The 277,601-nt window shown below is 42.6% G+C and overlaps 9 protein-coding genes and 2 long non-coding RNA genes across 26 annotated transcripts; 6 read left to right on the top strand and 5 right to left on the bottom strand.

Moving 5' to 3' along the window:
- Window positions 1-40,383: 40,383 nt before the first annotated feature.
- Window positions 40,384-63,752, top strand: ttc23 (tetratricopeptide repeat domain 23). Of its 2 annotated transcripts, none has more exons than XM_024379445.2 (11): window positions 40,384-40,734; window positions 40,929-41,055; window positions 41,331-41,454; window positions 41,584-41,740; window positions 50,089-50,214; window positions 56,307-56,478; window positions 56,794-56,899; window positions 57,310-57,437; window positions 57,885-58,034; window positions 63,012-63,094; window positions 63,298-63,752. In XM_024379445.2, exons 1-11 carry the CDS (start codon window positions 40,664-40,666, stop codon window positions 63,416-63,418), a joined length of 1,365 nt encoding a protein of 454 aa, XP_024235213.1. In that variant the 5' UTR covers window positions 40,384-40,663; the 3' UTR covers window positions 63,419-63,752. The 2 variants fall into 2 exon arrangements, with proteins under 2 accessions (XP_024235213.1, XP_024235214.1); XM_024379446.2 differs by having other exon boundaries at window positions 40,387-40,734; window positions 40,896-41,055.
- On the bottom strand, window positions 63,748-79,301 carry synm (synemin, intermediate filament protein). Its single transcript, XM_024379444.2, has 4 exons — window positions 78,394-79,301; window positions 75,258-75,382; window positions 73,341-73,396; window positions 63,748-68,890 (listed from the first exon to the last, which is right to left on the bottom strand). Exons 1-4 carry the CDS (start codon window positions 79,180-79,182, stop codon window positions 66,792-66,794), a joined length of 3,069 nt encoding a protein of 1,022 aa, XP_024235212.1. The 5' UTR covers window positions 79,183-79,301; the 3' UTR covers window positions 63,748-66,791.
- Window positions 79,302-86,024: 6,723 nt separating this feature from the next.
- igf1ra (insulin-like growth factor 1a receptor) lies at window positions 86,025-193,901 on the bottom strand. 2 transcript variants are annotated; one of them, XM_042301528.1, is made up of 21 exons: window positions 192,935-193,901; window positions 180,481-181,044; window positions 115,432-115,738; window positions 114,033-114,169; window positions 112,997-113,141; window positions 112,030-112,238; window positions 111,755-111,881; window positions 111,420-111,655; window positions 111,044-111,211; window positions 110,677-110,884; window positions 99,345-99,616; window positions 99,056-99,198; window positions 98,794-98,959; window positions 98,530-98,632; window positions 98,248-98,318; window positions 97,916-98,145; window positions 97,110-97,214; window positions 96,181-96,361; window positions 95,804-95,933; window positions 94,413-94,547; window positions 86,025-88,976 (listed from the first exon to the last, which is right to left on the bottom strand). In XM_042301528.1, the coding sequence occupies exons 1-21, from the start codon at window positions 193,026-193,028 to the stop codon at window positions 88,442-88,444; spliced, it is 4,266 nt and encodes a 1,421-aa protein (XP_042157462.1). In that variant the 5' UTR covers window positions 193,029-193,901; the 3' UTR covers window positions 86,025-88,441. The 2 variants fall into 2 exon arrangements, with proteins under 2 accessions (XP_042157462.1, XP_042157463.1); XM_042301529.1 differs by having other exon boundaries at window positions 96,181-96,340; window positions 192,935-193,900.
- On the top strand, window positions 120,129-120,970 carry LOC112218558. Its single transcript, XR_002948635.2, has 2 exons — window positions 120,129-120,297; window positions 120,688-120,970. It is a non-coding gene; the product is annotated as an uncharacterized LOC112218558 (long non-coding RNA).
- A 14,757-nt stretch (window positions 193,902-208,658) lies between the features above and the next one.
- fam169b (family with sequence similarity 169 member B) lies at window positions 208,659-212,854 on the top strand. Of its 8 annotated transcripts, none has more exons than XM_024379439.2 (9): window positions 208,659-208,903; window positions 209,184-209,290; window positions 209,498-209,666; window positions 209,769-209,854; window positions 210,195-210,369; window positions 210,776-210,958; window positions 211,705-211,880; window positions 212,096-212,161; window positions 212,475-212,854. In XM_024379439.2, the coding sequence occupies exons 1-8, from the start codon at window positions 208,867-208,869 to the stop codon at window positions 212,126-212,128; spliced, it is 966 nt and encodes a 321-aa protein (XP_024235207.1). In that variant the 5' UTR covers window positions 208,659-208,866; the 3' UTR covers window positions 212,129-212,161; window positions 212,475-212,854. The 8 variants fall into 8 exon arrangements, with proteins under 8 accessions (XP_024235207.1, XP_024235205.1, XP_024235204.1 ...); XM_024379437.2 differs by having other exon boundaries at window positions 209,148-209,290; window positions 212,525-212,854; XM_024379436.2 differs by having other exon boundaries at window positions 209,148-209,290; window positions 212,096-212,166.
- Window positions 212,855-213,793: 939 nt separating this feature from the next.
- On the top strand, window positions 213,794-216,056 carry arpin (actin related protein 2/3 complex inhibitor). The gene is made up of 6 exons (XM_024379434.2): window positions 213,794-214,153; window positions 214,417-214,492; window positions 214,708-214,840; window positions 215,070-215,276; window positions 215,396-215,559; window positions 215,749-216,056. The coding sequence occupies exons 1-6, from the start codon at window positions 214,062-214,064 to the stop codon at window positions 215,755-215,757; spliced, it is 681 nt and encodes a 226-aa protein (XP_024235202.1). The 5' UTR covers window positions 213,794-214,061; the 3' UTR covers window positions 215,758-216,056.
- A 317-nt stretch (window positions 216,057-216,373) lies between these two features.
- anpepa (alanyl (membrane) aminopeptidase a) lies at window positions 216,374-231,671 on the bottom strand. Its single transcript, XM_024379432.2, has 21 exons — window positions 230,755-231,671; window positions 230,592-230,630; window positions 229,320-229,462; window positions 228,086-228,228; window positions 227,639-227,765; window positions 227,245-227,399; window positions 226,996-227,109; window positions 226,729-226,872; window positions 226,522-226,587; window positions 226,248-226,313; window positions 225,957-226,105; window positions 225,453-225,538; window positions 220,943-221,076; window positions 220,498-220,553; window positions 218,676-218,823; window positions 218,477-218,556; window positions 218,285-218,395; window positions 217,874-218,041; window positions 217,640-217,780; window positions 217,188-217,269; window positions 216,374-216,969 (listed from the first exon to the last, which is right to left on the bottom strand). The coding sequence occupies exons 1-21, from the start codon at window positions 231,339-231,341 to the stop codon at window positions 216,808-216,810; spliced, it is 2,901 nt and encodes a 966-aa protein (XP_024235200.1). The 5' UTR covers window positions 231,342-231,671; the 3' UTR covers window positions 216,374-216,807.
- Window positions 231,672-235,481: 3,810 nt separating this feature from the next.
- si:dkey-12e7.1 (uncharacterized protein LOC557553 homolog) lies at window positions 235,482-237,061 on the bottom strand. Its single transcript, XM_042301158.1, is given in 5 exon segments — window positions 235,482-235,859; window positions 235,861-236,098; window positions 236,100-236,593; window positions 236,595-236,740; window positions 236,743-237,061. Coding segments are annotated over 5 exon segments (1,080 nt in total). The 5' UTR covers window positions 236,858-237,061; the 3' UTR covers window positions 235,482-235,772.
- Window positions 237,062-239,467: 2,406 nt separating this feature from the next.
- Window positions 239,468-241,701, bottom strand: LOC112218553. Of its 2 annotated transcripts, none has more exons than XR_002948634.2 (3): window positions 241,594-241,701; window positions 240,471-240,616; window positions 239,468-239,790 (listed from the first exon to the last, which is right to left on the bottom strand). It is a non-coding gene; the product is annotated as an uncharacterized LOC112218553 (long non-coding RNA). The 2 variants fall into 2 exon arrangements; XR_002948633.2 differs by having other exon boundaries at window positions 241,488-241,637.
- A 97-nt stretch (window positions 241,702-241,798) lies between these two features.
- Window positions 241,799-249,069, top strand: kmt5b (lysine methyltransferase 5B). 5 transcript variants are annotated; one of them, XM_024379431.2, is made up of 11 exons: window positions 241,799-241,909; window positions 242,022-242,073; window positions 243,527-243,712; window positions 243,868-244,015; window positions 244,234-244,399; window positions 244,494-244,603; window positions 244,712-244,878; window positions 244,985-245,004; window positions 245,100-245,236; window positions 245,343-245,539; window positions 246,259-249,069. In XM_024379431.2, exons 3-11 carry the CDS (start codon window positions 243,580-243,582, stop codon window positions 248,130-248,132), a joined length of 2,952 nt encoding a protein of 983 aa, XP_024235199.2. In that variant the 5' UTR covers window positions 241,799-241,909; window positions 242,022-242,073; window positions 243,527-243,579; the 3' UTR covers window positions 248,133-249,069. The 5 variants fall into 5 exon arrangements, with proteins under 5 accessions (XP_024235199.2, XP_042157458.1, XP_024235198.2 ...); XM_042301524.1 differs by lacking the exon at window positions 241,799-241,909 and adding an exon at window positions 242,782-243,005 and having other exon boundaries at window positions 241,945-242,073; window positions 243,438-243,712; window positions 246,262-249,069; XM_024379430.2 differs by lacking the exon at window positions 241,799-241,909 and adding an exon at window positions 242,782-243,005 and having other exon boundaries at window positions 241,946-242,073.
- Window positions 249,070-249,508: 439 nt separating this feature from the next.
- chka (choline kinase alpha) lies at window positions 249,509-270,154 on the top strand. Of its 2 annotated transcripts, XM_024379427.2 has the most exons (12): window positions 249,509-251,422; window positions 251,822-251,930; window positions 254,730-254,783; window positions 258,881-258,994; window positions 261,421-261,554; window positions 262,088-262,192; window positions 262,497-262,555; window positions 263,436-263,523; window positions 266,556-266,664; window positions 266,768-266,874; window positions 267,306-267,387; window positions 267,802-270,154. In XM_024379427.2, the coding sequence occupies exons 1-12, from the start codon at window positions 251,187-251,189 to the stop codon at window positions 267,859-267,861; spliced, it is 1,257 nt and encodes a 418-aa protein (XP_024235195.1). In that variant the 5' UTR covers window positions 249,509-251,186; the 3' UTR covers window positions 267,862-270,154. The 2 variants fall into 2 exon arrangements, with proteins under 2 accessions (XP_024235195.1, XP_024235196.1); XM_024379428.2 differs by lacking the exon at window positions 254,730-254,783.
- Window positions 270,155-277,601: the final 7,447 nt, after the last annotated feature.

Here is a 277,601-nt window from a genome sequence, read left to right as displayed (position 1 = left end):
ACAACAAAGTCAAGGTATTGGAGTTGCCATCACAAAGCCTTGACTTCAATCCTATAGAAAATTTGTGGGCAGAACTGAAAAAGCATGTGCGAGCAAGGAGGCCTATAAACCTGACTCAGTTACACCAGCTCTGTCAGGAGGAATGGGCCAAAATTCACCCAACATATTGTGGGAAGCTTGTGGAAGGCTCCCCAAAAACTTTTGGCCCAAGTTAAACAATTTAAAGGCAATGCTACCAAATACTAATGGAGTGTATGTGAATTTCTGACCCACTGGGAAGGAGATGAAAGAAATAAAATCTGAAATAAATCATTCTCTCTACTATTATTCTGACATTTCACACTCTTAAAATAAAGTGGTGATCCTAACTGACCTAAGACAGGGAATTTATACTCTGATTAAATGTCAGGAATTGTGAAAAACTGAGTATAAATGTATTTGGCTAAGGTATATGTAAACTTCCGACTTCAACTTTATATACTGTATATCATGCATGTTTTTTCTAGTGGAGTAACTTTGACAATATACATAGAGGTAGGTTATTGTAATTAGTACCTGCATCTGTGCTCTTCTTAGGAGTGACTGAGGTGGCATGTAAAGCACGTTGTTTTAATGAGTAGATGATCTCCCCTGGGGATTTCTAAACCCTTGGGCTTTGGTTTTCTAGCCCATACTGCTTTGTTCTTCACACTGCTCAGTGCTTCTGAACTCCGCAGGGTGGAGGAGCACAAAACAGCTTATTGTCTGTTTGTTTTGGCTAGACCCTTTCTCGGGGAGAAGTACAGAATTCCCAGCAACAATATGAGCTCCTTAATTATCTTAAATATTCAGACGAAGGCTTCATTTATAAAATGTGCCAGCCCTCGTACTGAGCTCATAAAAAATTTAACAAGGTCAGAAATGAAACTCCTCTTCCCATTTTTCATTTTGTCCTTAATTTCAAGTATCATTTCATTTATCACTTAAGATGACTACCAAATAAATCACTCTGGCATTTTGTTGTCAGGTAACATTAGCAGTATCTCTACAATAAACACAGATCAAAATTCGGAATAATGTGATGTTGTACTCTGACCAAACAAGAGGTCCTACCCATTATATGAAACAATTAGAGACATATTTTTGTGATATCTTATGTATGTGAAGTATGATTCACTAGTGAATTGTTGGCTATAATTTATGAATGACAATTGATAGAAACCATCTGTAATCGTTTGAAAAATACTTGAAATCAATCAAAATACATTGTTATGCAATGGTTTTGTGAATACTAGTCCTACCTAAAATGAAAGTGTTGGGTTTTGACTGATATTTTGAAAGCAGTGGTATTATTTGTCAGGTAAGCCAACATAGGATAAACAGTAAGCTGTATTATTGAGTGACAGTTCAGTGCTGATAGAATGGCCTTCACTTAATCATACGTTACACCTAACATTGAACTGTGTAAAAATGCCGTGAGAGTCGATATTATCTCGAAACTCACCTTTGTCTAGTTTAAAAACCCCAATGCAGATAGCCCATTTGGACAACCTAATCAATGCTGCAAAAACTGAACGTAAATAACAGATATAAAAAGCTTGTCTGGAACAAGATTCTTGTTGTCAGTTATCTATTCCCGATATGCATCTCCAGAGAAAGGGAAGATAGATGATTAAATAAAAAGTCCATTTATACTACCCGTTAACTCATTAAAGATGGCACTGAAAGAACATTCTTTTTGAGACTCATCTTGTTATTGTATACTCAATTTCACAATTATTTTAATATACAAGGAATCAGTTGCAAGTCAAATATATTGAAAGCCGAGAAGGAACAATTGCTGCATGAATTTAGTCATTCAAAGGAAGGTGCCATGACATTATTGAAAGTGAGATGCACCTCACAGTTTATATCATCCCAGACACAACCCTTTTTACTCTTGCATTGTGCCAACTGAGCCTAAAGCAGCTAAATCTTCTCCAGATGTTGGGGCCCCTAAAGCGTACTGCTGTACTAAGACTGCCACACAGACCAGGACAATGCAACTGATATGTGATACTGTATAAAATATCTGAGAAAGTATTATCAGAAAGTATGGATTTGATAAAGAGTATCAAAGCTTAATGTCTAAACTTATAATTATGCACATATGATAAAAACGTAATGAATGTTATCTAATCATGCCATGTTCATAAAAAGACTGACATTACTGTCTACCCAATCATTAGTGTTGCTTTTGTTGTGAGTCTTTTCAAACAATTAATCTGTTCCAAGCCTTTCACATCTAACATCTAAGACCAGTTTTCACTTGAATTATCTCCCACAATCTGTTCACCTGCCACTGATTGTGTGGCACCCAGAATAAACAGCCTGCTTTGTCCTACATTTTCTGGGATAGATTCATAGTAGAATAGAGCATTGTCCACAAAACAGGTGCATATGTTTTTTTAAAATGAGGGTATTGTGATGTTATTTTACAGGAAAATAGCTGTAATACCTTGCATTTGTTCAATTTGAATAATGACTAGAATATCAAGTTTACATTTCTTCACTGTCTACACTAAACGTTTGTTCCATTAACCCACTCTAACAGAAAAGGTTGCCATAAAATGTAAGGTACACAGTTTCAACTAAGCATTATGACTTCTAGCAGGCTCAGACTATCCAATTCTAATCCATGAAAGATAATTTGGTATTCATGTCTTACAAATGTGCAAAAGATCCTTAGCTAAATAACTTTGGCAAGAGCATTCGAACAAATTGCAAGCACATCCTCCACCATAAAATGCCAGTGAAATGATCCAGCAATGCCAGGCTTTGTCTCTGGAATTCTATAGAAACCCTATAATCTAAGCTTTCCTGTGTTTTTCTTCATGGATTTGGTTTTTCCCCTTATTTGACAATTTTCTCAAAGGTAAACAGGAGACAGACACAGGGGACTCGTGCAGTTTTCCTACAACAGGTAATAAACGTGCATGTCAGGCCTGAGCGTCACAAATGAAACATGCTTTGTTTAGCAATGATTTATAGCTCTGATGCCTGGGCGCACTTGGCTGTGACTAGCTGAGGGTTTGATAGTGGTGAAAGAGCAGTTGGGAGAGGTTGGAGGGGGGGGAGCCAGTGTCAGATTTGTCTTACAGGAAGACTGATCTGTACCTGCTCTGAGGATGCTCACTACAACACACAGTACTACCATTAATCACATGGAGCCTCAGAGTGCTGTGAGCGTTGTCTTCCCCTGCTTTCCTCTGTGTTGCATGATGCCAGGAGGCTGGGGAAACCAAGTCTCACCAAGCCCTTCACAGCAGCTCCAGGCCATTAACAGACTTCGACTGAGCTTCCTTAGACACAGAGACCACTGGGACATACACAGTGCATAGTACTGTACTACCCGTGTAAAAGCAGGCAGATGTAGGGAGAGTCCCTAGCTCTATTCCAGCTCTCAGGCCGTCTCTCTATAACTACAGCATGAAAATCAGCCAATATTTGTCAAGCTCTTGGATACCTGGAAAAAGTATAATTAAGCAATAAGGCCCGATGAGGTGTGGTAAATGGCCAATATACCATGGCATAGGGCTGTTCTTATGCACAACACAACGCGGAGTGCCTGGATACAGCCCTTAGTCATGGTATATTGGTCATATATCACAACCCCCTTATTGCTATTATAAACTGTTTACCAACGTAATTATAACAGTACAAATACATGTTTTGTCATACCCGTGGTACACCACGGCTTTCAGCCAATCAGCATTCAGGGCTCGAAGCAAACAGTTTATAAGAATAAATCATCTGTGATTCAATCCAATCAAAACTGGGCCTTATAACCATGTTTCATTTTGCTGTCTGGTACAGAGGGGCTTCCTCACTGTATTGTTGTGACAAAGCACTGAGTCTCTCTGTCTCATATCCATCCTACATCAGAAAAGGTTTCCTGGATACACAAGATTTAGATCGTTCACTAGCATTGCAAAGGAAGAGCTAAGTCTACAGGCGCCTCAAATTACAAACCAAATACGATTGGCTGCCGATACTCTACTTTTATCAGTTCGCAAGTCCCGGAATCCAGAACTGAATTTACAGTGCAGTATCCTGGCAGAACTCAGCGGGTTAAACTGCTCCCAGATTTATTCCGTTGTATCTGCTGTTGCAAGGGTGTCCTTGAAGCTGACATTGTACATAAAGGAGGCAGCCAGTGTTTGACTTTGTTTAGGGATACTTCAGGATTTGGGCAATGAAGCCTTCTACTTCCTCATGAATCAGATGAACTCGTGGATACCATTTGTATGCCTCTGTGTGCTGTTTGAAGAAAGGTACTAACTAGCGTTAGTGTAATTGTTAACTAACATTAACTCAATGACTGAAGGTCTATGGTAACAGCTAGCATGCTAGTAGATACCATAGACCTCCAGTAATTGCGTTAACGCTAGTTAGCATTGGTTAGCGAAACTACCTCTAACTCCCTTCATAATGGAAGTAGATAAAAGCCTTGATTGCCAAAACCCCTAAATATCCCTTTCATTCCCTTTCCAGCCAAGTTCAGGGGACCATTGTAATCTGGATAAGCCTACCTTCAGTATTGATAGGCATGTACTGTATTTGAACAATCAGGTGACCAAACAATCAAGTAGTGGCACTCAAGAGTGTTGGTTTAAAAGAAAGTTGATATGTATATCAGATAAAAATGGTCTGGGATTGTTACAGCGTCCTCCCTTATATAATCTGAGATCTCTATGTAGTGATGCCACTTATAGTTATATGTAACAATGTCATTGTATAGTCTTAAAAAGAAAGAATGGTTGCAATACTGACAAAAATAGGCTCTGAGATTGCGATGGTTACCCAAGGCCTAGATCTATTGTATCCAGCAGCCTTCGTTCATCACAACCCGATGGTCCAGTCAGGACATTGGGAGACGGCGATTGTTCCTGTTCCCAGCTCCAGAACAGTGATGGCAGACATAGACGTGAGGCAGCATGGAAAGGTTTTAAAAAGGGAAGAGGACTGTGGAAAGCAAGACCAATGAAAGGGAATAAACTAATGTGTGTGCAGGAAGGAAGGCTAAGACAATGACAGGAAGCTCATAGAGCTAGCAGGTAACAGCTAGCCCAGACTGTAATAGCATTAGCCTAAAATCCAATATCAAACAGAGCCAGTCTTTTACTGTGTATTCAGAATGCAGCCATCAAGTCTAAACACTACTTGATCAGTCGCCATAGAATTCTTTGATATCTTCAACATTTGAATATCAAAATATGTTTTCCTGGCGAAGATTTAGATTTCAATTGATCATGCACCATGAGTGTTTAATCACAGCTAATAAACAGTTAATCTTTGGATGTAATAGTAGTAGCTCAGGAAGAGGAATAACGATCTGTCAGAATAGAACGTGAGCATACAAAGGCATTCTTTCAGTGTGGAGGGCCAGATATGTGAAGTCTACAATTCCATACACTGTTTAACATTTATTTCATTCAGTACACCATCGTGGTTTGTTTATCTAAACATCCAGAGCAAACCGTTTTAATGTGTGCCTAAGCAAATATTTGCAGCACTATATCAAATTCCCCCCACAAAATTACGGATATCTGGGAGGCCAAATGTTAGAGCCGTGTACTGCTCCACACAGAGATGGACCTATCGCAGGAGCAGCTAAAGTGTTTGCCCACTGAGAGCTGTGCCATCTCCAGGCTAATAGATCACACTGTGCCTTCCTTATTAAGAGCTTTTAAAAATCTGGCTTTCACTAACACCCATCCCCCCCTTTATTCACAGGCAGGTAGACAGGAAGTACATTTTTACACTACTCTGCCTTAATTCCCACTAGTATCCCCAAATAGATTGGAAGAGTACATTTTCTGCGATAGATAAAAAGACAAATATTTGAGGGGAAGAATGGAGAAGTCATGGTTCAGCTCAATGAGCTCAGGACAGAAGTGGTCCAAACTGATAACCCTCTCTCTCTGTATGCGTCTTTGGCCCTGTGCTTTCCATCCCCTCTCCCTGAGTATCTGTAATAAGAAGAGAGGGATCAGACACGTACTGTAGAGAAGAAACACGATTGGTGCAGACTGCTTGGAGAGAGACAGGGCTGAGGTCTCCGCATCCACAAACACAATAACCCCTCATCTTTAGGGAATGTCATGCTTTTACGTGATTAAATTTTACATCATAAAAGCATTTATATTGAGCCGAATATATTCGTATTTACTACAAATGCTACTTAGAATTCAGAGAGCGCAAACCAACGGACAATCATTTTTTCTCCCTGAAACCTCAAATTTTCCTTAATGCAGTAGCCATGCAATCAATGACAAGCTCTATTTTGACCGCCATGGAGGGAATATAGAGGATATTTCATTCATTCTGCTCACACGACAGTGACTTATTTTACTCAGTGGCATAGCACAGTTTCACAGTCTGAGCAAGGCCCCCCATAATATTGCCATGGGGTATAGAGAAAATGTTGCAGTTTTACAGCTCATTTTCTGTAATTCTAACTATTTTGTCATGGCTTATGACATGTTCATATGCTATCTGGGGAGGAGGGCGACCTCTAGGGGTTGGGGGCCCCCACACTCCATGCCCCCCCTTCCCTCTTTAGCAGTTAGAGATTACAGATCACCATGAAATGTTTCAGTCAATGATTAGCATTTGAACCACTATGTCACGTCCTGACCATAGAGAGCCCTTATTTTCTATGGTAGAGTAGGTCAGGGCGTGACTGGGGGTTAGTCTAGTTTATTATTTCTATGTGGGGTTCTAGTTTTGTTTTTCTATGTTGGTGATTTTGTATGATTCCCAATTAGAGGCAGCTGATAATCGTTGTCTCTAATTGGGGATCATATTTAAGTAGCATTTTTTCCACCTGTGTTTTATGGGATATTGTTTTGAGTTAGTGCACATAGCACCTCAGTAGTCATGATTCATTGTTAGTTTATTGTTTATTTGTTTTTGTCTTTGCTAAGTTTCACTTTATCATTAAATTATGTGGAACTCAACATCCGCTGCGCCTTGGTCCGATATTTATTCAAGCGAACGTGACACACTGGCTCACAAATTAATTAATTATCAATGGCTACAGACTAACCCATAGAAAATGGTTGCATTTTGCACATTTCCTGCAGTGATGTATATATTGGGTGTAGCCCAATGACATTACTTCAATCACTAAAATAGAAGTCCCAGTTTTATGACAGTCTGCTGGGAATTCCCCACCATTTCCCATGCTCTTGACCTCCCACCTCCCATTGTATGAACGAATAAGGGGTTTGAGGCCAGAGGAGCCAGAGGAGCCAGGAGCCAGCCCAATGCCCCAGCCAGGCTGACAGATTGTCCTTCCATGGCCTCTGCTTCTCCTCCTGCACTGCGGACCCATTGTTCTGCCCGCTCAAGCCCCACCACAGGACACACCTCACCATTGTGTCTGACAGACCTGCAACCTGATACCATGGCAGCAGGCGCCTGCCTCCCTCCAGTGGACGAGTGATGCGGAGTGTGTGTGCGTGTGTGCGTGTGTGTGTGTGTGTGTGTGTGGTGATGTGCATGCGCTGTAGAGCTGAGGAGCTGGGTGATTGAATAAGGATATATGAGTTTATGCATCGGTTGGGGGTAGAGCTCACTATCAACAATACTAATGTGGAAAGAGATGACGAGGGGGGTGTTAAATAAGGTGCATGGAGACATTGGTATCATCTGAGGGATGTTAATTTATTGTGTGATTGGATCCTCGCTAGATTCGGATAGGGGAGATATACTGGGGTTTACATTAACTCCCTACGAGCACACTTTGGGGGATGGATCTGTAGACAAACCATTATTACCAGTGGACCAGATCAGGGGCATCAGGGACCAGCCCTACAGTACACTGTGAGAAGGTGCAAGCCTACACAAGCCCACATCTGGGAACACTGACACTGCTCTCTCTGTTGCAACAGCACCAGGACTGCAGTTCTCTCACACTGCCACTGAGATCAACCCAAGAGGAGTAATAGTAAAGACACAACCCAAAAGCCTGTGTACAGTAAGTACATCAAAGCAAAGCCCTAACTGTGGGTGGCTCCATGTGCGTTTCACAGAGGAATAGTCCTCTTTTTATATAACACACACAGATGATTAAAGAGTTCAACACTGCTGGGGGACTAATGACTCCACTGGGTTGGAAGGGAGCTTAAGAGAGAGGAGTCTAGGAGAATAGATGGTTCCCTGGAGAGTAGTCACAGAAATGGGGGTACACTTTAAAATATACGAATGTATTCATCAACAAGCAGCATTCCTGGTTGTGTCTGCAGGTGGCAGAGAAAGAGGAGAGCGATGGGAGGCCTGATGGGAGGAAAACAGGGCATCAGAGGGCAACAACACACCGAACAATCAAGAGACACAGAGAACAAGCACCATGGAAATACTGCACTGTTTGACCTTACGTTGCCCATGACCTTACGTTGCCCATGACCTTACGTTGCCCATGACCTTACGTTGCCCATGACCTTACGTTGCCCATGACCTTACGTTGCCCATGACCTTACGTTGCCCATGACCTTACGTTGCCCATGACCTTACGTTGCCCATGACCTTACGTTGCCCATGACCTTACGTTGCCCATGACCTTACGTTTGCCCATGACCTTACGTTGCCCTTGACGTTGCCCATGACCTTACGTTGCCCATGATCTTACGTTGCCCATGACCTTACGTTGCCCTTGACCTTACGTTGCCCATGACCTTACGTTGCCCATGACCTTACGTTGCCCATGACCTTACGTTGCCCATGACCTTACGTTGCCCATGACCTTACGTTGCCCATGACCCCATGACCTTACGTTGCCCATGACCCGTTGCCCATGACGTTGCCCATGACCTTACGTTGCCCATGACCATGACCTTACGTTGCCCATGACCTTACGTTGCCCATGATCTTACGTTGCCCATGACCTTACGTTGCCCATGACCTTACGTTGCCCATGACCTTACGTTGCCCATGACCTTACGTTGCCCACATGTTTTACTCCACTCTATTATTATGATTCATTGTCAGCTTTCTAAATATAACAACTTGTGAACGTGATTTATACACTGTTGAATTTTTGCAGTGAAACATATCCCGATTCCCTCCTCACATAGATAAATGGACAGTGCACTGTCCCATGTGAGAGCTAGTAGATGACAGAATGACAAATGGCTATGTTGTCCCCCGCACAGTGCAGGGATTATTGTCAGTCACTGTAGGGGATGGGATTAATGACCACAACCCAGTGGCAAAGGGTAATCACAGTAGATTAAGAAGAAGAAATCCCCCAGACTCGGAAGACAGTAACGGTGCCTCTATTGCAAGGTCCGTAAGGACTAAATATTACCCATGAGAGGGGAGGACTGAAGCTTCTAGGTAATATAACCCCAGTGATACACTGAGATGGTGGTTTGAACGGCAAATTGTACTAGTACAGATAATCTTTTTTCAAATAGTTGAATAGATCTTTAGAACTCCGCTGTCCCCTTTTCTATTAAGATGATAGTCAAATGCGTTCCAAATCCTCTTAAGCTGTAGGCTACACCGTGGGCTACACAATGAACCTTGTTTCAAAGGGATGTTTTCATTCCTGGTTATACCATTTACATGGTATTGTACGTACAAATCCACTAAAATGATTTCCCCTGTGAGGCAGACCCAGAAGGGATGACAATGTAAACAATGGTGCCGATTCTTGTTCAAACCAGCGGCACGAATGTTCACAGGTTGGGATTTGGATGAGGAGCTCAGCACAAGGTAACACTGAAAGTAATCATCATAAAGACACATGATTAGTCTAGGTGGATAAGTCATTGTTCCACTAACTCCGTGGCTGTTGCAGTCAGCAAAAACCTGAGCCGCATATTTCTACCAACTGAGACATTGATCCAAATGTCATGAGTGTGCCCTCACACCAGGTAGCTGGGCTGCTGTGTGGTGCAACCAAAGATGTTGTTCACAGCACACATTTAACCGGACCAAACACAAAACACACAGCACTACAGGGATGACTGGTAGATGGTGAGACTATGCAGAAGCACTGAAGAATATCAGTGATAATGGGGTCAAAGGAAAACAAGTCATGGAGAAGGAAAGGAAAGAGAGGAGAGGGGAAGAAAGAGGAGAGAGTGAAAGCCCCTCTGACTGGAGGGGCAGAAGGCATGCAGCGCTTGGCAGGAGTTCTGCTCCCAACAGCAGCTGTGGCCCCAGCTTATATCTTAAGGTGGTGCCTATTCCACCCGACACCCTATCTCCTGCGCTCTCATGTTTTAATTCGGGGGGGACCATCAATTATTGTCAGCAGTAATCACAGCTGTCCACTGGGGCACCGCTGAGGGGTCCCAGCTTGTCTGGGTGCATCCATTCACACTTTCCTGACACCACTGACACGGGCATCGAGCCGGGCCTGGGCCTGCATGTGGGCCAAGCAAACAGCACCCAGCTCCAAAGAGAGGCTGCACCCGTCCGGGACTAAGAGCTCATGATACTGATTAACCTACTGTATATGCTTAGGGCCTATTACATCAGCAGTGGTAACTTGTCAGGATGGGAAATATTTGGGACTGATGGAGATCCCTGTGATTAAAGCTCCTCGCACCTTGAAGGGAATATGCTGTTTTGTTGAACTATAACCTTTAATGGAATGGGTACGTACATGGGCCTCTTTGACTGCCACGTAACACTGATACAGTTCTCCTTCCCAGAGTAATAAGACAGACAGAAGGGGTTTTCTCCCTCCCTCCCTTTTCCCTCCCCCTCCCTCCCTCCCTCCCTCCCTCCCCCTCCCTCTCCAAAACTCATCTGGCTTCTTTGGCTGACTGCCTGTGTTTTTTGTTATTTCACTGTGAAAACTCCCAGCATGGGGTGGCACACCCACCTCTGGCAAGACACTGCTGTCAGAGCAGATCATCGGAGAGCAGCCTTCCCCTTCAATTAGCCCTCATCTGTCTGAGAGGAGGGCCAGGAGCACCGGAGCACAGGCAGGCACCCAGCCCAGCCAAGGAACAGAACAGCAATGAGAGCAGGTGGGAGGAGAGATGAGGAGAGATAGAGAAATAAGCTCCAAAACTCCAGACGGGGACTGAAATACCCTCCACTGCTGCACACTAAGACCCTCCATACCAAAGAGACCCCGCCATAGCACGTCACAGTAAACACAGCCCAGCACTATGGAAACGCAGCCGTTTGGCACTAAAACATGTGATGAGAAACGGCAGCAATGAGCCATTTAATTCCCTGAATATCTGGAACTGCTCATGCACTCCCTGTGACTGAGAGGGAGGAAAGACCGAGACCATGAAGCAGGGCTGCAGCACTGTGAGGCGTTCCAGTGAAAACACCCATCTCACATGTTACCAATGGAGTGAGACCAGAAACCACAACATATATGGCATTAATCCTCAATGGACAAATCAGGGGGCTGTTCAGTGAGCTTGTAAAGAGACTTATGTGGGGAAGGGGCTTCAGGGGGAACACAGAGAGTGAGATGGTGGAGGATGGCAGCCATACAGCAACGCCCGTAGGTTGTTTGTTACAAATGCCACATCCAGGTGGGATTACCACTGCTGCACCCCAGCCAGCCAGCCAGCCAGCTCTCTCTCTCTCTCCCTCTCTCCCTCCCTCCCTCTCCCTCTCTCCCTCCCTCTCCCTCTCTCCCTCCCTCTCCCTCTTCCCCTACCTTTCTCCCTCTCCCACTTCCCCTACCTTTTCCTCCTCTCCCTCTCCCACTTCCCCTACCTTTCTCCTCTCCCTCTCCCTCTCCCTCTCCCTCTCCCTCTCCCTCTCCCTCTCCCTCTCCCTCTCCCTCTCCCTCTCCCTCTCTCTCTCAGTGGAAAGAGCCTGAGGTGGATGGTGGTAAACATGGCAGCTGCAACAGTGGCAAAACTGTCCCACCAGGCACTGCTGGGGGCCTTGAGCAGGGACATGGACAGGGGGACGTTCAGCAACGATTCCCCCCCGTATGTTTACATTAACATTCAATCAGAGTACACGAAGGAGAAGAAAGACATGTATTGCAGAATGAAAGACATCTTCCGCCCACATAGTAATCGTCTTATCTCCTTGGAAATCATTTTCACAATATGCAAAGCCTCTAAACTCAAGGCATGTCTAATTCAAACAACTTCATGGTTACCAGCAGATAGTTTGAGGTGAATGTCTGGCTGTGCCTCCACAAGATTGTCAGGAGAACTTGGGGCTTACTTGGAAGCTCAGCATAATTCAATGCAGAACACTTGTCTCAGTCTCAACACCTACAGTTAATTCGTCCTGCCCCATTCCAGACTGTGTTTGGCTCGCTGTGGCCAAATGGGTCGAACTAAACCAGAATATATATTTTTTTAAATCACAGGGATGCTTAGGTATGCTGCTCCAATGACTTTTCCAAGCATGTTTGTTTTTCTCCAGCAGAAAGCAAAAGCAGAAATGTTCCAGTGTAATGAGTCCTGTGTGCTTGGAGCCTCCACAGAGGACCATTGTACCAGATTTCAAATCAACAGGCTAAACACTACTTGTATGGGGCTGTATTCAGTCCAGAACTCAGAGTTGGACTGAGGTTCCAGACTTTTGATAAATTCTTCTGTTGATGTTAAAGTATTCTCTGAAGCTTTTGTATTTAAAAGTAATATTCTGTACGGATATGTGGGCCACAGGCAAAGTGAGATAACTTGACCATATTTGGGGACAGGAATACTAAAAGGACAAAGAGCACAGAACAACACAGAGTCCCCCGTTATTACAGGTCTGCCCTCCAGTGGCACAACTCCTTCGTCCATTGCATCACTCCATTGTTGTTGTGGATCATAGACATAGATTCCAAGCATGCCAGACTTGGCCAAAATCCAACTCCATCTAGTCTCAGTGGGTCCATGTGCTTCCTGTTGAATCCATATGTCACAGAGGACATCTCTCTTTATATTTCTCTATTTGTTCCTCTGCCATTCACAAAACAACCATATATGATTCAAGTTCAATTGACAAAACACGATAATGATCGTACGTATCTAAGTATTGGACACTATCTGAACAAAACTCATCACAGACGCAACCATTTTGTTACACACACAACTCACATATTTCCATGTCTGTACGTACCTTACATCCCTCAGAGTTGGACTGATTGCTTTGCCATTTTTGAGAGGGGGAAGAAAAGAGCAGAGGAAAGGAAAGAAGAAACCGAGAGAGCAGGAGAATAGGACAGGACAGGACAGGACAGGAGTGCACATCCTCTTTCCCCACTAGAGCTGCTGTGTTGGATGGGATGCAGGGCCCTTTGGTGGGTGCTAGCTGTTGTCAGCGGAGACAAACTGCAGCTCCTGGGAGTGCCCCAGATCTGACAACACTCTCCCCCTCCATCAGTCACGTCATCTGGCTCAGTGAAGGAGTCTGTGCCCTGCTGGAGGTCACCCTAACCAGGAGACACACAAGCTGTTCTCTCTCCTCCAGGTGTTCATTAATGCAATTGTCCTTGATGCCTCCCTCCATGGTACACAACACAAAGACACAAAAACAATACCTCCCATCCTGCACTGCTCTAATTAAACAGAGGAGCATATGCATCATGCAAAACACTAAAATACTTAAATGTCAAACACAGCATATCCATAACACAGGCAGTAGTTTGTTGTTGTTGTGTTTGTTTGGGTGTCCCGTCCCACTCAGGCACCGACATGGCTGTGTATAGCCTGGAGTGTAAATCCCATGCAGATGTAAGGATGGAGGAGCCCTTTGAAGATGAGGACATTGGGGACAGCTGATGGGAATGCGAGCCCATCACTGGGAGAATGGAGATCTGGGAGAATTCAGCAAAACTCCTCCACTATCAGCATATGGGGCTCATTATCATACGGAACCAATCCCCCATAAAAGCTCTCTCTCTGCTTGCCATTCTACTCCCTATCATTGTATCACTCTCCCCACTCAGTCAGGCCAGAGCAGAGAGTGGGACGACCCCAGTCCAGCTCCCAGCACCACTCTAAAGAGTCCTGCCTGAGTAACTATACCGCACCTCACCAATTTCTGTTTCCATTAAGCTGTTAAGCTACACAGTTAATTATCCAGGACCATGGAGGCAGGGGCTCTGTGCAGGCTGTGATGACGATATGCTTTGCTGGGCAGGGAATGGAGAGGGCCAGCCGGGGGAGCCGTGTTCAAGCCAGGCAATCTTTCAAAATAAAGGGGCAGGCAATTAGATGCAGCGGTGCAACCAGAGATGACTAGTGTTATTGAAGATACTGGGTCGCTGCTCTAATGGGGGTATTTAGGGCTATTATGATAAAGATGTCAGGCCGACCTCCCTGCTGCTGCTGCTGCTCTTACATGTGTTACCTCCGTGCAGGGTCAGAGAGTACAAATACTGTAAGTGTGATGCTTTCAAGCGACCCATGGCCACCCACATACGGAGCTTTGATGGGTCTGTAATCAAAATGTCTTGTTCAACGTATTTGTTCAAATAACCTTTTCATACACGAACAAGGAGGAGGATTAGTCAATGTGTTTTTCTTTCAAAGGAAAAAGCACAGTCACATAACAATAGCAAGGCAGTACTATTTATTCTTTACTTAAATGCTTGGAAAGTGTTTAATTTTGGTTGCGGTGAGTATGGGTATGATGGCTCATGAATGGCTGACTTCGATTATAGGCTCTTTAAACAAGTGACAGGCCATTGCAGGATGGCAGACTGGAGAGGATTGGGGTTAGTAAAGTCCACTCAATGGAGGAAAATAAACCTAGTTGTGATCAGCCAGAGAGTGACCATGATTCACCACATCTCGTCTGGAGGAGGATTTACTGTTATTCTTTAATGGCTGAGGGTAGGTGTCCATCTACAAAGCCTCTTTTCATGTGGTTACTGTCAACAACACTGCTTGCCTCTGAAATGTTTCCATTCTCCCCTTTGCCTCAGACTGTACCCCCACCACCACCACCCCTCAGATCAAAGCCTTAGTGTGGGGAAATGACCAGGAGCTACTGGTCCCCTTGTGGAAACGTCCACTCAGCTTCTTTACGTCATAATGTTAGCATATGCCTGGGATGGGCACAGTTGGTAGTTAACAGAGCTTTTTTGAAGGTCCTCGGATGAATGGACATATAGTAATAATAATTATGTTTTTCTTACTCAGTCGGGGTCTCAAGCTATTGGTGCGAGTTAGAATAGTAGAATACACATGGTGGAATTTCAAATGTTGTCTATCAGCAGTTGTACGCAGACCCACGCTGAACTGCAGCCCCTCATGATGAGTTCAGATTTTTGACCATCCCTGGCATATGCCATCCACATGGCTGGCATGGATCAAAGCTCACACTGTAGTCGGCAGTCCGCACTGGCTATTGTTTGAAGCAGGTTCAAAGGAACACAGTGAGAGACAGAGTGCAATGTGGAAGCAACTCATGAATAGGTCTCCTCCTTTAAAAAAGCCCTGCTATCTGCCAACTGTCCAGCCAACAACCACGTCCCCTGAAAAAAAAGATTGAAATAAATACATTAGTATGAGGAAATGTTATATTTTCCTCAGTGCATTTATGTGATTAATCTGCAATGTAAAAGAGGGTCACCTGCTTTGTTTTCAATCTATCAATAACCCACCTGATGGATGTAGGACAATCGTTTTGGAAACAGCAAATCCCACTTAACTAAATGAAGAAAAGCCATGGTGTTTCCAACAGTGAAGCAATGTTTCCGTGGCCAGCTGAGGCAGAACTGGCACGCTGCAGCCCACTCTAAAAGAACTGCCATACACTAATCAGGAGAGATTTGGGACATCAGATCAGATTTGAACTACTCTAACATACCCAAACCACTACGACTTTCAGATTTCTTTCATGTCACCACTATTCCAGGGTAAATACTTTTCTAGGACCTTTATGAATAATTATTCTACAGGAATAAAAGGTGGGGGAGAAATGTCAGCAAGGAAAAACCATTTGATGTCAATGTATGGGGTCCTGGAATACATTTTAATACACTTTGTAATGCTACACCTCCATAAATCAGATAGAAAGCATTCCCAGGAGAGCATACAGAGGAGCGACATGGGGTCAATAAATACAAAGTAAAGACTCACTTTTTTTTAAATTTATTTTTCTTCCCACTGGGCACACACTGGTTGAATCAACATTGTTTCCATGTCCGTTTAATGAAATGACGTTAAAACAATGTGGAATAGATGTTGCATTGTAGTCTATTCCCAGTGGGGAGAGCTATTTCAGAGCTCTAAGTCATGGACAGTCAGTAGTCTGTAAATTGTACGAAATCGTATTCTCAACATGACCTGCAAGTGCATATGAGTGGGTTAGTGTGTACCTATTAATGTGTATTGGTCACATGCTGAAATATCAGGTGGTGTTTTTTAAAACTTTATAATGCAGAGCATATTGTATGATAGGATCATTTTAGGTCAGAGCCCTTTGGTGTGATATTGCATGTGACTCCCTGCATCGTATTAACTAAGGGGCCGCTATGGAGTAGGAGAGTGTTAAAATGGAAGCATTCAGATTATACACATTTTGTCTGATCTAAATCATATAAATACCAACATTAGGGGATTATGCTGATCTCTTCCTCTTAGTCTGAATCTTCCTCTTTTGGGAGGGGGTGTTTGTTCTCTCACTAGCGGACTCATCAACTTCAGCACTCTGTCATTATCTTTCTGTCACTTTGGAAAAGTCTCTCACTCCAGAAAAGAAGCATAGGCAAATGGGCCGGGGGCCCCTGTGAAACACTAGCCAATCAATCAGCTTGGTTTGCCCTTCTGGAGCAACAAGCTCACATCACATCCAGTCATCAGTCATGTCCTATCTCTGGTTGTCCTCTCTCCTGTTTTCACACCATTTCTCTCATTCCACACAGCTAACATGATGAGTTATTATGTTTTCCACCAACTTGATTCCCCACATTGTTTGCACTCACACTCCCTTCTCACTTCTCTGCCTGTGAGTTACGATCCCCTTCCCCAATTTTCCATCTCAATAGGTGGAGAATTAGCTCCAAATGTCTGGCAGGGTGTCAGTCAGCAAGCTGGGAAAACCTCAGGGAAAGATTACTAGCTTTGAGGGGTAATTCTCCTTCAGTAGAACTCTGGGAATAATATTCATCTTACCAAAAAAAAACACATCTTTCCCCTTAAAACACATGAGAAGGGAGAGGAGTGAGCTACATGCAAAGAGCCTATTCTGATTTTAACAGGGCCAGGGGAGCGTAAAATCTTTGCACCTTCTCTACAGAAAGACACATTACATTCATTCATTTTCCCACTGTGAATCTCTGACAGCTGGTCAGTATGTGAGACTGGCCAGTGGCCACTACTCAAGCTTCTCATCCCTGTTTGTGTTCCCAGATAATCCCTGTCTGTTCCTTCAATCATATCATATGCAACACATCATGAGACAACACATCATTCAACAGTCAGCTACGGAATATTCCATTACAGGTGTAGGATCGTAATTTTATCACTCTTTAGTTGATGAGAATTTTCCAGAACCTCAGGAAATGCAAATGAACCTCATGATTTACATAAATTCACTGAAAACCCACACTAACACACGGTCATATGAACTATTTTGCACTTTTCAAGTAGCCTGCTAATAGCCTTACAATGATCAAGCAAAATGATGGACTAAATGTTGAAATCCTGTTGCTGCAGGATGATTTTGCTGTGGGTCAAATTAAGATCTGAAACCTGTATGTCCCTAATGCCATTAGTAATAATGCACCAGGTCCAATCCCTCAGCCAGTCAGTGTTGACTTTTTATCACCTCATACATCAGCAAAACACAGGTGCTTACTGGAGAATAGTCCCCCACTCTGATCCACAGCCCACCTATGATTGGGATGACCGGCGTACAGTAAAGGCTGCACAGACAGTTAGGCAGAAAACTCAACAGAATTCAGCCAGCAACCTGGGGAGAAAATAGATGTCAAATCCCTTCGTGCTCCAGCTTCCTATTGATATATGGATCAAAAACAGCAGCAAGGTAAAGGAGATACCCCTGACCTCACAAACAAACAAGCCCTGTGTCAACTGAGCCTGAATAATCTTCACAATATTTACGTAAATGTATCACCATTCTCAATGGAATATGAAGATGAATACCAGTATAAATGTCAAAACTAGAAAAAGAAAACCTTTGAGTCAGGTCAATTGGGAGGTAAAAAGATTCCATACTACCTACAAGGACAGCAGCACAAGGACACCACTGCATGAAAGACAAATAACCACTTGCATGAATCAAATTTATGATGGTGGTATTGGAGGGAAGACATTGCCTTCCTAAATGTAATGCCTCATCCTGTTGTAACATAAATAAGACAAGTTACAGCTTTTCCCAAAAGTGTGATACATATGCCTGTGAAAAGCTCATTGTTCACCCTGCTGAGTCTCAAAAGGTCACTTTTAAGGTTGCTGTGCTCCAGCCTCTGCCAAAACATACAGACTAAGTTGTGTATTCAACAATTCTGAGTTGACTACTCTAAAACCTCAGGATGATACAACTGTCTGTCATTGTGGCAATCAGCCTCTGTGTTAGCTTCCATACAAATCAACACCTACATCGTTGTTAGCACTCTAACATTTATAGATTGTTGAGGAATATTGAAAAACAAGATGTTTCTACGTGTTTCTAGAATTGTTGTGTGGGCTTTTATTACAGGACATGTCTTGAATATCACTGAACAACGCATTGTTTATTATACTGTATATATACACAACACAATACCGAGACAAGACGAATGGCTGCCCCCATCAGTGGGTGCTCTGGTCAGTGGGTGCGCTCGCCCACACCTGCCCAGAGACCTCGGCAGGGTGTTGCCCCCTCCCCCAGCCCAAAGGGATTTTCCAAGGGAGGGAAGGACCAAGCCCCGCCCGACGCCCGGGAGGGCATGGAAGCGAGCACACTCACCGCTCACAGCATGAAACCAAAACAGAAAACATAAATAACTCATCACAAAACATACAGTAATCATTTCCCAACCCCTGATTGGAGGGCCTCAAACCTTTATACTGTGCATTTGTGTGCATGTGCATGTATTTAACCCAAAACTCATTAATTCCACCTTCAGACAGCCACAGATCCACCCATCTTTCCCAGTAAATCATCATTCTACTATTTCCTCTTGCAATACATCCCTCCATTCTTCCTTGGTGTCTCAATAGGGACTTGAACCTCCCCATCTGCAACATTTCTGCTGAAATTGACCCCAAAATAAACATTTTACCCAAGAGCACATTGGTATTTTCTATTCAAAGATTGTGGTCCTTCAAATCCCCCAACAATACCGTTTGCAGGTCCAACAGCGCCCTGATACTATGACATAATAACCATTCCTGGACCTGACTCCAAAACCCAGCCACTGATAGACAGAGATGCTATATTGATTCTGTTTCTATGTGGCAAAGCCTGCACAGGGCTAACTGTTCAATGCCACATAGTGAGCATTCTTTTTGAAGCGAGAATTTTACATCATAGCTTAAATTGAAAAGAACGGATTGATGAGTTTTGTGTATCAGTTCATAAACCCGATGCTGTGGTAACTTAAAAATCTGTTCCCAGCAATCTTGAATTTTGTGCAGCATAGTTGTCAACCCTCTTGACCGTAAGTAAAACTGATATATTTTACGATTTACATTGGTCATTTTAAGCCATTTATCATTTTTAATTGGCGGCAGACAAACTAATTCATTCCTTTCTCTTTTAAGCAATTGCCTCTTCCATTTTTGTGGCAGTGCAGTGATGAGTTGGATATAATTTTATATTGAGCATACATCTCCATACACATTGATGAATTACTTGAGTGACATAATTTTACAATGTCATTCATGAACATAATACTTACCTTCCTTATACATTCTCTTCAAGAAAATTGGTTTATCCTCTATCAGTACATTGGAGTATAGCCACATTATTTGCCGTAATACATGTTCTGCCTCTTCTGGAGGATAAAATTAGAATTGAAACCAATTCTGTATGGCTTTGTTTAAAAAGGAGGATATTTTACACGGGATTCCGTTGTCAATCCACCGGAAACTGGTTGTTTAATCTGTTAAAACAGCAAAGAGACACCTTTAAAACATCAGATGTGCCTCTCTTAGTAGACTACTGGAAAAACTGGATTTAGATACAGTTTCGGTATAATAGAGGCTTTAAGAGAGAGGTTTAATGTCTTTATATTTAATAGTTTTAGCCCTCCAAACTCATATGCTTTATATAAATACACCTGTTTAATTATTCTGGTTTGCCATTCCAAATAAAATGAATGACTTGAAAACAGATTATCCTGGAGTCAGTAGAGCCATGAATAGATATGTAAACTGCGATATCACTAGAGAATTAATCAGGGTAATTTTATCATAGATGGACAGGTGTCTCCCTTTCCATGCTTTCAAGATCCTATCTATTTTGCTAAGTTTTCTATCAAAATTGATTGCTGCAAGATCATTAAACATTTCCGGGATACCAAGCACATCAATCTGCCAATTAATCGGGAGATCAAATAGCAATTTAAAGTTTGTGTCTTTTAGAAACCCAATCTGTAATATAGGACAATTTTCATAGTTGGGTTTTAATCCAGATAAACTGGATAAATTATCCAGGTCCTCAATGAGACCCTTCAGGATTAAAGATTGTGGACTCAAGAGAAAACTTGAATCATCAACATACATTGATACCTTTGTTTCTAACCCATTATTTTCTATCCCTTTAATTGTATTATTGGATCTGATTTTGATAGATAATCATTCAATGTTCATAACAAACAAGTATGGTGATAGAGGGAAACCTTGTTTTACACCTCTAGACAATTCAGAATTCTCAGAGAAATAACCATTATTTATTATTTTACATAAGTTATACATGACGTTATACATTATTTTTATCCATTTTATGAGAGATTCTCCAAAATTGAAATAATCCAGGCACTTATAAATAAATTCTAGCTGTACTTTATTGAAGGCTTCAAAAAAATCTGCTATAAAGATTATTCCTGGTTTCCCTGAATTCTCACAGTTTTCAACTATTTCAAAGAAATTGTCTAATTCTATCTCCAATACATCTTCCTTTTAAAAATCCTGTCTGATCAGGGAAGAATAACATCATGTAAGACATTTTTAATTCTATGAGCTATACATTTTGCCAATATTTTTTAAATTCCAACATTGAAGTGTGAGGGGCCTCCAATTTTGGGGAGATTGGGTCTGTCCCTAGGCTCCTACTTCAGTAAGAGATAAATCAGTGCCTCTTTTTGTGTGTCAGACAGTTTACCATATGATAAAGTATATGAATATTTAAAACATCTTTCAGTAATTCATAAAATATTTGATACACACTATACAGTATGTACACAAAAGTATGATGACACTCCTTCAAATGAGTGGATTTGGCTTTTCAGCCAAACCCGTTGCTGACAGGTGTATAAAATCGAGCACACCTCCATGCAATCTCCATAGACAAACATTGGAACTAGAATTGCCTTACTGAAGAGTTCAGTGACTTTCAATTGTGGCACTGTTATAGGATGCCTTTCCAACAAGTAAGTTCGTCAAATTTCTGCCCTGCTAGAACTGCCCCGTGAACTGTAAGTGCTAATATTGTGAAGGGAAAACATCTAGGAGCAACAATGACTCAGCCGCGAAGTGGTAGGCCACAAGCTCATAGAACGGTAGCGCCAAGTGCTGACATGCGTAGCCCGTAAAAATAGTTTGTCCTCGTTTGCAACACTCACTACCGACTTCCAAACTGCCTCTGGAAACAACGTCAGCACAATAACTGTTTGTCGGGAGCTTAAATGAAAGGGGTTTCCATGGCTTAGCAGCAACACACAAGCCTAAGATCAACAATGTGCAATGCCAAGCGTCAGCTAGAGTGGGGTAAAGCAAGCTGCTACTGGACTCTGCGGGAGTGGAAATGCCTTCTCTGGAGTGATGAATCATGCTTCACCATCTGGTAGTCCAACAGAGGAATCTGGGTTTGGCAGATGTGAGGAGAACGCTACCTGCCCCAATGCATAGTGCCAACTGTAAAGTTTGGTGGAGGAGGAATAATGGTGTGTGGCTGTTTTTCACGGTTCAGGCTAGGCCCCTTAGTTCCACTAAAGGGAAATGTTAACTCTACAGCATACAATACATTGTGTGCTTCCAACTTTGTGGCAACAGTTTGGAGAAGTCCCTTTCCTGTTTCAGCATGACAAAGCCCCCGTGAACAAAGTGAGGTTCATACAGAAATGGTTTGTCAAGATTGGTGTGGAATAATTTGAATGGCCTGCACAGAGCCCTGACCTCAACCCCATTGAACACCTTTGGGATGAATTAGAACGCCGACTGTGGGCCAGGCCTAATTGCCCAACATCAGTGCCCAACCTCACTAATGCTTGTGGTTGAATGGAAACAAGTCCCTGCAGCAATGTTCCAACATCTAGTGGAAAGCCTTCCCAGAAGAGTGGAGGCTGTTATAGCAGCAAAACGGGGACCAAGTCCATACTAATGCCCATGATTTGGAATGAGATGTTCGATGAGAAGGTGCCCACATACTTTTGGTCATGTAGTGTATGTCTATTGGAATGCCACCAAGGCCAGGAGTTTTCCCAGTCTGAAAGGAATGAATTGCCAACCGTAGTTCGTTCTCTGTAATTTGTCCTTTACAACAACAAAAAATGGTGTCGCAGATACAGGCCCGGCTCCAGGATGACATGCCTGAGATATCACGTTTCAGGTAAGACCCAGATGCAGACAGTGTCGAAGTAACAAAAGTGTATTACTAGTACAGGGGCAGGAAAAACAACAGGTCAAAGGCAGACAGAGGTCAGTAATCCAGATAAGATACAAAAGGTCCAGAACGGCAGGCAGTCTCAGGGTCAGGGTCAGGGCAGGCAGAATGGTCAAAACCGGGAAAAACTAGAAAACAAGAACTAGGACAGACGGAGCAAGGGGAAAACCGCTGGTAGGTTTCACAAAATAAAATGAACTGGCAACAGACACAGAGAATACAGGTATAAATGCACTGGGGATAATGGGGAAGATGGGCAACACCTGGAGGGGTGGGGGGATAAGCACAAAGACAGGTGAAACAGATTAGGGTGTGACATGAGGGAGAATTTTAAACCCATCGGGGGACAACTAGTATTGCTTTAGATCCCTAATAAAACAGGGTAGATTGGTCGCACTACTGTTCAAATATACAAAAATGTATCTGAAATGCAGCCATTCATGTCAACAACCGCTGTTTTGTAGAATAACGCAAGAAAGATATGCGTCCCACTACGACATACAAGTGTATCTAACACAAGAAAAATATACAGCCATAGCAGTCATAGCTGCCGTACGCCTACACACAATTAGTGCCTACCAACATGCACAGATCAGCTCGACAGAATGAGCACCCCTATCAAAGATTCTTACAGGTTTCATAGCTTAAACTTCTATAATTACAATTATAAGCTACATTGCTCTCGAATTTGTGACACTTTGCAATGAGCATAACCAAGTCGCCACTTCTCCAGGTGCGCAATATTTTCTGTGTGGGAGAGTTTCACACAAACACACATGCTATAGCAAGAGATTAGGGACGTGGCAAAAAAAGTAGGCTATGAGTCGTTTTCATAGTATTGACATTCGTTTTACAGTAGCTTATCACACAAAGACTGTGTAATGCAAATAGATGATAACAGAATGAACTTCTTTAAGTAGGCTACACACGATATTTGTCCTACTACTGTGACATACAAAATGTACAAAAATGTAGGCCTATCTGAAAGGCAGCCATATGCACAACTGCATACAACTGAAAGCATGTGATGTTGAAGAGAAGGCCCATGAAGACTGGTAGCCCATGATGCGCTCATTAAAACAACACACACCGTAACCATCGATTCAGGACCATGGACAGAAGGCTACCGCCAGTCAGCTTGATGAAAGGATAACTTTAGATGCTCTGCGGATTTCAGCACCAACAATGTGGACCGCCAGGACAAGGCTCACCTCAGAGCACAACCAACTAGGCTACATTGGGCTTTGTCCCTATACCCATCAAATAACACCAAGCTGTATATATATCAATTAGACCGGCAAAAGCAAGTAATGACATCACAGATAAATCTAAAAGATGCATTGCAGTAAAACGCAAAGGCCTAAACTATACATTACATCCAAAAATGAGCCAAACAACCAGTAGGTTTACCGACACATGAGGAATTCTGGCACGGCGGCCAGGGCCATAAAGGTTGTAGCTTACCATTTAGAAGAGTTGCAGCCTCATTCATGTTGTGTTGAACCTGGTGAAAAGTTTCTGATTCCATTATCCTTCCTGGAAAAACGTACTTGTCAGGTCCCTCTCAAATGTCAGCAGAACAAGTTGGGTTTTTCACTGATGTAACATGCTCTGTGTTCAGAGTCTCTGTTCACTGAATACGTTCTTCAGTGTGGAGAACACATTTTCTCACATTGTTGTATATGCCCCAAAATCTTTTCTTGTGTTTCAGTGCCAACAGTTGGCATTGATGATAAAGACCCAAAGTATCTTTGAAGACCGCTGAGTGTAGTCCATTTGTTGTTGCTGGCTGTGGTTGCGATTTCACTTTGCAAAAATGTGTGAGCCACAATAAACTATACTTCAGTTTTCATTAGATTGAACAGGTCCTCAGATGCTAGTGGCTGGGGTAACGGAAGTGCAGGTGCTTGTTGTGATGTTAACCTCGTGCTGTTGGTGCTAGGCTGTGGCTCTTCTCGATCTTGTTGGTCAGCAGGCGGCGTGGAGGATGGGCGGGTATTACATTTACTGCTAGGCTCCTAAACCTCGGTGGTTGGGCCTGCAGGCTGGTGGGTGAGCTTGACTTCGCCCTCGACATGGTGGTTTTTGCCCAGCCAGCCATTTTCGGATATCCTTGCTGATCAAAGCTTAGTCACCTTGTTATAATTATTCAGCACGCTGCTACCAAAACTTAACGAACCTAGTAGCTACTGCAAAAGTGAACAACTTTTTCCCCTCTCAATTGGATCCCAACCACCTGGGATCCAATGAGCTTCCTAAAAAAGGTAATGAAGGTCATACCTTATGACAATGCATGGCTAAGTGACCAATCGGAATGCATTTTGGGATTTGAACTACTAAATATTACATTATTACATAAAACAAAAATATAAAAGCAGCGTTCAACAATTTCAAAGATTTTACTGAGTTACAGTTCATATAAGGAAATCAGTCAATTTAAATACATTCATTAATCTATAGATTTCATGACTATGAATACAGATATGCATCTGTTGGTCACAGGGGCGTGAATCAGAAAACCAATCAGTATCTGGTGCCCCCATGCAGCACGACATCTCTTCGCATAGAGTTGATCAGGCTGTTGATTGAGGCCGGTGGAATGTTGTCCCACTCCTCTTCAATGGCTGTGCGAAGTTGCTGGATATTGGCGGGAACTGGAACACGCTGTCTTACACATTGATCCAGAGAATCCCAAACATGTGACAAGTCTGGTGAGTATGCAGGCCATGGAAGAACATTTTCAGTTTCCAGGAATTGTGTGCAGATCCTTGTGACATGGGGCTGTGCATTATCACGCTGAAACATGAGTTGATGGCGGCATATGAATGCATAACAATGGGCCTCAGGAGCATGTCACAGTATCTCTGTGCATTCTAATTGCCATTGATAAAATGCAATTGTATTCGTTGTCCGTAGGTTATGACTGCCCATACCATAATTCCACCATCACCATGGGGCACTCTGTTCACAATATTGACATCAGCAAACAGCTTGCCCACATGACAAACAGCTTGTCCACATGACGTTCATCCGTGAAAAGCACACCTTTCCAGTGTGCCAGTGGCCTTCGAAGGTGAGCATTTGCCCACTGAAGTTGCAGTCAAGTCAACTGCAGTCAGGTCAAGACCTTAGTGAGGATGACGAGCAAGCAGATGAGCTTCCCTGAGATGGTTTCTGACAGTTTACGCAGAAATTCTTTGGTTGTGCAAACCCACAGTTTCATCAGCTGTCTGACAATCCTGCAGGTGAAGAAGCCTGATGTGGAGGTCCTGGGCTGGAGTGGTTACACGTGGTCTGTGGTTGTGAGGCCAGTTGGGCATACTGCCAAATTCTCTAAAACGACATTGGAGGTGGCTTATGGTAGAGAAATGAACATTCAATTATCTAGCAACTGCTCTGGTGAACATTCCTGCAGTCAGCATGCCAATTGCACGCTCCCTCAAAACATCTGTGGCATTGTGTTGTGTGACGAAACTGCACATTTTAGATTGGCTTTTTATTGTCCCCCAGCACAAGGTGAACCTGTGGGTGGATTATCTTGGCAAAGAAGAAATGCTCACTAATGGGGATCTAAACAAATGTTTGTCCAAAATTTGAGAGAAATAGGCTTTTAGTGCATATGGAAAATGTCTGGGATCTTTTATTTCAGCTCATGGAACATGGGACCAACACTTTATATGTTGCGTTCTTATTTTTGTTCAGTGTACATTCCCCCTCCCACATCCCTCTTCAGATTATGTGCATACCCAGCATATCACCTCTGTCCCGGTCTGCACAACTGGCAGGCCCAACCTGGTCTCATAGCATTTCTTATTATTCTGTTTGTAAATCCATGACACTGCATTTAGTATTGGTATGTTTTATATTCCGTATGGTATCTATTCATTTGTGTGTCCATCACCAATTTCGTATGATATGTTACAAATTACAATTCGTATTATATGTTATGAATTTGCAAAATGTAGACTATGTTACAAATGTCCAAAATTTACTTTTTGTTCAGAATTTGCACAATGTATGATATGTTATGAATTCTAGCTAGGTTGCTAAGGTTAGCTAGCTAGCTAGCATTTGCTAGGTTAGAGGTTAGGGGTTAGGGTTAAGGTTAGGGTTACGTTTATGAGTTAGGTTAAAGGGTTAAGTTTAGGGGAAGGGTTAGCTAAAAGGGTTAAGGTTAAGGTTACGCCCATCTATCCACCCAGGCCAACCAACCTAATTTAGTTTTTTGCCTTAAGTAACGATCTGTCTTATGTAACGATACCAAACCTAACATATCATACTAATTTGAGTGTTCCAGATTTAGTCTATGAGACCTGGCTGGCAGCCCGTCAGCGCTACATTGGTTAAAACTGGGCAGTGTAACTCATATACCATCGGTTATGTTTATGTGGAAACAAAACTGGGAGTTTCAAGTTCCTTGGTGTCCACATCACCAATAAACTATCATGGTCCAAACACACCAAGACAGTCGTGAACAGGGCACTACGACACCTTTTCCCCTCAGGAGACTTACAAGATTCGGCATGGGTCCCCAGATCCTCAAAAGGTTCTTCAGCTGCACCATCGAGAGCATCCTGACCGCTTGCATCACCGCCTGACATGGCAACTGCTCGGCATCCGACCGTAAGGCGCTACAGAGGGTAGTGCGTATGGCCCAGTACATCACTGGGGCCAAGCTTCCTGCCATCCAGGACCTATAAACTTGGCGGTGTCAGAGGAAGGCCCAAAAAGGCCCCGCCCCCCTTGATTTTACACTGCTGCTACTCACTGTTTATTATCTACTTTACCCCTACCTACATCCAATCAAATCAAATTTATTGGTCACATACACATGGTTAGCAGATGTTATTGCGAGTGTAGCAAAATGCTTGTGCTTCTAGTTCCGACAATGCAGCAGTATCTAACATGTAATTTAACAATTCCACGACAACTACCTATTACACACAAATCTAAGTAAAGGAATGGAATAAGGATAGATATATATATATATATATATAAATATAGGGATGAGCAATGACAGAGCGGCATAGGCAAGATGCAATATATGTAATAAAATACAGTATATACATATGAGATGAGTAATGCTAGATATGTAAACATTATTAAAGTGGCATTATTAAAGTGACTAGAGATCCATTTATTAAAGACGCCAATGATTTCAAGTCTGTATGTAGGCAGCAGCCTCTCTGTGTTAGTGATGGTCTAAACAGTGAACAGTCTGATGGCCTGTTTTTTAGTCTCTTTTTAGTCCCAGCTTTGATGCACCTGTACTAACCTCTCCTTCTTGATGGTATCTGGGTGAACAGGCAATGGCTCGGGTGGTTATTGTCCTTGATTATCTTTTTTGCCTTCCTGTGACATCGGCTGCTGTAGGTGTCCTGGAGGTCAGGTAGTTTGCCCCTGGTGATGCGTTGTGCAGACCGCACCACCCTCTGGAGAGCCTTGTGATTGTGGGCGGTGCAGTTGCAGGCTGTGATACAGTCTGTAAAATAATCTGTAAAAGTTTGTGACGGTTTTAGGTGACAAGCCAAATTTCTTCAGCCTCCTGAGGTTTAAGAGGCGCTGTTGCGCCTTCTTCACCACACTGTCTGTGTGGGTGGACCATTTCAGTTTGTCTATGATGTGTATGCCGAAGAACTTAAAACTTGCTCCTTTTTTTGGGGGTGCTCCTTCTTTTGTTTCCTGAAGTCCACGATCATCTCCTTTGTTTTGTTGACGTTGAGTGAGAGGATGTTTTGCTGCCCTCACCTCCTCCCTGTAGGCTGTCTCGTCATTGTTGATAATCAAGCCTGCTACTGTTGTGTCATCTGCAAACTTGATGATTGAGTTAGAGGCGTGCATGGCCACGTAGTCATGGGTGAACAGGGAGTACAGGAGGGGGTTGAGCACGCACCCTTGTGGGACCCCAGTGTTGAGGATCAGCAAAGTGGTGATGTTGTTTCCTACCTTCACCACCTGGAGGCGGACCGTCAGGAAGTCCAGGACCCAATTGCATAGGGCGGGGTTAGGATCCAGGGCCTCCGGCTTAACGATGAGCTTGGAGGGTACTATGGTGTTGAATGCTGAGCTGTAGACATTATTTTTGGTATTCCTCTTGTCCAGATGGGATAGGGCAGTGTGTAGTGTTAAGGCGAGTGCATTGCCTGTGGATCTATTGGAGCGGTAAGCAAATTGAAGTGGGTCTAGGGTGACAGCTAAAGTAGAGGTGATATGATCCTTGATTAGCCTCTCAAAACACTTCATGAAGACAGAAGTGAGTGCTACGGGGCGATAGTAATTCAGTTTAGTTACCTTTGCCTTCTTGGACGTGGCTAGTGATGCCATCTGCGCCGGCCGCCTTGCGAGCGCAAACATGTTTAAATGACCTCGACTAACCTGTACCCCAGCACATTGACTCGGTACCGGTACCCCCTGTATATTGCCTCGGTACTGTTATTTTATTGTGTTACTTTTATTAAATGTTTTATTTTCATTTATTTAGTCTCTACTTCTTTAACTGCATTGTTGGTTAAGGGCTTGTAAGTAAGCATTTCACGGTAAGGTCTACATCTACTGTATTTGACGCATGTGACAAATAATATTTGATTTGATGCCTGGCTTTGCCATCCCGTAGAGCCAGCCATGCACAGAGAGTTGAACCTGATTTTTAAGGAAAACAATATTACCACACTGTTCGTCAAGTGAAGTTGGAGGAACTTGAAAGTATAACTTTAAAAATATATATATTTTGCTTCTTCATTCAAAATATCCTTCGGTGAGGCAATGATTTCTATGTCATTTGTAACTATTTTCTGCAGAAGACTATTCTACAGAATGAAGCATTTCTCAATAGGGGCACATATTATTTCCAGCATGGGAGAGGTGTTCCTCTTATAAGTACTGATCAAGACTTGTAACACACATGGCTTGGACAGCAGACAAACAAGACCTGCTGTGTGAACATAAACTACTGGAGGAGTGATGGATGGTCTGTGTGTAAGACTGTTGCTGTGTGATTCAGCTTAGGAGATTTCAAATCTACCCCATCACACACTCATCTCCATGGTCAAACTCGGACACAGATGGTCAGACATATGTGTAATGGAGTCATTGTCGCACAGATATTGAGGCACAATACAATATTGACAGAACTTAGCTTCAATTCTGGTGCACTTCCGCGTGTGGTTACATGCACAGTACATTTCGTACAGTAGATGTAAATGTAAAGTCTCAAGTCTCCTCAAGTCTCTCTGGAGACTGGTCGACACTCTGCCACACAGCCCCCTACCATCCACTACACTCCAGACTCCCAATAAATGTATCCTGCATCCATGTACGATGGGGGAAACAAAAGAGAGAGTGATAAAAAGGTAACAAGCATCTTTTCAGGTAAGGCCTAATGGATTTGGAGCTCTGAAAAACAAGGCTAATTTAAAGGTTGTTTGAAGAGCGTCAGGCTGTGTTTACTCAGGAGGGGGGCTGTGAGCGAGTGCAGGGGGAGAGTCTGGGGTAGCTCGGCACTGAGGTGGCGTTTAGAATCTCTCCCCGGTGCTCTTCATCAATTTCCCCTGTCCGCCGAGAGCCTCTTCTAACCCACATGGCAGCCAATGGCAAAGGGAGTGCCTTTACTCCATTATTGATACCACTGCATCACATGACCCCCACTTTTCTCAACCAACACAGCAGAGAAGCCACAAAGGTCAGAGAACTATGGGCAGACATTTAGCCTCTCACTCACAGTCACAAAGTAGGTGACAAAACTCCCTCTGAGATCACTAGGACTGTTTATGGTTTCAATACACAGCAGGCCATATAAGGATCTGACGGAAACTTCATGGCATGAATTTTACTTCAAAAAATGTTTTACATAACTAATTATGGCTGACAAAAGTAGTGTAATTAGTTAATTCAAGCTCAAAATAACAGGAACTGTAAAAAGTACAGTTGCTTTTTGTGTCCAGCAACTTCATCAAAGTGCACTGACTGTTTATTGATGTACAAGAACATTTGTGAGTTTTCTCAAAAGAGCCTCTATCTAAGCACAGGGGAACGTCTTCTTTTCTTGGCAACAGTGCCTGTAGCCATGCAGCTTGTGAGACATCGGAGATCTAACATCTCAGATGCTGTTAAATAAACTGAGTAAGGACAAAAACCCTATAAGCTGCAAAAAGCTGGAGGCAAAGATTGTTAGTTTTCACCTGGATATCCATTTGCACAACTCTGGCTAAACAAATAGGTGAAATGAGGTCGCCTCATGGTGTGTTGACGCTGGACCTCTCAATGGCATTAGCACAATAAACCATGAATTTCTGCTCCCTGAGTGAGCGAAATAGCATTTCTCACATTTTCCATTGGTTAACACCAGGATGACAGAGGGCGGTGGTTTTAGCATGAGCAGGAGGGTGTTCCAGGGACACAGGGCTACTAGACCCCCTCTTTACCTGGAGCACTGCCCTCTGCTACACAGTCCAGGGGAAGCCTCACCAAGCAGACAAACACCTGAGCACACTCCTGGAGCAGCCTGCTGTATGTTTACAAAACAGACTGTGTCTGAGCAAAGCTAAGCCTGGATACTCTACATAGCCATCGCTCGCTGACAAAACCCTCCAACACATGTATCTCCCTGTCACAATGCTGCTAAAACTGCAATTACAAAGGAATTTACACACTGTCAGCAAACAAAACATGGTTATTGGTTTACTGTGCCATTGTCTAAAACAAAAGGCAGACAATATCACCTCCAAAGCTTTCCAGAATCATAGATTTTGACACCAAAAAGGAGTGTGAGTGGAGGCTTTAGCTCTGAAACAATGGGATATTTGTTCTCGGCATACGCCTACATTTAGGCCAAGGTTTGAGAGGATAAAACAGCAGTCTAAGCCATTCTAAGACTTTCCATAGTATAGAACAATTCAAATGTGAATGTGAAGCTATTTTAAAACCCAAATGCAGGCATGGAATAAACTTCTGTTGGGTGGAAACACAGCTTATCTTATCATAACTGTATCATGCTACTGCCATGGACAGTCTCGCTCTGATTCAAAGCTAGGGGCGCCTGGCTTAAGTGTTTGGCTTTGTTTCTTCTTCTTAACTGCTGCATTACTTGCACAAACGATTTGATTAAAGTACTGGGACACATTACTCACTCTGCGTGTGAAAAGCGGTCTTTATCTGAAGTGCAGCAGCTGTGAAGCTATTAGCATATGTGCTGTGAGTCAGAATAAGACACCTTTGTTGAAGTGTTAAACCACTTATGCAATTTTACAGCCAAGAATGTGCTCCAGCTTTTTCCCAAAATTTGGTTTCAGTTCATTATAAATAATCATAAGATGGAGATAAATTCGGAGAAAGTTGGAAATCTTTCCTCCTCTCTGGCAGACAGCATTGTGTTGTTTAACTTCGACGTTGTTTTACCACAAAGTTAGGAATAGATGTGGCTCCTCGGATGAGTTTTTACCTGGTAGTAAACTGCATTTCAAAGCCTTGGCTATCCTAGCAAAATGACGGTATAGTATCATGTAACAGTACAAACACATAGACTAAGCACTCAACACATACAACTTTAGATCATATGTTAAATGACATGTTAAACCATCGCCTTTTTTGGAAGGGTGTCTCTAATGTTTCCACGGTACTACTCCAAGTTATGTATCATATTCAAAGAGCACATTTGAAGTTTTGTGATTGGAAACACCTTAGAGAACGTGGGTTGAAACAATGCAGGGGATCAAATGGCCGAGGGATGAATGTTTTGTCGGTAAACTAAGACAGGAAGTGGGGACATCTGTATGACTGAAAGTGAGATGTTAGTTTGTGGCTCAGACAAATAACTGTGACTTCCCTAGCAAACAGGAGTATGATATCGAAAAGGATTAGACAAATTCCTGAAATATGTCAATTAGTCTGTCATGCTCCTTTCCAGTTGTTATGTTTTCACTCAATAAACATAAGACCTGTGTATAAAAGGTTATGCTTGTAGCAATTCAAAAAGAAAACATGTGCAAACTGAATGCCGTGCTGGAATCCTGAAACAATTAGAGATATCTGAGGGTAAATCAAAAACAAATTACTGTCCTTGATGAGATATAAATGGGTTCAAAGCTGTAAATGATGCATTGCAATTATATTAATTACAAAATACAACTCTTGATGGTGTGTAAATAAGTTATTTTCATCTTCAACGCAATAAAGATAATGTTATTGTGAAACCTGTCTCCGTTACGTGACTCAAATAAGGTCCTGTGGCTTGGCGGCTTGGTGTCTGTGTGGCAGAGAGCACAGTGCACCACACCAGGTGGGGGGTGGAAAGGTGGGTGCTGAGAAGCAGACAGAGCGGTTTGTCAACATGAAAACAGCTCATGATCACAAACACAGAGGCGATGCCTTGTACCTACAGTGCAGCCCAGGGGAAATCACCTGTTGTCCCTGTTCACCTCTCTATTTTTCACAGAGGTATCGCACAGGTTGGTCTATGACACTAATAATATCTTATTGAGTCACTCATTTAGCTATGTTTCCAAGAACTGAATGCTAAACTATAATCACACTGCCTAAAAATGCTACATAGTAAAATACTGTCTGTCTGTGTGCTATTGCCTCCTTTAACCACATGCTGGGGGGGGGGGTTGATTTCATTTGTAGCTGCGGGACATGCAAGTGAAGTCAACAAGGTTGACATGAGCCCCTTGAACTGTGAACAGGATGGAGAGATTGTCATGACAATGTCTAAAGGTGAGGATGCAATTACGAGCAGAAAAACACTAGGGAGGTCGGACAACTCTTCATATAAGCCTAATTGATGAAAATATGAAAATATAAACGTTTTCAACGTTTTCAAATAATAATCAAACAGTAGCTCCCCTTTAGAATGCCCTATAATGCCCAGGAAAGATGCCGAGAAGCCGGGTGTCACAGAGAGTCCAGCATTTTCACACAAGACATTTTTACAAATATTGCCAGGAGCCCAAACTCACTGCAGAATCACTATAACAGCACTCACTGTGGAGGTTTCTTACATAAGCTACTAACAGTGGGATTTAAAGGTAAAGGGGAGAGAGTGTTTGGCTGGGGGAAGAAATTCAGAGCACACACAGATGTAGGAGAAGTCTGTGCCGTGGCTTCACTCCTCTGTCACTGGGTGCCTGCTGTGAAAACAACACCCCCCTTTTCTCCCCCTCTTGCTCCCCCTCGCTTTCTCCCCTGGACGCCAGCCTGACATACCAGACCTTGTTCGTTAGCGCATATTTTTATCCGCCGTTACTAAATTAGGAAGCCAGAGAGAGCAAACGGAGGGTGTCTGCCAAGGCAGAAGAAGAAGGGTCTGCTCAGGCCTGGGTTTGCTGAGGGCCCGTGCCAGCCCTGCCAGGTTCATTAAGAGCCACTTGGGTTTCAGAAATAGAAGCCCAACAGGGACCCGAGCCAAACAGGACCCAGGACAGCCCGGCCAAAAACTCACAGGACAAACAAACAAATAAACTGCTTTCTTATGCACTGCCAGAGTCAACCGGCAGCAGCCACCCTAAGGAGCTATTATAAGTTATCTTGGGCAGTTCTGCAAACAAGGTGAGCACTGCCGCAGGTTTAAAACTGGTGACAGCACACACACACTGCCAACCTGATATAGAATAAATTAACCTACAAACTCTCTCTAGAGACCAATTTCTTAAAGCAGCCACAGAGACATCAATTCGTGTTAGTTTAGCATGGTTTTAAGACAGATGTTTAGATGGATATTTATTTTTAAAAAGTACATAAATTCTTGTTAGTTTGGCATGGTATTAAGACAGGGATGTTTAGATTGGTATTTATAAAAGTACATTTACATCTTCTCATTTCTCATGCAGTTGGCATTATGTCTGCTCTTTAAGTGCTGATTAGGACATGGATAAAATGCCACCCTAGAGATCATAGAGTTGAAGCAGAATATCAACAGGGGGTTGGCTGACCTATCTAACCTGCAGGACATTCTCAGATGGAACTTGATACAGTTTACATTTGGGGGGCCTGTCCAGTACAGAGATTTCATGAACATCCAGGTGTATTTGTGAAATCTGTCGTCTTCTTTAGTAACCTTTAATACTATTTTTAATAACTTCTAGAAAGAAAAATTATACTTAAAGTATTGACTCAACCCCCAAGGTAAAATAAAAGTTACCATATCAGTGTCTAAAGTCAGTATATTGCCAGCAGCACAAATGTCTCCCTTCAAAATGTGTCAAAGTATCACCAACACACACCATATTCAAGAAGGCCACAGAGCGTGAAAGGGATGGATGTCTGGTACTTTACTGACATCTATTGGATCATTTAAAAACTTTACTTCTCCAGCTGTGCAATACAGTCTATGGTCCAGCAGCCCCATCATCAGGGAAAGAATAAAGCAGGAAGAGGAAGGTCAGTTGTACCACTGAATGCATTCAACTGAAATGTGTCTGCCCCATTTCACCCAACCCCTCTGAATCAGAGAGGTGCGGGTGGCTGCCATAATCAATATCCACGTCTTCGGCTCCCGGGGAAAAGTGGGTTAACTTCCTTTGCTTAGGAGCAGAACGACAGATTACTGGCCCAACGCTCTAACCACTAGATTATAGCATGCTGCGTGTATACATTATTACAGGCATGGCAATTGAGATCATGGTCACATCTGTCTTGATACAGTTTAATCAACTCCAAATAAATGCAATAAATTGAGGCTGTTGTAACAGCATGCACTAAAACACATGTTATCGGAATTCAACTTTATAGCACTTATCTGAAGTGCACTTATCAGGAGTCACTTGTATTACAGAGTTTGAAATCCCAGCTCTAGTTGTGTTAAATCCTAATTAATAGGTCTACTCAAAATACTGATATTTTGGCACTATTTTGTGTGTATTGTTATTTATTTTAATTTAAAATGTATTTATCTAGGCAAGTCAGTTAAGAACAAATTCTTATTTACAATGATGGCCTACACAGGCCAAACCCAGACGACGCTGGGCCAATTGTGTGCCGTCCTATGGGACTCCCAATCACGGCCGGTTGTGATACAGCCTGGATTATTTACTGCTAGTTAACCTAATAAAGTGAACACGTTATTTAATGCAGTCTAAGTATATTACCTTATTGACATCTTCAGCAAAAGAAGGGATTTGGCATAGCCCATTGAAAAGGGACAAATACACAGACCCAAAGAAACTAGGTAATAATGATGGATAGGGATTCCTCTAACTGGATTTCCACTTGGCTGGAGAAAGCTTTTATTAAATGTCTCCATTGGAAAATGATTACACCGTCCCATGTGGGACCGCACCAAGGTGGTCTGTATATCCTCACACTCCAGGACAGTTGACTATAAACCAATAAACCCATAAAGATCACCCATATTAGAAACGAATGGAGTAGTAATAGGAGCAATTTCCTCCTTCCCTAGTGCCCTTTAAAGATCCTCGCCAAAATAAAGAATTTTATGAGCTGTTGAATCAAACAATAAGAAAGCATATTATTTATTGCTGCAATTATGACAATATGCCTATTGTAAAGTCAGTTCTCAAGAAAACTAGAAATGCTACATTTTTCATAAAGGATTTAACCACAGGTGGCTGGTGCACGAGCTTTAGGAGGACAAGCTCATTGTAATGGCTGGAATGGAGTCAAACACGTTGTTTCCATGTGTTTGGAACCACTCCATTAATTCCATTCCAGCCATTACAATGAGCATTTCCTCTTATAGCTCCTCCTACCAGCCTGCTCTGGATTTAACAATAAGTAGACACATCCTATATAGCTGTATTACGCTACCTTTTGTATCATGAGGTGAGGTCCTTAGAGCTAGCACCAAAAAGCACATGTTCTTGACATTAAGGATTGGAGCATGGGAATGATGCAACAACATAGCACATCAAACAGTCATATTTGTCTTCAGCTCCAGGTACTTTGTTTTTGCATTGCCTACTTACATTAGGTGTAACTTAAGCGTTAAAAGACTGTGTGTTGCAGTAAGAGTGGTTTTGACAAACTGATGGCAATGTATTCCATTCTGGAAATTGGTTTAGGATGACTCTTAGGCTGGAACCTCCCCCTCTTGGGATCTTTGGGACTAACAAGCTCCTCTACCAAGACAAGGTGGCAACACACAGAGAATATTTATTTATTTATTTGATTTGTCATTAAATGGACTGTGCCTGCCTCAGATTGCACTGTAAATCAAAGGTGGGGTTTTATCGCTCATTGGCTAACCAGCATTCATGTCTATACTTTGGCAGATTTTTTTGGTTAACGCCATATCTTCAGAGTCCTGAGGCCTGAAACCCATACCGTTAGTCTTTCTGAAACCCAATACTTTGTGATTGTTTGTGGTATTTTGTCCCTCTTTGTCAGACAATTGGCATAGGCTACAGGCCATATTTCACATTTGGTACATGGGCCACATATCATAATCGACACAGGGACACATTTCACAATCGGCACACTGTCCACACTTAGAAGCTCCAACAAGTGGCAAAACAATAATACAAATGATTAGAAAATGCCATTTCCTTTGAATGCGTTCCTTCAGAATGTGTTTTTATATTTTAGTTTAAAATTCTGAAAGTTCTGTGGCATTTCAGTTTAGAATGTTGAAGCCTGCATCCCACCATTGACATGAATGGGGATACAATAACCTTCACAGTTTATTGCATGAATGATAGCAAAACTTTAAAAAGTACAGTACGGCACAAAAGTTTTAAGGCAGGTGTGAAAAAATGCTATAAAGTAAGAATGATTTCAAAAATAGACATGTTAATAGATTATAGTTATAAATTAACTAAATGCAAAGTGAGTGAACAGAAGAAAAATCAGATCCATATTTGGTGTGACCACCCTTTGTCTTCAAAACAGCATCAATTCTTGTAGGTACACTTGCACAAAGTCAGGGATTTTGTAGGCATATAGTCAGGTGTATGATTAAACATTATGCCAAACAGGTGCTAATGATCATCAATTCAATATCTAGGTTGTAACACAATCATTAACTGAAACAGCTGTACCTGCCCTCCAGGACGCCTACACCACCCGATGTCACAGGAAGGCCAAAAAGATAATCAAGGACAACAACCACCTGAGCCACTGCCCGTTCACCCCGCTATCATCCAGAAGGCGAGGTCAGTACAGGTGCATCAAAGCTGGGACCGAGAGACTGAAAAACAGCTTCTATCTCAAGGCCATCAGAGTGTTAAACAGCCATGGCTGCTGCCAACATACTGACTCAAATCTCTAGCCACTTTAATAATTAAAAATGGGATGTAATAAATGTATCACTAGCCAATTTATATCATGTTTACATACCCTACATTACTCATCTCATATTTATATACTGTACCCTATACCATCTACTGCATCTTGCCTATCGCTCATCCATATATTTATATGTACATAATCTTATTAATTTCTTACACTTGTGTGTATAAGGTAGTTGTTGTGAAATTGTTATATTACTTGTTAGATATTACTGCATTAGCATTTCGCTACACTCGTGTAACAAAATAGTATAGCTCCCGTCTCTCTCCTCGTCCCTATCTGGGCTCGAATCAAGGACCCTCCGGACACATCGACAACAGCCACCCTCGAAGCATCGTTACCCATCGCTCCACAAAAGCCACGGCCCTCACAGAGCAAGGGGAACAACTACTTCAAGGTCTCAAAGCGAGTGACGTATCCGATTGAAACGCCGTTAGCGCACATCCTGCTAACTAGCTAGCCATTTCACATCGGTTACACTCGCATTAACATCTGCTAACCATGTGTGTGGGACAAATAAAATTAGATTTGATTTAGGAGTGGGAACAGTAAGTGTTTATTGTCATTCAACTGAGAGACGACTAGCAAAGATTTGTATAACTAGACCAAGATAGCCCACAGCCAGTCGTTTCGAATGGGAACAAATGAGTCATAGTGGGCAGAACAAGCAAGGAGGGGGCAGAGCCAAGCACGAGCTAGTGAGATCCTATTAGCCCGTTCTAGCAAATGTCTGCATATTTCCTTTGGGGAACGCCTACTTTGAAGTGCGCGTGTGCAAAAGCTCAATCCCCTTTGCACTCCTAAACAACTTTGGCAAAGGTTCAAGTTGACGCAACGTAATCCACTCTGTTCATAACATATTCTAGTTTTGGGAACAGAAAACTATATTGAGATCAAATGCTTCATCGATGAGAAAATGTGCAGAATATCGTCCAAAATCAATCTCTTTCAATTTCTCCCACTGGGCTACCACTTTTTGGTAGTGAGTGGAAACGCCAAGCGGATGTTTCACATTTATACATCCGGTGAAATATATGTATCATTGTTCTATCTGTGCGACTAGTTTACATGCACATTTTTCTATTTGATAAATACTGCATCAAACATCTGAGCTAGATGTAAAATTGCACTACTCGGCAAAAACGTCAACATTGATTTATTTTAGATGAATTCTGACTATTTTGAGGAAGTGTTTCTGGCCATGTTGTTGCTAAGGTGTCTTAAAACGGGAAAACAACAATAATTATTGCTTATTTCATCTCATTTTTCAAGCGAAGGTCTTTGGTGTGTTTAAGAGTCCAGGCGGTCCCTTCGCCTAGCTGAGTTATGCTAGGAGCAAACCGAATCTATTTTTATTTTATTTATTTATTTCACCTTTATTTAACCATGCAGGCTAGTTGAGAACAAGTTCTCATTTGCAACTGCGACCTGGCCAAGATAAAGCGTAGCAATTCGACACATACAACAACAGAGTTACATATGGAATAAACAAAACATACAGTCAATAATACAGCAGAACAAAATAAAACAAAAAGTCTATATACAGTGAGTGCAAATGAGGTAAGTTAAGGAAATAAATAGGCCATGGTGGCAAAGTAATTACAATATAGCAATTAAACACTGGAATGGTAGATCGGCAGAAGATGAATGTGCAGGTAGAGATACTGGGGTGCAAAGGAGCAAAATACATAAATAAATACCAGTATGGGGATGAGGTAGGTAGATGGTATGTCGGGACAGAATGTTGTGTCTAGATGGAGTAAAGCTCTATACAGTTATCACGTCGGGGACAACAGTTGTTGACAACCATAGCGTTTTAGCTTTATTATTATATGTATTTGTATTTATTTAACTAGGCAAGTCAGTGAAGAACAAATTCTTATTTACAATGACGGCCTACCTCGGCAAAACCCTCCCCTAACCCGGACGACGCTGGGTCAATTGTGCGCCGCGCTATGGGACTCCCGATCGGTTGTGATTACAGTCGGGGATCGTATCAGGGTCTGTAGTGACTCCTTTAGCACCGAGTTTCAGTGCCTTAGACCGCTGCGTCACTCGAAAGCCCCAGTCCCGACAAACCATCACTATCACCACCGGTAACAAAATACACAAAATAAGGGTAGGCCAATCATTTAGTAAAAATTCTGCAATAGCCTAAAAAGCTAGCGTAAAATAATTAACACGGCATGTTCCCCATCATTTATTTTCAGCTACATCCTGCCACTTTATCAGCTGTTGTCAGACACACCCGGGTCTGAGAAGCAGGCCTTATTTCACATATTCATATTTTTATTAATTCGAGCTAAAAAAAAACAAAGCCTGATTTAACATAAAATAATTTGTCTGCACAAATATTTGCACAAATATTTGCACATGCATAAAGTTGGTCTGGTGCTGTAGAACATTGTCGGTCACGTGACATTTTATCAGGAAGTTACATTTAGCGCGTTTTGATTTTTAAGTTTTATATTAGTGGATGCTTGCTTTTATGAACACCCCGAGCGAACTGTTTGTGGTTATATGATGAATACAACCAACAAAATAAAAATAAAATGTCGCGCATTGATTTATGATGAACCTTTGCTGATTATGACGCATACTGCCGTATCCACGACAACGGATGTAAAAAAGAAACAAACATGGCATAAAATTATTGTGCAAAAGGTTTATTTATTTTTTTAATCTAAAAATGAATTATAATTATCCAATGACAAACACACGCTCCAAACCAGGACTTGGATTAGTTAACGGTGGAGAATCGTAAGTTATACATTGTGCTTGTGCATGCATGCATTGCTGTAAAACTGATGTTGGAAGAAAAAAAATCCTTTCGAAGAGATCAATTCTGCGCATTCGAGTCAATGTGGATTGTGCATGTCTATTATTAGAAAAATGCTGCTGATGATGATTGTGTTACCCAGGTAGATCATTTGAAAGCACCTTTATCCTCATAGTGATAAAGGACTGGCAAGTGTCTCTCAGAGAGGAATGGATGACACGGGAGAGTCGATGATGATGACTCCTGAGGAAAAACTTACCCAGTATGATAGCAGGGCCCAAGCCTTTGCAGACACTCAACAGGTAGACCTATAGAGGTTTTAAGTTGCTTTCCATTATGACACCTGCATGCAATGGGGTGAGGTGGAAAGTACTATAACCAGAGGTACCTGCAAAGTTTGTGAAGGTTGTCTTAACCTTCTGTAGATGTCATAGTCACCCTGTCATGTTCAGAAATGGTATCATTCTCTTATCAAAGGTATAATGCATGTACAGTACCACTCAGCATAAAGGCTTTTTTCAATACAGCATCATGTTGGTCATGTATGTCAACAATAATGAAATGTTTGTCCGGACAGTTTGATGCTTGTATCCAGGACCTTGTCCGCTGTGTGGCTCTTACAAGACTGGTATATGGAGATGGGCAATTGAAACTAGCCCAAGCCCATGTCAGACTGGCTAAAGCATACCTACAGTTTAAAGGTGAATTATGTTGTGATTAGCCTTTACAATGAGGTACCATTTATAAAGAGTTTATAACGGTTAAAATTGTATATATTTATACCTTACCAAATCTTGGAATTACCTATGTGTTGTCCCTGATTCCCACAGGCTGGGCAGTGCAGGCCCAGGAGCACTCAGCCAGAGCCAGTGACCTGCTCCCCTTCTGCACCCCCAACTCCACCAGCCGGGAGGACAGGGTCCACATTCTCACCTGTCTCCTCAATATATACCTAACACAGGGAGGCGCCACTCTGCTGCTGGCAAAATATCCTTTACCCACATTGTTTCTGTGATAAATTACATTTCATCGTGAATACAACAAGTGTAGACTTTACCATTAAATGACTACTTACGAGCCCATTCTCAACAATGCAGAGTTAAAAAGTATGAAAAATATTTTGCTAAATAATAAAGGAAATAGTAACACAATAAAACACAATAAAATAACAATAACGAGGGTATATGTCACGCCCTGGTCAAAGTATTTTGTGTTTATCTTTATGTATTTGGTCAGGCCAGGGTGTGGCATGGGGTTTTTGTAATTGTGGTGTGTTTGTCTTGGGGTTTTGGTGGTGGTATTGGGATTGTAGCTTAGTGGGTTGTCTAGCAAGGTCTATGGCTGTCTGGAGTGGTTCTCAATCAGAGGCAGGTGCTTATCGTTGTCTCTGATTGGGAACCATATTTAGCAGCCATATTCTTTGAGTTTGTCGTGGGTGATTGTCCTTAGTGTCTTACTTGTACTCTCTGTTAGTTTGCACTAGATAGGCTGTTTTCGGTTTTCATTACGTTTATTGTTTTGTAGTGTTTAGTGTTTAGTCGTGTTTACGTTTTGTTTAATAAATATGGATCGCAATCGACACGCTGCAGTTTGGTCCGACTCTCCTTCATCACCACTAGAAAACCGTTACAGAATCACCCACCACCAACGGACCAAGCAGCGTGTTAACAGGCAGGAACCACAGGAGAGGCAACAGAGGCAGCAGCAGCAGGAGCAGCAGCAGCTGCAGTGGGAGAGGCTGCACCACCTGGAGAAATGGACATGGGAGGAAGAACTGGACGGTAAAGGACCCTGGGCTCAGCCTGGAGAATATCGCCGCCCCAAGGAAGAACTGGAGGCGGCGAAAGCTGAGAGGCGCAGATATGAGGAGGCAGCACGGCGTAGCGGATGGAAGCCTGAGAATCAGCCCCAAAATTTCTTGGGGGCTCAGGGAGAGTGTGGCAGAGTCAGGAGTCAGACCTGAGCCAACTCTCCCTGTTTATCGTGAGGAGCCAAGGAGGAGACCAGAACCAGAGACTGTGAAGGAGTTAATGGGGAAATTGGAGGAGAGAGAAATGAGGGAGTTGCTGTGTTGGTGCTTTTTGCATGGAATTCGCCCGACGGAACGTGTTGGGGATTTGATGGCACCTGGGTTAGCGCTCCATACTCGTCCTGAGGTGCGTGTTAGTCGGCTGGTGAAGTTGGTGCCAGCCTCACGCACCAGGCCTCCTGTGCACATCCCTAGCCTTGCACATCCTGTGCCAACACTGCTCTCAAGATCTCCAGTACGCCTTCACGGTCTAGCCCATCCTGTGCCACCTCCACACTCCAGTCCTCCGGTAGCAGCTCCCCGCTCCAGGCTTCCTGTGCGTGTCCTCGATCCAGTACCACCAGTTCCAGCACCATGCACCAGGCCTTCAGTGTGCCTCGCCTGTTCAGCGCAGCCAGCGCTTTTCTCCTCTCCTGCGCTGCTGGAGTCTCCCGCCTGTTTAGCGCAGCCAGAGCCTTCCTCCTCTACAGCGCTGCCGGAGCCTCCCGCCTGTTTAGCGCAGCCAGAGCCTTTCTCCTCTCCTACGCTGCCGGAGTCTCCCGCCTGTTCAGCGCAGCCAGAGCTGCCAGCCTGCATGGAGCAGCCAGAGCTGTCAGTCCGCATAGAGCAGCCAGAGCTGTCAGTCTGCATGGAGCAGCCAGAGCTGTCAGTCTGCATGGAGCAGCCAGAGCTGTCAGTCTGCATGGAGCAGCCAGAGCTGTCAGTCTGCATGGAGCAGCCAGAGCTGTCAGTCTGCATGGAGCAGCCAGAGCTGTCAGTCTGCATGGAGCAGCCAGAGATGCCAGTCTGCATGGAGCAGCCAGAGCTGCCAGTCTGCATGGAGCAGCCAGAGCTGCCAGTCTGCATGGAGCAGCCAGAGCTGCCAGTCTGCATGGAGCAGCCAGAGATGCCAGTTTGCATGGAGCAGCCAGAGCTGCCAGTCTGCATAGAGCAGCCAGAGCTGCCAGTCTGCATGGAGGTGCCAGTCTGCATAGAGCAGCCAGAGCTGCCAGTCTGCATGGAGCAGCCAGAGCTGCCAGTCTGCATGAAGCAGCCAGTCTACATGGAGCAGCCAGAGCTGCCAGTCTGCATGAAGCAGCCAGAGCTGTCAGTCTGCATGGAACAGTCAGAGCTGCCAGTCTGCATGAAGCAGTCAGTCTACATGGAGCAGCCAGAGCTGTCAGTCCGCATGGAGCAGCCAGAGCTGTCAGTCTACATGAAGCAGCCCGAGCTGCCAGTCTGCATGAAGCAGCCAGTCTACATGGAGCAGCCAGAGATGTCAGTCTGCATGAAGCAGCCAGAGCTGTCAGTCTGCATAGAGCAGCCAGTCTGCATGGAGCAGCCAGTCTGCATGGAGCTGCCAGTCTGCATGGAGCTGCCAGTCTGCATGGAGCTGCCAGTCTGCAAGGAGCTGTCAGTCTGCACGGAGCTGTCAGTCTGCACGGAGCTGTCAGTCTGTAAGGAGCTGCCAGTCTGCAAGGAGCTGCCAGTCAGCACGGAGCCGCCAGATCTGCCAGTCAGCCAGACTCTTCCAGATCTGCCAGTCAACCAGACTCTTCCAGATCTGCCAGTCAACCAGACTCTTCCAGATCTGCCAGTCAACCAGACTCTTCCAGATCTGCCAGTCAACCAGACTCTTCCAGATCTGCCAGTCAACCAGACTCTTCCAGATCTGCCAGTCAACCAGACTCTTCCAGATCTGCCAGTCGACCAGACTCTTCCAGATCTGCCAGTCAACCAGACTCTTCCAGATCTGCCAGTCAACCAGACTCTTCCAGATCTGCCAGTCAGCCAGGATCTGCCAGTCAGCCAGGATCTGCCAGTCAGCCAGGATCTGCTGAAACCACCAGCCAGCCAGGAGCTGGTAGATCTATCTACCTGCCTGAGCTTCCTCTCACTCCTGAGCTTCCTCTCACTCCTGAGCTTCCTCTCACTCCTGAGCTTCCTCTCACTCCTGAGCTTCCTCTCACTCCTGAGCTTCCTCTCACTCCTGAGCTTCCTCTCACTCCTGAGCTTCCTCTCACTCCTGAGCTTTCTCTCACTCCCGAGCTTCCCCTCAGTCCCGAGCTGCCTCGGTCCCGAGCTGTCCTTCAGTCCCGATCTGCTCCTCAGTCCAGTGGGGTTCTGGGTGGGGACTACTAGGCCATGGTCGGCGGCGAGGGTGGACTATCCAGGGACGAAGGGAGAGGGGACTAAGACATTAAAGGAGTGGGGTCCACGTCCCGCGCCGGAGCCGCCACCATGGACAGACGCCCACCCGGACCCTCCCTATTGTTTTGAGGTGCGTTCGGGAGTCCGCACCTTAGGGGGGTTCTGTCACGCCCTGGTCAAAGTATTTTGTGTTTATCTTTATGTATTTGGTCAGGCCAGGGTGTGGCATGGGGTTTTTGTAATTGTGGTGTGTTTGTCTTGGGGTTTTGGTGGTGGTATTGGGATTGTAGCTTAGTGGGTTGTCTAGCAAGGTCTATGGCTGTCTGGAGTGGTTCTCAATCAGAGGCAGGTGCTTATCGTTGTCTCTGATTGGGAACCATATTTAGGCAGCCATATTCTTTGAGTTTGTCGTGGGTGATTGTCCTTAGTGTCTTACTTGTACTCTCTGTTAGTTTGCACTAGATAGGCTGTTTTCGGTTTTCATTACGTTTATTGTTTTGTAGTGTTTAGTGTTTAGTCGTGTTTACGTTTTGTTTAATAAATATGGATCGCAATCGACACGCTGCAGTTTGGTCCGACTCTCCTTCATCACCACTAGAAAACCGTTACAGTATATACAAGGAGTACCGGTACCTAATCAATGTGCAGGGGTACGGGATTGAGGTAATACAGTATGTACAGTTGAAGTCGGAAGTATACATACAGTTAGGTTGGAGCCATTAAAACTCGTTTTTCAACCACTCCAGAAATGTCTTGTTAACAAACAATAGTTTTGGCAAGTCAGTTAGGACATTACTTTGTGCATGACACAAGTAATTTTTCCAACAATTGTTTACAGACAGATTATTTCACTTATAATTCACTTTATCACAATTCCAGTACGTCAGAAGTTTACATACACTAAATTGACTGTGCCTCTAAACAGCTTGGAAATTTCCATAAAATGATGTCATGACTTTAGACTTCTGACATCTTTGAGTCAATTGGAGGTGTACCTGTGGATGTATTTCAAGGCCTACCTTCAAACTCAGTGCCTCTTTGCTTGACATCATGGGAAAATCAAAAGAAATCAGCCAAGACCTCAGAAAATAAATTGTAGGCCTCCACATATCTGGTTCATCCTTGGGAGCAATTTCCAAAGGCCTGAAGGTACCACGTTCATCTGTACAAACAATAGAACGCAAGTATGAACACCATGGGACCACGCAGCCATCATACCGCTCAGGAAGGAGACACGTTCTGTCTCCTAGAGATGAATGTACTTTGGTGCGAAAAGTGCAAATCAGTCCCAGAACAACAGCAAAGGACCTTGTTAAGATGCTGGAGGAAACAGGTACAGAAGTATCTATATCCACAGTGAAACGAGTCCTATATCGACAACCTGAAAGGCCGCTAAGCAAGGAAGATGCCTCTGCTCCAAAACCACCATAAAAAAGCCAGACTACGGTTTGCAACTGCACATGGGGACAAAGATTATACTTTTTGGAGAAATGTCCTCTGGTCTGATCAAAACAGTTCTATTTTTGTTTGCCATAATGATCATCGTTATGTTTGGAAGAAAAAGGGGGAGGCTTGCAAGCCGAAGAACACCATCCCAACCGTAAAGCACGGGGGTGTCAGCATCATGTTGTGGGGGTGCTTTGCTACAGGAGGGACTGGTGCACTTCACAAAATATATGGCATCATGATGCAGGACAATTATGTGGATATATTGAAGCAACATCTCAAGACATCAGTCAGGAAGTTAAAGCTTGTTTGCAAATGGGTCTTCCAAATGGACAATCACCCCAAGCATACTTCCAAAGTTGTGGCATCAAAGTCAAGGTATTGGAGGGGCCATCACAAACGCCTGACCTCAATCCTATAGAAAATTTGTGCGCAGAACTGAAAAAGCGTGTGCGAGCAAGGAGGACTACAAACCTGACTCAGTTACACCAGCTCTGTCAGGAGGAATGGGCCAAAATTCACCCAACTTATTGTGGGAAGCTTGTGGAAGGCTACCCAAAACGTTTGACCCAAGTTAAACAATTTAAAGGCAATGCTACCAAATACTAATTGAGTGTATGGTATGTAAACTTCTGACCCACTGGGAATGTGATGAAAGAAATAAAAGCTGAAATTAATGATTCTCTGTGCTATTATTCTGACATTTCACGTTCTTAAAATAAAGTGGTGATCCTAACTGACCTAAGACAGGGAATTCTACTAGGATTAAATGTCAGGAATTGTGTAACTGAGTTTAAATGGTTTTGGCTAAGGTGTATGTAAACTTCCGACTTCAACTGTACATGTGGGTGAGGGTAAAAGTGACTAGGCAATCAGGATATATAATAAACAAAGTAGCAGCAGCGTGTGTGTGTGTTTTGTGTATGAGTGTCGGTGTAGTGAGTGTGTGGGTAGAGCCAGTGCAAGAGAGTCAGTGCAGAAAAATTAAGATACAATAAAGGGGGTCAATGTAAATTGTCCGGGTAGACATTTGATTAATTGTTCAGCTATCTTATGGCTTGGGGGTAGAAGCTGTTCAGAAGCCTTTTGGTCCCAGACTTGGCACACTGGTACTGCTTGCCGTGCGTTACCAGAGAGAGCAGCCCATGACTTGGGTGGCTGGAGTCTTTGACAATTTTTAGGACCCTCCAATGACACTGCCTGGTCCTGGATGGTAGTGAGTTCAGCCCCAGTGATGTACTGGGCCATACGCACTACCCTCTGTTGCGTCTTGTGGTTGGATGCCGAGCAGTTGCCCTACCAAGCTGTAATGCGGTCAGTCAAGATGTTCTCAATGGTGCAGCTGTAGAACCTTTTGAACATCTGCCAAATCTTTTCAGCCTACTCAGGGGGAAGAGGTGTTGTCGTGCCCTCTTCACGACTGTGTCGGTGTGTTTGGACCATGATAGGTCTTTAGTGATGTGGACACCAAAGAATTTGAAGCTCTCGACCCGCTCCACTACAGCCCTGTCGATGTGAATGGGGGCTTGTTTGGCCCTCCATTTCCAGTAGTCCATGATAAGCTCATTTGTCTTGCCCACGTTGAGGAAGAGGTTGTTGTCCTGGCACCACACTGCCAGGTCTCTGACCTCCTCCCTGTAGGCTGTCTCATCGTTGTCGGTGTTCAACTACTGTTGTGTTGTCAGCAAACTTAATGTTGGTGTTGTAGTCGTGCGCTGCCACGTAGTTGTGGTTGGACAGGGGAGGACTGAGGGGCCCCCGTGTTGAGGGTGAGCGTGGCAGATGTGTTGCTACCTACCCTCACCACCTGGAGGTGGCCCGTCTGGAAGTCCAGGATCCAGTTGCAGAGGGAGGTGTTCAGTCCCAGGGTCCTTAGCTTAGTAATGAACTTGGAGGGCACTATGGTGTTGAATGCTGAGCTGTAGTCAATGACCAGCATTCTCACTTAGTTGTTCCTTTTGTCCAGGTGGGAAAGGGCAGTGGTGGCGTGCGATAGAGATGGCGTCATCTGTGGATCTGTTGGGGCGGTATGCGAATTGAAGTGGGTCCAGAGTATCTGTGATGATGGTGTTGATGTGAGCCATAACCATTCTTTCAAAGCATTTCATGGCTACAGATGTGAGTGCTATGGGGCGGTAGTCATTCTTGGGTGCAGGGTTTGGTGGTGTGGATGAAACATGTACAGTTGTGGCCAAAAGTTTTGAGAATGACACAAATATTAATTTCCACAAAGTTTGCTGCTTCAGTGTCTTTAGATGTTTTTGTCAGATGTTACTATGGAATACTGAAGTATAATTACAAGCATTTCATAAGTGTCAAAGGCTTTTATTGACAATTACATGAAGTTGATGCGAAGAGTCAATATTGGCATTGTTGACCCTTCTTTTTTAAGACCTCTGCAATCCACCCTGGCATGCTGTCAATTAACTTCTGGGCCACATTCTGACTGATGGCAGCCCATTCTTGCATAATCAATGCTTGGAGTTTGTCAGAATTTGTGGGTTTTTGTTTGTCCACCCGCCTCTTGAGGATGGACCACAAATTCTCAATGGGATTAAGGTCTGGGGATTTTTCTGGCCATGGGCCCAAAACATAAATGTTTTGTTCCCCGAGCCACTTAGTTATCACTTTTGCCTTATGGCAAGGTGCTCCATCATGCTGGAAAAGGCATTGTTCGTCACCAAACTGTTCCTGGATGGTTGGGAGAAGTTGCTCTCGGAGGATGTGTTGGTACCATTTTTATTCATGGCTGTGTTCTTAGGCAAAATTGTGAGTAAACCCACTCCCTTGGCTGAGAAGCAACCCCACACATGAATGGTCTCAGAATGCTTTACTGTTGGCATGACACAGGACTGATGGTAGAGCTCACCTTGTCTTCTCTGAACAAGTTTTTTTTCCGGATGCCCCAAACAATCGGAAAGGGGATTCATCAGAGAAAATGACTTTTCCCCAGTCCTCAGCAGTCCAATCCCTGTACCTTTTGCAGAATATCAGCCTGTCCCTGATGTTTTTCCTGGAGAGAAGGTGCTTCTTTGCTTCTCTTTTTGACACCAGGCCATCCTCCAAAAGTCTTCGCCTCACTGTGCGTGCAGATGCACTCACACCTGCCTGCTGCCATTCATGAGCAAGCTCTGTACTGGTGGCGCCCCGATCCCACAGCTGAATCAACTTTAGGAGACGGTCCTGGCGCTTGCTGGACTTTCTTGGGCGCCCTGAAGCCTTCTTCACAACAATTGAACCGCTCCCCTCTCTCTCTTCAGTTCATTTGCATGGCAAAGAGGGACATTGCAATTAATTGCAATTCATCTGATCACTCTTCATAACATTCTGGAGTATATGCAAATTGCCATCATACAAACTGAGGCAGCAGACTTTGTGAAAATTTATATTTGTGTCATTCTCAAAACTTTTGGCCACAACTGTAGGTATTACAGACTAGGTCAGGAAAGGTACATTTTTTTATTAAAGACACATGCCAGCTGGTCAGTTCATGCTCTGAGCACGCATCCTGGTAATCTGTCTGGATAAAGCTCTGGCTCAAGGAAATAGGCCTGAGCATTAGGAGAATCATTAGGAGAATGATTAGATATTTGTAATGGAAGCCCCAAAAACATTAGGAGAATGATTGTCTAAATGTGAATTCAAACAATTGCATGGTTAAATGTCCACGGGTAAATTAATGTAGTACTGCTTTAATATTGATTACGCAATACTCTTTAACCATCCCAACTCTCGAGGAAGCAGAGTATAATCATCGAAAAGCAGAGAAGATTGTGGTCGAACTTCATCAGCTAGGAGGCATGAGCAAGGAGGAGAAAATGGAGACTGAGTTTGAGATATCCACGTCTCTGTCCAGGTATTATAGAGAGAACTAAACTGATCTGCAGAAATATTTTGCGTCAAATCACTTTCAAAAGAAACTTATTTGGAGAATTGTGTCTATCTGACCAATGTGGCCTTTACTACAATGTCCGCTGTGACAGCAGAGAGCACTTTGATATTCACTGGATTCCTCTTTAGGTATCATACGCTATGCTACTCTATTTATTTCCACAGACTCCTCCTTCAGTATCATATTCAGGTTGAAGTCTGAATACCTTCGCACTTCTCCAACAAAAACAAGTTAATGTTCATGTGAAGTGTCATTGTAGATTCAGATAAGACTGTTGTATCAAATACACCTATATGTTCAGATGTCAACATACAGCCTGTTAACTTGAAGGCACAATAACAGCCTGTTATTAATACTGTTTATCTGAGTATATCCACTGAGAAAGACATTAGGTTTTGGCCACAAGATGGAGACAATGTCTAACATGTCCACTGAGCAAATCCATCTATTGAGATACATTTTAATGGTTCATTTCACTCAAACAATGTGGTCTTTTCTGCTCTAGTTTAGACTAGTAGTGACATGGAAAGTCTCTGAATTATCTTAACCTGGTCCTCACAGTAGAAGTACCTAAAGTACCCTCAAAGTTGTTGTTTTTCCCATGTAAACATCAAGCTGTTCTCCCAGGCTTGTTGTCAAGCCCATGGGGTGTGAGCATGCGCAGCTGCAGACCAGTGACTGTGACTGGGGTTATTGCACTTCCCACTTGTTCAGTGTCTGCTGGACCAGTGGAGCAGAGGAGGATAACACATCCCCAGCGCTGCATTCATATTTCATGATTGCCTTCACTGCTCTGCCTGTAATAGCTAATTATTGTGTACTGAGGAGGCTTTTTGCACTAAACGGCATTGATCATTTTGTTTAGTTGTAGGGTAACACTGTTTTTGCTAAAGTATATTGATGCCTTCCCACCCTTCCACACTTAAGTTGTATTAACTTCACTATTATGGATTTGTCAAAACATAATTTGAGTAATTCATGAATACACAATATTTGCTGTACAAGTCGATATTGATTACAAGACATGGCTGAGGCAAATGTGGTACCAATATACCCAGATACTCAGTGTGGAATATTAGTAGCATTAGAGTTGTTTCAACTTGAAGGGAGCTGAGGTAAAAAAGTATTTGGGAGTGAGGTCATCCTTTTAAGTTTTTATGACTGACTGTTTGTTTACGCAATTTGTGAAATTGGAAAAATGTGCGGACGCTCGCTGGTGTGTAAGCTTGCTAAAGCTCTTTTGTTGGAGGATGACTGAACTTGGCTGGCTTCTGTAAGCACCCTAGTCAACAGGACTGTAATGTTGTGACCAGTGTGAATGTCCCCACAAAAGCCTGGAACAATAAAACAAGCTTTCACACAGTTTCAGGTCTAGTTGGAGATTTTCCATTTAACTCATTGTAGAGGTACAGTATATGCAAGGTGCCAGTGTAATGAGCACAATATGAAATACTGATCACAGTATTATAGTTTACTTTGCCACCTGTACTAAGTTATTGTTAAAAGGTTTTGAAAACAATTCTAATAAATGCAACAGTTGGACAATGAATGAAGATACTCATATAAATTAACATAAAGGGGTGGAACAGGGCTGCAACCACCAAAGACCTGCTCTGTCTACCCTCCCTGCTCTGTCTACCCTACCTGCTCTGTCTACCCTACCTGCTCTGTCTACCCTCCCTGCTCTGTCTACCCTCCCTGCTCTGTCTACCCTACCTGCTCTGTCTACCTGCTCTGTCTACCCTACCTGCTCTGTCTACCCTACCTGCTCTGTCTACCCTCCCTGCTCTGTCTACCCCTCCCTGCTCTGTCTACCCTACCTGCTCTGTCTACCCTACCTGCTCTGTCTACCCTCCCTGCTCTGTCTACCCTCCCTCTACCCTACCTGCTCTGTCTACCCTACCTGCTCTGTCTACCCTCCCTGCTCTGTCTACCCTCCCTGCTCTGTCTACCCTACCTGCTCTGTCTCTGCTCTGTCTATCCTACCTGCTCTGTCTACCCTACCTGCATTCTCCTTGCATTCTCCTGCGCTGTCTAGACTGCCTCATTATTTACTGTTGTTGTCACGCTCTCTTGCAAAATTCAACAAGTGTGTTAATAGCAGGATACCTTCAGATTACAAATCAACACGTTTGGCTCTAGATTACACCTATCTACACATACTTTACATTGTTTACGAGATCAGACATCATATCACTTTAATCAGTGTTCATTTTCAAAAGTTGCTTTCGTATCAGCACATCTCATTTGATTTAAATTATAACTTTTTTAAATTCCACAAATTAACAACCATCAAGTGTCGACAGGGTGTGTTAAATCCCTGATGAAGCTAGCGTTCTAATAGATTCAATGGTTAGAAAGGGTGTGTTAAATCCCTGACGAAACTAGCTTTCTAATAGATTCAATGGTTAGAAAGGGTGTGTTAAATCCCTGACGAAACTAGCGTTCTAATAGATTCAATGGTTAGACAGGGTGTGTTAAATCCCTGACGAAACTAGCGTTCTAATAGATTCAATGGTTAGACGGGGTGTGTTAAATCCCTGATGAAACTAGCATTCTAATAGATTCAATGGTAAAACAGGGTGTGTTAAATCCCTGATGAAACTAGCGTTCTAATAGATTCAATGGTAAAACAGGGTGTGTTAAATCCCTGATGAAACTAGCGTTCTAATAGATTCAATGGTAAAACAGGGTGTGTTAAATCCCTGATGAAACTAGCATTCTAATAGATTCAATGGTTAGAAAGGGTGTGTTAAATCCCTGACGAAGCTAGCGTTCTAATAGATTCAATGGTAAAACAGGGTGTGTTAAATCCCTGATGAAGCTAGCGTTCTAATAGATTCAACAGTACGACAAGGTGTGTTAAATCCCTGATGAAGCTAGCGTTCTAATAGATTCAACAGTACGACAAGGTGTGTTAAATCCCTGATGAAGCTAGCGTTCTAATAGATTCAACAGTACGACAAGGTGTGTTAAATCCCTGATGAAGCTAGCGTTCTAATAGATTCAACAGTACGACAAGGTGTGTTAAATCCCTGATGAAGCTAGCGTTCTAATAGATTCAACAGTACGACAAGGTGTGTTAAATCCCTGATGAAGCTAGCGTTCTAATAGATTCAACAGAACGACAAGGTGTGTTAAATCCCTGATGAAGCTAGCGTTCTAATAGATTCAACAGTACGACAAGGTGTGTTAAATGAAGCCCTAATGATGAAGGTGTGTTAAATCCCTGATGAAGTTCTAATAGATTCAACAGTACGACAAGGTGTGTTAAATCCCTGATGAAGCTAGCGTTCTAATAGATTCAACAGTACGACAAGGTGTGTTAAATCCCTGATGAAGCTAGCGTTCTAATAGATTCAACAGTACGACAAGGTGTGTTAAATCCCTGATGAAGCTAGCCTTCTAATAGATTCAACAGTACGACAAGGTGTGTTAAATCCCTGATGAAGCTAGCGTTCTAATAGATTCAACAGTACGACAAGGTGTGTTAAATCCCTGATGAAGCTAGCCTTCTAATAGATTCAACAGTACGACAAGGTGTGTTAAATCCCTGATGAAGCTAGCGTTCTAATAGATTCAATGGTAAAACAATGTACTTTATTCCATTGAGCTCATTTCAGCCATTACCAGGGTGTGTTTGACAGGTCATTACGAACATTTCCTTGGTCGTAACGTTAATGGAGAAAACGTCTGGCACAAGTAGGAGTATGAAAGAGTCGCAGGAGTAAAATGAAAGCAATCAATCCAGCGATATTTAAGTGCCAAGTAGATTTTACATAGATGGTTGAAAAGACAAGTCCTGGGCTTTGCATGTGAGTTGCTGTTGACATTAGAGGTTCTCAGTTGAGCAGGCTGTTATGGCTCTCATCCCCCACTGACTTGCATTCCTATGGCTACATGTCATATTCTGGTCTCAAATCTAGGTGTTGTCACAGTGGATTTACTTGATGCTGCCTGAGGCACAGGAAAGGAAATGATAATGAAGGATTGTGTTTTGTTCCAACAGGGCACCCACAGCCCAACAAAACAACACAGTTTAACATTCATTTTGCTGTATATTTCCACCTCCAATAGTTCCTTTCCTGGCTTTGTGAACACTGTATAATTTTCCTTGTATAAGGAGCAAACCTTCGAGGGCCCCTACGTGCGTCAGTATTGGTCTGGTAAGCATTACTAAACAGAGGGCCGTGTGGGCTGCTTGGCAGTTCATGTGAAAATCACTAATTACATTATTGCTCTGCTCTGTGGACATTGAATTAGATGTCAGCTGCAGATGACATACTGCCTCCTGTGCCAGGAACAGGAAGCTTGGGAGGGTGGCATCAGCTGGTGAATGAGGGGATGCAGTGGCATTGTCCACAGGTCTGTCTGTGGATAAGAAGGCAGTACGCTGGCCTGGGTAATGGGCACACAGAGTTTCTGCTATAATGCAGCCAGCCATCCCAGCTGCCCTAAAAGGCTGTGCTGTTCTCTGGAATTTCTGATGCCTGAGGGGGGAAGCCGTCCCATTCCCATGCAGGCCAGCTCCCATCAAGGCTTGCTTTGATAATCAGGGATTGATGGGAAATCTCAGAGATATTAATTTAGTGCTACCCTCCACAACCAAAATTTCACTGCACTAACTATACACACTGATGTTTTGATTTTTAGTCATTTATACTATACTATTATTTATGGGGTAAATAATAGAAAATGACTGTCAGCAAAAAATCACCTGCTTTACCGTTACTGTCCATGTAGAGGGATTCATTAATGATGGGGTGTTTTCCTGCTGCAGTAGTAGTCCTGTACTGTGGTATTGATGCAAACAGTATTCCCTCTGAGGAAGGCCACCTACGAACAGCAGAGCTGAATTGAATTTAGACTCCATTAGTGTCTGAATCAAATAAAAGTTTATTTGTCACGTGCGCCGACATGCTTACTTACAGGGCCTAACCAACTGTGCAATTCTTAAGTAGAAAATAGGTATTAGGTATTAGAATCCTGTGGGGTGTTGAGGCTATTAGCAAGCTAGATGGATTGATGTCTGACTAGTGTCCTTGCTGAGGATGATGCAAGTCTCTGCTGTGCTGCAGCCTCCTGCTAGCATCCCATCACCCACCCCCCTATGTGGTGACTGAGGGTGTTAGACCACAGACTGAAGGCCTATTGTACAGAGATCCAGAGCTGGTGTTGTCCTCGGAGTGGCACATTATTAACTGCCTACGTGCTGCCTCATATCAACAGCAAATATACATGTTTTTACAACAGTGTCTTACAACAGGGGTGATTTGACCAGTTTTGCAGTTTTTGTTTTCGTCTTCCTTTTGTTTTCGACATCCTGGTGTGGAGGATCTCCACCGTGTTGTGACTACCAGGACAAACCTAATTTAGACATCCTGGTGTGGAGGATCTCCACCGTGTTGTGACTACCAGGACAAACCTAATTTAGACATCCTGGTGTGGAGGATCTCCACTGTGTTGTGACTACCAGGACAAACCTAATTTAGACATCCTGGTGTGGAGGATCTCCACTGTGTTGTGACTACCAGGACAAACCTAATTTAGACATCCTGGTGTGGAGGATTTCCACTGTGTTGTGACTACCAGGACAAACCTAATTTAGACATCCTGGTGTGGAGCTCTTGTGTGGTTGCTCAGCGAGGTGCTGGACTTGTTAGGCAGTGTCAGTAAGTCTTTATTTATAATGTGGCTCTGAGAGCAACACACTCCTCAGTCTTCCCAGAGGAGAGACCATTAGAGACCATCTGAAAGGACACAGCCAGAGACGGAGTAAACAGTTCTTTGTGTAGGAATCTCCTATTATAGTCTGCACTCACTGCACCTGACATCAGAGGCAGCAATCCGCTAGACCCAGCCAGGCCTAGTTCGACGTTCCTCCTCAGGCCCCACTCTTGGCACAGTTCTGACTAACACTCTGGGCCAAGATTTCAACACTGCAACATGCCTACAGAAAGAGCCCGACCACTAATGCTTTTCTTTACTCTCCCTCCCTCCCTCTTTCTCTCATTCTCTTTCTCTCTCTCTCTCTGCCCTATCCATCTCTCCTGCAGGGTGTACCAGCGGCAAGGCAGGTCAGAGGAGGCCCTGGGTCAGTGTGAGAGTAGTTTGCAGCTGCTGGAGGGCTGGGAAAGGCCAGGTCAGGCCTGCTCCGTCTATAAGGACATGGCTGCCATCGAACAGGCCCAGGGCCGCCTCGACAGAGCTTTAGAGCACCTCTCTAAGGTAAGGGACATATGAGACCTGAATACAGGCACAAAACAGCAACACATAACAGTGAAGGTAATACAACTTAAGTGTGGAAGGGTGGGAAGGCATCAATATACTTTAGCAAAAACAGTGTTACTATATTAACATTACACACGACTATATGAATGACTTAACATTACACACATACTGACTATATTACTCAGACTATATGACTATCTTAAGATGAGCTGAGGGCTGTTAGAATGCCTCTGAGACCTGTTGTTTGGTAATGTTCTCCTCAGTCCTTAGTGTGATATGTGATCTGTCATATTTCGTTTGGGTTTCTGCTAGGCTCATGCCATAGCTCTGAGTCAGAGCCCTGGGGGTCTGGATGGGGCTCACATCGCTCACAGCCTGGCCTTGGCCTACTCTACTGTAGCAGAGCCCCACCACAATGGTGAGTCTATTCATACAACACAGGACTGCTGCAGTGCACTATGGGGGAACTCTGCTATATAGGGGGTTGTTGTTGGGAACATGAATCATTTTCTGCCTGTCTTATGTCAAGCTCTTTGAGTTCATAAATTTGAAGGCAGACTGATTATAGTTTTGCAGAAATAGCATGTTGTTTGAGTTCACCCCCATATCAATGTTCACCCCCATCTGACCTGTATGTATGGAACTTCACGGTATAGTTACATTAAATGAACAACAATATATGAGCAACCACTACCAGGAATGATGAGCTGTGGAGGAATGGACAAACTACGTAAAAAGCAATGCAGGCAGCACCAATAAGCAAACAAATAACATACTGTAATATGTTGAAGATCATAAGTGATTACGTGATCTTCCATCTGCGACTAGACTCAGCAGCACACTACTATGAGGAGAGTCTGAGTACATACAGGAGCTCCCTAGGCCCACAGGCTACTGTTACTCTCTACCTTCAGGATGACTACTGTCGCTTCCTCCTCCTCACTGGGCAGCAAGAGGTCAGTCCTGCATACACACACATACTCACACACACTCCAATAGACCACTAACACCAGTGGTCTAATCACACTAATAGCATGCCTTCCAGGTGTTTACAGCATCACAGACATCTCTGTTCTGTCGCTCTGAGAGGTTTGACATTCTCAAGAGGACTTCCCTCTCTCACATGGCATTGTGGGAATCCACCTTGCAGTCAGTCATGTCATGTTTACAGGGATAGTTTAATCTGCTACTAAGGATCAGGCTAGCTGAGGGTAACAGAGGGTGACAGGTGTTTTTGAGACAGGAGAGTCTGTGAAATGAATAGCCACCATAGTGAGCTTCAATTGCCTGAAGCTCCGTAAGACTGGCCATACGGAATCAGTGGAGGGGAAGACACAAATAAAATGCACTAAGCAGTCACTAAGTAGTCATTAACCAATGTTGTTGTGTATGTACTATGTCAGAGGTGTGTAGAGATCCAGAGGGAGTCCCTGGCCTTGAAGAGAGAGACGTTTGGTGACCTGAGTCCTGAGGTGGCTGACACTCTGCAGCTGATTGGAGGGGTGCAGATGACCCAGGGCCAGGTGAAGCATGCCCATAGGACCATGAGCAAGGTAAACACTGGCATTATACCCACCATTCCCTTTTGTTGCCCAACACTGATTTTAAAGACTCAATGCAGTCAAAAACGTGATTTCCCTGTGTTTTGTATATTTTTCCACATCATGAGGTTGGAATAATACTGTGACATTTTGAAAATTATGAATATGCTTTTTTAGTGTAAGAGTTTGAAATTTCTGCCTGTTTTGGTGGGGTGGAGTTTTGGCCTGCCTGGTGACATCACCTGGTTGTAAATTAGTTAATAGACCAATAGGAAAGAGAGTTCCAAACCTCTGCCAATAACAGCTAGTTTTCAGTTTTTCCCTCCCCACTCAGACCCCACCCAGACAGTCCAAGCAAAATTCTTGCTTGAGAAATTGCTCTTTGTTAAGAAGCTTCTTTTTGACCATTTTTATTGAAAACAATAGTAAGGTACTTAATTGTTAAACAGAAATGATTTGATATTGAGATAAAAACGTCTGCATTGAACATTTTAAGGCAGCTGGGATCACTGGGCAATATTATGTTAAATCCAGTCGAATTATATGGCAAAATGTAGATTTCCACCCTGAGTAGACATACTCAAATGTAATTATTTTTCATGAATTGGCCATAAACAATAGCTAGTAATGCTGCAGGTAGCCTGGCGGTTAGGAGAGCTGGGCCAGTAACCGAAAGGTTGCTGGATCGAATCCCCGAACTGGCTAGGTAAAAATCTGTCGTTCTGCCCCTGACCATGGCAGTTAGCCCACTGTTCCCCGGGAGCCGACGACGTGAATGTCAATTAAGGCAGCCTCCCTCTCTGATTCAGAGAGGTTGGGTTAAATGCAGAAGAAACATTTCAGTTGAAAGCATTCAGATGTACAACTGACCTTTCCTTTCTAGAAAGATCGGAAATCCCATTTCTGGAGAAAAACTCATTGTTATGCATTGCTGAGTTGTACTCCCATTTTGAGGACACAATCTCAAGTACATAGTACACTATATATATATACTTTTTTTCCCCTTCCTATTATACAAGTGGGGCAATAGGGTTGAAATGTCAGATATGATTTCTAAATAAAGTAACAATAAAATTAGAAACAACTTACTCTAAGATTTCACCTTATAACTGTAAAATAAATATGATCATGTTTAGTGACAGTACAAATATGGCACCATTTCATATAACTGACAACAGAGCATTTTCTGCCAAGCCTCCTCTGAGCGATGAAGAAACACCATTCTAATTGCTGCAGACTCGTTACACCTTTAGCTTCGTACAAAGTGATTTCGTGTGACCAAGAGAAAGTGGTTGTGTTTCAATTCTATGAAATCATTTAATATTTTTTCCTGTTGAGATCTCTAAATCCGACTGAGAATATCACATCGAGATGAAACTACAACTGTTGGATTTGCTAGACTGTCCCCTTTATTATGCCGTCTCCCGGGCTGGGCTCCATCACTCAGACGGAGAGCAAATCAATTATTTGTCTGGATTAGCCAGAAAATGGCACTCCCTATGCAAATGTGGGGTGTGAAACCTAACACTTCATGGCAGCTCCACAGACAGACTGGTAGTGGAGAGCAGGCAGATGATGCTTTCTGGCACTATAAGGCACTGGACCCTACGACATTCACAGGGAGCTTTGTATAACAAAATGTCAGTTGGAACCATTCCAGAACCGCTCAAAGTCCTCCATATAGGGGACTTAACATCTATTAGAAAAAGCACAGTTATATTTCATTACCATGTCTTCCCTACTACTGCTCAGTTTGATAAAACATGGCTTAATGACTGAAGGTAACTGCCAAAATAAAGGAAACACCAACATAAAGTGTCTTAATAAGACATTGGGTCACTACGAGCCAGAACAGCTTCAATGCGCCTTGTCATAGATTCTACAAGTGTCTGGAACTCTATTGGAGGGATGCGACCCCATTCTTCAACAAGAAAATCTATAATTTGGTGTTTTGTTGATGGGGATGAAAAACACTGTCTCAGGCGCCGTTCCAGAATCTCCCTTAAGTATTCAGTTGGGTTGAGATCTAGTGACTGAGATGGCCATGGTATATGGTTCACATCGTTTTCATGTTCATCAAACCATTCAGTGACCACTGGTGCCCTGTGAATGGGGGCATTGCCATCCTATATGGGCATAGCCATGGTAGACAAAATAATGGGCAACTGGGCCTGCCCAGCATTTTTATACATGATCCTAAGCATGATCGGATGTGAATTGCTCAGGAACCACATCTGTGTGGAAGCGCCTGCTTTCAAAATACTTTGTATCCCTCATTTACTCTAGTGTTTCCTTTATTTTGGCAGTTACCTGTATATTTTAAGCGTAGGGAAATATGAGTATGCTGTGTTTACGTGGAGTTACTGCTCTCTCTCTCACCCACATACAGTCAGGTACAGAGTATCGCCCTTTCTTATTGCCAAGCTATTTGAGAGGGCTCTGCTAAAGTCCAGTAGTCACAGGGCAACAGCTCCCTCATATATATATATATATATATATATATATATATATATATATATATATATATATATATATATATATACACATACACACACACACACACACACACACACACACACACACACACACACACACACACACACACACACACACACACACACACACACACACACACACACACACACACACACACACACACAGAGAGAGAGAGTCCCTGTCATTGTGAGAGCAGCTATTTCTGCCATGGTCTCTCAGGCTCAGTGCCTTGAGAATAACATGCTAATCTAGGCTCTGTGCAGTGTGCTCAGCCAGCCACTCTCTGTTGTAAAAGTCACACAGAATTAAATTGTGCTGCTTTCTCTTTTTGAACACAGCCAGATAGGTCTGGGGAGTGTGGACGGAAAGGGGAACTCCGCTCACCACTGTCAAATTAAAGGGGCCACTGACCCCAATTAGACTGTCAGGCCATTACGTCCTTCTAAATCTAAAATTCCTGAATCTGTCCCTGTATACGGATGGAATATGAGACTTATATGATGACTATCACTCAGAAAACAGGTAACAAAAAGTTGCCTTACAAGTTCCTTGTCAACACCACAGCAAACCACCCTGCATACCCACTGCTGGCTTGCTTCTGAAGCTAAGCAGGTTTGGTCCTGATCAGTTCCTGGATGGGAGACCAGATGCTGCTGGAAGTGGTGTTGGAGGGCCAGTAGGAGGCACTCTTTCCTCTGGTCTAAAAAAATATCCCAATGGCCCAGGGCAGTGATTGGGGACACTGCCCTGTGTAGGGTGCCATCTTTTGGATGGGATGTTATACGGGGGTCCTGACTCTCTGAGGTCATTAAAGATCCCATGGCACTTATTGTAAGAGTAGGGGTGTTAACCCCGGTGTCCTGGCTAAAGTCCCAATCTGGCCCTCAAACCATCACGGTCACCTAATAATCCCCAGTTTCTAATTGGCTCATTCATCCCCCCTGTAACTATTCCCCAGGTCGTTGCTGCAAATGAGAACGTGTTCTCAGTCAACTTACCTGGTAAAATAACAGATAAATAATTATTTATTTTTTAAACTGTGTTTGTGCCAATTATGTTTGATTTATAAAAGACACAGTTAATGCTTATAGCAAATACCTGTCATCAATAGCTATATACTAAGTATGACACACATATACATTGACACACTTTCTCCGTCCTTGCCTTCTGAGCTCGTTCTCTCCATCCCCAGAAACACACTAAAATAGTCCAGTTCAGGGAGATTTCAGAGTACTAGTAATAACAAGCCTGTAAGTTAAGGAGCCTTGTTGCTATGTTGCTTTGTTATTGTATCTAAGTGCAAAGTGGGTCCAAGTATCCCAGAGTGAATCAGAGCTCCCACACTCTGCTTCTTATCCGGACGGGATGGGTAACCTTTCTGAAGTACCCCTGACAGATAACGTGCAGTGTTATCATGTTCTTTCCCCCGTTATCATGACAACCGCTGCTCTCTGGAGCCATGATGTTAGATTTAGAAATCTGGACAGAATCCAAGAGGATATCTCAAAGGAAAAAATACATGAAACATGACAGTGAGAGAGTTGCACTTATCCTAATCTTTTTCCTCTTTGGGGACTATAAAGGAATCCTGACTCTGACATGACACTCAGAGTCTATGAAAGGGGAAAACAATGGCTCACACAAACATTTGTAGTTTTTCTCCATCTTCCTGTTGCAATAGAAGTCCTTCCATTGCATAGTGCAGCAGGGAGAACTGACGAAAACATCCAGGGCCAGATGGCTATCTGCCAGAGTTTCCCCGAGCCCTTTCCTCTGCCGCTTCCATCGCCAGGCAGGAAACATTGAGCACTCACTTTCCTTGGTTCCACAAAGTTCTGTTGACATCCTGTGATTTATGTTGATTGTGGAAATGTTTGATCATCTTTCTCATTGTTGTTATCAAACACACGTGTGTGTGATAACAACATTACTGTTTTCTATGGTTACAGTGCATTCAGCAAGTCTGCTCTGACATAGATAAACAAAGTGGTCATTCCCCACTCATTTCCATTTTGATTAAAGAAAGTCATTCTTGATCATCACTGCTACTTGAGTTTACCTTATAAACCTATTAAAACAGATCAGATGCCAGGTTTGTTATTGTTTGGTCCTAGAAATACCCTGGGATGTGCTGGTCAGTGTCTACTCCCCGGGGTGAGTCAGATAGACTGGTGTTATCTGAACCCTGGTTACTAGAGGGGTTATTTCTGGATGGGAAGTGCTCTCTACAGAATTGGACAGGAAGTGTTTTGATACCCCTCAGCTGTCTAAGTGTAGCTCTACCTTTTCATATTGTTTGTAGACAAAAACAATCCATCAGCCTCCCTACTCTTTGTCATACGTTCACACAAAAGCGCTGTAGTCACTAAGTGCTTTGAATTTGAATGAACTTTAACCTCAGATTTTGTGCTAAATAATTCAGAAGTATGTCATATCTTTTCCTATTTAAAATCATATCTTACCCCACAGTGAACCTTGTTGTTTCTGTTTCAGTGTCTGGACATTCAGAGTATCCTGTATGGCCCTCAGCATAAGAAGACAAGAGCCACGCAGAAGACAGTGGACATGCTGGCCCAGTAAGTCTGCAACCTCAGGAATGACCATCGATACCAACACATTATACATCCAATACATTTATCAATAGGAACATTGTTGTGAGAGAAAGTAAAATAGTGACTTTAATGTGTTGGCAAAATGATAAAGGGCATTCCCTACACTGTCTGCCCTGTTAAATATATTAAACCCACATTGTCATTTACAGTAGTGTATGTTTTTCCAGGGCGCCCGAGGTTGCTGGGAGACAGAGGAGGGAGGGTAGCCTGAAAACAAGGCCTCCTTTCTGTGCAGTCCTACCTTCTCATAGCAAGGCAGGAGGAAACGCCAACATGTCGGACTCCTAACATGCCATCAGAGCTGAGCTGGATGAATGAGCCTTGGCCCTCTAAGAAAATAAATCCTCTCTCTTTGTCGCAAGGAGAAATTCTATGAATTGGAAATGAACCAAGAAGACCCCTGGCAATTCTTTCTGTTTTCATTGTGCATTCTCTGAGAAATTAGTGTCAGGCTGTTGGCAGGACTACGCAGACAGAACTCCTCAGAATGAAGGGAAGGTTCTACAGGAGAAGAGCTGCAGCGGAGGACTCTGTCCCTTCCCTGTCTCTCTGTGTATACAACGAAGATGTTCAATGTTATGTTTATGTTGTATTAATAAAGACTCAAACTCAGGAAACACACTCAAGTAGTAATTTAATTGTTTTTGCAATATGAAGAGGTGTCCAAACAATGGTTGAAAACTCATTCTCACTAAATTCACCCATCTTTAGTAAAAGAAGAATAAAGTAGGCTAATGCATGAAGCACTTACTTTCAATATGCGAATAACACCAATGAATCATGAGGGTAGCACATCCCCTTTTTAAACATTCAAAAATGAGGCATGAAATGCTCTTTTGCACTGCAATGTGTACTGCACCATTTTTGTGTTTAAACATGGCACATTGGGTAGTTTGGAGATTTAATTTCACCTACAATGTTGCGTATCAAAAAAGACTGCCTTTTTGATAATGTTCTTAAAACACAAAATGAACCTACAGTATGTAAGTGTTTTGGCCAAACGGGGTGTTTTATAAAAGTCTTTCACGCTATATTCACACACTAAAGAGATGCTTAAGGACTTGTACTGTGAAAGGCAAAACCTTTTTTCTAATGTATCTGGGCACTTAAGTACAACAACAAACCATTGTTTATAGCTAACATCTTTCAACTCTAAAGTGCTCTACTTTAGGTCATTTGCATTCAGCTTTGTCACAAAACAATTTGTAAAGCAATTATATTGTATTTCCACACTCTTTATGCTCTGTTATAACAAGACCGTGCCAAGTAAGCATAATGTGAAAGATCTGTGTTCGGTGTTTCTGCACTGTTGCAGAGAAGAACTCTAAAGCAGCTTATTGAGGAAGAAGACCGGGGTTGTGGGGTGAAGTCATATTGGAGGTGCTTTAGTTTTTCCACACGCACGCAGACACACACCACACACACACAGGCAGTGCTACTAAGCTGGTGCGCTGGTCCTAAAATAGCCACGGTGGTACACACACTAACTCACCTCTGAGCCAAGGTGAATCCTGACACTGGTCACCAACACAACATGGCTCATGCCGAGGCAATTCATATGTACTGTGGTTTACTGAAATTAGATATCCAGGTGTCATCTCAGACACTAACCATCTGCTTACCTCCTCATTCTCTCTAGCTCTCTGTGTCTCCTCATTCCTCAAGTTCTTTCCACCTAGTTTAAAGCCTCTGTCTGTCTTGCTACCACTGCCTCTACAAGCAGAGAAAAACACCTCTCTTTGGAATTCAAGATGGCCGGATTACTTCTCGCCGATCTAAAGCCATTTACAGATTAAAAGATCATGGTGAGGGAACCGGAAGGATAAACTATAAAATTATTTTGAGGGACAATTATTTTAAACGCATTAGTAATGTCAAACATGCAAAGTGGTGATCAGAATCACTCGATAACACCCCATTTGATTTGACAAATTGCAGTTAAAAAAAAAATGTCTGTATTTCCAATTCAAATTATTCATAGAGGGTAGATTTCATTTGACAAGACATGATACACTTACTTTTATGCCCTATCATAAACACATTCCAATATATCCATCATAAGCACTGTATTGGATGATTCCACATATTAACCACAGGAAGTCCCTCAGCAACAAACCACTAGCTTTAAATGTGGTTCCAAATAACATGGCGTTACAGGAAACAATATGTATACGTTTTTTCTTCCAGCTACATACATGTTGAACCTGTTTTAAGACTGCAATCTTAACCATAACAATGAAGGATATACATGTATATTAGCATCATTCCATATTTGGTTAAAGTATCTCAGGCAAAAAGGAAGAGAGACCTAAGCAGTGTAGTACAAGTTAGTACACAAATATATACACTCCCTACATATTTATTTGAATGGTGAAGCTACTTTTTTTTTTTTGGCTCTAAACATCAGCATTTTGGATTTGAGATCAAATGTTTTATATGAGGCGACAGTAAAGAATGTCACGTTTTATTTGTGGGTATTTTCATACATATTTGTTTTACCATTTAGAATTGAATGCACTTTATGTATCTAGTCCCCCCCATTTGAAGTTGTGATAAGTATTTGGAAAATGTAATTAATAGTGTATTAAATTCAGGCAAGTTTAGTATTTGGTCCCATCAAGCTTGTGACTACAAATTTGTTTAATGCATTTTGAAGTTTGTTTTGGTCGTATTTTGGATTATGTTGTGCCTAATTGTAATTATTGGTACATAATGTATTGAGTCATTTTGAGACACTTTTACGGTAAAAAATAATATAATGTTTCTGAACACCTCTACATTCATTTGGATGCTACCATGATTATGGATAATCATGAATGCATCTTCAATAATGATGAGTGAGAAAGTTAGAGGCATAAACATCGTTCATGATTATCCAACATCCTGGTAGCATCCACATTCATGTAGAAGTGTTCAGAAACATATTGTATTCTTATTTACAATAAAAGTGACAAAACATTATTTACCATCAATTTCTATTGGGCACAACATATAATCCGAAAAACAAACTGTAAATGCATCAAATAAGTTTGTAGAGTCACAAGCTTGATGTAGTCATTGCATGCTAGGAAAATGGGACCAAATACTAAACATTTGACTTAATTTAATACACTATAAGTGCATTTGTCCAATTACTTATTACACCTTCAAATGGGGGGACTAGATAAATGAAGTGCATTCATTTATAAATGGTAAAACAGATATGTCAAATAAAATGTTATTCGTCACATGCGCCGAATACAACAGGTGTAGACCTTGCAGTGAAATGCTTACTTACAATGTATGAAAATACCCTCAATTAACGGTGATATTCTGTACTGTCGCCTCATATAAAACATTTGATCTCAAATCCAAAATGCTGGAGTATAGAGCCACATTCATGTTTTAGCTTCACTGCATAAATAAATAAAGGAGTGTATCTAGCAGGAAATGAATATAACATATTCTCAAAGGGAAGCAGAGAGCAGTGTGAAAATGGGTAACCAATGCTATTTCACTTTTTGATATACAGGCAGTGGCTATAATTTGTATTCTTACCATGATTGTAGGCATCGCAATTTATGAATCGCAACTAATGACGTCACATCACTGTTCGTTGCAACTGATTGACTGGTGTGTGGCTTAATATGGGGAGTAATGTAATAAAATGATCTAATTTTAATCAGATCTCATCTTCATTAGATTCAACATAGACTGTGGCAACTCTTTTCTCATGAGTGACCTTCAGTGGGGGATCCTGTCCTTGGCCGTTATTCACATCCATCTGGAAGGAAAAGGACTTCTCTGATGGCCCCAGCTTGATGTGCTTCTCAGTGACTTCAGTCGTGGATTCTCCTCCCTGTCCCTCACTGCTAGTCACCCAGCCCATCTCATTTGTGACCAAGGTGAATCCTCCCTCTGCTCCAAGGCCGGAGTTGGAGGAGCGTAGAGCCGCCATGATCTGCTCCTCAGATACATCATCCCCCTGCTCCTCCAGCAGCCCAGAGTCCTCCAGGGTTGTTGAGCTCTTGAGCTCTGCCACGATAGTCGTGGTTCCGTTATCGGAGGACTGGTGTACTTTCTTGATGTCCACAGATATGTTCTGAGGAATATCACCTCTTGTGAAGAGCGCCAACTCTTCTTTCAGGCTCCCTGACACTGTTCCTTGGAGCTGCTCTAGGGCTCCCCTCAGCTGCTCTTTGGGGTCCAGAGTTTCCTCTCTCAGGTATCCAAGCATCGACTCCTGTACTGTGGGGGAGACATGGATGGTCTCCTCTTCAATAATGCACTCAGGGAAACTCTCTCGGGCCAAGGAGTGGTCACCCTTTATGTACAGGCTGTCTGATGCAGGTCTGCAACTATCGCTTTCCTCAACAAACATTCTGTTCCTTGAGAGTCCCCCATCCTGGTAGTACCTTTCATCTGAAAGGTCGTCCACCACTCCGTAATGTCCATATGATGCAATACCACCACCCTCCTCAGGCTCTGACAGATTGGCATCAGGTGTAGAGACAAAATACTCTTGAGACTCTTGGTCGTGGCTGTAGTATGGAGATTCACTATCTCTGGAGTCTTCCTGGACCTTCACAGATCCACCATTCCTGCCATAGTTTTCATCTGTCATGGAGGTTTTCATTACTTCATCAACACTCTCATGGTATTTGGTGCCGTGGGGGTCATTCTCTAATTCTTCAATCTGGAAGAACATTGAAGAGGGCTCGGAGAACTTGGGTGTGGACTTCTCCTCAAACTCGTACTCCTCGTCACTGTAACCCTCCACTGGTTCCTCAATGATCTCCACATTGACAGACTTGTTTTCCATGTCCTCTCCTCCATGCAGCCCAAGGCTGAGCAGGTTCTGAATCATGTTTCCTGTTTCACTGCCCTTGATATCCTCCAGTGACACGTGTTTCACTCCCTTGCTGAGCAGTTGTTCCAGTGCAGAGTCCTCTGACATATCCAGCTCCTCCTGGACCTTGGACTCCAGGATAATCTGTGTCTTTGTTGACCCGTCCTCCTGCTCCGTTTTCTCCACATGGTAAGTGATTTTGGAGTCTGGAGATGAGCTGCAGACCATTCGATCAAAACCAGCAGGTTTCATGACCTTATCAATAAGTTCTTCCATAGACACAGAGTCTAGGACCATCTCATCACTTGTTGTGGTGCCTGCAACGTTGCCGTCTTTGGCATGCATCTTGACATTCTGAAGATGAAATACATCTCCTCTCACCTCTCTTTCAACTTGCCTCTCTACTTTCTTTTTGCTGTTCTCCTCCGTGTTTCTGCTCAGACTCATCATTGGTGGTGACACTATTCTCACTGATTTGATGTCAGCAGTGGGTGAGGCAATGGGACTGGACTTGTTTGCTGTGCCTCGAGAATGGCCTAGAGAATCCTTCGCTGGGTGTTGTGACACCTCTTTGATTCTCACACTCCTCTCCTCCACAACTTTTTTCTGAGCATCTACATTCTTCTTGTCGGTACTCTGGGCCACAGGTTTAATAGTAGAGGATGAAGAGCTGGAGGATGCAGACTGGGATTTAGTGAACGAGACCATGTCCCTTCTGGCTGCAGGACTCTGATTCCTGTTGTAGCTGCTGCCTGTGACTGAGATAGGTATGACCCTGGAAGGACTGGTGCGACCATACTGAGATGGAACAGGTGATTTTCTCAAGCTTGAGGTTGGTTCCATGTATCTCACATCCAGATGCTTCCTTACATCCTGTCTGGCTGAGGTGGAAACTCTTGGTTTGTAGTGTTGTGGAGGCCTCATCTTAATATCTGAGGTAGAGAGTTAAGGACCAAATTAATACGATTATAAATCCTTTATATAAATACATTGGGAAATGGTTATCACTGCATATATATACACTGAGTATACAAAACATTAACAACACCTGCTCTTTCCATGACATATAATGAACAGGTGAATCCAGGTGAAATCTATGATCCCTTATTGATGTCACCTGTTAAATCCACTTCAATCAGTGTAGATGAATGGGAGGAGACAGTTTAAAAAATGATTTTTAAGCCTTGAAACATTTGAGACATGGATTGTGTATGTGTAACATTCAGAGAGTTTAACGGGCGAAACAAAATATTTTAGTTCCTTTTGAATGGGGTATGGTAAGAACTGCAACGCTGCTGGGTTTTTCACACTCAACAGTTTCCTGTGTGTATCGAGAATGGTCCACCACCCAAAGGACCTCCAGCCAACTTGGCACAACTGTGGGATGCATTGTAGTCAACATGGGCCAGCATCCCTGTGGAATGCTTTCGACACCTTATAGAGGTCAGCAACGGGTGTGGCTGAAATAGCCAAATCCACCAAATTGAATGGATGTCCACATACTATTGTATATATAGTATATATACAGTACCTGTCAAAAGTTTGGACACTCCTACTATTTCAAGGGTTTTCTTTATTTTTACTATTTTCTATATTGTAGAATAATAGTGAAGACATCAAAACTATGAAATAGCTCATATGGAATCATGCAGTAACCAAAAACGTGTTAAACAAATCAAAATATATTTTGTATTTGAGATTCTTCAAAGTAGCCACCCTTTGCCTTGATGACAGCTTTGTACACTCTTGGCTTTCTCTCAACCAGCTTCATGACGTAGTCACCTGGAATGCATTTCAATTAACAAGTGTGCCTTGTTAAAAGTTAATTTGTGGTATTTCTTTCCTTTTTAATGCGTTTGAGCCAATCAGTTGTGTTGTGACAAGGTAGGGTTGGTATACAGAAGACAGCCCTTCTTGGTAAACGACCAAGTCCATATTATGGAAATAACAGCTCAAATAGACAAAGAGAAATGACAGTCCATCCTTACAATAAAACATGAAGGTCAGTCAATACGGAAAATTTCTAAAACTTTGAAAGTTTCTTCAAGTGCAGTCGCAAAAACCATCAAGCGCTATGATGAAACTGGCTCACATGAGGAATGCCAAAAGAAAGGAAGACCCAGAGTCACCTCTGCTGCAGAGGATAAGTTCATTAGAGTTACCAGCCTCAGAAATTGTAGCCCAAATAAATGCTTCACAGAGTTCAAGTAACAGACACATCTCAACAGCAACTGTTCAGAGGAGACTACGTGAATCAGACCTTCATAGTCAAATTGCTGCAAAGAAACCCCTATTAAAGGACACCAATAGGAAGAAGAGACTTGGTTGGGCCAAGAAACACGAGGAATGGAAATTAGACCGGTGAAAATCTGACCTTTGGTCTGATGAGTCCAAATGTTTGATTTTTGGTTCCAACCTGTTCTTGCCATAATATGGACTTGATCGTTTACCAAATAGGGCTATCTTCTGTATACCACCCCTACCTTGTCACAACACAACTGAACACAACTGATTGGATCAAACGCATTAAGAAGGAAAGAAATACCACAAATTTACTAGGCACACTTGTTAATTGAAATGCATATCAGGTGACTACCTCATGAAGCTAGTTGAGAGAATGCCAAGAGTGTTCAAGGCATCATCAAGGCAAAGGGTGGCTACTTTGAAGAATCTAAAATCAAATATAATTTGATTTGTTTAACACTTTTTTGTTACTACATAATTTCATATGTATTATTTCATAGTTTGATATCTTCACTATTATTCTACGGGTAGTAAAAATAAAGAAAAACCCTTGAATGAGTAGGTGTGTCCAAACTTTTAACTGGTACTGTATGTGTGTGTGTCCAAACTTTTAACTGGTACTTATAGTTCACATAAAGAAATCAGTCAATTGAAATAAATAAATTAGGCCCTAATCTATGGATATCACATGACTGGACAGGGGCACAGCCATGGGTGGGCCTGGGAGGGCATAGGCCCACCCACAGGGTATTTGGAAAGTATTCAGACCCCTTGAATATTTTACGTAACAGCCTTATTCTAAAATAGATTAAATTGTTTTTTTTTCCCCCTCATCTATCTACACAAAATACCCCATAATGACAAATCAAAAACTGTTTTTTTTTTAAATTTATCACATTTATAAAAAATAACAAACTGAAATATCACATTAACATCAGTATTCAGACCCTTTACTCAGTACTTTGTTGAAGCACCTTTGGCAGTGATTACAGCCTTGAGTCTTCTTTGGTATGACGCTACAAGCTTGGCACACCTGTATTTGGGGAGATTCTCCCATTCTTCTCTGCAGATCCTCTCAAGTTGTCAGGTTGGATGGCGAGTGTAGCTATTTTGCACAGCTATTTTTAGGTCTCTCCAGGGATGTTCCATCGGGTTCAAGTCTGGGGCCTCATTTATAAAACAGACTTACGATCAATTTTGATCTTAGGTATGACTTACGCAGAAAACGATGTATAGTATAAGTAGTTATTTATAAAACCTTAATTTGACCTGGAAATTATGTTATCTCTATGCAAAGTCTAGACTTGACGTAAGTGATTTTCCTACTACTTATGTACGGCTATTATTTTTTCCCCTTGCAGTTTAAGGTCAGACCATTTCTTTTTCACATCAGCTACAGTTCTGTCTTGCTGCTCCACGTCGTTCACTGCAGCGGCGACACACTCCCAAGGTACCTGTTTGGCTTTGTTTGTCAACCCACTATTTAGTCCACCGAATAATACGTGTTGCCTGTCTTCAATCTCCTCTACCATCGCCGTGATCTCATCTTCCAAAAAGTTCGCTTTTCTCTTTTGGTCCATGGCTATTCCTGACTAAACCCTAATTTGTGCTAGCATTCTATGAGGGGAAATCGCTGATTGTAAGGCATTTTCAGGTGCTGTCAATTTTAAGTTAATTTGAGATTCATAGATCACAGTAAGTTACAAATGGGCTTCTTAGAACTTGTGTAAGCAAGGTTTTTTATGCTCAGTATCTTTTATGAATCAAACGTAAGCACACCGTCGGAAATTATCTTATGACTAAGTTCAAGTATAAATCTAAGAACATTTTTATAAATGAGGCCCCTGGACTTTGGCTGGGCCACTCAAGGACATTCAGAGACTTGTCCCAACGCCACTCCTGCTTTGTAATGGCTGTGTGCTTAGGGTCGTTGTCCTGTTGGAAGGTGAACCTTCGCCCCTGTCTGAGGTCCTGAGCACTTTGGAGCAGGATCTCTCTGTACTCCGTTCATCTTTCCCTCGATTGGAGACTAGTCTCCCAGTCCCTGCCGCTGAAAAACATCCCCGTAGCATGATGCTGCCACCACCATGCTTTACTGTAGGGATTGTGCCAGGTTTGAGGTTTCCTCCAGACATGATGCTTGGCATTCACGCCAAAAAGGTTCAGAGAAGAGAATGTTGTTTCTCATGGTCTGAGAGTCCTTTAGGTATCTTTTGGAAAACTCCAAGCGGGATGTCATGTGCTTTTTACTGAGGAGTGGCTTCCGTCTGGCCACTCTACCATAAAGGTCTGATTGGTGAAGTGCTGCAGAGAGGGTTGTCCTTCTGGAAGGTTCTCCCATTTCCACAGAGGAACTCTGGAGCTCTGTCAGAGTGACCATCAGGTTCTTGGTCACCTCCCTGACCAAGGTCCTTCTCCCCCGAGTGCTCAGTTTGGCTGAGCGGCCAAGCTCTAGGAAGAGTCTTGGTGGTTCCAAACTTCTTCCATTTAAGAATGATGGAGGCCTCTGTGTTCTTGGGGACCTTCAATGCTGCAGAAATGTTTGGGTACCCTTTCCCAGATCTGTGCTTGGACACAATCCTGTCTCTGAGCACGAAGGACAATTCCTTCAACCTGGCTTTGTTTTTGCTCGGACATGTACTGTCAACTGTGGGACCTTATATAGACAGGTGTGTGCCTTTCCAAATAATGTCCAATCAATTGAATTTACCACAGGTGGACACCAATTAAGTTGTAGAAACATGATCAATGGAAACAGGATGCACCTGAGCTCAATTTCGAGTACGAAATACTAATGTCAATTACATATGTCTGTTTTTTTTATTTTATTACATTTGCAAACCTTTCTAAAAACCTATTTTTCGCTTTGTCATTGTGGGGAAATGATGAGGAAAATGTTTTATTTAATCCATTTTAGAATAACGCTGTAACAAAACAAAATGTGGAAAAAGTCAAGGGGTCTGAATACTTTCCAAATGCACTGTATATATAGTTAGGGTAATTGAGTAAAAGAAGATATTGCTACCAATAGGATGTCACCTACTGAAACATTCGAAACATGTAAATTTACTCTCAAGTGTATAGTAACACAAATTTCCCAGCCAAAAGTGTGACTTATTTGAAAGTAATGTACAATACCTAGGACTCTTTCTCTTGACTGCAGATGTTGCTGATGCTCTCCTTCAATAAGTGCCCTATAGAAAAACAAAAACAAAAGGGCATTAAAACCAGGGATAACACATGGTAATGATATGATTGGGCTTGCATTCTTAGAGCAATATTGCTTCTTCAAAATTAAGCACTGGTTTGTTTTCATACAATTACAATCACCTCACAGGAGAATGCTGATCATCCTGCTCTGCCATCTCAAACCTCAAATGAAACACAGAGGTAAGCTACCAGACGATGAACACAAACTATGGACCTGGCCATATACAGAACAGAGCAGGTCAACAACACTTTACTACAACAGACCAAAAGACATTAACAACAAAGACACTATACCAGTAACGTTGACCAGCTCACATACCTCGGCAAAGCATTGGCTCCACAAAACAAGTTTTGGAAAACAAAATCTACCATAGGATACTTTTTTGAAGCTATAACCCCTCTGAAAGTCCATGGTGTGCCTCACAAAAGGCTAACGTAAAAATAACAGCTACAATGCACCGCTGTCTACTCTCTACTATAGATCCTAATGTGTTAACAGGCAAGTACACTAACATACATACCAGCTTTCCCACTACCTCTCCAAGGAAGACATTTCATTTCTTGCAAATATTGTAAACAAAGTGCAGATGTGTCACCCTAAGTAGGCCTACTACAAGAGAGCTCAATTCAGAGTCTCGGGAGACCAGGGAATTGTCTGTAAAAATAGCCTTGAAATAGGCCCCAGACCAGGAGAAATGGAAAGACACTCTGGAACAGACCTGAGAAGAGACCAGTGTTCGTATTACATTTCTGAAAGAACTCTGGACAATGGGTAAAAACAATATCATTAAATGTCATTGCTTTATATAAATAACCATGTGCATCGATCATAGTTATTCTGTGGGACTAAAGTAGTCTCTGTTATGATAATGTTGAAGTGTTCTTGAAGTGATCCACTGTGACCAATGGGAATTGTAGTGACATAGTCTGGCATTGTCATTACAGGGCTCAGCAGGTTGACATCTATCAAGTAATAACCCCTTTGAACACTTTTTTCTAACAAAGATATGAAAAGCATATATTTCCTGTTCACCGAAAACCAAACTATAACAAATAAGCCAAAATACCCCTGCACAATGTTTTTTTACCTTTATTTAACTAGGCAAGTCATTTAAGAACAAATTTGTATTTTCAATGACAGCCTAGGAACAGTGGGTTAACTGCCTGTTCAAGGGCAGAACAACAGATTTGTACCTTGTCAGCTCAGGGGTTTGAACTTGCAACCTTCCTGTTACTAGTCCAACGCGCTAACCACTAGGCTACCCTGCCGCCCCAATGAGGATAGGGAGTTAATATAAGTATAAGTAAAGGCTGTGTGGAGGAATGCTAAGTGCCCCTGCCAAATGGGAGGGCAGCAGAGCATTTGCTTTGCAGCTACAGTGAAGGGTGAAATCACTATAAATACATTCCAAGACCAACAACACTGCAGCATTGAAGGATCTGTGTTGGGCCTAACATGACAGAACTAGCATCAACAGGCAAAACAGTTGTATTATTATACATAAGGCTGCTTTGTAATTCCATGGTACTATTAAATTGCGATATTAAACATATTGTTTTTACACAAGCACTGTCATCTCACAGTTGATTAAAAACCACAATGTTGTATTCCTCAGAATCAGCATTTTCAGCCAGCTCCTCTGATTTCCCAAGATAGTAAAAAGGGTCTCTCCACAGGTCCTAACCCATGAGGCAGAATAAATGTCACAGTAAATATTTAACCATGCTTGGATCACATGGGAAGTAAGGCTACTATGGGTTGCATTACAGTCATTTCTACTACAAGTCTCCATAGTGGTCTCTATTGAACTCAGAAAGGCCTAACCAGAACATAAGAAGACCTACCTGTAGTAAGCCACCTCCATGCCCAGATCCATCTTGACCTGCAGGAGCTCCTGGTGGTCTCTGACCTTTTCTGCCATGGTGTTGGCCAACATTTCCCGCTCCCTCTCCAATTCATCAATAATCACCTGCAAAGAAACCATGGAACAGAATTGTGAACATGTACATTCCCTTCTATCCTGTTCTAACATACTTCTATGAGACTATTATAGGGATGGTCTACATTTATTTTGTTCATTGCAATATCAGGTACAGGGAATTAAGATAAGAGATGGTGCCCTGAGTATGAATATAAAGACATCTTTCAGGTCACAAATGACTGTCCAGGTTTGTCCCTCTACAGTACCTATATGGTCATGCATTGAACTACTTTCTGTTTCAATAGTACTTGGTTCACCATCTGACCCTCCTTGTTTATTTCTAAGTAGGTAACCGATTCAATTGTATTGAGCGTGTTAGGGTGAACTTTAGCAGTGCTGTTGTGTTGTGCACCTGTTTCAAGGCCCTTGAGACACCTTCCCTAGAGAGGGCAATAGTAATGCCGTCTTTTTGTATGCACTAACGGGGGGCTAACTTCGCCATGGCTTGTCGGCCGAAGCCTATGGGGAAATGGATGGATTTTTTGTAGTTTTTATTTGTTATAAATGCTGAAAAATAAGGTCTGTGGTAAACACAGGCTTAAGAGATCTAAAACACATGCACCGAATGTGGATCTAGCGTTTGTTCAGCGTGCTGTGTTTTAGGGACCACCCGCTGTAGACATCTGACTGACGCCATTTTTTCACACAATTCTACATGTAAAATTGGTGTGCACTCGGTTCGCAAATTAGGTTCAGGGGTGCTAAGTACTCTCGGCCAGCAAACGCTGTTGGTGTGTCTGAGCCTTATAAGTTTTGTTCTAGTAGATCATCTTCATCAGCTAATGTCACTTTTTGTGAATTTTGAAGCATTTATGTAATCACAACTAGCACATAAAGGATTCATAATTCCTAAAGGGCATGTTAACTGATGCGCGCGAGCGAGGTTTGAAAAATAAATGTACACATTCATGTTACTCAATCATTGCACCCACACTGCTCACACGTCTGTGTAGCCAGGTGCTAAAATAGAACTTGGTTCTATTTGTGATGCTTAACACGCTACAAGTCCTTCCTCTCCCATCTCCTCATTGGTTTTTAGGAGCATTTACCAATGTGGGTGATTGAAAGACGAACTGAGGTCCACACTCCAGTCCAGTTGGTGGTGGTAATGCACCTTAAAATTGGTTGCCGACCACCATATAAAGTCCAAAGAAGAAGAAGAAGCCTGAAGGAGGAGAGACTACTAGAAACTTACCCTTTTATCTGTTTATTAATTGTTGGAGTAGAGGACCTTGTGCATTTCAGGTAAAATAACAACCCAATGTTTATATTCCATTACGAATTAGCTAGCAACAGCAAGCTAACTAGCTAAATTGCCATGAATGTTGACTTTTCAACCTGTCCCAAAATTAATATAGTTGGTTTAGAGTTTGTTTCGATATTTCAACCTGCGTGTCCTGATCGCGTCTGGTGTGGGTGGACAAAATCAACATGAACGAGCGCGAGTGGTGTGGTCAGCATGTAAGCCTGTGTTAACCTCAAACCTTATTTTTGGCTTTTATCCCAAAACTCCATTCTTTTCCCATTAATTTCCCCCATAGGAATGGCTGAATGAACCAGATAAAACTAATTTCTGTTTTTTAGGACTACAAGCTGGTGAGCTCTAGTTCACTGTTACCTCTCATTTAAAGGAGAAGGAGGATGGACTGGATGAATCATGGGTGATCCCTCTAACAGATCAGACGAATTAGTCAGCTCAACAACTGTCCCTTTAAGTCTAGTCTGACACTCACTGTCCTAGAGTGAAATATGGCATCCCATTGGATGAGTGTCAGGGTCAATTTACAATTAATTTCTTGGGATTGCAACATAATTTTTAACAATTAGACATGACTTGAGAGTTTTACGACAATATCATGCATAACGTACCTTTAAATTCAATGCAGTTGACTTGCAAATGTGCATGGGAGAAAAATGATTGACCTGCTTGGTATAGCTCTATCATTAGTAGGCCACTAAGGATTAGTCTCTGCATCAGCTAATTGGTTTAAGTGGCTGATGCAATCCTTTTAGTCTGTCCTGAAACACTGCACTGGTGCAGAATGCATTTTTCTCTGTGGTTATGAATGGAGTTTTGGGCAGTCCTTTTAATGGCATGGGCTATAAATCAAAGCTCCTGAGATTATTTTCTAGATTTATTTGCTTCAAAACCAGCGACTGTGTGTTGATATCATCTATAAAAGTGTGATCCCCAGTGGATGAATGAAGGCAGTGGGTGTGAAACAACAGAATGGCACTCCTCACTTTGTTCCAAACAGGCCTGTCAGGGAACATGCACTCAATGATAGTTTATATGCAGTAGTTGTGCACATTTAGAATCACAAAGTAGTACCATGACTTGTCAAGTTGGATAGTGATACTTCTGAACCACAAGGAGGTGTGGCTCATGTATCAATTCCACAGCTCCTGCAGTAACCTTTGCCCCTCTTTTTAATTCCTGTGGGCCAATATGATTGGTGATTGAGGTGCACGAGCACCTGAGCAAGAGTGGCCCCTGCTGTTTCACTAAATTAATCAAGTATGCATATTTTTTGTAGTTTAAACATAACTTTGAAAGCATACAGCATACTGTGAACATTATCCGTGAAGACATAGCTGATCAATTAGTTCAGTCATTTTCATTTAGATTTTTTAATTTTAATTTTGACATTACCAAACACTATAATTTATATAAAGACCCATCTGTCATAATAATTATGATTAATGATATAAAATATGATAATGAGCTATATAAAAAACACATTGTGGATGTTGGGGTAGCTGCTCTTTCTCGTCAGATCGTGGGTGTGGCACCTAGAGGAGGAGGTGGTCAGCTCTCATGGAAAGGCTGGGTAATCTGTGCGCAGCACCCATCACGTTGAAGAAATACATTTTATGATCCATGAACAGATCCAAAAATAACACACATTGCATTTAAAAAAAACTTTTCTAAAAAAAACAGCATGAACGACAGAGAGAGATGTCTAAAGTAACATGGGTTGCAAACCCAATTTTCTCACCTGATACTTGGTGATGTCCCCATGGAAGTTCTCCTGCATGTCTATGAGCTGTTCCTCCAGGTGTATTTGAATCTGACCGTGCGTGTCAGCCTCTTTGCGTAATTTGTCAAACTCTGCGGCATAATGTATCTTTTCCCTTTGGAGATCATGCAGCCTCATCTGGTCGGCTTTGATCGAGTCCTCCATTTCTTCGACCTTCCTTCGATACATTTCGAAGGTGTCCATCCATCCATCGGCCAGGCTGAGGGCGTACTGTTGCATATCTTCCATCGAGACTCCCGGAGGGCCATGATACATTTTGGTAACATTAGGTCGTGAATGGACCTGGTTCTGAAGCTTGGTCATTTCTTGTCTGTGTGCATCCTCAATAAATCTGCACTCGTTCTCAAGCTGGAACAGACGTTCCTCAAGTGCACCATTAGTCTGTTGAGCTTTTTGAAGCTGCTTTTCGCAACCTTTCATCTCTCCATCAATGTCTTTGCATACCACCTGCTCCTCACCACACATAGACTGTAACATCTGAAACTCTTGCCATAACTTCTCTCGTTCCATCTCGGCTCGGGACTTCTCGAAGGATAGTTGCCCCACCGTTCTCCTCAGGTCCCGCATTTCGGCCATACATTTGTTGTCCCATTCCACCGTTTTATCTTGTCTTCTCTTGTTTATTTCAGTTATCAGGATTGCATTTTCATGCTCCAACTGCTTCGTTCTTGACAGATACTGGCCCAGTCTGTTGTTGAGCTCCTGTAATTGATGTTTTTCGGCATCGAAGCTCCTGAATTGTAACATTTTGTCATGTACAAATTGTACACCTTTGCTTCTTTATATTTCTATACAGGGAAATGTTGTACTGGTCTTATTTGCAAGTGCGTCTGTGAGCAGAGCTGTGATGCAACTATGTGATGAGGGCTTGACTTGTCAAGTGCAGAAGGTGGGCGGGGGCTTAATTATGTGTTCTAACGTCCCGTTATCCTGGCAGATGTTAGTTGGTTAGAAATCTCCTTAGCTTTCACAATGGTGGACTACAGCGCTCCCAAGTGGAGAGACATTGACAATGCAACGGGGCGCGGTTCTAACATAGATAATAGCCTATATCACGCAAATAATTGTTTTTAATTTGGCTTTCATGTTAAACTATTATTGATTAATCTCTTTATAGACATACATGTAATCCATAGGTAGAGATTCTATTTCCTGAATGTACAGAATGCTCGTGGGTAAAATGGATGGGATCAGTTGCGCAAAATGGACGAAGTCGCCTTGCTAATAACTGGTTGGTGTATTGGTTACTTTTACAAGTTTTATTTCGAAGTTATATTAGTCTATTGTATGTTTAATTGTGTAATGAAGTGCGAACAAGTTTAGGCGTCTGCTTTGTATGCTATTGTTTCGCTACTGGAACGGAGCTCTCTGGTGTTCACCTTTGGACGACAGTTTTGTTTTATTTTGATCAGGGTTGGGAGCTTTTTGGTATTATTTAGTAAGTCCTTGTTGGTAGGTAGCTCCTACACAGCACGTTAGATCTGAATTGTAAGACCCACGGTGTTAAATCGAACACTTTCTTAGAAATTATATGAGACCCACTGAAATAGCGTTAAACTAACATTTTTCAAAGTGGTGATAAAGAACACCCCCAGAGTGTTGAGTCCCCAACACAGTGTGTGTTACAAATTCCGACTTAAATTAACACTTTATTAGAGCTGATGTTGTTAGATTTTCTGTGTTAGGGAATAACATATGTAGTGTTACAGTATTGTTTTAGGGTGTAAAGCCTTATTTACATATTTGCCAGGGTGCCTTTCTAATGAACGTTAGAGCTGCCTACCTATGACTGTGTTTGTTACTGACAGACACATGAATGTTTCATGAATTCATTTTCAGTCCTCTAGCCTTCACTAAGTGACTGCTTAAGTAAATGTGTTTCAATTAAAAGTAAACCCTTTATTATCATACATTATATAAGGCATTTAATTGTGGCCAACTTTCCCCCCAACATTGTGGTCTGAAAATTCTGGCTCATGGGCCATATCAGACCCGCGAGTCACAATATGCTGGATGTGAAGTAATTTGTCATTCCTATTGGAATCCAGCCATATAGTCAACAAGTTGAACCTTTCATCACCCATAATCTGCATTCAGAATGCATCTAAACTAGAACAATCATCTCAGTCTCATCTCTGCAATAAATCCCCACTTACATATTGGATTAGTTTAGAAAAATGTAAGTTATTTCTCTTAGATCAATTAATCAATCAATGTGCATGCAGAACCATAGATATTAAAGCATACTTTTCTAAAAATCAACCTGCAACAAAGCATGCTGGGAAATATGATGAAGCCCCTCCCATATATAAATTAACTAAACATACTCAAGTGACAACAACATCAAGCAATGTTGATTCCACTGTGATTCAAATAACACTTCATTTATTCACTGCAGGTAGCTTCATTTTCTTTTTTTTTCTTTTAAATTTGACCCCTTTTTCGTGGTATCTAATTGTTTTAGTAGCTACTATCTTGTCTCATCGCTACAACTTCCGTACGGGCTCGGGAGAGACGAAGGTTGAAAGTCATGCGTCCTCCGATACACAACCCAAACAAGCCGTCCAACCCGGAAGCCAGCCGCACCAATGTGTCAGAGGAAACACCGTGCCCCTGGCAACCTTGGTTAGCGCGCACTGCGACCGGCCCGCCACAGGAGTCGCTGGTGCGCGATGAGACAAGGATTTCCCTACCGGCCAAACCCTCCCTAACCTGGACGATGCTAGGCCAATTGTGCGTCGTCCCACGGACTTCACGGTCAATGCGGCCGGTTACGACAGAGCCTGGGCGCGAACCAAGCGTCTCTGGTGGCACAGCTGGCGCAACCACTGCGCCACCCGGGAGGCTGTAGCTTCAAATTCAAGCCTATCGGTGTTAACCCCACTAGAATCAGCACTCAGAAAGAACACGCACAACACTTGTAACCTCAAAAACGAGATTTTAATACCCAAACCTGAACAGTCACATTTGTTTGGGTTGCTTCAAAGTTTGCCATACATCTTGGTATAGCCCTGGGTTCTAGGGGTATCTCTCTGGAGCAGACAGGGAAGAACAATGGCTACAGAGATGTGTGTGGCTTCTGTCCTGTCAACCATTGCTGCATTGAAGGAAGACGAGATAGACTGAACTCCATCATAGACATGAAGTCCCTCTCCAAGGATGGGTCTGGATGTCATCTACTCAGGTGTGTTAGATGATGGCCCTGTTTTTGTTACTATTCATACTGTATCAGTATATAGTTTCACGTGCTATTTTACTGCTGCTGTTTAATTTTTTGTTACTTTTATTCTTACTTAACACTTTTGTTTCTTAACTTCTTAAACAATTGTTGGTTAAGGACTTGTAAGTAAGCATTTCACTGTAAGGTCTACTACACCTGTTGTATTTGGCGTATGTGACAAATACAATTTTATTTGATTTTTGATTTGATCAACAGAAAGTCATTCTGCTAAATATACAATTATACAGTCAGGTATGTTGAGATGTGGATAATTTATAATTCATAAGTAATAAGTCATCACAACAAGTCATCTTTCTCATTCACTTTTTTATTCAAAATTTAAGAAAAAAAGAAAATACAAGAAATTCTCATAGATACACATTAAGAGAATGGCATGTCAAAAATACACCAGCTCAACTATACTCATGAAAAAAAAAAACAGGAGGCCTCAGATACAGAACTTGCAAGAAGACAGTCTAGCCAAGCTGTTTAACCTAATCTATTTGCCAATCAATGAAATGACACAGCGATTCAGATTTTGTGAAAGTAAAGAAAATAAAAAACAAGTAATATATTCTCAGTAGATCAAGGCCCATTTTGAAGTTGTCAGAATGCTAAGCAGAACAACAGTGCCTGAAAAATTATACTGATAAACCTCAAGCTCATTATTGCGATTTGATTGCACTGATGCATCTCATATAAACCTGAAGTTTACATATAAAACATTCGGAAGAAAAAACAATTACATGAATATGAATGAGAATTGAAATGCAACCTTTTCAGTCAATTTGATCTCCATTTATCTCCATGCAAACTGGCAATGCAAAAAGCAACTATTTATCTACTGTAAACAACTCTTCTTAAAACTCTAGTCATGTAATTTACTCTCTGCCATGACTACCCGTAATCTACTGGACATGCCTGTACTATTTATGTCCATGTGTTTGGTTGAGTTATGGGTATAATAGGTCTGTAACCTTCTGGTAACTAAACAACTCTGGCAGCGTTCCATAAAAACAGATATTCACTTCACAACAGGACAACCCTTTAACCCATTTTGATAACTGAAAAAAAGAAGAAAGAAATGTCACTTATCTGTATCTTTTATCATTACAGACACCAACACTTGAAACACTAAATCTAATTGTGAAACACTCCCATCCATTATACTGTACTCAACAACAGAAGCGCAAGGCTCTTGTTAAAGCTAGAATCATTAGTTACTACATACATTTTTGGACTTATGAATTATTGATATATACCCATTGATTCTTGAAGAATATAACTTTTAAATACCTCAGGTGCTTAATTCCACTGTCATACCCGATCAGAACCCCAAATATAACCTTTTTTTTTTTGCTCCAATGTTTGTAAACAACATCAATGTAAACAAACACTGTATACTGTAGCTTCAAAATATGGTTAAAATTTACATTTTGATATCATGGATGGTCAGTTCTTGCATCCATAGCTCTGTCTATATATTTGAGAGTGGTAACATTTCTCCAGGGCCATCCCTCAGCTTTTACCAAAAAAAGAGTTGGGTTGACTATTTTGTTTTTGTTTCAACTAAGGATTCTAGCATTAAAAAGGTGACCTAAATTCTTTCTTTAAAATCTGGTAGCATATATACAGTATAAAGCCATTTGTTCCTGGAAATGTGCCATTCATCCAACCAAGTCTTTTTTGCTGCACTCATTTCCCACCCAATGGATTTCTTCCTCAAAAATAATAACTTCAGAATATACTGTAGAACACTTTAGCCTTCCAGGCTATGTTGAACTGTGAACCAAAAACCTTTCTCCATCCCACGACCGAAAAAATTAAATATTGTTCCGCAACTAGTATAAACTCTAATATGCCCTCAGCTCCACTTGACTTTTGCTCGACAAAATTGGATCTTCCCCTTTCAATGACCCATAATCTATTGAAAAATACATCTAATGAGAATTTGAGGTCTGAATCCAACGCCGCCATCTCAACCACACTTCCATTGATATTGGCACAGTCTTAGAGGATTTACACCCACGGATTGAGACAGTCTTTGAAGCAGTGTTATTATCAGCAGCAGTAGAATAGAGAAAGAGGGTGCAGTCTTATGAATAATCACAATGAGGATGACGATGAAGAATATTACGATGAAGGGACAGTAGAAAAATCTGATAAATCTATTCCAAGCCAATTGGAATGGTTTCAAAAATCTTAACAGGATGCAAAAAAAAAAGATAACTGCATTATTTGAATGTGGGAGCTTTGTAGGTGTTATTTAGAAAAGTCAGTCATTAGGGGCAGGTGGATAGGATGGAGAGATTAGATGATGAAGGAGTACAGAGGAAACAACAGTGTCCTGTGACAGATGCACGAGGAGGTGGAGCAGCAGCAGATGGCTGTAGATGTTTTTTTATACAGTTAGTCTGCTTTGAGACATCCCTCCCAGGACAGAGTGTGTGGTGTCCTAACCATATGCCTTCATATAACACAATTACTCCATATTGACCTAGTATTTCTCTAATGCTGGTGATTTCTACACTCAACTGCTCCCAGCAATATAAACGACAAAGCTCTGTTTGTTGTTGTAGCACTAACTTTGAGGACTTGTGGGGCAGTTGAGTCTAGGAGTATATGACTATGTTGTCTTCACTAGGAGGGTTTCAAAGAAATAAGTGCCGTCATTTATACTTCAGGGGAAATCCATACTTTACATCACCGTACACAGGATATTATCAATTAACATTTTTACATGAAGAAACGTTTAAGCTGAAACCAGAAGCCAGTGTTGGCAAACATTCTATTGGAGTTGTTTCAATGTCAGTAGTGGTTTAGATGTCCAGAATTCAGGCTAAAGCCAAACATCCTCTGATCTACCTGGTTTCCCAATATATATTACATTGCAAAATGTCTTAAACGATCAAAGATGATAACTGCAATGTTCCCATTTTTCTTTACCCACATGTTGCTTAACTGCAATGTATTGATTTGCTTAAAATTGACCTAAATACATGATACAATAGAAAAAGAAGAAGATACCATTCAGCTTCACCCTTCTTACCAGCTGTATGATCAGAGGATTTCTAGTTGTGAAATCATTTGCAGAGGAGTGGAGATGGGATGTCTGAGGTGGCTGTGTCATGCTCTCTACCAATACATAGTGTACCTCATGTAGCCTTCGATAAATGCTTCCCATCACAATAGTAATTTAATGTTGTTCTAAGTTAAGCATTATTAGGTAACCCGGTTAGCATGTTAGTGCTCGAACCATGAGGGTGGGAATAGAGCCATTTCCTGTGCAATACAGTACATGCCAGTCAACCTCTTTTATTAAATCAAAGCCATAATATAACCTGTACCACATACATTATATTCCTCATACTTTCAGCTTAACTACAAACATACTTTGTTTTCCATTTAAAATCTTTGGACCAGCACAACATTTTAAGAGGGCACGACAACACCTTTTCCCCCTCAGGAGACTGGAAAGATTTGGCATGGGTCCCCAGATCCTCAAAAGGTACTACAGCTGCACCATCGAGAGCATCCTGACTGGTTGCATCACCGCCTGGTATGGCAACTGCTCGGCATCTGACCATAAGGCGCTACAGAGGGTAGTGCGTATGGCTCAGTACATCACCGGGGCCAAGCTTCCTGACATCCAGGACCTATATACTAGGCGGTGCCAGAGGAAGGCCCAAAAAAATTGTCAGAGACTTCAGTCACCCAAGTCAGACATGGCAAGCGGTACCAGAGCGCCAAGTCTAGGACCAAAAGGCTTCTACCCCCAAGCCATAAGACTGCTGAACAATTAATCAAATGGCCACCCAGACTATTTCCCCGTTGGTTTTTACACTGTTGCTACTCACTGTTTATTATCTATGCATAGTCACTTTACAAATGACCTCGACTAACCTGTACCCCCTCACATTGACTCGGTACCTTCTGTATATATCCTCCTTATTGTTATGTCATTTTCTTCTATTACTTTTTGATTCGATTTTTTTAAACTTTAGTTTATTTAGCAATTATTTTCTTAACTATATTTCTTGAACTGCATTGTTGGTTAAGGGCTTGTAAGTAAGCATTTTCACGGTAAGGTTGTATTCGGGACAAATAAAATTTGATTTGACATGTAGTTGATACAGAACTTTTTAAGCATGGGACCAGATATAATTAGAGCCACCCTAGCGCCATCCCATCTCCACACCGACCGGGTTTGGGTGTGGTGTGTTTTGTTAATAATGTTATAACCTTATACAGAGTAATGAGAAAAGGTGAGACGTACTTTTCTTTTCATACACACTTAAAAAGAGTGAGGTAGATATATACTTGAAGGGAAGGGGGAAAAAAAGTCCCCCAGCCATGACACCAAAGAAAGTACATATCAAAAATCCAACTTTATAATGAATGAAGGGGCATTTATACAGTGATTTAAACTGATATCACAAAAGGAAAATAAAAAAATAAATAACAATCCTACAGAGAATAACTTCAAAGCTGGAAACTTTTTCAAAAGATGAGGAGAAATCCTTCAAAAACACTTTTCATACTGACACCCCCAGTAAGACCTATTCAATTCATGACATTGAAATGTGACCACTTCCCTGGACTTTAACCCATCCTTATTTGGTGTACAGGTGCCATGTTTAAGGAGACAAACAATAGAAACTGTTTTCACTTTGATCGTAAGAGAATGAGTATGACAACACAAATGAAATGAATGATAAAGGAGAATAAGCACTAATGCTGCACTTGAAATCTAAGACACAAAAAGATAACTTTGATTATGGATGAGCATTATTTGAGAGGATGACGAGTGGTTGGGATCATTAAGGCAAACAAGACAACCCAATTAGCCCTATCAATTGAGAGGCAGGAAAATGAATGGGTTAAAACACCAGATCCAGTAGAAAAAAGAAGATCCTGTGCAACTAATCCTGACTTCAAAAGGAGGCACTGGGGGAGGCAGGTGTACTGCACATTTCAGTGTGGGGCTGGAGGGGAGGGGAGAGGGCACTATTGGACTCAACAGAGAGGTGAAACAAGCAGAGGACAGTAATGAGAATGTATGGAGAAAGCAAAACATGTACTTCGACCTGAGATTAAGTTGCACCTAGGGGGCAATAACTAGGTACTAGACAACTGGTACAAAAAGGGTGCCAAACGTACACACTCGCACACGGAGCTACGGTGTCCATTCGAACTAATAATAATAATAATAATAATAATAATAATGATAATTATATAGAAATCTACAAAAAATAATGCAAAGAAAAACATGTTCATAAAAAAATAAAAGGCATTGGACAATATGTTGTGATACAGACAACCTGTTCTGGGGTAAAGAAGAGAGAAAGGTCATTTTTTTTAAATATTTTTTTTTGCTAGAAGTATGAAGCATAAGAAATGGACTGTAGTGGAGATCATAAAATAGTCAACCTGAAGGATTTCTTTATATATATAACATCCAAAAAAGAAAAAGAAAAAAATAGCAGCTTTATTCTGTACAGACATAGAAGAGAACATCTGAACCGTATAAAAGTTATAAAAGTGACAAACCAATGATGTGTGTGTGACAATGATCCTAAGGTCTAACATACAACTGTAAGACCTTTATATAAATGTTTGAATTGTACAGAGAGACTAATGACTAGTCTAAAAAATACCTGTTGTGTACAATGCCTTTAGCAGACTTATGTATGCTCACAACATGGAGTTCTGTTAAGTCCTTTAGTTCTCCTTGTATCAGAACTGATTCAATACCTTCCACTTCAGGTTTATCTCTGTATGTGTTGTATTTTTGGCGCCAAGTCCTTTTTGTTCAATGTCTCTGTTGGTGATGTTGGTGTTTTCATCTCTCAGATGACACATACAATAAAATAGGACTCCAAATAAGGGCTCTGATGTGAACCCGAAAAACCCCAGAAAAGAAAACAGGCAAATTCCTTTTACAATTTGATTGTAATTGTGAAGTAGAAACAGAAAAAAACCCAGCAATGTGGGAGTTTTAGGATGCTTGATTGTGTTTCTCTCCATGTCCAATCAAAGAGAGAATTGAAGAGCAGGAGGGAGAAAATTGCTAAGTTTGATTTGGCAAAACATATGGCAGATTTACAATAACCCCTCCTCAATCTACCCACTCCTGAAAACATTCCCTCCTACCCCGGAATATTGACAGGAAAACCAATGAGCCTAGTCCAGAATACATCAATGTCTGAAATATGGGAGGAGAAGTATATTGATGGAAAGAAGTGTGGAAGAGGAGCTCTATCTTACTGTCAAGAGAATCATGTGTTTGTATAGAAATACACAATCAGATATATACAACCTTCTCTCTGAGATCATCAAAAAGTGCTCTTCTGTCGGATCTGCTGGCAGATATGCTTAAAATAAGTTATTGTCTCTCACCTACAATACCTGTCAGTCAGGGAATATTAATAAGTCTGTATTTTTGTCTTTCTTTAAGGATTTTTGAAAAAAAGTAACAAATACTCTACAAGAAGGAAACACCAGAGCTCCCCAGTGTTGTAGTTCTGTTTGAGCCACCATGCTCCAAATGCTTTAACAGGTTTCTGTACTGTTTCTCAGTCTCGGGATTCAATCATACATCTTGTTAATATTTCATTTTTTAAAGAAAAGACTCCTACTGCAGTAGAGTAGTATAATGTCTGTCAGTTATTCACTCATCCATCCCCCCATTAGAACTAAAGCGGAGGAGAAGTTTATGTTACCCTGTCTGAGAAGAGGAGGTGGAGAGGGGTGATCTGGCTGAGGGGAGAGGAGGGGGGCTAGGGATCAGCAGGCTGAAGACTGGGGCAGTGGCAGCGCCCGCTCGTTCTTGCGCCCCCCGTTCATGTGAGCGTAGTTCTGCGTGTCCTCAAAGTTGGGCCGTAGCACTACCACTGGCCCGTTGGCCGATACCTGTGCTGAATGCTTGTCCAAAGCCAGGCTTGGCGAGGCTGAGGCAGAGGCAGCAGGGACTGAGGTGGAGGGGGAGCCAGGTCCCATCAGGGTACTAGAAGGGCCTTGTATTGGAGATAACTGCTGGGGAGGAGGGGGCGCTGAGCCCCGTGTGGCCCCCATAGGTCCCTGGGAGGGCTGAGGGGCGGCAGTGGGGGGTCTGCTGGGTGCAGGGTCCAGTGGCACATTCTCCATGTTCTCCACCTCCATGTCCAGCTCCTCAGTGTCCGGGGGCTTGTTCTCCTTGCTGAAGAAGAAACTCATCTCACTGAATGGAGGCTCCAGCTCCTCCTTGAGGCTGTTGATGATCTCCAGGAAGGAGGGACGCATCTTGGGGTTGTACTGCCAGCACATCCGCATCAGTTCAAACCTAAGGACAACACACAGACAATCTCAATTATACATATATCATTACATCTTCTCACCAGAAGATGGCAGAGTACACCAATATTATAGAGCCCATGAAAATGTTTCTGATGTTTCTGAACCAAAGAACTTCCAGAACTTTCTATACAAACAACCACTGCAAACTATACATAGTATCTCAGTTTGAATGTACCATCATAATATACTGTAGAATGTGTCACAACTACACTATATGTCCAAAAGTATGTGGACACCTGCATCCCAAAGGTGTTTGATGGAGTTGAGGTCAAGGCTCTCTGTGCATGACAGTCAAGTTCTTCCACACCGATCTCAACAAACCATGTCTGTATGGATCTCGCTTTGTGCATGGGGGCATTGTCATGCTGGAATAAGAAAGGGACTTCCCCAAACCGTGACCACACAGTTGGAAGCACAAAATTGTCTAGAATGTCATTGTATGCTGTAGCGTTAAGATTTCCCTTCACTGGAACTAAGGGGCCTAGCCCAAACCATGAAAAACAGCCACACACCATTATTCCTCTTCCACCAAACCTTACTGTTGGCACTATGCATTCGGGCAGGTAACATTCTCCTGGTGTAACAGTATAACTTTAGACCGTCCCCTCGCCCATACCCGGGCACGAACCAGGGACCCTCTGCACGCATCAACAACAGTCACCCACGAAGCATCGTTACCCATCGCTCCACAAAAGCCACGGCCCTTTCAGAGCAAGGGGAACCACTACTTCAAGGTCTCAGAGCAAGTGACGTCACCGATTGAAATGCTATTTAGCGCGCACCACCGCTAACTAGCTAGCTATTTCACATCCGTTACACTGGCATCCGCCAAACAAAGACTGTCCGTCGGACTGACAGATTGTGAAGAGTAATTCATCACTGCAGAGAAGGCATTTCCACTGCTTCAGAGACCAATGGCGGCAAACTTTACACCACTCCAGCAGACGCTTGGCATTGCGAATTATGATCTTAGGCTTGTGTGCGGCTGCTCGGCATGGTACCCCATTTCATGAAGCTCCCGACAAACAGTTATTGTGCTTCCAGCGGCAGTTTGGAACTTGGTAGTGAGTGTTGCAACTGAGGACATATGATTTTTACGCTATATGTGCTTCAGGACTCGACGGTACCGTTCTTTGAGCTTGTTGCCTACCACTTCACAGCTGAGCCGTTGTTGCTCCTAGATGCTTCCACTTCACAATAACAGCACTTACAGTTGACCGGGGCAGCTCTAGCAGGGCAGAAATTTGATGAACTGACTTGTTGGAAAGGTGGCATCCTATGACGGTGCCACGATGAAAGTCACTGAGCTCTTCAGTAAGGCCATTCTACTGTCAATGTTTGTCGATGGAGATTGCACGGCTGTGTACTCGATTTTATACACCTGTCAGCAATGGGTGTGACTGAAATAGCCGAATCCACTAATTTGAAGGCATGTCCACATACTTTTGTATATATAGTGTAGACAGTAAATCATAAATGAACATACTGTGAAAGGCCAGCGAAAGAACACAGAAAACGTCAAAACAACATAATAAAAGGAGAATCATTACAGTTGGGTGCGGTGCTCCCCCACACACCACATCTTAAATTATACACAAACAAGCTAAGAATACCTTCTAAAGCCTCAGAATACCTTCATAAACACCTCAGTCATCTCCCTCTATCTCCCAGCAGCCACCTCTCTCTGTCTGATCTCACAACAGCCTGTACAGCTGGGTATTCTAGCCTCTCTGCACCAAAGCATTCTGGGTAGTTAAGCAGACACTTAACTTCAAACTATGTTTTAACCAGCCATGGGTTGTTTTTCACCCTCTCAGTTAGTCTTTTAAAGTTGTCTTTCAGATGGCTAAACTAAACCCCGACTCCAAGACCTCCCATGAAAATGTCTGTAATGCTTGGAGCTGAGCCCACGCTCCAGAGTAACCTGTCTGCTTGGCGTTGGCCTGCTGCAAATTCTTCCTGAGCCATCTGTCGCTGTGTGTAACACTCGTTGATGTGAATACGCTGCAGTATATCCTCTCTGCTTGTCAGCACTCAGCTCCTCATCACACACAAACACATTCCAGGACCTTTTAGCAGATTTCACTCACATCATGGTATGTAAACGTTGCATTGTTCACAACATTATAAATAACCAAACCAAAGCTGGCCAGAGTAGAGCTAGAGAGAGCAACCAATGCTATGCCAGACCATTAACGTAAACAGGAATCTTCAGCTGTAGACCATTAACATGTTCCCCAATATCACCACTCAGAAAACCATATCTTTTCATGCAGCTCCCTAACATTGGATCAAATGTGTAGTCATCCTTTACCATAGAACAATAGTTCAGATATATCAAAAATGTCTATCTAGTATAAATATTTCATTTGTCACTCATGCCCATAATTCAGCTTTGAGGGAAAGTAGCCCTTTGAAAATCAGAATTTCCTAACTAATTAAGGATATGATACACGTGGTAAAACCTTTCAAATATGACTCATCCCTTTCTCTATTATGTTCTCCTTGTCTTCTCTGTCATTGATGTTGCCAATCATTTTTATGATTACTTTATTGGCAAAGTGTCAAATTTAAGCAGGAAATGCCAACAACGAAAAGTGAGCCATCATATTCATGCATTACAAAAAAAACATAATTATAGAATAGCATTGCAAATTAGAATTTTGTAAAGTTAGTCTGGGTGAGGTGGAACAATTATTGTTATCGATCAATGATGACAAACCTCCTGGAAGCGACAATTTAGATGGAAAGCTACTGAGGATGGTAGCTGACTCTATAGCCACTCCTATCTGTCATATCTTTAATCTGAGCCTAGAGGAAAGTCTTTGTCCTCAGGCCTGGAGGGAAGCCAAAATAATTCCGCTACCCAATAGTGGTAAAGAGGCCTTCACTGGTTCTAACAGCAGACCTATAAGCTTGCTGCCAGCTCTTAGCAAACTGTTGGATTAATGTATTTGACCAAATTCAATGCTTTTCTCTGTAAACAAATTAACAACAGACTTTCAGCATGCTTATAGAGAAGGGCACTCAACATGTGCTGCACGAACACAAATGACTGATTTAGTTGAAATGAATTGATAAGAAGAAGATTGTGGGAGCTGTACTGTTAGATTTCAGTGCAGCCTTTGATATTATTGACCATAACCTGTTGTTGAAAAAACGTATGAGGTGTGGCTTTTCAACCTCTGCCATATCATGGATTCAGAGCTAACTATCAAATATAACTCAAAGGGTGTTCTTTAATGGAAGCTTCTCTAATGTCAAACATGTAAAGTGTGATGTACCGCTGGGCAGCTCTCTAGGCCCTCTACTCTTTCCTATTTTTACCAATGACCTGCCACTGGCATGATTTCAACTATATACGCATCAGCAACCACAGCTAATGAAGTCACTGAAACACTCAAAGAGGGTTTTGGAATAGGTGGCCAGTAATAAACTTGTCCTGAACATCTCTAAAACTAAGAGCATTGTATTTGGTACAAATCATTCCCTAAGTTCTAGACCTCAGCTGAATCTGCTAATGAATGCTGTGGCTGTTGAACAAGTTGAGGAGACTAAATTACTTGGCGTTAACTTGCATTGTAAACTGTCATGGTCAAAACATATAGATTCATTGGTGGTAAAGATGGGGAGAGGTCTGTCCGTAATAAAGAGATGCTCTACTTTTTTTACACCACACTCCAAAAAGCAAGTCCTGCAGGCTCTAGTTTTGTCTTATCTTGATTATTGTCCATTCATTTGGTTGAGTGCTGCAAGGAAAGACCTATTTAAGCTGCACCTGGCCCAGAACAGAGCAGTACGTCTTGCTCTTCATTGTAATCAGAGGGCTGATATAAATACTATGCATGCCAGTCTCTCTTGGTAAAGAGTTGAGGATAGACTGACTGCATCACTTCTTTTTAAAAGAAACAAGACTGACTGCTTCACTTCTTTTTATAGGAAACAATGTGTTGAAACTCCCCGATTGTTTGCATGGTCAACTTACACACAGCTCTGACACACACACACACTTACCCCACCAGACATGCCACCAGGGGTCTTTTCACAGTCCCCAAATCCAGAACAAATTCATGAAAGTGTACACTATTATATATAGAGCCATTACTGCATGGAACTATCTAATGGAAGTGAACAGCAAACCTGGTTTAAAAAAACAGATAAAGCAACACCTCACGGCACAACGCCTCTCCCCTATTTGACCTAGATAGTTTGTGTGTGTGTATTGATATGTAGGTTACGCGTGCCTTTTCTATTTTATTAACAAAAAACATGTATTAATGTGGTTCTGTCCTTGAGCTGTTGTCTATTAATGTTCTGTATTATGTCATGTTTCATGTTTCATGTGGACCCCAGGAAGAGTAGCTGCTGCTTTTTCAACAGCTAATGGGGATCCTAATAAAATACCAAATACCCCTCTCTCCCCAGACTCTGATTACAGCAGTGTTCACCTCTGCAACCCTACTGGCTCTAGAGGCCTCTATAATGTAACTCTTCACTAACTCACTACAGTGGAAGTGACCAGCAGCTTTTCCCATATAAACCATCCCCCTAACCCTCACCCTCCCGCCCCTGCGTAACACAACCCACAAGCTCCTGCAATCAGGACACCACTGTGAGGCTGCCATAGAAACCTGAGGTTTGTGTCTGCCTAACACTTGCCCCTCTCTCACCCCTCTCTGTAAGGTGAGGTCAGCCATGGAGAGTGGAGGAAAAAAAGGGAATGCCTTCACATTGAGATCAGAGGCAGAGGAGAAATGCATATACGCAGAAGAGCCACCTGACAGCTAAGGAGGCTGTTCTCTCCCACTTTCCAGACAGACATTTCTTAATGAGCCTAGAAATTCAGGCTCTGTCTGTATGTCTCTCTCGCTCTCTCTATTACAGGATAGGGCTGATGAGCAGACACTGATCTGTTGCCTCGTACCCTCACTAATGGGGAATGAGGGAAATATTTCACACACAGGCCGTGGCATCCCTTCTATGGGCCTCGGCTTACTGCTGAGGCGGGAGCTCCTGTCCCGCCAGCTGAGCATGGGGGCCATGATGTCACTGAGCTTAATTTAAACCGTGACGTAAATGTCACCAGTCAGGCCTTCGCTTAGCTCCCCCCTGGCATACAGATCTCATGATATAGTATGCACATTTGGCCCCTCAACTCTAAATAGAAGCAGCAGAGGCAATATTCGCAAGATGGCGCTGTAAATCTTTAGATTTAGCTAGGAAACAATACCAGACAGTGAGCTGGTACTAAAGGACAATAATATCTGAAAATGCACCTAAAGAATAAGCATACCAGTGGAACAGGAAGTAGGAAAAACATAGCATCTTGAAGGAGTGGCTAATAGTGTCATTGAGAAATGATCCTACCCCTGACCCAGCCCAAGAGCGAGATTGACATTGAGAGAAAGAGAATGGGACTCACAGCATGTCAGGGCAGTTGTCAGGCTTGTCCAGGAGTCCTCCCTCCATGACGAAACGCAGCACCTGCTCGTTGGACATGCCCTGGTACGGCTGCTCAGACAAGGTGGCAATCTCCCATAACACCACCCCAAACGACCTGCAGGGGACAACCGAGAGGATACAGGCCTATTAGACAACACATTAGCTGCTGCATAACTGTGGTAGAACCATGCAGGGTAATACAAGCTAAAACATCCATACACAGGGCCCAGCAGGGCATGTAACTAGTCTCTGGAAGCTCTTTACAATGATGGCGCTGCATAGTACAAGGTTGAGTAAGAATGATCCCTCACAGTATAAAGCAGATGGTTCAAAGAACAGAAGAAAAGTTTATTCATAAATTCATGTTCCATATATTAATCAAAAAAGTACATAGACTGCATTATGTCTGTCATATGTAAATGTTTGTGTCATCTTGCCTTATCCATGTGTTGTTCATTAATAACATGAGACGGTATACTACCCAGAGACCACTAAGGAACTGCAACAGAAAACCAAAACCTAAGCTTGACACAAGAAAACAAAGAGTGCATCGTTGCCAATTATTATTTGTTAGCTCTCCAAGGCCACTGGCTAGGGATCTAAGACGGCTCTCAACACTCTTTAAAAAAGCCTATTACAACACTGACTTGTATCTAATTGGCTGAAACAGGAGAGTGTTGAAAGACAAAACCACATTAAGAGACTTTTTTAGATAAAGACACCTACTGGTAAATCTCATAAGAGCCCAGAATGGGTTCCCACAATGCTCCTTTTCATCTGCCTGACTTCAAAGAGGAAGATAGGGAGTGGGATGTGGAGGTGGGTTTCTGTTGGCACTCTAACCCATAATTTGAAAACATCTGGAGGAGTTTAAGTGTGCTTGTAGGGACAGACCCGTGGGACACTTTCGATTGAGAAACAAAAACTAAGGAGCTAGTAAACAGCTATATTTCTCTAATGCAGCCCATTCCAGAGAGAGAACTGGGCGGAGCCTTGATCTGCTGTTCTAAACTCACTCCATGGTCCTGAGAGCACAAAGGTACATGACTAAACAAGAACTATTTTTCACTGCCAAGACTTACTGTATCTACTAACTATAATGGCATCCAGATAACCTCCGATCTTCCTTCCCACTGGGCACACCCAATGTTGTTTCCACGTCGTTTCAATGGAATTACGTTGAACCAACACAGAATAGACTGTTCCCAGTGGGTTAGGACATGGGCTGTGTGTGTGTGAAGTGATCTGCCGTTTTTTCCCAAGCTAGGGCATGCAATGTTCTAGAACACATACAGAGTACACTTGTTGTTCTGCGCAGGCCTGCTAACTCTGCGTGTGTATGAGTCAGGGAGGACAGCGGGGAGCTCGTACCAGACATCAGAATTTGTGGTGAACACGCCATCTTTCAGCGACTCTGGAGACATCCAGCGGACCGGCAGAAGGCCTTTTCCTCCTTTCCGATAGTAATCCGTCTCGTAGATGTCTCGCGTCATGCCAAAGTCTGAGAAGAAGAGGAGAAGAGAGGTTTAAATGGCCACTAAATATCCCACTAATGTGAGAAGAGGAGGCACATGAGGCCTTATCCATCACCTCACCTCTCCTTCTCCTGTCCATTTAGATTTACGAGCTATTCCTCCCACTCAAGCACTCAGTGATCTCAAAATACTTACTTTGGAGTACAGCAGAGGGAGTTGAGCGTTAAACTTACAGCGGGGATTATGAGTACTACTGTATTTTGAGGCACTCACCTCCGATCTTGACGGTGAAGTCCTCCGCCACCATGCAGTTCCTGGCAGCCAGGTCTCTGTGGACAAACTTGTTGGCGTTGAGGTATGCCATGCCGTCCGCAATCTCTCCTGCCATCTGGATCATCTTCTTCAGCGGGGGCAGAACCTGGCTGGACGTGTTCTGTGGCAGAGAGGCAGAGACCTGAGCACAAGCAGGCCATTCAGTCTCTCCCTCCAACCTCCCTCTCCCTGTCTGCAGCACTGAACCATGGCCTGGCCTGGAGTCCAGGGCACACCACACAATGGGAGAGACCAACTGAAAGAGGTGTGGATATATCTCCCCCTCCATGTCTTTCGTGTGTGTGTGTGTGTGTTTAACTATTTTTGTGGGGACCAGTAGTCCCCACAATGATAGTAAACAAACACAAATTTGACCAACAGGGGACATTTTGTTAGTCCCCACAAGGTCAAATGGTATTTCTAGGGGGTTTAGGGTTAAGGTTAGAGTTAGAATTACATTAAGGGTTAGGGTTAGAAGTGAGGGTTAGTTTTAGGGTCAGAATTATGAGCTAGAGTTAGGAGCGAGGGTTAAAGTTAGGTTTTTGTGTTAAGGTTAGGGTTAAGGTTAGGGTTAGGGTAAGAGTACAGGTTAGGGTTGGGGTTAGGGAAAATAAGATTTTGAATGGAACTGAATTGTGTGTCCCCACAAGGTTAGGTATACAAGACTGTGTGTGTGTGTGCGTGTGTCATATAAATGCACTGACACAATGGCCTGATATTTGTTGTTTACATTTTTACACAACCGTATGTTTTAAATAGAATGTAGTATGATTAGTATACACAGTATGCAGTTTCTGCAAGTAGTAGGCAAGACAGATTCAGGACAAGGCCATAGACTTGAGTTCTGTGAGAGACTATGTGAGAAAGAGCAGAAGGGGTAATGTACGTACCTCTTTCCGGAGTGATCGCAGGTGGCTCTTCAGGTCTCCACGGGTCATCAGCTCCATTATCACCAAGGTGGGCTGGCCCTGAGAGACCACGCCCAGCAGACGCACCTACACCAATTAGAACACAGAACAGATATAGCATCAGAGAAATGAGTACAAACAATTCTCATTGATGTAGTATTTCTTATGAAACTTTTGGGCAATAAACATTATCTCTGTGCTATTATTGGGCAAGAAACATTATTTCTAAGTGTTATTAATCGAACTGACTGAAGTGATGTGGAATGTTCTGGCTTTTGAAACTACTCTGGCTCCTCTTAACTAAAGCTACTGAGGAGCTTTGAAGAAAGCAAGAAAAAAAATCTCCTCTTTGCCTCTAAATTATTCAAATTGAGCTTAATAATTAAATGTTTGACTTTTAAACATCCAGACATGCTAAAAGATTGTAACATAGTCTTTCCAAGGGGGAAATCCTTAACACTTCCGTTTAGCTGAATTAATGAGGATTTGGCTGTGATAGAGCTTAACGGTCTCAGGTCACACAGTTATAGCTGGCCTCAGGTTATACTGGAATTATACTGCATCTCCTTGGGTAGTGAACCCTGGATTTGACCTCTGACCTCAACAGTCAGCTAGGTGTCTCTGACCCTATGCATCAGGAGGGGTGACTTACAACTCCCAAGCTGATGGATCTCTTTCCTTTGTTTCTAACTTTTAACCTTTGAAATTGAGGCAATACCTTATAATTTAAAAGCAAATGTTTCTGAGCCAATATCCCTGATGTTAACTGGTGTTTTGGACTCTCTCACCACGTGGTGACAGTTGAACTCCTTCATGACAGAGGCCTCATTGAGGAACTCGATCCTCTCCCTCATGCTGGCTGACTCGTTGACTGTCTTGATGGCCACGCGGGTCTCAGGCTCGTCCTTAACCACGCCCTTAGCCAGGCCCTCATACACCATGCCGAAGGAACCCTGGCCCAACTCCTTGTGCATGGTGATTTTCTCCCTGGCCACCTCCCACTCATCTGGAACATACACTGAACACAGGAGGAGAGGACAGTCAGAGACAGCCATCATCTAAGGAGACATTGACAAAATCTCATCATTAAAATGACAGTAGGTCTTCAGAGGATTCTTACTCTCGGCAGCACTGAAGTACTCAGGGTTGACAGAAGCATAGAGGACACCATTCCCCAGCCTGTCACTGTTCCTGTGGATACAAACACATCTGTGTGAGCCATGGGAGGCAGATTTGGCAACAGATAAATGGGATTGTTCATTCAGCAGAAAAGCCTACGATCTTATGAACTGACTATGGCAGGAACATGATCACAATAGCACTATTATATCATTAAATGGATTAAGATTGCATTAGTCAAATGTTTTGTTATTTGTTCTAGTGATCATTCAGCTTCTCTTACCTCTTTTTGTTGATAAAGAAGAGTACAGTGATGAGGCTGGCGATGAGAATTATCACGATGATGGGGATGATGATGACCAGATAGAATGCGTTGTCATAGTCCCCTGCAACCAGATGAAAACAGAACAACTATTCAAATCTGACCAGTGAGAAAAGGAAGATGAAATAATTGAAACATTGAAATAATTTCTGGGCATGAAAACAATCTATACAAAAAGTCCTTTGAAGAGTGTAATTTATGTGGAAATGCATGTGTTCTCCATACGTTTGGGTGGGGGCACGTAGAAGGACACTGGCTCAGTCCAGGACCCATTTCCTGCCAGGGAGGTGGCACGCACGCGGGCAGAGTAGTTCCCATAGCCCAGGTTGGTCAGACGAGTTCCTTTGTGAACACGGTAGTGCTGGCGTGACACACACTCGTGTTTCTCAGGCTGGGAGAATAGACACACACAGACAGTGTCAACCTGAGGGTTGAGGCCCTGCAGAGCTCCCATAGGCCTCAGGAGTACTGGTCCATGCAGACTCACCTCGGTGCCCTGGCGGAACTTGATCTCATACATCAGGATGAGGCCATTGGGGTTGACAGGCTCTGGCCACCTCAGCAGCACCGACCCCTCCACCTTCTCATCCCTCTCCTGGATCACGCTGCCTGGCATGTCATCTGCTTTGTCTGATGGACAGAGACACACTGGATATCAGATGGCTTCCTACTCATTAGCCATGTCCAAAAAGGCATAGTGAGTCTAGAACGATAATCTATACAGATGGCTGCTGTTGTTGAAGCCTTTTTCTAGCGACTGTGTGTGACTGCCTCACCTGCAGGTTTGGTCCTGGAGAAGACGAAGGCTCCAGCGCTGCAGCGACGGACCTCCTGGTTACAGGCGTGGATGTCGATGCGGTACACAGTGAAGGGCTGCAGGTTGGGGATCTCGATAAACTCTGTCTTGCTCCGGTCCTCCATGAAGGGGAACTCCCTCTCAGGGGGCTCTCCTTCTGTCCTATTACCCTCCAGGCCTGTGGTGTTGCCACCCCGTGCCAGGGTGCTGTTAGCGACACCAAATAGATCCCTACGTCGCCGGTCTGGGGGTCTGAGGGACAAAGGGGGTCCAAAAAAATGTGAGAGAGACCCATTGACTGACTGCAGCACAAAAGGCACAAACGTGGCAAAGAAAGACAAAGGATAAAAGACAGAGGTTGAGGAGGAGGAGGAGAGCAGATGTGTGGGCTTTCAGCTTCTCTGGAAGGGAGTAGAGGCGAAGTTAAAGAGGAGAAAGGGGAATACGAAGTCAGCCAACCATACAGTAATATACTCTGGAACATCGGTTACAGACAGCACACTAGGGCTGGGAATTGCCAGGGACCGCACGATATGATATTATCACGATACTTAGGTACCGATGTGATTGTATTGCAATTCTCACAATTCCCAGGATTCTATATGTATTGTGATTCGATACTGTGGTTATATTGCGGTTTGATGTTCCAAACATATTGCTCACCATGTCTGTTGCAGAGGGACAAGAAAGAGCCATGAGCAAACACATGTTTATCAGTCATGGAAATAAAAGTGCTGTAAACATATTGGCTCACCATTTATATACTAAACAAAAATATAAATGCAACAGACATTTTCAGACATTTTCCATACACACAAAAAGCTTATTTATCTCAAATTTTGGCCAGAATTCTTTGTACATCCCTATTAGTGATCATTTCCCCTTTGCCAAGATAATCTATCCAGCTGGCAGGTGTGGCGTATCAAGAAGCTGATTAAACAGCATGCTCATTACACAGGTGCACCTTGTGCTGGGGACAATAACAGGCCACTCTAAAATGTACAGTTTTGTCACACAACACAATCCTCAAGGTTCCGTTTTAGGACCACTATTGTTTTCATTATATTTTACCTCTTGGGGATGTCATTCGAAAACATAATGTTAACTTTCACTGCTATGCGGATGACACACACCTGTTCACCGGATGTACTACCTGTCCCAGACCTGCTGTCTTCAACTCTCTGGAGACAGCAGGAGCGGTAGAGATACTCTCAATGATCGGCTATGAAAAGCCAACTGACATTTACTCCTGAGGTGCGGACTTGTTGCACCCTCGACAACTACTGTGATTATTATTATTTGACCATGCTGGTCATTTATGAACATTTGAACATCTTGGCTATGTTCTGTTATAATCTCCAACTGGCACAGCCAGAAGAGGACTGGCCACCCCTCATAGCCTGGTTCCTCTCTAGGTTTATTCCTAGGTTTTGGCCTTTCTAGGGAGTTTTTCCTAGCCACCGTGCTTCTACAGCTGCATTGCTTGCTGTTTGGGGTTTTAGGCTGGGTTTCTGTACAGCACTTTGATATATCAGCTGATGTAAGAAGGGCTATATAAATAAAATGAAAATACATTTGAATGCCACAGATGTCTCAATTGTGCAATTGGCAATCTAACTGCAGGAATGTCCACCAGAGCTGTTGCCGGATAATTTAATGTTAATTTCTCTACCATAAGCCGCCTCCAATGCCATCTTAGAGAACTTGGCAGTACGTCCAAGCTGCCTCACAACCGCAGCCCAGGACCTCCACATCTGGCTTCTTCACCTGCGAGATCGTCTGAGACCAGCCACCTGGACGGCTGACGTAATTCTGTCTGTAATAAAGCCCTTTTATGGGGAAAAAATGTATTCTGATTGGCTGGGCCTGGCTCCCCAGTGGGTGGGCCTGGCTCCCCAGTGGGTGGGCCTATGCCCTCCCAGGTCCACCTATGGCTGTGCCCCTGCGCAGTCGTGAAATCCATAGATTAGGGCCTAATTTATTTATTTCAATTGACTGATTTCCTTTTTGAACTGTAACTCAGTAAATTGTTGTTTAAATTGTTGTATGTTGCATTTATATTTTTGTTCAGTATAAAAAGAAAATAGGAAAAAAAGCTAGAGAAGGAGAAATACCTGAGTTTTGGTGCAAGTACAGACATTATTTTTAGAGAATCAATACAATAGTCATAGAATCGATATAATATCGTCAAAAATAATAGTGCGATACTCTACTGTATCTAATTCTTCCCCCATCACTACATCACACAATATTGTACATACAGTATACTGTAGCCTACATACACCGCCCACATGACGTCATCGACACCGAGTCACACTGAGCAAAAACATCCCCTTCAACCTCACGGGACAGGGTGGGGTCCTCTACAATAATCCAGAATGGGAATAAGAAGTAGTCATAAGTACATATCATGTAGTAAAATGACAGTTTCCAGTGTGATACAACTCAACTGAGAGTAGAGTACAGTATGTTGAAGTGGCCTGGTGTTATTTGTTGTTGCAGTGTGTCTGTCCAGCTGCAGTGGTCTGCTCCCTGTGGAGCTGTGTGGTGTGATGAGGTCAGAGGGATGGGAGAGAGGTGCAGAGAGAGCACACATCCACACACTGTCAGCAGCCTGCCTGTCCATACAGACGCCTACTGACTGTGTTATCCTACATGTCCTCATCCACAGGACAAATTCACTGCTCAGGGAAAAGTCATGGGAGAATAATAACCACCTTTGATGGTAGTGGTAGTTTTCATATGATAAAGAATAAGGTAAGTAAAGCAATGAACACAAAATCAAAATGGTAAATTTCACCCAAAAAGAGCAAACACGAGAGCCTGCAACAAGACTGCAGACCTCTTTCATGGAACGATGGAGATGTATACACAGTCATGAGGATGATGAGGAGGATGATGGTGTGATGATGGAGAGCCAGGCCGACTGCAGGTGGACCCTAGCTGGAGCCACTGACAACAAGTAGGCAGCTGCAGCAGCAGCTCACCAGATGCTACGGGGCGAGGCCACTGGGAATCCACAACACACAGGGGGACGCTGTGGCGGTACCGAGAGGAGCAGACCTTACCTAGAGGCACATTTTAGGAGACGAGTAACGACTGGCTCTCTCTGAGTCTCTGAAGGAATTCAACAGTCAGCCCACAGTGCAGTTAAGTGGGCTAAAGGAGAATACAGGACTGTCTGACAGTGGTGGGATGTGCTGTATATGTTGAACCAAATGACAGGGAATCCAGAATATATTTAGAATCATGCGGTGTTTGCAGTACACTTGGAAAAGATAAAGTCAATATGTAATGTTGGTTCATCTTTACTTAGCTGAGTCTTTAAGGAGAGGTAAATTAGTGAATGACTGATGAGTTTATCTGAAATGACTGTGACCTCCGAAGGATCCTTTTCTAACTTCACCTAACAGTAGCGGCCAGCAGGGTTTACACAAGAATCCAAGAGAATGTTGTTTCTGCTTTATTTTACATTCCAGCACCTAGAACTTTAGCAACTGTAGAAAGCCAATGACAATGGCTCTCTCAGAACTATTCCTTGTGAGTATGACAATATTATGAGCGGGTGACAAAAGACCTTGAGACTGACCGGGCACCCACGGGAAAATACTATTTACTGTGAGTGGAAAAACACAGCTGACAGACAGATCTGTGGGAAGAAAACAGTAGCCATCGCACACCACTGTCAACATTCCATTCTGACCATTTTAACTGCTCCAGCAAAGTCCACGGTCCAGCTCTCTCCAAAAGTATTAGTTACTATTAACAATACACACAACAGCACTGAGGACTGGCATAGCTTTAATGAACATCTTGTGTAAAAGACAAGTGCTTGGAAGATAGCACAAGACAGCCTGCCATTGAAGACTGGGTCACCCCCGAGATGAATGAGAGGGGTGATGGGTAGACCCCCCCCGTGTGCCAGTGTGCCCAGGAGAGGGGACAAACAGCAGGAATGCCAGAGAGCTGCCAGGGCCAGGCAGAGCAGAGCAAGGGCAGACCTGTCCTCAGATGAACTCCAGACAGAGGACTTAAGCTGAAGCGTGACCATCTAACCAGGTGCTGACTACAGCTGGTGTCCTCCCTCCCCAGCTCCACTTCTACTTTCTCACCTTTTCTGCTGTGCGAGAGATCCTGAGTGGGACATGACTGCACACTCTGTCTCGAGCCAGAACAGTGTGATTTAACGCTACTCTTTTACCACAGCAGCTGAACACAGCAGTCTCTCATGCCAGTGAAAAGTGAGGCCAGAGAAAGGGGACCCAATACTTTTTTACTTCATGCTCATATACAGTATCAAAGCTAGTGGTGTCTGAAGGATACATAGAGAGATAACCAGAGGCTAAGGGGTCAGCAACAGGACAAAACACACAGAAAGCTTTACTGTACTTCCTTCTACATGAGGTCATGTTTGCAACAACCCAATCAGCTGATGTCCAGTCAGTGAATCTAATCGGTCATCACCCATCCCTGTCCCCTGACTATTCTCCTCTACTACTCGAGCCAGTCAGTCTATCCCACTGAATGGTGTTCACTGGTCTGGCCAGCTCTAAGGGGATCTTCCCTTCCCTTCTCTCATTTATTGGAATTCCAGATGGCTTCGCTGTACATTTCCTGGCAGCCGGTCACTCCGAACTGCGCCGCGGACAAAGAGAGCGTGTGAGTGGAGGAGGAGGGAGAGCAGCGAGGAGGGCGACAGAATGGAAAACATTTCCTCTTCCCTCTGTTTCTGTTTCCCCCTCCCTTCGCTCCCTCGCCCCTTCTCCGTAAATCTTGAACTTTTCAATAAACTCACACTAATTCAGAGGCACTTCCCTCGAGTGTTCTGTGATAATGCTGTCTCTGTTGTGGTGGAGGGCCTGTGCATACACAATAATAGCCTTTAGCGGGAGGCAGGCAGGCAGGCCAGAGACCTGGTACTCCTCGGTTTCCTAGACAGCTATACTATAACAAATCAACACAGTCAAATGCAGGGAAGAGAGAGAATGAAAACAATTAGTAACAATAGTGGTCTTGTTTTATTGTTTATTTTCTGAGTTGGACATATTGTTTTAATACTGTGAAAGATCGCATCACAGAGGAGAAGGAAAGGGCATCATAACACTACATGAATGCATGAGCTTGGCCCAGCAGGTGATAAAGAGCAATCTGTACCAAGCAGGCTGGAGTCAGGACTAGGTCTGTGGCGGTCACGAAATTTCATCAGCCGATGATTGTCAAGCAAATAACTGTCGGTCTCACGATAATTGACCGTTAATTAACATAAACACATTTAGCATCTCCTGGCTTCCACACATGCAGACCTTTGGAACATCTACATTTTAAAAAGTCTGATAAATCCATGTAATGTAGCCTACACCTTCACAACAAATCCATTTATCATTTTAGACAGGTCTAAAGAAACATCATATGAATAAAATGTAGTCTATTTCAGAAGAACAGAATAGTTGTCCTTATGTTAAGTCCTGATGTGACTATGCCATATGGCTGTGGGCTACACTAGTTAATTTAGCAGATAAGATTTGCTTAGAATTCCTTGACGTTATTTTATAGTATGAAGAATATAATTGAACAAAGCTGAATAAAATAGAAAGGACATTTTCTCCAAATGATTTAAGGGGGTGTGCACATGCGACTATTCTGTGTTGAGCTGTTAACATAGAAATAGGTACTCCTATATGCTTCATTTATTAATGTAACTTCAGTTGTTCTACAAACGTTGGGCTATATGTTCTGATTTTTAATACCTTCTAAGGCTGCATGATGAGACTCTAATGATGATTTTTTTAAAAGTTGCTTGAAAGGCATGAGCTCTGCTTTGTTATTTGCGCAGGCTGTACACACTTCATCAGTCTCTCATTCACAATTTGAGAAGTACTCGATAATGCCTCGAATTTCCAGGCGGCATCCCCCTTGTGTGGCCATAATGCACCCTAAAAAATGCCTTTTGCAGCCCTTCTCCCTAAATGCTGCCTGCTCCAAAATACCTCTCATCTCACTCACATGGTTCTCCATCACGTGATCAGGTCTTTCTCACAGGCAACAAGTGAAGACCGACACATCGGGGACGCAACTGTGCACATCCTTATCCAATTCCGAGGTGCATATTGAAGATATTGGATGAACTGTTCACATTTACTTTTCATCGGCCAACAAGAAGAGTAGGCCTAAGGAACACTTAAAGCACTAGCCTATGTCAAACTACTATTCCCCCATAGTACAAAAGTCAACCTATTCTATTCTGTGCGAGAAATAAATATTACAAACGTAGTCTGGGACAGTTGTGGGATGCGATCGATTCCAAATTAATACAACCACTAGCATTTAAAAAATGAGGCTGACGCAACAAATCAGAACGTTTAGCTTAAAATGTTGATAAACTATTGGGCTATTTCTTCATATTATAAGGGCAGCAATGTGCACATGGCAGTAGGCTATAAACACACATGTTCCATTAGCAGAAAACATCATTATCAAAAGTCCATGCATGTAATGCTTTTATTATAAAGGTGCATGTTTATGGTGAAAATTATCTTCCCCAAACTTGAAACTCAGGCGTTGCTTATACAGGTATATGCCAGTCAGGTTCTACACCCATTGTAAAGCAGATTAATGTGCTTAATTTTAAGAAGTTATTTGGCCACTTTTATTGTGATACAAACCTTATCAAAACATATAGGCCTATGGGCTAGGCTACATCAGGTGTGTGACTATGATTAGAAAAAGTCACATAAAAAGGCATTGTTTCTTGCCTTAAGCTGGGCATCATTCACAAGTGTTAATATATAATTCACAAGTGATAGGCTGATATTGACCCATATTCTTGATTTAATCTTGTCTTTACATATACTAAATAATATATGTGGGAAATATGTTTTGAATTACAATTGACCATTATCTGCACCTGTCTCGAAACGGGGGCAGGGGGGGAAAATGCATGCCATCTCTGCACTTAAATAGCAAATGGGGGACGCTTTTCCTGTGGTTGATTTTCATGCCAGCCAGGTAGGCTATATTCCTGTTGTAAAGATAAGCAATGTGCTTAATATTTGCTTAATATTAGGATAAATAAATATAGTAGGTCTAGCCCAGGGCTGCCCAACACTCTTCCCGAAGATCTACCGTCCTGTGGGTTTTCAGTTCAACCCTAATTTAACACACCTGATTCTACTAATTAGCTGCTCAACAAGACCTTAACTAGCTGAATCAGATACCCTAAATTAGGGTAGCACTGAAAACCTACAGGACAGTCGATCTCCAGGAAGGGAGTTGGGCAGCCCTGGTCTAGCCTATAGAAAGCTGATGGGATCCTCCTCTTTTTAATAGAGGCCACCATTTCTCACGCAATTACATTACCTGTAGACATGTTGCGCAACAGGAGCTCATGAGCTCTCATGAAGTGTTTTATTAGATTTTCTATTACATTTGCATTGATGTCAGAGTGACTAGAGGGACAATAGAGGTTTTTTTAATGGCGCTGAAGAGGATGGCTGACATCTTACATGCTCCTAACTAATTGTGCTATTTTGTCTTTGTTTTTTTTTGCCTAACTTATTTTTTTACTTATTTTGTACATAATGTTGCTGCTATCGTCTCTTATGACCGAAAATAACTTCTGGACATCAGAACAGCGATTGCTCGCCACGAACTGGAAGAAGATTTTTCCTTTAACGAGTCTGACGAGAAGGATATACTGCTTTCCCGGGAACAGGCCCAAATCCCCATCATTTGTGTGAAGAAAAGACGGCGGAAAAGAGGACGCAGATCGGGCTTCGAGCTAAAGGCTAGAGCTGCCGCTTTCAAGGAGCGGGACACTAATCCGGACACTTATAAAAAATCCCGCTATGCCCTCAGACGAACCATCAAACAAGCAAAGCGTCAATACAGGATTAAAATTTAATCCTACTACACCGGCTCTGACGCTCGTCGGATGTGGCAGGGCTTGAAAACTATTAAGGACTACAAAGGGAAACCCAGACGCAAGCTGCCCAGTGACGCGAGCCTACCAGATGAGCTAAATGCCTTTTATGCTCGCTTCGAGGCAAGCGACACTGAATCATGCACGAGAGCACCAGCTGTTCTGGATGACTGTGTGATATCGCTCTCAGTAGCCGATTTGAACAAGACCTTTAAACAGGTCAGCATTCACAAAGCCGCAGGGCCAAATGGATTACCAGGACGTGTACTCAAAGCATGCGCGGACCAACTGGCAAGTGTCTTCACTAACATTTTCAACCTCTCCCTGACTGATCTGTAATACCTACACATTTCAAGCAGACCACCATAGTCCCTGTGCCCAAGGAAGTGATGGTAAGCTGCCTAAATTATTACCGCCCTGTAGCACTCACGTCGGTAGCCATGAAGTGCTTTGAAAGGCTGGTCATGACTTATATCAACAGCATCAGCAATCACCAACAGCAATATACCCTAGACCCATTCCAATTCGTATACCGCCCCAACAGATCCACAGATGATGCAATCTCAATTGCACTCCACACTGCCCTTGCCCACCTGGACAAAAGGAACACCTATATGGCAATGCTGTTCATTGACTACAGCTCAGCGTTCAACACCATAGTGCCCTCAAAGCTCAAACACCACCCTCTGCAACTGGATCCTGGACTTGTTGACGGGCCACCCCCAGGTGGTAAGAGTAGGCAACAACACATCTGCCTCGCTGATCCTCAACACTGGGGCCCCTCAGGGGTGTGTACTTAGTCCCCTCCTGTACTCGCTGTTCACCCATGACTGCGTGGCCAAACACAACTCCAACACCATCATTAAGTTTGCTGACGACACAACAGTGGTAGGCCTGATCACTGACAATGATAAGACAGCCTATAGGGAGGAGGTCAGAGAACTGGCAGTGTGGTGCCAGGGCAACAACTTCTCCCTCAATGTGAGCAAGACAAAGGAGCTGATCGTGGACTAGAGGAAAGGGTGGGTCGAACAGGCCCCCATTAACATTGACGGAGCTGTAGTGGAGCGGGTCGAGAGTTTCAAGTTCCTTGGTGTCCACATCACCAACAAACTATCATGGTCCAAACACACCAAGACAGTCGTGAAAAGGGCACGACAAAACCTTGTCCCCCTCAGGAGACTGAAAAGATTTGGCATGGGACCCCAGATCCTCAAAAGATTCTACAGCTGCACCATCAAGAGCATCCTGACCAGTTGCATCACCGCCTGGTATGGCAACTGCTCGGCATCTGACCATAAGGTGCTACAGAGAGTAGTGCGTACGGCCCAGTACATCACTGGGGTCAAGCTTCCTGCAATCCAAAACCTATACAATAGGTGGTGTCAGAGGTAAGCCCATAAAATTGTCAGAGACTCCAGAGCCCCAAAACTAGGACCAAAAGGCCCCTCAACAGCTTCAACCCCCAAGCCATAAAACTGCTGAACGATTAATGAAATGGCCACCGGACTATTACATTGACCCTCCCCCCATTTGTTTTGTAAACTGCTGCTACTCGCTGTCTATTATCTATGCATAGTCACTTCACCCCTACCTTCATGAACAAATTACCTCAACTAACCTGTACCCCCACACACTGACTCGGTACTGGTACCCCCTGTATATAGACTTATTATTGTTATGTTATTGTGTTACTTTTTATTATTTTGTATTTTTACTTTAGTTTATTTGGGAAATATTTTCTTAACTCTTCTTTAACTGCACTGTTGGTTAAGGGCTTGTAAGTAAGCATTTCACCGTAAGGTCTACACTTGTTGTATTCGGCACATGTGACAAATAAAGTTTGATTTGATTTGAGTACCAGGCTGTTGGCAGGTTTGGTAGTCTACTAATGACCAGCAGCAGCATCAGAGCTTGTAGAAGCCTAATTAATGTGACTAAACGGTCACATGGAATTTGACTGCCTTCGTGACTCGTGACCACCGGTGTGGCGGTAATACGGTCACCGCAACAGCCCTAGTCAGGACAAAGTATAAGCACTGGGATTTATCAAGCACTAGAGGCTTCACTCTGGAGGTTAACTAGGGGACTAGAATTTGTTTTCCATTCCATTTGTTTTGAGAGAAACTGGTACTAATTCAGTGAATACTCAAAACTGTGCCCTGAATACACAAACACAGTACTGCTCATGCACTCATTTACCTCAGACACACACACACAGTCTGATCTGCCATCTGGTATGGGGAAACAAGTGGCCTGAGTTTACCCTGAAAAAGGCTCAATTTCAAAACGCAATCAGTCTCTCAGTGTGAGTGAGTACATCTGTGTGTCTGTGTGTGTGTATCACAAAGAGTGAGTGTGTGTGTGGGAATGGGTTGGAGTCTTTAAACTGTAAAGCATCCGTAGCCACGAGCAAGGTAAAATGATAACACAACACAGATGTCAGTCCCCATTCTGGCAAACAAAAGGCTAACGGGCTTATAGTGTGCAGCCAGGCCAGCGAGCAGAGCGCAGGCCCTTCAGACTCATTAATCAGATCCCTCTCCCCGGGTTTGTTTGTGCTGCCTAAATTACAGCCTGCTAGGCCTTAATATCCTGCCGCCGCTGTCGTCATGGTGATGGAATCCACAAGTGCCGTAAGCAGGCCTTTGATCCCTGCACCCGTGTCTCTCTCTCTGTCAGGGTCCTCTGACACAGTTCCAGCCCAATCCCTTCCTACCTCCTCCCTTCTGCTCCCCTCCCTCCCTACCTCCGTCCCCTCTGCTCCCTTCCTCCCTGCTCCCTTCCTCCCTCCCCTCTGCTCCCCTCCCTCCCTACCTCCCCTCTGCCCCTCTGCTCCCCTCCCTACCTCCCTCCCCTCTGCTCCCTCCCTCCCCCTCTTCTCCCTCCCTCCCTACCTACCCCCACTCTGCTCCCTTCCTCCCTCCCCTCTGCTCCCCTCCCTCCCTACCTCCCTCCCCTCTGCTCCGTCCCTCCCTCCCTCCCTCCCTCCCCTCTGCTCCCTCCCTCCCTCCCTCCCTTCTGCTCCTTCCCTCCCCTCTTCTCCCTCCCTCCCTCCCCTCTGCTCCCTACCTCCCCTCTGCTCCCCTCCCTACCTCCCTCCCCTCTGCTCCCTCCCTTCCTCCCTCTAAACCCTGATGATGTTTAGATCCTGTCAGTCCCAGTCCCAGGGCTGGGTAATTACAACACCACTGTGTCCTGACCCTGGATCTCTCTCGGCTATTAAAGAAAACAGGACCCAGATTGTGAGCTCAGCTCTTTGATAATCATCTACAAAGCCTCAGAGAAGGGTTTGGTCCAAAAGCTGTTAACAATGGGGAAGGTAGAGTTGTACTATCTTACTGTTGTGTGATCTCTCTCCATAGAGGGAGGCTGCCTGCTGTCTGGCACCTACCTGGGGGTGAAGATAGAATTGTGCAGGAAGTTCTCAAAGACTTTGCGGTAGGAGGCGTCGTCTATCTCTGCCTTCAGGTCCTCCTTGGTCTTGGGGCAGGGGCAGCAAGGGCCCTTATCCCCCCCAGACAGGTCAGACTTGGTGGGCTTGGTGTCCTCCTCCATGTCTGCCAACCCCGTGGCTGATATCCTGATGGGGATCTTCAGCTCTGTTGTACAGTGGAAGGGGAACGGGACCCGTTAGTGAATTACTTTCCCGAAGAAAGCACAAATCCCCTGTGTACAAAAATCTATTATATCGATTCCATAATGTACACAGATAAAAAATACAGAACAGGTTGGATAAGAAGAGGGGTTGGAATGCTGACCTTTGGAGCAGTAGTTGTGTTGGTACAACTCCCTGTCTTCAGCTTGCTGCTGCCAGCGGACCAGGTAAAAAGTGAGATTGCCGTTAGGGTTGAGGGGAGGTGACCATTTCACTACCAGCTTTGAGGATGAGTTGGCATACGCACGGGCATCCATTGGCATAGACGGCTCTGTGACAAAAACACACAAATGTTGAAATGTTGTGAGTGGTGTTTAAAATGTGTCGTTTTCATGAAGCGTTAGAGAAGAGGGATACATTTGATGTGACGTTCTGATAAGAAGTCTTTCAGTTTATCTTAGTTGGGTGAAACGTTGTCCATGGCTGAGGTGACTTGCTGTTGTTTACAGAAGCCGTACTGTAGCCCAGTACTGTCTTACCTGAGGGTCTGGTGCGTATATAGACCACGTCACTCTTGGCTCCCGGGATGTGTTTGTCCTCCACCACAAGGGTGATGGCCTTGACAAAGATGGCGTACTGGGTCCAGGGCTTCAGTGGGGACAGCAACACACCAGGGTCTATCTCTTTGTCCTGAGGCAGGTCCACGTCAACCATGTTCCAACTGTTGGAGCCACACCCATCCTGGCCATCAAACTCTGTGATATTCTGGTGCGGTCTGGAATACATGAAAAACACCGCCTTCGGTAAATGTGAAGTATAAAGGCTCTATAGTAAAATAGTGTAATATCTGTGTGTGCTTTATGCGAGCACTCACGCCTCCTTGTAGTAGACAATGAAGCTGATGAGGTCTCTGTAGTCTGGTGGTCTGTAGCGCTCCCAGGTCAGCTTGATCCGGTTACTCACCGTGCTGTTGGACTTGAACTTCAGGATGTGGCTCTCACCTATAAACACAAACCCCATCTTAGATATATCCCCCTTACAGGAAACTCAATAGTGATATGATAAAATACTACATTGTATTAATTCAAGTACTGAATGAGCATAGAAAGTTAAAGTAATCCCACTCCAGATGTCTGCTGGTGTACTCACAGCTGGCTCTGTCCCCATTGTTGCGGAAATCGTCCTCCTCAAACTTCTCAGTGATTCCCGTCTTCTCCCACATCTTGTGTATCTCAGACATGCAGAGTTTGGGGTTGAAGCGGAACGACAGCCTCCCAGCCCTGATGGTCAGGTTGTGTTGGGTCCAGTCCCACAGGTACTGCAGGCGCTGGTTGTCGATGGCAGAGAAAGCATACATCCTGATAAGGAGACAACAGACAGGTGTTCACTTCCTCATACACCTAGTAGCTGTGCTGTGGGCATAAATAGGGCCAAACCACTTTTCAATCCATTGATTTACTTTAAACACAGAATAGAGCACTGAGGATAAAGTTGTCAAAATGTTGTGGAGTGGTTGGCTTAGTTTTCCATCTGGTGGATGTGTAAAGGGAAGTAGATCGGGTGTCATTGTGCGGTTGTGTCTGTCTAACACTGAGCTGTACAGACAGAGAGGGCCAGAGATGAAACAGAGCGACTCAGAGCCTCTCAGCTCCATTGGAACACCTCGGAAACTAGCAGAATGTCAGTGTTGCTCTAGAGCACTCCTCCTGCTGTAACTCTAGCCTGGGAGGGATGACAACAAGAGGCCCGAGAGGCTTTCCCACGACCCTCCTGGTCATCTCCAGAAACACACTCCCTATCTCTGACAAGGGATAGGCCGCTGGTGATGTCATGCTACAGCCAGAATAGGCTGGGAGACCTGAGAGTTTCTATTCAGATACATAGCTCATCCACCTTTTCATTACATCACAAGGAGAGGTGCCATGTTGTCTTATGGTGGTTTTATGGGAATTCCTCACTGAAAATGTTATGGCTGGAACCTTACTTACCCTAGCCACGTATAAAAATCATTCACACGGCTTTCAAAACCGTCTGGGATACATCTACCATGTGATAAACGCTGACACTTCCCCTAATCCCCAGACATGGGTCGGACTCAGAGAGCGGCCTGTCGTACCCTTCCATGAGCTCCTCCCCGTTGATGTAGCGCAGGCTCTTGAGGAAGGAGAGCGAGCCTAGCGTGTGGGAGTGGCGGATCCTCACATAGCCTGTCACTGTCTGGATCAGCCCCATGAAGCTTTCCAGCTCTGAAGCGATGTTATCTGGAGAGAGGAGAGAGGAAAGTTAGCAAACACATACTCAGACACAACAGTCAGCGTGTGAGAACCCCTGCTCTGAACACATCAAATCCCACCGGTAACTGTACTGAACACATCAAATCCCACAGGAAACTGTGCTGAACACATCAAATCCCACAGGCAACTGTACTGAACACATCAAATCCCACAGGCAACTGTACTGAACACATCAAATCCCACAGGCAACTGTACTGAACACATCAAATCCCACAGGCAACTGTACTGAACACATCAAATCCCACAGGCAACTGTACTGAACACATCAAATCCCACAGGCAACTGTACTGAACACATCAAATCCCACAGGCAACTGTACTGAACACATCAAATCCCACAGGCAACTGTACTGAACACATCAAATCCCACAGGCAACTGTACTGAACACATCAAATCCCACAGGCAACTGTACTGAACACATCAAATCCCACAGGCAACTGTACTGAACACATCAAATCCCACAGGCAACTGTACTGAACACATCAAATCCCACAGGCAACTGTACTGAACACATCAAATCCCACAGGCAACTGTACTGAACACATCAAATCCCACAGGCAACTGTACTGAACACATCAAATCCCACAGGCAACTGTACTGAACACATCAAATCCCACAGGCAACTGTACAGTCTAAAGATAAGCTGTAAGTCACCTTGTAAACTGAGCAAATACATAGCATAATAGCAAAATGTGATAATTGGTTTGGGGCACAGTGCAGGCAGCTGATGTAAGGTTGACTCTGATGTAATGTTGACTCCACACTAGCTCTCCCAGCGCCCCCGTGCTCCCTTCCCGGTCTCTGGGGAGACAGACAGACTGAGTGGTCCTGGTTACTGGTAGTGGTACTGGTACTCACTGCCACGGCGGATGTTGATGTGCAGGTTGCCTTTGATGACTGTACAGCCCATTAGAGACTGAGCAGCATCCACTGAGTCGATGGTCTTGGAGTCACAGATCTTATCACACAGGCCATCACAGGCACTGCAGAACATACTGTTATTGAGGAAGAGAGAGAAAAGGGAAAACAGTCAAGGAATGTCCTTAACCAAATAAAGCTACAAAATTACAATTTCCAAGAAACCAGATTAAGATGCCTCCCCCTAACTCACCCAAAATTTCAAAAAATGTGTCTAATGTTTGCTTTGAAATAGAAGCTCACTTTCTTTATGAACTGTGTAATCTTTTATGAGTGCTTAATTGAACCCTTGGTTTCGTGAGAGTGACTCACTAAATGGCCCTAAAGACAAAAAAAAGACTGATATGTCCACAAATATATGGCAACAGTGACTCAACATGGAACGTTTGGAGAATGAAAATCTAAATATGGAGACAAGTTACCCTGAGTCACAAACAAAGACATTCTCTTATTCAAACAGGGGAAATGTCAAATGGGGTAAATGTCCCGAGTTACAGCGCTGCTGTGAGGAACCAATCCTGAATGCCTTCAAGCAACATTCATAAAGTATCTTTTGTATCTTACGGTAATGCACCAATGGATGAGTCTTGTATACTGGGCACTGAGGTCAGCATCTTCCTCTGATTCTGAATTACATGGAATGTCCACAGGCTTCAATCATTCATGACCTAACATGACTTTCTGCCTGAAGCATTTTTTTTTTTATCTCTGAAGCTTCTCTTTAAGAATGGAATCTCTGAGAGGACCAGGTGGGGAAGGGTTTCACATAGAATCTCTGAGAGGACCAGGTGGGGAAGGGTTTCACATAGAATCTCTGAGAGGACCAGGTGGGGAAGGGTTTCACATAGAATCTCTGAGAGGACCAGGTGGGGAAGGGTTTCACATAGAATCTCTGAGAGGGGAACCAGGTGGGGAAGGGTTTCACATAGAATCTCTGAGAGGACCAGGTGGGGAAGGGTTTCACATAGAATCTCTGAGAGGACCAGGTGGGGAAGGGTTTCACATAGAATCTCTGAGAGGACCAGGTGGGCAAGGGTTTCACATAGAATCTCTGAGAGGACCAGGTGGGGAAGGGTTTCACATAGAATTTCTGAGAGGATCAGGTGGGGAAGGGTTTCACATAGAGGTGAATTATTCAGAATATCTCTGCATGCAAATTCAAAAAACAAACACAGGGCCAGAGAAACCCCACAACCAATATGTCAGAGGACTGTATACAGTAACAATAGTGCTGTATATAATAGTATAGATGACCCATAACAGGACCATGCTTGATCCTGGGGAGCCCTTTAGAGCCCTTTAGAGCCTTTGAGGTGAAGTGTGCTCTCTGCTCTTTTACCTATTGCTCTCATTGCGTGTAAAGCCTGATGGACACTCAGGCATGCACTCTCCTTCGTGAATGACAAAGTCAAAGTCGCTGGGCAGGTGCACGCGGGCACACAGGTCCATGGTGATGCAGCGCCAGCCCTCAAACTTGTAAGTGTCTGGGGGGCAGTGCTGCACGCAGCGGCCCTCGTGGTAGTAGTGCAGGCAGGCTGCGCAGGCCATGTCGTCGTCCGGCTCCGTACAGCTCCCCAGGCACTGGGCATGGCAACATTCACCACTGTCCGTACATGCCCTCCGCTCACACTTCTTCTCTGGGCAGACTGGGCGAAACACAGAGAGAAACAGGTTAGTGAGATGACATGACTGGGTCTGAGTAAACAGTCACCATATTACAATAGGTCTAGATGACAGGGTCAGAGTAAACAGTCACCATTGTACTATAGGTCTGGATGACAGGGTCTGAGTAAACAGTCACCATTGTACTATAGGTCTGGATGACAGGGTCTGAGTAAACAGTCACCATTGTACTATAGGTCTGGATGACAGGGTCTGAGTAAACAGTCACCATTGTACTATAGGTCTGGATGACAGGGTCTGAGTAAACAGTCACCATTGTACTATAGGTCTGGATGACAGGGTCTGAGTAAACAGTCACCATTGTACTATAGGTCTGGATGACAGGGTCTGAGTAAACAGTCACCATTTTACTATAGGTCTGGATGACAGGGTCTGAGTAAACAGTCACCATTTTACTATCACCATTGTACTATAGGTCTGGATGACAGGGTCTGAGTAAACAGTCACCATTTACTATAGGTCTGACAGGGTCTGAGTAAACAGTCACCATTTTACTATAGGTCTGGATGACAGGGTCTGAGTAAACAGTCACCATTGTACTATAGGTCTGGATGACAGGGTCTGAGTAAACAGTCACCATTTTACTATAGGTCTGGATGACAGGGTCTGAGTAAACAGTCACCATTGTACTATAGGTCTGGATGACAGGGTCTGAGTAAACAGTCACCATTGTACTATAGGTCTGGATGACAGGGTCTGAGTAAACAGTCACCATTTTACTATAGGTCTGGATGACAGGGTTTGAGTAAACAGTCACCATTTTACTATAGGTCTGGATGACAGGGTCTGAGTAAACAGTCACCATTGTACTATAGGTCTGGATGACAGGGTCAGAGTAAACAGTCACCATTTTACTATAGGTCTGGATGACAGGGTCTGAGTAAACAGTCACCATTTTACTATAGGTCTGGATGACAGGGTTTGAGTAAACAGTCACCATTTTACTCTAGGTCTGGATGACAGGGTCTGAGTAAACAGTCACCATTTTACTATAGGTCTGGATGACAGGGTCTGAGTAAACAGTCACCATTGTACTATAGGTCTGGATGACAGGGTCTGAGTAAACAGTCACCATTGTACTATAGGTCTGGATAACAGGATCAGAGAGAAAACACACTAATGCAGCTAACAGATAAAGCACAGCTCACTGTTTAAGCTCATATACAGTCTCGAAATACAATAAATGAAAATGAAAAGGCTTTTAGACTGGAATACATTTATGAGCTTCTTCCCCTGGAGAGGAAAAAGGGTGAAATGGGTTAACTATTATTAGACTTATATCAAGTGTTCTGAGGACAGGAGTGAGGATAGGTGACATGACGAGACTCGGATTAAGCTGGACGGTGTGTGTGTGTGTGTGTGTGTGTGTGTGTGTGTGTGTGTGTGTGTGTGTGTGTGTGTGTGTGTGTGTGTGTGTGTGTGTGTGTGTGTGTGTGTGTGTGTGTGTGTGCATGTGTGTGTGTGTGTGTGTGTGCGTTTACACACTATGTGTGCGTGCCTAGCCTGTTCTGTGCTCGTTGGAGGTCGAGGAGAGGCAGGCTTTAGGATTAGTGGGCTGTAAAATGGTAATCGCTGAGCAGAGCTGGGGAGCTGTAGAGCGCTGTCAGAGAGGAAGTGGTGTGCCGTCAGGGCGTCGAATGTTTGTGCAGGGCCCCACGCTGCTCTATGCCAGCCTTGTTAGTAAACTGCAGAGCTGGACCCACTACAGATACATATTATTGCTGTTTGGGACTATTAAGGGAATTTGAGGGAGGGGAAAGAGAGAGTGGAGAGCAATAGAGGTTGTCTCGCCAGTAGTTGGAGATCCATTGACTCCAGGAGCAGTGGAGGGCTCCAGAACAAGGTCCCGCTGAGAAGAACCTACGGACGTACAGTACAGCCCTACCAGATTACAGTGCATCCCTTTATTCAAGTATGTTTTTTATTAAGGGACTTGCCACCCAAGTCAAGAGTAAAAGACTCCAAAGAAATCCTCGTCTTATGCATCATAGGCTATACAATCCCAGACAGCTAGACAGAGACAGAGCGGTCTGATTTTCAGTCAATTGCTTGAGAAACAACATTGATGTATTTCATTGGTTTACCAATATTGTGCCTTAACTAGGGACAAAAATGACACCACTTACAGAGCTCAGAACTCCTATCCAAACTACCAGAACAGCTTCCAAGACAGATGAACTTCCTTCAAGACCGTGAGAAAATCAACAGTAAAATGATTATGTGGAGAACACTGGCATGTTTCAAATTAAGCTTTTAGCGACATGAATAACAGAATAGTCAGTGTTTACTGAGGAGAGCAAAAGGACTGAACCGCACAACAATGTGGTATGAATAACAACGCATTCCCTCTGGTTGAGACAGACACTGACTTTGATTACAATAGTAGAAAAGACAGGCTCCAAACAGTCCATTGGATTTGCTGCCCTATCAACTCTACAACTACAAGACTTTAAATCCGCCTGTAATCAGCTCTGAATATCCGACCAGGTATTAGGCCTATGCTGTAAGATGTTTAGACCTAAGTGGTATTAACCCATAGTTAGTACTGCTTATTATAATCTTTATGTGCTATTTGCTGATGTCTCCGGCAGGAGAAGAGGAGGAGAGGAGACTCGCTAGTTCTAATGCGTTAAAGGTCACCTGAGTTTGGTCAGGAAAGGGAAAATGACTTTTTCAGGGGCCCCAGGGATGCATGAGGGAAAGTGAGGCAGCATATCCCCATGGTAACTCATGCACAATGATAGGAGCTCTAATCTGGAGGCCAAGGGAAGTCTACTACACAGAGACAGGCCTGGGTGTGGGGCCAAGTGAATTGACGTGCAGGTGCCCTTGGTGACCCAGTGCTTTTTGCAAAGGATTGTCCCCTGTGGGAAGAGGATCTAGCTAGTAAAATACCAACTCCAACTGAGAAGGCCAACGGCGAGCAACACGACGACACTCCTGGTCCCTTAGCAACGGCGTCCTGGGGCCAAGCGCTGCAGGCTGGACGGGCACAGCCAAACACACATACACATGTCTCCATCATTCTGGTCTGTTCAGGCCTATACATGCCACAGCACTAATGAGGAAATCCACTCATTGTGTGTTTATTGGGGTAATTCATCTGCATACTGACATATAGAATGATACTCAATCACTGAGTGTGATGTAGAGAGAGAAAGAGTATGAGAAAAAGAAAGAGAGAGAGAGAGAGAGAGAGAGAGGGAGTGTGTATAGTAGGGGTGTTTTTTCGAGAGACAAGTTTGTTTGCTTGTGTAAGACGTGTCTGGTGTCAGAAGATCAGCGGTGCTTGTGAATCAGGGGAGAGAAGGAGTGGGGCTAAACTAATCTCAACATGAATATTTCATGCTGTTTTACCAAACATCTGTGTAAGTTAAGGAGAACGTGACAATGCACTACAGCAATTCTGCAGTGCAAACACATCATACTCCCACAGTAGAAACTAGCCTAGCACTTATCTTCCTAACAAGGGAGGACACTCTTTCATCATTCCCACTCCTAACCATTTCTCAAATAGTTGAGATTCTTTCTCACATTGGTCAAATCACAAGCTGAACATACAAGAGGTTCCTCAAACATTCCATCAGAGTCTTGTAATCAACAGAAAAACTGAAAAAATGTCACGAACAAACAAAAAACGCTAACATTTTCAGCTATTTAGTTAAAACAACACAGGCATTATCCTTTTTAATTCTTCTGATACCTTTAGCCAACACTTCGGCTAATCACTCCATTATTGCCATCCAGAATGTGATCATTTGTTTATTACTGATCAGCTCCTCACCTTTAGCACACAGGAGTGAATGCGGGAAAACCTTTTCTAAACCCTATCACAGTGGAATGAGTATGGGTGGCAAATGAGGACTACACTTCCTTAAATAGCCAAATGGTCCTTTTATGAGCTATATATAGATACACCATTCCTCGTTCCAATTCCAACTCTCTAACCAGGCTCTGGCTCAATGCTCCATAAATACCCAGCCATTCTGGACCTACTCCATGAAGAGAAATGCTTTTCCTTTAACTAGCCTATCCAATGCCAACACATATTAGTCATTGATCTCAGAGTTGATTCCCATATTTTCATGATGGAGGTGAACAGAGAGAGAAAGAAAAACAGAGAGGAGAAGAAAAAAAACAGAAAGCCATTCATTTCTTGGAACTCTGCCAAAAGGGGGCAGCCCAGGCAAACTCAAAGGGGCCTCGCTGGGAGAGGTTCCGCATCATTTAAACAGATTCCTCAATGAAGAGAAATTCCAAACATGCATACCTTCCGCTGGGAGGAAGAGGGTGGAGCTGCTGCCTAACAATCCATATAAGTCAAACCCATTTCCCTGTGTGACCAAACAACCCGTGGTATCAAGGATACAATCCTGTATTTATAGATGCTCCAAGTGCAGCCAGCCTATTTCCACTTTGCTCTGCTCTACACACAGCTATGCATGGCATTGTGGGTTCCCACTGCTTCAGAGGAAAGAGACCACCAGACTACCTAACAAGGAAGGGGCTCCACGCAGGACTGGTGAGAGAGTATGTCTCATCAATTTAGGAGTTAGTTAGGCCCAATAGTCCTTATCAGGAAGGAGTGCTCTATATTGCACAGTATTGATCTAAAGGAGATGAATCATAATCGACATGTATATCACTGAATTAAGGCTAAAATGTAAATAGATACAGTATAAAAAAGTTACAGTTATCCTTCATTAAAAATGAAAGAGTTCATTATGATACTGGAACACTGGGCTTAGATAATATTAGCTGTGAATTGTTGTTGTGCCCAGTCATGTGTGACCGTCAGTAGAGAGAGCTGACAACACACTCCTGCTGCAGTGAACCAGAGGGTTGGAGAGTGGGTGTAGGGGTTTTGTACCATACTCTTATCCCTGCACAATCTCTCCCTCCCCTCTCCCAGTGAAAACTGTCAGGTCAGACGCCATAGACACTGCAGCTGCCCAGCCTGCCCCCGCTGCATGCTGCAAAATCACTGCAACGTGAGGAGCAGCACGGTCCATCTCCTCTGTAGTAAACAACACAATGAACACAGAGAGAGAGACAGAGAATGGGCTCACCGCAGAGACATCCACACATTCCTGTACCCTCCAAGTAATAAAAGGAGAATGAACGAAGAGCAACAGTAAAATCAGTGCTGTAACAGACTGGAAAACATAGATGCTGTATAAAAGCCCATTGACCCACTTGGATGTTTTTCCTGTCATTTGTTGCTGCCTGTGGTCTGAAGTCACTGGAGGAGCCTATGTAAAGTATCCCCAGAGTGTTCTGGGCAGCTCAGTAATCAAGGAGTAGCATGTTAACCCCTTTATCCTCTGAACCAGCACAATAACACACTTCAAGAGACTGGACTCAAATACAGGCTATAATAAACCCCGGATATCCTCTAGTTCTGTAGTAGAGGGATGAGAATGCTCATCTTGCTGCAGGAATGCTACTGCAGGGCCAGGATGCAGATAAGTGGTCTGAGAGGTTTGGCTGACAAGCAGCATCTGAATCAGAGAGAGAGCGTCAGATCCTTGCACCGAGAAGGCTCACTGGCGGTGGGCATGTGATCATGGGGAGCTGTTGCGATCTTGGGTTTAGTAGTCTATGGGAACTTGATGTGACCCTCCATCTGGCCTGATGTATATATATCATTCCGGACTCTGACATTGCTCAATCTGATATTTATACATGTTTTATTTAAATTCTTTGGATTATGTGTGTATTGTTAGGTATTACAGCACTGTTGGAGCTAGAAACACAAGCATTTTACTGAACCTGCGATAACATCTGCAAATCTGTGTACACAATCCATTTTGCAATATATATGCTTTTCAAGGCCAGAAATAAAAACAACAAATATAATCCTATAGTAATAACAAAAATAGCAGTTATTAAATAAAAATTACACCTAATATTATACACATTGGATTATTATTATTATTATTATTATTAAATGCATTCTTATAATCCTAGATATCCAATTTGCCAGTGTCATGAATAGGATGTGAGACGTGTGCAACAGAGTTGGGAAATGATTCATGATTTACTGGGGAGGAGTTTGAGGGGGTGTAACTGGGAGAGATTTCTTGTGGACTAATAACAGACGTGCAGGGGCGGTTCTGGATGATTGGCATGTTATTGAGTCTGGAGTAGAGATGGTAAACAATTCTTCTCTGGTGAGGGGAGTGGGAGGGGGAGCTGTAACCATGGTGATTAAACATGCCTTTTTCAGCATACAGTGACTATACCTTCAGGAAAAACCTGAAAAGATGTTGTTTGATACAATACAATACAATTTCACTCTCAAAACTCAAAAGTCCCCTTTGTTGTAGAGGATGTTATTTTGCCTTCGCTGGAACAAAACCTGCATGTTTTAGGGGCCAAAAACGTGGAGAAAAGAGTATCAAAGGAATATATACTCATGATCTAATCACAACCATGATCTTTGAATGGTAGTTAAATGCCATCTCGTATGTCATCTGACCTGGAAACAAGCCTACATCTGTGGCAAATCAATGTACCATATGTTCGATTAGATTGTTATCTTCTTCCTTGCTCTATTAACATGGTCCCATTAACAGTTCAAGTAATCTGCATGCATCCATTTATTGCAATTTCCAGCCTATACACGAAGACCATCTATGGAGATTGAAACTAGTGAGCTCAGTGCTGACCCCAGCAGTCAGGTAAAGTAGCCACTCATTTTGTAAACAGTGTCAAATCTCTCCGTCTCAAGATTACCAGCAGAGCCAAGAGCAGTAGCAGCAGTCTGCAGCCGTCTGGACCAACCGCCTCCACAGGCCTGTGTAGCTCCTGCAGCCTGAGTCCTCCCCCACCCCCAGCTCCCTGGCCTCCATCGGGCCACATCCTCATCCAGCAACCCGATCCTCCCCTGGAGCCCCCAGCGGATCACTCTAGACACTTGTTTAAAGCACATCAGCACAGCGAGCCAGATCGAGAGAGGATGCTTCCTTCCTACACTCAGCCTAGAACAGCCAAAGGCAAACAGCACCAACAAATCCAAAACTACTGTTGCTGTTACAGCGAAGCGTTTCAAGGACTAGTTCAAATTGGCCGATTTAATCAGATGTTTTGCACATTTACAGACACAACATCCGCTTGTTTGTTCATGGAGTTACTGTAGGCCTACATGTTTTGCTTTAAACTGTATTTTTATGGTCAAACTTTATAGCGTCTACAATCATACCTGATCTAGTTTTCTCATGCAGACAGCTGGCTCAGGAAAGCTTGAAAAAAGTATCTTCAGTGTTTTGCAGGTGTACGTGAACTCATTCCTCTCAGCCCAGCGTTTTTTGAGTCTCTTCCAATCCCATGCCCACTAAAGACCAGCACTGTGTTTTTCACTAAGGTATGTGCTGCTCTGTGTGTTCAGGCATGCATGACATTTCACATCACCCATGTTCAGTCACAACAACACACACCCCTTCCTTCCACCCTCAGGCCTCAGGGAGCTGCTGCCTGCTAATGTTGTCTTACACATATGCAATACATTATTATACAGAACTGTGTTTTCCTATCGGATATGCATGAGAGACCATTTAGTGGAGAGCATTTTGAGTACAGGCTTACTTTTAAGCAGCTTTAGTGCCACATGCAATGTCTTCTGTCAAACCTCTGTAAATATTGTTGTTATAGTTTTTTCCCAAAATGGCTTAAATATCAAACATACATATTTAACCTTTACCAGCTAACAGCAGTGAGTCTTACACAATTATATACAGGAAGGGATTCTGGTCATAGAGAGATGGGGAATGTTTGGAGCCTCATATTTGACGGGGACCCTTCCTGGATCCTAAATGTGTTGTCTAAATATGGTGGTTGTGTGAGGTCCTGGGCTTCAGAGATGAGGCAGCCCAGTGTCTCATCCCAGTCTCCCAGTCCAGTCTCCCAGCCCAGTCTCTCATCCCAGTCTCTCATCCCAGTCTCTCATCCCAGTCTCCCAGCCCAGGCTCCCAGACCAGTCTCTCATCCCAGTCTCTCATCCCAGTCTCCCAGCCCAGTCTCTCATCCCAGTCTCTCATCCCAGTCTCCCAGCCCAGTCTCCCAGCCCAGTCTCTCATCCCAGTCTCTCATCCCAGTCTCCCAGCCCAGTCTCTCATCCCAGTCTCCCAGCCCAGTCTCTCATCCCAGTCTCTCTTCCCAGTCTCTCATCCCGGTCTCCCAGCCCAGTCTCTCATCCCAGTCTCTCATCCCAGTCTCCCAGCCCAGTCTCTCATCCCAGTCTCTCATCCCAGTCTCCCAGCCCAGTCTCTCATCCCAGTCTCTCATCCCAGTCTCTCATCCCAGTCTCTCATCCCAGTCTCCCAGCCCAATATCTCATCCCAGTCTCCCAACCCAATCTCTCATCCCAGTCTCTCATCCCAGTCTCCCATCCCAGTCTCTCATCCCAGTCTCCCAGCCCAGTCTCTCATCCCAGTCTCCCAGCCCGGTCTCCCAGCCCAGTCTCTCATCCCAGTCTCTCATCCCAGTCTCCCAGCCCAATCTCTCATCCCAGTCTCTCATCCCAGTCTCCCAGCCCAGTTTCTCATCCCAGTCTCTCATCCCAGTCTCTTATCCCAGTCTCCCAGCCCAGTCTCTCATCCCAGTTTCTCATCCCAGTCTCCCAGCCCAGTCTCTCATCCCAGTCTCTCATCCCAGTCTCCCAGCCCAATATCTCATCCCAGTCTCCCAGCCCAGTCTCTCATCCCAGTCTCCCAGCCCAATATCTCATCCCAGTCTCCCAGCCCAATATCTCATCCCAGTCTCCCAGCCCAATCTCTCATCCCGGTCTCCCAGCCCAGTCTCTCATCCCAGTCTCTCATCCCAGTCTCCCAGCCTAGTCGCTCATCCCAGTCTCCCAGCCCAATATCTCATCCCAGTCTCTTATCCCAGTTTCTCATCCCAGTCTCCCAGCCCAATCTCTCATCCCAGTCTCCCAGCCCAGTCTCTCATCCCAGTCTCCCAGCCCAATATCTCATCCCAGTCTCCCAGCCCAATATCTCATCCCAGTCTCCCAGCCCAATCTCTCATCCCAGTCTCCCAGCCCAGTCTCTCATCCCAGTCTCTCATCCCAGTCTCTCATCCCAGTCTCCCAGCCCAATATCTCATCCCAGTCTCCCAGCCCAGTCTCTCATCCCAGTCTCTCATCCCAGTCTCCCAGCCCAATATCTCATCCCAGTCTCCCAGCCCAGTCTCTCATCCCAGTCTCTCATCCCAGTCTCCCAGCCCAATATCTCATCCCAGTCTCCCAGCCCAGTCTCTCATCCCAGTTTCTCATCCCAGTCTCCCAGTCTCTCATCCCAGTCTCCCAGCCCAGTCTCTCATCCCAGTCTCCCAACCCAGTCTCTCATCCCAGTCTCCCAGCCCAGTCTCTCATCCCAGTCTCTCATCCCAGTCTCCCAGCCCAGTCTCTCATCCCAGTCTCTCATCCCAGTCTCCCAGCCCAGTCTCTCATCCCAGTCTCCCAGCCCAGTCTCTCACCCCAGTCTCCCAGCCCAATCTCTCATCCCGGTCTCCCAGCCCAGTCTCTCATCCCAGTCTCTCATCCCAGTCTCCCAGCCTAGTCGCTCATCCCAGTCTCCCAGCCCATTATCTCATCCCAGTCTCTTATCCCAGTTTCTCATCCCAGTCTCCCAGCCCAATCTCTCATCCCAGTCTCCCAGCCCAGTCTCTCATCCCAGTCTCTCATCCCAGTCTCCCAGCCCAATATCTCATCCCAGTCTCCCAGCCCAATATCTCATCCCGGTCTCCCAGCCCAATCTCTCATCCCGGTCTCCCAGCCCAGTCTCTCATCCCAGTCTCTCATCCCAGTCTCTCATCCCAGTCTCCCAGCCCAATATCTCATCCCAGTCTCCCAGCCCAGTCTCTCATCCCAGTCTCTCATCCCAGTCTCCCAGCCCAATCTCTCATCCCAGTCTCCCAGCCCAGTCTCTCATCCCAGTCTCCCAGCCCAGTCTCTCATCCCAGTCTCCCAACCCAGTCTCTCATCCCAGTCTCCCAGCCCAGTCTCTCATCCCAGTCTCTCATCCCAGTCTCCCAGCCCAATATCTCATCCCAGTCTCCCAGCCCAGTCTCTCATCCCAGTCTCTCATCCCAGTCTCCCAGCCCAATCTCTCATCCCAGTCTCCCAACCCAGTCTCTCATCCCAGTCTCCCAACCCAGTCTCTCATCCCAGTCTCCCAGCCCAGTCTCTCATCCCAGTCTCTCATCCCAGTCTCCCAGCCCAGTCTCTCATCCCAGTCTCCCAGCCCAGTCTCTCATCCCAGTCTCCCAGCCCAATCTCTCATCCCGGTCTCCCAGCCCAGTCTCTCATCCCAGTCTCTCATCCCAGTCTCCCAGCCTAGTCGCTCATCCCAGTCTCCCAGCCCAATATCTCATCCCAGTCTCTTATCCCAGTTTCTCATCCCAGTCTCCCAGCCCAATCTCTCATCCCAGTCTCCCAGCCCAGTCTCTCATCCCAGTCTCTCATCCCAGTCTCCCAGCCCAATATCTCATCCCAGTCTCCCAGCCCAATATCTCATCCCGGTCTCCCAGCCCAATCTCTCATCCCGGTCTCCCAGCCCAGTCTCTCATCCCAATATCTCATCCCAGTCTCCCAGCCCAGTCTCTCATCCCAGTCTCTCATCCCAGTCTCCCAGCCCAATCTCTCATCCCAGTCTCCCAGCCCAGTCTCTCATCCCAGTCTCCCAGCCCAGTCTCTCATCCCAGTCTCCCAACCCAGTCTCTCATCCCAGTCTCCCAGCCCAGTCTCTCATCCCAGTCTCTCATCCCAGTCTCCCAGCCCAGTCTCTCATCCCAGTCTCCCAGCCCAGTCTCTCATCCCAGTCTCCCAGCCCCTCATCCCAGTCTCCCAGCCCAGTCTCTCATCCCAGTCTCTCATCCCAGTCTCCCAGCCCAATATCTCATCCCAGTCTCCCAGCCCAGTCTCTCATCCCAGTCTCTCATCCCAGTCTCTCATCCCAGTCTCCCAGCCCAATCTCTCATCCCAGTCTCCCAGCCCAGCCTCTCATCCCAGTCTCCCTGCCCAATATCTCATCCCAGTCTCCCAGCCCAGTCTCTCATCCCAGTCTCTCATCCCAGTCTCCCAGCCCAATCTCTCATTCCAGTCTCCCAGCCCAATCTCTCATCCCAGTCTCCCAGCCCAGTCTCCCAGCCCAGTCACTCATCCCAGTCTCCCAGCCCAGTCTCTCATCCCAGACTCCCAGCCCAGTCTCCCAGCCCAGTCTCTCATCCCAGTCTCCCAGCCCAGTCTCTCATCCCAGACTCCCAGCCCAGTCTCTCATCCCAGACTCCCAGCCCAATCTCGCAGCTCATGCCCAGACAGACACAGATAGACAGAGGATGCATCTAGATCATATTTTTAGTCCAAACAGTGCCCTCAGCATTCTCCCTTATTAATTCAGGAAACTCTCCAAGTTCATCTGAGGACTCTTCACGGCGGCTGAGTTCAAGCTGTCATGAATGAAAAACAGGTTGGAACGGAACTCTCTCTCTCCTCTCACTCTTGTTTTTTCGTCTTGTCATCTCCCGGTGTGACTAACCTGCCTACTAAGACATTGCTCAAATTAACGACAGCGTGTCATTTGATCTCCACTCTCCTCCAATGTAGAGCGCTTTCAAATCAAGGAGTTATTGAGATGCCTGTTTTGTGACAGCCAACTAAATGTATCATGAAATAAACATTGGGAATATAGTGCATACTGCATTTTTCTGGCAAACCCATTCACACAAGAATGTATAGCCATGTTAATGACTGTCAGAAAGAGCAAATCAAATTACTGTCAGTTTTGTTCTGGTCAGGCATGAAGATGATGACATTCATGGTAGAACACAAACATGGAAGCATTCCGGCACACAAGGCTCTATTTGGCAGGGCCAAAGCAGCCATGTCTTCTCACTGGCTCAAACACACATTAGTATGGGAAAGGGCAAACTCGGTGAGAAACCAGGCTAGGCTTTTTTTCACCGATTTGGAGGTGTTTCCTCTCACTGTAAGTGGCTTCTAAAAATACCTGAGTTACCAGATCTGCTTCATTAAATGCACTGTGTTTCCTGGCAGCCCTGAGCTGGCTGGCTGGCTAGTTGGCTGGTTGTTTGGCTGGCTGCCTATTTGGCTGGCTGGCTGTCTGGCTGACTGACTTGCTGGCTGGCTGGCTGGCTGGCTGGCTGGCTATCTGGCTTGTTGGCTAGTCTGTCCCTCACACCCCCACCCAACACATGACCATATATTCCCTCCTCCCAGCACTACAGACATATACACTAGTACTATTTCCCTATATCCAAAGGAACAAAAATAACTTAGCACATGATTTCTTGCCACGTGTCTGCATGTTCACCTAAATTATGCCCCATACTCCCACTTAGCACATTCCATAGCATATACCATATTTTATTAAGTTGTGCTAGACTCCAATCACAACAATATAACTACATATGACTCCAATCACAACAATATAACTACATATGACTCCAATCACAACAATATAACTACATATGACTCCAATCACAACAATATAACTACACATGACTCCAATCACAACAATATAACTACATATGACTCCAATCACAACAATATAACTACATATGACTCCAATCACAACAATGTAACTACACATGACTCCAATCACAACAATATAACTACACATGACTCCAATCACAACAATATAACTACATATGACTCCAATCACAACAATGTAACTACACATGACTCCAATCACAACAATATAACTACACATGACTCCAATCACAACAATATAACTACATATGACTCCAATCACAACAATATAACTACACATGACTCCAATCACAACAATGTAACTACACATGACTCCAATCACAACAATATAACTACACATGACTCCAATCACAACAATATAACTACACATGACTCCAATCACAACAATATAACTACACATGACTCCAATCACAACAATATAACTACACATGACTCCAATCACAACAATATAACTACACATGACTCCAATCACAACAATATAACTACACATGACTCCAATCACAACAATGTAACTACACATGACTCCAATCACAACAATATAACTACACATGACTCCAATCACAACAATATAACTACATATGACTCCAATCACAACAATACAACTACATATGACTCCAATCACAACAATACAACTACACATGACTCCAATCACAACAATGTAACTACACATGACTCCAATCACAACAATATAACTACATATGACTCCAATCACAACAATACAACTACACATGACTCCAATCACAACAATGTAACTACACATGACTCCAATCACAACAATGTAACTACACATGACTCCAATCACAACAATATAACTACACATGACTCCAATCACAACAATGTAACTACACATGACTCCAATCACAACAATGTAACTACACATGACTCCAATCACAACAATATAACTACACATGACTCCAATCACAACAATAACTACACATGACTCCAATCACACACAATACAACTACACATGACTCCAATCACAACAATATAACTACACATGACTCCAATCACAACAATATAACTACACATGACTCCAATCACAACAATATAACTACATATAACTCCAATCACAGCAATATAACTACACATGACTCCAATCACAACAATATAACTACATATGACTCCAATCACAACAATACAACTACACATGACTCCAATCACAACAATGTAACTACACGACTCCAATCACAACAATATAACTACATATGACTCCAATTACAACAATATAACTACACATGACTCCAATCACAACAATATAACTACACATGACTCCAATCACAACAATACAACTACACATGGCCTTTGTCCCCTTCTCCATGACTTGTTTTGGTGAGTGACGCACTTCAGTGTGGCTCTGCACCTCCCTGTCCCCAGACTGCAGGAGTCAGAGACTAGGAGCATTATAGGGGAACATTACATCACAACACAAGCTAATACTAAAACTGGCCAACACCTTGGCTGCAAACCGGTCCTTTTTCATGAACTGGATTATTACTCTGCCTGTAAGTACGCTGTCTGCACAGAACAGAGACTGAGAGTCCACAAGCACAGAGCCAATCAGAGCCTCTGGATTGTGGCGGTTCTGATGCTGCCAAGCCCTATTTTTGTGGATAGCCATCTGCAGCTTTGCGGCAGGCTTCAGTACGATTGGCACACAGCACACACACTTCATCCTGGCACTGCGGATTGCACACACTGCTGGCACAACATCTGGATTTAAAATGACATCTGTATTTTACATTTACTTCAAGGAAGCCCTAATCCTGATTAAGCAGACAAACATTTACTCTCACTTAAAAAGCGGATGAAGCTGTATTCATATTCACACTAGGCCTCCTCATTTGGATAAATTGGGAGTGCTTTACCAAAACAGATAATGTCATTAATGAATTGCTAATCTGACAGCTGGTGGATAGAAAATCCTCAAATGATACTTAAATGTGTAGTTGCAGTGTGTGTGTGTGTGTGTGTGTGTGTGTGTGTGTGTGTGTGTGTGTGTGTGTGTGTGTGTGTGTGTGTGTGTGTGTGTGTGTGCACGCGTGTTCTAACCCAGACGACGGTTCTGTTGTCTTTAGCCACTCTTTAACAGAGGTTGTCAGGGGCGATACATCTGACTCTGCAGTCTCTTCTCTTATCTTTCCTCTCTCGATCTATCTTCTCTCCCTCCTATTTCTCTCCCTCCCTCCCTCCCTCTCCCTCTCCCTCTCTCTCTCTCTCTCTCTCTCTTGTGCGACCGTGGCCAGGCAGCTGGCACACCCAGACCAGCCTTTGGCGAGAGACATTTTGTTTTGCTGCCTATTTCACTGGCTTTCTCTGTCTCGTTTTGTTATGGGGATGCCAGCAAGCGTCTTCCACTTCTCCTGCTGGCATCCCGATCTTCAAGAAAACATTGGTGGCCACTTAGGATCTGACATCTGGCAGGGAGCCCCGTTTCCCAGTGTCATTTCATTTTCATATTGTGTTTCTCAAGGATTCACATGGTTGGTGTGTGGATGTTTTTCTACTTTAAAAAGGACCAGCCAAGGGTTCAACAAGTGCAGTTGTGCCTGGTCTTGACATCTGTTGAAATAGGGCAGAAAGATAGTCTGCCCAACTTCACTAAGAGCTTTGTTTGGATTTTGGATGTTCGGCCTTTCAAGTGTAATGGTCTGATAACGTTCGCCTGACTGTATCAATAGGTAGGCCATGATAACATGATGACCAAGTACCCAACACAAAGTACCATAAGCTTCATTTCACATGAAAGAGACGTAAGCCTAGGATCTTTCACATCACATGGATATCAAGGGTTCAATGCTTGTTCTGCTCATTTCCTACCTGCCTATCTATTGTAAAGCCCAGGACTCCCTGGACGTTCACGGACACTTGAACAAAAATACAGAGGAGAAAAAAAAGGCCACTCATACTGAATTACTGCCATGTTTACACACTGATAAGATTATAGAGGCGTGGTCATATTAGAGGATACACTCCTTTTGTATTGTTGACACAGTACATATTTAAGAGTGTTACACACCCTCCCTTGTTTCCAATTTCATCCTGTTTTATCAAAAGGCCAATTCAGAATCCAAATAGTGGAGACGAGATATTAGCAATCTTCTTTATGCTCCTCTGTTAGAGAGGACAATAAAAACTGCCGGTATGTGTTATGGTGAGGATTAGACGGCTTTGATTACACTAAGACGCTATTATATTGCCGTAAACAATGAACTCAGAATAGCTTGTCCTCATTAAGCGTTGGGTAACAACAGCACCAAATAAGGCTCTGCAGTTACACATGCTGTGGTACAAAAAAACGTCACTGTTTACGGTCTTTGAACAAATTAGGGGTTACGTCACCTAAGTTTCTCCCTCAGACCGAGCGAACACAGTCCGAGCTTTGCAGGATAACTGAAGTTAATCTGGGGGTATTGTACCACACCTTTTACACTACTGACTTCAGATATAACGTTTGACAGAACAATATTAAGATCTTCGAAGAAGAAAAAGGACAGAGGCTGCACACAGCCTAGCTCTGGTACACAACAACAAGTAGTTCATGGAGAGGGTTGCTTGGAAATCCCCAAGTGTTGTTGTTGGTTAGGGAGAGGGGCAAACTGTGAGGTCGCCTGGCTGGCACGCGTAGAGTCAGACGCAGGGATCACGGGATTGAGGATAGGGGCCAGAGGCCAGGGGCCAGGGGACAGAGCTCAGAGCAAGCCTGGCCTGGTTAGCCCTGGTCAGCGATCCAACAGAACACACTTCCTACTGGCTGCCGGTGACATCATCATTTTCTTCCCCCTTTTCACCTCCTCTTTTCAGTGAGAGGAGAGTTTTGTCCTTCCTCTCTCTCTCTCTCTCCCCCCACCACTATTGTTTTGTCTCTCTTCCCCTTTTTAGGGACCCCGTGCAGCTCATATGGCCACCCTAGTACGAGATGAGAAGAAACAGAGGGACAGAATGAGAAAGAAAAAGGAGAGGGACAGAAGTTTTAGTCACTGGTACAGTCATTATGAGCATCAGAACTATATAAGCCCATAATGCAGATAGGCTTAACCAAGCAGTTCTCTCTCCATGCTTCCCCTCGTTTTGATACTGTATCTCTTGTTGGAGCTGGCTGGAGGTTGGGCTGCGTGAGGCTAGTGTTCGTGTGCTGGTGTGGAAAGTGCACACTGTGTCTGTGACATTCACAGGACGTGGCATGTGCGCAGGGCTGCAGAGCCCACCCCCAGTGAACCCCCTCTGACACATCACACTCAGTTACCATTAATGTCCACCGTCAGTGTGGGCCCCCATGGGCCAGTGTGAGGTCCGCTGAGACAGGGCAGGAACACACACACACACACACACACACAAACACAAACACAGCTGCACACAAGCGCTCCTCAATCTAACAACCGACCAGTACTCCCTGGCTAAAACCATGTGTTATGGTGTGTTATTGTGTATAGAGCTTAAGTTGTATTGTTGCAAAACTTCCTTCATCACCAGCTGAACTTCACAAACATATTTGAAACCCAAGAATGAGGGAGACAGAGAAAAGGAGATACAGAGACAGGGACAGAGCAGGGTTAGACAGAGACAGACAGGGACAGAGACAGACAGGGACAGAAACAGGGACAGACAGGGACAGGGACAGACAAAGTCAGGGACAGAAACAGACAGACAGGTACAAACAGGGACAGATAGAGACAGACAGGGATGGACAGAGACCCGGACAGGGACAGACAGGGACAGACAGAGACAGGGAAAGACAGGGAAAAATAGATACAGAGACAGACAGAGAAATAGATTGATCTCTGTACCAGACAGGTGTCACTTATCTGGCGAGGCAGGGAGGAAGAGACTGAGAGATGGAGGGGGGAGGGGAAGAGTGAGTCAGCCAGCCAGCCTGCCTAGCAGCTCTGTTCTGTTCTGATCTGAGGCCTGGCCCAACAACCCACATCCCCCCGGTAACAGATTAGCCCTTAGTCGGATTAAGGAGGAGTCAGCGCTAGCTCCACGTAGGAGAGGTGAAATGTCGTCAGAGCACTGCAGGAGGAATCAAGGGGGCTGCGCTGCAGTGGATAGCGCAACACAAGACAGCTGGGGCCCAGGGAGCAGAACAGTGGGCCAGGGGCAGATGGCCAAGGCTCTGCTCCACTCCACAGGCACGACACGCCACAGCATGACACGCCACAGCACGACACAGGAAACAGTCAGTTAGTCAGTCAGTCCCTAGAAACCTCCACACAGGCATTACCCCCCCCCTCCACAGCCCCCGCTGCTCTGAGCATAATCGAACATTCTGCAGTGCATTTAAGGCACAAATCACAACAGAGCCGTGGGTGAAATGGTGCCTGTGCATGTTTGTGAACGTGTGCATGTGAATTTAGAGACCTCACTTGAACGACAGTGGGCAGGACTGCTGAGAAGGACAATTTAATTCACGAAACAGAAATCTCATTTACATAAGTATTCACACCCCTGAGTCAATACTTGTTAGAATCACCTTTGGCAGCGATTACAGGCAGTGAGTCTTTCTGGGTGAGTCTCTAAGAGCATTGCACACCTGGATTGTACAATATTTGCACATTATTCTTTGTAAAATTCTTCAAGCTCTCTCAAGTTGGTTGTGGATCATTGCTAGACAGCCATTTTCAAGTCTTGCCATAGATTTTCAATCCGATTGAAGTTAAAACTGTAACTAGGCCACTCAGGAACATTCAATGTCCTCTTGGTAAGCAACTTCAATGTGTATTTGGCCTCATGTTTTAGGTTATTGTCCTGCTGAAAGAAGCAGGGAGCAAGAACATGAGTCCGAGCCACAGGAAGTGCTAAAACCCCACCACGTCAAACATAAGACTACCAGAAATGATTGAAAAGGAATACTCTAGTTCTCTCCCCCAAACAAACAATGAATCCCATTGTAGAATGTTGTGGCACTCACAGCCAGGGGAGACATAAAGACACGGTTTGAAAAAGCCTCTCCCCTCTCCAAACCCCCTCCCTCTCAGATAGGACATTGACAAGGCCAGGCAATGCCACCGCCCACTTAGCGGCCCCTGTTCTGAAAAATATGTCGCCAGAGACCTCACAGAGCTAAACAGCCATGCAGAACCAGGTTCAGAAGCACTACCGCTGCCAGCCAGCAGGGGACTAGACTACACCAGGCTAGATTAGAGGAGAAAAACAGGCTGCTGCCACTTTGTACTGTTTTAAGACTGGGGAACGAGGTACAGAGTAATGTCGCCCACATAATTACACAGAGAACAACCAAAACAAAAATGTAGGAAGCAACTTTTCTAATCATGGGAAACATTACCAATACCAGACCCATGTTCCACCCCTAACACTATATGGCCTCACTATAATAAAGATGTATGATGTTTTTAGCAACAGCATATTTGTATATGGTCCCTAGAGTATTTCATCTTAATATGTTGACAAAAACAAAATGTTTTTCAGACATGATCCCAAAGTGAAAAATACTAAGTTCTCCAGTCACACTCAAGCACATAGTGGGTAACTACCAGCCAACGACGTTACATGATCAGACACAATAACAAACAAATGATTCCTCATTGAGTCTACTCAATGGGCTTGTATGAAACTGAACAATTGTTAGCCACTTCAGGCATGCGAGCAGTACAGTCCATGGCGTAGCTCATTCTGCCTGGGGGCTTTCCCCTAACAAACTACTATAATGCTATTTTCCCTTCATTCAAAAATAGGATATTTTGTTCCACTCACATGCCAGTGTAAACCTGAGGAGGCTCCTGCATCTGACCTTCCCATTTAACACAACTAACCTGCCCATTCAGCAAAACTCCCAGACCATATCCTACTACAAACAACCAATGAACAGACCAGACCAACAAACCATCCTGTCCGGGTAGGAGGAAGAGAGATAATAAAAGTTTCATTTTAGTTTAATGTTGAACATATGTGCATTAAATGAACCAGCTGGAATGGAATGTTCTCCACTACGTGCCTGTATCACCCCAAGTGTAGTATGTCTCCTGATTTGACATATTTTTTACATTGTGCATTATCTCTGATGTTTGATGTAATAATTTGTTGAGGGTTTTTCATGAATGTTTAGTTAACTGTCACTAGTACGGAAGATGCCAAATTACACAGTCCTAGGGAAATATTTAATGTTACATGGTGGTGAAGTACCGCTCTGGAATCGGTTCAAAAACACGACTATGGCTCAAGATAACAAGAAAATAAGGAGTTTATCTAGCACTTAAGGGAACTAAAAGTAAGGGCATGTTGATTAATCAAAAGTTATTTTCTCCCAAATAAATGTCTGTTGAGACAGATTTCTCTCCAAAATGATATTTCCTCAATGTGTTAAACCTTGCCCTGGTTTTACATTGCTGCTAGTCACATATCATCAAGCTATTACTGTGTAACAATGGTATCACAGCATAGTGGCAGGGTGAGACAAGGAAACCCACTTGCTAGAGCAATGAGTTAGTTCCTCTAACTAACATGTCTCCTCCTAACCTGTGTGTGTTGTTGCCTGACCGGGCTGCAGACAGGGAGCAGATAGCTGCCTCGCTCAGCAAGGAAGCGGGAGCACACTGCTCAATCAGTGACCCATCAATCACACTGAGAGAGAGGGAGAGGAGAGAGGGAGCAAAAACAGGAAACTGGAGACCATATCCTTTAACTAGCACTCAAAATAAATGAAACAAGGAGCTGGCTAGGACTTTCCAAGCATTGGTTTCACTTGTGATGATTTGATTAGATCCACTGGTGCTGTGACTGTCTGAGAGTCCCTATGTTCTGTCCTGCAGCCTGATGTGGTACCTGCTACTAGGCTATATCCAGATACTGCCAAGCCCACCACTCCAAGGCCTTAGGCCTTACAACACTGTACTGGGCTTTCAGACAAGTAGGGGTTTAAAGCACTTTGTTTTCAGAAAAGTATGGGTTTGGGGAAAGGTTGGTAAGGGGAGGGGTGGGATTGGGATTGATTGTCTGTGTATTTTCCACAGTGTGGGAGAGAGGGGGAACAGGAACACAACCCAGCTGGAGGTTAGGTTAGCACCAGACTGCCTGCAGATCAAAGGCACATTCCAACCCTCCTCCCCAGTCCCAGCCTGGCCCTATTCTGCCTGCAGGAGGACATTCTTACTAACTACATGCTACACAAGACACACCTGAAGCATTTTATTACCCGCCCCCCTTCCTTCTCTGGAGGGAACACAGACAGGCCAAATAAAACCTTGAGACCTGTGAGCTCACACAGCTCAGTTGTTGTTGTTTTGATCAAGATGGCCTTAACTTTGAATGAGAAAATCTCCAGAACAGTGAACAGAGTGCAGGAACAGCGCCAGAGCCATTTGTTTGTCTCCATGGCCTCAGAGTAAGGTCAGACAAGAGAAGGGAAGGGCAGCCTCAGTTGAGTAAGTGCAGGCGGTGAGTAGAAAACAACACTGGGGCCATCCTCCTCGTGGGGGGGGCTCACCACAACAACACACAGGCCCTGGAAAACAACAAACTCTGAGTTACCAGCTTTCTTGGAAATCTGGCCAATTGTCAGGTATATATAATGCGGAGAATGAAGAGCCTCTGTTGAGGCTCTCATACTGTATATCCTCCAGTTAATCCACAGTGTCTCAAGCATTAGGCTACCTTTCCATGTTTACACAATGCCTTCTCATTTCTCAACGAGCCTGCTAGTTGCCTTTTTATGGGCTGCCATTTCAAATGATAAGAAATCGAAATGCTAAAAAGTTCAGAGGTGGAACAAAGGGGAGATAAATCTACATTTGCGTCAGGAGGGGACAGCCTAAATGAAAAAGACTCCCCCATGCCCAGTAGTTGTATCTTTGCCTAAACAAAATGGCCTTCTGCCTCCATAAAAGCCCCTGTATGCTTATTCAACAGCAGGCCTGAGTTATCTGGGCTCTTTCAAAGAGCTTTGGAAAATAAAAATGGGGGGAGGGCTGGTGGGGGTGGCGAACATTTGACCCATTTCCCCTGACGTGGGCCCCTGGTCCCATCATGCATCAAATAGAGTTCAGGGATGGAGGGGAAGCCATGCCAGCATTGTTGGCGGTTTAAGGATGAATTCTAACAATGAGAGCATGGATCAATACGTCTTGGCGGTCTGAACAACACATGTCAGGGACATCCATGTAATATACTGCATCTACAAAGAACAGAGGTTTCAACTCCCTGTAACATCACACAGACCTTGTATAAGAAAAATGTGACAAACAATGTTCCCTCAGGTCGGGACAAAGAGAGCACTCCCAGTGTTCACAGTTCCATCGCTCCCTCGACGCCTTCGGGAGACACACTAACATTGATGTGTTTCATTCTACTGAGAAGAAGCAAACACCAATCAATTGTAATAATTACATGCCGATTTTGACTCTACCGGTGGGAGAACTGAAGATACTGAAGATGCATATGAGAAAAGAGAAATATATCTTTAGATGTGATACGAGACCGTCAACACCTCACACACAAACATGTACAAACAGATACATAAAACCATTCCTGCAAGTCATTGAGGTGTTCACAATGTGAAATAGAGAATGGAAAACAGAAAGCGCTGGAGTGGGGCATTCTTCCTTCAACACCCCAGACGGAGGCTGATCTGGTCAGGCTGCAGAGTGAGCAGTTTGGGGCGGAAAGGAAGCTCAGCCCAAACTAGGTCTTTCTTTCCACACTGCTCTTTGCTTTGGAGAAGGCAGGAACAAAACACTAACACACAAAGCCTGCGGAGAGGAGAGGAGAGGCAGTGTGTGGGCCCACCCCAGGCTCCTCCTTATCCAGCGAACACATACACACACACTCCGCCACGATCGCCTCGCTGAGCTGCGTCACGCACACACCACCTGACCAACTCCCCCTCCCGCTCCCTCTCTCTCTCCCTCCCTCCTTCCCACCCTCATTCATAAAATGGCCGCTTCACAACTCCAGCTGCTGGCATGGGATTTATAGATGAAGAGTCACAGCCAGTGGCGGGATGAGAGGGAGGAGGGGATGTTTGTGTTTTTCAATTTTTCCGCTCTGTCTCTCTATCTGTCTGTGCATCTGATTCCACACCCGCTTTTTTCATTACGCCTGATGTAAGAATTCTCCCTCTGTTTGTCCTCACTGCGTATGCCAGCCTTAGCCCCTTTCCCTTGCCCTCCAGGGTTGTCCTCACTGCGTATGCCAGCCTTAGCCCCTTTCCCTTTGCCCTCCAGGGTTGTCCTCACTTTGTATGCCAGCCTTAGCCCCTTTCCCTTTGCCCTCCAGGGTTGTCCTCACTGCGTATGCCAGCCTTAGCCCCTTTCCCTTGCCCTCCAGGGTTGTCCTCACTTTGTATGCCAGCCTTAGCCCCTTTCCCTTTGCCCTCCAGGGTTGTCCTCACTTTGTATGCCAGCCTTAGCCCCTTTCCCTTTGCCCTCCAGGGTTGTCCTCACTGCGTATGCCAGCCTTAGCCCCTTTCCCTTTGCCCTCCAGGGTTGTCCTCACTGCGTATGCCAGCCTTAGCCCCTTTCCCTTGCCCTCCGGGGTTGTGCTCACTGCGTATGCCAGCCTTAGCCCCTTTCCCTTTGCCCTCCAGGGTTGTCCTCACTGCGTATGCCAGCCTTAGCCCCTTTCCCTTTGCCCTCCAGGGTTGTCCTCACTGCGTATGCCAGCCTTAGCCCCTTTCCCTTGCCCTCCAGGGTTGTCCTCACTGCGTATGCCAGCCTTAGCCCCTTTCCCTTGCCCTCCGGGGTTGTCCTCACTGCGTATGCCAGCCTTAGCCCCTTTCCCTTGCCCTCCGGGGTTGTGCTCACTGCGTATGCCAGCCTTAGCCCCTTTCCCTTGCCCTCCTGGGTTGTGCTCACTGCCTATGCCAGCCTTAGCCCCTTTCCCTTGCCCTCCAGGGTTGTCCTCACTGCGTATGCCAGCCTTAGCCCCTTTCCCTTGCCCTCCAGGGTTGTCCTCACTGCGTATGCCAGCCTTAGCCCCTTTCCCTTGCCCTCCAGGGTTGTCCTCACTGCATATGCCAGCCTTAGCCCCTTTCCCTTGCCCTCCAGGGTTGTCCTCACTGCGTATGTCAGCCTTAGCCCCTTTCCCTTGCCCTCCAGGGTTGTGCTCAGTTCTGAATTTAAATGCGAATGCCTCAAATTCCAATTCAATTCTTGACAAGATACAGAATTGCATTGAATTCAGTTAAATTCAATTCAATTCAAATGCCTTCTTTCTATATTAGGTGTAGTCTGTACAAATATACTGTACATCTTGTACATAAAACATACATGCATATAAAATATTGATGAAACAATTGATTTTCAGGACACACTTAAAATGAATGATCAAGGAAAATAATGAAACACTTATTACGTTTCCCAGAATGCATTACTTTAACCCTGAAGTTGACCCTAAAGCCTTCAAAAAGAAGCCAAACAAATGAATTAGTTGGCGGAAATATAATTGGCTATTCTAAGTACTAAGGTTAAATGAGTATATGAACATTGTTTCCAAAGAAAAGTGATATATTATTTGGTATCTGGAAGTGTGACCTGTCAGATTCAATGAAACTCATGTTCTATGACTGAGTGAAATTTCTTTGAATTGTACTGAATAAAATGTTACTTCCTGTCAATTCAAATTCTACATCACGTGGGGTGTGGCCAATTCATTCGAATTGCAACTCTTGAGTTGAATGGGAGTCAATTCCAAAATTATGAATTGAACACCCCCCCCCCCCAAAACAAACCTGATACCCCCATGGCCTGGGAGGGAAACCGAAGCTATGTCTCCAGCAGGGAGAGAGAGGGCAGGAGCGGGAGTGGGTGAATCCTCCTCAGAGGCCAACGAGAGGGAGCAGGGACATTCTCACGTTCCAGTCCAGGAACACAACTTCCATGTGTCTGCTATTTTACCACATCAAACGCTGAGCCTTGAGGCAAGGCAACATAGAACCTACTGTTACTGTATGATGCCCTGCTGTTTCTCTTTACAGAAACATTTTGTTTTTGTCTTTTTCTTTTATAGGATGCTGTAAAATGATCTAGATCCAGTAAGAGATTGTGTCTAAAAAGAGAAAACAGACAAAGGCAAGGAGTACCAATGGACTGTATTCCTGAGCAGCTCATTCCAGACTGCCACAGCCTTATAAAATTATCAATCAGAGGGAGAGAGAAGGCACCAGAGTTGAGTTCCTGGAGAAATGACAGACAACAGCGTCAAAACCGTTCAGACAAAGCCACAGGGAGCAGGCAGGCATCCTGCATCCGCCAGTGTGTATGTGTATGCGCGTGACTGCCTGCGTGCACGTGGATCTGAGGTGAATGAGTGCATGAGCGGTACTGCATCTGATCCTCCTTTCCGCCACACTGCAGCGTCTTCTGCTGTGAGCAGACAAATTAAAACTCACTCAAGCAAAAGGCTTGGCTATACCCCTCTTCCTCTCCACCACCACCCTACTCCCTCTCTGCTATCCCCTCCCACTCCTCTCCTCCCTCCTGCTGCTGCAGCCCCTAGCCAGACAGGGGCACCGGGGTGCAGGGAGGATGGGGGGGGTTACAGCCAAGCCAAGCGGACACACCTCTTGCCTGAGTTCATTTTAATTTGGGAGGGGTGGGGCTTGGCCTCTGTGGCAGGACAGGACACGCACGTGTGCCACACAAAGGGGCATGTGTTTATTGAACATGAGGGGACACACACAGAGTGACTGACAGGGGCCAGTCTGAGGACAAAAACAACCCCTGCTGCCGCCTGCTGTCACCCCTCATATCATCACTATTCTCTAATGAACCAACATGGATACCAACCCCTGTATGACCCATTTTTTCACAATGAAATTCTGAGTCTCCTTTTGAACAGAATAAATACAGTGGGGCAAAAAAGTATTTAGTCAGCCACCAATTGTGCAAGTTCTCCCACTTAAAAAGATGAGAGAGGCCTGTAATTTTCATCATTTCACTTCAACTATGACAGAAAAAAATGAGGGAAAAAATCCAGAAAATCACATTGTAGGACTTTTAATGAATTTATTTGCAAATTATGGTGGAAAATAAGTATTTGGTCACCTACAAACAAGCAAGATTTCTGGCTCTCACAGACCTGTAACTTCTTCTTTAAGAGCCTCCTCTGTCCTCCACTCATTTCCTGTATTAATGGCACCTGTTTGAACTTGTTATCAGTATAAAAGACACCTGTCCACAGACTCAAACAGTCACACTCCAAACTCCACTATGGCCAAGACCAAAGAGCTGTCAAAGGACACCAGAATAAAAATTGTAGATCTGCACCAGGCTGGGAAGACTGAATCTGCAATAGGTAAGCAGCTTGGTTTGAAGAAATCAACTGTGGGAGCAATTATTAGGAAATGGAAGACATACAAGACCACTGATAATCTCCCTCGATCTGGGGCTCCACGCAAGATCTCACCCCGTGGGGTCAAAATGATCACAAGAACGGTGAGCAAAAATCCCAGAACCACACGGGGGGACCTAGTGAATGACCTGCAGAGAGCTGGGACCAAAGTAACAAAGCCTCCAGCCCGCAGGCTACCTCCAGCCCACCCACCCACTACCCACGCAGGCTACCTCTAGCCCACCCACCCACCGCCTGCCTGTCTCTCAGCCCTGGCCCAGTTCCACTCAAACTTTCCACAGATGGGCATGGGCTCTGTGGCGGTCGGTGTGTTTAGCATGCAGCCTGCGTCAACCACACCACAGCCTGGGGACCAGAGGCTGTCACCACAGGGGCGGAGCCAAGGGACAACAGCCTGACGGGGGCAGAGCTAAGGCATCGGCATGGCGACTTCACTCACCATATCTGAGGGGCCGACACGGGAGAGAGGCCGGTCTAACACACAGGCCTTGCTGCATAGTGTGGTTTATGCAGCCAGGCTATTTATATGTGTCCCTCCTTCAGAGGAGGAAGCTGGACCTATTGAATCCAGATGTGAGAGGACAGAGAGACGGCACAAGACAGAACCAGAGCCTGAAGAGACAGGGCCAGAGTGGCAGCCTACTGTGTCTGAACAGAGAACACTGTCACACAAACACAGGTAGGATATGATAGGCCTCTGATTAATGTCACTCAACATGGGTTCACAAGGAGGAGATGGTCATTACATCCATACTGTATATGGGACAAGTACAGATGAAAACAAAGTTAAACCCACATACATTTCTGTAACGCTACAGACATGTAGAGACAACGAGAGACTGGACAATACTGTGTGATGTGCAGGGCGGGGCAGTGCAAATACCAACAGCCCTTGCATATTTGTACCAAAACAAATCAACCATCATCAGTCACACAGACGCGCGCACACACACACACACACCCACACACACACACACACCCACACACACACACACACACCCACACACACACACACACACACACACACACACACACACACACACACACACACACAAAGAGAGAAGCGCAGTGAATATAGGTCACCTAAAAGGCCCATGGTGAATCCATTTCCGGATCTTTCCATGTACTTTAATATTTAATCGGCCCTGGTCAAGCTGCATTGGTGATTTTATGAAATAGTCAGCATAAAGTAAGTGCTATTCTGAAGAGCCTATATCCTATAGTTTAGCCCAGCGCAGCTCTCCCCGCCAATGTAGCTCCATAGCACTTGAATGACAATGAGGGCTTATGGGACAGGGCTAAATGTGTTGTGACCCCTGATGATGAATTGCCAGAGGCCAGCCTTACTGTGGGCCTTTAGCCCATTGATCTGCTGCAGATCCCAATGACACATCATCAATCCCTAGTCAATAGCTCACAGGGGGATTGGAGGGGCCACAAAGGCCAGGCGGTCTTCACTCTGACCCTCACTCCTCCTGCAGTGGTCTATGATAAGAGAGGAACCGTAGACAATGGAGAATCTGGTCAACCACTAATCCAGTCACCTCTGGCTCTATAATCATAGTACAGTATTCACATGGACAAGTATTCAATATAAGTATACTCAGATCAGTATTCACATGTATTTTCAGACGTGGATGGATAAGTATTCAGTATCAGTATTCTCGGATATAACACACTGAACTTTTGATCCAGTGTTGCATCTGATTTGCCCCAGCCTGCATTGTGAAAGCAGACACACACACACAGACATGTGTGGTTGTGGGACATCAGTCAGTATGAGGTCTGAACAGGAGCCACTGTGGACTGAGATCCCAGGCACACTGCAGCCCACGCTCTCCTCTGATATACCCAGAGATGAACAACGACGTCAGCCCGCAAGCAGCCTGCATGACGTCAACAGATATGTGCTTTGACCAGGAGCCTGAACTGTCTGGACGTCATGATGAAATTGTGGCCCACCATAACAGAGAGTGAGACCAGCTTTGAACAGAGGAGCAAAATAAAACTGCAGTATTTCAGTGCAAGCATCACTGTCAGTGCAATGGTACAATTATCTGTCTGCTCTCCTCTCCAATAACGCTGAGGTATTCCTGGTGCCCACAACACGTCCAGTGTTCATAGAAACACTCACGTCTTGTTGACCTGTGGGGGCTAAATAACATTTCCAGAGAAGTGATTAGGATGGCAGAGTGTATACTAATAAAACACATTTTAACCAGGGGGAGATAGATTAACGTCAAATTGGATTTCAGGTCTCTCCAAATGAGTCAGCATAAATCATGTCTTCATTATTAACACAGTAGCCATGTCCAGTGATAGGTAACACAGAATGACAGCGTTGATATTGTATTCAGTTAGCTAATAAATGACATCATGTTGCTGCTGAACTAACTGAGTTGTGTAACCAATGGGAGTAGCTCTGGGTTTGGTGAAGAGGGTTATAAAAAAAGAGCACATACATAAACCTCGGAGTGCATTCCATGCCTTCCTCTGCTGCACTCCGAGGCTCCTCCCCCAGGGCCACCCGGGCACGAGGAGGGAGCAGGATCTGACATTCCACAGGGCTACGTGTGAAGCCACACAATAGCTTAGGCACAGGGGCAGGAGGCCTACCCTGCCAGTCCCAACACAACCAATCACATAAGGATGCATGGCCTCAATACAACAACCTTCTCACCAACCACATCATGTCACATATTACTAGAATGTTTTTATTTACATCTTTTCTCTTTTACCCCATTTGGTAGTTACAGTCTTGTCCCATCGCTGCAACTCCCCTAAGGGCTAAGGAGAGCCACACTGCTTCTTGACAAGCCACACTGCTTCTTGACACACTGCTCGCTTAACCCGGATGCCAGCCGCACCAATGTGTCGGAGGTAACTAAGTCCAGCTGACAACCAAAGTCAGCTTGAGGGTGTCTGGCCCGCTACAAGGAGCCATTAGAGGGTGATGGGACAAGGAAATCCCGGACGGCCATAACCCTCCCCTAACCTGGGTAAAGCTGGGCCAATTGTGCGCCACCTCATGGATCTCCCCGTCACAGCCGGCTGTGACACAGTCTGGGATCGAACCCGGGTTTGTAGTAACATGCAGTGTTGTGCAGTGCCTTAGACTCTTTTTTAATTTGCGATATCTGTTATGTTCCTGTGCTGGTCAGCTGGTGAGGCTACTGTACATATGGTCAAGGTTACAGACCTCCCCTCCCATCACCCAGACCACGTTACCATCAAAACACGGGAGCAGCGTTTGAACCGAGTCCAGTGACCAATGGGGACCGGAGGAGGGCTAATGGGCTTAAGTGAGTGTCCAGACTACCCACTGCTCTCCTAAGCCTGTTTGACCAGCTGTCTGTCTGTCTAAAGACGGCTAGAGAGCGCCTCACTCACGCACTAACTTAAGGGAGTGCTCTGAGAGGCTAAACACACTCCTGCGTAGGGGCCGCCCCTCCCATCTGTTCCACCAACCGCCAGCCTCTCCTCCAACACAACAAAAGGCAATATTGACTGGATGCAGAAAACAACAAGGGGCGAATCCAAAAAGGAAAAGCTAAAACTTTGAACTCCCTCAAAAACGTCCAAAAAAACATCATACAAAACAAAAAAAGTAATCCTCAGTAATTCAAATTCACTCAGAGCCCTACACAGAACCGGGGTCCTGAGAGGACGGAACTGCTCCAGACAGTATTCCGTGCAGCTCCTCGCCTGTGACATCCTTCAATCCCAAGAAGCGTTTAGCTGCAGATATTATGATATCAATCTTTCTAGAATTCTTATCCAGTCCAGCACTGCAGTCTATCACCATAGCAATAAATGCCAAAAAGTCCACAGCATTAGACTGCGGTGCCTCCACCATAGTGACCGTCCCACTCCCACTGTCTTTCACTCTTTTTCGCTGCCTTGGCATAAGAGCAGTGGTATAAAGTACTTAAAAGTAAAAAATACTATAAAGTACTACTTAAGTATTTTGGGGGGGTATTTGTACTGGACTATTTATAATTTTGACCATTTTTACTTTTACTTCACTACATTCCTAAAGAAAATAATGTACTTTTTACTCCATATATTTTCCATGGAACCCAGAAGTACTCGTTACATTTTGAATGCTTAGCAGGACCGGAAAAGGGTCCAATTCACACAATTATCAAGAGAACATCCCTGGTCATCCCAACCGCCTCTGCTCTGGCGGTTGAAAATGGCACCATCTGGTTTGCTTAATATAAGGAATTTTAAATTATTTGTACTTTTACTTTTACCTTTGATACTTAAGTATATTTTAGACACTACATGTACTTTTGATACTTAAGTATATTTAAAACCAAATACTTTTAGACTTTTACTCAAGTAGTATTTTATTGGGTGACTTTCACTTTTACATTAGTAATTTTCTATTAAGTATTCTTTACTTTTACTCAAGTATGGCTACTTTTCCCAGCACTGCATAAGAGACATGCAGCTGTTAGGCTGGCGATCTCTGCCTCCTTCATCCTAAGAGGGCACTCAGGGGACTCATGTGAATGTTCTCCACCACAATTCCAACATTCAGAGTCTTCTTCTATCTTAGCAAAATGATCACTCATATCCAGTTTCCTACAAACACATGACACATGCAATACCCTGGGAACAAATGCACTCACAAGATAATTCACATAACCCATCTTTGTGAATAGGGAGAGACCCCTTTTTTTAAAAGAGTAGCACTGACACACTTCTCATTTCTTCCATTGACCATACGAGACAACCGACAAACACCAACTGCTCCAGGAGTTCTCCTCTTCATAATCAACTTCTCGAGAGACCCCAAAAATCACTCTTGGTGTCCCCACTCTTGGTGCCCCCACTCTGGTGAGGTCCAACGCGCTTCCGCCATTTTCCTTGCCACCATCTTCTTCTTCTTCGTTGGGGTTTCAAACCGATGTACATATACCAATATTAGGTGCATTACCGCCACCTACCGGGCTGGAGTGTGATGGACACTATGGAGGTGTTCTAGATTCTACACTCTAGTCTACATGAATGGAAGAGGGACATTATTGCTGAGTGAATTTGTTTGTTCTGAACGGGTTTTGAGTAAATCGGGGAGGGTAAAGCTTAATCCCAGAGATGTGATCGTTCTTCTGAGCGTTTGCCTTTGACGTTCATAGCTTTGACAGTGAAGGAGGACGTGATCTTTAGTTTCTGCCACTGGACAGTAGGGGTATGAACCTGTGTTAGCCGCCAACATTATCACCCGCATCCCCCTATGGAGGGTGGGCATGGAGCAGAGGGTGAATGACGGAGAGATCCAAGTACCTATCGCCACAGCACATAGATGGTGGCACCGCCCACCACACGTATCATTTGTTGAGGCAGTGTTGCCAATTTAGGGCCTTTGTCGCTAAATTTAGTGAGTTCAGACTCCTCCAGCGACTTTTATTAGTAAAAGAGGCAAGCGACAAAGCTACTTTTCAGGCTGCCTTCGGGGAGTTTTGCCAATGAGAGTTTCTATGCTTTTGATATAGAGTTTCTATGGTTTTGATAGCATTAACCGAGTTGTCCCACTCAATTCTGCCGCAAACGAGATTGGGAGAAGCTGACTGTGCAACAGAAGTTATAGCAATGGTGCACACACAGGCAGAGAAGCACAAGATAAGGGGGCGTGCGGCAGGAGAGGGGGCAAAAACAAAACACTACTTTGGGGACCGCAGCTGTATTACAGCAAGCAAATTGGTGCTGTGACATCGTCGTGGCAACATCAAAACATAATCTAGCGACTGCTAGTGACAAATCAATGAGCCCGTAGTGGTTCTCACTGAAAAATTGTTGGCACCACTGGGTTGAGGAGCATTCACATTCTACTATGCTCGACACAACGTAGCATGCATGGTGATATGTCAGCAGTCAGCACATACATGTACAGCTGAAGTCAGAAGTTTACATACAACTTAGCCAATTAAATTTAAACTCAGTTTTTCTCAATTTCTGACATTTAATCCTAGTACAAATTCACTGTATTAGATCAGTTAGGATCTCCACTTTATTTTAAGAATGTGAAATGTCAGAATAATAGTAGAGAGAATGATTTATTTCAGCTTTTATTTCTTTCATCACATTCCCAGTGGGTCAGAAGTTTACATACACTCAATTAGTATTTAGTAGAATTGCCTTTAAAATGTTTAACTTGGGTCAAACGTTTTGGGTAGCCTTCCACAAGCTTCCCACAATAAGTTGGGTGAATTTTGGCTCATTCCTCCTGACAGTGCTGGTGTAACTGAGTCAGGTTTGTAGGCCTCCTTGCTCACACACGCTTTTTCAGTTCTGCACGCACATTTTCTATAGGATTGAGGTCAGGGCTTTGTGATGGCCACTCCAATACCTTGGCTTTTTTGTCCTTAAGCCATTTTGCCACAACTTTGGAAGTATGCTTGAGGTCATTGTCCATTTGGAAGACCCATTTGCGACCAATCTTTAACTTCCTGACTGATGTCTTGAGATGTTGCTTCAATATATCCACAAAATTTCCCCTCCTCCCATTTTGTGAAGTGCACCAGTCCCTCCTGCAGCAAAGCACCCCCACAACATGATGCTGCCACCCGCATGCTTCATGGTTGAGATGGTGTTCTTTGGCTTGCAAGCCACCCCCTCTCTCCTCCAAACATAACAATGGTCATATGGCCAAACAGTTATATTTTTGTTTCATCAGACCAGAGGACATTTCTCCAAAAAGTACGATATTTGTCCCCATGTGCAGTTGCAAACCGTAGTCTGGCTTTTTTATGGCGGTATTGGAGCAGTGGCTTCTTCCTTGCTAAGTGGCCTTTCAGGTTATGTCGATATAGGACTCGTTTCACTGTGGATATAGATACTTTTGTACCTGTTTCCTCCAGCATCTTCACAAGGTCCTTTGCTGTTGTTCTGGGATTGATTTGCTCTTTTCAAACCAAAGTACTTTCATCTCTAGGAGACAGAACACATCTCCTTCCTGAACGGTATGACGGCTGCGTGGTCCCATGGTGTTTATACTTGCGTACTATTGTTTGTACAGATGAACGTGGTATTCATCCACAGGTACACCTCCAATTTACTCAAAGATGTCAATTAGCCTATCAGAAGCTTTTAAAGCCATGGTATCATTTTCTGGAATTTTCCAAGCCGTTTAAAGGCACAGTCAACTTAGTGTATGTAAACTTCTGATCCACTGGAACTGTGATACAGTGAATTATAAGTGACATACTTCTGTCATGCACAAAATGTCCTAACCGACTTGCCAAAACTATAGTTTGTTAACAATAAATTTGTGGAGTGGTTGAAAAACAAGTTTTAACCTAAGTGTATGTAAACTTTTGACTTCAACTGTAGTTAACAGATCAGATCAGCTAGCTAGCTTGTTAGCTGGCTAACATTGGTTTACAGAGTCACATCTCACAATACAAATCTTTGTTTTCTAATCTATTTTTTGGTTCGCTAATCATTTCTGTTGACTGTAAATACTTGATATGCATGCTTATGGTGTTATAACAATTCGCTTTTCACACGTTGAACATTTTTTACTCCGTTGCTATGGTCACCGGTGGCTGTCTTCCTCTGCGCGCGCACGTGTGTGTGTGTGTGTGTAAAGGACATCATGCTGCTTGCTTAACGAGTGCCACTTCCTCCCGATACAGCCCATACCTGGCACGAATTCAGGACCTCTCACAAACACACGTTCTCCTCCAGCATCTTAGCCGATCATGCCACCTCAATAGCTAGTTAATGAGGCAACGCAAGAAGGACACTTAAGGCTGAGGAATATGTTTCACACATCCCCATGTGCTACATACAGTGTGTGTGTGTGTGTGTGTGTGTGTGTGTGTGCGCGCACGCACGCGTGTGTGTGTGTGTGTGCGCAATTTATGGTTCACTTTCAAAATTAAAGTTCCTCATTAAAAGTGATGTAAACGGATAGCGGAATCATGGCATATTTGGACTAGATAATGCTAAACAAGGTTGGAATGTTGTTTCATCATAAAAAATTAATACAATAATGTTTTATTTTGACAACAAAAATAACTGCTGATGTATTAGACTGCATAATTGCATTGGGGCATACTTATATGCACTGTACAATAGAGCTAGGACACTAATATTTGTGTAAACTCTACATAGTTGTGTTCTGTGGGTGTCACTGAGTAGGCTGATGCCCCATTTCATGGGTGCACAATCCATTGGTAAGGCTGTACATGGCAATATGAATGCCCACAATAGACTGACTAGAAAGGTGATTTCCCACAGTCAAAGTCCTGCAATAAGAGCGAAGATGCTAATATTTGTGTGTAAACTCTGCAATACAGTGTATATACTGTAAGTATGCCCCCAATGCAATTAAGCAGTCTAATACATCCACAGTGGAATTTCCCCCCAAAAAATCCAGTTTATTGTCAGAATAATTCATTATTGTATTTAATTTTTTAATTATGTATATTCAATATTCTAACCTTGTTTAGCATTATCTAGTCCACATATGGCATAGCCACTATTTTTCCGTAAGCATCACTTTCATTGAGGGACTTTTATTTTGAAGGTGAACCGCAAATTCCACTATTGTTCAGCAGGAGGACAAACACAACGTTGGCCAACGTTCAGATAGAAATGTATTATGTTGAACAAACATGCCTCTCTGATTATAAGGAATCATGTCAGTTCTATTCACGGCCTTTCTATCTGCAACGTTCCAAGAAGATTTTGTACTGAACCTACGGAGCTACAGGATACGAGTTCCGCTCTGCCCATCGCTTGTCTGTCTGGAAAGCCTCCGCAAATGAAAATGTGTGGTAGGCGGGGTTGACACCACCCCGTTCCGTGTGTGGCGGTGGGCTTCTCTACAGATAAGGCTGCAGCTACACACACACACGTCTGTCTCTCTCTCTCTCTCTCTGTGTATTACACAAACATGTACTCTGCTGCTCCGCAGTAGCCGTGTCTGTAGTCTGCTGCTGTTCAAATGGCCATTCATGGCATTACTGTGGTGTAAGAAAGAATCCATCAGAGGAAAGTGAGTGTCCCCCCCAGTGTGTGTGCCTCAGCAGCCATTTCCCTCCACACTCATCTCATTACAGCTACAGTAGTGGAGAGGAGAGCAGGTCCAATCAAGTTGAGGGGAAGAGGAAAACAACCACCACAGTACAGTGTGATGGAGTCTGCCTGTGAGCTCGCTCTCATCCGTGTGCAGTACAGTACTTTCTCTCTCTCTCTCTCTCTCTCTCTCTCTCTGCCTTCCCTGTCTTACATTCCCTCTGCTGTTAACCAGGTATCAGCCTGAGATGATTGACTACATTAATTGCTTGGGATAGCTAGGGGATCTGTCTGTGTGTGTGTGTGTGTGTGTGTGTGTGTGTGTGTGTGTGTGTGTGTGTGTGTGTGTGTGTGTGTGTGTGTGTGTGTGTGTGTGTGTGTGTGTGTGTGTGTGTGTGTGTGTGTGTGTGTTTGTGTGTCAAAACGTTCACTTACAACCAGTCCTGATGGGTAAATGTCCCTGTGCTCCCTCTGTCTCCTCCTTAAAATGCAACTCATACGAGGGACAGCGGGGCACTTAACCCCACTTTGTTAGAGGGACCCATGGCACTCTCTCTTTCTCCGTCTCATTCTCTGTTCCTCCTCAACTCAGAGCTGTTCCCGTAAGGTGCGTCCCCACACCCCTACACCCCCTCCAAGTCGGTTGACTGACTACTGGTGTTCTCAGATTGCTGCAGCTGTCAGGGAGGCCCAGCGGAGTGAGTGTCTTGTTTACCTAGCTCACTGAGGTGGCAGAGCAAAGGGCTACCCTCATCTGCTAGCCTGCCTGCCAGGCCGCCTCCACAGCAAGCAGGTTAAGGAATGGCTATGAGAAGAACTGAACTGGTGTTGTTACGACAAACCTGTTTGCTTGGCTGGCCCTCTAGACAGGTGTCCAGTACTTCATGGCCTCAAACCCATACATCTGCCAACAGGCAGGTGTCATATTCTGTAACATGTGATTAATAGTCATGTGAGAGCTGAGACTGGGGCGGTTGAGGGAATACCTCCGTGTTCTGTTGTACTGTATCATCATGGCACCTTTCTCCAGAGGGTACCTCTAATCCATTTAGTGAATTAAACAAAGGTATTGGTTCCAATCACATGGATAACAGAAAAAAGGGTACTGTTGACTCCACGGGGACTTTAAAAGGTTCCACCTGAGCCAATGGGAGAGTGAGGAGTAGTAGACTATTCAGCTCTTCTTTCTCCAGGGTTAGAACAGCACACAGGTGAGCAAGCTAAGAGTAAGAGCAGGGCATTTCCATGTAAAAGGATCCATGAGAACCAACACGTGAAGTTCATAGGAGCATGTCAAATGAAAGCTAAGTCTATATAACAGCTCTGTACCGTATAGTACAGCACAGTAGAGTACAGTACAGAGTAGAGCACACTAGAGTTGAGTACACTATAATGTACTGTACTGAACTCTACTGTACTTTGCTTTACTGTACTGAACTATACTCTACTGTACTGAACTCTACTCTACTACATTGTTCTGTGCTATGCTGTTCTCTAATGTGCTGTGCTATACTGTTCTCTACTGAGCTCTACTGTGCTGTACTTTGATGTCCAAACTTGTGAACCATAGACGTCTATGATTGGTTCAGATTTGATCTGGTCCGGACCAACCAAATTTGGTCTTGTTTTGGGCAGAGCTCATTAAAATAATATCAAGTGAGAAGAATAATACCCAAATATGCCAAGGAGGATATTGTATATGCATACCTTTGTGTACTTATTTAGGATACATCCCCATGAAGAAAATGACAATTATTTCCATAATTATGCATTTCTGTGTAGTACAGACCAGGGACCGCAATTCTGTTACCGGGTGTAAATCCACTTCACTTACTGTAGTTCAATAACCAAAATAGATATATTTTTTAGATAGTCAATGTGTCATGGCATAGCTGACACCCCATTATTTTCTGTGTAAATTGTTCAAAGGTGTCCTTGTGCATAGAGTTGGACGGTTTGTTAAACTTTGAAAACAATGGTTTTTGTTTGGCATACAGTTTAAGTGGAATATCAGCGCAATTCCGTTATCGTGGAATTGACCAGCACCAACACATCAATGACACCTCCACATCAGACCAGTTACCACAAAACAGCATAAACTTGCCAACTCATGGCACCACCTGCATGACAGCCTAACATGCCCCTTAAAGGGCAACTCCAAACTGTGCATTTCTACGTTTTATAGACTAAATATACAGTTAAAACGTTTTACTGAATGTCAACATCATAAATTAAAACATTTTAAAAACACATTTCCAAACACTATGAGATTTGAGGTGACTTGGGGAGTAAGAAAATCCCTCTGACTAGAAAAGATCACCAAGGACATCAACCACCCGAGCCACTGCCTGTTCACACCGCTACCATCCAGAAGGCGAGGTCAGTACAGGTGCATCAAAGCTGGGACCTAGAGATTGAAAAACAGCTTCTATCTCATGGCCATCAGACTGCTAAACAGCCATCACTAACTCAGAGAGGCTGCTGCCTACATTGAGACCCAATCACTGGACACTTTAATAAATGGTTCACTAGTCACTCTACACAATGCCACTTTAAATAATGCCACTTTAATCATGTCTACATGTCTTACATTACTCATATCACTATATATACTGTATTTTATACCATCTAGTGCACCTTGCCGCTCGACCATCGCTCATCCATATACTTACATGTACATATTCTCATTCACCCCTTTTAGATATGTGTGTATGTGTGTATTAGGTATTTGTTGGGGAATTGATAGATTACTTGATAGATATTACTGCACTGTTGGAACTAGAAGCACAAGCATTTCGCCACACTCGCGTTAACATCTGCTAAACATGTGTATGTGACCAATAAAATGTGATTTGAACTGAGCTTTTTTGGGACCTTTCTTATCTTTATAAATCATAGGAACATGCTGTTTTCACATATATAGACACTGGTATGTTGCTCGAGATAGTGTATATGAGGTTGAAATGTAGAGAAATTGCCCTTTAACTCTTCACCCTGATTCCCCATTCCCCCAATGCATGGAGAAACAATGGAAATCTCAAATACCATTCGGTATCCGCTAATCGTGATTAACTGTTTTAAAAAAGAATAAGAAGGGCGGAATTTGCTATAAATACCCTGATTTGTTGGGGTCTAAGAGGCTAAATGCGGAATGCTGGAGTAGATGTGCTCTGACGCACTGGGGTGGGCTGAATAGGGAGTGATGTTTTGGGAGACTAATTTCCCGTCATACATTCTTTATTTGAGCCGTGTTCCTGTGACTGTTTAAACTCCTCTAATGCCCGTCATGCTACGGAGCACAAAGGGTTATTATACGTAGTGCAGGCATCGTCATGGTGACAGGACAGAACTAGAACTAGGCCCTCTGGTTCTTCAACAACACACTGCTAGCCAATGAGGAACTCCAGATCCCCCAATGCGCTCTTTAATTTAGCGACAATTTAAGATGATACCCTCTCAGAACTCCTCCATATTTTCCACTTGCTTGCTCTGGACCAAATGACACAGGGAAAAACAATGAGTCATCGGTTAAATGCGCTGGCTTACATTGTTTAATTGTACTGATCCACTGAAAGGACGGTAGGAAACGATGAGCACAGAAGTGCCAGCTGTGACAGAACTGTCTGTCTGGACTGAGGGTGAATTGAGGAACGGGGTCTTGGGAGGACAGAGGTTGTGTCCTATTTTTGCCTTTGTAATTACATAAAGCGCCACACACACTGTGCCCTCTGTAACAATAGAAAAAACTTCTTAGCGATAGCCCCCTTTTTTTCAATTTTCACCTAAATGACATACCCAAATCTAAATGCCTGTAGCTCAGGCCCTGAAGCAAGGATATGCATATTCTTGGTACCATTTGAAAGGAAACACTTTGAAGTTTGTGGAAATGTGAATTGAATGTAGGAGAATATAACACAATAGATCTGGTAGAAGAAAATACAAAGGAAAAAACAACTGGTCCTTTACTACCACCATCTTTGAAATGCAAGAGAAAGGCCACAGTTGTAGCCATCACTATGGTTGTAATTCCGATAGTGTCCACAAGATGGCAGCAGTGGATGTGCAACGTTTTGGATGGATAACTTGAAACATTTGTGGACAACACGACTTATAGTGTGAAGTCCCCAGGTACATTTGGGAAAATTGTGAAGCAGACATTCACATTTAAATAAAAAAATTCTGCAAGAATATCGTCAAATCTGTATACTTGGACTTTGATTTAGCTTTCCAAGTATTAGTAGCCATATTATAAGTTCAACATTTGCAAAACAACCAGTTTTCATAACTTCATAATTCTGAATATCCTTATGCTGTCGTACAAGGTTAGAAGCTACATTTCACGACATATATATGGTTTCCAGATACTCACGTAAAGCACAGCTCATAGGCTATCTAGCTAGCTTTGTTTGACCCTGATTGGTGCTTATTTGACAAAGATACAGTCGTTCAAGAGATGGCCGCCCGCGTCATCGGCGTGCCATGAAGGCGTCGCTCTTTGACCAAATATGGTGTTCTGTAGGATATACTACACCCCTAGTGAAATAGTGAAGTCTTGTTACCTTCTAGGATATCTGAGGAATAGATACGAACGTGATTTGACTCGTTCAAACAACGTTTAGGTTGAGATTTTCACACATTCCTTTGTTTGCAAATTGAACGAGTGGAAATACAAAATCGATCGTGCGTGCTATATGGACCTTTTTAGGATACAAAAAGAGATGTTATCTAACAAAACGACACTTCATGTTATCTCTGGGACCCTTTAGATGATAAATCAGAGCAAGATTTCAGAATGTAAGTACACATTTCACCTTCAGAGGTGAATTTATCAAACCTATCGGCCTGAAAAAAAAGTGTTTTGTTGTTAGGAGTTCTCCTCAACCAATAGCTACTGTAAATTGGACAGTGTAGTTATATTAACAAGAATTTAAGCTTTCGGCCGATATAAGACATTTCTATGTACTGACATTTGTTGTTACTCTAAAATCTGCAATCTTGATATCATGCGCTGCATGATTTACAACTGTCCCGTTGACGGAACGCCAATCCTTAAGAAGTTTTGTGCCGACTTACATTGTTTAATTGTAATGATTCACTGAAAGAAGGGTAGGAAACGATGAGCACAAAAGTGCCAGCTGTGACAGAACTGTCTGTCTGGACTGAGGGTGAATTGAGTTACGGGGTCTTGGGAGGACAGAGGTTGTGTCCTATTTTTGCCTTGGTAACTACATAAAGAGTCACACACACACTGTGTCCTCTGTAACAATAGAAAAGTAACAACAACTGCATCAGCCATGACATGAGAGAGTAAAAGTAGCCTTTACGTAATCCTGTCCAGATCAGGGCTTTTTATCCTGGGTAAGCAGGCCAGCAGTGCCCACGGGGTGAGGAGAGGTCTCCCAGCTCTGCCCTGCTCAGCAGCTGTTCTACTAAAGATGAGCAGGCCAGGGAGAGCAGTTGGAAGATGAGGAGGATGAGGGGATGGGAAGAGTAGATAAAGAATAAATAGAGGACAAAGTGGAGATGAAGAGGAGGAGAGGTGGACTAGGTGAAGAGAGAGGCTAACAGCTTTTGGTCCAGATAGAGCAGACCCAGAGGTCATCAGACAAGACAAGTAATGAGAAAACAATAAACATTCCGTGAATTCTTCTCTTTGCGAGGGCAAGACAATGAAATTGAGCACCCCTAGCAGTGGCCTACAAAAGCAATAACAGTGAGGAGCTAGCGGTCTCTGTCCTCCTATTGTGCTGTTATGTAAAGCTGCAACTTAAAATAACAAGAGAGACAAACTCTCATAAGCTAGACATGACATCACCCGGCGATGAATAATAACAAAGCCATGCCAATCAAGTAAGGGCACTCTGAGAGCCCGAGTCCATACCAGCCAACACCACACACTTATCTTAACCAAGAATCTGACTGTTGCTTGACTTTGGTTTGAAGAGCCTCATCTCTCATTGCTGTCTCTCTCCGGCCCAGAGGCCACTGTCTGTCTCCTCTCCTTATCTACAGCCCAGCACGAGGAATCCCTAAAATGTAGCAGGAATGCCCACCAGGGAGGCCAGCCATGGGTCAACTGGGTCCTGAGGTGAGTCTCTCTGAGGGGATCAAGGCTCCACCAACAGGGTGCTGGGTTAGGTAAGAATGCCCCACCGTGGCTCGTATCACATTCTCCAGGCCAGTGTTCGTTCCAAGAAACAAAGACCGTTTGGTTTCACAGTAACCTTTATCAGTAGCTGTTTGATTTTCAGTCACCATACAGTGTCTTCGGAAAGTATTCAGACCCCTTGACTTTATCCAAATTGTGTTACGTTACAGCCTTATTCTACGATTGATTAAATTGTTTTCCCCCCTCATCATCTACACACAATACCCCATAAGCAAAAACAGGTTAAGAAATATTTGCAAATGTATTCAGACCCTTTACTCAGTACTTTGTTGAAACACCTTTGGCAGCGATTACAGCCTTGAGTCTTCTTGGGTATGACGCTACAAGCTTGGCACACATGTATTTGGGGAGATTCTCCCATTCTTCTCTGCAGATCCTCTCAAGCTCTGTCAGGTTGGATGGGGAGTGTCTCTGCATAGCTATTTTAGGTCTCTCCAGAGATGTTCGATCAGGTTCAAGTGCAGGTTCTGGCTGGGCCACTCAAAGAGATTCAGAGACTTGTCCCAAAGCCACTCCTGTGATGTCTTGGCTCTGTACTTAGGGTTGTTGTCCTTTTGGAAGGTGAACCTTCACCCTAAGCTGCGACCACCATGCTTCACCGTAGGGATGGTGCCAGGTTTCCTCCAGATGTGAAGCTTGACATTCAAACCAAAGAGTTCAATTTTGGTTTCATCAGACCAGAGAATCTTGTTTCTTTAGGTGACTTTTGGCAAACTCCAAGCGGGCTGTCATGTGCCTTTTACTGAGGAGTGGCTTCCATCTGGCCTCTCTACCATAAAGGCAAACGTAAATAAGGTGTTTCTGTTTTCTAAAACTCTGTTTTGGCTTTGTCATTATGGGGTGTGTAGATTGATGAGGGAATCTTTAATTTAATCCATTATAGAATAAAGCTGTAATGTAACAAAATGTGGAAAAAGTGAAGGGGTCTAAATACTTTCTGAATGCACTGTACATGTCATAACAGCACCTCACGGTGTGGTTGACAGGGCATTATTACCCAGTGTCCATACAAGGCACTGTGTACTTCCCTCCTCATGGACAAAATGCCAGGAGAGCCAGGACAAAATGAAATCCCGGAGAGGCTTTTCTTTTCAATAATGTCTGTGTGCTCGCTTGTTTATTCCTGGTTGAGACATTTGCTTCCATGGGTTTAACAGAGCGGCACACTCTCGAAAACTCAATTAGCAGATTTATAGCCCTTCAGCCTCAAGTCACACACTGGCTGGGAGAGAAAGAGGAGAGGGAGAGCAAAGAGCAACCGGGCTGCCCAGATGAACACGGACTAGCCTTGGATTACACAACAATAGGCTCATTTACATCTTGGAACCAATTCAATAATGATAGAAGCAGTGAAATGCAATATTCAGATCAAATAAAAAGGCCATGGTGCTACTTTGCCAAATGCCAACCAACGTAACAACAAGACTACAATAGAATGACTTCTCTATTCCATTGTCCATTTAAAGAAGCCAATGTGAGGTCTTCTGGCGCCTTGTGTCTCTTCTCCTCCAATGGGAGAGCAAAGTGTAAAACTGCGTGGAGTAGAATAAGTCCAGAATAAGTGCATTCTCCCAGTGTTGATGATTCTTAGACAGACTCCAAACTAAGCAAACAGCCCATTAATCCCCAGTTGTACGAGGCCATTAATAAAAAGAGGGGCTTCAGTCTGCTGAGGAACATAGCCTAGCTTTAGCTTACAACACTCAAAGTTAGGCTGAGGCCTTTGATGACTCATGAAGACTGATGCCAAACTGGACAAATGGCATCCGAAAGAAAGGGTCATGCAGACGGGATTGAAGTGAGGATTTGTCTTCCCTCTGTTGGGGTAGTCCAGTCACCCATCCATCCATCTCTCCTTCCTCCTGCTCATAGCAGTGAGGTGACACCACCATTCACCATTCTCAGGAACTTAATCCGAATGAGAATGCCTTTAATCTCAAAGGATGCCCACAGACCAAGGGGGAGATGGATTCCCGCAGCCCAAGAGGGAGATGGATGCCCACAGCCCAAGAGGGAGATGGATGCCCGCAGCCCAAGAGGGAGATGGATGCCCGCAGGCCAAGAGGAGATGGATGCCCGCAGGCCAAGAGGGAGATGGATGCCCACAGCCCAAGAGGGAGATGGATGCCCACAGCCCAAGAGGGAGATGGATTCCCGCAGCCCAAGAGGGAGATGAATTCCCGCAGCCCAAGAGGGAGATGGATGCCCACAGCCCAAGAGGGAGATGGATGCCCACAGCCCAAGAGGGAGATGGATGCCCGCAGCCCAAGAGGGAGATGGATGCCCACAGCCCAAGAGGGAGATAGATTCCCGCAGCCCAAGAGGGAGATGGATTCCCGCAGCCCAAGAGGGAGATGGATGCCAAGCAATTAAATGGAAACTCACTGGTTCAACAGTCACGGTCTGGAACCGTTTTAATAAGCTGGAAACTATTTCCAAAATGGTTGACGGTTCTGATGGCGACCAGAGACAAAGGGCCTCATTGTAAAGGGAGAGCGTGTATTTTTCTTCACTGATCAAGTTCACTGCCAAGAGGCAAGGAACAAGCGACAGACCCAAGAGCTGTCATCTGTTGTTTTTTCATACCCCCTGCCCCCACCACCACAAAAGGAGACAGACGAGACCTCCTCCATTGAGTGCTGCTAGAGAATGCCACACTATAACCATCCCCACCGTGGCCTATTGCCAATATCTGAATCAATCTATGATAACCCTAATCTTCCCCCAGTCAAAGGGGATGTAATTACTTGGGGAAGTTAAACTCAGTAAAACCACAAAACATTTCTGGAATGGGTGTGTCAGTTTACACACAAAAAAATACTAAGAGAAAATGTCACAGACAGATGCACTTCTTCTCAGCACAATGCAATCGTTACAATTACAGACAGCAAACAGTGAGGAGACAGAGCTGCATTCTTTTACACTTGTCTCCCAGTTTCCAAGCTATGGCTCACAGCTGTAATCCACAAAAATAGCCAATGCTTTTATTCTTTCAAGAAATTATGAAAGAGATTGGTGTGTTTTGTTACTATCTAATCATGGCATGGCGTTGTTTAATGACAGTCATTTACTTGTTTAAAATCTACACTACCGTTCAAAAGTTTGAGGTCACTTAGAAATGTCCTTGTTTTTGAAAGAAAAGCATATTTTTTTGTCCATTAAAATAACATCAAATTGATCAGAAATACAATGTAGACATTGTTAACGTTGTAAATGACTATTGTAACTGGAAACAGCAGATTTTTTTATGGAATATCTACATAGGCGTACAGAGGCCCATTATTAGCAATCATCACTCCTGTGTTCCAATGGCACGTTGTGTTAGCTAATCCAAATTTTAAAAGGCTAATTGATTATTAGAAAACCCCTTTGCAATTATGTTAGCACAACTGAAAACTGTTGTTCTAATTAAAGAAGAAATAAAACTGGCCTTCTTTAGACTAGTTGAGTATCTGGAGCATCAGCATTTGTGGGTTCGATTACAGGCTCAAAATGGCCAGAAACAAATAACTTTCTTCTGAAACTCGTCAGTCTATTATTTTTCGGAGAAATTAAGGCTATTCAATGCGAGAAATTGACAAGAAACTGAAGATCTTGTACAATGCTGTGTACTACTCTCTTCACAGAACAGTGAAAACTGGCTCTAACCAGAATAGAAAGAGAAGTGGGAGGCCCCGGTGCACAACTGAGCAAGAAGACAAGCACATTAGAGTGTCTAGTTTGAGAAACAGACGCCTCACAAGTCCTCAACTGGCAGCTTCATTAAATAGTACCCGCAAAACACCAGTCTCAACGTCAACAGTGAAGAGGCGACTTCTAGGCAGAGTTCCTCTGTCCAGTGTTTGTGTTCTTTTGACCATCTTAATCTTTTATTTTTATTGGCCAGTCTGAGATATTAATTTTTCTTTGCAACTCTGTCTAGAAGGCTAGCATTCCGGAGTCACCTCTTCACTGTTGACATTGAAACTGGTGTATTGCAGGTCTAAAATCTAAGAATAGAAAAAAATCTGAGAACAGTAATTTGGGGCGGCAGGGTAGCCTAGTGGTTAAAGTGTTGGACTAGGAACCAGAAGGTTGCAAGTTCAAACCCCCGAGCTGACAAGGTACAAGTCTGTCGTTCTGCCCCTGAACAGGCAGTGTTCCTAGGCCATCATTGAAAATAAGAATTTGTTCTTAAATGACTTGCCTTAAATAAAGGTTAAAAAATACTTCACATACACACGTGTGCCATTATTTCTGATGGGAAAAAAAAACTTGGTGGATATAGCATTTTGGAAATAAACACTTGATGTACTTTTAAAGAAAGTTATTTTATCAATCAGAAAAGTGTTTTGTTCTTTCTGATGTTAGTTGGTGATTAGTAAGAGGAAAGCTTACTTTGCCATTTCGGCTGCCCATATATCAACCCTGAGAATCGGCAGTGGGACCAGGGGGTGACAGACTTGTTTGATCTAGACCTCGCCTTACAGAGATGTCAGTGTTGTGTGTGATCCAGCCCACAGACCTATGAGTGCAGTGGGGAGATGGACTTCCTCCTTCTCTCTCTCTCTCTCTCCTCTCTAACCCCCCTCTCTCTCTTTCTCTCCCGTCCTCGTTCCCTCCCTCCATTCAGAGTTTTTCCCGTCCATCCACCTCCCCAGTAGCCAAGCTCTCCGGCAGGACGTGACCCGCCCAGCTCACACTCACTCCATAAATCACAGGCCGCGTCTCCGCCGTCCACTTGAAAAGAGGCCGCTGCGCTGCCTTTATTTGGTGTGCTCCAAGAGGCTGCTTCCTCCCACTGCGCTGGCCTGTTTTGAGCCAAGAGTTGAAACATATGCTTGTGTGCAGCACTTTCTAACACCCGCAGGCACAAAGTGACGCGCAGTGCACAGAGGTGTCTGTCTCCATGGCAGCATGGAGAGTGCGTTCTCCAGAGCACGTACTTACACGCTAAGAAATGGCAACCCCCTTCGATATTTACATACACTTCAATGCAAAATCACAATGGGCTAGTGTGCTGTTGCGCAGCTTGAAGAGAAACAAGGAAGCGGAGATCACTTAAAATACTTTTAAAGTATCAAGCTTGGTAAAGAGCGGAGACAGAGAGAGGTTGTGCTCCCCCACAGCATTGGATTCAGAGCAGTTCACTCACTCTGTATGGAGCATGACTCTTTACACTATCAATACAAATCTACTCCAAAACAAAGAAAAGATCCTAATACAAATCTACTCCAAAACAAAGAAAAGATCCTAATACAAATCTTAAAACTACCACACATTTAAGGGGAGAACATTAAATGACAATTGCCTAGCTTGAAGTAAAACCAACTAGGAAATACTGAATTCTAAGAGAGCTCAAAATCAAGTCTTGTACTCCTTTCACAAAAGGATTCTTGGTATGTTGCCTATAAAAACAATTTGGCAATGTTTATATGGCCCCCTTTCAAACAGCAAAATTTTAACCTATTTATTACCGGCATTCACCTTTTATATAGCCATTGCTTTATCCGTCAAGGAGCAAGAGACATTAAACTTTGACCCTGTTGTTGCCACCGTTGTCATGGTAACCTGATGTGACAGCAGCTTGTTCTATATTCCTCTGTTTAAATTCAGACTTTCCACTAGGGGTAAACAACTCCAGGATTTTGGCTAGTAGACACCGACTCCTGCTCGACTCCTAAAACACCCTGAAACACCACTCCATTATCACAGTCCTACTAGGATAGGATTGGCATGAGCATGATGCTGCCCATTTTCTTATCAACTTATAAAAGGCCTATTTTGTTTGACTATAGAAGATGTGTAGGAAGTAGATTATTTCAGAGATAATTCAGCTGTGTGCAGCCTTGACAGATTCCCATGGGATGATATGGCGCACTCTCCACGCTGATAAGCCTATTCTTTCATGTGTTGTATACCCCTATTCGGACAGGACTAGTATTGATAGAGACGTTGGTCATGTAATTATTATCCAAGCCTATGCGTTATTCCAGAGGACGATTCACACAGGATTCATTTTTCCAAACTGCCCACTGTAATTCTTAATATTTTTTCATTCAATTGATTCTTATGATTGAAGCCTGGAGTGGAGGTTTTTATTCTAGGGGTGAAGATAATTCAACGTCATGTCTAGACAATAATAGGGTTCTACACTGATAACTCATGCTTGCTTGGCTGCAAAATCTATAGGTGTTCGCATAATATTTCAATTGAGGAAGTGTGATCATAATCATTACATTAGAGATCCATGGCAGACGTCCCTCCTACTAAAAAAGCCCTTCATTCTGCTGATTTGAGCTGCTGAACAGCATTTGCACTTGAGATGTGTTTATTTTTATTTATTTTTATTTCACCTTTATTTAACCAGGTAGGCTAGTTGAGAACAAGTTCTCATTTGCAACTGCGACCTGGCCAAGATAAAGCGTAGCAATTCGACACACAATACAATACAACAACACAGAGTTACACATGGAATAAACAAAACATACAGTCAATAATACAGTAGAACAAAAGAAAACAAAAAGTCTATATACAGTGAGTGCAAATGAGGTAAGTTAAGGAAATAAATAGGCCATGGTGGCAAAGTAATTACAATATAGCAATTAAACACTGGAATGGTAGATCGGCAGAAGATGAATGTGCAGGTAGAGATTCTGGGGTGCAAAGGAGCAAAATAAATAAATAAATAAATACCAGTATGGGGATGAGGTACGTAGATAGATGGGCTGTTTACAGATGGGCTATGTACAGGTTTTAACGGTTTATGGATGAGAACGTGAACTTGCCATTTCCAAAAAGTTTAGACCAGTGGGGAATTAGGAATGCCATGCTTTGTGATCTATTGCCTAGGACATCAACAGCCATTGCTTCATTAAATAAGCTATTGGCAATATATACAAGACATAGCCTATGCGTACAGTTCTGACTGTCTATCTGTCTGCCTGCCCTTTCTCTCTACCTTGCTGGCTCGCCTGCTCTTTCACTTTGCTATGAAAGATTAAGTGAGAGTGTGTTCCGTCTTCGGTCTGTTGCGTGTAGAATAGTTTACATTAGTCTACTCATTGATAGCCTCTACTTTAGTGAACTTTTGAGACATTGCAAGCCCAGAAATTGTGAGATATGTACAGCATTGCAAGATGCTGTGCCCATCCTCTCTTTCCCTCGCTAGCTCGCTCTTTCTTTGGTGTGAAAGATGTGAGAAAATGTTTTCTCGGAAGTAGCTTACAACAACTACTCAGTCTCCTCTGTTGCAAAAATACTGAATCTTAGGAGTCGAATCGAAGATTGACAGCCAGAAAGGCGACATCATGAGTCGACAGGCAAGGAGTTGAGGAATCTATTATTTTGGAGTCGACTCTCCACCACTACTTTCCAATGCTTTTATTTTTCCACAGTCACAATAGTAAGTTAGCAGCTTGCCATACTTGTAAAGCATTTGTAAATAATTAATTTGTAATGTGTTAATTTTCCTGTTACGGTGAATAAAAAGTTTGCTACAGTTAAACGCAGATATTTTCTGGTAATATATGAGCTGGATAGCCAGCTAGATAGCTAACTAACAAGCTAACTAACAAGCTAGCAAATAATTAAAACATTGTCTAGAAAGTCCCTTTTACTTGCCTGGCTTGTTAAATTGACATATCCCCGCAAAAATGATTTAGCGGATGGGTTTAGTGTATATTTTTTTGTTTGTTGTTGCATGTAACGTTGCTTTTTGACCCAGGCTGCTGCGGTGTCATGCCTTTTACAGTACCAGTCAAAAGTTTGGACACACCTACTCATTCAAGGGTTTTTCTTAATTTTTTACTTTTTTCTACATTGTACAATAATAGTGAAGACATCAAAACTATGAAATAACACAAATGGAATAATGTAGTTACCTTTTTTTTTTAAACAAATCAAAATATATTTTGGATTTTAGATTCTTAAAAGTAGCCACCAAATGGCCTTGATGACACCTTTGAACTCTCTTGAAATTCTCTTGCTTTTCCTTCACTCTGCAGTCCAACTCAACCCAAACCATCTCAATTGGGTTGAGGTCAGGTGATTGTGGTGGCCAGGTCATCTGATGCAGCATTCCATCACTCTCCTTCTTTGTCAAATAGTCTTTACACATCCTGCAGGTGCGTTGGGTCATTGCCCTGTTGAAAAACAAATGATAGTCCCACTAAGCGTTAACCAGATGGGATGGCGTATCGCTGCAGAACGCTGTGGCAGTCATGCTGGTTAAGTGTCCCTTGAATTCAAAATTAATCACAGACAGTGCCACCAGCAAAGCACCATCACACCTCCTCCTCCATGCTTCACAGTGGGAACCACACATGCGGAAATCATCCATTCACCTACTCTGCGTCTCACAAAGACTTTGGTTGGATCCAAAAATCTCAAATATGGACACATTTCCACCGGTCTAATGTCCATTGCTCGTGTTTCTTGGCCCAAGCAAGTCTCTTCTTCTTATTGGTGTCCTTTAGTTGTGGTTTCTTTGCAGCAATTTGACCATGAATGTCACGCCATGGCCTTAGTATTTTGTGTTTTCTTTATTATTTTGGTCAGGCCAGGGTGTGACATGGGTGATTTATGTGTCTTGTCTTGTCTAGGGGTTTATTATATTTATGGGGTTGTGTTTAGTAGAGTTGTCTAGGAAAGTCTATGGTTGCCTAGAGTGGTTCTCAATCAGAGGCAGGTGTTTATCGTTGTCTCTGATTGGGAACCATATTTAGGCAGCCATATTCTTTGGGTATTTCGTGGGTGATTGTTTTCTGTCTCTGTGTTTTGCACCAGTTAGGGCTGTTTTGGTTTTTCCATGTTTTCTTGTTTTGTATATGTATATTGTTCACGTTATCATCTTTATTAAAGATGTTCAACCATAACCACGCTACATTTTGGTCCTCCTCTCCTTCCCAGGAAGAAAACTGTAACAATGAAGGCCGGATTCACACAGTCTCCTCTGAACAGTTGATGTCTACACTGTATTTCTGATCAATTTGATGTTATTTTAATGTACAAAAAAATGTGCTTCTCTTTCAAAAACAAAGACATTTCTAACTGACCCCAAACTTTTCAACAGTAGTGTATTATATAGTAAGAATTCATATCTTGGAATAACAGAATATAAAACTGCTCTTTGCGATCATGTAAGGAAATTTAAAAAAAAACTGACCTAGATGAACCTCTCAAGGATGATTTCAAAAAGTTGTCATCCATGTTGGATGCGATCACACCGCGTGCTTTCTCTCCTTTCAAACTCCCCAACGGTCATTTTGGCTGAAGACAGGTAGCCTCCTAGCAATTTATAGTTTAAGTTACAAACTTAAGCACTTATTTACCATTTATTTGCTAAATATAAAGTTAAGAAAAGTTGAAATGTCAGTGTACATTCCCCCAGGCTAAATGCCAAAGCATTTCTGTGACATTAGACAAGAAATACTCAAGGACAGAACTACATACATTTCAATGGAGAGAATAAATGCCTTAAAAGCATTTCTGTGAAGCTTTGTGATTGACAAGGACAGGTTTGATGTCGGACAACAATATAATGTTCATGATTTAATGCGTGCCAAAGACCGGTAAGATGAAAAGTGGGTCGCCAACCCCTCAGTAAATTACCGCAGTCACGAATAGGTTGGTTGGGGGAAATAAAAGCACAGGATTTGTTACCGGCAATACGTTTCAGATATAATGAAAAGACAGCAAAAAGTTGGTGGCAAAAGCATCCTTGGTGGTCTGAAATATTTCCTTTACTTAGCCCTGCATACTTACACAATTACACCAACACTTAATGCTTTCAGTTAATTAAAGCATGGCCAGTGTATCCAACAGTGTAAAATGTTCAAAAGCATTCCATGTCACTCCGATAGCATAACCACTCAGTTAGGCAAGAGGGCGGCTCAGTCTTTTTATGATCATGAGGTCTCCTGAGGGATAGCAGGCTAAAATAATACCAATGGCAACACTGACTAACTAAGGGAGCGGGACAGAGTCCAGCATGTCTGACTATGTACCAGACAGTCATGCCAACATAATGCCTCACCATCTGACTCATCCTGGCTGACTGAACCTTCTCCTTCCTACAGTAGCCTACCTCACATCTGACACACTAGGAATCCAACATGGATTACAATCTTTCTATAATCCAAGATAGTCCAAGAAAGGAATTAAAAAATGCAGGGGGGGAAAACGATGTCTTAGTGCAGTATCTTTCCATCTTAGCTGTGCTCTCTAGAGTGTAGATGAACTCTCACACACAGACAAAGACACTCAGACACTCACACAACACTGCTTGGGTTCAGGCCTGAACTCTCCATGCTACTCTGTACTGAGGATAACCAACACCAACTCAGCCATCTGAGCACAACGTCAAAAACACACAGAAAAATCTTTCCAGACTCATTCCTAGCTTCTCTGTTGGTCAGAGGAGTGGGAGGAGAGAGACAGGAAATGAGATTCAGCAAGCATTACATCAGCAGCTATAGGGCCACAGCCTCAGTCCAGACTGGGAAACATGTGAACCTTAGCACCTGTTGCACCTGCCTCTCCTCTGCCCGCTCAGCCAGTGCTGTGCTGAGGAACCCTGTGACACTGTGCTAAGGTCACCACTGTCTCCCGCTGTGACAGCAAAGTGGAGGGAAAATGTCAGGCAGGGAGACATCGTCTCTCCACTGTTAAGCCCCTAGCGAGGCTCCAGCCAGCCCCTGTCTGCCTGGCTGTCACAAGATCACGTTACATCAACATTCCCTGTGCTGCACACCAGATGAAGTAAAGGACCACCAGGATCTCCAGCACACAATGCTATACAAGGTCAGCAATACAGATACAACTGATGGTGGAAAAAATCAATACAGTTATATATCGCAATATAATTTTTTTACGATATTATATTGATACTTTGACTCTAAGTATCGATAAAATATGTGTGTTTTTGTCAGGTAGCGTTAGCTAGCGCTAGTTGTGAGAATTGCAATACATATCGTATAGGCACCTAAGTATAGTGATGATATCGTATTGTGAGGTCCCTGGCAATTCCCAACCCTAGAAGATATGTCATATAATCCTCTCACTGCCAGCCAATAAAACACACTGTCCTCTCATATCAGTCTTATTTGATCAAGCGTCTTGTCAGCCAGTGGTTAGCAAACAAAAGCAAGTAGACTGACAGACGGCCTGGTTTCTAGTTTACTTCAGATCAACCTGAGTGTGTGTGGCCCATCTATACTGCATGGTCTCTTTATTTCACACTGCCCAGTGATGTTCACAGTCCCTGTGGGACAGACCACAGTTAAGCACATATTGGATGAAATGTTCTGCCCATGTATTAGACACTGAGCAGAGCAATGGCAGCACAGTGAATGAATCCGCAGTGAAGGAGAACAGATGACAGCACATGGGAGAGGGGGGTCAACTAAGTGCTTAATCTAATACAATCAACATCCACTACAATTGGCCATTTGTGTGGCACAACGCAGACGCTCTTCGGTGCTGGGGGCACTAATCACGTTCCCTTGATGACTCTGATGTAAACAAAATTAGCCAGTCATTTGAAAAATGCCATGGAGGGAAAGAAAGAAAAAAAACTCCACACGTATAAATATGACCCAAAGGAAACAGCATTCCACAGTGCAGATGAATGACTGACTTGGGTACGCTGAGTGAGAAACATCAGAGACACAACGTTGCAATCCCCTTGAACAAATGCCACTTTGTGTTGCACACACACACACACACACACACACAACCCACACACTTCCTATCACACCACGCCTCCCAACCCCAACTAGCTCTATGTCTAGAGGACACACATCTGGAGTTGGGCTTTGACATTTAATGGCATTTGTCTAAACACACGCATCTAGCATGTAGGCCTAAAGTTAATCACAGACAGCCACTCTCAAGCTGGTAACAGACAAACTTTCTGTGAGCTCTGAACTGCACCAGGCAAAAGAGAACACAATGTTGTTCCAGAAAAAATAATTGTATAAAGCAACCTTACGTAACACATCTTTTCCCCATTTTTGGAAATTCTTCAGAAACATTTTAACTATCCTCAGTGCCAGTATCAACAGCAGATACATGGACAGATAGAGCAGTAGTTTGGGTGGCAGGTAGCCTAGCGCTTAAAAGTGTTGAGCAAGTAACTGAAAGGTCGCTGGTTCGAATCCCCGAGCAAACTAGGTGAAAAATCTGTCAATGTTCCATTGAGCAAGGCACTTGGTAAATCACTCTGGATAAGAGTGTCTGCTAAATTACCAAAACGTAGTTTGGTTGGGTAGACAGATAGAGCAGTAGTTTGGTTGGGTAGACAGATAGAGCAGTAGTTTGGTTGGGTAGACAGATAGAGCAGTAGTTTGGTTGGGTAGACAGATAGAGCAGTAGTTTGGTTGGGTAGACAGATAGAGCAGTAGTTTGGTTGGATAGATAGAGCAGTAGTTTGGTTGGGTAGACAGATAGAGCAGTAGTTTGGTTGGGTAGACAGATAGAGCAGTAGTTTGGTTGGGTAGACAGATAGAGCAGTAGTTTGGCTTGGAAGACAGACAGGTCAGTTAGACAACTGTACCAGCTAAAACTACCAGCCTGTGATTCCGGGGACTTTCCTCAACAGGAACATCAGTATCATTACCACACACAGTTGAATGGCAAAACGGCAAGATAAACCATATATCACCCAGTTAAGGGAATGTAAAAAAAAAAGAAGCTTTTTAACAAGTTAGTACATGCCTGGCCAAGGAACAATGCATACTGCAGTACATGAAAACAACTCCTGGCTGCAGTGAAGAGGTGGGAGATGGACCACACAGCAGAGATCTGATGCCTCATATCATGATAGAAAATACCATTGTACAGATGTAGGATCTTCATTTGATCACTCTTTTGTTGCTGAGAATTGACATAAATTCAGTGAAAACCCACACTAACACAAGTTATATTAACAGTATTACACTTTTCATGTCACATAATATTGGCCAGCTAATAGCCTTGCCACTGATCAAGCAAAATTATGGAATAAACGTTCAGATCCTGTTGCTGCAGGATTATTTTGCTGCGACAATACAGGTAAAATTATGATCCTACATCTGTAACTCGTGTATCAACAACAATTTATATGTTTGTCTAATCAAAGTTACAATTATATCCAAAGGACTCAGGCAAGTGTATCAAAATGAAACCTACAAATAATAATAATTAAAAAGAAATTGTTTAGCAACAAGAGGCAGCTTTGAGTAAATGAGTGTAAGTAATGTGGACTAATAAAACATTCATAAGAATCGGAGGTGTTTACATGAACGCTGTGGACTAGCGCCTGTCATGTTTTTCAGAAGACCAGAGAGAGGTGGACCTTAAAGCACACTCAAGTGCAAACAAGCCTGGCTGGGCTGGTCATGTCTCAGTAATTGATGCACTAATGGGAGAGGGTGGGGGGTTGGGGAGAGAGTAACGGAGGCTGGTACTTCAAAGGCTTGCTAGACACTTATCAACAAACGTGCTCTCATCAGACACAAGAGGACGGGCAGATGAAAGGTAGACCTGCACCTCACCCCACCGCTCCACTCTACTCTGCTCTATCAGCCCTGGGCCTGGTTATGGGAGCCAGACGACCACACCAGAGGAGAGGACTGGGGGAAAGGGGGAGGACAGAGGAGTGGGACATGGAATCAGCCAGAACCCAAACATATGAGATAGGGAGACCAGTCAGACAGTGTTTGGGCGGTTCAGTAAGACATCTGCACAGATACCCAATAAGCAACTTCCTCTAGGATTGGGGGAAAAGAAGGGCACACGTGGCATGAACAGTGTCTGTCTCCATAATGGTGCAGCGGCCTAAGGCACTGCATCTCAGTGCAAGAGGTGTCACTGCAGTCCCTGGTTTGAATCCAGGCTGCATCACATCCGACCGTGATTGGGAGTCCCATAGGGTGGTGCACAATTGGCCCAGCGTCGTCCGGGTTTGGCAGGGGTAGGCCGTCATTGTAAATAAGAATTTGTTCTTAACTAACTTGCTTAGTGAAATAAAGGTACAAAAATATATATATAATGTCATTTAAGGACTGTTTTCCCACAATATACTTGTAATGATGCCAGGGGTTACCTTGGGAGAAGTTTTGGAGGATATAGAAAATGTAACATGAAAAAAATCTCCAACTGTAAAATGATAGTAAGGAACACTAAATGAGTGCCCTGTGGGTCCTGAATCAGATTAGCCTGGCTGGATGAATGAGGATAGTGAGGTCTCCCAGGTGACGTGGCCTCTCCCTCCACTCCCCGCCTAACAGACTGAGATAGAGCTGCTGTTGGTGCTGCTCTGGAGACTCTGTCTATATTTAACACAGTAGCGGCCCGCTGTCCGTCCGCTGATGAAACAAGAGAGCAGCTGTGCTGAACCTCCTCAGCTCCCAGAACTGCAGACAGGGATAAGGACAGGACAGGGATTAGGACAGGACAGGGATTAGGACAGGGCAGGGATGAGGGCAGGGTAGGGATAAGGACAGGACGGGGATTAGGACAGTGCACAGATAAGGACAGGGATGAGGATAGGAATGAGAGCATGGCACCTAAATCCACCACTGATATGAAGACATATCAAATAACATAAGATCCTCCAAGATTAAAGAGCATTTCTCACACAAGATCAGACTGAAACGATATTGAAACAGGCTGCAGCATTGCCTAACTCTTCTTTAGTCAATGTGAGGACTTCGACACCTCCGTAGTTCTCTGAACAGGAGCAGCGTAGACTTACCCCCACACCAGTGTTTTGTGTAATGTTAGCTCTGGTGTTATTATGTTAACACAGGAGAGTGACACGAAAGACTTGTTGCGAGCAGAATCAACATGCTTTGCATCATTCAAGACTGTTGCTTTGTGAGATGGTTTTAACGTTCACAGTTAGCCATTGTTATGTTAATGCCAGCTGAAAAGTACCCAGGGCCTTGCCTTGGCTCCAAGTTGGAACAGGTCTGCCGGAGCCATGGCCCAATGAGACACGGGTGCTGGCGCACATAGCAGCAAAGACAAAAGTCTGAGCCTTTTGGGTGAAACACTGGGGTAAATCCTCAGTGGAAATGCGCCATAAGACCCCATATTTCATCCTTGGCCACCCTGATGGTAACAGAGCGCCAACTGGTGAAAGGCCAGTTGGTGTGGCCAAGGAGCAGCAGTCCTGCCAGGAGCAGGAGAGATGGACAGGCTGAGAGGAGAGGAGAAGGCCAGCAGCAACAGCAGACCAGAGGAGCCCCATACACCTGTTCACATTACCCAGCATCCTGACAACTGCTCTAGGGCTTGGGTATTAAACCCAAACAGACCAGGAGACAGAGGAAGGGGAAGCATCCTCCTTGTCCTCCCGGATGAGGTCAAGGTCACTCTTCAATCACAGACAAATGCAGACATGACTTACAACGCTAGGATAGACAGCAGCTAGACCTCACAGGTCTATATCAACAAGGCACTCTGTTCTCTCTTCACATTGACTGAAGAAGCTCAGTAAAGGGTTAAAGGGGAAGTGGGGTTGTCAGAGGCATTTCAATTAGCTGAGTAAGTCCATAAGATTTCCTTTGTAATTTTATGACACCCTTTTATCTCCTCAGTGCATAAGAACAGACTGGCATGTTGCAGCCTGTACACACACACACACACACACACACACACAATCCTACATGTGGCTTTTCTTTAGCTCTTAAGAAGTAACACAAAGCGCGTTGTTATGCTAACCTCTGTTATTTCAAAGAAGTTCCTGCCCACTTCATTCCAAAAGAGAACAGTCATAAATGTAAGTCTTTTTTCTCTAGACAAAGACCAGCTAAAGCTATAAAGAGCATTAGCCTTGACATCTGATTTCCATTTGCTCCACGATCCTAACGTGTACATCATGTTTACACTGCTTCGCAAATTCTCTTTACCATATTTCCTCATGATAGGAACTCATGGTGACATTGGACACACTTTGTTATCAGCAGCAGTGATTTGTATGACCTTTTCATGTCGCACATCAGCTGTAAAGAGTAACAAAAACACGAGCTAAAAAAAATATGTGAAATTAGAAAAGACATTACTAATGAAAGGACAGACAGTGATCAAACAATGTTCTGAAACTGAGACATCTCTGGGGGCATCCTTCTTCGACCGGTCAGCTGGTCTCTCCTCACTAACCAAGGGGACTTGGGTAGCTCAACTGAGCATCTCAAGACCCACCCTCCTCATCTCAGTCATCACACGTGCCACATCCACACACTTTCCCCTCAGTGTGTATGTCATAAGCTTCTGCCTTCAGCGGTACACATTTATTCAATGTGAGGGGGCATCACACATGAACAGAAAATATACAAATAAACACACGCCGTACGGGGAGAAGGAGAAGACGCCAGCAGAGAAGCGGATCTGATCCCGTTGCCCCTGAAACTAGCTGTTCACCCATGGCAGAACAATATTCTTCCTCTGCGGTGTGTCAAATATATCCACCAATACCGCACACATCCTCACTTCTGCAGGAGAGATTTGTCGGCAGGAGATTTTTTTTCCCCCGTTGTGGAATTAACTTGTGCTCTGAGAGCTTACTTGCGGGCATGGCGCATTATCCCCCCTGGCAATGCCAAGCCTGCCCAGTAGTGAGCAGTGGCTGCAGCGGGCACAGAGCTCAGGCAGGCAGCCCAAGCAGCATGGAGCAGAGCACAGCGGCTACTCCTCTCACCTCAGTGGGGAGCAGCTAGCGAGTAGCAGTGCTAACAGGCGGAGAGGAGATAGGCCTCGTCCTTCCTGCCATTACACTGGGACTGAGTGGAATCTATCACAGAGCGGTGGCCCCACGGCGCTGAGAGAGGAAGTTATAGTATTCACACAGATTTATGAATGAGTGTTAAGAGTGCCGGATGAGTCACAGCTTCCGCACAGAGCGGCCAGAAGGCAGCAAGCAGCCCATCAGCACAGGCAATGAGTAGCTCGCACACACCGGCACCAGTCACCATGTGCATGCACACACACACACACACACACACACACACAGACACGTACAAACACACACACACGCACACACACAATAGGCACACTGGGCGCGGATAAAGGCAAATGTGAGGGCATGGAATGTGTGTGTGAGTGAGTGTGTGTGTGTGTGTGTGTGTGTGTGTGTGTGTGTGTGTGTGTGTGTGTGTGTGTGTGTGTGTGTGTGTGTGTGTGTGTGTGTGTGTGTGTGTGTGTGTGTGTGCGAGCACTCACATTTGCGTGTGTCTCTAGCCGTCTCTGTGGAGTGGCAGCATTGCTACACAGTCCAGCCTTTTAAATCATTATAGAAGTATCTGTGGTGGCAGCATTGCTACACAGTCCAGCCTTTTAAATCATTATAGAGAGGCATTGATGACAGTATTTTCATAACGGGTATTCAAATTTTACAAATACACAACAGATAACCAAAACAAATGTACTATTTGAAAGACATTACTATTTAAAATGCTTTGCATAGTAGTATATGTGTTGTTGACACAAGCAAGCATGTAAGTGGCTTGCCATGCATTGCACTACAAACTAGCAACGCACTGAAGCAGATAATATATTAAACATTTGCTTTAGGGAAAAACTAAAAACAAACTGTCTGACCAATCATACTGTCCAAAGGAAACCTACAAAACCAATTGAACAGAAAAACTATTTGTAACCAAACCGTTTTATCCGCTTGCGTCGCAAGTGATTATTGGGGCCGACTGAAGAGCATCTCTATAACAGCTAAACATATTAAGATCTCCTGCTCACATTTCTCAAGAATGACATTTATGAATGTCACCTAATGGGAGAAAATGTGTCAGAGGCCAGGAGAGGAGAGAGAGGGGAGAAGAACTGCATGGAATGTACTCACATATACACACAGACACACAAAAAACTATAGGACAACAATTATTTGTTCTTGTACCTGCATAGGTATTAAAGCTTATTAAGCACTATACAAAAAGTCAGTTCATGGAAGGCCTCTGTCCACCGACCACTCTTTAAAATACATCACAGTCTGAAAGCACAAAGATAGGGATGGGGTTGCACACAGGCCTACCATGAAAGGGCTTGTCATCCATCTCTAATGTCATTTCAATCAATGGCACCATAGAGTAGCAACACAAGGAATCAATATTCCCTAGTCCTCTGAGAAAATAATAATTAAAAAAAGAAATAATAAATAAACACTGTGGTTATGCTAGCTAGCTAGTGTTGTGCAAGCCCAGTTTCCCATGGCTTTTTCCCTCTCAAGAGGAGTTGTAGTGACCCATTGAGAGCGCTGCAGGACTGAGGAGAGTGTAGGAGCAGATGAGGGATCTGATTATGCCATCTTTACTGTGGGGGAGGAGGGAGTAGCGAAAGGGAGGGATGGCACGATATGTGAGGCTGATAAACAGAGTGGCATGGCTCTGTCTTCACAGTAGAACACTGCCTGGGCAGAGCTGGGCAGGCATGCCTGGCACAGGGAGATGGATCCAGGAAGTGAGTCACCAGCAGCACTACCAGACCCCCCAGGAAAGTACAGGGCTCTTGGAGAAAAGGCCAGACTGTTGGAACTGGAGCCCTTCCTGTCCCTCACCACGGCCCTTTGATAAGCCTGAGAGAAGCCTTTAAAAATGTAAAGCCTTCCCTGCATGTCGAGGCAAGTGTCTGGGATTACGTTGGTTAAACAAAAACAAGACAACCGATCATATGACATAGCCCACCTAACGCCTCACGCACACACACACATTCCCAGCGCCTGTCTCTACCACCCACATCATCATCTTCCATTCAGTGATCTCTTGGTTTTTCACAAACATTCTTTCTCTACCATACCACATGGCCTCTGTACATACAGGGAGTTCTGTGTGTTTCCCATCTTTATCCTCTCAAAGCTGCAATGACTAAGCCAGCAGGAATTTCTACCTTATATACTCCCTTAAAGAGACAGTCACCAGCCCCTTTCCCCATTCCTGTCCAGTACGCACTCTAGCTCTGCTGTAGATTTAATGTATCGAATCTCACAAACTAAACATTTCATTTAAAAGCTTTCATCACAATGGCTTCCTCCAAATCTGCTCCCCCTGCTCTAAACCCATGAACATAGTTCAGGGCAGAGCCCTCAGAGCAGTGTGATATCAAGTTGTACACTTGAAGCAAAGTAAAAGATACAAGCCAACACAGTGTTATCTGGGGAATGTAAGTAAAGGGCAGTGTGGTTAAGAAACCAGACACCACAGTGTCATTCAAGCTGAGCGTATTGTAAGTAAATATTTAAACACATTAATGGGAAATGTTAGCTATATGAGGTCAGACGAGCTGTATGGTGGTGTGATCTGCACTAACAGAACAGGGTTGGTCAGGACAGCCTGGGTGCTGCTTATCAACCAGCCTCTCTCTCTCCCGTTGGCTGGCTTTGCTCACTTCTCCTCTGGGGGAGGAAGACATACCCGCCTGGAACAGAGTGACCAGAGGGCCACATTCGATGCAGGCCAGAGAGCAGGTCACAAGACCCAAAAACACACGCCAACAACACGCAATGTCACAGTGGCCACAGCCAGCCAAACAACTCAACTGACGGCTGGAGTGTTGAGAGAATGAGCACAGTGTGTAAACAGTCAGGAGATATCTCACAGCTAAAGCTTTGAACAGTCTCTGATAAAGCTGGCAGAAGAGAGAGAGGGAAAAACTAGTCAAACTATGAAGAAGTGCAATAAAAAAAGAGCAAACTTGAGGGAGGGAAGGAAAGCGGGAAAGGAGTAACAGATGAGGAGGAGGGAGCTGGGCTGTGCCTCCACTGGGGTGTTAGTGAGAGCCTGCCGTTGTGCTTGTACACTTGACATTTCTGTGACATTTTCCCCTCAGACCCCCTTCTCACATAAGCCATCCGTTAGCGCCTCTCCGCATGCCATGGCCCGCTACTAAAGAGAACCCACTACCCCCTTAAATCTCCATGGCCCGGGTCTGCCTCTTTCCAGACAAAGAGCCTAATATCAGCCAGGTAACACTATCCTACCCTACCCACACCCAGCCAGACAGGAACATAGAGCCAGGAATTAACCTCGAAAGTCATACGTTGCCATTTTCATATCCATTTCTGAGGCAATCTGTTCCTTTCTAATTAAACATTTAGTAGATTGGTGTTGCTTAAAACTGTACACAGCGAGTTCATACAAGCAGGCAAGGCAAGTATAGAGTAATGCCTGTTTGACCTAACAAACAATAGCTCTCCAAAGAAACTTCCCCAGAGGCTAAAGTAGTCCTACTAGCAAACAGCATCTCCTAGTCATGTACTGTAATTAAAGAGATGCATTCAGAGTAGAGGATTGGTCCGGATTGACTAGGAAACCGCTGCACAGCATGCCCTTGAAGAAACATCTGTACTGGAGAAAAACAAGGCAATTATGCAGAGGGGTGGAGACAAGTGGAGTATCTGCCCTTCAGTGAGGGCCAGAGAAAGTCTCATCTCTGCTAGATTCAGAGCCTTGAACATTGTATGGGTGAGAACTGAGCCTACAAATCTAGCTGTACTACCACTAAGCCACAATCACACACCCTCTAAATGAGCCATTTTATCCTGATATCACAATCTCTGTTAGTCTTTATTTGCAGAGTTGAGACCTCAAGTCTCAGAGTATTTACCCTGACATCTGCTAGGCTTTAAGGTGGGAGAATGGATCTGCGGGAGCAAATCAAAAATGCCCTTTGTCTCCTTACCATAACAAATCTTAGGAAAAACAAAAATGTTGACCCTTAACATTGGTTCCAAACAACATCAGATAAATTACAAGCAAATCTTTGTACATCAATGAAGTTAATTCCACACAGGTCACTTAAGCCAGTCCAGACTGTCTATACTGCAACATACAGTTAGATACACCAGAGACCCTTACAACAAATACTATAAACAGCCTCATTAATTTAATACTGCATCCATAGAACAAATATCGCAACAATAAAGTCCATTCCTTGAAACATAAATGGCCACTAATGAAGTCACTATTTAGAGGTTGATTTCCTCTATTTGTTTTCTGGGTCTGAAGGGAAGATGTTTAGAAGTACCAGTTATCCATGGGAGCTGTAAACAGGTCTTCAAAAGGCCATGGCTGGGAGGACATTTTCCCATTATTATTTCATGTTGAGAGGAAAGGGGAGCAGACAGGCAAGTAGGAGGCTAGGAGAAGTGTTTTCCCCCAAAGCTTCTTGAAGTCAAGGTCGACCTACAGTAATCTCCTTCGCAGGGTAAATATGCATCTGAATTCCTTTGATTTGGACCAGTGAAAAACTGTCCACACAGTGAGACACTTGAGGTTTTAAACAGGCGGCCATTCCAACTCAAGCTCTGCAGTGTGTAATCGTCTAGACAAAACAGACAAATACACTACGGTGGGAGCCTGGTTGGCCAATACCGTGGCACTGATGTCACTCTGTCAGCCACACATCCACAACAACAACGCCAACCACAATGCCTAAGGAAGACAACTAAACAACAAGACCAAAACAACTTTTCCCACTATCCCTTGCCCTTAACTTCCAGTCCTAAATTAAGTCAATTGTTGACATTAATTTTATTTATTAACTTAAAGGGGCAATCTGAGGTTGCTTCATCCATTTTTTGACTTTTTAATTAATTAAATGTACCAATTGATTCTTGAAAAATATAACATGGAAATGCTCATGAGCTTAGTTCATCTGTCGTACCCCATCAGAACCCGAAATATAAGCTTTCATTCCAATGTTTGTAAACAAAGTCAATGTAAACAACCACTATATTGCCTCAAAACATGGTTAAAACTATCATTTTTATATTAGCTCTGTGTATGAATTTGAGAGGGGTTACATTTCTCCAGCCCCATCCCTCAGCTTTTTACAGAAACAGGGGCGGGGTGGACGCTTTGTTATTGCTTCAACTGCTGATTGACAGTTTAATTATCATTCTATATCTGTGAGTAATAGACATGTATACAATTAAAGTCCCAGTGTAGACAAAAACATGATTTATTGTTTTTTATATATATTTCCACACTATGAGGTTGGAATAATACTGTGAAATTGTGAAAAAATATGATAATGCCCTTTATAGAGCTGTATGAAAATACCTTTGAATTTTCCGCCAGATTTTGTGGGATGGAGTATGTCATCGGGCAGTAAATGAGTTAATAGACCGATAAGAAAGAGAGTTCCAAACCTCTCTGCCAATAACAGCTAGTTCTCTGTTTTTCGCCTCCCCACTCAGACCACTACCAGACAGTCCTAGCAAAATTACTGCTTGAGGAATTGCTCTTGCGAGTAATATATTTTTGTTTCTTTTTTAACATTTTGACTGAAAACAGTCACAGTATGGTACTTCATTGTTACCCAGAAATGACTTGCTATTGAGGTAAAAAAAAATGGCTGCATTGGTCCTTTAAAAATATAACTATAAAGAGGCTACAAGAAAACCATATCCTTCCTTCTTCATAGACTTTAAATACTTATGCTGTAGTGTATTGTGTCATAACTCATTCATCACACCAGATAAGATTTAGTAAATATTGACCTGATATGGTCCAGACATGAAGACTCACTGCCTCGCTTTTTGGCAGAGCAACAGTAACCTCAACTGAGAATGTATTTAATACCAGAAAATGTATTATGCACACATCCTTAGTTCTGTCAGCAAATAGGTTGATCTAAAGAAAAGACCTCCATAACAAACAGACAGGAAATGTTTTTACTGGGCGGGGGACAATCCTGCTCCCTGACGAATATGAAAGAAAAACAACATTGATTCATGGGATTTGTTCACTGGGGACTTCACATTTTGAGAATGACTGGAACCCACCTAGCTACCTAGATCAAAAACAACTCTGCAAATGGTTGCATCACAAGTTGGATAGACAAACACTGCCAAATACCCCAGTTATTTGAGAAACAATCTACCTTAAAACCAGAGGTGGGGACTCGAGTCACATGACAGGTTTTGTAACGTATTGTCACCAATTATGTGGCACAGAGTTTCTGTGGATTACTCTCTATGCAGCCAGAGACAGTAGCCGCAGCATCGTACTTGTAAAAGAAACGTGCAATAGAATGGCTAGTGAAAAGCACACTCGGCCCTCTGATTGGACCAGCAAACTGTCAATCAACACAGGTCAGGTGCTAGCGAACAGATTGTTGATTTTCGATCGGCTGCAGTGCAAAACTCACAGGGAAAAAGGATTGCCATAAATAAATATGCAGGTCCAAGAATTGGTTGTTACTAACCATTTACTTTGCAAGCTCACCAGCAATGGGGCATCATGCAGCAACAACTAGCATAGGCCTACTGGTCTTTTGGTACATCAAAATCGCTTGAAATGTATCATTTGCTTATGAAGATTGCATTTGGAGTTTTTGTTCAAATGAATTATTACATAATCAAAATGTGTTGTAGACAAAATAATGAAAATGTGTGTCTGGTAGCCTCAAAAAAATAGACAAAGATTTGTCATTGCATGTATAGATTTAATTTTTATTGACTTTGTTGACTGTTTTCCTTGAGACTCGACTTGATACTCAAACCTTGCGAATTGAGACTTGCTTGTGACTTGAATAATAGTGACTTGGTCCCACCTCTGCTTAAAACCTTAAAAAACCAACACAAACAAATACAGAATTCTGCAGGAGTAAACAACAAAAAAACAAGTAAACGGGAGCTCTGTGGACAGGCTGTCCTCTGTGCTGATGTGACTGGGTCTCTGCTGCCCAGACTGTGAAGAGAAAAGTTCAGCGCTCCTTACCTTTCTGGCAGTGGTTGGATGTCCAGCAGCGAGAGTTAAAGTTGCCGTTAAAGCTGGTCTTGATGCACTGAGCGTTGTCCTCCATGATGCCTGGACACACATCACCACACTCCTTGGACTGCTTGTTCCCCGCGATGAAGTTGTTGAACTCTGCGTCCATGATGAGAGACCAGTCCACAGAGTCCAGGTAGCAGAGCTCAGGGTTCTTCTCGATCCGGATGGCCCCTCGTGTGATGTTCCTCAGGTTGTACAGGCCAATGTCCTTCAGACTGGTCATCTCGAAGATCACCAGGGCATAGTTGTAGAAGAGGTTGCGTCCGCGGATGACGTTGAGGTTGGGGAAGAGCGTGCTGAGGCTGTCCAGGCCGGACACGCGGAACAGGAGCAGGTAGTCGGTGATGACGGTCAGCTTGGGGAAGCTGAGGGAGCGGAAGAGCTCCTGGTTGAGGTTGTTGGTCTTTTCTCCGATGAGGAGGATCTGCAGGTAGCCCTCCACCACCGTGCAGTTCTCCAGACTCTTGAACTCACTGATGTCATTACGGATGTCGATACTTAGACCACAGACTGGAGGAGGGGGAAAGGGAAAGAAAAACCACCCATTATTACACATCATAGTTAATCATTTTAAAACACAGTATTTGTGTCCCTTATTCAACGTGCCTAAATAAAATGTAACCTTTAATTATATTATATATGAATTTATTTGTCTGCATACCTATTCATTGTATTCATCTGTTTACCATGTCTACCATGCAAATCTAATTTCAAGTCAATGTTTCTTTTCAAGGGGTGACCTGGCTTAAAGGCGTACTGTCAGCCAGTCCCAGAAATTGTAAGAAACAAATGAGAGCACCAAAATAACAAGCACAACACCCATTAAAAGGGCTGAATCTAATCTTCTTGAGATCATTTCTGAAAATATATGGAATTGATAGTACAACAGGACTTAGAACAGGACTTCTTGTGTTATGTTATAGTATTTAGGCCATGCTTTGTTCTGTTCATGTACAAAAGCTTATTGTTGCTTTTGTTTCATGGTTGTAACTATTGGTCTGTAATGATGGTCCAATGTGACAACAAGGTCTGTGGCAGAGGCATTCTTTTTGAGACAAATGAGAGACAAGCAGTCAGGGTCATCTGAGGTGAGTGTGCACCTCATACTGAGCAGACTTAGGAAGTTCTCTCTCAAAGACAAGGGTCAATATTTTGAGACACTCTCTTGACATATATCTTATTAAGACCTGGAATCCTATGTTCCGCTCCTTTACCTGGATAACACCTTGGTTTAAAAACATCCCATCCCTCTCAGCTCAACACACAGAAAACAACACACAAAGCCACAGTCCCTGAAGCCTCTGTCTCTCTCTCTGTTACACACACACACACACACACACATCTATTATCAATCATCTCTGCTTTCAATTGTGTCTGTCAATTACACCAATCAGGAATGGATACAAGTATAGCTAATAGGATATCATCACTGAAAGACAGCTACGATAACAGACCATATAAAACCCAGCCGTTGTTTATATAAGTGCTTCATGTAGGACACTGAATATACTGCCCAAATGTAAACAAAACATCACACCTGTAATGCCTGTCGCCTGTCACCATATAAATCCAAGACAATCCTTTCACTGTAACACTTGCAGTAAACCATCTCCTCTGGGTCTATTGATATACGACAAAAATGATTCTAACAGTCCATTTACACCAGGGGAGCAGAGCTGCAATTGTAGCCATGACAAAATATATCAAATGTATGAGATTCTCAGAACTGTAGTTCAAAGACAAACCCAAACAAACAGTATCAACATACGTAATCTCACAGTGGGAGGGAGACCTGTTACGCTCCTTACCAACTCCCTGTCCCTGTCTATATGTCAAGGCAGGTACTGGTCAAGACAGTACAGTGTGATAAAGACAAAACAAACACAGAGAAAACACCACACCAAAAAAACATAGAAACCCCGACAGGTAGCCAAGAGGTTTCAAATGCTACTTGGAAGGTGAAACGATCCGTTGAAGAAATGTCTTGTCATATGAGCTCCTTTGGCTGAACCTGTTCTGTTCTTCCAGAGGCTTAGGCACCCTCTCAGTGAGCGTCACAGGGCCTGTGCAGCGAGACCAACAGTCGTGCTTCAAAACGCCCGGCCCAGATCCATGTCAACACGCCATTTACCTGATGCTATGATTTCTAGAGGTCGACCGATTATGATTTTTTCAACGCCGATACTGATACCGATTATTGGAGGACCAAAAAAGCCAATACCGATTAATTCTGCATATTTTTATATATATATTTGTAATAATGACAATTACAACAATACTGAATGAACACTGAACAGTTTTATTTTAACTTAATATAATACATCAATTTAGTCTCAAATAAATAATGAAAAATGTTCATTTGGTTTAAATAATGCGAAAACAAAGTGTTGGAGAAAGTAAAAGTGCACTATGTGCCATGTAAGAAAGCTAACGTTTAAGTTCCTTGCTCAGAACATGACAACAAATGAAAGCTGGTGGTTCCTTTTAACATGAGTCTTCAATACTCCCAGGTAAGAAGTTTTAGGTGGTAGTTATTATAGGACTATTTCTCTCTATGCCATTTGTATTTCATATACCTTTGACTATTGGATGTTCTAATAAATACTTTAGTATTGCCAGCCTAATCTCAGGAGTTGATAGGCTGGAAGTCATAAACAGTGCAATGCTTGAAGCATTGCGAAGAGCTGCTGGCAAACGCAGTAAAGTGCTGTTTGAATGAATGCTTACGAGCCTACTACTGCCTACCACCGCTCACTCAGACTGCTCTATCAAATCATAGACTTAGTTATAATATAATAACACACAGAAATACGAGCCGTAGGTCATTAATATGGTCAAATTCGGAAACTATCATTTTGAAAACAAAATGTTTATTCTATCAGTGAAATACGGAACCATTCCGTATTTTATCTAACGAGTGGCATCCATAAGTCTAAATATTGCTGTTACATTGCACAAGCTTCAATGTTATGTCATAATTACGTAAAATACTGGCAAATTAGTTTGCAATGAGCCAGGCGGCCCAAACTGTTGCATATACCCTGACTCTGCGTGCAATGAACGCAAGAGAAGTGACACAATTTCCCTAGTTTATCTTGCCTGCTAACATGAATTTCTTTTAACTAAATATGCAGGTTTAAAAATATATACTTCTGTGTATTGATTTTAAGAAAGGCATTGGTGTTTATGGTTAGGTACATTCGTGCCACGATTGTGCTTTTTTCGCAAATGCGCTTTTGTTAAATCATCCCCCGTTTGGCAAAGTTGGCTGTCTTTGTTAGGAAGAAATAGTCTTCACACAGTTCGCAACGAGCCAGGCGGCCCAAACGGCCCAAATCACCCGTTTGGCGAAGTAGGTTGTGATTCAATGATACATTAACAGGCACCACATCGATTATATGCAACGCAGGAGAAGCTACATAAACTAGTAATATCATCAACCATGTGTAGTTAACTAGTGATTATGTTAAGATTGATTGTTTTTTACAAGATACGTTTAATGCTAGCTAGCACGTTACCTTGGCTCCTTGCTGCACTCGCATAACAGGTAGTCAGCCTGCCACGCAGTCTCCTCGTGGAGTGCAATGTAATCGGCCATGATCGGTGTCCAAAAATGCAGATTACTGATTGTTATGGAAACGGCCCTAATTAATTGGCTATTCTGATTAATCGGTCGACCTCTAAAGGTTTCTGCTAATTTCCACAAAGCTGTATCTAACCTCACAACAATGACCATAACAAAAGCTCCCAGTTATCATTTTATCTACTGATACTTAGATTTGAATTGAATGGAAGACAAAATATAGCATCTATACATTCATATGAATGACATCCATAGAACCATACTGCACCATAGGCCAAACATTCACTTTTTTTTAAATCTAGAAGTGTCCTAAATGAGATTCCACTTCAGTAATTTAAAAAAAAATCTTCTGCCAAAAATAGTGAGCACATTGTTTATCAGGATGAATTGCCTTTATTTGCTCCTGTCAGTGTGATGCACTTTTCTAAATTTAGAACGCAAATGATTACTTGGGTAGGAAATAGCATTTGCTTTCTCCTATCGACACAAATGCCCTGGGGCTCCACTTGTGAGCCATCGAGCTGCATGTCCTCTTTGTTTCATTGAGAATTTTTCCTCTGCTCCGTGAACAGCCAGAGGGGGGGAGGGGTAGAGCAACTCAAACACAAAGACTAATTTGTTTGTTAGTAAAGAGAAACTCTAGGCCTCACTTCCTGTTGGAGGCATTAATACAATCAGTGGGAGTCTGGTGGGGAAGAGACAAAAGGAGGGGCAGTGGGGGATATTGTGGCAACGGATGAGATAGGGATTCTGCCAGACAAGTCTATCTGAGGCCTTACTATCGGTGTGAACCCGTCAGCGATAAAAGGAGAAGGTGAAATGAATGACAAGTATTTTTGGAAGCTATAGTGACAATTACCAAAGAGACCACGCTCCCTGAAATAATGAACAGATTGTCTAATACTACAACTAAACCTGTGACACTCCTACACCTGAACATGTCGCGACATCTCTGTTCTGAAACCAACAGAGAGAGAGAAAAGATGGAAATTAAGAAGGTAAGAAAGAAATAACGAATCCCTCCTCACTGCTTTCTCACTACCTTGTTGAAGACGTCAGCATGCTTCAGTTCGGCTGGCGCCTAGCCGAACTCAGCTAGGTGAACCGAATGAGTGTGCTTGCATACTCCCTTAAAAGACCTTCACTTGAAAAACAAGAGAAAAGCAGCAATAGTACTGTTTGTCCATTTTGAGACTCCATAGCCAGTATACACTTCCTCAAAAAAGTCAGAATCTAAGATAACTCTGTCATTAATATAGACGTCTTTGCTGAGTACATCTTAGTCGCTCAATTTTACAGTATTTCTCATTTTAAAAAATGTGCATGAAAATGAGCTGAATGACAACTAAGACTTCACTGAATAATCCCTACAGTTGACCAATCACCAACGAAGGGGCGTAGACTTTCAGATCTGTGCATCCTGACAAGCCTGGGCCATTTGCACAAAATATGATTTGTCTTCATACTTGCATAAGAATTCATTTAAACAGACATTATGGGGGAATTAATACAATTCCAGCCCTGACAGCAGTCATTTCCTATTGTTGTGTAACGGCTGTATCTAGCAGTAACCACTGTCCTCACAATGGGATAAGCACACATAGAATAATGTGCTTCTCCCTGTCCCTGTTCACACTGCTGAGTAAACACACATATCTCCAGCGCGTAATGGGATCCAGCGGCTCATGTTCATGATTGATAACCTTGCCCTGACCTTCCATATAAATGTCATCCCACACACAGTCCTACACACACGCGCAAGCATGCCCACACACACAAACACGTGACTCCGTAAAAGAGCCAGTGCATTTTTAGCCTGTAAAAATCCAAGGGTAGTAAACAACTTGACTATTACAATATATCAGCCGTGATCTTTTAACAGACTAAAAATGCACATTTTGCTTTAATTGAACTTTGACCGACAGGTTAAACTGTGCCGCATAAGAGGAGAGGATGTCAGTTCCTATGGGACAGATCAGTATGTTGAGTTCTTTATCAAAGGTTACTGAAACCATTTAACAGTCTAGTATGAGACCATTCTCAGAAAGCGAACAACTGTATATTTTTCAGGTCTTCCCACTGTAATCCCCAGCAAGGTTGTTATGGGGAGTAATCTGATGGAGACAAGCTCTGGGGCTGGACTTTATTGAATTGAATCACCCACAAATTCATGTCCATCAGAACACATGATACTTTCCCAAGAAAATGTGCTCAGATATGCAGACAAATGTGAGCATCTGATGGGCAGTACAAAGGCAGTGGACCTGGTCCCTCCCTCCATCCCAGTACCTCACACCTGCCACCTCAACATCACTTAATCCCCCACATGCTGGAAGTCATCTGACTAGTGGTCTGGTGGGCCACTTCCCCTGCATGGTCTTAGACATCAGACCCAAACTGGTAACACAACACTGTCACCCCCTACACGTGCACTCCAAACCCTCTCCTCGGTTCCATCGCAGCATGGCAGAGAACGGGTAAACACACACATACCTGCAGTCTTTTAAATATAGTTTAGAGTGACATTTAATAGGTTTGCACAATCAGTTCCAATACCACGTTTAGTTTAGAGTAACAGTTGAGCTATTGAGGTACAGCTTAAACATTAGATCCCCACCCCTTTTACAGCATCTACAGCGTATTTATATGGTTTCATCATATCAAGTATTACAAATCAATGAGCTGCATATTACCAAAGAGAGGAGGTCCCCCCCTCATTTCAATAATGCAAATGATGAAAGTCCCCATTTCAATATGCATCTGCCCACAGTCTCTTGATCTGCAGCCTGTCACTGATATAGTCTATGCAATCTATTAGAAGAGATAATATTTGAAATCATCTTGCAAATTGTACAATACTCCACGGGCTATTAAAGCCACGGGCCACAGCACATGATGTTGTATGCGGCTGGCCAGAGATTGCATATGCGCAAATTTGAAATAAGTGTTTAATTAAGCATTGTAAACCTCAGCTTGCGGCCTGGATAAGCCGTAGGACAGCATTTGACTGCACTCTCACAAACTAGCACAGTGACACACTTTCCCATCCCTGCCTGCACAGGGGCATGCCAGTGAGACAGGCTGCCTGCCACGCTGCGCTGTACTGCAGTGCGAGAGCAGAACAGCGCACAAGGCACACACACACACAGGCATGCCCACTGCACTGACTCCCTCATGGGGGTGAGGAACAATATGCCGGCATCACTGTCCTCTTAGCGGATCCAGTGCTAGGGGGTGGGCAGAGGCACAGTGCGAGAGACCGAAGAGTCTTATTGCCTCACCCATGAGAGAGAGAGGGTACATTTCATTTTTTATTTAACCTTTATTTTGACCAGGAGTCATGTTGAGACCAGTCTTCTTTTCTTTCTTTTTTTTACAGATGAGCCCTGTATACACATTAATACACATCAATATACACATAAAACAAATTAATGTCTGAATCACTAGTCCCAGTCGCAGTCACAAAGGCCACAGCACCGCAGTCCTCTGTACCCCTCAACCTAAGACAGAGAGGGAACTTGGATGTTAAATGCAGAGAAACATCTACACATCCCCCCTTTCTGTGTAACCTTGGTGACAGCTACTGCCATTCTGCTTTCCAGGAAGAATGGATCCAGTCGTAACTATGCATTAGCAATGCCAGGGAGTCTGCGTTAAACAAGGGGCAGGAGTCACAGGACATGAACAAACAGTGGATGCTGAGTCTAACAATACACACACAGTGAGATCTGTCTTCATTTAAGTCCAATAGTCCCTACAGGTGAGAATAGCATCATTATTCTCAATTGTAATTTTAGCCCTGAATCCCACACAAACCTTTACTTGAGCTCCAACAAGCGGTTAATGGAGTAAAGTTATGAGTCATGCTCGCCAAAAGGAGTACCTCAAATAGTGTGTGTCAAAGTGTGGCTGGGGCTGGGGTTCGATAGGAGCATGTGTCTGCTGCCAGGCCAGGCTGTCCAGAGACCGCCCGTGTGAACAGCAAAGACCAATAAAACAGTTCACAAACTCTCCACTCTTCCAATCAACAAAACCATGTCTGTTTCGCTAGCGGGTGTATTTTTGCACATTCTATTTCCAAACACCAACTTTCTCCTCTCTCTCTCTTCTCTTCTCTCTCTCTCTCTCTCTCACCCTTTCTCTCTCTCCCTCTCTCGCTCTCTCTCTCCCTCTCTCTCCTTCTCTCTCTCTCTCTCTCCCTCTCTCTCTCTCTCTCTCTCTCTCGATGTATCATTGAGCCTTGTTTGCTGTATACTTGGAAGCAATGGCATGGAAAGTTTACTGTGGTGGGAGTTAAAAGGGCGCTTAATTACATTTTATTAGCAGGGACAGATTATTAAAATGCACAGGGTAAAAAGTATACAAGCCCTAATGGAGCATGACCATTAATTTGCAATGCCCAGAATAATTGTAAATTCTATACATAAAATATAGTCCTTGATTAAATTTAGCAGATTTTTAAAAACTTCTGAGCAATACCATTCTCATGTACACTACATGACCAAAAGTATGTGAACACCTGCTCATCGAACATCTCTTTCCAAATTCATGGGCATTAATAAAGAGATGGTCCCCCCTTTGCTGCTATAACAGCCTCCACTCTTCTGGGAACGCTTTCCATTAGATGTTGGAACATTTCTACGGGGACTTGCTTCCATTCAGCCACAAGAGCATTAGTGAAGTTGGGCACTGATGTTGGGCGATTAGGCCTGGCTCGCAGTTAGCTTTCCTATTCATCTCAAAGGTGTTCGATGAGGTTGAGGTCAGGGCTCTGTACAGGCCAGTCAAGTTCTTCTACACCAAACATAACAAACCATTTCTGTATGAACCTCGCTTTGTGTAAGGGGGAATTGTTATGCTGAAACAGGAAAGGACCTAGAGTGTCATTGTATGCTGTGGTGTTAAGATTTTCCTTCACTGGAACTAAGGGGACTAGCCCGAACCATGAAAAACAACCCCAGACCATTATTCCTCCTCCACCAAATTTTACAGTTAGCACTATGCATTGGGGCAGGTAGCGTTCTCCTTGCATCCACCAAACCCAGATTTGTCCGTTGGACTGCCAGCTGGTGAAGCGTGATTCTTGACTCCAGACAACGTGTTTCCATTGCTCCAGAGTCCAATGGCGGCGAGCTTTACACCACTCCAGCCGACCCTCGGCATTGCACATGGTGATCTTAGGCTTGTGTGCGGCTGCTTGGCCATGGAAACCCATTTCATGAATCTCCCTGATTAACAGTTCTTGGGCTGAAGTTGCTTCCAGAGGCAGTTTGGAACTTGGTGGTGAGTGTTGCAACCGAGGACAGATTTGCATTTCAGCACTCTGCGGTCCTGTTTTTGAGCTTGTGTTTGCTACCACTTCGCGGCTGAACCGTTGTTGCTCCTATACATTTCCACTTCACAATAACAGCACTTAAAGTTGACCGGGGCAGCTCTAGCAGAGCAGAAATTTGACCTTTCCAACTGACTTGTTGGAAAGGTTGCATCCTATGACGGTGCCACGTTAAAAGTCACTGAGCTCTTCAGTAACACCATTCTACTGCCAATGTTTGTCTATGGTAATTGCATAGCTGTGTGCTCAATTTTATACACCTGTCAGCAACGGATATGGCTGAAATAGCTGAATCCACTCATTTGAAGGGGTGTCCACATACTTTTGTATATATAATGTATATTCTGTACACTGTTTATTGTAAAAACAGATGGGCTGGCATCAACAATAATTTAGAGTACAAAAAAAACGTTTAACCATTAAATTAATGTAAACAAGATTTGTTGCTGAAGTGAAATGGTAAACAAACATGTTTATTATCACTTGTTTACTGTTGTCTGGGCTGTATTGGTCTGACCTGAAAGTTCTGGGCTTGTTTCCAGCCCCTACACATGATAGTGAGTTATATGTTGAGAAACTCACCACATGGCTTGGAGGTCAGTGTCAGTGGACTGAGAGGTGTCATTAGCATGCTGTGTGTCAAGACACAGTTCAAGAATAAAATATTTTCATGGGCTTCCCTACTGAGGCGGTGGGACCTTGCCGGGCTCAGCAGGGTGATGAGAAATGCCCCACTCTGTGATTCACAGTGGTGAGGACGCTGGCCTGACGACACTGGTCAATAGCTCTCAATTGAGTCCTCCTCCTTTTTTCATGCTAATTGAGGTCGTTCCCTGTCTTCTTTCCATGTGAAAATCATCTCCATTATTCCCATATCCCCTTCCCGTCCTCTCCTCAGTCCTAGCACAGCACACAGCCATTCTTATCAATGACATCCACAGGGCTACACAAACACACTAGCTAGTAAGTATACGAAATCAACCAGAAATCAATCACATAGATAAAAAACCCTCATAAAGTCTCCAAGTGCAAATGTAATATATGATGAATACCCATAATCACTTATAATGTAAATGCAACCACCAAAGTACTATAGATATAGGCCTCAATCAAAAACAATCAGCACCTGACAAACAAATAAATAACAACTGACTGACAGTAGCTCATAATAAAGACTGTGTTTAAGTACAATCTCTGTCTAAGCAATTGTTTCACCAATAAACAAATGACACCCCTTTTATTGAGCAATTCCGAAGGTTGGTTTGTGAAGGGTCTTATTAATCTATGGATTTTGCAGGAGACATTGTTCCGTCACTGTTGGGTCCCTTTGCTCCACCACACGGTGTTTAGCCTTAGAGATTCCATCCACTAAGCAGCTTAACAGCAGTCAAACTTAAACAACATCAAAGTGAGACGTTACAGTAAATATTCCGAATATATTTATTCCTCAAGTTATTATCTTTCTATTATTTTTCTATTCTTCTCTCTGCATTGTTGGGAAGGGCCAGTAAGTAAGGGTTTCACTGTTAGTCTACCCCTGTTGTTTATGACGGAAGTGACAAATGAAATTGTTTTTAATGGTAACAAACGGGCCATACTCTATTCAGAGGGGGAAAAGTCTTCCTAAACTCACTGAGGCTCATTCAACTTTTCCCATTCAGATAACACATGACTGGATAAAACATTTTTTGTTCTATTTAGGTCAAATACCTTCAACTGTCTTTACAGGTGTACATGAATAAGACTGGAGAATTGTATACTGTGCAAACCTTAACATAGGTCCAACTTCAAGAGAAATATTGACAAAGGAGCATGCTTCGAAACATCATGACCACTTTATTCACTCTAAAAAAAGACCTGCCCCTTCTTGTCCTGCCACAGTTGTCTTCTCCACCAACTAACAAGCCATTGCCTCTTCATAGAGACTACTCAAAACATGATGAAGCACACTATTTACACCAATCAGCACAATTAGGAGATTCTATGACAGGTTACAGGAACTGTTGTGAGAAAAGATTGCAAGTTGGATGGGGAATGTAGATCAACAGTCCTCAAAGCAGAGGATGACCAAAACATTGGGAGATCTGAGCTCACTTCCAGTGCACTGTTTTATGTAATGGAAAATAACCTATTTCTTTACAAGCTGCTCAATCCTTCAAAGTCATTGTGCTGCACTTGTGGGAACTACTTACATGTTATTTAAAGATAATTATTCATTTCTTTAACATAGAACTTGCATGTGGATGAAAAGTATTGTAAATAGAGAGAGGACTGAATAGTAGCTCCGTTGTAAATGTGATTTTCCTGAACAGGTCATCTGCATTTCGTGTGTATTCCACCAATTCCTTGCTTACTCATGGCATAAACAATTGTTTAGCCTACGCGGGTATCCAACGACCTTGTCCCTGTTTCTGAATATCACAACACTTTTAACAGGTCGCACAGACCTGTGGTAAAGAGATTGAGGCCTATACCTTTATTTAAATACATAGAAGTGGGTAAGAGACTAAACTTTACCATTGTATATTTTAAACTAATTCTGGTGAAATAGCCTACTACTTTGATTGGAAATGAGAACTTGTTCTCAACTAGCCTACCTGGTTAAATAAAGGTGAAATAAAAAATAAATAAAATACTAGGTTTCCTCCTGAATGTGACACCAAGTCCAATATACTATTATAATACAATAATAACAATAGTTTTCTGTATTTGTTGTCAGTACATCAAAGGCCAAAAGCGAAGATTTGGCCTATATATGACAGTATTTTCCTCTAGGCTACTATGCTTGTGGATGTGCATGCGCAGCATGAAATTGGTTCGACTCGAAACCGTGCTTTGCCACCACCACTACGAATGCAAAATGGCCACATGGTTGAAGTAGTAACCTTCATCCATGAATTCATCCTCGTTCGTTTGCGGAAAAGCATAATTGTAAAGACTCATTGTTACGGGTGTAATTCACTCATAGCCTACAATATTCTATATGAGCCTAAGAATTATCCAAAATGAAAAACATAATTTTTTTGTAAGCTACTGTGGAAATCTAACAATTCCAATGACTAATGTGATATGTTTACATTATGCAATGTACCATATGTTCAGCAACTTTCAATAGCTAAGATTTGTTTTAATCATCCATTTGCTTTGGCTATTTACTCCAAATGTGCTTAATCTCTGAACTCATGTGAGCCTGGCTATGAAGCCTACAATAACATGTAGCATGTAGGCCTATGATATGGACCAAAAATGATAGCCTACTGATACTGACTGTAGTCAGACCAACAATACAGCTGTAACTAAGTAACGTTAATAATAACAGATCAAATAGCTACAATCTCAAACGATAAACATTGTAACAGCAGATGTCATTGGCGGCCAAATGTTAAAGCATTGTAACAGCTCGCATGAATGAGGATAAAACCAAAGAAACACGCCAACGAATAGCTACAGTATTATTTTGATTAGGACATCACAATGACACTTACTTTTTCCATTTGCGGACAACAGGCAGATAGCGGAGACAGACAGCATCAGACCCCAAAACAAGGTCGAATTATTCCTCTCTGTCCCAGATCTCATTCCTGATCAATTATTAACCTCACTAAAAAGCAAATAACTTAATTCCAAAAAAGTGGAAAAGGGAGATGATGCCACCAAGATCACAAAAAGTAAAATGCACTGTTTGACAGGTCGATACAAATTCGTGTTTAGAGGATAGGCTACTCTTGTTCCAAGTCTCAGGGTTTTGTGTATAGGGATATTATAAAAAATATATATATATAAGATGAAATAAATTAAAACAATTCGTTATTCTTGCCAAAGACAGAATGATTCAAGGGTGGCTGGCAAAACAGACATCCGTGCCGCTGATTTTACTCGACATATGACAGTAATCCGCATCCTCAGTCTCCATCTCTTGAAACATCAGTAATGGTGTGCACGAGCTTTTATGACTGGCAATCGAACGAGATTCACTTGTAGACCGAAGAGTCTTCCGATCTTCTGTCATTAATTTCCTTCTGAGTGATGGACATTAACAATAGAGTCTAGGGTGGAGGCTGAGATGGGAAATGAATGAAAACGTAACTCTGCTCAATAAACCCTCCCAACAAGACGCAATCCAAAATATCCGCCAGAACATAAATGGTTTCACCAATCGCACCCCCTTTTTCTCCCCCCTGCGCGTTCTGTCTTCAAGGTTAACGCAGTCAGTCGGCTCCTTTGCAGCTGAAAAAAAATAGTTATGCCACGCGAGAGTAGACTATCGGGCTTCCGTTGGAGTGGAGTATGGTATACTTGCACCAAACTCAAGCTTCCGTTATGTCCTGTGAGCCGTGTATGGTTGATGATGTGTATTTTTTCGTTTTCTCCTACAGCTCCAGTAAGCAGCTATCCTATCACTTGCCCTCGTTCTCGGTCTAGTCCGTAGAATCACTGCTGTAAACAAGAGTCAGGTCCGCTCACATAGAAACACAGCGCTAAGCATAAGGCAAGTAATGGAGAAAAGCTGGAATGGAGTAGGCCTAGCCTCTGACATGGATAAGCAATGTTGAGATCACTTTCCACTTAATTAATTTTAAAAAAATGTAAAAATGTAAAAATGACACAAAGGTTTACAGTAGATTTGTACACTGTTATTCATAGCTCCCTTTATATAGGCTACAGTTAATAGCCTACATCTGTAATAAACAGTAACGCATTGGTTGCATGTGTTTATATAGGCATATGACCAGACTACACTATTATTAATTATTACTGCTTCTGTTATTACCAGTGCAATCATGGGCAAGTGCCAAAACAAACACACAGTTTCAACGAATGTGTTATAACTGTTCATTACATTTATAAACTATCTAAACAAATAATTAAGAGTTTATAATCTACATGTAAACCATTTATAACCATAGCCAACCTTGATGTAAAGTAATGTAAATTAAGCTATTTGGTCTCATTAGTGGAAGCAAATGTAAAAAGAAAAAGGCATTATTCTGCACATAGGTTTATCTATATATTCCATATTTTATTTTGTGTAGTAGTAAGAAGCGCAATATCTGGAAGGAAATATCGTTTATTTGTTGTTTCCTGGGAATAGAATAGTATATCAGTAGCCTAAACGTCATGTGAAATCTAGAAATGTTAGAATCCAGCCCCTATTTATGTTTGGCTGTATCAAAACAGGCAGGCCTAATCCCTCTTTCCGGGATGAACATTTAGCAAGCACAAAATATTTTTGTTGCTGTTTCACAATCACAGTGCAACATTGTATTGTCTGATGAATGGTTCTTTCTTAGAATGCAAAACAATTTGTTATATTAGATTAGGCCTACTGGTATAGATTTACACAGAGAATATAAATAGCCTAGCGCCCTAGCCTATATATTAGTATATTTCCGCAGTGCCTGTTTGATTTAATTTTTGTCGGAATATTTTGGTTGTAGGCTAAATTGATGGGAACGTCTTTTTCAAATGGTTTATCTCAAACCATACCATGTTCCGAATTTTTTATGCGCACATAGGCTACTTTGCCTGTGACACACCATTGCCCAAAGCAAATAGTAAAATCCGCCACAGAGTTTTATTGAAATGCACGGATTGGACTCAATATTAGCCTTCATTCGTCCGTAGCCTGTCTCTGGCTTGTTTTGCATAGATAGCGCTCAATGGGCGGGCCTCAAATAATCAAATAAGTTAAATCTGAATTTTGCATCTTAACATCTTAACATCTTAACATATTGAATTTTGCTGCATATTTTGTTACTTACAAATTATTTGTAAAAAAAAAATTATATAGCATATTTGTTCAACCATGACAAAATAAATTATGTAGAGAATTATGTTCCATATTTTGTTACTTTCAAATGTTTGTAAGTATAGCCAAAATCAATTTTATGTTGCCAAAATTAAGAATCAATTATTGATACTTAGTGTAATTTGTGTAAATAGTTGTGACTGCTTTAGATTTCAGTCAAGAATAGCTCTACTATTACAGTTTATACTGTAGGAGTGTTGAGCTCAACAAGACAATTCTGTTTACACTGCCCTGCTCCGAGGGGGCAACTGTCGAGCGAGTTTTGTGCGAGACCTCCGGAGGTAGCGCTAGAGATGTGATAATTTCGCAAGTTTAGACAACAATATTTATTGTCTCTCGAGAATCGATTTCTTTCGAGAACCTCTCGAAAATGTCCCTTTGCTGTCGTCAATGTGAAAACAGTCTAAGTATGAAATTGTTAAAACTGAGAAAAGTAGGTAGGCCTATTTATGTTAATCTTACAGTAAAATGAAAAACAAAACAAACTTCTGACAAAATAATCAAAATCTACAGAAGATGGCATTATGGCTTGTTTGCCTCTTTTACAGCATCGTATGTGAAACATGGCATAGGAATGCCAAAAACGCTTTGATGTGTGGCCTGTTAATTTTTTCTTTAATCAAGGAATTCTTATGAGAAAGTGTCTGTCATAATAACTTTGACTGACAGTGTGCATTTTATTTATGTTTACCTCAATTTCAAACTCATATTTTATAAACAACTAGACCTAATCAGTGGCATCATGCACCAACTATTTTTTAGAGGGCACTGATGATCACTGTGTTTATATTTAAATGGATAGAATTAATGATGCCTCTAAACTTAAGGGAAAAGAATAAGGCAAGACACGAGATAGAGAATAAAATACATTTTTACTGGCACTCCTGTACCCCTATACCAGCACCACTGATTTTTCTATCAACTATTGCTCATATAAACATTTGCAAACCATTCCTTTCAATATTGTTTTGCCATCTGTCCAGACCTCTTCTATACAACACTATCAAGAACATATACAAGCACAATTTTGTAACTGGCGCCCTCTGTTGCTACAAAGATAGTATTGATGCATCATTGAGCATTGGACAATGCACCTTTATACAAGGGCATCAAACTCTTGAGTGTGTTGCTCTGTTACAGCTTCTTCAGAGTGTGCTTTGCCTGACACTCTGTTGTATTGCAAATCTTACTGCAAGCCAATAGACCAAATGGTCAGTCATTCACAAGTGTAGGCTACTCTCGCCTGGTTCTTTTAATCCTAACTGGTACCTGGGAAAAGGTGCATGGAAGCTTTGTAGTGTGGCCCTATCACTTGATTTAGAGAAGGCAGCAATAATATTCTCAAATCAGGTAGAAATGAATCCAAGGTCATTAATTGAAGGTCAAATGCAATAGTTCTTGTGGCTGCCAATGGCTGCCAAAAAAATACTTTATCTGCAGCATGTTTGATGGTCAGCAGAACCATTCTATCAGAAAATAAAACTGTCTCAAAGAGATAAATCCTTTCACTGATTTAAATAAATATGACAAAAAAACAAGCAGAGAATTTCTGGCCACCCAGACTGCAGATATGGTGAGTCATCCTTGCATAATTGCACACTGTACTACCAACACAATGTCCCTGGTCTCCAGTGAATGGCCTGCCTGTCCACTTGCATTTGTTAAATCATCATAAACAGTTACTCATAAAGAGTGGTGGCAGGGCCCACCTACCTTGATCGCCACTCGTTTGCTTTCATTCTGCCCTAGCACTCAAGTGGAAATAAGTGTGTTTACCACCAGAGGGTCACACATCCTAATGAGTGGCTGTTTGTTCTTCACAGCACTCACGCAGGAGGAAATTAATTTTAGAAAGTGATGATTGTGTGTGAGACAAAAAGTGATATTCCTAAAATCAGAATGTATTTGTGATTCTTAAACACTATGCCTAACTATGTACATTTAGAAGTATAGGTGCATATTTCAAGTCATTTATTGAATATAATGTTTAACAAACTTCATCAAGGGTAAATGTTTACAGAATTGGAATAACCTGAACAACACAACAGAGGCAGACTTCCCTCACAGGGATGCGGAGATGGTCATTTGCAATATGATATTCTAATCCTATTGACATATGTCTGAGTTATTTATTGAATTTGTAGCATACACAATTGTGCGTGTGTGTGTGTGTGTGCATGTGTGCGTGCGTGTGTGCGTTTGTATGTGTGTCACAGGGAAAGCAAAGACAAGGTATAGGTTATGTCTCTGCCACCCTCCAGTATAATAGCTCTGCTGCCAAAACACCTTCATTGAGTCCACAATAATGAGAAACCCATAGCAGTGGAAAAACAGATTTACTCACTAGACTGCGGCTTTTCCCTGCAAGTGGAATTCCAGAAATGTATTCTATTTCTCTGTGGGAAGCTTGCGGTTTTGTGTAATGGTGAAAGAGACAGAATAAAGAAAAGGACAGACATGACTGGTGAACCAGACATGACTTAAATTCCATTCTGTGTCATGGGACCACAGGCAAAGGCATGGGAAAAGAATACCTTATCATAACACTTACTGAAGAAATGGCCATCAAAGACACAATTTACATGTCTGCAATGTTTTTAGAAATGGACTGAACTATTCAAACTTATAACCAACCTTTAGCCAAGCTATGACATGCAAAACCACATAAAGAGAATGCAAAAGTACATTCAACTCCGGTGGTGATATTTACAATCTGGCTCAGATCCAATGGCTTCCAAATGGGGACCAAAACCTGACTACAATCAAATGTACACATGAAATGCCAGTGGGACACATTTTACCTATCAATGAGGATGCTTGGCTGGTCTGTTGTCGTGCTGCTTGTTCCTCATGGTGTTTAAGACCTGGGGGGTCTGATGCCTTTTTAAACACTGCAAGAAATAATGAACAATGGCTCTTTATAAAATAGGACACCCAGCACAGGACGTGTCCCCATCAATTATGGTGACAAGACCGCACAGCAAGAGCATTAAAGCTACAGTGACCTTCATTGCGGTCTCCTCACAGTTTGATGATGAGCTGCATAATGTGCCCTTATGATTTGTGACTTTAGAGATCAGTTGGGTTGGTTTGGAGTTGCCCATTCCTCAATTTACCACTGTCTGATTTGTGCTTAGGAACTAGTGCCAGGTATATTGCCACAAGACTGTAAGCCCCCTGAGATAAAGCCTACAAATTAGCTTCAGGTCTTAGACAAGGTTAGTGCATGGTTCACTAAACCACCTCCACTACACTTAGGGTGATGCTCTGAAGACCTGGTTGTAACATCTATTCAGTCATGGGTTCTAAATCAAATCAAATTGTATTGGTCACATACACATATTTGGCAGATGTTATTGAGCGTGTAGCGGAATGCTTGTATGCCCATTTAAGGGAAACTGTTGGAGGCAGATATAAAAAAACAAGGATATTGAAGGATAAAGGTTTGCTGGTTTTAAACAGGTTAGAGTACAACTCATCAACACAGATAGCTTCTTAGATCTTTCGCTTACACTGAATAGAACTGACACTCCTCAGTTCAGTGCATTCACAGGACAATAATTGTTAATGAGGAAGTTACACAATATTGACTGACCACAAACAGTGACAAATAAAACTACAAGCTGAAAGAAAGAGAAAACAGTTAGGCTCTGCATTAAAACAAACAGTTCATATTTCAGAAATAGAAATACAGTGCATTCGGAAAGTATTCCGACCCTTTGACTTTTTCCACATTTTGTTACGTTACAGCCTTTTTCTACAATTTATTAAATATTTTTTCCCCCTCATCAATCCACACACAACACCCCATAATGACAAAGCAAAAAACAGGTTTTTAGAAATGTTTGTAAATGTAGATATTTTTTAACAGATAAATACAATTTACATAAGTATTCAGATTCTTTACTCAGTACTTTGTTGAAGCACCTTTGGCAGCGATTACATCCTCAAGTCTTCTTGGGTATGATACTATAAGCACACCTGTATTAAATTGGTACACCTGTATTTGGGGAGATTCTCCCATTCTTCTCTGCAGATCCTGTCAAGCTCTGTCAGGTTGGACGGGGAGCGTTGCTGCATAGCTATTTTCAGGTCTCTCCAGAGATGTTCGATCGAGTTCAAGTCTGGGCTCTTGCTGGGCCACTCAAGTACATTCAGAGACTTGTCCCAAAGCCACTCCTGCGTTGTCTTGGCTGTGTGCTTAGGGTGGAAAAAGTGAGGGGATCTGAATACTTTCTGAATGCACTGTATGTATGCACTACCGGTCAAAATTTTAGAACACCTACTCATTCAAGTTTTTCTTTATTTGACTGTTTTCTACATTGTAGAATAATAGTGAAACATCAACACTTTGAAATAACACATATGGAATCAAATATATTTGAGATTTGAGATTCTTCAAATAGCCATCCGTTGCCTTGATGACAGCTTTCCACACTCTTTGCATTCTCTCAACCAGCTTCACCTGGAATGCTTTTCCAACCGTCTTGAAGGAGTTCCCAAATATGCTGAGCACTTGTTGGCTGCTTTTCCTTCACTCTGCAGTCCAACTCATCCCAAACCATCTCAATTAGGTTGAGGTCGGGGGATTGTGGAGGCCAGGTCATCTGATGCAAAACTCCATCACTCTCCTTATTGGTCAAATAGCCCTTGCACAGCCTGGAGGTGTGTTGGGTCATTGTCCTGTTGAAAAACAAATGATAGTCCCACTAAGCCCAAACCAGATGGGATGGCGTATCACTGCAGAATTATATGGTAGCATGGGTTAAGTGTGCCTTGAATTCTAAATAAATCACAGACAGTGTCACCAGAAAAGCCACCCCACACCATAACCCCTCCTCCTCCATGCTTTACGGTGGGAAATACACATGGGAAGATCATCCGTTCACCCACACTGCGTTTCACAAAGACCACGAATGCCACGAAGGCCTCATTCACAGTCTCCTCTGAACAGTTGATGTTGAGATGTGTCAGTTACTTGAACTCTGTGAAGCATTTATTTGGGCTGCAATTTCTGAGGCTGGTAACTCTAATGAACTTATCCTCTGCAGCATAGGTCATTCTGGATCTTCCATTCCTGTTGCGGTCATCATAGCACTTGAGAGTTTTTGCGACTGCACTTGAATCTTTTTTCAAAGGTCTTGAAATGTTCCGTATTTACTGACCTTCTTTGCTTATTTGAGCTGTTATTGCTATAATATGGACTTGGTCTTTTACCAAATAGAGCTATCTTCTGTGTCCTCCCCTACCTTGTTACAACACAACTGCTTGGCTCAGATGCATTAAGAAGGAAATCAATTCCACAAATTAACTTATAAGGAGGAACACCTGTTAATTGAAATGCATTCCAGGTGACTACCTCATGAAGCTGGTTGAGAGAATACCAAGAGTGTGCAAAGCTGTCATCAAGGCAAATGGTGACTATTTGAAGAATCTCAAATATAAAATATATATTGATTTGATTAACACTTTTTTGGTTACTACATGGTTCCATGTGTGCTATTTCATAGTTGTGACGTCTTCACTATTATTGTACAATGTAGAAAATAGTAAAAATAAAGAAAAACCCTTGTAGGAGTTCTAAAACTTTTGACTGGTAGTGTACAGTTGAAGTCGGAACTTTACATACACCTTAGCCAAATATATTTAAACTCAGTTTTTCTCAATTCCTGACATTTAATCCTCGTAAAAATTCCCTTTCTTAGGTCAGTTAGGATCACCACTTTATTTGTGGAATGTGAAATGTCAGAATAATAGTAGAGAGAATTATTTATTTCAGCTTTTATGTCTTTCATCACATTCCCAGTGGGTCAGAAGTGTACATACACTCAATTAGTATTTGGTAGCATTGCCTTTAAATTGTTTAACTTGGGTCAAACGTTTCGTGTAGCCTTCCACAAGCTTTCCACAATAAGTTGGGGGAATTTTGGCCCATTCCTCCTGACAGAGCAGGTGTAACTGAGTCAGGTTTGTAGGCCTCTTTGCTAGCACACATGTTTTTCAGTTCTGCCCACACATTTTCTATAGGATTGAGGTCAGGGCTTTGTGATGGCCACTCCAATACCTTGACTTTGATGTCCTTAAGCTATTTTGCCACAACTTTGGAAGTATGCTTGGGGTCATTGTCCATTTGGAAGGCCCCTTTGCGACCAAGCTTTAACTTCCTGACTGATATCTTGTGATGTTGCTTCAATATATCCACATAATTTCCCCTCCTCATGATGCCATTTATTTTGTGAAGTGCACCAGTCCCTCCTGCAGCAAAGCACCCCCACAACATGATGCTGCCACCCCTGTGCTTCACAGTTAGGATAGTGCTCTTCGGCTTGCAAGCCTCCCGATTGTTCCTCCAAACTTAACAATCGTCATTAAGGCCAAACAGTTCTACTTTTGTTTCATCAGACCAGAGGACATTTCTCCAAAAAATACGATCTTTGTTCCCATGTGCAGTGGCAAACCGTTGTCTGGCTTCTTTTATGGTGGTTTTGGAGCAGTGGCTTCTTCCTTGCTGAGTGGCCTTTCAGGTTATGTCGATATCGACTCGTTTTACACTGGATGTAGATACTTTTGTCCCTGTTTCCTCCAGTATCTTCACAAGGTCCTTTGCTGCTGTTCTGGGATTGATTTGCACTTTTCGCACCAAAGTACTTTCATCTCTAGGAGACAGAACGTGTCTCCTTCCTGAGCGGTATGATGGCTGCGTGGTCCCATGGTGTTTATACTTGCGTACTATTGTTTGTACAGATGAACGTGGTACCTTCAGGTGTTTGCAAATTGCTCCCAAGGATGAACCAGACGTGTAGAGGGCTACAAAAAAGAAATTCTGAGGTCATGGCTGATTTCTTTTGATTTTTCTATGATGTCAAACAATGAGGCACTGAGTTTGAAGGTAGGCCTTGAAATATATCCACAGTTGCACCTCCAATTGACTCAAACGATGTCAATTAGCCTATCTGAAGCTTCAAAAGCCATGACATAATTTCTGGAATTTTCCACACTGTTTAAAGGGACAGGCAACTTAGTGTATGTAAACCTCTGACCCACTGGAATTGTGATACAGTGAATTATAAGTGAAATAATCTGTCTGTTAACAATTGTTGGAAAAAATACCTGTGTCATGCACAAAGTAGATGTCCTAACCGACTTGCCAAAACTATAGTTTGTTAACAGGACATTTGTGGAGTGGTTCAAAAACTAGCTACTATAGTCATTTACAACATTAACAATGTCTACACTATATTTTTGATCAATTTGATGTTATTTCAATGGACAGAAAAATGATTTTCTTTCAAAAACAAGGATATTTCTAAGTGACCCCAAACTTTTGAACAGTAGTGTATATGTATTATAAAAATTATGATTTGGTGAGCTATATGTCAAGGACATATCAGGTTCAAAGCGTCACTACTCACATTCGGAGACTTTTTTAAAATTGTCCCTGCGAAATAAACTTAATATCGCCTATTCAGTTAAGCTAAACAATCCTGAAACACAGATTTGACATGGAGTACAAGTAATGATACAGGAAGTCAAAATCACATCAATGTTTAGCCTGGTCTGATGGTGTGGTCATGTGTTGTATAACCAGGAGTCCCGAAGCAGTTGAAAATAATACGTTTTTATTCTCTGTTCTTTATCATTCTAAACTTTTGTGAAAGGTGAAGTGGAACAATGATCAAAACACCATTTCTCTTTAGGGTTTGAATATCACCTTAATGTGACATCTTCCTCTAAATCCTCACAGTGTTCTCCTCTACGGAGTCCTTTAATATATAAACTTAATGACGACAATGTCCCTCTTCTGGACGAAGTGGTTACAGCAGTCCTCTGTTGCTGTGTGTGTGTGTGTGTGTGTGTGTGTGTGTGTGTGTGTGTGTGTGTGTGTGTGTGTGTGTGTGTGTGTGTGTGTGTGTGTGTGTGTGTGTGTGTGTGTGTGTGAGAGAGAGAGATCCATTTACAATATTTGAAATGTGTGTGGGTGAGAGAGAGAGAGAGATCCATTTACAATATTTGAAAGAGAGAGAGAGAGAGAGAGGTCCATTTACAATATTTGAAATGTGTTTTATGTGTATGTTACCTGAATGGGACGTTCAGTAGAGTGAATAAGTGTGTGAACTGAGACACCCCCAGACTTGATGGTGCCATCCTCATGGCATACCATGTAGCTCAGTTGATAGAGTGTTGTGCTTGTAACACAAGGATTGTGGGTTTAATTCCAATGGGGGACCAGCAGAAAAATGTATGCACTCCCTACTGTAAGTCACTCCGGATAAGTGTGTCTGCTAAATTACTTACATTTAAAATAAGCAGCCTAGACATTAGTCAACATTGAACTGAACTAAATTAGCAACAATTGTCTTTCTAAACACACAGTCGCTGCTTAACAATAATCCCCCACCCCCTTGCTGGAAATCATAGCTAATGTTCATATGTTATTATATGATCTGGTGTGATGAATGTAGGCATGTGCCTTTTACCTCTATGCTGCACAGCATTCAATCTGTGTGACTCCATGTGTGCCCACACACACATAGTCTCTTGGTTTTGTAGCTAGAAGGCTTTTTTAATTTTTAATTTACCTTTATTTAACTAGGCAAGTCAGTTAAGAACAAATTCTTATTTTCAATGACAGCCTAGGAACAGTGGGTTAAATGCCTGTTCAGGGGCAGAACGACAGATTTGTACCTTGTCAGCTCAGGGGTTTGAACTTACAACCTTCCAGTTACTAGTCCAACACTCTAACCACTAGGCTACCCTGCCGCATAAGGGGTCGTGAGATATACAAAACAAAAATATAAACACAACATGTAAAGTGTTTGGTCCCTTGTTTCATGAGCTGAAACAAAAGATAAAAGCTGAAGAACATATCCAGGTATTTTCCGCAGATCCTGGAGTCGTAGGCAAACTCATGGAAAACAGAAAGGAAAACGCTGCACACTGCTGCTCATGATCCCAGGAGATTTTATTTATAACAACATTTCGACCATTATGTGCCTGATGAAGACCTAAGAGTCAAAACCTGGTTATAAATAAAATCACCTGGGAGCAAGAGCAGCAGTGTGCAGCGTTTTCCTTTCTGTGTTGGCTGAAATATAAGATCTCAGGAATGTTCCATATACACTAAAAGCTTATTTCTCTTAAACAGCCTGATCTTTACACAGGTGTACTTTGTGCTGAGGACAATAAAAGGCCACTTTAAAATGTGCACTTTTGTTACAGAACACAATGCCTTAGATGTCTCTAGTTTTGAGGGAGAGTGTTTGTGTGTGTGTGTGGGGGGAGGGGGTGGGGGTGGGGGGCTGAGGAGTATTTCTGTCTGGAAAAAACTGTCTGGAAAAACGAATGAATGAATTTAAATTTACTAATTTCCTTATATGAACTGTAACTCAGTAAGTCTTTGAAATTGTTGCATGTTGCCTTTATATTTTTTTTCAGTATAACTTACACTTCATTCACATGACTATTCTATACAGCCATCAAGGTCTTTTCTCCCAGTGGTATTAAAGATTTCCTTCCAGTTCTCTGCTGCCTGTGACTGGAACGAATTGCAAAAATCGTTGACGTTGGAGACTTTTATCTCCCTCACCAACTTTAAACATCTGCTATCTGAGCAGCAAACCGATCGCTGCAGCTGTACATAGTCCATCGGTAAATAGCCCACCCAATATACCTACCTCATCCCCATACTGTTTTTATTTGTTTACTTTTCTGCTCTTTTGCACACCAGTATCTCTACCTGCACATGACCATCTGATCATTCATCACTCCAGTGTTAATCTGCTAAATTGTAATTATTCGCCTACCTCCTCATGCCTTTTGCACACAATGTATATAGACTCTTTTTTTTCTTTTCTACTGTTTTATTGACTTGTTTATTGTTTACTCTCTGTGTTGTTGTCTGTTCACACTGCTATGCTTTATCTTGGCCAGGTCGCAGTTGTAAATGAAAACTTGTTCTCAACTAGCCTACCTATTTAAATAAAGGTGGGGGAAAAAATCTTCAACTAGCTTACAATTGGCTCATTCATCCCCCTCCTCTCCCCTGTAACTACTCCCCAGGTCATAGCTGTAAATGAGAATGTGTTCTCAGTCACTTTACCTGGTAAAATAGAGGTAGAATAATGTTTTTTATATGTTTTCTCTATTATTTTAATTGTCTCCGCATAGGAGATTCGATTGACCGCTCTGACTGTTGCCACCTCAATCTCCTTCATCCTTACAGGGCACTCCATGAACTCCGGATCATGATCCCCACCACAATTGCAACACCTTTGTCCTTCTACACACCGTTCTTCAGCATAATCTGTCCTTCTGCACACACTTGAAACAAGGCCAAATCCTTTACAATACTTCACTCTGGGTGAATGGAAAAAAAAGAAAGAAAGTATGTCTGTGCTGTTATATTTTTATAAAGAGCGACTGCCTACTCATGTGAAGCTTAGTTATGTAAGGTAGGCTACGTTGTAAGAGCTTTTGTCCCCAAACCACTGCAGTGTTCAGACGCTGGGCACCAACCACACCAGGAATTCTCTTCAGATATTCAACTTGAACAAATTTCGTCACCCCTGAGATGACTCCTTTGACGGGTGCTCTACCCCGAAGTTCAAAACACAAAACTTTTGTTGTCCGGATTATTTTGAGGCCCACTTCAATCTTCCTCTTTTCTTCAGAAATACAATTACAGTTTTTGCCGATTGCTTACACACTGAAAGTGAATGCTTAAACAAAAGCATCAAAACCTTAACTTTTATAACTATGTCGTAATCAAAGGCACCAAAAGTACAAACACATATTCTGCTTTGCACTTCATTTGCAATTCTACACACACTTCTGCAAAACACTACACACTGTTTCTTACATTGGACACATCGTTCAAGAAGGAAATCTCTTGCAATCATTGAGAAAACACTTATATTCAAAATGCAAAACATACCTGAAATTGGCAACACTCAACACACACACACACACACACACACACACACACACACACACACACACACACACACACACACACACACACACACACACACACACACGAAAACACTTCTACAGTAATTGAACACCAATTAGTCTGAGCCTTACCACTACAAATAGACCTCAGGTAAGATCAGACTGGAAAACAGGTATGTCTTCAACTTTCTACACTAGACTGTACCTATGTAATTGTTGCACATCATTCTGCATCACAGTACAATACAATGTAGTCCTATAGTATTAGGTCTATGCTCCTCAGTGAACAAAACAAATAGGTATAGTGCTATGAAGTACATGTAATACAGTTTGATGTTACTGTGTACAGTATGACAGTACAGTATGTAAAAAATAACCTAACCAATGACATCATATTCTTTCATTTTCTACAGAACTGCCAGACGACCTCCTGAGGGTGGAAGGCAACGTCTGTTCACCATGAACAGGAACTGGCCATTGTCAATCTAGTGTTGGCAAACAACACCATCCGCCTACATCAACTATGAGAGCAAATTATCGCAGATCACACAACATTCAATAATATCAACCGTGTCAGTATGTCGACAATCTGCCGCATCTTGCGTCAACACCAACTTACGATGGAGCAGCTGTCCAGGGTTCCATTTGAGGAACAGTGTTAGAGTCAAAGACCCTCACTATGACTATGTGCAAGTAAGTGTCATTGTACTATACTGTAATACAGTAATGGCAGTAGATTTTGTCCTATTGGCACTGCATCGATACATTCAGACAAAGCAGTATCTGACCTAGGCAGTGGGGGGGTGTTGTCTGTGGAGGCACCTGCCTTGCCTGTAGCTTGTAGTTTTGACTGAATGTGCCTGACCCAACCCCCCACCCCTACCCCCATCCTTGTGTGAAAATGTAGACATTGTAGTCCTGTGTTTTGAGTTACACCATATTCTCTGTACAGTGTATGCATTTTCTGTTGCAGAGAGTCCTGGACTTTGATGCAGCTGCACAGCCTCATTAGTTTATTTCATTGATGAAGCTGGATTCAATCTAGCTAAAACCAGGAATTGGGGCCGAAACGTTATAGAACAAAAGAGCTGTTATGAATGTCCCTGGGGAGCGCGGGGGAAATATCCCCTTGTGTGCCGCCATTAGTCTGCAAGGAGTTCTCCATCACCATGCCACCCTCGGTCCCTACAATACTGCACACATAATCATATTTCTGGATGCACTACATAATGCAGTTGTACAGGACGGACCAGAGCAGCCCAGGTTTGTTGTCATCTGGGATAATGTTAGTTTCCACCGGGCTGCTCTGGTCAGGGACTGGTTCACCAAGCACAATAACAATAACAATACTCCCCATTTCTCAATCCGATTGAGGAATTATTTTCGGCTTGGTGTTAGAAAGTGTATGACCGCCAACCACATGCCCGCGTGCAAGCAATGGAATAGGCATGTGGAGACATTGAGGTGGGGTCAGTCCAGTGTTGGATATGGCACGCAAGGTGATATTTTCCCCGTTGCCTAGCCAAGGGGGACATTGCTTGTGATGTGGATGAGGTGATGTGGTCAGACCCTAACAGAAGGTGGGATCCATAAACCATCCAACCCATCACTTACAATACTATTTTTTGTTTACCATTGCACTAATTGTACTGTAATTATTTTTTTCCTGTGAGTTTACAGTAACATATTGTATTGATTACTGTACTGTAATTCTACTTTGTGTTTATTTGTTGTTGTAAAAACCTGCAATGGCAAAAAAATAAGCTGTATACATTTTTTTCTGAAGCCTTTCTATTTTGTGTTCATTGAAATGTGAGCAGATGTGCTGCACTGGAACAATCTTTCACAGAAGCCTGTATGAGAACATTAAAAAGGTGTACAAAGTACTAAAGACAACAGTGTTTTGTGTAAAGTACATCAGTGTGTTGTTGCTTTGAAAGAGTTATTTAAATGGTGCATGTGTGTATCATTTTGTGGCAAAAAAAATGCCATTTTGAAAGGATTTAGGTTTTGATTGCAGAGTTTCATTTTGACATAGAAGTGAGAGGTTTATCTCCAAGTGTTGTGTCTTATTTGGCTTGTGTGTAGACACAATGAGCCAAATTCTGCAACAAGTGTGTAAGCAATCGCAAAAAACTCTAATCAAATAAGACCACTCTTGGTCACTCTGACAGACTTTTGGTCACTCTGCGCAAACATCACCATTTTCAACACCTCAAACGGATTTCCCACACATGCATCCTTACTCAACAAATGCATCCCAACAAGATTCATACACTTATCCTCCACTCCAATGTTAGACAATTTCCTTTTTGTTCCAGTTTTTGCAATACTACTGTTGTCCATTCAAAACATTCGTCTTCACCAACTCTGTTCAACGTGGTGCTTGATTCGAACTCAGCATCCACTTCCGCCATCTTCTCCCCTCCTTCCGGTTTGCCAATTGGAATTGCTCTTGATCCTCCCATTTCGTAAACCCATTGCTCCCCACCCCCACACTTCTCTCACACTTCTCTCAAGTCACTCCAGCGATGCAGCTTCCTATGACTAACTTGAAGTGCCTCTAAAACACAATGTTTTGATGTAAGTTTTCCCTGTCGTCACAAGGTGGTAGTGTTGCATAACATTCGTCGTCGTCCAGTTGACAGAATTTTCAAGATGGAATCCAATCGGACCTCGCAAACACAAAAGACAGGTAAAAGAGTAACGTAAGACCATTATGTGGCACAAATGGATAGAATGTTCAGTAGACGATTTATTATACTTTTTTTATACTCTTAAGATGTTGCTGACAGTCAAACACGTTACACGGTCGTATTCCAAGCGTTGTAAAGTTCAGAGTTCATTTGCAAGCAGTCATAGACGCTAGACAATGTTTCAAGTTACGTTTAGACCTTGCTAGAATTAAAATGTAATGTTATATTTTACTTTTGCCCAAGGGGAAATCAAGGAAATATATCCCATTGACCTCCCAGATCTAGATTACAGGGCACTGAGTTCAACCTCTGAAAACATATTGACCTCCCTGGCGTCAAACACCTATGAAGGAGAGCGTTGGTTTCTACCCTCAAATGGCTCAAAGGTATGTTTTTTTAATGACGAGTTTCTGGTTACACTCACTCCAAATAAAACATAATGCTTCTGTAGGCTACAGATGAGCATCTCCCCATAATAATAATAATTTAAAAAAAGATTACAGTCAGAGTGCAGTATAACTGCAGTACACTGCAAATACTGCATCCAAAATAACAGTGGACTGCACTTTTTAAACTGCAATCTTTTTTGTAAGGGTCTTACAAAAACATCCAATGTTGGTGACAGATCTGTCACCTGCCAAACTGAACCCCTTCATCAGGTGGAGGTGACACATGACAACGTGGGCAGACTCCAGCTGTTCGGTGATGACGATCCACCTTGCACTCTGCTGACTCTGCACGTGCCTGCAGATGGAACTCAAGGTTGATACCATACAGAGAAAGGTTGCCTTTCAGATCCGCTGTGTTTGGTTGATGTTATATAGGCTACCGTATAATGTTACATAGCATGTTATGTTTTCACAGTGGTGGCCCTGAACCTGCATGGAAAGTGGTGGTCTTTAAATGATGTTTTGAAGACATCCACCAAATCCAGATCTGGTCTTGTAATGGTACGTTCTTTACATTTGCACTTGTATCCTCCATGGTAAGAGAGTAAAGGGCATCCCTCTAAATATAGGCCTAGACCATGACTTCCCATTACCTTCATTTTGAGAGGGAGTAGGCACACATAAATTAAATATGCACTAAATTAAATATTTTTTACATGGTTATTACATCTAAAGGGTGTATTATTACATGTAATAACATGCAAAGGCCCCTCCATACCTTTTGATATAATTCGATTTAAATTACAAGTCCCACAAATACATCCAATTAGGTTTTAAACCAGTGAATGTGGCTTTTGTCAATGTATTTAGGATAAGGCTTAGATGTGTAGATCATTCACAGGTGCAGTCTGTTATGGAGAGAGTGATACTTTTCCTGCTTAGTCAAATCATTTTTGGAGTTTTGGAGAGGCCTTCAGGGGAAGAGATTTACTTCTCACCTCACCCAATGAGGGAATTTGGCAAAATTCTATGGCATAATGGGGAGGCAGTTGGATTCTACACCATCAAAAAGAAAGGTAAGGCATCGTGTTAGTTTCTTATTTTCTTCCAGTTGACAAAAATAGTGTCTTACAAAAATATTCTCATCTGCACTCAATTTATATTTAGAACAGGGAGGGTTGCTAGGTCAACACAGTGCATTGCAACAAAATAGTAAGGCTGCACAGGCAGAAAATCAACCCCCCAAAATAAAATATGTATGCGCTCGGTTTAGACAATAGGCTCTGTATTTGTATGTGTACATGTTGAATTTAGGTGAGTCAGAATTAAAGGAGTGTCACATTCAATCATCCCATTCCTGTTTTCAAGTAAATCATTTATAAAAAGCTAAACAGTGCAGGGAGGAATTTATTTTCTTTTGGGGGTTGCATATGTTTTTGATCATTTGGTCAAAGCAACATCATGTATTATTGGCTCTTTCAGGAAGTCTGTGTGATGGATTCACTCGTCGAAGCTATCAGCTTTCTGTCCTTGACACTGTGTTTGTGAGGACTCAGTGGAGGAGGAGTGGTCTGGCACTGCAGATCCTGGCAGACTTCTGTAAATCCCTCCCCAACGAGGAAGTGATCGGAATCAGCTGTCCCATATCCCCAAGCATGATTAAAGGTGGGTCAGTCAGTATTAGAAATTCAAAGGTTAATTACGTCAATGCTGGTTGTAACTGTTGTAGTCATCCATGTAAAGATTGCTGAATTTATATAAGGACAAAGTCAGATAATATGAGGTGCTTCCAGTCAATTTGGAGATGGCACACGCTATCACTTGGTTGGACGCACAACAATTTATGGTGTGTTATGAAGGACTGTTTACCTAGTCAGAGATCTATGAGCCAGGAGAGGGTGGGGTGGGGTAGGGTAGGGCTTCACACTAGCTGTACTTTATCTTCCAGGATATGATTTACTGAATCATAATGTATGTAGCCTAATCTTTAGACATAGACCAACACTTTTAGATGACACTACATTTGAAATAATGCGAGCCAACTTGTCTTCTTAAAAAATAATTTGGCAACACTTTCAGATAAAATGTAACCGCGATACCCATACTATACTGTATGTCTGGACTCCAAAACGTTAATAAGGTAATGAGGTTTTTAAAATGAGAAATTTGCAGCAGGAATGTTCAAGAAATGTACCTTTTAAACATTATAACGTCATGTTTATGAGCACAATTTACAGCGAAACAAAGGAATGTTACTAAAATAATAATGCCTTATGGACAATTCAGGACCTCTTCAAAGTTGCCCCATTTAAGTCAAGTCTCAATTCCAGTGACCATCCATTGTAGATCTCCAACATCCCCTCCAGTCATTTACTGAAATGTACATGGTATGTCTCCACCTCTCTCTCCAGTTTGCAGCAAGTATCTGCAGATGCACCAGGACCAAAGGGACCGGCTCTATGAGGTGGAAGCTCCTGGGGGCTGGGGCCAGAGACGGAACATATGGCTCAACATACAGCTCAACCGAAGCACAAACAGTGAGGCCCTCCCTAGGCCCTCCCTAGGTTCAGGGTGTACCAATGCAAAGGTAGTGTGATAATGAGAGACAGACATATCACTGTAAACATCATAACATGGTCTGTGAATTGTAAGATAAGAAAGCACATTTTGAATGCACTTCACTTGTAAATAGGGTTCTTGTTTGATTATACGATGTCAGGATTTTAGAGCTGTTTTATTTTAATGCTATTTTCATACATTTTAATGTGAGTACATCTTTGTAAAGTGGGATTGTCTTTGTAGGCTCAAGTGAGGAGCAATGTCCAACAACATTGAACAAGGAGAAACTATAAATAATCATATCATCAGGTGAGGTAATTTTATTTTCTATTTCATTATGGTTACAGAGTAGTAGTTAGGAGGGACTGTTTATGACCTTGTTTTAGCTTTGGTCTCAACCTCAAGTGACGTTTAGAATCCATCACAACAAATGTAGCAACCACTGGATATTGTAACTAAGACCATTTATAATATGTAGGAGGAAAATAAGCGAACGTATCCATGGGTTAGGGAAATCAATGTGTAATCAAATATATTACATCAGATTTAGCCTACTCACATTGTCTGAGGAATGTATATTTATAACTGTACTATCTGCCTCTTGCCTAACCCTTCCCTCAAGATGTCTCTTGATTATTGGTTTTCTGATGGTTTGGCTGTGATGCCAAGCAGAAGTAAAATAGAGAAGCTACCGGCAGACAAGGCTGAGGGGAGTGCTAATTCCAAACAGGCTGGGACATGAAATTAAACCTCAGACCACAGATGGATCATGGTCCTCAGAAGACTTCAAGTTGTTTTTTTCATGTTTTTTTTTATGTCATTTGTAGCAGGACATAGAAGGGCATTTGTGTCAGTTGTTATTTTGAGCAACTATAAGGTGCTGACTAAGGCTAGAAATAATGGATGTTCAAAATGTTTAAAATTTTGGGACCTAAACTGCAAATAATTACATATCAGTTTCATATTCTGCTTAATAAAGTGATAACATCATCACTGTGGTTACATGGGTGTCTGTTGCAATGTGTTTACTGCTTTGTAATCATTCTCTCCTTCCATCTTAGACTATAATTGGGTGTTAAAGTAACTGCCCAGTGAAAATCTCACTTTTAAAAGTTCATATTCTGTTAACTACTATCCAAATAATGTTGTTGACTCGTCCTATACTCGTATTGGTGGCCAAAGCATAAATTGGAGGAAAACCACTTTAAAACCCCCACCTCAAACTTGGATCTCAAACAGACCATTTAAAAAATGCTTGCTATTTCCTCATAGAAAATTATGTCATCTCCCTGAAGAGGGAGGATGAGCTGGCAAATCAGCGGCCCAGAGGAGAGTGAGCTAGCCAATCAGCGGACTACTTGCATTCATATTTTTAATGACTGGTATACGCCCCCACCCCATTCTGTTGCTGGGGTTCCAACACAGAAAATCGGATTTTTAACATACTTAATAAATTTGTTTTTGGAAGAAAAACTATTTCACTCATATTGTATTTATAAGTCATATTTATTAGAAATCTGGAAACACTGGGAAGTTACTTTAAACGTATGGGGTTTGGCAGGGCAACATTAATATACACACAGGTAAACATTTTCAAAAATAGGATACATGAGAAATAAAGAAAAATACACAGGGGGCACATGCAGAATGCTTAGCAGAACAACTCTATACCTACTGCGTAAGAAAGTATTAGTGGTGAAGAGTCCTGGACCTAGGAGAGGTAGTAGGCTGCTGCCCATCAGATGAGCTATGGGAGGATGGACTCATTGTAAATGAAAAGGTATCAAACATATGGAAACCACGTTTGACTCCGTTCCATTAATTCCATTTCAGCCATTACAATAAGCCCTTCCTCCTATAGCTCATCCAACCAGCCTCCTCTCCTGCCCATTCACATCATCGTAGACTGTTATGGGTCAGCCTATTGGAATCAGAGCCAATGTTCCAATACCAAACAGTATAATTTAATTTCAGTATCAAACATTTATACTCCTGTTTTTTTCTGATCTGATTGATGTTTTACTCCGTGCTGTTGGTCGTCAATTCCAGTGGTATGCCGTTTGCATCATTTCGGGACACACCGACTTTCAAAACGAGCACAACGACACTTTTTCCTCATTTGACGTAGAATCAGGAAGTCACGGGATAGTTTTGCTTCGGTTTTTTGAGTATCAAAACGGTGTGGTTGTTGCTTTCTCTTGAGTAAAAAATGAGCCGAATTTATAACAATACGTCCTTGCAGAATAAACCTGTTCATAATGAAAAGATTGAGCACGCGTGGGCCCCCTCCTCATATCAGAGGTATGATGCCGTGATGCAGATCAAAGCTATTACGCTGCCTGCAGAGAATCTGTAATTCTGCATAAAGATAAACTATAATACTGCATAGAGCTACAATATAATACTTAAATATGCCTAATGTTTTATTCAATTCAGTAGATGGCTCTGTGAGTGTGTGTGTGAGAGAGAGAGAGCTAGAGAGAGAATGAAGAACTCGTGCATATAGGCTAAACTACAGTCCTGAAAAATGGTAAACTGGAGCCTACAATCCTTTTCTCCCACAGTGGTCTAGGTGTCATATTAGAGGGAAAGTTGGTTGATGTCTCACGCCATGTTATCACTGACGTCAACAATCAGAAGGTAAACTGACATCATAGAATAACCTCTTCAATAAAATATGATTAGGCTATTTGATTGTTATTAGGCTATTTTATTTATATTTTATTTATATTGTATTTATTTTATTTATATTATATCATATCAGTGATGACCACATGAGGAACTAGGCCTACTTGGTTTTCTAGGACTCCTAATTTAAACAATCTAGATTGTCACATGTTGTGCTGTATTGGCAGGACCGTTTCTATGTCCTATACATCAAACCTAGTCGAATCCACCAAAGGAAATTTGATGCTAAAGGAATGGAAATTGAACCAAACTTCAGTGATACCAAAAAGGTCAACACTGGTTATCTCATGTCATCATTCAGTGAGTATTCTTATCCACTTCGTACATAGGTGAATAGGCCTACAGTCTAAGGTCAGATGATTCACAGACGATACCTTATTGGTAACACCTTACATTTACTCGTCAAAGCTTGTTCAAGGACTCTCAAAATTATGTAAAAACATTCATTTACCACCATACTATATTCTTTGTAAAAACAACTCTAGTGGTGCTATCTGAACTGGTGTGTTTGTTTGTTTCTACTGTGCAGAGGTGGAGGCTAAAGGAGAGACTGATTGCCTCACTGAGGTCCAGCTGGAAAATCTAGTGACCAAGGAGGATCTGGTGAAAGTGACAGGGAAACACTGTCTAAGTGGGACCTATGCTTTCTGGTACCCAGAGGGAGAGATGAGCAAAACTGAACTAGAAACAGGCCAGGACATTCGACTGAAAACCAAAGGCGATGGCCCATTTATTTGTACGTTTGATGTTCAGCAATCCCTTGAAAATTTGCCTAAACCGAAGTTCCACTCCCAGTTTGATTGTAGCTCTAGACAGGATGAGCATTATGTACTTAGTTTTGGTCTGCTCTTTCAGTTTCCTTGGCCAAAGTTGATGGAGGCACAGTGACCAAATGCAATTTTGCCGGAGACAAAGAAGCAGGAGCATCGTGGACAGACAAAATAATGTCCAACAAATCCGATGCCAGCAGTGCAACAAAGTCTGAAGGCCATGGCGAGGGAGCAGATGAGGAGGAATGGGTAAGAGGAGTGGGAGATTCCTGAGGCACAATTTTTTTCCCCTTGCTAATTTTTGAAGAACATGTCAAAAAGTGATCTGCAGTCTAATTAAATGATCTACATACATTATAGCATTTTCTCTGTACTGTATATCTTTTATGACACCACATTTCAATTTTGAAACCCCTATCACTGTGTTTCTATTTTTAGGATGAATGAGGAGATGAATGGAATTGCACAGTAAAACCTCCTTATTCCTGTGATGGTTTGCACTTCATTTTTTATTCAGCACTCCTTTTGTAATATAGAGTTCTCTACAAGTTGACAAATCTGGCTATTGCAGTGTATCTTCGGTATAGGGGTGTACTGCTGTATTGCTTTGAACCTGTCTTTGGTAAACGTCTTACATGCTTTACTTCTCTACTTTCTCTCTATTGGAAATGTATCCTTGTTTGTAGAAGGGTACAAATGATATGTACTGCACATTAACCTTGTAATAAAACAAATATGTCAATTTATCTGATGGGGTTGTTCTAATCATGTGTGTCATCCAAAATGTAAACCATCAATTGGGTAAGAGTGGTCATGCAAGGGCAGAGTTCTAACTTTTATTAGTAGAGTAGCCATTGTCTGCTAATCAGATTATTAGTGTGTGCAAATGTATGAAGTTGCCAAATAGATGTAGGCTACAGTAGGTGATTTTAAATCATGCATTCTCAAAAAAAAAAAGATTCAAAACTGTTTGGGTTACCAGCATGAATGAATACATTACTTGTGTACATGTAACAAATACACTAAATGTCTGAGCCCTTTACTAACAAATAATGCACTTAGATACAATTATGTACATATTTATTGTTGAATATTCCTCACGCCTCCAAACATTTACATTGATTTAAAAAAGGAAAATGACAAGATGCAATATGCAATACTTGGGTACATAATACTTTTACAAATACATAAAGACATATTGTTGTTTGATAGTCTTAACAGAATAATTGTCGTTGTCAATGAACCTGAGAAAGTACTTTCTCTGGATTTGACTTTGTCAGTGTAAACAATATTGGAAAGTCTCAAAAATACATGGTGGATTTGTTACTTGTTGAAATAAAACAGAATTTCCTGTTGAATTAAAAGTGATGTAATTCCTTTCAAACATTGAAATATACATATTTATTTTAGAATAATATTGCATGTTGATTATATGGAACCTGTTTTCGTATGTAATTAGAATGAAATAAAATCTGTTTTTCATCCCATCAGCTCAGTTCAGCTGCTCTCACTTGATTCTTTTCTAAACCACTCCAGAACAGTCTGCTTGTTTTCCTTCACCCATTTAATGTTGGCCTGGGTTCTCTCAATGGCCTGCTCTAGGGCCCTGCTCGCAGAACCCAATTCCTCTTCATTATAGTCGCTCTGGAACTGCCTCAGCTGCACAATAACAATCAGGAAAAAGTTAGAATTAGGGCGGAAACCAGTAATTAGAGCGATTACTCAAAATTCAACTCCCACCAGCTGAACCTAGTCTCTCATCCCCAGACATTGTAACTGAATAACTACATTCTATTTAGTCATCGAGGCAAAGGAGGAGAGGTTTGTGACTCAGATATTGTTGTAGGCCTGCCTGTTACCAATAGGGAGAAGCTCACCTCTTGGAGCTCAAAGTCCGTGGAAAATCTCTGCGTCACTCCCTCAATCAGGCGGCCAAATGACATGATCCCTCCTCCGTACCTGAGGAAGAGGGCGGAGGGCAGAGGTAAGATGAGCATGTTTGCTCAGCAAGCAGTTTGATAGAAGCCAATTTAGATAACTGCCTGGCAACTCCAAACAAATGGATGATAAATTATAGCTGAGGTGATTTCCTCTGATTGCCCAAGGAGACCTTAGTACCAGACATGGTTGATCGGTCTACACCTTCCTTATTGGTATATTGCTTGAGGTTTATTTAGGTGATTTTTATGAGACACCATACAAAGAATCTAAGCTGTATAATTGCTAGTAGATCATGGGTCCATTATTTCAGTTGGAAAGGAACTTGGTTCTCTGGCTTGTTTGTCGTAACATTAACCCTATGTACAGTACTTAACAGAAACAAACATACTCCAAGCTGATGTAGTTCCAGTGGGCGCGGACAAAATTCCAGGCTATTGCTTGCCCTGCCACATTCCTGGCTATGTAGTTGATGGTAGAAATGGCATCCATTTTTCTTATCTTGTCAGGGTTCAAAGTGTACTCAAGGTATCTGCAAGATAAGAAGGAAATGTCTGTTAAATGGTTGCACAGTAACTAAAGTTAATGTCCCAGAAGAGGGTGGTACAGAGGGAAACAATCTAACCTGTTCAGGAGCCAGATCTTCCTGGTGCATGAGAGGGCAAATCTTAATTTGTCTTTCTCCGATGCTGTGGTGGTATTCTGGAACTTGCCCCAAGCAAATTCCCATTCCTTCTCTCCCCCAGCAGCTATAGCTTGGCAGTAGATGGTGGCCTTCAGGTTGGGTTGTATGCTGTGACAGAGGGGATAATCGCAGAGAAACAATATCTGTTCATTAAAATTAAAAGGATCAATACACTCAATATATCAAAAATAGCATATAACATTTTGGTATTCTGTTATTGAATCAATATCACGCATATTACAGGTTATAAATGTGTTATGTTTTATGAATGATATTACTACCCCATTCAACTGTGGAATACAGAGCTAAGTGCATCTGGCTATGTCGGTTTGATGAAACTCAATTCCTTACGGATTGCTGGTATTGTTTGTCATCCAGTTGTCAAAGAGCTTTTTTGCCATTTTTTGGCAGTCTTCAATGTCATTGCTGCATGCGACTGAGATGGCGTTAATCTGGTTGTACCTGCGAACAAATAATAACATGTTAATAACATACTTACAGAGAGGAAATATCAGATGATTATGGGAGAAGAAACAATCTCACTGTTCAGAAGGATCCTCGGGGACTGTAGTGAAATTTTCAAAATGTTGATAAAGGCCACCAACTTGCTTTCGCATGTATGCCTGGGAATAGCATAGGAAAAATACTATTACACTCTTATTTGTCACTCAACTATGTAGTAATACAGTTTCCTATGATAACAGGGCGCTTTAATGTACAGTATCTGTATTTGAGTACTGACCTGCATTGGGCCATAGACCTCGGAGCGATCAAACATGAGAATGAAATAGTCCAGGTTTCTCAGTGCTGATTCCCATGGTATGTACTCTGTGTCATTCCGGAGGTACTTAGTAGTTCTCAGAGCCAGTGTCACATTAATATGTTTGGCCCTAGATAAACATTTAATATATCATTACAGTTGAAGTCGGAAGTTTACAAACACTTAGGTTGGAGTCATTAAAACTCATTTTTCAACCACTCCACAAATTTGTTGTTAACAAACTATAGTTTTGGCAAGTCGGTTAGAACATCTACTTTGTGCATGACACAAGTCATTTTCCAAACATTGTTAACAGACAAGATTATTTCACTGTATCACAATTCCAGTGGGTCAGAAGTTTACATACACTAAGTTGACTGTGCCTTTTAACAGCTTGGACAATTCCAGAAAATGATGTTATGGCTTTAGAAACTTCTGATAGGCTAATTGACATCATTTGAGTCAATTGGAGGTGCACCTGGGGATGAATTTCAAGGCCTACCTTCAAAGTCAGTGCCTCTTTGCTTGACATTATGGGAAAATCAAAAGAAATCATCCCAAAAAAATTGTAGACCTCCACAAGTCTGGTTCATCCTTGGGAGAAATTTCCAAACGCCTGAAGGTACCACGTTCATCTGTACAAACAATAGTACGCAAGTATAAACACCATGGGACCACGCAGCCGTCATACCGCTCAGGAAGGAGACGCATTCTGTCTCCTAGAGATGAACGTACTTTGGTGCGAAAAGTGCAAATCAATCCCACAACAACCACAAAGGACCTTGTGAAGATGCTGGAGGAACCAGGTACAAAAGTATCTTTATCCACAGTAAATCGAGTTCGATATCGACATAACCTCAAAGGCCGCTCAGCAAGGAAGAAGCCACTGCTCAAAAACCACCATAAAAAAGCCAGACTACGGTTTTCAACTGCACATGGGGACAAAGATCGTACTTTTTAGAGAAATGTCCTCTGGTCTGATGGAACAAAAGTAGAACTGTTTGGCCATAATGACCATCATTATGTTTGGAGGATAAAGGCTTGCAAGCCGAAGAACACATCCCAACCGTGAAGCACGCATCATGGTGTGGGGGTTCTTTGCTGCAGGAGGGACTGGTGCACTTCACAAAATAGATGGCATCATGAGGAGGGAGGAAAATTATGTGGATATATTGTAGCAAAATCTCAAGACATCAGTCAGGAAGTTAAAGCTTGGTCGCAAATGGGTATTCCAAATGGACAATGACCCCAAGCATACTTCCAAAGTTGTGTTAAAATGGCTTAAGGACAACAAAGTCAAGGTATTGGAGTGGCCATCACAAAGCCTTGACCTAAAACTGAAACAGTGTGTGCGAGCAAGGAGGCCTACAAATCTGACTCAGTTAAACCAGCTCTGTCAGGAGGAATGGGCCAAAATTCACCCAACTTATTGTGGAAGGATAATTGAGTGTATATAAACTTCTGACCCACTGGGAATGTGATGAAAGAAATAAAAGCTGAAATAAATCATTCTCTCTACTATTATTCTGACATTTCACATTCTTAAAATAAAGTGGTGATCCTAACTGACCTAAGACAGGGAATTTTTACTATGATTAAATGTCAGGAATTGTGAAAAGCTTCTGACTTCAACTGTAAGAAGACCTTAGCAGTCAAAAGAGGATATTAATTGCATCATGAAAGCAGGATTTCCATAAGATTTCAAACCATGAAAATGCAATCCCTATATAATGTGTAAGACATGTGTACCAGAATATACATTTTGAAGGAAAACCATGAACTTATCAGTCTTAGATGAGACTACCTTGCCAGGTTGAATGCATCATCAATAAGCTGTCCCCGGTTGATGAGTGGAATTTCCTGTGAATAAATCAAATGAATTCTAATTATTAAAGTAAACTACACAAGGGAGCTAGCATATTATCTTATTTTACTTATTAAGGGTCATGCTCCATGGTCTGTGACAAGGGGTTTCAAATAGCTGATGCATGCCAGGTGTCTGGCATTCTTCAATGTACTCACAAGAATGTACATACAAAAACCTTGTCCAGCACATTCTCTCCAAATATTTCTTACCATAACAAAATATCACCTAGTCTCCTTAGAAAATGCTACATTGTTTATTCTGTCAAGGACAGTTCATGATTGTACACAAGTGCAGCCTTCTAAGCACCTGCAATAATGTGCTGTTTTGTGTCTGACTTGTACTGTATGAACAATACTGTTCCACACAAATGAGGAAGACTTACATGAATATTAGTTTCCAGCTGAGAGAGCAGTCTATCCCAATTTGCTGGATCGTAGTTGACTCTGAAATATCCCATACAGTTTATGTTGGCAAGCACCCACTTGCCATCTTCAGACTTGAACGCTGACTTCCGCTCTGTTGAGCAAATACAGAACATGAAAGTTACATTTTGCCTCAATTAGGTTTTTATTGACAGAACTACTGACTAGCACCATTTAATTAGTTGGGTTTGCTGTTATCATACAGTATACAGCAGTGTTGTGTTTGAGGCCACCTAAAGGGAGACCAATTCAAGACTGAGGCGAGGGGGTGGAGACCGAATCAAGACCGAGGCGCGGGGGCCGAGACCAAGTCAAGACCGAGGCGTGGGACCCGAGACCGAGTCGAGACCGAGGCGTGGGGCCCAAGACCGAGTCAAGACCAAGGCGTGGGGCCTGAGACCGAGTCAAGACCGAGGCGAGGGGGCCGAGACCGAGATAAGACCGAGACCAAATCAATGCGAGTCCAATTTAAGGACATGATTGCAATGGTTTCAAATCACCTCCATAATAAGAGTCCGAATTCCTAGTGTTTCTGTGTTCATATTTCAGAAGAACATATGGATTTTTTTTTTTACATTCAGAATGGTGAAAAAATGCAAGCAGAGGGAAAATAGAGAGCCACTCTACAAATGATCACTAACCCAAACGGGTCTCTAAATAATAGATAAAAATACTAAATATGTAACAACTTCCTCATTCTGCCCTTACCAGTGGCGACCTGTCAATCAGACCCAGATTTTTAGCACAAAAAAATATATATGTATATATATATATATTTTTTTTTTGAGGCATGCCTGTTTTGCGTGTTATTTTGGCATTAATATGTGTCACATATCAGTTTGCAAACAATGTAAAAAATATATAATTGAGTTAATAAAGCTGCATACAAACATGGTTTCTTTTTTGCTTTCTTGAGTAAGGCAGCTCCAAAATGCAGGTGTTTCAGCCTAGCTCAGTGCTTTCTGTGATGGTGGAGCAAGCCAGCAGAAAATATGGAGCATTGCGCCGTGATTGGCTCAGTGTTCTGTCACTCATTGGAACACTACGTCACCACCAAGTCTAAGGGTATAGCTAGAAAATTCAAGCCCCTTGGGTGCTGCCATAGAGTTACATTAAAAGTGCCCATCCAAGATGGCTCAAGGTCATTGGACACAGATAAAATTATGTCAAATCACGTTATGTCTATGTCTCTATGTCTTTTTTCAGAGTTCCCAGTTGTTTTGAAAGCACCATAAATCTAGAGAATGCCAGACTTTGATGACAAAAATTGGCCATGAAGGACTGCCAGACCACCTTCCTGTTCAAGTGAGCATAGTACTACAATGTGAGTACAAAAATGTATTGTATGATGCGACATAAATTATGTAATATGCCAGGGAGATATGTATACGGTAACTATAAAAAGCAATACTACGTGTATGCTGTGTGGTAGGATGTTAGTAGCCCATGTGCCTCACCCTAATAATTTGGTCTATTTACCCCTCTTAATTTCACCTACTGTTCTGACTTGGTAGTGCACATGTAGCCTATAACCTGTTTAGAGAAATGCAATCATTGAATATTGTAAGAGCTTTCATTGTCTGCTTATATGCTCCCTTTATTTATCCAACGGTTCTGACTTGGTGTACAGGGAGAGCACTGTAAGAACGGCTCATGTTCTGAATTCTGTCTCTGTACATTTCAAAAGTGCTAAACAAATAGTTATATTAACTACGTCAGTCCTAGCTCACTCATTAATGTCTTAATCTAAAATACGGATTGCCCTCTTATCCGCTTCTCATCCCCTTGCGACATAGTTTGTACAGCTCAATTGTCATTAGAAACCACATTTGTTTAACCAAGTCAGCCATATCAGCTATGTTTTTTTAAAGGCAGTAAATGAGGCTAAATGAACTGTTTCGCTGCCAGACAAGGCTCTGCTGATAGCCAGGTGTAGCAGCGGTAAGATGTTGGGACTGCTGTTGGGACAGCTTTATGTAGGCCCTAGCAGTCTGTGGGCACCGTTTGTCACCATTATAGTGCAATTAATGTATTGTTTAGGGCTTTTCTGGCATGCATCCAACTTAATTATTTTTTTTCCCACCAAGATGTACATTCATGGCCAAATGTTTTGACAATGACACAAATATTAATTTTCACAAAGTCTGCTGCCTCAGTAAGTATAAATGGCAATTTGCATATACTCCAGAATGTTATGAAGAGTGATCAGATGAATTGCAATTAATTGCAAAGTCCCTCTTTGCATTGCAAATGAACTGAATCCCCCAAAAACATTTCCACTGCATTTCAGCTCTGCCACAAAAGGACCAGCTGACATGTCAGTGATTCTCTCGTTAACACAGGTGTGAGTGTTAACAAGGATAAGGCTGGATATCACTCTGTCATGCTGATTGAGTTTGAATAACAGACTGGAAGCTTCAAAAGGAGGGTGGTGCTTGGAAAAATTGTTCTTCCTCTGTCAACCATGGTTACCTGCAAGGAAACACGTGACGTCATCATTGCTTTGCACAAGAAGGGCTTCACAGGCAAGGATATTGCTGCCAGTACGATTGCAACTAAATCAACCATTTATCGGATCATCAAGAACTTCAAGGAGAGCGGTTGAATTGTTGTGAAGAAGGCTTCAGGGCGCCCAAGAAAGTCCAGCAAGCGCCAAGACCGTCTCCGAAAGTTGATTCAGCTGCAGGATCGGGGCATCACCAGTACAGAGCTTGTTCAGTAATGGCAGCGGGCAGGTGTGAGTGCATCTGCATGCACAGTGAGGTGAAGACTTTTGGAGGATTGCCTGGTGTCAAGAAGGGCAGCAAAGAAGCCACTTCTCTCCAGGAAAAACATCAGGGACAGACTGATATTCTGCAAAAGGTACAGGGACTGCTGAGGACTGGGGTAAAGTCATTTTCTCTGATGAATCCCCTTTCCGATTGTTTGGGGCATCCGGTAAAAAGCTTGTCCAGAGAAGACAAGGTGAGCGCTACCATCAGTCCTGTGTCATGCCAACAGTAAAGCATCCTGAGAACATTCATGTGTGGGGTTGCTTCTCAGCCAAGGGAGTGGGCTCACTCACAATTTTGCCTAAGAACACAGCCATGAATAAAGAATGGTACCAACACATCCTCCGAGAGCAACTTCTCTCAACCATCCAGGAAAGGTTTGGTGACGAACAATGCCTTTTCCAGCATGATGGAGCACTTTGCCATAAGGCAAAATTGATAACTAAGTGGCTCGAGGAACAAAACATTGATATTTTGGGTCCATGGCCAGGAAACTCCCCAGACCGTAATCCTATTGAGAACTTGTGTTCAATCCTCAAGAGGCAGGTGGACAAACAAAACCCCACAAATTCTGACAAACTCCAAGCATTGATTATGCAAGAATGGGCTGCCATCAGTCAGGATGTGGCCCAGAAGTTAATTGGCAGCATGCCAGGGCGGATTGCAGAGGTCTTGAAAAAGAAGGGTCAACACTGCAAGTATTGACTCTTTGCATCAACTTCATGTAATTGTCAATAAAAGCCTTTGACATGCTTGAAATTATAATTCAGTATTCCATAGCAACATCTGACAAAAAATATCTAAAGACACTAAAGCAACAAACTTTGTGAAAATTAATATTTGTGTCATTCTCATAACTTTTGGCCACGACTGTACATGCTAAAATCGCTACTGGCCCTTACTAATAGTTATCCCATACTTCCCTACTAGCTGCGCAGGTGACATTTATTGGGATGAATCTTGTCCTGGAGGCAGAGCTAAACGATTTCCACTAGATTGGCCAGTGGCAAAGTAAAAATTGTCTTTATATACTAAAAATTAATGAAAACAAAAATTTGATTTTTGGTCTTTATTCAAGATCAGTGTTAGGCATAATGTTATCAGCGTGGTTAGGTTTCAAATCAGATTGTATGACTGTGCCAGCTATTGACTACCCTGCAGACCTTCCTCCAGTACATGAGTCATCCCAACAAATGCCAACCTGTATTAGCGCAGCAAAGAAATTCGGTCCGTGTTATAACAGAATCCTTGGGATGTCCCACCAACCAGGTTCCAATAGGCGACAAGATATTAATGTATCATGACAGGAGTGTGGATATTTGAACTCTGGAAGCGTTTTAATCCGTTGACTGAATGGGAGCTGAAAATTATGCGTTTTCTACTCTGCTGGTCTCGGGAAGAAATAACGAGTCCTCACTATTCGAGACCGAGTCAAGACCGAGTTAAAAACAAAGACAAGACCGAGACACTCAATATGTGGTCTCGAGACCGGACTCGAGACCCACAACACTGGTATACAGAAGGATATTTTCCATGTTCAGTCTATCTATAATAATGGAGAATTACTGCACATAACATAGCTCATCCGATCAGATCTCTCAATTACCCTGGGGAAAAGGTTATTCATTAGGTGATACTAAGACATACATAAACAATTGTACATAGTGTACCTAAGTTAATTCAATGGAATATTCCTTACCTTTAGGAACAGCCAGTACTTGTGTAGGTAGTGCTGTGGGAGCTAAACCTTCCTTCATCACTTTGATTGGGACATGCCATGTATAACTAATGAAAGAGATAAATTTATTAAAAAATCAATGGCATACTATTATGACCTACAGCCATTGATATTTACATATGCGAATAAAATGCTTCAATGTAGGCCTAATTCATTACAATGTAATCCAATTTAAAGGATAATAATATAGTAACGTCTTATTTGAAATATACTGAGAACAGCGTCATAATATTGTCATAAACATGTCATAACTGAATGTTAAGGCAGTGTCATTTTGCATGTATTAGAAACAGTTATGACAGGTGTTTGGACATATGTTGATTTAAAAAACAAAACAATTTAAGATAAAATTTTTCAAGTTACGCAACATAAACTAAGCATCTAATTCTACATGGAGGAGATGGTCGTTGGTTCAGGAAACCTCTTCCATTTGTTTTCTCTCTCTGTGGTGTTTCTTGGCCTTACTTGTAGTCAGATGGTTGAATTAGGAGGAAATGTTCTTGAGAAACGTCCCCAGTGGTGGTGTTGATGGTGATGACTGGGTAGCCCATTTGCATTGTCCAAGTTGCCATGACTTCAGCAACTTTAATGTGGCTGCCGTCGTTGTCCACCGCCTAGAAAGTTCTTGTCATTAGCATTTTAGACCATGTATTCATACCGCTAAAGTATTCTATACTTTTTACGTGCTTGAAAGCACAGAAATACATATGAGTTTTGTGTTAATAGGCCTGGTAAAACTACTGTATCATCTTTTACCTTCTGTAAATATTCCCACAGGTCCTTGTGTACAACATTACTATACTGGAAAGCCTGAAGGTATTTCTGAAACAATTTGAAGCAATATTATTTACACACACTCTTAAGAATTGGATACAAAAATGTAATTGATTATTGATCCACAAAAGGTTCCCATTAGTTTTGATACATCCATATGCAAAATTGCAAAAAACAAATATACCACATAGATGTTCCACACACTGACAATAAGTCATTCTACACCTTTAATGGACAGAGACATATTTTGACTTACTTTTACACCATCCATAAACACCCTATCCTTCAGATAATCTGAAAGCATTCTCAGCACAGCTGCCCCCTGAAGAGTGGAAAGATATATTCATATTCATAGAGTACTTGAACTCATTGCGTCACTATATAGAACATTCCTGTACAATGTTAAAAAATATTTTTGTTGATATTGTCTCCCTTCCCCCATTGGGCTTGGTCGCATCCAGACCTTGCTGTAGGTGATGGAATCAAAAAGCTCAGTGATGTCACTAGGAGTTTGAACATCGTCCTCATTAGAGCTTAGAGGATGGGATGAGGCCAACGAATCCACTTGAAATACAGTCTGGATGTCATTTAGAACAATCAGATCTTTCTGGAAAAACAAAACATTTGAAACCTCTTCAGTGTGACCACAATTTGCAATCTTATGCAATAGATGCAGAACAAATATACTGAGAATGGGAAGTCCTATTATTAAATGTTGATGGGGACATACTATGTTCCATTTTGGCTCAATGTGATCCACTCCCATATAGGATATATATGTTGCAAATCCCTCATTCAGCCACAGGTCATTCCACCATTTCATTGTCACCAGGTTTCCAAACCACTGAACAAAAATATATAAGTGGTGTTACAGTAAATGCCACTACATTACAATATCATGTTTTAATGAATTGTAGTTAACTTTACATTATACATCTTTTACTACATTTTGACATACAGTAATTATGAGTTTTCATACCTGATGGGCAAGCTCATGTGCAATAACTGTAGCAATCCACTCTTTGTTTGATGTGGAAGACACCCCTTCCTCATATAGCAGAGCTGTCTCACGATATGTTACCAAGCCCCAATTCTCCATGGCACCTGCACTGAAGTCTGGTAGAGCAATCTGATCTAAAGTAGATATGAAAGAGGTTCTTTTATATTGCATTAGTTGTACATAACCGTATGCTGTTTGAATACATTTCAGCTGATGATTTAATTGAATTTCACAAAATGATCAATGTTCTTCTTACAATATTTTAGACAGGTAATTTATGGAGTAAAGAATTCAATTGATTAGATGGATTTGATCCAAATGAATTGTTGAATAGTGCTTATTTTAGATTGTTATGGTGCAATAGTGCACATACCTAGCTTGCTCAAAGGATAAATCATGCCAAATACTTCTTTACTCTCATAGAACGCCAGTATATTTCCAGTGATATCTGCAGCATATTTTGCATGTCCAGCTTTTATGGCCTCCGGTCTAGCATATGTCTTTAACAAACCGAACAGAGAATAAAAAAGTGAGTTTTAGTATCATATCAATATGATATGGTGAGTAAACACATCTCTACCATGAAAATCAACAGTGTAGTCTAAACTGAATACATATAAATAGTATGATGGTTTGCCTGAAATCTAGCTGGAATTGCCATTCATTTTTCATTTACTACAGTATCAACTTTCTTTGACATGGCCATTGAAATACAAACCTTTTCACATGGTCCTTGTTATACCTATGTTACAAAATACAAGTCATTTTGTTGATATCATATAATACACTATTACAGCTATGATTCAGCAACTATACATACCTTAATTTCAACTCTTTCATGTTTAGAAACTATGGAATGAAAATCAGATACTGTGAAAGCTAAGAGGTATGTTGACATTTTCTTAGTCGTTTGAAAGCGAGTGACTTCCCAGTTCTCTCCATCGATATCCACAAGGGTTGTACCTAAAAGTAATTTTAAAAATACGTATTGATTACTGTGAAAGTAAGAAAGAAAATAGCTCCTTTTTTTGACACAATCTACAGCAAATAGCTTACTCAATGTAAGCAAAAAGAATAGGAACAGTATATGCATGCATTAGCCTCATAATTTGTGAATGTATAGCTACAGTAGGTGACACATTTTCATGGGAATAGTATTCTAAAACGCACATTTTCCCACCAGTGGCGTTTCCACCAAATGGACTTGTTGCGGATAAAAGACACTCAGTGATGACGTAGGACACACAAACTGTACTTTTCCGCTTTAGTTTTCATGTGCCGAATAAAAATCTGAAGTTCAATGTGTTTCCAACGCATTTTAAAAAGTCTAACGATAGCATTATTTATGTCACAAAAACTGTTGTGTTAAATAGCAAATGTGCCTACTCTGGAACGTGCGCTCGAGCCAAAAGCTCGCGGATACAGTGCGGGTAGGCTGTGCTGGTAGGCTAGTCTACATGATGAGATTATTATGGATAAGAGCAAAACGTTTTTATTTGTCAAATGGTAGTCGATCAATATGTTATCAGAATTAGAAAGGAGCATCAATATCACTGTGCACTTTCACCACCCTGTGAAGTTCATAAGTTATTTCATCTGTAGCGTAATAAACTGTGGAGTCGTAGTGGGAGGACCACACAAGGTATCATTGCATGACTCCCAAGTTTACTTCGATATGATGGTTATTATATCAACATTTGCGTATAATAGCTTTCCACCACTATTTCTCGCATAATACATTTTAACGACACAAAAAGATCCCATCTTGTCTAACGTATTTAGTTTTGTCAACATTTGTAAAGTTTATAGAAAACTGTGCTGTTTCAATCAGGCCTGTCGTGACATTTTTTATCTGATAAGTATTTTACTCGCATAAAAAAGGTTGGATGGAAACCTTGTTATAGTTTACAAAGTCATGCATATAAAATGATTAATTTATTGAGAAGTCATAAGTGTATGTCTATATTATTGAATATACAGTATAGCCTACATACGGTATGAATGTAAGACACCTTTTGGCCTTGTATGACAATAGAATGAAATGGGCTTCTCACCTGTGGCTTTCTCATTTGCTAGTGCGTGCGTGCCAAATCTATGGATGATAGTGACTTTAAATTCAGCCTTCATGGCTGGCTCATCGAAACAAGGAAATACTTTCCTGGCATCTGTTGGCTGCATTTGGCTAGTAGCAATGAATCTGTGTGGAAAGTATTTGTTGAAAAATAGGATAAATATTACAACTAGAATTGAACAACAGCAATACAATACAGAAAATAGTTGCTTGTTAGTTCATTTTGATTCGATTAGCTTTTCAGTTATTAAAGTATACAAGCTTCCAATGTCTACAGTATGAACTGTCTACAGTATGAACTGTCTACAGTATGAACTGTCTACAGTATGAACTGTGATACATGACATTTATTGTGATACAGTACTGTAATTGTAAAGCCATGAGGAAGTAACAATTTGTGTCAAATGACTGTCCTGATCTATTCAAGGAATGAGAAGCAAAGCTGTTGCTGAAGTGAACAGAGGAAAAATGTGCAACATTCTCTCAGGGGGTCTTTTTACGGAGCATATACTGTAAATACGAGCCAGGACTAACAACTGCTGGGTGATTTGATATGTCAAGAAATAAGGAAATATATTCCCATTTCTAGGGACATTTTGTATTACCTTAGAAAACATGACACCTTCACACACAATAATATGTGATCGTTACCATGCTGTAAATCAGTGACCTGCTAGTTTACAGACTAGCCATGTTTTTTTTAGAGAAACGAGAGTACAATAGAATACAAATCATGAGAAACTTTGTGTCCGCTCTCTGTTCAAGCACTGTGATCTGTAAACTAGCAGGTCGCTGATTTACAGCATGGTAATGATCACATATTAATGTGTGTCAAGGTGTAATGACCAAGTGGTTTCAGAACCATTAATACATTGAGGAAGCACTGCATATTAAAAGAGTAAGCTACTGCCTTACCTAACCTGTCAGGACTTAAGAGACAGAAACAGAATAATCTTTTATACTATAGACCCCTAGATTTAACCATAGAACAGCCTTCGCCAAAAGAGGTCTGGATCTAATGACACAGTGGGTCAAAAGGTCTGTACATTTTACAGGGTCAGGAGTTAAGTGTGCTTCTCTTATAATCAGAGTCACTGGACAACTATTACCTGTAAATTGCCCATGTGATCATGCCTTTATCATACTGAAAGCTCTATCCAACCAGAGCACTGTTTAGGGTGGCGGTTGGCGATCAATCCAGTTATGTAATATAATTGATGTAAACATATATTAATCAGATTTGTACAAGTCTTACCTTTCGTCAAGGTCGACAATAGTTTCATTCCCGACCAACCTGTAAATGGGTTTTCATATAAGAGTCAAATTTATTTTCCATCTCACAGCATTCTTTTCATATTTGTTTGACCACAAATAATTGATATTTTTCATTTTTCAGCAGTTATCAAAGAAACACTTACGTAGTGTCATCCTTTGTGCTTGGTTCTTTTTTGTATGAACTCATGTAAAAACCAGCCAGATCATCAAGGAGCTCTCCCTCAAATGCAGTAAAGAGACTGTAGTTCCCATCTTCCTCCAAAACACCTTCCAGTCGAATCTCTAAGAAGTTGCTTTCATTATTATACAGTATGGTGTTCTTAACGTTGATGGTCTTTTTATTGTCAAGATCTTTCACTGTTACATCAGTCACATTCTGTTTACTGTGAAGGAAGATAGTTTTGGTTTTCTCCACACATCTAAAATACACAGTAGAGTTTCCAGTGAAGATGAGAGATTGGTTGGTAGCATTGTTTACAAAGGTGTAGAGGCGAGGCTGTAGGACGAGTTCATATCTCTCTGGAATGAGGTTTCCAGGGAGTCTCAGGTTGGGTGGTGGTCCAGTTGGATACAGAATAGTGGCATTAGGTGTTGGTGGTGGTGTAGGATTCATCTTGATTCTTTCGGTCTCATACACAATCATCATTGTAATTATTCCTCCAATAGATGAGACGGTCATTACCACTGTGGCTATGGCCAGAACCTTTGAGATATATATTCCTATGGCCATGTCCAGTCCTTCTGGAAGAGCCTCCCGCCTCCTGTTGTGTTGGTAAAGCTTGAAACTCAGAACTGAACTTGAAACAGAACTGAGCTGCTTTTAATTGGCTCTGTCTCCATCTGACCTCCCATAAACATGCACACGGCTATGGGCATGTGCTAACCAGTTATTGCTCATAGATTAAGCATTAACTTGCCATTGCAAGCAAAGAGTAATACTGAAGGAGCTCGATGTTCATTTAAATGAAATCAGTCAGATTGTTCTTCCACACATCTGGCATTGGTTCTCCTCTCATACCACCAATCCTGTGTTAGGTGAACCTCAAAAGGGACCGCTTTGTCTCCCAACCCTCTCAATAAGTGCTGGGTACAAAAAGTGATACTTTATAACGTGTAAGCTCCTCTCAAAAGAAAAATAGCATTTAAGAGCAAGAAAAAAAGCATGTTGATCCTCACGGTTCTAAGTAATGATAGAACCAGCTGTGTGGGACAGCAGCAAGAGCTGCAGCCCTCTAAGTCCTCAAGAGTTCCATACCAGTCTTCCAAACAACGTCGGAGTGTACTGGTGGATCTGTGTCCCACCAGCACTGGATTACTATGTATTCAGGGAAAATTAGGAGCATGTGTTTGCGCAAGGAGGGTGAGTTATGGGGGAAGGGATTTTAGCATATTATTATTTGGAATACCCCTCCCCTTCACCACAAATTCTTTACCTCCAGAAAAAAAATGGAAGAAAACAAAACATTATGGGAAATTAGGTCTGTGACAAATAGAACTACGCTGTAGGAAATCTATTTGCTTGGTAAACCAAGATTCTACAAAAATAGACGCATAGGCCTACTGTAAATAAAGTTTATAGATTGAAGTACCTGTAGATCTTTTTATGATAGCAAATCAAAGAAAGCTTGTAAACCCTCAGACTATTTAGAATATTGTTGATATAAACTACTTTGTATCAATACTTGAGATTGTTTTCCTCCTTTACCTGACCAAATAAATCCAAGCATGACAATACCTTGCCAGACATTATGGTACGCGTTTACAATGGTTTCCAGTAGTAATTAATTTGTATCTAGTCATGGTAGAAAGTTGAATGTGCTTGATTCAGAGAATTGAAACAACTTCCTGATTTTTTTACAAGTTCATGATCATTGCATAGAATAAAACAAAGAAAGTGAAAAGGTTCCCAAGTTTACCGTTAATATATTCTTTGCATTCTGCATTTTAAAAGTTAAAATACTGTATTTGGACACCCCCTTATTCAGTGTTGTCTTACTGTGAACAAGGTGTCTTATGTTAAGCTGTGAGAAACGTTGCCATTAGGTATTTTATTTCCCATGACAGGAAAGGCTCACTTTCAACTAACCAACCCTACACTAGTTAATGGTCCTCCTTTAAGTAAAATATCCCTAGGCACATATGCAATCACACATACGGTAAATTATATTCCCTCCACCCCCTTAAATTACAAACAATAGAGCAGCAAACACTGTACATGGGTCCTTTAATGGATCCATATTCTAAAATCACAGCAAAGGAGTTTTATATCATCAATGGTAAAAAGGAAATGTAAGCATACAATTCAATAACTTGTTGGAATGTCATTAGCCCTCAGTAAATAGGCTTAACAACATTTCTGGTTACAACCTGATTAACGAGAGCACAGGCATTACTCATTGGCCTTAGATTCTGTTTTACAAGTGCAGTTGGAAATACAGGCAAATTGCACCTTTTAAGAGAAATCTTTAAGGGTAAAATGAAAACATTAAGGATAAGGTCGTCTCATGGTTAAGGGAGGCACTGCAGCATCACTAATTCCATTCTTGAAATAATTCATATTTGTATTTACTGTACTCTACACGTTACCTAAAAAAAACAAATACTTGACAACATACCACATAGCATTGAATAGTCCCCATGATATGCAACTGTTCAGGGAAGTCAGGAACCAATACACGCAGTCAGTCAGGAAAGCCAAGGCTAGCTTTTTCAAGCATAAATTTGCATCCTGTAGCTCTAACTCCAAAAGGTTTTGGGACACTGTAAATTCCATGGAGAACAAGAGCACCTCCTCCCAGCTGCCCACTGCACTGAGGCTAGGTAACACCACTGATAAATCCATGGTAATCGAACATTTCAATAAGCATTACTCAACGGCTGGCCATGCCTTCCTCCTGGCTACTCCAACCCCGGCCAACAGCTACTCGCCCAAGCCTCCCCAGCTTCTCCTTCACCCATATCCAGACAGCAGATGTTCTGAAAGAGCTGCAAAACCTGGACCAGTACAAATGAGCTGGGCTAGACAATCTGGACCCTCTCTTTCTAAAACTATCCGCCGCCATTGTTTCAACCCCTATTACCAGCCTGTTCAACCTTTCTTTCGTATCGCCCGAGATCCCGAAAGATTGGAAAGCTCCCGCGGTCATCCACCTCTTCAAAGGGGGTGACACCCTAGACCCAAACTGTTACAGACCTATATCCATCCTGCCCTGCCTATCTAAAGTCTTCGAAAGCCAAGTTAATAAACAGATCACTGACCATTTCGAATCCCACCGTACCTTCTCCGCTGTGCAATCCAGCTTCTGAGCCGGTCATGGGTGCACCTCAGCCACGCTCAAGGTACTAAACAATATCATAACCGCCATCGATAAAAGACAGTACTGTGCAACCGTCTTCATCGACCTAGCCAAGGCTTTTGACTCTGTCAATCACGGTATTCTTATCGGCAGACTCAATAGCCTTGGTTTTTCTGACGACTGCCTCGCCTGGTTCACCAACTACTTTGCAGACAGAGTTCAGTGTGTCAAATCAGAGAGCATGTTGTACGGACCTCTGGCAGTCTCTATGGGGGTACCACAGGGTTCAATTCTCGGGCCGACTCTTTTCTCTGTATATATCAACGATGTCGCTCTTGCTGCGGGCGATTCCCTGATCCACCTCTACGCAGACGACACCATTCTGTATACTTCTGGTCCTTCCTTGGACACTGTGCTCATTAACCTCCAAACAAGCTTCAATGCCATACAACACTCCTTCCGTGGCCTCCAAATGCTCTTAAACGCTAGTAAAACCAAATGCATGCTTTTCAACCGTTCGCTGCCCGCACCCGCCCGCCCGACTAGCATCACCACCCTGGACGGTTCCGACCTAGAATATGTGGACTACTATAAATACCTAGGTGTCTGGCTAGACTGTAATCTCTCCTTCCAGACTCATATTAAACATCTCCAATCCAAAGTCAAATCTAGAATTGGCTTTCTATTTCGCAACAAAGCCTCCTTCACTCACACAGCCAAACTTACCCTTACTATCCTACCGATCCTCGACTTCGGCGATGTCATCTACAAAATAGCTTCCAACACTCTACTCAGCAAACTGGATGCAGTCTATCACGGTGCCATCCGTTTTCTTACCAAATCACCTTATACCACCCACCACTGTGACCTGTATGCTCTAGTCGGCTGGCCCTCGCTACATATTTGTCGTCAGACCCACTGGCTCCAGGTCATCTATAAGTCTATGCTAGGTAAAGTTCCGCCTTATCTCAGTTCACTGGTCACGATAACAACACCCACCCTTAGCACACGTTCCAGCAGGTATATCTCACTGATCATCCCCAAAGCCAACACCTCATTTGGCCGCCTTTCCTTCCAGTTCTCTGCTGCCAATGACTGGAACGAATTGCTAAAATCACTGAAGTTGGAGACTTTTATTTCCCTCACCAACTTTAAACATCAACTATCTGAGCAGCTAACCGATCACTGCAGTTGTACATAGTCCATCTGTAAATAGCCCACCCAATCTACCTACCTCATCCCATATTGTTTTTATTTGATTTACTTTTCTGCTCTTTTGCACACAGTATCTCTACTTGCACATCATCATCTGCTCATTTATCACTCCAGTGTTAATCTGCTAAATTGTAATTATTCGCTCCTATGGCCTATTTATTGCCTACCTCCTCATGCCTTTTGCACACACTGTATATAGACATTCTTTTCTCTACTGTGTCATTGACTTGTTTGTGTTATTGGCTTGTTTATTGTTTACTCCATGTGTAAGTCTGTGTTGTTGTCTGTGTCACACTGCTTTGCTTTATCTTGGCCAGGTCGCAGTTGCAAATGAGAACTTGTTCTCAACTAGCCTACCTGGTTAAATAAAAGGTGAAATAAAATACACAGAGTATACAAAACATTAAGGACACCTGTTCCTTCCTTGACATAGAATGAGCAGGTGAATCCAGGTGAAAGCCATGATCCCTTATTGAGGTCACTTGTTAAATGCACTTCAATCAATGTAGATGGAAGGGGAGAAGACAGGTTAAATAAGGATTTTAAATAAGGATCAAAAATCAAATGCACAATAATTTTGTGCAATGGAATGGTGAGGGAATGAGCTAAAATGTTCCAGCTAACATTGGATTGGAGCCTGAGCATTTCGTTTACCAGAGCCAACTGTCCAGGTGTTGGAGGCAATAACAGGACTGCTGGAGGATAGATGATAGTTCTCTGGAACTCTGCCCTCTCCAAATCAGGAAGTAGTCGCTCATTGTTGAGGGCCTGTCGCTTGGTGGTCCCCTCTCTTAGTACCTGGTACAGACGCCACCTGCTCTGTATCCTAAGCCTGTTTTGACGTAAAGTAATGCCACGGGCAATATTTTTGGCCCTTAGCTCCCGTAATGCTGGCAGATTAAGACTGGAGAAGACTAGACCACGACTAGGTGATACATCCAGGAACTCTAGAGACATGGACTCCAGCATGTAAGATATGCAATGTCAGGGACTTAAGGTTGGGCAGTGACTTGGTCAGGATCTGCAAAGTGCTTGGGCTCCTCCCTTTGAAGACCCAAAAGTACTTGAGTTCAAGGACACGGAGGTGCTGGAACTGAGTGAGGAGTGACACTGATGTCTCAGACCAGTCAAAATGCAGGCGCATCTAGGTGATCCGAAGGCAGCTGTGGGACAGTTTGCCCAGTAGTACCTGAAATTTAGTGAACTGGTCCATCGTGATCTTGGTAATGTTGTTGTGGTGGGAAATGGAGCCAACCCGCAGGTTCAGTGGCTCCAGTAGTGTGAATGTCTAGTTCAATTCCAGTTGGCGGAGATCCCTGCAGTGGACATTTTTTAGAAGGTCAGAGAGAAGCTCCCCCCACTTGTTGCACTGGTCCCCCAGGTCAAAGCTGGCTTTTAGGGTGAGTAGGCTTGCACCACAGGATATGAGGTGGTGGGTGTAGTGGTGAAACCATGCCTTCCAAAGCTCAAAACTCTCTGTTGGACACCAGCAGTCCTTCCTGTCCAAGGTTGAGCACTCCATGGTGAGAAAAGTCTGCCACTCTCCAAAGCTTCCCTGATCGCACAAGGCAACTCCAACTGAAGCATACAAGCGCAGAATTGCACTTGTCAACCTCAGGAAGGAAAGCACAGGGAGCTGGCATTCCACCGGCAGAAGATTGAAAGGGAAGAAGTCGTCCCCTGCTTTGGCCATTCTTCTTCTACTGACAGGGACAAGCTTCTTCCTTGGGGACATGGTGTTCACTGGTGGAGGTCAAAATCCCCACAAGTCTGATATAGCTAGCTATGCAAAAAATATTCTAGTCTGGTTCTTCTCAGAGCTAAGAAAGAGAATCAAATGTTAGTCAGCAATCATCTATATTATACTAACTATTGTAACTATAACATTAGTCTTAACTTAACAATTCAAATAAAATGTTATTTGTCACATCCACATGGTTAGCTGATGTTAATGCAAGTGTAGCGAAATGCTTGTGCTTCTAGTTCCGACAGTGCAGTAATATCTAACAATTCCCCAACAACTACCTAATACATACAAATCTAAAAGGGGTGAATGAGAATATGTACATGTAAGTATATTGAAGAGCGATGGCCGAGCGGCATAGGCAAGGTGCACTAGATGGTATAAAATACAGTATATACATGTGATATAAGTAATGTAAGATATGTAGACATGATTAAAGTGGCATTATTTAAAGTGGCATTGTGTAGAGTGACTAGTGAACCATTTATTAAAGTGTCCAGTGATTGGGTCTCAATGTAGGCAGCAGCCTCTCTGAGTTAGTGATTGATGTTTATCAGTCTGATGGCCTTGAGATAGAAGCTGTTTTTCAATCTCTAGGTCCCAGCTTTGATGCACCTGTACTGACCTCGCCTTCTGGATGGTAGCGGTGTGAACAGGCAGTGGCTCGGGTGGTTGATGTCCTTGATGATCTGTAGAAGTGTCTGGTTACTGTGTTCATGAAATATAAGTCCTATTCCAGCGTTTGCGAAATAGTACAACCTAGCTAACCAGCAGCACGAGAGATTGTATAAAAGTAGTAAGTTAGCTAGCTAGCTTGAGAAAAACACCAACATAAATGCCTGAGGTTGTCATCAATGTGGCAATGAAAGAATGGAACAAATAAGTTTTTACCTCCTCGAAATCTAACGTTATATAGCTAGCTAACAACTGGTGTTTTGTACAGCATGTTACTAGCGTTATTTAATCATGTAACTTAGCTAGCCAGCTTGAAATGGTATGCAAAAAGAGACTTAGCTAACGTTTAAGAGCAACCTTGGTAGTTTTTCTTGGTAGCTAGTTAATTATATTAAATGACATAGGGTGCCGATATCAAATGTCTAATTATAAGACCAATTGGATAACAGTCAAACACAGTAGTTAGCTGATGGAAAACTGTGGATGAGTTGGGTCAGGGTTAAAAGGGATACCAATTTTGTAAAAGTGATGTCATAGTCCCGTTCACCACAACGAGACTGCGTCTCACACAGCGTCGAGTTCTACAGCAGACTGGACTTGATTTCCATTCGCACTTGCTGGCTAGCGGAACCACTGGGGAAAAGCTAGCTACAATTGGGCAATAAATATAATTCTACTGAGCATTACATGATGTAAATACAAACATGAATTTTGCTATCAGCTAGTAATGTTGCCCTCGTAGAACTTAAGAGGACAACTGCTAGAGATCCGTGTATGGAGGTTCTGAGTAGTGCTGTTTTTGTTCACAATTATTGCACCCACGTGGTGTCCCAGCTCTACGAGTTATTTATTTTCATATACTAACTGGCCACCAGACTACAGAAACTATAGCAATGGAACTGAAGTAATGGAATAGCAATAAGTATAATGTTAGCAATGTGACTTTTTAATTTAATTAGGCAAGTCAGTTAAGAACAAATTATTATTACAATGATTGACCTAGCGGGGAAGAGTAGGTTAACTGCATTATAGCGGAACAACAGATTTTTACCTTATCATTTCAGGGATTCAATCCAGCAACCTTTCGGTTACTGGCCCAACGCTCTAACCACTAGGCTACCTGCTTCCACGAGATAGAAAAAAAAGCTAATAAAGTCACTGGCTGCTTAGTTTCATTTTTATTTCCCCCCCCTTTAAAAACGACAAATAACTGGAAGTCTTTAAAAGTCGTACCCTATCCACCCCTATTCTCTTCCCTCCCCTCTTTTGACTCACCACTCCTCTCCCCTAAATGTTCTTGCCTTTCTCTCTCCTGTTAAGTAGCAAATTGTGTGAGGATGGATATGTTAGAACTACCCCCTATGCACTTATGGAGATTTTTGCATAGGTGTAAGTATTATGATAATGGTTGATACAACCCTAACCCTTGTTTGATTGGTTAGTGTGTAGTGCTAAATGTGTTTTATCTGCTATATGTAGAGTGGTGTTTTGTATGTTTGGATGTGTTATGTATATTTAGATGTGTGTATGTGTGTTAACTCCCACTGAAGTTCATTTTTTATATATTATCCTTACCTTGTTTTACCTTGTTCTCTCTCAGCCTCTTGGTTTTGTGCTTTTCTCCACCGCCTCCTGTTCTGAGACAAACCATACCGGGGCGGCAGCGTAGCCTAGTGGTTCGAGCGTTGGACTTATAACCGGAAGGTTGCAAGTGCAAACCCCCGAGCTGACAAGGTACAAATCTGTCGTTCTGCCCCTGAACAGGCAGTTAACCCACTGTTTCTAGGCTGTCATTGAAAATAAGAATTTGTTCTTAACTGACTTGCCTAGTTAAATAAAGGTTAAAAAAATACAATAGGATTTTGAGAGAGTTTTCTTTGTCAAAGGCCATATTGTAGAATGGAAATGTTAAATGTACCATAGAACAATCATAGAAAACAATCTTTATTTTGATAGTATTCTGGAATAATCTCATTGTCTAGAGTATGGGCTGGTTTCCCAGACTCAGATTACACCTAGTCCTGGACAAAAAAGCATGCTCAATATAAATTCAATATAAAATAGTTTGTGCCCAGGACTGGGCTTAGGGGAGGAGAGGACAGAAGAGGAGAGGAAGAGGGTGAGATGGAATACTCAGTATTTAGCTTAGGTACAAGCATGCTAGGGAGTGTGGGGAGGGGCTATGGGTAGGCATGCCCAGGGTCCTCAGCCACAGTCCAGGTAGGCTTCAGGTAGGCACAGTCCAGACACTTCCGGGAGTTATTAGATGTAGAAAAGGACAAAAGAAGGGGGTTAGTGGGAGCATGCTTAGGTACCACAGATAAAGACAGTACAGTACACCAGATGAGACAAGCTGACCATGGCCCCATGGCAAATAAAAAACTGAGTACAAAAAGCCAGGGACTCAGCGCATGTAATAGAGTCAGTGGTATGGAATCCCAGTTGAGAGTCAATCAAGTAGAGACAGCAAGGATGGTTCATCAGTCCAGTACCTTCAGACCTGATGCCTCTCTGTTTGGTTCTCAGCATTAATGAATTAGGGAACTAGCGTCCTGTCCAGGGTGTATAGGCTACTTGTATCTCAAGCTGCCTTACATGACAGAAACAGGAAATAGGCTTCTGCCCATATGGGTCATTCATGCTCAGACAAGGATTATTTGACCAAGGCTTAGCTACAAGTTACTTATTTTAACTTACAAGACTGAAACCAAGTATGATTCTCTCAACATAAAAGAGGACCTCTGTATCCATCTGTTTTCTTAGATATTGGGGGAACAAGGAGTCCTGCATCTTGTGGTTATCTTCTGTTTTCCCTTTCTAACACATACCCTTCTCAAACTCTACCTTCCTAACCGACATCGCCTCCTCCCAATATCAGTCAATCATAATCACCTTTATTGTGCATCTTTATAAACATTAGCCAACTTACCATTTCTGCTTCCCTCTTCTTATCACTCGCATGTTTATCCTCGCCCTGGTGGCAGGCGTAGGTTTTCCTCCCGACCACCAGGAAGGGGGTTCCGTCATGGGGAACATATTTTAGTTCCCAATGCAAGTTTTTTCATGATACGAGATCTGAGAAGTTAAACAAATGACAGGAGTTAGAATGGCAGTTAATCTCTATAGTCAGTTTGATGGATAATCTAACATCAATTAATGTTAATAAACACACGTCTCTCTACTCTCATCTACAAGACACTGCTGGGTAAAGTCCCCCCTTATCTCAGCTCGCTGGTCATCATAGCATCTCCCACCTGTAGCACATGCTCCAGCAGGTATATCTCTCTGGTCAACCCTAAAACCAATTCTTTCTTTGGCCACCTCTGCTTCCAGTTCTCTGCTGCCAATGACTGGAATGAACTACAAAAATCTCTGAAACTGGAAACACTTATCTCCCTCACTAGCTTTAAGCACCAGCTGTCAGAGCAGCTCACAGATTACTGCACCTGTACATAGACCATCTATAATTTAGCCCAAACAACTACCTCTTTCCCTACTGTATTTATTTGATTTGATGTATTTATTTTGCTCCTTTGCACCCCATTATTTGTATTTCTACTTTGCACATTCTTCCACTGCAAATCTACCATTCCAGTGTTTTACTTGCTATATTGTATTTACTTTGCCACCATGGCCTTTTTTGCCTTTACCTCCCTTATCTCATATGTTCACATCGTATATAGACTTGTTTCTACTGTATTATTATTGACTGTTTGTTTTACTCCATGTGTAACTCTGTGTTGTTGTATGTGTCGAACTGCTTTGCTTTATCTTGGCCAGGTCGCAATTGTAAATGAGAACTTGTTCTCAACTTGTCTACCTGGTTAAATAAAGATGAAATAAATAAATAAAATAAATCTAACTAACGTTACTAGTCAACGGAGTTTGCTATCTAGTTTACTAACGACCTAGATTCATATCGCTCCTTGATTAAATTCGAACTCACCCTTCTGTGCAGACGGTTTATCATTTTTGTTTACAACAAATGTGGTCCTTGTCTCCTGTTTATAATGGTTCAGACTGCCTTCTTGTAGACAAGTAAAATACTATACCTGTTGCAACTCGATTGGCACAAACGGGACCGTTACATCACTTTTACAAAATCGTATCCATTCTAGCAGTGACCGGTGATGCGGTGTTATTGTTGACAACGTCATCAAATCGCGCGCCAAGGTTCTCTCAAATGTTCATGTGTTTCAAGTTTGAGTAAGCAGTGCGCAGGCTACTTCAATTTATAAAGCGTCGGCTACTGTGGTGTTATTATTATTATTATTTTTTACAATTTAGTTAGCTAATACAACAGTTACTAAACTTCATGTACTCATGGATTAATCTATGAAACTGCCGTAACATCAAACACTGCCAATTGTATGTCCAGACATCTTTATTCCCATCTTCCCCTGACCGCCATCTTGAAATGTAAATGTTTGTTTCCTCTGATTGACGTTTTAACTAAAGGTAGCAATTTATATTTGTTCAGATCTTGTCGTGCATGATGGATCACATAGTAGTACAAACGCTGGAATAACAAAGTGAGTATTTTGGATAGTGTGTCTCATCAGCGACACTTTTTTTAACGGAGATTTCATGGCCTTTGTTTCGGTGGAATAACGTTAGCTAGCTAGCTGTGGCATTGTTCGTTGTGATGTCTTGGCCCAAGCTTTAGCATTCGCTAGCTTTCATGTATATAGCTAACGTTAGCTAAGTGGGAAGCAGATATTTTCAAAAGCAGAGTAAGTACTAATAACTACATGTAGCCAGCATGAAGCCCCAGCTAACTTGGTAACTAGAACGCGCATAGCATCTGCATCAGTCCTGAGGCATGTGGTGTTAGCATGCTAACGTTAGCCTAGATTTTTAATTCGACTGGGATCTTGCACTAGCTAGTTGAGTTGATTGTTGTGCCACGTTACACTGGCTAGGACGACCCGATGTGTTTAGGTGTAAAGTTGCCTGTCGAGAAAGAAGAAATTAATAAATAGACCAGATGAAATAATATGATATGGAAACTCGTGAAAGTTGACATGCAACCACAAGGTGTCAGCCTTTGATAAACCATTAGCTACCATCTGTTCAGTATCTTTGTTAGGCCCCACTTTCTGCTTAGTTGATGCGCTTGCAGTTTCTCCTTCAGGAGTAACTGTCGATAACTCAAGGGGCTTACAGTTAAGCATTTCACTGTACTGTTTACAGCTGCTGTATCCTGCGTATGTGACCATAACATGTGAAACTTGTCTTAGGTTTTCAACTGATGGTATGGAGCAGGGGTTCCCATACGTTTTCACTCAGGCCTCCCTTCCTGAATTGGGGAACATCCCGCACCCCTCTTGTGCGCATCACGTCTATTTCTATGGGCATAAACACTGTTCATGACTGATTGTTCACGCCCCTCTTGTTGGCGGAGAGCAAATGTTGCAGGTTTAAAGCTTATTCCCTGCAATTCTACACATGTCATGTAGTGCAGGTAATTTTTTTCTGTCTTAAAGCACATTTTCTTTCTCCATGTGTAATGTGTATTTATGAGATATTTGAGTGACTCCAACATTGCAACAAAATATATGGGCTAAAAACCTAGCTAAAAATCGTTAGCTGGCTAGTCGATCAGGTCATTTTTGACAAGGTATAACTAGTTCTCTAAGGTATGCAATGACTGACATGACAAGAGGAAAATTACAACTTGTACATCCTACTATTTCAACTATACCCCCCCACACACACACATAAGGTGAAACTTTGAAATTTGGAAGTGCATCATCAGTTTTCCCCTTGTCATGTCAGTCATTGCATACCGTAGAGCTATTTATAACTTGACAGAAACATAAGCAGCCCCTATTTGATCTTTGAAGTTCATTGCCTTCAAGTCTTTACTCTCAAACCATGTTGTTTCTTTGTCTAGGTCCAGAATGCATAGTACTCGATCCCTGTCAGTATCAAGATAAGATTCAACCACCCTGGCCTCCTAACCTCCCCTCATCCTCACTGCAGATCTTCAAGCACAGACTAGGGTAAATGCTGCTGGATCTGGCGTAATGAGGTAGATGGGGGAATCCAAGAACATGGTGTTGAATGGCAGGCGGCATTGCAGCAGATTCTCCAGTGATCGATCCATAACCTCGGCCAGGTCCCTGCGACAGAGCAAGGGCTCCTTAAGAAGTAGGAGATGTAGTCAACGTAAGTGCTGTTCTCTGGCAATGCTCACCATAAATGACCCCTTTTAGCTTCATTAATAAATTACACTGGACTATTGGCAGATTTATTTGAATTGTACATTTTGGGGGGGAGGGGGGGGGGGCTCAATCATTTATTTTTCAAAATTTTCACCTCAGGTGTCATCAGTTCTACCCTTGAGGCAGAGAGACGTCATACCTCGTCGTCAGGTATGACTCCAAAGGAACTCTGTGAGAATGATGACTTGACTACAAGTCTTATTCTGGACCCCTACCTCGGCTTCCAGACCCATAAGATGAATAGCAGGTTTGTCTCTTTCTGGCTCACAATTGTCCACATTTGTCATAATAGCTTGTGCATAAGTCAGCAGCCAAAGTTTCACAACATCTGGGGAGGCGGTTTACTCGTATGCCTCAGACAAATTTGCCTATCACGATAGGCTATGACTCGATGCACCAGCTGCATAACATTTGTATTGAGAATGGTTTGGAAAGTGGTTAAAAATGGACTGATGGTGTGCTTAGGTTTCGACCCATCAAGGACCGACAAGGACATTTGAAGGAGGTGCTAGAGTGCTTTAAAAAACATGATAACCTCGAGAAGGCCTTCCATGCCTTGACTGCTGGGGACTGGTCAAGACCCCACTTTCACCACAAGACGAAGGCTCAGGGCAAACTCTTCAAAGAGCATGTAAGTTATCTTGAAATATCTGTTGCGCAAAAAGCATGAACCATCATCGAAACAAAAATATGTGGAAACTATTATTTTGTGTGTGTTTTGGCAGGTTTTTGTTTACCTACGAATATTTGCAACTAACAGTGGGTTTGAAATACTTCCCTGCAATCGTTATTCCTCTGAGCAGAATGGAGCCAAAATTGTAGCAACAAAAGAGTGGTAAGGATATAATAATTTTAGTAGGATACATTTTGTTTAAAGAAAATGTTGCACTGTGTATATAGTCATTTTACAATCTCAAATATCCCTCATTCATATTTTCCCAAGGAAAACTAATGATAAGATGGAATACCTGGTGGGCTGCATTGCTGAGCTATCACAGCATGAGGAAAGCATTTTACTGCGACATGGTGAAAATGACTTCAGTGTGATGTACTCCACCCGCAAGAACTGTGCTCAACTGTGGCTGGGACCTGCAGCCTTCATCAACCATGGTATACATCCCCATGCACTTGACAATAACTGTCTGCCTCATTCAACACACTTATGATAGAATTCAAATACCTATATTAAGAGACTAAACATATGTTTGTTTTCCAGATTGCAGGCCAAATTGCAAGGCAAGTAATACCAATGCCTGCAAATCAAAAGTATTGTGTGAAATGAAGTGAATTGTACAAATGGCTAACAAATGTTTATGAATGTGTTTTTACAGTTTGTTTCCACTGGGCGAGATACAGCATGTGTCAAGGTTCTGAGGGATATTGAACCTGGGGAAGAAATCTCCTGTTACTATGGAGATGGCTTCTTTGGGGAAAATAATGAACTCTGTGAATGTTACACCTGTGAAAGGTATAATTTATTGATTTAATATCAAACTTGTAGTTACTTTATATGTATAATAATGAGTCCTACATTGGCTAGGATTTTGCTATTTCACATCTTCGGGTCCCTTCAGGCGCAGTGCTGGTGCTTTCAAACCGAAGACTGGGCAGTCTACGGCCACTCCTATTATCAACAGCATGTATGGCCTGAGAGAGACAGACAAACGGCTCCATCGACTTAAGAAATTAGAAGACAGCAAATGCTCTGACAGTCAGTTGGACGGCTCTAATATGGATCCAGACTCTCAGGAAAATCGTGACACACATTCATGTAAGTGCACCTTTGAGGTTGAGCAGGGATTGGCATTAAGGGTGGCATATTGTCGAGGCTAGGGCGAGTGAACTGAACCAGTCATGCAAGTTGAGCCTACTTTGTGGTTGCCCCATTGAGCAGGTGATTTCAACAATAAAACTGAAAACAACCAAAATGCAAAGAATTCTAGTGGCCTTAAACTGAGCTTTTGGTTTCTCCCCATTGTTTAAGTGGAAGATGGACAATTTTTGGCTTTTATGGCAGTTAGGCAAGTTGTGTTTACTCTGTGGTTGCCCCAGGAAATTCAGGACATGGTTACTGATGGTTACCAAAATACGATGATTTCTAATGGTGATCTTTCAGGTTCCTCCGCTATGTGTAGGAGAAAGGCAGGCTATATCTGATATTTCTGCATGTAAAAAGCTCATTTACATTTTCAGGCAAGTGATCATAATCTTCGGGCAACTAAAAAATATTCCAGAGTCCTGACTTCCCCGATGGGCAAGTGATTTTCAGACCTTAGGGTCAATCCCTGGGTTAAGGATGTATAGCTGCTATTGGTCAATTATAAGATTTACTGGACACACATACTTGCATTAAGAACTATAACATGCTACATAATAATATTCTAATACATTGCAATTTTGCAATGATTGTCATTAGAGTTTAGTAATGTTTGTCCAACTTTCTGATGACTGTTCTGCTGTTATTTCTTATTTTTCCTGTCCACATCTTAGCAGTAGGGAGGACAGCCTGTTCCAGTGTGACCAGGCTCAGTGACGCACAAGCCCTAAGCAGGCAAACTCTGTCCAAAATGCCTATGCCTACCTCATCATTCAATCAAAGACACTCAAAGAACTCCAACGTGCAAGAGAGACGAAACTCAAAGTCCGTAAAGCCTTTGCACAAGCTAGGAAGAAGGTGTCAGGTAACTGCTCACAGGTTCCCCATTGAGGTAGAAGCTATGGGTTTGTGCCTTAAGGACCCCACAGAATTAGTCAGTAACAGGGTCTCGCGAAAGAGTGCGATGGATAAGCAAGGACCCAAGCAAGTGGTGGGAACAAGGGGTTGTCTTGTGCACTACACTGTGAAGGAACACATTCAGAACCCAATGAAAGATGGTAGTAGGTGCCCTGATGGTTTAGCTTGCACTCACAGAACTCGCAGTTCAACCAGAGCATCAGTTGGCACACAGGGGTCTGACAACATTAAACTTGAACCAAACTGTGGTGTGGTTAGTAAGACCAATCCTTCAGACCTCAGAGAGTATGTCACAGATGGTCACTGGATAATCAGCCCAAGCCTGGATATCAAGTGTCCAAGTGAGACCTGTCCCAGACAGAGGCAAATGATAAATCAGGAGGAGCAGCACTCTTTCAGACCAGCATCCCTTCTCCAGGAGGAGGTTCCAGGCCTGCACCATGCAGCCCGTACCCCAGACATAGCTGAATGCAGGAAAGAGTTGCAATGCCTGCCTGATGGTCGTGAGTACTACAACAATCTGTCTAAGGGAGACAAGCTTCTCCACCTTGGCAAGGGGAAGAAGAAACAGCAGATTACGCGCTATGATTCCCAGCTGATCCTAGCCAACAACAGCTCAGGCATTCCCAAATTAACCCTGCGGAGACGAAGGGACAGCGGCAGCAGTAGGATTGAGCCTGGTGAGTCTGACCCTGTCAAGTCCTCCAGCTCCACAAAGACCAGCATGAAATTTGGGAAGAGCCATCACCATGCAAAGACAAAGAGGAGCTCTTATGCAGCCAGATGGAGTAATGGGACTTTCAGTCCTGTGGACCACATCCATTCCTCCAAACATGGCCTCAGTCCTGTGGAACACATCCGCTCCTCCAAACATGGCCTCAGTCCAGTGGAACACATCCGCTCCTCCAAACATGGCTTCAGTCCTGTGGACCACATCCATTCCTCCAAACATGGCCTTAGTCCTGTGGAACACATCCGTTCCTCCAAACATGGCTTCAGTCCTGTGGAACACATCCATTCCTCCAAACATGGCCTCAGTCCTGTGGAACACATCCGTTCCTCCAAACATGGCTTCAGTCCTGTGGACCACATCCTTTCCTCCAAACATGGCCTCAGTCCTGTGGAACACATCCGTTCCTCCAAACATGGCCTCAGTCCTGTGGAACACATCCGTTCCTCCAAACATGGCCTCAGTCCTGTGGAACACATCCTTTCCTCCAAACATGGCTTCAGTCCTGTGGAACACATCCATTCCTCCAAACATGGCCTCAGTCCTGTGGAACACATTCGCTCTTCCAAACTGAAGATTCACCTGCAGCATGAGTGGGACAGCAGGAGGCTCAGCCAGTATTGCCATGGTAGTGGGCCCTTCACAGGTATAGTAGAGAGGGAGGCAGGGGAGGTCTTTGGGCCCACAGTAGCAACATTTGGAATGCACGATGACACAGAGGAAGACTCGTCCTCTTCAGAAGAAGAGGATGAAGATGCATCTGACCATGAAGAGTTTGACGATGATTTTATTCCACTTCCACCAACAAAACGCCTCCGGCTCATTGTTGGTAAAGACTCTATAGATATTGATATCGCATCAAGGAGACGTGAAAATCAGTCACGAACAGTCAATCCATGAGCTCTATGGGTCTTCATTTGTTATGTCAATAAAAGTACAATCACATGCTGTTGTAAAATGTTAACTATTTTTGTACATGGTGGAACTTGGTTCGTTATTCATATTGTAGAATGTGTACATTTTACATGGCATACAATGTGTAGGCAATTATTTTTATATCTTCAGCTTTATTTTGTACAATTGTTAATTATATTTAAAGCATTTTCTAGTTTGTGTTGGTAAACATGCTAAATGTTGCTCCACTGACATCGCAAGAATGGAACCTTTTGGGAACACACTGCAAACAAAATGTGCTTTTGTCAACATGGCAGTGTATACATGCATATAAAATAATATGCATTTTATATATTGTTTTGAGAGCTTTTAAAAGGAACAGAATTCTTGTTTCTTGCTGGAGGCATGTGAAAATGTTTGACTTCCAGTGATTCCTGGGAGCTGGTCTCTGATGTTTTAGTCCCGTTGTAATCACTCATTCCTTAATCAAAATGTGTTGGTGCTTGCATAATGATTCTATTTGTTAACTTTTTAGTTTGTGCAGATGTGGTTATTTTGGATGTTATTTTATTTTTTGATCACATTTTTATTTTTCTATTCATTTCACTCAATTCTCGAACTGTATAATTTCTCAGTCTTTATTTAGCAATCACAAATTCAGAACTTACTTGGTCTGGCTTAGGTGGTGTGGATATTCAAACACTTTTCTCACTTTGTTATTTTGTTCACCATTTGATCATCAGTTCACCTGAATTACTTTGTCTGCTGTGTCTGAATGGTGTGGTGCATGTCTCAACTTTTTAAATTGCTCTTTATATACTGGACCAGTCAAGTTTGGACACACCTACTCATTCCAGGGTTTTTCTTTATTTTATTTTTAGCGGCTCAAATAAATGCTTCACAGAGTTCAAGTAACAGACACATCTCAACATCAACTGTTCAGAGGAGACTGCATGAATCAGGCTTTCATGGTCGAATTGCTGCAAAGAAACCATTACTAAAGAACACCAATAATAAGAAGGGACTTGCTTGGACCAAGAAACATGAGCAATGGACATTAAACCGGTGGAAATCTTTCCTTTGGTCTGATGTGTCCAAATTTGAGATTTTAATTCCAACCGCTGTGTCTTTGTGAGACGCAGAGTTTGTGAAGGGATGATCTCGGCATGTGTGGTTCCCACCGTGAAGCATGGAGGAGGAGGTGTGATGGCGTGGGGGTTCTTTGCTGGGGACACTGTCTGTGATTTATTTAGAGTTCAAGGCACACTTAATCAGCATGGCTACTACAGCATTCTGCAATGATACGCCATCCCATCTGGTTTGCGCTTAGTAGGACTATAATTTGATTTTCAACAGGACAATGACCCAACACACCTCCAGGCTGTGTCAGCATATGTGGGAACTCCCAAGACTTTTGGAAAATCATTCTATGTGAAGCTGGTTGAGGGAATGCCAATCATGTGCGAAGCTGTCATCAAGGCAAAGGGTGGCTACTTTGTAGAATCTCATTTTGAATGAACACTTTTTGTTGTTACTACATAGTTCCATGTGTGTTATTTCCTAGTTTTGATGTCTTCACTATTATTCTACAATGTAGAAAATAGTTCAAATAAAGAAAAACCCTTGAATGAGTAGGTGTGTCCAAACTTTTGACTGGTACTGTATATTTTTATACTAGGTTGATTTAAAGTATGTTGTACAACTTTGGACCTGTCACTAATACTGTGTTCTGTCATATGTAGGCTACTGTCTGTAGTCTTGATTAAGCTACCTTTTTGAGTTGCTTGCATTATGTTGAGAATTACAGCTGAATTTGATAAAACATGGCTGTGTTTTCTATAACTTTGTTTTTATTAACATTCATCTACTTTGGAAAAGAAAAACAATAGTAAACTTGTGCTTATTTCTGGTGAATGTAGTTTATTATGCAAATCACAAAATCTTGTTTTTATTTTACAGTTTGAGTACTCAAATTAAAGTTTTCTTCCAAATGTAATGTCTTCATGACCTGATGCACTTCGCTGCTCTTTAAGGAGACGTGGTCAAATCGAGGAACTTTCTGGAACTTTAGTTTCCATTCTTAATTGCTGCCCCCACAAAGATCATGTGAATTCCCTGAAATATAGGATATGTTTTATTTATTTAACCTTTATTTAGCCAGGTAAGACCCATTGAGGTTAAAAACCTATTTTGCAAGGATGACCTGGCAAGAAGGCCAAACAGATTTGGCTGCCCTACATTATTTGTAAACTGTAGGGGGTGTCTTCAAATAATATGTAGTATTTTTAGTGAGAGTTGATACTTGAGAATGGGTAATGGGACAAATAGCATTTGAAGTCTACACTACTCCTTGGGTACACAGACTTGACTTCAGCTTTTGCCATATTAATTGACCCTTTTGTGCACACAGATCAGCACAAACATTACATAGTCACAACATTTGTAGGAAATGCATTGTGAAAATATGAAATACCCAGAAGTCTCCCGTTGAGGTGTAAACTGTTTTATAGAAAGTCTTGTTGAATTAGATCTTGAATAACAAAAGCATAATTCATAGCATGGCATAAAGTCAGTTGTCTGCCCACCACTCTGGCAAACAGAACAATTGTTTTTCACGGATAAAAGCAATAGCAAGAGGACAATGGTTTGCTATCTATCATTTGCGAAATAACTACAAGGAGGCGTTCATTGTGCATGGGAAATGGTGCTGGGTTGGCTTTGTTTGCTCGTGAAAGGACGTGCCCGTGCCAACCAACGAGGGGAGAGAATGAGTGCGGTAGTATGACGTGTAGATGTAAATCCCCTCGATTTCAGCCTATTGCCTGACTCAACCAGCAAGTGTGTGTCTTCAGTCTTCATTCCTTGCCACGGAACGAACCTGTTTATTCTGCTGTCTGAATAAAACGGACGCGTGTTATTGTTTTGCTGGGGATTAAAGACACATTGCTTGAAATCAAATCGTATATTTTTCTTCCTCAACGCAAGACTGCGTAATTATAAATTTACTTTAATCTAATTAATTCATAACTGTACGCTATTTAGTATTCATTTTAAGACAAAATGAAGACAAAATTTATCAACGGGGTGTCATCATCCCCTTCCATGGCCTTGGGTTTGTTGGTCACTGAAAACGCACTTGAGGTCCAGCCAGACACTGAGGATGAATGCAAGGAAATCATCCGGCCGGATGAGCCTGACCAGGACACGAAGGGCAAGGCGTATTTATGGTGCAAAGATTTTCTCCACGGTGCGTGGAAAACGGTGACAGAAGAGGATTTTCAAATCAGCATAATAAGGTAGATATGTTCTTTGAGGACATTCACCATTATTTATCACTATTTATTTGTCATATAGCCTACTACACAGATAAACAGTTGCTGCGTTTGCAGCTGCATATAGGCCACATTTTCTCGCCCTATAATTTAAATGAATGGTCATGATGGGGTTAATAAGCAGAGAATTTGATACTGGGTTACACCTAATGTTATTTCAAATTAAAATGGTAGCTTTGCCTATATGGGATTGTATTGTGTGTGTTTGTTTTCAAAGCATCACTTCTTATTTATGGGCTTTCTATCCTAGAATAAAACCGTAATTTAGGTCGCCACAGCCATTGGTCTAATGTGTACACGCTGGAGATAGGGAAATGTGAGGCTTTTATGAGCTTAATTTGTTTTTTTGTGACGTTGTGACAGGGGTGGCCTCAGCAACAAGCTCTTCCTCTGCGCCCTACCCGACATCCAAACCAGTGTAGGTGATGAACCCCGCAACGTCCTCTTGCGTCTGTATGGAGCTATTCTACAGGTGTGTATGACAACAGACAATTCAATGTTGAGTGAGTCAGTCACATCTTACCTTTTTTCTCTTCAGTTTAATTAAAAACGTCCTGGTTCTGAATCTGAAAATGTAATCAATGTTCTTTAGGCTAAATGCATAGCCTACCCAAAAGGTCCACTCTTGGACCCTTGAAAGTACAATTTGATTTACTCAGATTTTCTGGTCATGCTTTAGAATATAATAGAATGTGATAATATAAAAGTTTAGGAAAAGACATAGCTTACATGTATTCCCTGAGAGGTTCTGAACAGGCTGAAGGGGTCTTTGCTTTGCTGCTGGAATTTGGGGTTGGACAGAAGGGAAAGGAGATATATCTTCTTCCTCAAACATCTTTGAAAGGTCCTTTGGGGCAAATACCCACATGATGGCATGGTCTATGGTGGCTCAAGCTGTGTGTGTGTGTGTGTGTGTGTGTGTGTGTGTTTCTGTTGTTGTGGTGTGATGTACCACCATGGCTGTACATGCGTATGTTTTTTGCCGTAGGCCTTCCAAAAGGAGCGTGCCTTGAGCACACTTGTTTCCAGGTGATTCCACCATACCATACACGGTACAGTATGCGATCCCTGAAGTCTCAGTATTGTCCTCAACAAAGTTCACCCACATTGTTATGGAAGTCAGCTTGTGAATTGATGCACTTGTGAAGATATGGGGGGAATATTTAGTTTTTTTTACCTCTCCTATCCTTTTATTTTCATATTGTAAGTAAGTTGTTAAATACCATAGTGATACAAAGGAGAACTCCAGGTGTAAATCAATAGGAGCTCACCTGACAGCAATTAATATGTAAGGTGTTGCGCTGTATTTAAACATTTTAAAAACTTTATTTAACTAGACAAGTCAGTTAAGAACAAATTCTTATTTTCAATGACAGCCTAGGAACAGTAACTGCCTATTCTGGGGCAGAACGACAGATTTGTGCCTTGTCAGCTCGGGGATTTGAACTTGCAACCTTTTGGTTACTAGTCCAACGCTCTAACCACTAGGCTACTCTACCAGCCCATGATGATAATGATAACAACCAGTGATATATTTTAGTTTAGTGTGTGCATCATGAGCTACAGCCAAAGGACACAGGATGATATCATTCCTGATGATGTGTCAGTAGGTCCACACTACATTACTCATAGGTCACATGATGGTAGGCTAGTTAGGGCAACCCCAAGTTAACCTCCTGACTAAATGTAGATGACCAGAAAATCCAGGTCAAGATTCAGTCAAGCTGACAAAGAACTGGATGTTCATGTAGTTGGATGGGGATGACAAAAGCAACTGCTCTGCTCTAAAACAGTTCAGTGATAAATGATTGAAGTAACACTATGAAATAGAAAATAAAAGAGACATGCCACATTTCTAGTAAGAAGTAATACACGATTTGGAACTGGAGGACCCATTAATTAAACATTTACAATAAGCCAGGAGATGTAAAGCACCCACGACTATTGTAAGAATCGAATAGAATGGAATATTAATATCCATTCATTATAAACTCAAGTAGTTTGAGTTTTTTAATTTGATAATACATGTGGTAAAGAGATCAATTGAACTTGACCAAAACAATGAAAATGCCATGGAAACGCATGGGGGAAAGAGCCCCGAATCTCCTCATTGCCCCCCAGCAAAATTAGCCTACATTTAGGCTATTGTTTATATGTCTATTTCACACTATGTTGAATAGTATAATGCTTGTATGGATTTCAACCCCAATACATGTTAATGTCAACTTCATTACAGTTAAAAATGACTGACTACCACCACCGAATTATGTATGCATGCTATGCTACCAGCTTATACGAAAGGGAGTTAGCATTTAGCAGTCACTTCTTCTAAACCTGCAAAGAGACCACTTCTAAATGTTATGCAGCAAAACCAGACAAATATCCAAATCGGACTTTAGTTCCCACATTGTGGGCCTGTTATACATCAATCATGACAGATTTGCCGAATATCCACTTTGTTAGATCAGATTTGTTGAATGTGCGCCAATCCGGCGTATGAGTGGTTACATGGTTACATGCACACAATAATGTGATTATTGTGGATAGTCAGATTAATATCATAGTTCGATTAAACCGTTTACATGCTTTGCAAAAGAACGATTTCCCTAATAATCCTGTTTACATGGACACATGAAATCAGGCAACCTGGTGGCACTCGGATAAATCCAGAACATTGGCAATCAAAATCAACCTTCTTCCACAGCGACAGTTATTTTTGGGAAGAATATTTGATTCTGAGTTCGGACATGTAAAGTTTATATGTAAAAACGATTTCTAAGACGCACGTATACATTCAGTTGTTCTGAACTACAGAGAGAGGCTCGCTCAGCTGGAGCTAGCACATGCACAGATCAATTACACTGCTGTCTTATCAAATACCTCATTTAATTAATAACTCAGACATTCGTTGAGTAACCGAGTTTCCTCAGAGGAGAAAATATTAAAAGTGCTAGTTCATAGATAGGACAACAATGTCAATATCTGCATTTTATGCCAAAGCATACAGTCAGTGCCAGCTGCCTTGATCAGGAGATAATAGATGCCTTTCAGAGAGAGCGAGAGCTTGTTTCTGTTTCTGCAACTTTACTTTCTCAACAAGGAGGTTGTTAAAGGCACTGAGAGTTTTCCTATTGCCTCTTTGGCCGTCAGACTTGGGGACTATACTGTACTCTGTCATTGTCTCTTTGTGAGAATGCTATGTAGCATGATGTGTCTTTTGAGAAAATACATGTACTCATGGTTAGTTTCTTGCTTTTTCTTTCATTGATAGATGTCCTGTAATAAGGGGGAGCCCAGACAGTCAAACAAAGAAAATCTCTTTCAAGTAAGTAACTAATGGCAAAGGTGATTTACCCAGACTATTAGTTAGATTTACTATCTGATTGTGAAAATGACCCCACAGCATCTGTCATTGTTCTGGCCTCGATACTATGTTTTTGTATACATTTTCTGGAGTTTGTGATCAAATTAGTCTGTATAGTTTAGCATCAAAGGTTTTAGTAATTGCCAATGGACTTAGTGATCACTTTGAAAAATGTAAATCCCAGTCCTTTCTCCCAACTGGATGGTGTAAAATGGTGTAAAAAAATAGCACTGTTGAGTCATCTCTTTGGATTGAGGTGACCTCTGTTAGTCAGTTGATGATAGCAAGATAAAAAGAGGGTAAACATTGATATTCATGATGTCATGGCGTAAATCTGCAATTACTATCTTTTGCATGAGAGTCACATAGAGTTTGATCCCATAGAGGCTAATCCTAGCTTGGCTAGCCAGTCTGTCCCCTCGTAAACCTCACCGCTCCTTAGCCTTCATTTGCATGTTTATGGCCTTTTCCCTATATTGTCTTGAAACAAGTTCAAATTGACAACAAGATTGGCAATTAGGTTTTCAAAATACAGTTTGAGAACAACGTGGCATACTTCACTATAGACTCTCACCTTTATATGATGACTAATTCCAGTAATAGTGAACACACCACTCATAACCAATGTTCCCTCAACATTCTTTCAGCACTGAGCAAATTTGAGATCTGCTGAGGGCAAATTTGAACGTTGTGAAAATTCTGTGCAACATCCAGTGCGCGTTTACTGTGAACCCTGAGGCTGTACCCACTTTAAGTTAGTTTTAACAGTGGCCAAGCAGGCTACTGTGGCTATTTGATCATAATGTAGGCCCAAACCATTATTACAGAGAGTCAGACAAATGATGCTACCCTCTGCCTATTGGCTACTTAGCTTATTCAAGCCTGTGTGAACATACAACACTGCCCCTTTAAGACAAAAAAAGCTCTTTAACTGACTTGCTTTTCAAAGATGGCTAGAAATGTAGCAATCACTCCCCTATAGCTGACTACAAATGATCTATAACTGGACTAATAACTCACTAACTACCAAAGGATATTAACAAAATGTGCACAAGTGGGTACATGCACCTCTCTTTAATCCCAAAACAAGCTTATCTACTCAGGACCGCTCATGCTGTAAATAGTCCAGTTCAAAGTAAATGTCATAGGACCATATATGGCAATGGTCTATTTGCATATAGACCTACTGCAGCTCCGATTGGTTATGCCGCACCGGTCTGTGTAGATAGTATGGGTAGTAACAGAATTCTACAAAATCTCTTGCATAGTTAGTTTTGCATACAAAGTCTTGCATACTAAGTCTTGCATAGTTCGTTTAGTTTCGGTATGTTACATTGAAAGTGGCGAATATTGCATTGATTCGATCACAATTTCCACAATAAAGGGAAACGTTGATAGTGTTAACTAACAGGGAAAACTCTAGAAAGTCGAGTGAGGTTCAATCTTGTGCTTCTCTAGGTGGTCTGATATTTATTCTGCTTGAGCACAGTAATGAGGGAACATTGCTCATAACTGGAGCTTCAACTGGAAAATCCCCACAGCTGCTGTGCCATGGTCATGTGACCATAGCCATGGTACACAGGGGGTAGAGGGAGGGGAAGTGATATTCAGGGGATGGTACTGTGACATTGAACCTACTGTTAATGTGTTTTTAGCAGAACTTTCAAATTAGCATTGAAACTATTCATGCTTCATTTATATTACAGAAGGTGAGAGCGTTGTGAAACTAAGGAGTTCATTCACACATTTGTCAACAATGATTTTTTTTAAGGTGGTGGAATATGATCAATCTTATTTTCAGTCAATAGAGGTACTCATTACCCATGGCTATGGTTACTACTGATTGAGTTCATTATTGCTATCTGTCTTGTTATCCACATGCACAGATATCCAGGTCAGAGCTACAGGGAAACAAATCTAAGGCTAGAAAAGTGACATGATTTTCCAAATACATTATTTTGTCAACATTATGAAACATGGACCTCAGTAGTGTTTTTGAGGAAGCGTGATTTCCTTCCATTTCTCAGGATAGTAGTGTTAACATTAGGACAGGCCACAGTGGACTATGGCATCCTGCTAAAAGGGACACTTCATTGTTTCCCTTCCTGTTTCACAGAATAAATGTAATCAAGTTTTTCAATTTACAAATCATATATTGAGTTGCAACAAAGGAAGTGATAGCCATTCAAAAAATGCACTTTTTCTTTTTTTCAATAATGAGGAAGGTTGGCAGAATGGAATGATGAACAATTTCACAACAATGTCAACAGACCAGTAGATAGCATTGCTGATTATTAACCTGAAAAGTAGGCTACTTAGCCAGTTTAATTTGACAACCTGTTAGGTTGCTGTTGACCAGTAGGTCATAGAAATAGGTCATAGAAAGTGAAATAAAAGTAATTGGAAAACTGAGGCTGGCTGCTGACCCACTTATAGAGGGACTTTCTGGACATAGAAATGCACTGAACACATAGACCTACATACAGGCTGCAAGGCCACGATGTGTGTCAGGATGATCATGATAACAGAGATAATACGTTGAGCAGATTTGCATTTGTCATTTATCAGCACTACAGAGCCCATCTGTAAATGTGTCAATGTATATGAATACTTTGCAGAGTTTGGCTTAGTTTTTTGGCTTAGTTTTTTATTTATTTAGGTCTGACAAACCAAGGGTCATTATGGTTTCATATACGTATATTGTCTGTGGTTGATGGGTCTCACCCCTTTTAAGGCAAGACATCCACACAGTGGATATACTGTCCCTAAAGATGATCACAATATCTCTCTTTTGACTAGAGGGAAAGATATCTTAGATGAGGACTATAGAATACCCCCATGTTGTCATTGATTATTGACTAATAATGTTTTTCCCATGTCTATAGTCATATGAGGTCGGTCCACAGTGCATACAACAGGTCATAAGCAATGCACTACTATGATCTGTTTTCCTCCTATCTGGTTTCCGACAGGAAGCGCCAAGCCACTTTGAAGTGCACCACTTAGCACATTCCTTGGCCAACTGTCAGAGTCCACAGGTCACTGCCAGCTCATAGCAGGTTACACTAGACCTAGATAAGGGCACCATTTGGATTGCACCCAGTGCTATGGGTTATTATTAGAGTTACTACTGTACAGTGTAACATTGGAAATAGTTATTAGTAATATTTTTCAATGTACTTTCATTAATAACTACACAGTAACAAGGACCCTGTATTTAGAAGTGCTAACATAGATGTATTTGTAAGTTAAAATATTTCTTTGTGGGCCTATCTTTTGAATGCTAGCTATATCAGAGCTCTGGCCTCAGATAATTGCTCCTGACAACATTTTTCCTCCCCAGTAGAAAAGCCCAGGTGTCTTCTTCGGTTAAGCAGCCACAATTACCGATTGATACTGTTGGCAGGCTCTGCCTCTCTCAGTACAATTGGCCCCTTGTTTTATCATTCTCATCATGTGGAACGCAACTCAATTCTCCCATCTGGTCCAAATCTGCTTTTAAACCTACCACCATGACGGATAAAAATACCTGCCAATTCACTGACAGAGTTGGGAATGTAATTTGTTTAATTGAGGTAGCCATTTTACATTTTACCGTTAACATGCCTCAAAGATCTGGATCTGTGTATAGTTGATTTATCAATTGTGAATGCTAGATCCCTGGAAAAAAAATACTCCCATTTCTTCCAGACAGCCGCAAGGTCATGTGCTCATCATCAGCTTCCTCTGTCTAAGCTGTTCTTCATTTAATCCTATGGAATTGAATGAGTTTCTGTCCAACTGACGGTGGTAGTTGCGGACAGTTTCAGCTAACAATGGACCACAGTTTGGCTGCAGTCATCCAGCTCATCCTATTAATTGTCCTCACGTCCGGTTGCCATGAAAGCATTAACCAATGACAGTCATTTAACCTCATAATTTCTAAGGACGGGGTTGATTGTGCAAGGCAGCAGTGACTGACAATCACAAGGATTAATAGGAGAAGTCAACAACCACAACCTTCTCTCATTCAGCTATCTGTTTGTGTGCATGCTAATTCCTCTTCTCTGTGTCTGCAGGGTGCTGAGGCCATGGTGCTGGAGAGTGTGATGTTTGCCATTCTGGCTGAGCGGGAGCTTGGGCCCAAACTCTTTGGCATCTTCCCTCAGGGCAGACTGGAGCAGTTTGTCCCAGTAAGTTACTCTATGTGGAGTGATAATCATTGAAAAAATCATTAATGACTATGTGATTGCATGCTTGCTTGTGTGCATGCGTGCGTATAGGGTGTCTGGATCTTTGCATGTGTCTATGTGTGTTTTGTTCAATGATGTGTGTTTAATTGATAGAAACGGGAATACATGAACCATGCTAAATCTATTCCCTACTTAAAGTGGCAAAAATAGCTTGAAGTTCTGTAATTTAACATTTTGTGCTAGCGAGAGTATTATTGGTCAATTTAATACACGCCCACGTTGCCCAGGCATTCTCCCATAGCGAGAGTTCTCTTGCTAAATTCAACCCACGCCTAGGCTAGACAGTTTGAATTTAAATCGGTATAGACCATCAGAATAGTCATGTTCTATCTGAATCACGGGTTTTGCTTGTATGATGTACAGGTAACTGCCTAAATAAAATAAACACAAACCTGCCCGCGCACACACACACACCCTGTCAATCCCCTATGCTCCTTTGAGAGTCACTGAGATTTCTTCTTCTAGCCATGGTAGAGAAAATAATGGGCAACTGGGCATTTTATACATGACCCTAAGCATGATGGGATTTTAATTGTTTAATTAACTCAGTGACCACACCTGTGTAGAAGCACCTGCTTTCTACATACTTTGTATCCCTCATTTACTCAAGTGGGTAATGATTTACTTTGACTATCCATAACATTTATTACACATCTATAGGCATTTCATGAATGTGTTATAACAGGTCCCAACCACATTATTAAAGGATAGTTAAATAAATCCATAGCATATCTATAGCTCACGCATGTCATGCTATGCAAGAGCTCATATTTAGGTATCTTAATAGATGCATCATTACAATGACAGTGTAGTCATCATTATCGCTGTTCTCAAAGTGTGCTTCTGCCATAACAGTGTTAGTGAATATACCAAAAGGCCAAGCTACGTTTAGAAAATTATGAGGATATACAGTACTAGTCAAAAGTTTGGACACACCTACTCATTCCAGGGTTTTTATTTATTTTTACTATTTTCTACAGTGTAGAATAATAGTGAAGACATCAAAACTATGAAATAAAACATATGGAATCATGTAGTAACCCAAAAAAAAGTGTTAAACAAAATTCAAGATCTTTGAAAGTTTCTTCAAGTGCAGTCACAAAAACCATCAAGCGCTATGATGAAACTGCCTCACATGAGGACCGCCACAGGAAAGGAAGACCCAGAGTTATCTCTGCTGTGGAGGGTAAGTTAATTTGCGTTACCAGCCTCAGATATTGCAGCCCAAATAAATACTTCAGAGTTCAAGTAACAGACACATCTCAACATCAACTGTTCATAGGAGAATGCGTGAATCAGGCATTTATTGTCAAATTGCTGCAAAGAAACCACTACTAAAGGACACCAATAAGAAGAGACTTGCTTGGGCCAATAAACACAAGCAACGGACATTAGACCGGTGGAAATCTGTCCCTTGGTCTGATGAGTCCAAATTTGAGATTTTTGTTTCCAGCCGCTGTGTCTTTGTGAGACACAGAGTATGTGAACGGATGATCTCCGCATGTGTGGTTCCTACTGTGAAGCATGGAGGAAGAGGTGTGATGGTGCTTTGCTGGTGACACTGTCTGTGATTTATTTAGAATTCAAGGCACACTTTACCAGCATGGCTACCACCATATTCTGTAGCCATGCGCCATCCCATCTGGTTTGCGCTTAGTGGGACTATAATTGGATTTTCAACAGGACAATGACCCAAAACACACCTTCAGGCTGTGTAAGGACTATTTGACCAAGGAGACTGATGGAGTGCTGCATCAGATGACCTGGCCTCCACAATCCCCCGACATCAACCCAATTGAGATGGTTTGGGATGAGTTGGACCGCAGAGTGAAGGGAAAGCAGCCAACAAGTGCTCTGCATATGTGGGAACTCCTTCAAGACTCTTGGAAAAGCATTCCAGGTGAAGCTGGTTGAGATAATGCCAAGAGTGTGCAAAGCTGTCATCAAAGGCTGGCTACTTGGGAAGAAGTTTTGATTTGTGTTGATTTGTTTAACACTTTTTTGGTTACTACATGATTCCATCTGTGTTATTTCATAGTGTTCATGTCTTCACTATTATTCTATAAATTAGAAAATAGTAAAAAATAAAGAAAAACCCTTGAATGAGTAGGTGTGTCCAAACTTTTGACTGGTAATGTCTAGCCTGTGACCTACCTTCTTCCTCTTCTCACTGAGGTCAATGGTGCATGAAGATCCACACAGGGTTAATGAAATGGCCTGTATATTATTAATCATTTTGTGTTTTGTGTGTAATGGTGTTTCTGCTTATTGTTGCACATAAAGCTGTCAGCGTGAGGGGAATGAAGACAACCTGTATTCAGCTAAGACTTGTAGACCTTACTACCTTGAACTCTTTGTGTTAATAGAGTCGTAAACTTGACACGGATGAGCTGAGCATGCCTAGCATATCTGCTGAAATAGCTGAGAAGATGGCCAAGTTCCATGGTATGAGGATGCCTTTCAACAAGGAGCCCAAATGGCTGTTTGGAACTATTGACAAGTGAGTTGGTATCTTATTAGAAACTGTAAACCCTCGTTGCCTAACTTGACCTCACTGAACACTCCAAACAAACATTAGCTGTCACACATATCTCCTCTTACAAAATGGTTAGCTAGTTTGCTTTTGTTGGTTGATTCTCTAGTCACCTGGTTTGAGGATAACAGAGAGACAAATTATGTTTTCCTATGGCATTTGTAGAGTAAAACTACACATCAATAACAGTCTTGGTCAAAAAAATTGCCCCCTCTGATGTGTTTTATGAATGTCTTCTTTGCTTACACTTAAGGCATTTAAGTTGTTAAAGGGATTCGCTTATCAGAGTGACCTTTGTCGTGGTCTGAGGATAGTTTCAGGTAAATCACAAGGGAAAGGTTGCTTGTCAGCAAAAATAATGTGTGATTTGTACGAGTGCTGTGCATCGCTGTGATAAAATAGTGATATCCGTCTTATCTATAAACTCGACAACGGCTTGTATCCCAGTGTTCCCATACATACAGTACCCTGACTGTCCTGATGTTTTCCCCCATCCACAGGTACCTGAACCAGGTGATGAGACTCACCTTCACCAGGGAGTCCCACATGCTCAAGTTTGCCCGTCTGATGAGCTGTAACCTGCCCCAGGAGATGGAGAATCTCAAGTAAGGCCCCCATCACATTCACCCTGGTCCCTGCATAACGTACACAACAGTATTTAGACTTTGCACACATGAACGGACATGATTACATGTATATGCAGTAATTCAGTTATGTACTGGTCATATGGTGTTTTCCACTAAATTGGTGTAGAATCCAGTCAACAACAATAAACCAATAATTATATTAAAATATGGTTGAAATATGTTCTGGCATTTTGCATCCTGTTTTTGGGGGTAAACAAGTGAATTAGTGGACTTATATCTCCTGCTTTTTACCTGCTTAAATATGGCTTGTTTGTCTCTGTAGGTCTTTGCTGGACTCCAGTCATTCCCCTGTGGTTTTCTGCCACAATGACTGTCAAGAAGGTAAGGGGTCTGAAGGATTCTGCATGCTTCGGTTTGGCTGGCACCTTGCCGAACCCGGCTAGGCGAACCGAACGAGTGTGCTTGCATACTCCCTTAAAAGACTGTCGCTTGAAAAACAAGGAAAAAGCGACAATAGTACTGTTTGTCCATATTGAGACTCTGTAGCCAGTATACACTTCCTGAAAATAGTCAGAAGGAATCTAAGATAACTCAAGAAATCTGTCATACATTTGTACATTTTTGCAGAGGAGATCTTAGTCACAGAATTTTACATCTAAATAAGATGTTTGGTGAAGTATTTCTCAGGTGAAAAAAATGTATATGAAAACAAGTTGTCTATCGTTGAATGGCAACAAACACCTCATTGAAGAATCCCTACTGTTGACCAATGACTGACGAAGGGGTGTAGATTTTCAGCTTGCCTCAAGATAAAATGTTGTGTGGACAAACAGCCTAAAAAAAACCTGGCCAAAGACCAAAACCAACAAAATGTTGTCATAATATATGCACTAACTGTTCTGATCTGTTTCGGATGGGAAGTGTGTACACAGAAGTGTGTACACTGGCATAGCACACACACCCACAGGGGGGCCAACCCTATGACAGGAAATTAGCTTTAAAGCTGCTGAATTTTCTCTCAGCCTCATGGCAAAATGTGTAGAATAGCATGACAGCTATAAAACTGCACATTTTGCTCTGTGTTTTTGAGGGGGTTTGCCCTTTCTCCAACCTTACGGAGACCCCATGAAACTCTGCTAGGCCACTGTTAGGCATAGTATTGCAGTTTGTATAAAGCTAGTGAAGAAAATCTTTGAAATCCCTTGCTAATGTGTTTTACTGTGTGTGTGTGTGGTGTAATAATTATTCGCTCATCCTTTAGGAAATATCCTTCTCCTCAGTGGTTGTGAAGGCACTGACAGACAGAAGCTCATGCTGATTGACTTTGAATACAGCAGCTACAACTACAGGTGTGTTCATGCTCAGGGCACTAGTCAGTGTATACTGTAATCATCTCCTTTACAACCGATTCAACTACTTCGGTCACAAATTGCAGTGGATGTACAACATTTTGGGTGTCTAAGAGCCAGTAAACATTGACCACACTGTACGATGTGGGAAGGCTGTGTCTATCCAAGGTGACACTGTCTCGGCAGATGATAAATCATACCCCCCATGGCCGATCCATTGTGACATTCTTTCACCCTTCTGAGTGTGTCTGAATCGCTGGAATCAAGCAAACTGGGCTGGTGGAGCAGAGCCAGACAACCTGTTCAATCTAATCATCCAGCTAGCTTTATGCACAGAATCTAACAGTGGATTCCCAAAGCTCCCCTGACTGTTCTCCAACCATATTCCTTCACAGCTACGGCCTCATGAAATATTCATAGGAACTCTAATGTAATGTCTGCTGCAACACAGCTATTGATGGAAGGAATTTACTCTGGTATTTGTCATGGTTTAAAGACAAGAATGTAGCCACAGATTCATTTAAAATCTCCACTATTTCAGCAGCAAGCTGTCTTCATCTGAGTTACTGAGTTTTATTTCAGAATCTAACTAAGCCATCCAGAACTTCCACACAATCTCTTACTGTATGTTTTCCTGTGCCACAGCCTTTTTTGTAAAACATGGAATGCTTGAGTTCCCTATTTCTCAGAAAGGACCTTCACTGTTATTGGCCTTGGCTCACAGCCAAGTTAGTTCCGTCAAAACAGCCCACCCCCGCTGTCCTGACCCTCAGGCTCCCTCGTAGTCATTGTACGTCACCACATGTGCTCGTCACTCTCAAGACGGATCACGTTTCACCTTCTCCAAGCTTTGATAGGATGGAACTGACTTTTACATAAGTCCTTTGTATTGGTGTAGCCTTGACGGACCAGATGGGACTCATTCCCTCCCAAACCAAAAGGAGAAACCAATGTTCTCTATGGTAGGGTAGAATAGGGCACCATTAGGAAGCTTGTAACAGTTTTGACTTGAGGTTATTATTTATAGGGGTGCCAGGTAGGTTGTGCCTACCAGAGGAAACATTGGTTTCTCCTTTTGGTTTGGAAGGGAATGAGTCCCATCTGGTCCGTCAAGTCGACACCAATACAACGGACTTATGTAAAAGTCAGGATGGAAATAAACTTTCCATAAACCCTTAAAACATTGGAAAGAACTTCAAAAACAACTGTATTTTGCATGGGTTGTATTACCAACATAAATGATTACACCCATAATAATATTTCACCTTTATTTAACCAGGTAGGCAAGTTGAGAACAAGTTCTCATTTACAATTGCAAACTGGCCAAGATAAAGCAAAGCAGTTCGACACATGGAGTAAAACATACAGTCAATAATACAGTACAAAACAAGTCTATATATGATGTGAGCAAATGAGGTGAGAAAAAAGGCCATGGTGGCAAAGTAAATACAATATAGCAAGTAAAACACTGGAATGGTAGATTTGCAGTGGAAGAATGTGCAAAGTAGAGATAAAAATAATGGGGTGCAAAGGAGCAAAATAAATAAAATACAGTAGGGAAAGAGGTAGTTGTTTGGGCTAAATTATAGGTGGGCTATGTACAAGTGCAGTAATCTGCTCTGACAGTTGGTGCTTAAAGCTAGTGAGGGAGGTGCGTTTCCAGTTTCAGAGATTTTTTTAAAATAACACAATGAGTTCTGGTTCCTCCAGAAATGTCCTGTACCTCGGGCCTAAAAAGAGTCCAGCCCGGTAAAGGAGTTCAGGGAAGTCAAGTGACCTTTGTCACGTAATGTTTGTCAGTTCATTCAAGTGTAGCGTAAACCCAGTATTAACCATACAATCAATATAACAATTATTTTACCACAGATCTTTAAAGCGTAGCAACTCTTACTAAGTCCTCAACTACAACGAACTACATAAATCACAGTATACATCAAAACAAATGAAATACCGTGTACAAAAAGGTTGTAGTCGGTCAGTCAGACAATCCAATCCAATCCAATCCGCTGAGCGGTGTAGTCCACGGACGCAAAGAGTGGATCCGATCCTGGGTAAAACTCTATTAGGCTACAAAACACACGGAATAGCGCAGCTTCGGAACTGAGTTTTGACCACGTCCTCATTCACGTCGTCTCCATCACAACCCCACTTTTTCTCAGCTGATGCTGGCTATTTAATTGGGAATTAAAGGGAAAGCGCCCTATTGGAAGGAGAAGAACTATTTAATTGGGAATTAAAGGGAAAGCGCCCTATTGGAAGGAGAAGCACTATTTAATTGGGAATTAAAGGGAAAGCGCCCTATTGGAAGGAGAAGCACTATTTAATTGGGAATTGAAGGGGAAGCGCCCTATTGGAAGGAGAAGCACTATTTAATTGGGAATTGAAGGGGAAGCGTCCTATTGGAAGAAGAAGCACTGAGACAGTTCAGAAAAATTCAGGGCCGTCACAAGCTGTGTTCATACCAAAAAAAAATGGTTATGTCACATGGACTTCTATACACAATGAGAACAGTCCTAGGAGGCCCATGTCAAACTCACATCTTGTTTGTTTTCCCACTGTTTTCTTCCCAGTTGGTTTCCTTAGCAGCAGGTGTGGCTCGCTTGAAAGGGTTTGAACTGTACAGGTTTTCAGCACCAACCCATAATGCCGCAGCCAGGGGTAGAGAAATGTTGGGAAAGAGTTTATCCTCCAAGTTGTTCCTCTTGTCTGGTTTCCACAGCAGCAGCTGTGATTCCCTTCACAAATAACTACCCATTTTCGTTCCCTTTGTGAGAAATCATCTCATATTTCTCTTCCTTTGCTATGGTAACATTTTACTGCAGCCCTAGTGTTCATTTGGGCATACAAGGAAAAGAGCCCAAACAATCATAATCATCAATCCATGTGGCAATGCAATGTACATTGCAAGAATGTTCAGTTCTGCAACATTGAAAGTACGCTTATCAAATATCAGGTGTAACTGACAGGACTGCTGACCTGGCAAATGTGATATTATTATTAATGTTTTTTCTATCCATATTTTGTGTTTTCAGGGGATTTGACATAGGAAACCACTTCTGTGAATGGATGTATGACTATACAAATGACAAGTTCCCATTTTTCCATGTCAACTCAAATAATTATCCCACTAAAGCCCAACAGGTGAGTAAGGATGACAATATGAAGACTTTTTGTCCTCTGAATCTGAATGAGTGGCTCTCTAGGCAAAAGACAGCCAATAACATTGTGATGTTCCTCTTTTCAGCTACATTTCATTGGAAGCTACCTGTCAGAGACTGAGCAGGGATTTGAGAATCACAGCGCTGAAGACCAGATGAAACTCAAAGAGGAGCTGTTTGTGGAAGCCAACAGGTGAGCACCACGTTGAAGTGGCCCAGGCTTTTTGCTGGAATGTGAATGAGGGGTGAAATTGCTCACGTGTCTCTGACACACCATATGAGTCATCATGACACATGAGGACAAGTTGACTTACTGGTTTTTTTTTTTACAACTCTAAGGATACCTGTGGTTTAGTACTTAGAATGGCCTCCTGTTGAGAGAGCAGCAGTAAATCATAATAATAATGAACCCATCAGACTGGGCCTCTTGGTTACTGTAAAATGCTCCCTGGGAAATAAAACTCTGCAATCAGTCCAGTAGTGATGAAATAGCACATTTCCATGTGGCAGTTGCTATGGACCAAAGGTTTTATCAGTTCACCCATATGTATGTTTAATGGACCATACTGCCATTGTGCTCGTCCACAGTTTTATTGAAACATTTGTCTGTTGGTAATTACACAGGTTTGCTCTGGCTTCGCACTTCTTCTGGGGTCTGTGGTCGATGATCCAGGCGAGAATCTCCACCATTGAGTTTGGGTACATGGTGAGTGTCCATTATCTGGTTGCCATGCCTTTGTTTTACACATTTATATGTGTGATATAAAAAACACAGCCATTCACCCTCAAACAAAATAAATGAGAAGTGCATGTTGCATAAGACAGGACATGGAAGCATACAATTTATACCCAGACAATCAGAAAGCACTGTCAGTGTGTTCCTTGCTATGTTTGGTGTCATAGACTACTCTGAACTATACACAAATATTTTCCATGGTCAACCTGGTAAAGATTATCTCTGTTATAGTTCCTTTCTTTGCTGAAATATATATAACTGACACACATACTGTGCGAGGCGGATTTTCATTTTGATTCCTTTTCTCTCTCTCTCTTTATCCATTGTCTGAAATCCATTCTGTGCAAATGTTCCAATATTGTTCTTTCCTTTGTCTGTCCACAGGAGTATGCCATGGCCAGGTTTGATGCATACTTTGAGCAGAAACGGAGCTTGGGGGTCTAAGCGAGGGACCACATACTGTAACAAGGAGGTGGAGGATGAATGGGTTAACAGCGCTTAATTGAAAATAATGCAGACAGGCAATCAGGGTGCAGGACCATGCTTTAATGGCGAACTTGTGCTTTGGGAATGAAACGCTCGCTATAGTTGGTATCGCATGGACCAAAGTGAAACCATGAATATCTGGTTTGGTGCCCCATGCATCGCTGCTCAGTGTTTGCACAATACTACGCTCCTTTATAACACACGCTCACAGGGTCAAGATTGTTCTTGGCCTGTCTTTTCTTCAAAGAACATCAGGAAGATTAAGACAGGGATAAAAAATCTTCATTCTGAACGGAGGTGTAAGTTACATCCGCAGGAAGTCCATTCCTGTTTGGAAATGTTCTGGCGTAGCTCAAAAGAACAGAAGTCTCAATGAGCCTTAAAAATCCTTGCTTATTGAAAACCCAGTAATCTCTTATCTGTGACCCAACGGCAATAGTACATTTTCTGTGACATAAGAGCAAGGTTCAAAACATACATCAAATAACTAAACTCCCAGTTTCAATTGATTGCATCCATGCTATACATGCATCCATGCTATACATACAGTTTTCCTTAATTCTTTATCAAAAATAATTCCTCTAAGATGACTTGCATATGGAAATATTTGGAGCCACCTATTAGATAGGTGTGTCTCTGGCTAACAGCATTCCCCACCTGCAGTACTGTAAATATAATCTGATAAATGTGACCTGAAACACAGTGTACTCTTCGAAAAAAGGGTTCTTCAAAGTGTTATCCTATGCGGACAGCTGAAAACCCCTTTTAAGGTTCTAGATAGCACCTTTTGTTCTAAGAGTGTAGTAATGGTGACCTCACTACCCTACTCTGTACTTACAATAGCTGGGGATTGTGTAGAGTAAGAGTATCAGCTCTGAATAGGTCATTGAAATGGTATTGGTATTCAAACAGATATATTCATTATGAAAATGCAGGTCCTTCTACACCTGCATTGCAGGCTGTTTGGGGTTTTAGGCTGGGTTTCTGTACAGCACCTGGTGACATTAGCTAATGTAAGAAGGGCGTTATGAATACATTTGATTGATTGATTGAATATATCACAGATAGTACATTGGATAAGTAAGGAAATGGCAAACAGGAACGCTCTCAGCTTTAACTCAAACAGACAAACAATAGAGATGCTTACTGTGCTATTCAGCTGGAGTAAACAGTTGCAGATGAAGTTGTGAGAAGAACTGTAAATAAGTTGTAAAAAAATACTCATGTAGAGGTCTTTAATATGTATAATGATATATTTAGAATGTGTTTGGGGACTGGAAATATTTACTTAACTTTTTTTTGTGAAAAATTCATAACCAAACTGTGATAATTAGTGCTGTTTTAATATGAATTTATATTCTGTATTTCATCATTCTATTTGTTTTATGTAAACATGTTTATTTACTCTGGTTAATATAATATTGAAACAAATATGAGCCTTCACTTTGAAATTACATTGTTGCGTAGGCTACAATGTCAGTGGCACTTCAATCTCATTCACCAGACACTTCTTCCCAATGCTCATACGCTATTAGCCTGGGAGCGAGATGAGTGGCACTTTCCTGACCAGTTGCATTTTTAAGGATAACGTTTTAATTGTTTTCCTTAAATGGAATATGTATTTTTCTTAATAAGAAAGTTGTCTCTTTCCTTGTTGAAACACATCTCACTCCTGTTTTCTCAACACCTGCTATCTCATTATTGTGTGATCAACTACATTCCATTTTCAGGTATATGTTGTGTATATTTGTATGTACATTACACCTCTCTTTCATGCTATATTATTAGTTTGAGATAATAAAATAAGAATTGATCCAAATGTATTCAAATGGAATTGTAATTGACAGTGTCACATACAGTTTTCTGAGTATATCCTTGCTGTATTTCATGTTTTGCCATTCAATACAGAGATCAAATAACATGTGATTGATTATCAAAACATGAGGGAAGAAGGGGCTCCTCTACATTACACTGAATATTGTTGATTATGAATATTGTAATCTTATGGATAACTGAACTGAATGTCCAATTTGTATATGCTGTTAAAGGATCCCAACTACTCTATTTTGTGAGTGCAAACGTTTAGCCTGGCTTACCTATAAAGATAGCTATGCAGAAATACACTAAAATAAGAAAATATGTACCGTATAAATTCTTCCCTTGTAAATAGCAAGGGTCAAGTCATTTGAAAATGTACCACTATGGCAAGTTCATTATATACATTTACTGTACCTTCTACTGCTTTTCACAAGTACTACAATAAAGATAAAGAAATAAAACGTGTATTCTTGCAAATCAGTCTGTATAACTGAGGGGGAAATATGATTCACTGTGACATTGTACCATAGATTTGCGCCAATCACATTGTTTAATCTCTGTCAAAAAAAGACAAAGAAGGAGAGATAACATAAGAAATACTGTAGTTCCTATCATAACTGTTGTTCTGCGTTGTGTGTGGCCAGCACCATCATGGTCAATGATGTATGTTAATAAGTAGACAAAGTGCTGGATCAATGATAAGTGTATGAACAATTAGAGTTCCATTGGATGACTGGATAAGATGACTCAGAATGGGCTGACAGTCACATGTTATGTAATTCCTCGAAACCTTGCCTTCCTTCTACAAAAGCAGTTGTACATTCACATCCAATGACACATCTTTCATCTTGTTGCGTTCATCAGTTTATGGCATATGCCACGTTGTCCTCGGCGATTATGTAACTACTGTGTTTCTTTGTGGTCATGTCACCATCTCCTCTCTCCTTCTTTGGCTTTTTTGCACATTGATCTCTCTGAGGTGACAAATGGGGTTAAAGGTATTATATTCTCCAGGACACAGAGGTTTGACTAATGACACTGATAAAGACCTTGATCTACGTTGATCTACTAACGTTACAAAGGAAACATTTCACAGAGCTGCCAGAATATTGGTGGGAGAATGGCTCTAATCTTCAGCTGGGAGCAGAATAAAAAAAACATTTGCTCCAGGTGGTCCTTGTTGTTTTAAAATACAACCCCTGCCTGTTGACCTTCGCTAACATGCCAGCACCACATCTGATCTGGCCTTGTCTTTTCTTGTTGACCCCATCATGGTGTGACTACTGGCCACATGCAGGGATGAGCACAGAATCACATTCCTCAGCTAAAAACATGTTTGTGTTATCATTTAAATGGGTGTAGTTTCACGATAGACACAGGGTCTCTAGAAACTTCAAAGAAAGGCAGAGCCTATTACTTTACGTGTAAACAGATGACGATTCATACTCCTGGCCTGAGGAATTGCAGTGTATTTATGAATACATTTTTACTCCAATCTATATTTCATCAAGTTTATCTGATGTACTTTACAGAGTATGTTACCGATGAGTTTCTTTGTGTTACATCTGGTGCTCGTCAAATGCCTTTTTCTCTGTCTTTTCTGCCAGGCTAATTGGACATGTATCTCTGGCCAATTGCAAGTTCTTCTATACAGTTGGAGGGACGTCTGAAGGGCAAGTGCTGTGCTGCAGTATCAGAAAATACTAATCAGGGAGAATACAAGGCACAGAAGTGAGCCAGAGACCTGTCCTTGACAAAGACAGCTTTTATTGTGGTGGAGATGGTTCTATGGCTCGTATCTAACTCTGCCTCAAAGATGGTAATGTGTGGGATTTGGAAAGTGTTCAACAGGGAGGATAAACAAGAGATAAGACAGAACAACGCAGTGAGAATAAGGGACTGATGTGTGATGTGTAGCCCTTAGAATAACTGGTCTGTCTGAGGTATGTCTGCCAGGGGCTTCCTGATGGACCAGCCCCAGGTGTTGAGGGTAGGCAACAACTCATCCACCACGCTGACCCTCTACACACAGCTGCACCATTGAGAGCATCTTGACTGGCTGCATCACCGCTTGGTATGGCAACTGCTTGGCATCTGACCATAAGGCGCTGCAGAGGGTAGTGAATACTGCTCAGTACAATGGGGCCGAGCACCCTGCCATCCAGGACCTCTATACCAAACGGTATCAGAGGAAATCCCCCCCCCACCCCCCCCAAAAAATGATGCTGTTCTGCTCTTGAGCAAGGCAGTTAACTCCCAACAACAACTGCTCCCTGGGTGCTGATGACGTGGATGTCATTTAAGGTAGCCCTCTGCAATGCTCTGATTCAGAGCGGTTGAGTTAAATGCAGAAGACAGGTTTCGGTTGAATTCATTTGAGCAATTGACTCCCTTTACAAGCACACACATGCATGCCGTCACCACATATGCTACTGTCTATTAACGATCCTGTTGCCAAGTCACTTTACTCGTACCTATATGTACTGTACATACAGTAGCTACCTCATACCCCTGCACATCGACTCTGTACTGGTACTGCCTGTAAACAGCCATGTTATCTTTTACTGATTATTTGTATTAGTTATTCACTGTGTATTTATTCCTTGTGTCACTATTTCTATTTATTTTTATATTTTATGATCTTCTCTTTAACTCTGCATTGTTGAAAATTACCTGTAAGGAAGAATTTCAAATGTAGTTTGTTGTCTATCTGTTGTCTACAAAGCATTGATTAGGGCTTGGTAAAGTCTAGAAGTTTCTCCTTTCTGCCAGGGAGAATCTCTCCCCAAGGGACAATGTGGGAGAAGCAGAATGGAATGAGTCCATTTTTCAGCGGGGAGGGCTGACAGGCAGAAGGCCACAACACCAACTTCACACAACTCCTATAATGCCACACTAAAAGTAGATATTTGAGTATATTTTTGTTGTCTCTCAACATAGTAACGCTCATACCCCACCTCTGTTGAATCTTATGTTTGTTATTTTATCTTCAATTGAAGCATTGTCCCAAAACTAAGAATGGATGATACTACATGCTAAAATCAAACTCTAAATCTCAGGAAGAAAATGTAGTTCCACCCAGCCTTTTTCTGTGTATCCCTGATGTAACTCAACAACAAGGACCCTCCAGAGGGGGGATATAAGAGACAACTGACATACAGTAAGAACATGTACTCTCTGTACTGTCTGTATATCAAGGGTAAACCATATGGAATGTACATGCTTCTCTCAGACATATGGTTATGTTATGAAATCCTCAGTGGTGCCTGACAGATATCCTCAAGAGTCCTGTAAATCTGTAGTCCTGTAAAGTCCCCGTATATCATGTTCTGCTGTAGCTTGCAGTAGCTCAGAAATAACACTGCATTGTTTTTGTTTCCAACCACGACACTCCACACTCACGTTTCAAAGCCAAGCTTTAAAATAAACATATACCATCTCTGACTATTAGCCTGTGCACTGGAGGAAAAATACATTCTTCAACTTTAAATTACATCCCGTCATGACATTTATTTATCATTGTTTTTATTGTTTTTTTTTTGTGTTATTCTACACTGACCAAAAATATAAATGTAACATGAAACAATTTCCAAGATTTTACTGAGTTACAGATGATATAAGGAAATCAGTCAATTGAAATACATTCATTAGGCCTTAATCTATGGATTTCACATGACTGGGAATACAGATATGCAAAAAGAAGGTAGGGGCGTTTACCAGAAAACCAGTCAGTATCTGGTGACCACCATTTGCCTCACGCAGAACCATTTGCCTCTCCTTTGCATAAATTTGATCAGGCTGTTGATTGTGGCCTGTGGAATGTTGTTCCACTCTTCTTCAATGGTTGTGCGAAGTTGCTGGATATTGTCGGGAACTGGAACACGTTGTCGTACAAGTCGATCCAGAGCATCCCAAACATTCCCAATGGGTGACACGTCTGGTGAGTAGGCAGACCAGATTCCAGAATTTGTGTACAGATCCTTGTGACATGGAGCAGTGCATTATCATGCTGAAACATGAGATTATGGTGGCTGATGAATGGCATGACAATCGGCCTCCATTGCCACCATGGGGCACTCTGTTCACAACGTAGACATTAGCAAACCGCTCACCCACACAACGCCATACATGTTTACTGCCATCTGCCCGGTACAGTTGAAACTGGGATTCATCCGTGAAGAGCACACTTCCCCAGCGTACCAGCGGCAATCGAAGGTGAGCATTTGCCCACTGAAGTTGATTACGACGCCGAACTGCAGTCAGGTCAAGACCCTGGTGAGGACAACGAGCACGCAGATGAGATTCCCTGAGACGGTTTCGGACAGTTTGAGCAGAAATTCTTTGTTTGTGCAAACCCACAGTTTAATCATGAAAATGGCACCGGAGGGGATGGCTGCCATTTTACATGCTCCTAACCAATTGTGCTTTTCAGTGTGTTTTTTCTAGTTGTTTGTGACTTTTTTATGACATAGTGTTTCTGCCACCGCCTCTTATGACCGAAAATAGCTTCTGGACATCATAACAGTGCTTACTCAACTCGGACTGGACAAAGATTTTTCTTTAATGAATCGAAGGTGAAAGATTTACATCTCCCAGACCAGGCACAAATCCCTGTCATTCGCACGAAGAGGAGATGCAGATACAGGGACCAAAAATCTGTATGCTTGGTGAGAACTTGTTGGGGAGTGATAATTCACCTTTACCATCCGTCCGATTGGCGAACGTGCAAAAACTGGAGAATAAACTGGATGAGCTGTAGACCACACTATTTACCATGAGAGTTTTTAGCTATAATTTTCATAGCTGTTTATTTACCACCACAAACCGATGCAGGTACGAAGACCAAACTCAATGAGGCCATAAGCAAACAAGGAAATGATCAACCAGAAGCGGCGTTCCTAGTGGCCGGGGACTTTAATGCAGGAAAACTTAAGTCCGTTTTACCTCTTTTCAACCAGCATGTCCCATGTGCAACCAGAGAGAAAAAAACTCTAGACAGCCTTTACTCCACACACAGAGATGCGTGGAAAGCTCGCCCTCAATTTGGCAAATCTGACCATAATGCTATCCTCCTGATTCCTGTTTACAAGCAAAAACTCAAGCAGGAAGTACCAGCGACTCGCTCAATACAGAAGTGGTTAGATTACACGGATGCTAAGCTACAGGACTGTTTTGCTAGCACAGACTAGAATACGTTCCGAGATTCATACAATGGCATTGAGGAGTATATCACATCAGTCACCGGCTTCATCAATATGTGCATTGACCACGTCCCCACAGTGACCGTACTTATATATCCCAACTAGAAGCCATGGATTACAGGCAACATCCGCACTGAGCTAAAGGCTAGAGCTGTTGCATTCATGGAGTGGGACACTAATCCGGATGCTTATAAGAAATCCCGCTATGCCCTTCGATGAACCATCAAACAGGCAATGAATGTGTCAACACAGGACTAAGACTAAATCCTACTACACTGGATCTGACAACTATTATGGATTACATGGGGAAACCCAGCCACGAGCTGCCTAGTGACGTGAGCCCACCAGACGAGATAAATGCCTTCAATGCTTGCTTTGAGGCAAGCAACACTGAACCATGCATGAGAGCACCAGCTGTTCCAGACAATGGTGTGATCACGCTCTCCGCAGCCGATGTGAGTAAGACCATTTAAAAAAGGTAATTCACAAGGCAGCAGGGCCAGACAGATTACCAGGATGCGTTTTCAGAGCATGTGCTGATCAACTGGCAAGAGTCTTCACTGACATTTTCAACCTCTTCCTGACCGAGTCTGTAATACCTACATGTCACTGTGCCCAAAAACGGCAAGATAAACTGCCTAAATGACTACCGCCCGTAGCATTCGTGTCTGTAGCCATGAAGTGCTTTGAAAGGCTGGTCATGGCTCACACCAACACCATCTTCGCAGAAACCCTACAATTTGCATACCACCCCAACAGATCCACAGATGACGTCATCTCTATTGCACTCCACACGGCCCTTTCCTACCTGGACAAAACACCTACGCGAGAATGCTGTTCTTTGACTACAGCTCAGCGTTCAACACCATAGTGCCCTCAAAGCTCATCACTAAGCTAAGGACCCTGGGACTAAACACCTCCCTCTGCAACTGGATCCGAGACTTCCTGATGGGCTGTCCCCAGGTGGTAAATGTAGCCAACAACACATCTGCCACGCTGATTCTCAATACGAGGGCCTTTCAGGGATGCATGCTTTGTCCCCCTGTACTCCCTGTTCACCCACGACTGCGTGTCCACGCACAACTCCAACACCGTCATTAAGTTTGCAGATGACATGACGGTGATAGGCCTGATCACCGATAACGATGAGACAGCCTATAGGGAGGATGTCAGAGACCTGGCATTGTGGTGCTAGGACAACAACCTCTGCCTCAATGTGAGCAAGACAAATGAGCTGATCATGGACTACTGGAAAAGGAGGGCTGAGCACACCCCCATTCACACCAACAGGACTATAGTGGAGTAGGCCAAGAGATTGAAGTTTCTTGGTGTCCACATCACCAACAAACTATCATGGTCCAAACGTACCAAGGCAGTCGTGAAGAGGGCACGACAATGCCTTTCGGAGAACGAAAATATTTGACATGGGTCCTCAGATCCTCAAAAAGTTCTACAGCTGCGCTATCGAGAGTATCCTATCCTGACTGGTTGCCATCACGTCTTGGTATGGTGACTGGTTGCCATCACGTCTTGGTATGGCAACTGCTCTGCATCCGACCGCAAGGTGCTACAGAGGGTGCGTACGGCCCAGTACATCACTGGGGCTGAGCTCCCTGCCATTCTGGACCTCTATACCAGGCAGTGTCAGAGGAAGGCCCAAAAAATCATCAAAGATTACTGCCACCCCAGTCATAGACTGTTCTCTTTGCTACCGAACGACAAGCGGTACCGGCGGTAAGTCTAGTTCCAAAAGGCTTCTGAACATACCCCCAAGCCATAAGACTGCTGAACATGAATCAAATGTTATATTTGCATATTGACCCCCTTTTTTACGCTGCTGCTATTCACTGTTTATTATCTATGCATAGTAACTTTACCCCAGCCTACACGTACATATTACCTCAATTACCTCAACTAACCTTTACCCCACACATTGACTCAGTCCATGACCCCTTGTATATAGCCTCGTTATTGTTATTTTTTACAGTAAAATACCTATTGTATTTGGCACATGTTACAAATAACATTTGATTTGATTTGATCAACTGTCTGGGTGACTGGTCTCAGATGATCCCGCAGGTGAAGAAGCTGGATGTTGAGGTCTTGGGCTGGTGTGGTTACATGTCATCTGCGGTTGTGAGGCCGGTTGGAGGTACTGCCAAATTTGGTTGGACATAGTGCCAAATTCTCTTGAGGAAGCTTATGGTAGAGAAATTAGCATTAAATTCTCTGGCAACATCTCTGGTGGACATTCCTGCAGTCATCATGCCAAATGCGTGCTCCCTCAAAACTTGAGACATCTGTGACATTGTGTTGTGTGACAAAACTACACATTATAGAGTGGCCTTTTATTGTCCCCAGTACAAGGTGTGTAACAGTACAACATGTGTAATGATCATGCTGTTTAATCAGCTTCCTGATATGCCACACCTGTCAGGTGGATGGATTATCTTGGCAAAGGAGAAACGCTCACTAACAGGGATGTGAAGAAATGTGTGCAGCAAATTTAAGATAAATAAGCGCATATGGAAAATGTAGGGGATTTTTATTTTCAGCTCATGAATTATGGGACCAACACTCATTTATATTTTTGTTCAGTGTAAAGAAAAAATACATTTCTATTGAACATGAAAGAGGAGGCCACAGGTGAAGCAAAGTCCTCAACTGTATTCACAGTGT

This window comes from Oncorhynchus tshawytscha, linkage group LG19 (assembly GCF_018296145.1).
Source record: "Oncorhynchus tshawytscha isolate Ot180627B linkage group LG19, Otsh_v2.0, whole genome shotgun sequence".
NCBI lineage: Eukaryota > Metazoa > Chordata > Actinopteri > Salmoniformes > Salmonidae > Oncorhynchus > Oncorhynchus tshawytscha.
Note: the sequence above shows the minus strand (reverse complement) of the source record. Positions and strands in the feature narration are given on the sequence as shown.

Excerpts from the sequence above, each read along its gene's own strand:
- ttc23 (XM_024379445.2), top strand. The coding sequence starts at position 40,664 with ATGAATTATAATTATCCAATGACAAACACACGCTCCAAACCAGGACTT. Across the intron at positions 40,735-40,928 it reads TTAGTTAACGGTGGAGAATC|TGATAAAGGACTGGCAAGTG; the intron begins GTAAGTTATACA and ends TTATCCTCATAG. Across the intron at positions 41,056-41,330 it reads CCTTTGCAGACACTCAACAG|TTTGATGCTTGTATCCAGGA; the intron begins GTAGACCTATAG and ends TTGTCCGGACAG.
- synm (XM_024379444.2), bottom strand. The coding sequence starts at position 79,182 with ATGTTACAATTCAGGAGCTTCGATGCCGAAAAACATCAATTACAGGAG. Across the intron at positions 75,383-78,393 it reads GGGACATCACCAAGTATCAG|GTGATTATTGATGAATTGGA; the intron begins GTGAGAAAATTG and ends GTTTCTTTGCAG. Across the intron at positions 73,397-75,257 it reads ATGGAGGTGGCTTACTACAG|GGCACTTATTGAAGGAGAGC; the intron begins GTAGGTCTTCTT and ends GTTTTTCTATAG.
- igf1ra (XM_042301528.1), bottom strand. The coding sequence starts at position 193,028 with ATGAGATCTGGGACAGAGAGGAATAATTCGACCTTGTTTTGGGGTCTG. Across the intron at positions 112,239-112,996 it reads GGGGAGGAGCTCATGGAAGG|GATGTATGCTTTCTCTGCCA; the intron begins GTACGACAGGCC and ends TCTCCTTATCAG. Across the intron at positions 98,960-99,055 it reads AGTTCCGCCAGGGCACCGAG|CCTGAGAAACACGAGTGTGT; the intron begins GTGAGTCTGCAT and ends CTATTCTCCCAG.
- fam169b (XM_024379437.2), top strand. The coding sequence starts at position 208,867 with ATGGAATCCAATCGGACCTCGCAAACACAAAAGACAG. Across the intron at positions 209,667-209,768 it reads GCCTGCAGATGGAACTCAAG|TGGTGGCCCTGAACCTGCAT; the intron begins GTTGATACCATA and ends ATGTTTTCACAG. Across the intron at positions 211,881-212,095 it reads CAGGGTGTACCAATGCAAAG|GCTCAAGTGAGGAGCAATGT; the intron begins GTAGTGTGATAA and ends TTGTCTTTGTAG.
- arpin (XM_024379434.2), top strand. The coding sequence starts at position 214,062 with ATGAGCCGAATTTATAACAATACGTCCTTGCAGAATAAACCTGTTCAT. Across the intron at positions 214,154-214,416 it reads GCCCCCTCCTCATATCAGAG|TGGTCTAGGTGTCATATTAG; the intron begins GTATGATGCCGT and ends TTTCTCCCACAG. Across the intron at positions 215,277-215,395 it reads AGGCGATGGCCCATTTATTT|TTTCCTTGGCCAAAGTTGAT; the intron begins GTACGTTTGATG and ends CTGCTCTTTCAG.
- anpepa (XM_024379432.2), bottom strand. The coding sequence starts at position 231,341 with ATGGCCATAGGAATATATATCTCAAAGGTTCTGGCCATAGCCACAGTG. Across the intron at positions 226,873-226,995 it reads TTGAGCCAAAATGGAACATA|AAAGATCTGATTGTTCTAAA; the intron begins GTATGTCCCCAT and ends TTGTTTTTCCAG. Across the intron at positions 225,539-225,956 it reads ATTCAACCATCTGACTACAA|TTATACATGGCATGTCCCAA; the intron begins GTAAGGCCAAGA and ends CTCTTTCATTAG.
- kmt5b (XM_024379431.2), top strand. The coding sequence starts at position 243,580 with ATGGGGGAATCCAAGAACATGGTGTTGAATGGCAGGCGGCATTGCAGC. Across the intron at positions 244,016-244,233 it reads ACCCATAAGATGAATAGCAG|GTTTCGACCCATCAAGGACC; the intron begins GTTTGTCTCTTT and ends TGGTGTGCTTAG. Across the intron at positions 245,005-245,099 it reads ATTGCAGGCCAAATTGCAAG|TTTGTTTCCACTGGGCGAGA; the intron begins GCAAGTAATACC and ends GTGTTTTTACAG.
- chka (XM_024379427.2), top strand. The coding sequence starts at position 251,187 with ATGAAGACAAAATTTATCAACGGGGTGTCATCATCCCCTTCCATGGCC. Across the intron at positions 262,193-262,496 it reads CAGGAGATGGAGAATCTCAA|GTCTTTGCTGGACTCCAGTC; the intron begins GTAAGGCCCCCA and ends TTGTCTCTGTAG. Across the intron at positions 266,665-266,767 it reads ATCCCACTAAAGCCCAACAG|CTACATTTCATTGGAAGCTA; the intron begins GTGAGTAAGGAT and ends TCCTCTTTTCAG.